The 288,358-nt window shown below is 44.4% G+C and overlaps 4 protein-coding genes, 1 long non-coding RNA gene and 1 pseudogene across 13 annotated transcripts; 3 read left to right on the forward strand and 3 right to left on the reverse strand.

The window, feature by feature from the left end:
- The first annotated feature begins 33,842 nt into the window (after positions 1–33,842).
- On the forward strand, positions 33,843–35,824 carry LOC123101208 (uncharacterized). Its single transcript, XM_044522765.1, has 4 exons — positions 33,843–33,855; positions 34,696–34,751; positions 34,811–35,080; positions 35,184–35,824. The coding sequence occupies exons 1-4, from the start codon at positions 33,843–33,845 to the stop codon at positions 35,541–35,543; spliced, it is 699 nt and encodes a 232-aa protein (XP_044378700.1). The 3' UTR covers positions 35,544–35,824.
- Positions 35,825–35,986: 162 nt separating this feature from the next.
- Positions 35,987–46,625, forward strand: LOC123102246 (uncharacterized). 8 transcript variants are annotated; one of them, XM_044523541.1, is made up of 14 exons: positions 35,987–36,235; positions 36,344–37,138; positions 37,228–37,380; positions 37,514–37,759; positions 37,851–38,065; positions 38,171–38,257; positions 38,371–38,716; positions 38,841–39,036; positions 39,155–39,253; positions 39,371–39,626; positions 39,737–39,812; positions 44,713–45,807; positions 45,882–46,126; positions 46,299–46,625. In XM_044523541.1, the coding sequence occupies exons 5-10, from the start codon at positions 37,975–37,977 to the stop codon at positions 39,542–39,544; spliced, it is 993 nt and encodes a 330-aa protein (XP_044379476.1). In that variant the 5' UTR covers positions 35,987–36,235; positions 36,344–37,138; positions 37,228–37,380; positions 37,514–37,759; positions 37,851–37,974; the 3' UTR covers positions 39,545–39,626; positions 39,737–39,812; positions 44,713–45,807; positions 45,882–46,126; positions 46,299–46,625. The 8 variants fall into 8 exon arrangements, with proteins under 8 accessions (XP_044379476.1, XP_044379478.1, XP_044379475.1 ...); XM_044523543.1 differs by having other exon boundaries at positions 45,892–46,126; XM_044523540.1 differs by having other exon boundaries at positions 44,713–46,126.
- On the reverse strand, positions 40,789–48,295 carry LOC123102248 (uncharacterized). Of its 2 annotated transcripts, none has more exons than XR_006448850.1 (17): positions 47,909–48,295; positions 47,575–47,761; positions 46,593–47,465; positions 46,324–46,408; positions 45,870–46,118; positions 45,717–45,791; positions 45,407–45,617; positions 45,118–45,288; positions 44,974–45,033; positions 44,697–44,876; positions 44,372–44,598; positions 44,047–44,268; positions 43,653–43,958; positions 43,367–43,559; positions 43,173–43,270; positions 41,312–41,383; positions 40,789–41,220 (listed from the first exon to the last, which is right to left on the reverse strand). It is a non-coding gene; the product is annotated as an uncharacterized lncRNA (long non-coding RNA). The 2 variants fall into 2 exon arrangements; XR_006448849.1 differs by having other exon boundaries at positions 40,789–41,234.
- Positions 48,296–54,715: 6,420 nt separating this feature from the next.
- On the reverse strand, positions 54,716–56,491 carry LOC123106541 (uncharacterized). The gene is made up of 3 exons (XM_044528675.1): positions 56,299–56,491; positions 55,952–56,206; positions 54,716–55,673 (listed from the first exon to the last, which is right to left on the reverse strand). Exons 1-3 carry the CDS (start codon positions 56,340–56,342, stop codon positions 55,406–55,408), a joined length of 567 nt encoding a protein of 188 aa, XP_044384610.1. The 5' UTR covers positions 56,343–56,491; the 3' UTR covers positions 54,716–55,405.
- A 28,660-nt stretch (positions 56,492–85,151) lies between these two features.
- LOC123101209 (uncharacterized) lies at positions 85,152–226,684 on the forward strand (annotated as a pseudogene).
- An 8,918-nt stretch (positions 226,685–235,602) lies between these two features.
- Positions 235,603–245,663, reverse strand: LOC123106542 (LEAF RUST 10 DISEASE-RESISTANCE LOCUS RECEPTOR-LIKE PROTEIN KINASE-like 2.1). The gene is made up of 3 exons (XM_044528676.1): positions 244,746–245,663; positions 237,200–237,226; positions 235,603–236,776 (listed from the first exon to the last, which is right to left on the reverse strand). The coding sequence occupies exons 1-3, from the start codon at positions 245,554–245,556 to the stop codon at positions 235,728–235,730; spliced, it is 1,887 nt and encodes a 628-aa protein (XP_044384611.1). The 5' UTR covers positions 245,557–245,663; the 3' UTR covers positions 235,603–235,727.
- Between the last annotated feature and the right edge of the window lie 42,695 nt (positions 245,664–288,358).

A 288,358-nucleotide genomic window follows, 5' to 3' on the forward strand; every position in this document is an offset into this window, starting at 1 on the left:
AGGCCCCACTGACAGTTAATTAGTACTAACTTAACTCTGTTAGTTAGCTGAGACACTGACAGACGGGGCCCACCAGTCAGGTTTGACTAGCCCTAGCGCCTTTGACTCGCTGATGTCACAGTGACGCAGTGCTGACGCAATTATTCATTTTCTGGATTTATTTTTATATAGGAAATTCCAGGAAATAGCCAAAACTTCTAAAAATCATAGAAAATCAACCATAGCTCCAAATCAAACAAATTATATATGAAAAATGATTAGAAAAATTCAATATATCCATATGTAATGGTTTCATGCATGACAAACCACTTTAACCTTGCTGTTTAGGTGAAACAAGCTAACACACTTATTATGCATAAGAACTTTAACTTCCATTTGAATCTTTGGTTCAAATGGACCCATTTCAACTTGTTTCACATTGCATTAGGCAGGACACATCATTTTTCCATGTCATAGCATGCATCATATTGTTGCATATTGTCATGTGTTGATTATGTTCTGTGTGTCCCTCGTGGTAGGTTCTGCCTCCGAGGATATCTCCGAGTATCCAACTGAAGGGCAGTACCCTACTACCACTCCATCAGGCAAGCAGCCCCATTGATCATATCGATACAATCCCATGTTCTTAACTCTGCTCTCATTTACTGCATTAAGACAACATCGTTTCAAACTGCTGTGTGCTACGGTAGTTGAACCCTTATCCTCTGCATGACCTGTCATTGCCACAGTAACTAGATGAAACCCACTAGCATGTGTAGGAGTTGATTGAGCCATGTTTGTGTTTCCTACCTTGCTATGCCTGCTATGCTTAGAGTTGTGTCAGGTCTGGTTCATCTGGGTGATGGGCTAGAGTGAAATGATTATGTCGGTAATGTGAGGGATGTGTTGAACATGTTTTGGTAAAGGTATCGATGACAGGCCATGTAGGAGTACATGGTGGGTTGTTTCATTGAGGCCGTCCCTAAGAATTGAGATCTGTATGTGTGATTTAAGATTCAGTTACTACCATACATTGGGCCCGAAACCAATGGACCCTCTCGGCTTCTTAATCACTCTAGTACTCTGTCCAGGAGTTGCAATTAGTTTCTGGTGTTTGTAGGTTATGTGTTGGTGGCCGTGCGTAGCGCTGACCCTAGGGGTGGGCTATGTTGCGGTAGATACACCATGGCACGGTGTACCGAGTCACCCGTTTTGGTGTCTCGGGAACCCTGTTCACATCGTTCGGGGCCGTATGTGGAAACCTCGGCCGGACTCCCTGCGGATAGAACCTGGATAGGCGATAAACCTGGACTAGAGACTTGAGTGTTTAGGTAGGCTGTGACCGACACCCTCGTTGGGCTTTCGCTTGAAGGTTGCCGGGTACATGTCGTGTAAACGGTGGTAAGTGGTTAGAGCATGTATGAAGAAGTACACCCCTGCAGGGTTAACATCTTCTATTCAAATAGCCACGTCCGCGGTAAAGGACTACTTGGTTGCCTATATAGTTCATAGACAAGTTAATGGATACTACTAAAAGACTCAAGATAAGTGTGAGTACCGAGGATGGCTCTCTCGTAGGATGACGAGGGAGGATCCCCGGTGGAGTATTGTGTTGGTGATTAGCGGACTCGTGTGCGAAAACTATTTTACTAGTGGAGTCTTGTAGGATAGCTTAGCCAAGAGTCAAAGCTGGCTTGCTGCAATAACTCCACCACCTTCTTGAGAATGAGCATGTATAGTAGGTTCTGATGTAAGACTTGTTGAGTACCTTTGTACTCATGTTTGTTTAATTACTGTTTTAAGACGACAACACCGCCCCCTCCGATGGGTTTTATGTAGATCTCGACGTCGATGAGTGACTTGCCACCCAGGTGGTGATCCTGGCCATGGAGGGCCCTATGTAGATAGACAGGCTTCGAGAAGCCTTCTTTCTTTCTAGTGTCTGTACCCAGACTATTTGCTTCCGCATGTGCTTGTATGCTTGTATGACTTGAGTGTCGGGTCATGTGACCCCTACCTGTATTAACATGTTATGTATGGCTCTCTGGAGCCTTTAAATAAAGTACTTGAGTTGTAGAGTTTTGTTGTGATGCCATGTTGTATTTACACATATCGAGCATATTGTGTGTATTATTGAAATGCTTGGTATGTGTGGGATCCGACAATCTAGTTGTTTATCCTTGGCAGCCTTTCTTATGGGGAAATGTAGTCTAGTGTTCCTCGAGCTATAGTAGTCTGCTACAGCCCGGTTCACCGGAGTCCTGCTAGCCCAGCACTACTGCTCAGGACACTTGACTGGCCGGCATGTGTTTCACTTCGTTCCTATGTCTGTCCCTTTGGGGAAATGTCACGCGGTGATATACGGAGTCCTGCCTAGCCTGCTACAGCCCGGGGTCCTCGAAGTCCTGTTAGCCCAGTGCTACAGCTCGGATTCACACACTGATGACCAACATGCTCGATGTGATTCACGTATGCCTGTCTCCATAGGTCTGTGCCGCTTTGGGTTCACGACTAGCTATGTCGGCCCGGGTTCTCTGTCATATGGATGCTAGCGACACTATCATATACGTGAGCCAAAAGGCGCAAACGGTCCCGGGCCATGGTAAGGCGACACCCGTGGGGATACCGTGCGTGAGGCCGCAATGTGATATGAAGTGTTACCGGCTAGATCGATGTGACTTGGAACCGGGGTCCTGACAGCGTTGGCATCAGAGATGGACTACCTGTAGGTTCGTTGAGCCAAACTGGTCGATGTCGAGTCTAGAAATGCTTTAGCTATATGTAGGGGAATTGATTGTGGGAGGGAACGTAAGGCTCTTTTACTCCTTTACCTTATGCCCTCTGATCTAAGTCATTCTCTTCTCATTCAACATGGGTTAAGGACTAGGCTCTCTTCTTCTATCAGGTTCACGTGTTACTAATCCGTAGTAGCTTATAGGATTGTTGTTACAAGCCTCAGTACAGTTTCTACTACTTTTAGTATGTTGCCAGTTGAATCAGAACCTTGATATGATGTTGTTGAGTGGTGTTGCAAACTGTTGTGGATGTCTCAAATCTTTTTCTGAGCATTTACAGTTGTTATGCTGTCCAATTTTCCCTAGAAATTCTAATGTCTTTGCATTGTGGTTGTGCTTTTATATGGCCACTCGTGCTCAAAACCAAGTGGTTCGCCTGACCCGGTGCCTCGATGTGCTAGATCATACTGCTATGTTAGTCCGGGTAATGATCGAGACGGGTTAGCGTTGGTATCTCGAATACACTGTCGAAGAGCAATTTCGAGACTTTAATCAAAGCCAATATTTCTGCACCATCAGGATATTTCCTTCTTATCCTGGATCTACCGAGCCCCTCCACTATTCCTATGGACTCGGGGTTACTGTTGAGATGGCTGTGCAGGATGCTGCCTATTCCATGATGACCATCATGCGAGTCCGGACTGACCTGCTTTGGAACACCGACTTCTGTTATATGCCAGCTTCACTCCCGGGAGCGCAAGGGTATCTCCAGGATATCTATGCTGACTCCACATGTGAGGACTCACTAACTCGCACCACTGCCGAGATGCTCGAGGATAAGGACTAAGAGAATCGGGCCTTGAGACTGGAGCTTTTCAACACCCGTGCTGATCATTGGGCCACTTTGACTCGGTTTGCACCTGCTGTGCAAGTTGGATGTATGGATACGAGGGATCTGTATCCTGTGAGATCTGCTCTGCCAGACATGGTGGATTGGCATGATGTGGGAGGCATCACCCCACCCCGTGGTCCCCGCAGGCCACCGTTTGTTCGTCCAAGACCTCATCCTAGCCCCTTTGGTCCACAAGCTCCTCAGGACCGTCTGTTCCCGGATGATCACGTTGAACTTCCAGGCTATGGAGGTGACTTCTATGAGGACTACTACGAAGCTGTTTGAGTTAGTAGTAGTATCACTAGTATTGTAATAGTTGTATCTTCACTGTCCTGCATGACTTGTGGAATATGACTTAGTGTGTAATCAATTCCGGAGGTGTAGAAAAATAATGTATAGGAGTTGGAATGCCTCCGATGAGATGTAACGTCTTTCATCATAGTTGTACTGTAGCCTGGGCTTGTACTAAACTATGTATGGTGTGTATGACCATTGGTATATATATGGAAGTTCTATATTACCATGACATACAGATGAACATCTCTGCATTCCGTGTTATCCATTACATTCTGCACTTCCTTGCTAAGTTGTGCCATCCTTATCTAAACCGTTGCCTTGTTTTCTCCTAGGATGGTTAACACCCGCAGTAACCCTGCTGCCCCAGAGCAGGGGGAAGCCAGTGCAGTTAGGGGTGAAAATCTGCCTCACCCGCCTTCTCTGGCCGAAGTGATGCTGGAGGCGGAAAGAAACAAGCGTGAGACTAACCGCTTGCTGGAGCGGATTGAGCAGAACACTGCACGCCATCAGCGAAATGACTTGGTGTCAATCAATGACTTCATCAAGTTGTACCCACCAAAGTTTAACCATTCCGTCGAGCCCCTCGACGCGGATGACTGGCTTCGCAGCATCACGCACAAGCTACGTTCTGCCAACGTAGCCGAAGTTGATAAGGTTACTTATGTTGCCTATCACCTCGAAGGCCCTGCTAGTCTTTGCTGGGAAAATTTTGAAGCTATGCGCCCGGTCGGCCAAATCACTACTTGGGCTGAATTCAGTGAGGCTTTCCGTGAGCATCACATCCCGGAAGGTCTCATAGATCGCAAGAGGGAAGAGTTCTGCAATTTCACCCAAGGAAGACTGACTGTGGATGCATATAGCCGTGAATTTGGGAATCTGGCACGATATGCTCCTGAAGAAGTATCTACCGAAACTAAGAAGTAGGCAAGGTTTCGCAAGGGACTTAGCCCAGAGCTTCGCCGCGATCTTCGTCTCCCTGAGCTTCGCCGCGATCTTCGTCTGCACGAGTGCACCTCCTTTTAGAAGTTGGTCAATAAAGCCATCAGTGCTGAGACAGGCCAGTCTGATTATGACGCTTCATGCAAGCACTCCCGTGATTTTGGATCTTCATCCGGCTCTGGATCTCAGAAGCGTCGGGTGTCGGTGTACAAAAAGAGGGGTACACTTTTTGTACCCCTATAAATGTGCACGGGCAGTCTGAGCCACGGGCACCACCACACCAAGCAAGGCAAGGGAGGTGAGCCAGAGTATGACCGAAGCTCAAGAGAACTAGAACAACGCCAAGGCCAAGACCACGAAGAGCAAAGGGGACAAAGCGGACTCCCCCGGCAAGATCCTTGCCGGGAGACAGTTCTAGCAGCCCCGGCAAGACCCTTGCCGCGACGACTCGTCCCGCGCCTATGGAGCAAACCACCCTTGAGTCCACTGCCCCCAAAGGGCAAGGATTCGGGAGACATCCCCGTGGCGGCATGCAGATCTTTGTGAAGACATTCAAGATCAGATACGCACTAAGGAGACGACAACCCTTGGAGGGATCCTAGCCGAGGAAGACTACAAGTCCCCCGGCAAGCGCCTTGCCGGGGATGACAGCAGGCGCCCCAGCAAGACCCTTGCTGGGGCCCCAGCAAGGCCCTTACCGAGGACACCCGCAGGGCCACCATCAGGCCCACGCCGACTAAACCTCCACCGCCAATCGCATGCAGCTGCCGACCCAACCAGCTGGGCAGGCACCTGCGTGGCGGCATGCAGATCTTCGTGAAGACCCACCACTGCGCCACCTCAGCTGCCTGCCTGCCTACCTACGTGGCATCGCAGGCGTCGCTGGCCAGGGCGCGTGTCGACACAAGAAGGAGCGGCGACTGACGAGACATGTTTCTCCCCCGTCCCCGATAAAGCAAGGACACCTAAGCAAGACGCATTAAATGCGCCTTGTCATGTAATGCGAGGGATAACCTCGCATCATTGTACCCTTTCCACCTCCTGTGTGCCACTGTGGCAACCCCTTTTTCTATAAAAGGAGGCCCGAGGCGACCAGAGGAAGGATTCGGCTTTTTGGAGATCCTCACGCCCCATAGCTAGCTCAAGAACACAGATATACAATCCACCAAAGCAGGAGTAGGGTTTTACACATCCTCGCGGCCCGAACCTGGATAAACGAACCGTGTGCTATATGTTTGATCTGCTCTTCTCACGACCCCGCGCCCCGCCAACCACAGTAGGGATTCTTGTGATCCCATAGGTGTCATTCCCACTGACATCTCTGGCACGCCAGGTAGGGGGCGCAGTTGTGAGAATCGGCTTTAGCAGTTAGTTCGGCGCTTCTTCATCATCATGGCGCCCAAGAAGAAGACGACGGTGGTGGTTGGCCAGTCGGAAGCCGGACAGCCCATCCCAACGCGGGCGAGCAGCGGACCGGTCGTAGAAAGGACCCGGGGCGCTGCTCGCGAACACCAACACCATCCCAACAGCCGGAGTTTGGGAGGCGGCGATGTTTGTGCGCCTGGTAACGGGCCACACGTCGCCAAATTCAAAGGCAGAGCCAAGCCCTTCGCGGGTGGAGCGGAGCCTTCCAGGGTCATCGCCGCCCCGCCCGAAGGCGACACAAGGGCCTCCAAGACTCCCACGCCGGCGCCAACAGCGCGCTCCTCCCAGGCAGCGCGCGATGAACGGCGTAATCACGCCGAAGATCCCGGGCGTCGCCGCGGGAAGAGCCCCGAGCGCCACTCCCGGGACGTAGAAGACCTGCCCACTCACCGAGGCGCTGGTGAAAACAGCATGCGACCGCGGGGTCGTGATAGAGCTCCTTCTGACATGGTCAGAAGTCGAAGCGCGTCGCGATCTATGCAGGTTTCGCTGCCACCGACGCCAGCAGAGGCCCTAGCGCGCGTAGTTGCTCCTCGATTTTCCTCCCACTACGGGGAAACTCGACGAATGGAGAGCCACTATCGGAAGCCTTGTTGCGGTGGCCAACAAAGACGAACCAAGTCCGGTGAGGCCCCCGGGTCGACGCTCCGATGGAGTCCTGCGGACCAGTGGCGGAAAAGCCGGCGACGCCACGACCACGGTGCATTCACCTCGTCCCCATCCGGTACCGCGGACGCCGGCTCGTCGTGACGTCGCGGGCGACGACATCTCCACAGCATCGTCTGACCCGCGGACCCACTGTGACCAGCTCCAAGTTCTTCGGGAACGAGCCCATGAAGACGCTCAAACCACTATCGAGCGCCGGCGCGGAGCGCGCCACCAGTCAGACAGGCGAGCAGGGCCTGCTGTGAACCACCCGGCCCCGGAGAGCCCTGGAGGCCTACCTTACGAGGTAGGCTGTCCGGCTTTTACCCGTGAGTTGCGGCAGTTCCAGCGGCCCACTCACCGCACCTTCAAACCTGACGTTGGCGAAAAGTACAATGGCAAGACTCACCCGTCTGAGTTCCTCAGCATCTACACCATCGCGATGCAAGCCGCCGGAGCCCGCAAAGATAAGGTGCTTGCGAATTACTTTCCATTGGCTCTTAAACCCAACGCCATGTCGTGGTTGATGCACTTGCCGGTAGACTCTATTTCCTCCTGGTCGGATTTGTGCCATGAGTTTGTGGGCGCCTTTACTGGAGGTCACCAAGCCCATGGCCAAGCAAGCTACCTGCATGTCATTCCCCAGAAGGGAGGCGAGAGTCTGCGCAAGTATATACAGAGGTTCAGCTGGGTACAGTACAATATCCCTGATGTTCACCCTGCCGCCATCATCAGCGCGTTCCATCAGAACGTGTGTAACCGCAAGATGCACGAAGAACTAGCAATGAACAAGGTGAAAGATGTGGCAGAACTCTATGTTCTTACTGACAATGTGCCCAAGCTGAAGAGGGAAGGAAGTACCCTGGCGAAGATGCCGGCATGGAAACCGACTCCTCAGATGAGGATACTGCCGCCCCGGCGAAGAAAGGTCGGCGCCGCAACAGGAAGCGCAAAGGTAAGGTTGTGCTTGCCGTTGAGGGATCTGACGACGCTGGCTCCGCCAAGAAAACCAAGGCAGATGACCCCGGCAAGGAAATTCCCGGATGTGTCACCTGCCGGGCCTTGGCGGCTGTCGAGAAGCCAGGAAACTCCGACAAGCAATACTGCAAGATCCATCGCACCAAAGGCCATGATCTCCAGAACTGCTGACAGGTTGAGCTCCTTGCTAAGAAGCAGAGGGCTGAATATGAGAGGCGGGACAAGGAGAAAGGCCAGGACGGTGCTGAGGGGTCCGGAAAGAAGCATAACGGCCAGGCGGGCCATCGCGGCAAAGATAAACAGCAGGAGAGGCCCGCCCGGGGCTGTGACAAAAAGCCAGAAGACGATGATCACGAAGAGGACGATGAGTCTGGTGACCAAGAATTTCAGAAAGCTACAGAGGCCATGTGCGTCGATGGTGGCGCCTCACTACATACCTCTCACCGCCAGCTTAAATAGTGGGCGCGTGAGATTACAGCGGCGGAACCGTCGTTTGATGCCCGAAGGCCATTGAAGTGGTCTAGCACACCTATCATTTTTGACACTGAGGATCACCCTGATCGCACTACTGCAGTCGGGTGCTTGCCATTGTTGGTTTCACCAACAATACGCAACCTCAAGGTGACAAAGATGCTAGTCGATGGCGGGGCCAGTCTGAACTTAATCTCGCCTGCCGTGATCGAGAAATTGCAGATTCCTGATGAAGACCTCGAAGAGACGGGCACGTTTCAGGGGGTCAACCTGGGAAGAAGTCAACCAAAGGGAAAGGTCACGTTGCCCGTGACTTTTGGGAGTGATCTGAACTACAGGATAGAAAGGATTGTGTTCAACGTTGCCAAGATCCCCTTGCCTTACAACGAGATCCTTGGCCGCCCAGTGCTGGCCAAGTTCATGGCGGCGTCGCATTACGCCTAAAACACCCTGAAGATGCCGGGGCCTGTGACGATCATCACTGTCCCATCAGACAAGAAGGATGCGCTAATTTGCGCTGACCAACTCTACCAACAAGCAGTTGCAGCAGCCGCCACTGCTAAGGCGCTTGCTCCTGCCGCTGGAGCCCTGGGAAGGTGAAAGAAGAAGACCGGTGAGACCTCAGGCACCCACTACGGCAAGCGCACCTCTTTGGAGTGTAGCGCTCCCGTCGAGGACGTGCCAGAGAGCTCCGCCGACAGAAACAAGAAGTCCAGGGCCACACCACCAGGAACCCAGAAGGTTTCTGTCAAGGAGGACGGCACGGGAGGAGCTTTTACCATAAGCTCCACCCTTGACGACAAATAGGAAGACACGCTCGTCACCTTCCTGCGGGCGAATGTCGATGTGTTTGCATGGCAAGCATCCGACATCCCCGGCGTTCCTAGGGAGGTGATTGAGCACCACCTTGTTGTCTGTCCTCATGCGCGGCCCGTCAAGCAGAAGGTCAGAAAGCAAGCTTTGGAACGACAAGAGTTCATCACAGAGGAGATCCAGAAACTGGAAGCAGCGGGTTTGGTAAGAGGAGTGCTCCATCCAATGTGGTTGGCCAATCCGGTGGTAGTGCACAAGGCAAATGGGAAGTGGAGGCTGTGTATTGATTACACAGATATTAATAAGGCTTGTCCCAAAGTCCCCTTCCCGTTGCCGCGCATCGACTAGATTGTTGACTCCACAGCTGGGTGTGATCTGTTGTCATTCCTCGATGCCTACTCCGGCTACCACCAGATCTTCATGACAAGGGAAGATGAAGAGAAAATGGCATTCATCACCCCATGTGGTACGTATTGCTTTATACGGATGCCTTTCGGGTTGAAGAGTGCTGGTTCAACGTTTGCAAGGGCGGTCCAGATTGGTTTGAACCCCAGCTCCATAGAAATATGGAAGCTTATATGGATGATATAGTGGTCAAAACCAAGAACAAGGCAACCCTCATATCAGATTCACAAGAAACATTTGCAAACCTATGCAATATCAATCTCAAGTTGAACCCTGAGAAGTGCGTCTTCGGCGTCCCGTCTGGCAAGCTTCTCGGGTTCTTTGTGTCACAGTGTGGGATAGAGGACAATCCGGACAAGATCAAAGCTATAGAGCAGATTGAAGTGCCCAAGCGAGTCAAGGATGTGCGTCGGCTTGCTGGTTGCGTTGCCACCATGAGCAGGTTCATTTCCAAGTCCGCCGAGCGCGCCCTTCCCTTTTTCAAGATTTTGAAAAAGGCGGGCCCGATGGAGTGGACACCAGAAGCCGAAGCAGCATTGCAAGATTTGAAGAGGTACCTCTCCTCCGCGCCGATACTAGTTGCACCTAGGCCACAGGAACTGTTGCTGTTGTACATGGCGGCAACGAACCAGGTGGTCAGCGCCGCACTAGTGGCACAGAGAGAAACTGATGATGAGGTAATAGCAGCGACGGAGCTCGATGCCACCGATGCCTAGATGACGCAACCAATTGAAGTGTCGCTGAAGAAGAAAATGATGCAGCACCCGGTCTACTTTGTTAGTTCCCTCCTATAGGGGGCTAGATCGAGGTACTCCGGTGTGCAGAAACTGCTCTTCGACCTTCTTATGGCCTCGAGGAAGCTGCGTCACTACTTCCAGGCGCACGAAATCACTGTCGTCACTCGCCTCCCTCTGCAACGGATATTGCACAATCCAGACGCAATAGGAAGGATCATGGAGTGGGCACTGGAACTGTCCAGCTTTGGCCTCAAGTTTGAGAGTACCTCGACGATTCAAAGCCGAGTCCTGGCGGAGTTCGTTGCAGAATGGACCGCGATGCCTGACGAAGAAACCCAAGAGACTGCTCTCCCCGGCAAGGAGGCAAGTTGCGACTGGATCATGTACTTTGATGGAGCTTTCTCCTTACAGGGCGCCGGGGCTGGCGTACTGCTTGTCGCGCCCACCGGAGAGCACCTCAAGTACGTGATCCAGATGCACTTCCCCAGGGAGGTGTCAACAAACAATACGGCTGAGTACGAAGGGCTGCTTGCCGGTCTTAGGATCGCTGCGGACCTCGGAATCAAGAATGTCGTCGTCAGAGGCGACTCGCAACTTGTCGTCAAGCAAGTCAACAAGGATTACCAGAGCCCGTTGATGAAGGCCTACGTCGATGAAGTCAGAAAGCTGGAAGAGCGTTTTGACGGTATACAGGCAGAATACGTTCCCCGAGCGGAGAATGATATCGCCGATTACCTGTCAAAACGTGCTTCCCTCAAGCTACCTGTGGAACCAGGTACCTTTGTGCTTCGGCTAACTCAGCCATCCGTTGATCCATCAACAGAGCAGAACAAGAGGAGAAAATCAGGGCCCGTCAAGTACTTTCCCGCCGAGCTCCCCGGAGCTGCCGACAAGGATGTTGCCGGAGACATTGAGCCCGCCACGGGATGGATAGCTCCAACAGAGCATCAAGCTCTTGTCATGGAGACAACCACTCCGATAGCTGAGGAAATGCCTTTAGTCCTCGCCGTCGAGCCCCAGGCTCCAGCGTGGGCACAACATACCATCCAATTCCTCCAAACAGGGGAACTTTCTGAGGAGCAGGAAGAAGCGGAAAAAGTAGCCCGTCGCTCTACTATGTACCAGTTCGTCGATGACGTCCTGTACAGAAAGAGGCCGAACGGCGTAAAATTGAAGTGTATCCCTCGAGAGGAAGGACTGGGTCTATTGGCGGAGATACATGGAGGCATATGTGGATCCCACATCGGGTCAAGGGCCCTTGCCGGCAAAGCGTTTCGGCAAGGCTTCTTCTGGCCCACCGCCCTCCAGGATGCGACGACACTAGTCACCAGGTGTGAAGCGTGTCAGTTCCATTCAAAGAAGCTTCATCAACCAGCTCAAGCCCTTCAAACCATTCCTCTCTCCTGGCCTTTCTCGGTCTGGGGGCTCGACATACTGGGCCCTTTCCCCCGCACTGTCGGGTGCTTTGAGTACTTGTACGTTGCAATCGACAAGTTCACAAAGTGGCCAGAAGTGGAAGTAGTGAGGAAGGTCACACCACAGTCAGCCGTCAAGTTCTTCAAAGGACTGGTGTTCCGTTTTGGTGTACCCAATAGGGTTATCACCGACAACGGCACGCAGTTCACAAGCCACACCTTCATGCAATATATTGAAGACCTCGGCAGCAAGGTCTGTTTCGCTTTTGTTGCTCACCCACGAAGCAATGGTCAAGCTGAGAGGGCAAATGCTGAAGTACTGCGAGGCCTGAGGACAAAGACCTTTGACAGACTGCACAAGAGTGGAAGGCGCTGGATTGATGAATTGCCGGTGGTTCTTTGGTCAATCAGAACGACACCAAATCTAGCCATCGGCCAGACACCCTTTGCCCTGGTATACGGGGCAGAAGCAGTTCTCCCCACGGAACTCATATACGGGTCACCTCGAGTACTCGCTTATGACGAGCTTGAGCAAGAGCAATTACGGCAAGATGATGCAACGCTCCTTGAGGAAGATCGTCTTCGGGCGGCTGTGAGAGCAGCGCGCTACCAGCAAGCCTTGCGCCGCTACCATAGCCGCAAGGTTCATGCCCGAAGCTTTGAGGAAGGCGACCTTGTTCTTCGGCGCGTTCAATCGGCCAAGAATTCCAACAAGTTGACGCCAAAGTGGGAAGGCCCTTATCGGGTAATACGACTCACCAGGCCCGGCGTAGTCCGCCTGGAGACCGAAGATGCCGTTCCGGTGAGTAACTCCTGGAACATTGAGCATCTTCGCAAGTTTTACCCATGAGGCGCGGCTTGTCGGGCCCCCCAGCAATCCACCTTTTGTACGAGCCTTGCCGATGACGCATGTAACCCTCTGTACAAAGCCAGGCGCAGACCCTGACCATAAATAAATGAAGCGCTGGTGCCCTAAGTTATAGCATGCATGCTAGGTCGAGTCTCGTCCTTGGTTAGGGTTGATAGTGCTTAGCGGCGACTAACCCCTAGCTTAGAGGTCGAGTGTGCATCTCTTTGTCTTTCTTTTGTCTTCTTTGGTTCACAGGACACACAGATATCCGTGTCGAACCACTTGGGGAAAAAAAAACAGGAACAGACCAGCATCTAGCCCCCGGCAAGCCAGTATTGCCGGGGGCTGCAAGAGCAAAGATTCACCCACGGCGAACCAGGGTTGCCGGGGACTGCAGCTTCAGATAAGTTCTTCATCCCTTATCATGCATTCCATTATGGACTGAGGTATGTGAAACCTCGTTTTCCCCTAAGCTATCGTGCTCCCATAACTCTAGGCCCTAGGGCTCATTCCTAGGGCCAAGTTTGGTCGTAGTCGCGGCAGCGAAAGGATGAAACAAGGAGCCTGAACCCGCCTCATCCCTGCCTCCGCCATAGGCGTGAGGAAGGTCGAGCGAAGTGGGGAGACGGCAAGGCCTGTTGCCGGGTAAGGAAATGTTTATCTTGAAGATATCAAGGATTTACTCCTTGTTGTGGGTTCCACCCGCAAACAAATGACCCGGCAAGCATCCCTTTTTCATTAAAAAACATTCCACTCAGGTACAGTCCATAGGGAATGAAAAACATGAATGATGGGATTACAAGTTTTAAATTCAACAAAGGCCTGAAGGCTTACAAACTAAAAAGAGATAAGGTGCCCGTAATCCCTTTCTTGTCCCTCTCCTTAGGAGGCGGGTCAAGGAGGCGAAAGGGACAAAAGGAGCGCCTAGGCGAGCTACGGGTGGCAGAAGACACCAAGAGAACATCTTGGTGGTCGTCCAAAGGCTGGGTGGTGATGGCGGCGCCGGAAGCAGAGCTCAAAGACGAGGCGGCAGGACGTCAGCACGCGTCGAAGGCGTCAGTGCCCGCGTACTCCGATTTGAGGCCTTGCCGCCCGCCCTCTTCCTCTTCCGCAGCCTCCCAACGCCAGTCGCCCAAGGAGACGACCCCGAGAAGTTCAAGGAGCCAGCGACACAGATGATGGGGTCACCGGTGCCGCACGGAGCGGCACCCAACACCTAGTCGGACCCGTCATCCTGCCGCCTACTACCCTCGTCGTTGCTGCCGCTGTCCTCCTCGTCACTCCCGCCCAAGGAGGAGTCTTCACTATCAGAAGAGCTCTCCACGCAGCACCTTGCACGGGTCCCAAAGCACCCGAAGACCTTGACAGAGAGAAGGCCACCCTCCATCAGCTTAAAATGGAGAGTGAGCCCCTCCGTCAAGCGGTGGATATGAGCAAACGTCTTCCATCCCCGACAAAGATACATCACGTGAGGGGCGGGGAAGTCGACGCGGACCCGCGTGCCACTGATCCCGCAGCCCCTCATGTGCAGCCGCAACGATTCCGGCGGATCCAGCTCCATCTCCCGCGCAAATGGAGTCGGGAGACGAAGGCGACGGCGCCGCGGCCGGCGCAGCCTGACGAAGAACTCACAAGGTTCATCCCCAACATGGCCCTCCATTGGAGGAGAAGCTGCTGGCGGAGGCGAGGCCGGCGCGCCGCCCCGTCCTCCTCTTCCCCGAGCGCCCCGGCCTCGCCACGGCCTCGCCCCCTCCCCCTTCCCCTCGCAGCTGGCTCTGCCACCGCAGGCGCAGGAGAAGTAGGGACGCGTTGTCGAGCGGCGACCCTCACCGCCACTGTTGAAGGACCGGGATTCCCTCTCTCCATGACAGATGGAAGGGAGGAGCAGAAGATGAAGGAAGAAGAAGATGAAAGAATGTGGGACGCCATCCCCCCCTCCCGCTCTTTATAAAGGATCGGGGTTGGGGCTCGGCCGCCCCACTCGGACAATCAAGATACGGAAGGCGCAGGGAGTCAGGACTGACCCGCCGCCCCAACCAGCGACGACCCAGTTTCCCGCCTCCACCGTTTGCCACCCCAGGCACATGGGGACACGTGGCAGACGTGCAGAACCGAGGGGACGGGTGAGACGACCACTCCCCACCCTGTGATCGTGGGGAGCGGACGCCTTGAAGACCGCGCCTCAGCCCCATTCAGTAAATGGGCCGCACCTTCATGCCTCCCTCCGTTTATGGGGAAGGCGCGAACCGCCCCTTTACTATGATGTGACGCATGCCTGCGGGAACCAACCCCACGCATGCCGCCCACGTCACACGCGCCTCCCCACGCCGCGCCACGCGCGGGAGTCGTGGGAAGCGCGGCGCGTGTAGAACCTTACCGCGGTAAAAACCGCCCCGCCTGCCCGCGCACCGTATTTGGGCCTAGCCCAACAACGCATTGCACTTATGTGTGGTCCAGGCCCGGGGGCTCCTATCGGTGTACAAAAAGAGGGGTACACTTTTTGTACCCCTATAACTGTGCACGGGCAGTCTGAGCCACGGGCACCACCACACCAAGCAAGGCAAGGGAGGTGAGCCAGAGTAAGACCAAAGCTCAAGAGAACTAGAACAACACCAAGGCCAAGACCACGAAGAGCAAAGGGGATGAAGCGGACTCCCCCGGCAAGATCCTTGCCGGGAGACAGTTCTAGCAGCCCCGGCAAGACCCTTGCCGCGGCGACTCGTCCCGCGCCTACGGAGCAAACCACCCTTGAGTCCACTGTCCCCAAAGGGCAAGGATTCGGGAGACATCCCCGTGGCGGCATGCAGATCTTTGTGAAGACATTCAAGATCAGATACGCACTAAGGAGACAACAACCCTTGGTGGGATCCCAGCCGAGGAAGACCACAAGGCCCCCGGCAAGCGCCTTGTCGGGGATGACAGCAGGTGCCCCGACAAGGCCCTTACCGAGGACACCCGCAGGGCCACCATCAGGCCCACGCCAACTAAACCTCCATCGTCGTTCGCATGTAGCTGCCGACCCAACCAGCTGGGCAGGCACCTGCGTGGCGGCATGCAGATCTTCGTGAAGACCCACCACTGCGCCACCTCAGCTGCCTGCCTACCTACGTGGCATCGCAGGCGTCGCTGGCCAGGGTGCGTGTCGACACAAGAAGGAGCGGCGACGGATGAGACATGTTTCTCCCCCGTCCCCGATAAAGCAAGGACACCTAAACAAGACGCATTAAATGCGCCTTGTCATGTAATGCGAGGGATAACCTCGCATCACTGTACCCTTTCCACCTCCTGTGTGCCACTGTGGCAACCCCTTTTTCTATAAAAGGAGGCCCGAGGCGACCATAGGAAGGATTCGGCTTTTTGGAGCTCCTCACGCCCCATAGCTAGCTCAAGAACATAGATATACAATCCACCAAAGCAGGAGTAGGGTTCTACGCATCCTCGTGGCCCAAACCTGGATAAACGAACCGTGTGCTATCTGTTTGATCCGCTCTTCTCACGACCCCGCGCCTCGCCAACCACAGTAGGGATTCTTGTGATCCCATAGGTGTCATTCCCACCGACAGCAGGTGTGGATTCCAAGCACGGCACTGCCACCCGGGTTCATTCCAAGGCCATCCTTTGAGGCGCCTCGTCCCAACCAGCAGTTTGCACCATCCAAGCCCTATGGTGGCCCCGCTGCTAATGCTGCTCCACGCCCCAATGTTGTGACATGTTTCAAGTGTGGATAGCCGGGTCACTATAGTCGAGAGTGTCCCCAGAACAACAACCCCAATCAGTCTGGAAAGTCTGTTGGTCGTGGTAAGCCTGCAGGAAAGGCATTCTACGCCAAGCCGGTCACCACTGCACGTGGCCATGTCAACTATGTCTTAGCCGAGGAGGCTCATGAGGATCCTAACGTCGTCCTTGGTACGCTCCTTGTTAATTGCCATCCGGCATCTGTTCTTTTCGATACTGGAGCATCTCATTCATTCATATCCGAGAACTATGCTCGATTGCATAACACGACATTCTGTGACATGCCCACTTCCATGGTAATTCAAACTCCGGGTTCCAAATGGCAAACTTCTAGAGTAAGCCATGGGAACGAAATTCTTGTTGATAGACTTGTCTTCCTTGCATCCTTAATAGCTCTCAAGTCCTCGGACATTAACATCATCTTGGGTATGGACTGGATGTCAGCTCATTACGCTAAGATTGATTGTGCCACTAGAACCGTTCAACTTACTCACCCATCGGGCAAGACAGTCAATGTCTTAACTCGAGTGGCCAAGCGCCAGCTTTACTCCCTAAATGCCAACCCCCTTCCAGACCTTGAAGATATTCCGGTAGTCTGGGACTTTCCGGATGTCTTTCCAGAAGAACTGCCAGGTGTTCCACCTGACAGGGATGTCGAGTTTGTGATAGACCTTGTTCCAGGAGCCGTTCCAATTTCTAGAAGACCCTATAAGATGGCACCCTTAGAACTAGCCGAGCTTAAGAACCAACTCGATGAGTCCTTGAAAAAGGGTTTCATCTGTCCTAGTTCCTCTCCTTGGGCTTGCCCCGTCCTCTTCGTCAAGAAGAAGGATGGAACGGATCGGATGGTTGTAGATTATCGACCTGTCAACTTGGTCACTATCAAGAATAAGTATCCGCTTCCCAGGATCAACGATCTGTATGATCAGCTCGATGGATCCTCAGTCTTTTCCAAGATGGATTTGAGGTTGGGCTACCATCAAATAAAAATCAGAAACGGGGACATTCCCAAAATGGCCTTCGTTACTCGTTATGGCCAATACGAGTACACCATTATGTCCTTCGGTTTAACCAATGCCCCAGCCACCTTCTCTCGGTTAATGAACTCGGTCTTCATGGAGTATTTGGATAAATTTGTCATCGTTTACCTCGATGACATACTCATCTACTCCAAGAATGAAGAGGAACATGCCAAACATCTAAGGCTGGTGTTGACGAAACTTCGAGAGCATCGCCTTTATGCCAAATTCTCCAAGTGTGAATTTCGGTTGCCAGAAGTGACCTATTTAGGCCATGTAATCTCTGGTAAGGGTATTGTTGTCAATCCCGAGCGAGTTCAAGCCGTCCTTGATTGGACTCCACCTGAGACGGTCAAGCAAGTTCGGAGCTTCCTTGGCTTAGCGAGCTATTGCCGCCGCTTCATCGAGAATTTCTCCAAGGTTGCTAAACCTCGAACTGAACTCCTCAAGAAAGATAAAAAGTTCGAGTGGACCCCACAGTGCGAGTTCAGCTTTCAGGAACTGAAAAGACGCCTCGCATCTGCTCCCGTACTGGTACCACCAGATTTCTCCAAGGACTTTATTATCTATTGCAACGCCTCGCGACAAGGACTAGGTTGCATACTCATGCAAGATCGTCAGGTAATTGCCGATGCTTCACGGCAATTACACCCACATGAGGAAAATTATCCCACACATGATCTAGAGCTTGCAGCTGTAGTCCATGCACTCAAAACTTGGCGACATTACCTTCTCGGTAATCGTTGCGAGATCTTCACCGATCACCAAAGTTTGAAATATATCTTCACCCAACCGGATTTGAATCTCAGACAACGACGTTGGGTCGAGTTGATCTCGGATTACGACTTAGGAATAACTTACTGTTGGGGAACGTTGCAGAAAACAAAAATTTTCCTACTCGTTTCACCAAGATCATCTAGGAGTTCATCTAGCAACGAGTGATTAGATGCATCTACATACCTTTGTAGATCGCGAGCGGAAGCGTTCAAAAGAACGGTGATGATGTAGTCGTACTCGACGTGATCCAAATCACCGATGACCAGCGCCGAACAGACGGCACCTCCGCGTTCAACACACGTACGGGACGGGAGACGTCTCCTCCTTCTTGATCCAGCAAGGGGGGAGGAGAGGTTGATGAAGATCCAGCAGCACGACGGCGTGGTGGTGGATGCAGGGCGTCACAGCAGCAGGGCTTCGCCGAGACTACAAGGGAGAGACGTAACGGGGGGAGGTGGAGGTGCCAGGGGCTGGTGTATGAAGTCCCTCCTCTCCCCCACTATATATAGGGGTGCCAAGGGGGGGTGGCCGGCCCTAGTAGATGAGATCTACTAGGGGGGCGGCGGCCTAGGGGAGGTTTCCCTCCCCCCAAGGCACCTCGGGGTGCCTTCCACCACTAGGACTCCTCCTAGGGGGAAACCCTAGGCGCATGGGCCTATAGGGGCTGGTGCCCTTGGCCCATCTAGGCCAAGGCGCACCCCCTACAGCCCATGTGGCCCCCCGGGACAGGTGGCCCCACCCGGTGGACCCCCGGGACCCTTCCGGTGGTCCCGGTACAATACCGATAACCCCGAAACTTGTCCCGATGCCCGAAATAGCACTTCCTATATAATTTTCTTTACCTCCGGACCATTCCGGAACTCCTCGTGACGTCCGGGATCTCATCCGGGACTCCGAACAACATTCGGGTTTCTGCATATACATATCTTCATAACCCTAGCGTCACCGAACCTTAAGTGTGTAGACCCTACGGGTTCGGGAGACAAGCAGACATGACCGAGACGACTCTCCGGTCAATAACCAACAGCGGGATCTGGATACCCATGTTGGCTCCCACATGCTCCACGATGATCTCATCGGATGAACCACGATGTCGAGGATTTAATCAATCCCGTACGCTATTCCCTTTGTCTATCGATATGTTACTTGCCCGAGATTCGATCGTCGGTATCCCAATACCTCATTCAATCTTGTTACCGGCAAGTCACTTTACTCGTACCGTAATGCATGATCCCGTGACCAGACACTTGGTCACTCTGAGCTCATTATGATGATGCATTACCGAGTGGGCCCAGTGATACCTCTCCGTCATACGGAGTGACAAATCCCAGTCTTGATCCATGTCACCCAACAGACACTTTCGGAGATACCCGTAGTCTACCTTTATAGTCACCCAGTTACGTTGTGACGTTTGGCATACCCAAAGCACTCCTACGGTATCCGGGAGTTACACGATCTCATGGTCTAAGGAAAAGATACTTGACATTGGAAAACTCTAGCAAACGAACTATACGATCTTGTGCTATGTTTAGGATTGGGTCTTGTCCATCACATCATTCTCCTAATGATGTGATCTCGTTATCAATGACATCCAGTGTCCATAGTCAGGAAACCATGACTATCTGTTGATCAACGAGCTAGTCAACTAGAGGCTCACTAGGGACATGTTGGTGTCTGTTATTCACACATGTATTACGATTTCCGGATAACACAATTATAGCATGAATAAAGACAATTATCATGAACAAGGAAATATAATAATAATGCTTTTATTATTGCCTCTAGGGCATATTTCCAACAGTCTCCCACTTGCACTAGAGTCAATAATCTAGTTACATTGTGATGAATCGAACACCCATGGAATTCTGGTGTTGATCATGTTTTGCTCTAGGGAGAGGTTTAGTCAACGGATCTGCTACATTCAGGTCCGTATGTACTTTACAAATCTCTATGTCTCCATCTTGAACATTTTCACGAATGGAGTTGAAGCGACGCTTGATGTGCCTTGTCTTCTTGTGAAACCTGGGCTCCTTGGCAAGTGCAATAGCTCCAGTGTTGTCACAGAAGAGCTTGATCGGCCCCGACGCATTGGGTATGACTCCTAGGTCGGTGATGAACTCCTTCACCCATATTGCTTCATGTGCTGCCTCCGAGGCTGCCATGTACTCCGCTTCACATGTAGATCCCGCCACGACGCTTTGCTTGCAACTGCACCAGCTTACTGCCCCACCATTCAAAATATACACGTATCCGGTTTGTGACTTAGAGTCATCCAGATCTGTGTCGAAGCTAGCGTCGACGTAACCCTTTACGACGAGCTCTTCGTCACCTCCATAAACGAGAAACATTTCCTTAGTCCTTTTCAGGTACTTCAGGATATTCTTGACCGCTGTCCAGTGTTCCTTGCCGGGATTACTTTGGTACCTTCCTACCAAACTTACGGCAAGGTTTACATCAGGTCTGGTACACAGCATGGCATACATAATAGAACCTATGGCTGAGGCATAGGGGATGACGCTCATCTCTTCTATATCTTCTGCCGTGGTCGGACATTGAGCTGAGCTCAATTTCATACCTTGCAACACAGGCAAGAACCCCTTCTTGGATTGATCCATATTGAACTTCTTCAATATCTTATCAAGGTATGTGCTTTGTGAAAGACCTATGAGGCGTCTCGATCTATCTCTATAGATTTTGATGCCTAATATATAAGCAGCTTCTCCAAGGTCCTTCATTGAAAAACTTTTATTCAAGTAGGCCTTGATGCTGTCCAAGAGTTCTATATCATTTCCCATCAAAAGTATGTCATCTACATATAATATGAGAAATGCTACAGAGCTCCCACTCACTTTCTTGTAAACGCAGGCTTCTCCATAAGTCTGTGTAAACCCAAACGCTTTGATCATCTCATCAAAGCGAATGTTCCAACTCCGAGATGCTTGCACCAGCCCATAAATCGAGCGTTGGAGCTTGCACACTTTGTCAGCATTCTTAGGATCGACAAAACCTTCCGGCTGCATCATATACAATTCTTCCTTAAGGAAACCATTAAGGAATGCCGTTTTGACGTCCATTTGCCATATTTCGTAATCATAGAATGCGGCAATTGCTAACATGATTCGGACGGACTTCAGCTTCGCTACCGGTGAGAAAGTCTCATCGTAGTCAACCCCTTGAACTTGTCGATAACCCTTAGCGACAAGCCGAGCTTTATAGATGGTCACATTACCATCCGCGTCTGTCTTCCTCTTAAAGATCCATTTATTTTCTATGGCTCGCCGCTCAACGGGCAAGTCAGTCAAAGTCCATACTTTGTTTTCATACATGGATCCTATCTCGGATTTCATGGCTTCTAGCCATTTGTCGGAATCCGGGCCCGCCATCGCTTCTTCATAGTTCGAAGGTTCACCGTTGTCTAACAACATGATTTCCAAGACAGGGTTGCCGTACCACTCTGGTGCGGAACGTGTCCTTGTGGACCTTCGAATTTCAGTAGGGGCTTGATCAGAAGTATCTTGATCATTATCATTAACTTCCTCTCTAGTCGGTGCTGGCACCTCAGGAACATTTTCTTGAGTTGCGCCATTTTCCGGTTCAAGAGGTAATACTTCATCAAGCTCTACTTTCCTCCCACTTACTTCTTTCGAGAGAAACTCTTTCTCCAGAAAGGACCCATTCTTGGCAACAAAGATCTTGCCTTCGGATCTGAGGTAGAAGGTGTACCCAATAGTTTCTTTTGGGTATCCTATGAAGACGCATTTTTCCGACTTGGGTTCGAGCTTTTCAGGTTGAAGTTTCTTGACATAAGCATCGCATCCCCAAACTTTTAGAAACGACAGCTTAGGTTTCTTTCCAAACCATAATTCATACGGTGTCGTCTCAACGGATTTCGACGGAGCCCTATTTAAAGTGAATGCGGCAGTCTCTAAAGCATAGCCCCAAAAAGAAAGCGGTAAATCGGTAAGAGACATCATAGATCGCACCATATCTAACAGAGTGCGATTACGACGTTCGGACACACCATTACGCTGAGGTGTTCCAGGCGGCGTGAGTTGTGAAACTATTCCACATTTTCTTAAGTGTGCCCCAAACTCGTGACTCAAGTATTCTCCTCCACGATCTGATCGCAGAAACTTGATTTTCCTGTCACGTTGATTTTCAACCTCACTCTGAAATTCCTTGAACTTTTCAAAGGTTTCAGACTTGTGTTTCATTAAGTAGATATACCCATACCTACTTAAATCATCAGTGAGAGTGAGAACATAACGATAGCCACCGCGAGCCTCAACACTCATCGGACCGCACACATCAGTATGTATGATTTCCAATAAGTCGGTTGCTCGCTCCATTGTTCCTGAGAACGGAGTCTTGGTCATTTTACCCATAAGGCATGGTTCGCACGTGTCAAATGATTCATAATCAAGAGACTCTAAAAGTCCATCAGCATGGAGCTTCTTCATGCGTTTGACACCTATGTGACCAAGGCGGCAGTGCCACAAGTATGTGGGACTATCATTATCAACCTTACTTCTTTTGGTACTCACATTATGAACATGTGTAGCATCACGTTCGAGATTCATAAAGAATAAACCATTCACCATAGGAGCATGACCATAAAACATATCTCTCATAAAAATGGAACAACCATTATTCTCAGATTTAAAAGAGTAGCCATCTCGAATTAAACGAGATCCCGATACAATGTTCATGCTCAAAGCTGGCACTAAATAACAATTATTAAGGTTTAAAACTAATCCCGAAGGGAGATGCAGAGGCAGCGTGCCGACGGCGATCACATTGACCTTGGAACCATTCCCGACGCGCATCGTCACCTCGTCCTTTGCCAGTTTCCGCTTATTCCGCAGCCCCTGCTTTGAGTTACAAATGTGAGCAACTGCACCGGTATCAAATACCCAGGAGCCACTACGGGCACTAGTAAGGTACACATCAATTACATGTATATCACATATACCTTTTGTTTTGCCGGCCTTCTTATCCGCTAAGTACTTAGGGCAGTTCCGCTTCCAGTGACCGCTTCCCTTGCAATAAAAGCACTCAGTCTCGGGCTTGGGTCCATTCTTTGGCTTCTTCCCGGCAGCTTGCTTGCCGGGCGCGGCAACCTCCTTGCCGTCCTTCTTGAAGTTCTTTTTACCCTTGCCTTTCTTGAACTTAGTGGTTTTATTGACCATCAACACTTGATGTTCCTTCCTGACTTCTACCTCTGCTGATTTCAGCATAGCAAATACTTCAGGAATGGTCTTTTCCATCCCCTGCATATTGAAGTTCATCACAAAGCTCTTGTAGCTTGGTGGAAGCGACTGGAGGATTCTGTCAATGACCGCATCATCCGGGAGATTAACTCCCAGCTGAGTCAAGCGGTTATGCAACCCAGACATAGTGAGTATGTGCTCACTGACAGAACTGTTTTCCTCCATCTTACAGCTGAAGAATTTGTCGGAGACTTCATATCTCTCGACCCGGGCATGAGCTTGGAAAACCATTTTCAGCTCTTCGAACATCTCATATGCTCCATGTCTCTCAAAACGCTTTTGGAGCCCCGGCTCTAGGCTGTAAAGCATGCCGCACTGAACGAGGGAGTAGTCATCGAAACGTGCCTGCCAAGCGTTCATAACATCTTGTTCTGCAGGGAGAACGGGTGCGTCACCAAGCGGTGCTTGTAGGACATAATCTTTCTTGGCAGCTATGAGGATGATCCTCAGGTTCCGGACCCAGTCCGTATAGTTGCTGCCATCGTCTTTCAGCTTAGTTTTCTCTAGGAACGCGTTGAAGTTGAGGACTACGTTGGCCATTTGATCTACAAGACATATTGCAAAGATTTTAGACTAAGTTCATGATAATTAAGTTCAACTAATCAAATTATTAGTGAACTCCCACTTAGATTAGACATCCCTCTAGTCATCTAAGTATTACATGATCCGAGTTAAACTAGACCGTGTCCGATCATCACGTGAGACGGACTAGTCAACATCGGTGAACATCTTCATGTTGATCGTATCTTCTATACGACTCATGCTCGACCTTTCGGTCTTCTGTGTTCCGAGGCCATGTCTGTACATGCTAGGCTCGTCAAGTCAACCTAAGTGTTTGCATGTGTAAATCTGTCTTACACCCGTTGTATGTGAACGTCTGAATAAAACACCCGATCATCACGTGGTGTTTTGAAACAGCGAACTGTCGCAACGGTGCACAGTTAGGGGGAACACTTCTTGAATTTATTGTGAGGGATCATCTTATTTACTACCGTCGTTCTAAGTAAACAAGATGCAAAACATGATAAACATCACATGCAATCAAATAATAAACGTGACATGATATGGCCAATATCACATAGCTCCTTTGATCTCCATCTTGGGGCTCCATGATCATCTTGTCACCGGCTTGACACCATGATCTCCATCATCATGATCTCCATCATCGTGTCTCCATGAAGTTGCTCGCCAACTATTACTTCTACTACTATGGCTAACGCGTTTAGCAATAAAGTAAAGTAATTTACATGGCGTTTCTCGATGACACGCAGGTCATTAAAAGAATAAAGACAACTCCTATGGCTCCTGCCGGTTGTCATACTCATCGACATGCAAGTCGTGAATCCTATTACAATAGCATGAACATCTCATACATCACATATAGATCATTCATCATTCATCACAACTTTGGCCATATCATATCACAAACCACTTGCTGCAAAAACAAGTTAGACGTCCTCTAATTGTTGTTGCAAGTTTTACGTGGCTGAATTAGGGTTCTAGCAAGAACGTTTTCTTACCTACGTTAAAGCCACAACGTGATTTGTCAACTTCTATTTACCCTTCATAAGGACCCTGTTCATCGATTCCGCTCCAACTAAAGTAGGAGAGACAGACACCCGCCAGCCACCTTATGCATCTAGTGCATGTTAGTCGGTGGAACCGGTCTCACGTAAGCGTACGTGTAAGGTTGGTCCGGGCCGCTTCATCCCACAATACCGCTGAAGCAAGAAAGGACTAGTAACGGCAAGAAAGTTGACAAATCTACGCCCACAACAAATTGTGTTCTACTCGCGCAAGAAGAACTACGCATAGACCTAGCTCATGATGCCACTGTTGGGGAACGTTGCAGAAAACAAAAAATTTCCTACTCGTTTCACCAAGATCATCTAGGAGTTCATCTAGCAACGAGTGATTAGATGCATCTACATACCTTTGTAGATCGCGAGCGGAAGCGTTCAAAAGAACGGTGATGATGTAGTCGTACTCGACGTGATCCAAATCACCGATGACCAGCGCCGAACGGACGGCACCTCCGCGTTCAACACACGTACGGGACGGGAGACGTCTCCTCCTTCTTGATCCAGCAAGGGGGAAGGAGAGGTTGATGAAGATCCAGCAGCACGACGGCGTGGTGGTGGATGCAGGGCGTCACAGCAGCAGGGCTTCGCCGAGACTACAAGGGAGAGACGTAACGGGGGGAGGTGGAGGCGCCAGGGGCTGGTGTATGAAGTCCCTCCTCTCCCCCACTATATATAGGGGTGCCAAGGGGGGGTGGCCGGCCCTAGTAGATGAGATCTACTAGGGGGGCGGCGGCCTAGGGGAGGTTTCCCTCCCCCCCAAGGCACCTCGGGGTGCCTTCCACCACTAGGACTCCTCCTAGGGGGAAACCCTAGGCGCATGGGCCTATAGGGGCTGGTGCCCTTGGCCCATCTAGGCCAAGGCGCACCCCCTACAGCCCATGTGGCCCCCCGGGACAGGTGGCCCCACCCGGTGGACCCCCGGGACCCTTCCGGTGGTCCCGGTACAATACCGATAACCCCGAAACTTGTCCCGATGCCCGAAATAGCACTTCCTATATATAATTCTTTACCTCCGGACCATTCCGGAACTCCTCGTGACGTCCGGGATCTCATCCGGGACTCCGAACAACATTCGGGTTTCTGCATATACATATCTTCATAACCCTAGCGTCACCGAACCTTAAGTGTGTAGACCCTACGGGTTCGGGAGACAAGCAGACATGACCGAGACGACTCTCCGGTCAATAACCAACAGCGGGATCTGGATACCCATGTTGGCTCCCACATGCTCCACGATGATCTCATCGGATGAACCACGATGTCGAGGATTTAATCAATCCCGTACGCTATTCCCTTTGTCTATCGATATGTTACTTGCCCGAGATTCGATCGTCGGTATCCCAATACCTCGTTCAATCTCGTTACCGGCAAGTCACTTTACTCGTACCGTAATGCATGATCCCGTGACCAGACACTTGGTCACTCTGAGCTCATTATGATGATGCATTACCGAGTGGGCCCAGTGATACCTCTCCGTCATACGGAGTGACAAATCCCAGTCTTGATCCATGTCACCCAACAGACACTTTCGGAGATACCCGTAGTCTACCTTTATAGTCACCCAGTTACGTTGTGACGTTTGGCATACCCAAAGCACTCCTACGATATCCGGGAGTTACACGATCTCATGGTCTAAGGAAAAGATACTTGACATTGGAAAACTCTAGCAAACGAACTATACGATCTTGTGCTATGTTTAGGATTGGGTCTTGTCCATCACATCATTCTCCTAATGATGTGATCTCGTTATCAATGACATCCAGTGTCCATAGTCAGGAAACCATGACTATCTGTTGATCAACGAGCTAGTCAACTAGAGGCTCACTAGGGACATGTTGGTGTCTGTTATTCACACATGTATTACGATTTCCGGATAACACAATTATAGCATGAATAAAGACAATTATCATGAACAAGGAAATATAATAATAATGCTTTTATTATTGCCTCTAGGGCATATTTCCAACACTTACACCCCAGGCAAAGCCAATGTCATGGCTGATGCACTAAGTCGTAAATCCTATTGTAACAACCTGATGTTACAACAAAGTCAACCACTTCTCCATGAGGAATTTCGTAAGCTTAATCTTCACATTGTTCCTCGAGGATTCCTATCCACCCTGGTGGCGAAACCTACCCTTACGGATCAGATCATCAAGGCACAGAAGGTAGATCCGGGAATCTCCCGTATTAAGAGAAACATTAAGAAAGGAGTCGTGAATTGTTTCTCCATTGATGATTAGGGTGTCGTATACTTTGGAAACCGCTTAGTGGTTCCCAAGGCACGAAACCTGGGGCGGCTGATCCTTACATGAATCCCCTCTCACCATTCATCCTGGTAGTACTAAGATGTATCAAGACCTACACCAGAGGTTTTGGTGGACTAGGATGAAGAGAGAAATTGCTCAATACATTGCTAGCTACGACGTCTATCGTCGTGTTAAAGCAGAGCATCAACGGCCTGCTGGCACCCTTCAACCTTTGGCTATTCCTGAGTGGAAATGGGATAAAATCAGTATGGATTTCATTACTGGGTTTCCCAGGACCAACAGAGGGAATAATGCCATCTTCGTCGTGATTGACCGTCTTTCCAAAGTAGCCCACTTTCTACCTGTTCGTGAGAGTATCACCGCTTGCCAGCTAGCTGATTTATACATCTCCCGAATAGTATCTCTTCATGGTGTCCCATTGGAAATTAACTCAGACCGTGGGAGTCTCTTCACCTCTTGATTTTGGGAAAGTTTCCAAAATGCTATGGGAACTCGTCTCTCTTTTAGCACCGCCTTCCATCCTCAATCAAGTGGTCAAGTAGAGCGAGTCAATCAAATTTTGGAAGATATGCTCCGAGCTTCTATCATCTCATTCGGAATGGGTTGGGAGGAATGCCTTCCATTCGCGGAGTTTGCTTATAACAATAGTTATCAAGCTAGCTTGGGCAAAGCTCCTTTCGAGGTTCTCTATGGACGAAAATGTCGAACGCCTCTTAACTGGTCAGAAACCGGGGAAAGACAACTCTTTGGCCCGGATATGATTCAGGAAGCAGAAGAGCAGGTTCGCGTTATTCGTGAGAAATTGAAAACAGCCCAATCTCGTCAAAAGAGCCAATATGATCGTAAACATAAGCTCATGACTTATGAAGTCGGCGAGAAGGCTTACCTTCGGGTTACTCCGTTAAAGAGAACCCATCGTTTCGGTATCAAAGGCAAATTGGCTCCTCGTTACATTGGACCCTTTCGCATTCTTGCCAAACGAGGAGAAGTTGCCTACTAATTGGAACTACCTTCGCATCTTTCCAGAGTTCACGATGTCTTCCACGTTTCTCAACTCAGGCGTTGCTTTGCGGATCCTATCCGTGGAGTGGACCACGAAACGCTTGATCTACAAGATAACCTCTCATATCGGGAATATCCTGTTTGTATCCTTGATCAAGCCGAGCGTACCACTCGACGCCATAATATCAAGTTTCTCAAGGTTCAATGGTCACACCATTCCGAGAAATAAGCCACTTGGGAAAGGGAGGATCGTCTTCGACTCGAGTACCCCACCTTCTTCCCGGAGGATCCTAAATCTCGGGACGAGATTCTTTTGAGTGGGGGTGAGTTGTCACATCCCTGCTTTTAGTCATGCATTAGGATTGGATGAACATGTCCATCATGTTTAAATTTCTTTTAAACTTGAAATGGGGCCTAATCAACCCCAACACCCTCCTGAAAATGCTAATTTCCAACAATTGGAATTTCAATGAACCCAAAATGCCCTTCATAAAAGCCCACCATTTTTGGTCTTGTCTAAAACCTCTGCCAAAAATGGTCTTGCAATTTATGGAGACATTCTGGATTTTTGAACAAGCCATAAGTATTTGAATTTGGGCATTTTAAATGCTATAAATATTTTAAAGTGCTCAAATAATCTTGGAAGCATTTTTAGGCAGTTGAGAATATTCCCAAATGTGCCTCTGAATATTTCCAGAGTTTTTGGAAATGAAATAGTATTTATTCTATTTCAATACACATAGCAGGAAATAAATAAAAGCAAAACGAAATGCGGTAAATGGCCCGAATATGCGAGGGGGGCGAGAAAGGAGACACAATTACCTACCCCCATTATTGAAGTTTGTTTTTTCTGGAAAGAAACAATTTTTTATAAATAAGGAATTTTCAGCACTTATTAATAACGATTTTATAATTTCACATTGTAAGGTGCATTTTTTTTCTCTAAAACAAAGGTGTTGTAAACGCACAAAACTCCTCCTTGAGCCTCTCACCATCACCTTCACGTTGAACTCACCCAAAATGGATTTCCCTCTTTTTTACGATTTTCCTTTTTTTTGTTTTTTAGACAAAAGGATTTTGCTTTATGTTTTTTGTATTAGTAACATAGGGTTTTACTTTGTGACTGGTAAGCGGCCTGTGGGCCTGTTTGGTTGTTTCTTTACGAACTAGACCCACGGGCCATTATTTTCTGTGCTTGACATGGATAGGGTCCGTGTCATCACCCCCATCATCCACACACCCCGCCCTCCTCACCCCCACCCTCCCCACAAACCACCCCACCGCGACCCCGCCGCCTACTCGCCTGGCTGCTCTCGACGGTTGGAGCAGAAGAGCGCGGAGTGAGATTGGAGGCCGTCAGCAAGCACCTAGCAACTACCGGCGACTAGTTGAAGTGAGAAACCCTAACTTGTAATCTTCGACTTCTTTGTTCCTTGTTGTGTTGCCGTTTTGGGAGTTGGATATGGTTTTCAAAGTCAGAGATTAGATAGTTAGGATTTTTAAATCAGAGGTTAGGTGGAAGGCGATGCAGAGATTGAAGGAAGTTTTCTACATCGGTGGCTAGCTGGGTATTTTTTTAGGGTTTCGGTATTCTAGGGTTTTCATAACAATGAACAAGTGCAGATGCGTAACACAATAGCAGCAAATTTCAGCAAACAGTCATTTAAAAACTTTAAAAAATATTGGCCTTGTGCAGTGGCGAATCCAGGAAGAAACCAGAGGGTGGGCTCAAAACTTATAAGCTGGGCTAGTGGATTAAATTCCTTTTTAGGCCGAAATTAGGTTGGGTTTAGTAAGGCAGCCATTAACCTGTAGTCCTAGATTGCAAGTCAACTAAACATTTCTCAGAATAATATTTACTGCAGTGTTTTTTTGTAGAATATGAAATTTTGATCCAAATATTTGTATCTTTGTAGGGAAATAACAATAAGCTCTTAATTATGTTGCCCAAATTAGTTGATATTTTAAAGATTATAAATGTGAGGGCGTACAATATATCAGAGTTTTTAGGAATTATTTTAGTCTTTATTTTGTGTGGTTATGTAGTACCAGGAAAAAGTGAAGTAAGTTCATTTCTCCAACATGACAGACAAGTGGCTAATTGAGTTGGTTACCCTGACGATCCTTCGTCCGTCCAGAACAGATTTTCTTTTCTTTTTCAAGGACCATATTGTTGGATGCGGATGTATGTAGATGGGTTGTATGTTCAAGGTGTGCGTGTGTACATTCGGGTGGGCCGAGTAACAGTAGTAGTAGGATTTATGTTTTCATAGGACTTTTCTCAGAGATTACTGCTCAGTCTCAGACACTACCTCAGTTGTGCTGCAGAGGAGGAGGGTCCAGTGCCGCGCGTTGACGCTCGGGGTGAGCCCATGCTGTCAGTCGAGGATGGAGAGAAGGACATGTCTGAACAAGTTGTGGTGCGGCGGGCACGCACTGCGTTGCGGGGTTATGAGGAGTGGAGGGCGAGCCACCCGCTCAGTTTAAGTGTATGATTGTTGATTACTGATGCAGTACCTTCGTTGATTATACTATATGATTATTGCCTAGTGTGTTTGCATGCATAAGCCCTTTTCTTAAATTCTCATCCTTTGCTTTTCTTCATTTTATTTTGTTTACACAGGTGGTGTGCATAACCTGTCGACAGGACTGCAACAGGCCCAATGAAGATGGGTTGACATTTACCATCAGGTTAGATGGGGACACTTCAGCTCTGGTATAAATAATCATGTCAGTTTTACTTGTACTGTGTTTGTTCCCCTCTACTTTGAAGATTAACAATATGTAGGAAATAAATAGCAATTAAATTCTACATCTACAGATCGTGCCATGCTACGCAAGGTACCAGTTCAGCGCCATCCCAGACAGTTCATTGCTTTTTCAAGCGAGAGGGGGCCGCATGTATGATTTTGGCGTGTACAAAGGGAATTCAAGGGCGATCATCTGTGGTGAAAACTGGTGCAGGTTTGTTGAAGACTTCGACCTGCGAGAAGGCGACCTTGTCTCCTTTGATTTGACTGAAGACATTCCTATGGTGTACTGCTGCAACCTGCCAAGGACATGCGATCAAAACGAAGAGCGTAAAGATCCTCTAGAATTAGCTATCATAACGAAGGGAATTAATCTTACGAAGCAAGAGGAGCGTAACCTACATGACCTTTTGGCGATGAAGAAAGGTTATATAGGTGCATTTTTTGTCCACCGCTTCACCAAGTCGAACATAGGAGGAAAGACGATGGTATGTTTTTGGTTTACTAGTATTTTCTATTTTGTATGCAATTTTCTTTGTTTTTTCATGGAGAGAAAGTTTAATGATATGCTATTGTAGCTGAAACCAGTGAATACACTGATGTGTGTTTTTGCATATCCTTTTGTTTCCCATAACTGAAGATCCTTATGTAATATATGTAGATGTAGCTGAAGATCCTTTTGTTTACTGCTCCTTCACATATTTGATAATTTTTCTTCCTATGACGGTGCATACAGAGATTACCGGTGAAAGTTGTCGACGCCCTGAAGATCCCAGGATATGGGGAGATACTGGGAGATGGGCTTGCTGGCATTCGGCTATGCAAGGACAGTTTGATGCCGGTCAAGTACCACAAGTGTGATGATGGCCGCATCATCTTCGGCAAGGGATGGAGTGATTTTGTTGACAGTGAAGAGCTTAAGGTTCATAAAGCCGTTCTTTTCGGTTTCAAGACCACCACCCGTGAAGATCTTCAGATCGAGGTGGTTATGAACATGCTGACCGAGGAGCCACAAATGTAGCACGACAACACAAGAGTGTCCTTTACACTAGGTATAGAACGAAAACTATTTTGATAGCAGTTATGCATCTATGGGGTTACGTCTTCATTATGTCTTGGGTGATGATGACTATGAGAGGAGGACATGTTGCAGTTAGAGTAAATGCTAGGATTCGGCCCTATTCAGGACTCAAAATAGGTGTTTCACAGGTGGTTGCTTTATTGGCTGTTGTTTCCCTGACTATAATCATGAACGATGGTAATGCAAATGGAATCATTAAGGGAGTTTTATTAATATTTTAAATCATGGAGTTAAGATGGTAGAACTACCTATGAGTGTTTGCGTAGGACATGCGGGAAGGGCATCAGTTGTGTTCTTGACTGTTTGGCAATGCAGGAATAATGTGAGATTACAAAATAAATGGTATAGTGATCTTATGATTCTTGTTTAGCTAATTTGTTTGTGGATCATGGGATGGTCTATATTGCAGATGAAGGTGGTAAACAAAGAGGTGTTGATGTTGGGAGCAAAGAGGTGATGATGGTCTATATGCGCACGCTAGAGCATGTAGCAGGTGAATTGTACAGTTCATCACAAGTGTGGAGTCACAGGGTACTGCGGTGTCGCCTGCGCATCTCTGCCGTAGTTTTATTTTTTGGACCTTCATGTTAAGTCTGGCTGGGCTTGCTACCATGTATGATTTGTGCTGCTAGTTGATTACTTGAGTTTCTAGTTGTAGTTTGTATCAGGGGCTTGAAAGACCATGTGTTTTCTGTTAATGGAAAATCAGAGGGGGCGACCCTTCTTTGATTAAAAAATGAAGTTTCTCTATGCAATTAAAAAATAAAATTTCTCTATTCAAACCCAGTTGAGAATAGTATTCATTATAAATCTGAAATAATCTTTTGGAAAAAATGGCTATCGCATTCTGTGTATTCATTATAAATCTGAAATAATCTTTTGGTAAAAATGGCTATCGCATTCTGTATCATAGCTAGCGAAACCGAAACAAAATAAACGTCTTAAGTATAATATCTCGTGAACGTGGATCAAATTAGGCAGGACAGCTAGAATAAAGGATGATTCAACTTGCAGGAAATTTGAACTTATGACTTACTAGCAGTATAATAAAGTTTACAGACTATCAGCTAGATAAATAGAAGAAACATTTTATGTTGATTCATTCTTCCTTCCGGACTTCTTTGACCGCCTGGATGGTTTGGCGAGATGCTGGCGCTGACTCTCGAACCCCTTCTGGAAGTTCACCAACTGCATGTATACGTCGTAGGTGGCATACGCGTCCATGGAAGCATAATAGATGTTCTTCAAGGGCAAGGGCGCTTCTGCCCATATATGGTGGTCATCTTCTGTGAGAGCGTCCTTCATCTTGTTGTAGCTGTGGTGGATGATGGAACCAGTGTAGTCAGCCAAGCCATACTTTGGCTTAATCGTCACTGGATCAGGCACTCTCCACATATTCTGGATATCCATAAAGGTTTGTACCACCAGACCAACATGCTTGAGTTTTTTCTTGTCATTCTCGATGTCCACCCCAACAAAGGTGTACTCCTCGTTGAGCAGGAAGGTGGCAAGCAGGCCGCAGTGCTCATCAGCAACACTTATGTGGTACACGAGGACGTAGATGCCAACGCATAACTGGACCACGGCCGCCATCTGTGTTGGACCACGAGGCCAGGTGTACTCCACATCCAGTGCAACTATCTTCTGGTCGTCGTTCCGCAGCCAGTATCTGAATCTGCCAATACAGTACTCAACACAGCTAGCCTTGTTCGTGTACTTCACACAAATTTCGGTATTTCCATCTGCCCTAGCATCATAATCATTCTCGAACGCCATGCCGAAGGACTGTAATTGATGAAACCAGTATAAGACATGAAGCATGACAATAACATGATAACAATAAGCCGAGATGAATATGACGGCAGATAGTATAGGAATTCTGGCGCTATTGAAAGTTTATGTAAACAAATGCATGAACAATTTAAACTAAACAAGTACACCCTCTGTAAAGAAATCACTAAAGCAATGAACGAAAAGTTGTTATATTTCCTTGCAGAGGGAGTATATGCGAATTAACAATATAAATTTACGCTGTTGAAATATTTATCTAAACAACTGCATCAACAATCAAGAATAAACATGTATCTATGAATTGTTCATCACCCATGCAGATGAAATTGTGTGTACAAACTAAAGAAGCAGGAGAAAAACAAGAAATTGACAAGACAACGGACTAGATGTTGCATGCAGATGAATCTCTGTGCAAAATTCTCATAAGGCAACGGACTACATGTTGCAGGCAGATGAATCTATGCGCACAAAATAAGGAAGCGGGAGAACAAGAAATTGACAAGAAGAAGGCCATCGTATGTGGGAGCCCAGATGATCCCGATATCTCAACCACTAGTTCGCATGCGGATATGTGCCTGCTATTGTATTTCAGAACCGTATTTCCATTTTGCTGGTAACGCCACCTGCTCGCATTCATTGCGACCATTGTTGAGGAAATCGTTAACTGGTAACTGCTCGGTTGGCTAATGAGTAGGGGATTAATAGGCTAATCGGCAAGTTAATCGGCCATTTAATCAATTAATCAGATGATTTCTCAGTTTATTGGCTACTCGGTGACCCTATGAGTAGGGATTAATCGGCAAGTTAACTGGTTAATCGGATGAATTCTTGAACAGGGATTGCGACGGAGCTTCACCTACTGCCCGCGGAACAGATACGTGGTGGACGGCTCGTGACCGATGCTGAGCCCTTCTGGTCCGTGTGTGATGCAGTACTCACCAACGCCGTCAGGTCTATGGACGCCATAAATGCCGGCAGCTGTTTCCCACAAGCTGCAGCAGTCGACACTCTGTAAAATTCCCCATCCCGCTCCGATCTTTACTGCAAACCCTACCCTTCCTGAGCCACCATGTCCGCCTCATCGTCCTCCTCTCTCCCAGTTCCGCCGATTTCCCTCTTGATCTCATTCGGTGTCCCTTCTGTGGCGTGGATCTGGAAACCAATGTGGCAAGGACCGGGAGCAGGGCGGGCCAGAGGTTCTACAAGTGTGTCCGCTATGATGTAAGTTCCTCTGTTTTCTACCAAATCTCGATTAGTTCCTTTCCCGTTCTTGGTTCAGTTCTCACACCTGCATCTCGCATGTTTCTTGCTAATTTTCTCGCAGGCTCGCGAGTGTAGGTTCTTCGAGTTCCAGAAGGCATACGTCAGGAGGATGACCACCTACCAGATCGCCCGTGCTCAACAGCAGGCGGGGGTGCTCCACCTCCAGATGCACGCACACCCTGCAGGCAACATGGCTCATCCTGCAAACCAGGCTCCGCTCCAGGCGAATCAGGGTCAGAATCAGCAACCTGCGGCGCCGGAGGCAGTTCTGCTGAACCAGATCTTCAGACCTGTCGCTGCTTCTGCTTCCGGTTCTCACGCGCTGGGGGCAGAAGCTTTCATCCTTGCCGCTAGCAACATCATGCTCACGCTGCTTGTTCTGCTGTTCGTTGTGGCCATCTATTTTGGCGGCGGCAACTAGTTCGTTATTAGTATGACCTACTTAGACAATTCAGGAAGGGTGGCTCCCTCGGCATGTAAGCCTGTTTCCATGATGTTGTAGTGTGCGTGTGATGCTTGGGCCGCCGAGTTCGTTGTTGCTAAGTGTCAGTCAGTCCTCTTCTAGTCATTATTAGGCATAGTATGGTTTGTGTTCAAGGGTGGCTCCCTTTACCTCTAAGCCTATTTACCACAGTATGTAATTCGTACTGTAATGTAATGCACTCTTTGGAACTAATGAAACTTGGTTGTGTTAGTTAATCAGTTATCCGTTTGATTTAGTATCTACTGGAATTTTTATTCTGATTGTTTTTTTACGGTACGCATGGCCTGGGGAACGGGCAAGCACCATGATCCACCCCAACAGCTGTACCTCACTCCTCATATCCACCATTTCCTACATCCACTGGGAAAGGAACACGCGTCTCCAACAGTCTGAAGTCACGGAGGTAGGCAACACAGGGCGGAGGTTGCGCATGCTGTATTGATTGCAGACCGGCATCCATCTACCCACCTCACCTTTCATTACACACCACTCGTCTCATCCCCTCCGCCCATCCAAGTCTGGCCGCCCTCACTTGCCTCTGGAGGTCCGTGTTCGTCGACCCAACTTGGCGGAAAGGATCTCGCGCTACACTTGTTTTATGCATCCACATCTTCAGCTCATAGCGAATGGTATGTTTTCCTATTGACTCTACAACCTACATTCCTTTAGCTAACATTTGAGTCATCGGAAGATGTTAATCTGAAACTAATACATCTTCGGGAACTAAATTTGGATAGGATGAACAATATTCAAATTCTGGTAGCTGCGGGGCGGATGCAGAGGGATCTCATAGTGCTAACGCACCAGCCGGTCAGCAAGGTCTGCATGCTGCTTTGGATGAGTCATCTTCTAGTGCTAGAAGTGGAGATCCACCCGCCCCAACATCACGAATATCTCTCAAGCATGTTGTCAGTGTCATTCAGACTTTCAGCGACTACAAGAAATGGCTTGTGGAAGAGATTGGTTTTGGAGGTGTGCTCAAGCTCCCTGATATTCAGAAGTTAAATCTGAGATGCAGTGCCTGGATTATGAGTAGGGTCAGTGTTAGCCGTAGAGAGATAAGGCTGTCTGAGAGTAAGGTGCTCAAGTTCTATGTTGAGGATGTCTACAAGGTGTTTGGGATCCCTTGTGGTAACCGTAGCGTCAAAGGGAGGGATGCAAATATCAATCCATAAGCAATCCACTTCATCAAGTCAACCCTTGAAATGAATAAGACTGGAGTTCATAGCTTGCGCGCGGCAGAAAATTTCCTCATGCGTGATATCAATGAGAATTCTAGCAAGCTCGAGAAAGATTGTTTTCAAATTGCATTTGTCATATTTGTCATGGGCCATGTACTCGCTCCCACCACGAAGCACAACTACTCGACCATTGATTTCTGGGGTGCAATAGCCAACACTGAAATGATACAGCAGTTCAACTGGTGTGAGTATGTCCTCCAGTTTTTGCTCGACCCCGTTCGCAAACTTAAGAGAGATATGGTCATGAACAATCATTCAACCAACCTCACTGGATGTCATTTCTTCTTTCAGGTACATGTAATGTCATAATTTCAGTTATCTCTTTCGTACATTTCTTTTCGCCTATGTAGGCAAATTAATAAGTTTCCTTTTCTCCGTAGGTATTTCTGCTCGACAATCTTGATCTTGGTATATTGAATAAGCCACACAATGTTCTACCAAGGATCATTGCCTTCGACCCAGATACACTCAACAAAATGCTCATCATGGCTCACGACCCAGTTAAAGGGGCTATGTCATACTCGCATGCAAACGTAAGATGTTTCAGGGGAACCTGCCCACCATGTCATAGCTGTCCCTTCCTATTCTTTTTCGTGCTGGTCATATGCATGCCTGATTTTTATTTTTATTATGATTTTTATAATGCTGTTTTCAAACAATGACTAGCTACGAGACCCGGCGAATGTATGTTACGTGCGACACAAGGTTCATTACACCTGTCCGTCGTCTTCCAACACCAACCAATTGCGAAGGCCAGGAACCACTCCATGGTTTGCGAAAACCCACACGACAGAATCCCCTCGTACTGGACTAGGTGGCCAGCAGGAGAACCTTGCGACTCCAAACACAACGCCACGTGTAGTAGGGCCTCTTGATCTTGCCAACTTCTTGCGTCAGCAGTACCCGCACCTTGTATGTGTTTTCATAATACTACTTTGCAGTCAGAGTACTCTGTTTTTCTTTATGCTCGGATGGATAGGAAGTAATCATCTATCTGTTGCAGGTGACTGATGAGATAACAATGATCATGAAGCAGCATAATGCTAGCTCAATTAGGCATTTGACGGAAGCAGCCAACGCCATCCAAGGGGTTCTATCGCAGGCAAAAAAATGCATTGCAGTCCGATATGCTCAATTATTCAGAGAAAATTCTGAAATCAATTTCTAGCCGGTGCCTTTGTTGTCGTACGAGAGGCATTGCCGATTGTCATGCATCAGGTTCTCACGCTAAATTCATGCATGCCCCATGCAAGTACATTGGTTTGTTTTTTCTAATCTATGAAGAATACTAAATGGTTTTTCTATTTTACTGCATTTTTCTAGGTGTTGCAACTGGCAAGAATGTTCGTTTTAGCACTCCTGTCGCACACAGAATCCAGGGTCACAGGCTTGATATGTCTAATGGTGAAGGTTTGGTCCTACACCTGCATACTGTTTATCTTGCCCTATCCATATGTGTTCTTTTTGAAGTTGGGTTCACGAGAAGCGACTCATTGTTGACATTCTATTAATGTTGTGTGCAGCGATTTCACCGCTTAACCAGGTTGGGTCATCAAGGAAACGTAACGCAAGCAACGAAGACTCCGCATCTGCAAGCAAAAAATCATTTTCAGAATCATCCATTGTGATTAACTTCTTCAAAGACACCGTCCGCAAAGTTGCACAAATGTATGCTGATCTCCTAGCGAACACAACCGTTACTGTCTTTGGCCAAACTCAGGGTAAACTACCAAAGAGGAAGTACATTTTTCAGCATGGTTTTGCAACCAATCCATGGGAGCGCGGAGTTTTACCACTGCCACCACACGCTGGAACCACAGATATGATAGTTGAATACTTCTCCAACTTACCTGAGAGTGATCTCCAAAGGTCCGCGACAGATCTCACCCCTCCAAATATCATGATACTTTATTATTCTGAATGTTCCCTTCTACAGCTAGTATTGTTTTTCTGTTGTTATTTTTAATCATTCTACATTTCATTATGTTTGCAGGCATTATGTTATCCACCACTCCCCCAGGCTTGTCCGCATTACAGGGCTCTCTTTGTGTCATCGGCTCATTGGCAGTCGGAGTCTCGATCATGAACTTGTTTCCATCATGTGTAGAAGGTACACTCAGTCCGATATGGAAGCCAATAGGGAATGTCCATACCTCAACTGGAGGCACAACATGGAACCAGAGTTTGCGGTAAGTTCATTCGTCCGCAGTCGCTTCCAAAGCAGTGAAGTTGTACTCTTTTTCTATCTGCTAATGATGTCAGAACCTCATGTCAGATTTCCAATGCTATTGTCATATGTTTTTGCAGACAATTGTGTTGTCCGACCATGACTATGTAAACAACATTTCGATTCAGAAGCAACTAGTCGGCAAGGACATTCCTTATGATATAACTTCATCTCAGATGGTACTGACAATTTATTTTAATTTCTGATCTTTAAACAAATGATTCATATAATTTTCCCCATGTTCTTGCTGTCTGTTCCTAACTGAAAAATACTTTCCTTTCTGCATTTTTGCGCAGTTCTTCCTGCCAGTACCCCTCGAAGCTGGTTGGGTTATTTTGATGTGGGACATGATGTCGAGGAAGACCCATTTTTGGACCCGAATATCAAAGGGAATGGCCCTGATGAATTCACGAAGGATAAGCATGAACTTATTGCATGGAAGCTTCACCATGCGCTATTCCATTGCCTGAATGAGTATTATGCAGGATGGCCATCCCAGGATGGTCAGTGGCAAACGGTCTACCCTGTAGTAGCTGAAGAAACATTCCGCAGGTATGTATGGACAACATCAGCGACGATGCAAAAGGTTCAATTGTTCATTTGTTTTCAGACACAAATCCAGAGTTGCTGAAATATATGTGTTGTCGAATTTATCTTTCCAGCGAAGAATCAGGGGCTTGTGTCCTGCATATAGCCCGACAGTATGATGGCACCAAACTCAAGATCCCGCTCACGAAGGTACTTTATTGGTCTCTGTTTGTTTCATTTGTTTCTCATTATCATTATCCATTTCGTTTGTGAGAATTTATTTTTATTATTGTCTGGCCACATCCAACACAAATATATTCCCTTACACAGCACAATGTTGGCAAAACCAAAAGACAGGACTACATGAGTGTCTTAAACTTCAGGAAATTCTGCTAGTGTGGCGCATGATGCGATGTGGGCGGTTCTAACACCCTCAGACAGTCTCTTCAGCTCGAATCAGTCCGCATAGTCACTTTTATACCTCCCAGGGGCCATATGAGTCATCGTTAATTTGCTGCCATCGTGTATTTTCGTTTCGTCTGTCATGTAGCTTAAGAACATATACCTCCCAGGGGCCATGCCCACTAGTAATTTTCTATGGATTATGCTAGAATGTGTACTGTACCCTTCCCATCACTTATGCGCCTATTTGCATGGTCACTTTTATGGATGGCCCTTATATGAGAATTGCAAAATTCGTCTCCATCTCAAAGAATAATTTCATCAACCTTTCAATGCATGCCAATGTGTTCCTGTCTGATGCCTCAAATCCTAAATGGTACTATCATTTTAGGCTGGCCGTGTTATAATAACTTTTTGTTCTCTAATCATGAATTATTTTGCTATCACATCTACTAAACCGCTAAAGTATTTACTTGTTCATATAAGCATATCTTCTCAGTTGGCTACAATGTTTATGCTAACAAAACATTTAAATATACCCAAAGTTTCCTTACACACTTGTACTATACGCCCAAAGCTTGAGGTACAAGCTTCTTCGTTCTGATTCGCCATAACTATATATACCACGGCGGAATAATCATGAAGTTGCACTTACAAGCCAATTATTTCATTACACATAGACTCACATGTTCTTCACGTACTTAGCGACCCACTTTTTTGCCACACATGTTCCATACGGCACGGCAAGACACCCGTCGCGATGCAACCTCTGTGTATTGCTTTTTCAACATTTTTGAGATGCTTTTTTCGACACAGACTTCAGCATGTCTCAACACATCATCTAACATGCAAAGTACTGCATTGTCTGCTTGTACGGTCCATAAACCAGTACTTTACAATACCATAGCTCACAAGTTCATCTAGTTCTAAATTAGGGTTTCACATTACAGTTCCATAGTGCATACAAATTATAATCTAGGGGGTTTGTCCATCTGGTACCAAATTTCAAACATTTTCAATCCTGGCAGTTAGTCAAATGCAAACTAATCGTGCCGCCAAAAGATTTTGGTAGGCTCCACTACTAACTGCAATTAACATGTTTCCTTCCAAGTTCATTCAACGATCGCTCCATACAAGAACTCAGGGATGTCCCCTTTGTTCCCCTTCATCACCACTATCTCGTAAGCTAGCTTCTTTCGCATACCATTTAGCTGATCTTGTGCAATAGAACTGACCAATTGGATCAATGTTTGCATTAATGAACTTTTTGGACTATGCCTACAAGACCTAGAAGAAAGGCTCCGTACCTGGTTTACGACCGAATGTAAATCCCGGTGAACTCCATGAAGTAGTGCACCATGTATAATCCACTGTCCTCACTGAAAGCAGGACACAAATGTTTCAGGTCATGCAGTTTTTTAGTTCCGCGGACTTTCCGATTGCATGTAAACCAAAGAGCCTACCTGCTGCACGGGTAATGTTGTGCGATCAGAGGGTAACGAAAAGACCAGCCACCCGTCTCAACAACGCCACCACCGCACACGTCATTCTTTTTTTTTTAGAAAAGGAGGATGACCCCCGGCCTCTGCATCTGGGCGATGCATACGGCCACTTTATTAATTATTCTCACAAGACCTTACAAAGTAATACAACAGTAAGACTAAAGCCGCTGTCTAAGCACCTCTATCCAGCTGATGAAGGGGCGCAGATAGCCTGGGCCTAATACCAAACAGACATCGCAGCCAAACCTAACATCTAAGACCTGAGAACCCATCCAGGACGCCTGCCGGGCATGGGTCTCACCGGTCCGGCGTGCACTCAGATGCCGCCGCCGCCAACTGCCACCGCTCCATCTTCAGAACTGTACTGATGCATCAACCTTGCTCGGTCTAGCTATCGTCGACGCCACCACGGCGCCAAACGACACCTCCTCCCTGCGCGCAAACAGCTGATCACGTCGCGGTCGCCACTGACACACCTCAGCGCCATGCTGCCAGGTATCACCAGCCGACACAACTTGAAGTCCTTGGAAGATCTGTCGTGCGTAGCACCTGCCGACCAGGCATGACAAAGCATAGCACCTGTCGGTCAGGCATGACTTGACATCATCCCCGAAGCTCTGTGCAAGACGAAGCCGCTCCACCTCCTGCCTCTGACATCCAGCGCTGCTCCGCAAACGATGCTCCCAAGAGAGAAACGACACCGCACTGCCGCCATCGTCCGATCTGGAACACCAGATCCAAGGGTTTCCCCCGGAGCAGCACGAGTGGGTCGACAATAGTTACACGAAGATGCCATCGCCTGCCGTCGGCTCGGTTTTCACCGGCAATCATGTCTCCCCTACTCGCAGCCGGGACAAGATGATGGATCTCGAGATCCGATCACCAAGCCTCTGGTCGGCCATCTCGGGAAGAAGATGACCACCACGTCCAGCAGTCTCACCACGCCGGGCACGCGTCGCCGCCGGCACCCCCATGGTGCCTAGAGGCCGACAAGCCCCGACGAATCCCATGCCTCGCCAGCCGCCATGGCCCAGACCCCGGCACCACCAGATCCAGATCGGATCGAGGTCCAGGGCCCCAAGCCGCAACCGCTGCGGAGGCAGCACCACTGGACGGTGCCTAGCCCTCCAGCCCGCCGCCGAATCCTCGCCGGAGCTCCGCCGCGCCACGCCGCCAAGCCGCCGCCGGGAACTCGCGCCGCCGCCAGAGAAGCCACAGCCGCCGCGCGTTGGAGAGGCCTCAAGCCGCAGCTGCACCGCCGCCACCCAGCACGCCCTCTGCCGCGCCGCTAGGCCCCGCCCAGCCCAGCGTCGTCCCGCGCCGCGCCGTCCCGCGTCGGACGCCAACCGCGAGAAGAGGGGCAAGATCCCCGCCGCCACCAACGCCGTCATTCATAAGACAGCAAAATCTTTGCTGGAACTTCCTAGCGAGCGAATCATGCTTTATCTTCATCTCATCTGATGGATAGGTTTCTGTTGGGTCGAGTACCATCATCTCTTTCTGGGTTGTGTCCAGGATGTACATAGACCAGCAGTCCATCAGGTGCACCGGGAACATGAACTGATTATTACATTCACAAGCATGCAATAGGCAACTGTCAGTACTCTTATCACAGTATTTTAATTACCATGGTCATTGGCATTAATACAGTCAGTTGGATCTTTACCTTGGTCAGCCATTCAATTTTGTAACCCACAACTTAGAGTCCATCATGATGTAAATGTAATCCCAGTCCTTTTCAGCATCTTCCTTACAGACCTCATCCTGCAAATAATTTACCATATATAAAGGTTAGAATCTTCTTTTTTCTGCATTCAATCTTAACTGCATCAATTTTCTTTTCTTAAGTATAGTTAGTACCACAAATCTAGGATCAAAGAGCCCTCTCCAGCGGTCCAGCCAGCCTTTGTACATTTTGTTATCTTTCACCACTAGTGCGCGCACTATGCATCGCATGAGGTTAAACGACACACCACCACCTGGAGTGAGTTCATCCTTAATTTCCTGTCCAGATGCCACTGCCAGGATTGGATGGAAGTGCTCCACCCATTTCCTGTAACATGCCATGAGTTTTCAAATGTAAGTCATGCTCGCCATGTAATAAAATGCAATCGAATTTCAATTCACGATGATGATGACTTTTTACCTTTTGAGCACTGTATCGGGGCACTGCATCATGTTAGTATAGAACATCTCAATACTCTCCTTAGACGGTTCATCATGAGATAGGCCAACGAATGGTGGGTACTTGTCCCCCCATTCGCTTCTACCCTTTGAAATATCTTCACAAGTCGGTGCCTTCATCTCAGTCCCATGATCCTTACTCTGTTTGTTACTATTGCACTTGATCCCACATTTTTCAGGTAGCTCATAATAGCCTGCTGGAATCTGCCTGCAGAGGCACCTCCTTCACCAGATAGTCTCTCGGTTGAAGTAGGGCCGTCACCCCCGTCTGGAAGCAAATAGAGGGTAACATTCCTCATGGTTTGGTTACAAATCCGAATCACATCTTATTCCATGCCTCAAAAATTGAAAATTACCTTCGTCTTCCCTACGCTATCTTGGTCCTGGACGACAATTCGTTGTAACATCCACAAATCGTCTTCGTGATTTCTTCTTCTGGCTATTGCGGACCCCTTCCCTGCTCGCTTTAGCTTGTGCCTCGTATCCTTCATCATGCCAACCGAGTAGTATCATTCCATTGCATGGAGGATCAACATCTGTATCGTCGCCGGGCCACCCACTCCCAACTACCATTGTTGCTGAGTCACATAAAAAGTTAACATGAGGTCATGTATGAGGACATGTTACGAATCAAAAAGGTTTGCACCACATTGCTTTTGCATCGACCGAACAACAACATACCTCCAATCCAGGCAATCCATCGGATGCAAGTGTTCATACATGATAGCAGGTAATTTATGTGGTCTTCACAAATCACGTCTTCTAATAGAGTCAAGGCAATCTGCTGCTCCATGTTCTCATCATCTGCTGCCGCATTTGGCGTGCCAATCACTGCCAATTCACCCCCCCCCCCCCCACGATATCTTCCTGAATCTTTGATGCAACGTTTACTGGCGCATCATGCATATCTGCCAGTTTTGCCAATTGATTTTTTTAGTTACAGCACTTTTTCAACTATTTACATTTCTCACAATTAAATTGTACTTCATCAGAATGAGATATGTACCTGATTCATTGTACAGGACTTCCAGGTTCCTCGCTAACAGATTGTCACCATCAATCTGTTCCTGCATTGCAAGTGGTGGGCTTTTGTTCTCAAGATCATCCCAATCAATGTCGTCTTTCTCATCATTTCTTTCGACCGCTGGGTTGCCATTGCCATGTGCATGAACTAGAGTTGAGGGCTCTGTTTTTCAAGTCAGAGCAGTTTGTCAATACAGTGATTTCAATCCGAATACGAATCACTTACATTAATCTTCATGAGTTTGCTGGTAACTACTCACCTCTACTGTTACCACCTAAGCCCAATCCTGATAGCAAATTTGTAGCTTCCTCGAAGATTCCTGTCGATAGCAATATTAATTACAGCCTTTGTACTTCACGCGACAGAGGAAACACACAGCTTATGTGCTCTTATAATTACTTACCATCAAACAATTCTAGATTGTCAACAGCTCGTTCGACCAAGTTCAGAGCTGCTATGGCCAGGCTCCTCAGCCGTTCGGCTCTCCCATTGTTAGCTGGCTCATCAATATCGTCCGAGACAACTAGGTTCGATTCATGTATCCTGAGCGACAAACCCTTCTGACTTCTTGTGTCTACAAGACCAAACAAACAGGCTTATAATTGTTGCAAAGTTAGGCTTCACTTGATTTTCATTTCCACATATTAACAGATAAGAATTACTATAACTAAACAAAGCATATGGACGCTCACATTCGATGAGTTTTTAGCCTGTTGCTTATTGCCGTTAGTTCATCTGACGGATTATTTCCATCCACAGCTCGACGGACCAAACCCCCTTCCGTTGAGATCCCTTCACTGTTCAGAGCCCTCGAAAGCACACTGCTGCTGCTTCCTCCTTGCCACCCAGTGCCTCTATACTGAAGTTTGGCCCTCACCCGGCTCAAACTACGTGGTGCTCGCACTGTCACCAACAAAATTCGAATGCACTTACATATTAGGAAAATTTATAATGGATTTGCTTATTCGGACATTTTATTGATTTACTTATGCCTGTACGAACCTGCGATCGGCACATTCTCTAAACCACCTGAGATATGGATGCTCCCTGGTCGGCGGTTCGTTTGTATTGGTTCACCTGCAATTGGAGCAAGGTAGACATCAGTCGACACATTTTTTCTTTATGTTTACTTCATTCTTGTACACAAATTCCAACCTCTGTTCTCAGCCCTTTGCAGTCTTCTAGCAGCTCATTCGTGTGGGTGTACATAGTGGTCATCACTGTCGCTACTCGATGATTCAATTTGTTCATCCATTTTCTCTTTTCCCTTGCCTGGAGCATGCTCACCAGAGGTTCCACTGTCTGTATGCTCTGCTCTCCCCGGCCTAGATTCCCTGTCTGACATACGCCTGACTTGAGCAGTCACAATCTCTGGTTGAACTTGCTGCAAAGCCTCCATCTGCGCTGCAATGGTGAACAAACATTTTGCTTTCAGAAGCTTCATTGTTGTCCTCTAATAACAATATTTATATTCTATGCACATACACTATAATATCTGTCATAGAGTATTTTATATTCTTATTCCACTTTTTTTAATTCTGCTATATGCTTGACTCATGTATTTCTGTGGTTTGTTTTCTACAGACATATGACGCTCATAGATGCTTACATGGATTAACCTATAAGCCACCAGGCTGTCCAACAATTGGATTCCACACCTCATCTATGCCATCAAGGTAGCCCACTGGTTTTGTCTGCCCAACACGAAATCATCGTGTCAGCAAAACATTTTATGTATAATACACATGCGAAGGAAGAAGTGTCACGTCATATAAGAACACCCAAGGCTGTGTGATGTCAAAGTAATCGTTGCCAAGTTAGTGTCAACAGTTGTACAAACCAAAGTGTTATGAAAGATGATGTATTATTTTAACTTACAATGATAGCCAAGTGGCAACCTGGTAATCTTAATGTTCGTATCCCAGCTGCCAGATCTTCACACAGCTTCTTCATGCTTCCCTAATTACTTCAAATGCCCATTCTGCCAGGTCATAATCTGATGTCCCGCCTTCGCATAGCACACATGCAAGTATTTCCCAAGCTATGTTCTGGTACAATTGCTTTGGGGCAACATATGTACCAGCAGCTAGAAGTGAAAACCCCATCTCTGCAGCCCTCTCCTGAGCTCGAGATAGTTTCAGTGGATTCATGTGTCGGAACATCTCTAAGATTGCTTCTATGCTCAATCCACCATCTCGCATGCCCGGATGATTGTGTCTGCCCAGTGCACTCCTGATCTCTTCTGCTATGTTTTGCCTCTGCTTTCGAGGTATCTTTAGCAAGCTCACATGTCGCCCACTATTCTTTAGACCCAAGGTTCTAACTATGGATGCTGGGCTGAAGATCCTAAACTGGCCGTCAGGGAATGTGAATCTCATATCTTGCCAACGGAACCTGCTAAGCAGCCAGGCGTAAAATCTCCTATCTGCCTCTCCAGACCAAGCAGTGGTCAACAAACGGGATAGTACCTTAGGCCGAGACGGACGATGTACTTGCTAGTACAGGTGCATCTAACTATCCTACCACGGAGTAACTGACTCTCTCTTTCCATCTCAGGTGCTGCAATGGCCACTAGATGCCTACCAACTGCCGGAGTTCTTGTTCGTGCAGATCCAGATGCGGTGGCCGGAACTAGTACTAGTGTTCTGCGAGATCTTTTGCCCGTCGTCCCGCCCGTAGATCCTCCACCACAGGGCTGCTTCCACTTTCTACCCCTCCTCGCTGCCTTCCTTCTGTTCTCAATCTCAAAATCTTGCGGGGCCATGCACATGCGTAAGCTTTTGGGGGAAAACAGTGAGAGTAGGAGAATAGTACTATAGTAGCACTGGATGAACACGGAAAGGGAAGTGGATGCCCTCACCGAGCTTTCTGATGCTAGTATGTCACCGCCGCCGCTGGAAACTACAATCGGATCCGCGGCATCCCCATCGCTGTCCCGATCTTCGCTTTCACCATGCTCGGATCTTGACTTCTTCTTTCTAAAGCTCGTAACTACATCACCATTGGGTGGGTAGACCCCTCTTTCCTGGACGATCCGGAGGCTCCATCTACTTTCCCAGCCATCATGCATACATGGAAAAGACAAGTGGTCGAAAAAGGCAAGAATCAGACACCGGGAAAAGCAAAAGAAAGGGAAACCTAATGGAGTCACATCCTGCGGCAATCCACCGCGGTATTCGTGATAGACAACTCACCTAGCTGCCGGAACCGACGCCGGATGGTCGATCTTTGCTCCACCGGTGGCCACCAGATTTGTTCTACAGTGTCAGTGGGGGAAGGAGGTAGATTGCTCTGCTCGGGGACAAGTGATGAATTACCATGACGAAGGAGAGAGCGGAGTAGCTTCGTGTAAATGCAACTTGCAGCTGTCCCACGCCACGTGAGCAGTGTGTTGTCTTGTCACATTACTGAGCACTCCCTCTGGCCGCCCAAATTTTCCCTCTCCCCCGACCTACTCTTTCGATGCCTTTTTGGAGATGGAGGGCGCGCGGGACGCCTCGATGCACTAAACTTTTGTTACGCGTACACGTCGCCTTGAGCACGACTAGTACGCGCTACACGCCTGCATGCATGGCAAAATCATCCCACATCCTGATCCGGCTTTATTTTATTGAAAATAAGTAATGTCACTCGGACTAGTTGCGCACTTTCTATTGTCGTTTTTCAACACTTTTTCGGGCTGGTCCAGGTGAGACTGCGACTCAGCCACTCAGGGGAAGAAAAGAACAAATGAATGCGCGCCCACACGACGAAGGTCTGGTCTTTCTGGGCACGTACCTTTTTTGTTCTCGGGACAGCAACCAGGCAACCAGATCTTCTCGCGGTCGGAACAGTACAAACAGGACTACTCTGGTTGAAGACAAATTAAAGGAATATGCACAGCAACGCCACTGCATGCACACCCATGCCCAACCACCAGCCATAGTTTTCTTCAATGCTTCCATAGTTAATTATTGTACTACAACCGGGGGCAGGTCTTCTTCTAATCGCTCTATGACCAGCATATTTTAATTAATCCACGACCGTGCATCTGTCTGTTCTCCGCTTTTAGGTCTCACCTCTACATGAAGGCATCATTAGGCACTGCAGATATGAATTTCATCAAACTGCTTGTTTGATTCCAGACGTTTGACCCATTTCATATGATTGGCACAGTAACCATGGAAAAGCAATTATCAAATGAAATGAGTGATCATCAATAGTAAGTCTTCTCCCTTTTTATTCATATCCTAGCATGTTCCCCGCAGAATATATTTATTTCATGGAAATTGAAGAAACATGTCAAATATGCCAACCGCGGTTACGACCCCATGTACAACCAACGGCAACACCGTCTACGTTGATTTTCGTCATGCAGAGCATGGGCGTCACTGATATTCATTCAACACATTTTTGTACCTTCAACGGAATTAGCCGAGAACGTTTTATATACATTTTCCCAAACAGGCAAAACCTCTATTTCTTTATTGGGGTCTGTTTTTTCCTATCTCGTAATGCTCAATTTGTCGTCATCAAATTCATTAATTGTCTTCATGGCATTTCATACAGTTCCACATTGATATCACATCTCTCAGTGGTACTATGGCCTTCTCGATTCCACAATCCCAACACCCCCCCCCCCCCCCCATTATGAATGTCAACTATAGTTTACAAATATCACATATTTGACTCTTCTGTCTGCAGATCCATCGAATGATCAATTATTCATTCCAAACTATCTTATACTTTCCCGCTTCTGGTTAGTCTACAAGGGTTGCCGGGATGCGCCGAATCGTTGCACACGTGTGGTAACCTAGATTCACTTCAGTTCAACTGGTCAACACCCCCACCCCCCATTCTGAATTTCATCTATAGTTTACACATAGCACATATCTCACTCTTCTTTATGCGGATCCATCGACTGATCAATTATCCGTTCCAAACTTTCTTTTACTTTCCCGATCGTACTTACTCCATAAGGGTTTCATGGATGTGCCCGATCGTTGCACACGGTTGGTAACGAAGCTTCCCTTCAGTTTAACGGTTCAACACCCCCAAATCTATACACACAAATCCCTTTATGTTTGGATTTCTTCACATCTACCTTTTTGTATCCCCCCCCCCCCCGCCCATGTTACTGCACATGTGGTGTCGCAACTCGCTGTTCTTGCTTGCCTTATGTTCGGTGCAATGGGAGGTGGTTTTGTTGATGGTCAGTGCTGGTGGCTACGTATCTAGGGGGTAAAAGATCATCCTTGGGTTATTTTCCACTTTGGTTTTACTAGGTTTTTTTTGTCACCCATTATCTCATTGCTCACCGACGTTTTTTTTCCGAAAACTTCGCAACCGCCCCATCAGTATTATTAAGGTTGTCTAAGGTAAGGGAAGATATCAGGTGATACCATGTGTTAGGTGATAACATGTTACGGGCTTCTGGGAGCCGTTGGATCTCAGATCCTATGGCTCCCGGAAGTTCTTGAGCATCTTCCAAAGAAGTCATCCAGGAGTCTTAAAATTTCACATAGGTACAATAGACTTCCAGGAGCCGTCGGATTTGAAAACCAACGGCCCAGGAGCCCGTATCACGGTATCACCTAAGTGTTCGTAGCAACTGTTATTTTCCCTGTAAGGTAATACTCCGCTACTTCGCCAGCTAGTGGACATGGCGGATCGTCCATTATGCATCTCCGATCCACAGCATAATCCGTCCCTAACCTACTTCATGGTCGAAAAATCCGGAAAAAATGTACAACACAACGTTCGCACAACGGTGATTTATCACTTGTATTTCTTTATTTTTTCACTTACTGAAAATGTGTGAGAAGCATATTACACTGAAGTTGCCGCGGAAAAACGCTGACACATGAACGTCAATGAAAAAAATGCACTTAGCAAGTTCAGTGCTTGCTTGTTTTCGTAATTAATCAAGTCCAGACTTATGACTCTGCTCGATAAGTACTTCCCCCGACCCCCTAGTCGATTGTTTTTTTCTTGTCTCCGCCATGTTTGCCCCAAACACCATGGTGTCGGTGCGCAGCACATACTACAGGCTTGGCTATCGAATTAATCCCCCCTCAACCACCCACTGCACCACCCATTCTTCCCGTACTACCCCGCACCCAGTTCTTCAACTACATTTTTCTATGGACGCCAATGAGATACAGATACTTCTTGATGCCCAAAAGATATATCATTAGAAACTACAAACGGAGATCACAAACTAAGACTCCAGACGGGGTCGTTTCGCCACCCTGCTGCTCACTTCTTCTTCCTCGTAGGTTCCCTTCCTCACTGAGTCCATCACAGCAGAAACGTCCTCTAAAACAAGGTCGCCCCTACTGTCATCGCTCGTTGTCTGCACCGCTGGATCGTGCTCGCCGAACCCTTCCTGAATCTCTCCTTCATCCCCATTCATGTCCACTCCCTGAGCTTGCACACATTGTTCCGAACGATCTGCTTGAACCACTTCCCCATGAAAGTCGTTTCATATGTTCAGAAATTTGTGAACTTATTTTACTAATACTCAGGGAAAAATTCCATTTCAGCACTCACCTCACGCAGAACATCGCCATCATGCGGATTCAAATCAGTCGTACTCCAGCAACTCGCCGCTGACGACACAAATGAAGAGGACTTTGCCTGCAAAATCAATATCATAAGAAACAAGGACACCTCCCCATGATTCAGAAATTCAATCTACAAGGAGGATAGATGAACCTGATCCTGAACACCAAAGGCTGAACCACTCAATTCAGATCTCCCCATCGAGCCACTTCCTGCAGGCTCAACAGCGTTTGGTGCCATCTCTTCAATCCTTCCAGGCACCAGATCTATGAGTTCAACTATTTGAGACAGTGGGTACAGGCCAGGTAGCTGCCCCGGCATCTCCTTTTATACTGTTGTACTGCTTGGTAAGCTATTCAGGGCTATCAAGTTCTGCATTAACTAGCTTCATTCAAATTTTGAACTCCACGACACGCGCGCTCCAGATGCTCGGACCAAAAGTGTGCCAACACTTGCATGATCGCCACATGTCGCCGGATATGAGTTCAGATAGCATTGGCTCACTGAAACAATTATTTGAGTTTCATCACGCTCGGCCCAACCTGAACTCTGAAATCTTAAATCTCCAAGTTTTCTAAATTTACTCGGATGCACTCCTACTAAAAACCAAGAGACAATTTTGTTTTTATGCTGATAGTTGACTAAACAGTTCAGTTTTACACCTCACGAACAATGAAAATCCTCACACACATCCAGCACATTATATCTTATTACATTGGGGAAGAGCTTGGATGCTCAGCTGAGACTACATTATCTTTTTCTGCATGCAACTACGAAAACCATGCAAGTGCTGACCATGGCTGTCGCAAAGCCTAGTAAATCGAAATGGGAAACCATAAAGTATGAATGTCGAAAACTAGTTTGCACCAAAGCCCAATGGCCTAGTCCACGTGTTGCGGCGGTGACCTTCGATTCCGTAGTTCTTGCATTGACCAGGTTTCCTCGGCTTTTTCGGTGCATCCCCTCTATCAAGACATGTAGTTCTCTTGTGTCCTTCCCTCCTGCAAATGCTGCAGAAGCGTGTACGTCTACTCAGTCCTTTGTACGGTGCCTTCTCCCTGCTATTTGTTGGCCTTCCGACCCCCCTTTGCTTACCGGGTGGAGCTAGCCCTTGCAAGTCATTCACGCTCACCGAATGTGCCATGCTATTCTCTTTATCGGCAACTGTCCCGACCACGAAAGCAACCTCTCCATTTCTAGTGTGTCTCAGAGGGTCCAATGTCGTGATGCGATCCTCAAAACCCATTCCATCCCTCTTTTCTGCAATAGGTGCTCCACGCACCAGCAGATCATCCAGCCCACCTAGCATGAAGTCAAATGATTCTGCATTAGCATCCCCCATGCGAACGACTTCCATAGCTTTCAAGTACAGTGTTGAATGCCTCCATGTGAATGATGTGTTGCTCCATTTGTCCTTTTGGTACTGCTGCAGATGGCTAGGAAGAATGTCCCTTGCGTCCTTCGTCCACCGTTTCACAATATCTTTTTCTGGGATCTCCTCAAGGTGAAGTATTTCCATAACCTGCAATTTAGAACCCATGTTACCAAACTTTTAAGTCACAGAACAACATTTAACATTTTTACTTACCCTTAGAATGTGGCTGCACAGCAAACCTGTGTGTTCAAACTGACCACACTCACAGCAAAACACCTTCTGATCATCACTGATGGTAACCTCATAAACAACTCTGCTCCATCTCTCTCTTTTCGCCGCATTATTGTGGGTTGCTACATATTTCTTCATCTTATCTATCTCCGTTACGTTATAGGCTATGGCTTCCATCAGCAACCTTCCAAACTCCTCAAACATGGATCTGGTATATATTTTACTGGTGTGCCTCTCCATAGCCAAATTTGTTCTTCTTACTGCACCTCCCTGCAAAAAGTGCCACAAAGTTGTACACAAAAGAATATCATTCTCAAATGTTAGTTTTGACGTACGGTCGGGTCAGCAATGAAAAAGGTAAACTGATGTCTTGCAATCATAGTTCTTTTCTCCTCGTAGCCCTCTTCACGCTCCCGGTCGAATTGAAGTCTCATGTACTGCCGCACAAACACATGCATGGGGCTCGCTGGGGGCATGTACATCTTGAACATGTGATTAGCACTCTCGCTCCGTTGCGTGCTTGTCATCTTGGCACAGAAAACACCTCTGAAATATGATTTTGCCCACTTTTTACGAATCTCATAAATCTGTGTCATGTATGCATGATTCCGCAAATTGTATTTATCCAGTAACATGCCCCACGCCGTCTCGAACTCATCTTCGGTTAACATGTGGTTCACTACTTTGTGGAAATCAGCCTGGAAGTCATTTTTTTGGTGTATAAAGGACCCAGGCTCTCTTTTGCCTTCTTTAGTACGTGCCACTTGCACCACCTATGAACTGTATCTGGATACACCTTGTTGATTGCTAGTTTCATAGCTCTGCACTGATTTGGAAATAATTTGTTCATAACATATTAGGATTAGGTCATGGCTGACAATATGCATTTTCATATTGCGAGGGTTAAGGAAAATTCAACCTCTGCAAGCAGCACTAACCTGTCAAGATAGTTTTTGGGGCCGATCCTCCCATCATACGAAGAAACTCGGCAAAAACCCATTCGAAGCTCTCTTGCTGCTCATCGCGCATCAGCACCCCAGCCAGGATGATGCTCTGAAAATGATTGTTTACCCCAACAAATAATCCAAAAGGCATGTCGTACAAGTTTGTCCTATATGTGGTGTCGAAGGTGACAACATCTCCAAAAAGACGGTACTGCATACGGCTGCTCCCGTTTGCCCACATCAGGTTCTTCACTTTGCTTGTATCATCAGCTAGCACTCTGTAAGTGAAACTAGGGTCTCCAGCCTGTATGTCAGTGAAAACTTAAAGTGTCTTCCTAACATCATCATCAGCCTGCTCCCGACTGATCTTCCCACAAATGTTCCTGAGGGTCCTCTTTGTGAATGGAACCTTATCAACCGACCCGAAGAAACTTCCAATTATGTTGTACACCTTGCCAAGGTTAACATTGTTCTCCCGCAGTTGCTTTATGAGATCCTTGGTGTACACATCAATGTGCTTGTGCGACGGCCAGTGAACTTTCTCACCCATTGTCAACGACATCGAATGATTATGGCTCTCTCTGTGTTCTGTAATGTACCAGCTGTTGTCCGCAGCTCTCAACAATCTGATCAAAGCAGGACACTCACACCTACAGGACCTACTATTTTCTGCTTCTGGCTTCCCCTATTTTACAATGGAACATATTCATCACCAACATATATTGAATTCAATAAACATTTGTATTCTATGTACCCGAGTTAAAAGATTAGCAGAAGTAACCGAAAGCTAAGAAGCACGGATACGGGGACGGAAGCACGGGGATACGGGATACGGCATTTTCCAAAAACAGTCATTCGGGGATACGGCGGGGTATATAAGTATTTAGAAAAATAAATATGAAAGTATATAGAAAAATAAATTTGAATTAAGATCTAATGAGAATTTTTTAGTACTGGATATATATTGTCTCCTTTCTATTCATGAAAGACTGAGAGCAGTCCACTCACAGCCCATGTAGCTGTCCGTCCACTTAGAGCCCATGTAGCTGTCCATCCACTTAGAGCCCATGTAAGGCCCAATTCCAGAAAACCCTAGACTAGTAGCACTCCAGCTGCTCCAGCCGACCCCAACCTCCCATTCTCGTACTCCCTTTCTCCAGCCGCCAGTGAAGAAAGGAAACGACAGCGCCGCCAAATCGGCAGCTTCCATCACCCATCTTCTTCCTCGCTGGCCACCACACTCCCCATCTTTCTTCCTGCCGGAGCTTCTTCCTTGTTGGCGGCCGCCTTGCCATCTTTCTCTATCAAGATCTCCTTCCTTGCTAGCAGCCATTGAGGTTACCTGCTTGACCATGGTTGCTATCGGGAGGATAACTGGGCAGCAGCATGGTCACTGGAGTCTGGCTGCCGAGTCCCCACCGTGTCCACGCCGTATCTAGGCCATATCCCGATTTTATTTCTTTTTTTTAATTCCAAAAAGATGGGATACTGCGGGATACGCGTATCCAGCCGTATCTGGGCGTATCCCCGTGTCCCCCCGTATCAGGACGGCAAATCGGCAGTTCTGGCCGTATCGGTGCTTTTTAGACCGAAAGCACTTACCGAGCAACCGCACACAATTTCTTGCATACACTTTGTCCTCTCAACGTTAAGCCGGCTCTTTTCATATCTAATGCCGAAACCGTTTCCCAGGAATACAAATTGTAAAAGTCGTATGCTTCACCGACTGAATCAAAGGTCAGACCCAACGACGGCTGCACCACATTTTTCCTGGGTTCTTCAGCATACTTGCGCATCGACTCCTCAAGCGCGCTCATACGGCTGGGACATGGTGTCCTGTCCGGTGGCGCACTCCCCAGCCTTAACCTGAAACGATTAGTCACACTTCAGAAGTTAAGGGTTATTTAACACATCCTTAATCATGAATGTATTTTTATAATACCACTCTAATGGTATTGTATTCCTTTCTCCAGTCCTAACGCACTAATTCTTTGTCCCGAAGCCTTTTCCTTAATTACATGTGTCTAGCTTTATGTTGTAGCCCTCAAGTTAGAAATCACAGGTTGTTTCTGGCCATCCATTCCCCTGAACTAAGCAAAGGAATGCATTCTTCCTAAAACAGAGGAGCGAATCTGCGAACGTACCTCTTTGTCCACCCGGGGGCTTCGGGGTTCACCCTGCCAGTGGACTGCGCTGACCGAGTTGGAGATGTGGCCGCACGCCCGCGAGCAGCAGGTGCATTCCTGTCCACCTCAACTTCACCAATCTGTTGGGCACAACCAGAATCATCTTTTGAGACAGCGCTACCAGCGTAACTTGGCTCGTTTGCTTCCATCCGCGCCAGGGGAACTGGATCCGGCTGCTCAACACTGTCGGCGAATTCCTCCAGCAAGGGGAACCTGAAAAACGGCGGACATGGGCGCCGCCCATGGCCGTAGATTAGGTACCATTTTGCGAGCACCGATTTGAAAGTAGATCTGGGATTACTGACCTGTCGACGGTGTCCAGAAGGAACTCCATGCCTGCTACCTCCATGCCTGATCCGGCGCCGATGGAAGAAATCTCCTCACTACCTCCACACAGAAAATGGCGTCGCTGTTAATCAACCTGGGAGAAGAAGGGGGGTCGACCGATGCTAGGCCCTTCCAGAGTGCTTTTGACATTGGGTTGGTTGGGGGTTTGGCAGATGCATTTAGGGCCAGTTCTTTTGGGCAATTCTCCCAGAATTAACCCCCTCCCCAGCTTTCCCCAGAATTGTCACTTCATCTTTTTTTACAATTCCTAGCTAGTTAAGGTCTAATTAGCTAGGAATTATAAAAAAATATCAAGTGGCAATTCTGGGAGAAGCTGGGGAGGGGGTCAATTCTGGGAGAATTACCCAAAAGAACTGGCCCTTACTCCGGTGTCTGCATGTGGTGGTGAGCAGGACGTCCGTGCAGCGACGGATTAGGATTTCCTCTGACGACCTGAGCTCCTTATCTAATCCAAGGCCCACCCATTGGGTCAACGTTCTGGTCCATGGACCAACTCCGCCCCGCCCTCCTTCCGTCCGCTACCATACGACCGGGACCACCAACTACGTACTGTTTCGTACCATATTCCGCCGAGTAATCCTTTTTTATCGATACCTGTCAGACACGTCAGAGGCAATATTCCCGATCCCAAGTCACGAACGGGACATCGTGATAACGAGCGCATCTGGGCTCGGGCGCCGAATCGCCGCTTCCATCGTATGTGCTGCTACCGGAGAACTACTAACAAAATTGACAGGAAAGAGAACTCACCGTTCCAGAAGGCAGATTGTTGGGAGAGTGGGCGACGCAGAGGCAGAGGAACCATTTTTGGAGAATCGTGGCAGTGAGAACGAAGCGCCCTCGTGCATACCCGTCCTAAATAATTGGGACGGGGCTCGTCCCGCCTGTTGGAGTCCTCGCTTCCTTTGTCATGTTCACATTTAAAATGGGCTCACCCATAGGCCCGTATAAAAAAGCACAAGAAGCCCAAACGCTTCACGGTTGAGATTACTGATCTAAACTTGCTAAAAAATTCTCAAAATAAAAATATAGCTAAAAAACTTTACGTGATCTAAAACTACCTCTTCGTGAGATCCCAAATTCCCAATATTTCCTTGTGGTGGGTTGTTAGAGAATCCCCTATACATAAACATTACGTGATCTAAAACTACCTCTTTGTGAGATCCCAAATTCTCAATATTTCCTTGTGATCGGTTGTTAGAGAATCCCCTATAAATACGAAGCTTTTCACGGCATAGATCGTATACTTCCACCCCACGCCTCCCACCTCACGCCGCCCATACCTAGCCTTCCATGACTACACCGAATTACCACCCCATGCCGCCCAAAGTAGCTCCCAGGTCGGTGAAGCCGACGGAGCCGTCATCTTCAAAGCCTGCATCGGCGAATTCTGAGATGAAAGAGAAGGGCACGTCAGAGAAGCCGACGAAAGAGAAGGGCACGTTGGAGAAGCCGGTGAATCAAAAGATGAAAGCGAACGGCAATGGAGTTGGTCGCCATCGAGAGAATCCTCCGGTAACGAACGAGATCCTTGTATTGTGTATACACCCTCCTTCCCAAGTCTGCATGCAATCCCATTATTTACGGCACACTTCTTTTTGATCTCGTTTAGTTACAGCCATAACGAACTATCCCTATTTTACCGAAGGGAGATTGGTGTGTCTAGAAAGGCTTGCACGAATCTTAGCATAAAATCAATGACATAGGACTTAGATAAGCAATACTTAGAGCACATCTACATGTGCTTTAGCAAAACTTAAGGGAGATCGCGGATACCTTCCTCTCTTAGTTTTTAGTCGTGAATGCCTCTCTCTGTAATTAAACTTGCGCTAATTTTCATGCTGGAAAGTTCTACGTGCAACGATATGGAAAGGAAGGACTAGTAATTCAACTTTGTTTAAAACCAGCAATCGAATCAACAAAATAATCGTAGTACTCCTAAATTCTTGATCAAATACGTAGTAGACAGAATACAAAGTAGTTTTGTACGTAAGTTGCACGCCTCACTTATTTGGCATTGAGAACATCAAATGTATGTACTATATTAAATTTTAGGTTGATGAGAAATAAAGGAGAAAACTAAAGAGAAAGATGGACAGTAGGATCACATGTTACATTCCTAGTATGGTGATTATCTATAAACTATTGATCTTGTGATCATGTATGCAATTATTTTCGTAAGCGTGACGCCTGAAACTTTAGTAGTGTACATAGAACAAAGTCTGCTCTTTGTACTAAAAATCTATACTAGTATCAATTAATTTGCGGACAAAGATAGCTTGTTTTTCTATGTCTGGTGTTCATTATATGGCCTAGAAGCTCTATAATTTCATGCAGTAATGTAGAGCACAATTTTGATATTGGCATAGATTACATCTAGTCGGTTCTATGCGTGTTTAAATGAATACCATACAGAATCTAATCACACTATTTGTACATTCAGGGAACTCAGGTTGCTTCATTGCTGCAATACGAGAAGTTCATAAAAGATTTAAACGCACAGCAACTGATGTACATCAAGTTGATTGGACTGGGTGAACTTCTCAAGACTCCTGGCATGAGAATGAGACGTCTACTGTGCCAGGCCATCGCTTATTCATATGATGCAGAGCAGGATGCCTTTATAATTAATGGGAGACCATGTAGGATCACACTAAAAGATGTGGAGCATATAATAGGCCTACCCTGCATGGGGAAGAATCACGTCTCTTCAAATCACAATGATACTTTGGAGTTGTGGAAGGAACTGAAAGACCCCGATGACACAAAAGTAACTTTGAAAGGATTGCTAGCCAAGATGAAAGGCAACAGCACACCTAATTTTGTCAGGCCATTTGTCATGTACACCATAGGCAAATATGTATGCCCGACAACACAGCAGTATGTGGACAACAGATACCTTGGGATTGTTAGAAACGTTGAGAAAATAAAGAGCACCAATTTTGGACAGCTTACACTTGACCATCTTATGACTAGTGTCAGGAAATTTGTAAATGGTGGAGCAAATCTGGAGGGCGACCTACCATTGCTACAAGTAATACAATCATTATTAACATACAATACATTTAATTTTATGGAAAAATTAAGTTGTTTTTGTTGTAATGCAGACGTGGTACTACGAGAAGTGGAGGGTGCACCAATTGGACTCTACCATCTCGTATGCATCAAGGTTAAGGCCGCTGATCCAAAACTGGAGTGACGAGAAGGCACAGAAGGTTGACAACATAATCAACAAAAATTATATAGGGGTTGGAGAGGTAAAGTGTTAGTACTGTGTGCCTGGATTATCTACCATATGTTTTGAATGATACTAACGACACTAACATACAGTATGTCGATGACCTGCTGCGGCCTTTCAATCCGTCACCAGTTGGGACGCCGGTCAAACCAAAGACTGACGGTCAGGTAAATGATGAACATCAGACACAAATATATATTGTAACTTTGCAAGTACAATCGAAGTCATATGCTTCTAACTGCTTGTAATTTGCAGGATAAGGCACTCATGGGCCGTGTATTGGCTAATTTGAAAGAAGTTGCCTCCATTGTGCGGGAAGCCAGTGCACAACAATTTGATAGGATGATCACCCTTGAAAAAAAATGGGCGAGTGTCTTATGCGTACACTTGCGAATGGCAGACGCATGGACGACCTCATCACAGAATTCAATGTAAGTATACCATTATGAGTTTCTATAAATATTTTTACTATCAATACTCTCCACACTAACACATTTGTTTTAAAGAACCACTGCTATGGAATATTTAATGTTGATCGCCCAGGAGTAGAGGACATACAGCTATCTGACCTGGGAGTACCTACAGACCCAATGGAGGTCCCACGAGAGAATACTACTCACAAGCAAAAACAAAAAAAAGACAGCGAGGTCATTGCCAAAGGCATTTCTGCTAAGGGAATACAAAAAGATAACATGGATGCCCCTATGAAGAATGTAGCTGAAGATTTGTAGCCTACTCCTAGTTTGCAATCACAAAAGCATTCAAAAACCACCACAAGCCTTGAAGCTTTCATGGTGATACACATTTCACATCTAACTGATTTTTTTTAAGTTAATGAAGATTCGTAGCTAACATATGATCTTCCACGTTCAGGATGAAGAAGACAGAGCTGCTGCTGCAGCTTGCAAGGAGTGTCTCAAGAATGTTTCACAACTTTATAAAGAGTTGGATGCTTCGCATGGTGCTCCGAGTTTGGATTCGTGAAAGCATTCCAAAGCCACCACAAGCCTTGAAGCTTTCCTGGTGATGCACATTTTACAGTTAACTGGTTTTGTTTTTTTATTTCGTGCAGATTGCAAGCTAACAAGTGCTTTATTTCGAATCACAGGATCCTCTGAATTTGAGGCACAATGAGAATGTGCGAAAGGCTGAAGAAAGAAGAGATCAAGATGATGAAGATGTCAGTATTGAGGTGGGGGGAGAGGCAGGTACCAAAAGAAAACACCGGTCTGCCAAGGCTAAGGCAATAAGGGAGCCGGAAGAGACACATGTCTTCCCAATTGATGAGGACAACTATGATGATTCTTTAGCAAAGCAGCGACAAGATAGCGCGGTTGATTCCATGCTACCAACTCGTACGAGCATCCGGAAAAGAGTGGAATTTCATTATTGTGCAATGAAGATTATGTTCTGTACGATAGTGATAAGAAGAGAAAGAGAAACAGGACTCCATCGGAGTCTACCAACGATTCCAAGGACACAAAGAATACAAAGAGGAAAAACCGTGCAAGCATTTTTAAAGATACAGACACAAGTGCTTCGAGGCTGGAGACCGACCTTGACAAGTTTCGACAGAATCACGTGGCCGAAATTGTCAACACCTCAGATCTTGATAAACAATTGGTGGTAATTGATGACATTGTTCTGCTACATAAGCATTTGCAATGCCTCACCATGACAGATGGAGTTTTAGATGACAAATGGTTGGGTGACGAAGTAAGATATTTGCCAAATTATTTTATCAATTTTCTTTTGCACAGTACAATTAACTTGAATTTTGTTTTAGTTGGTTGATGCTGTGATTTAGATCATGCGTCGTGATCATCCTGAGGACATAAGGGACGGGCAACTGGTTTACATTGAGAGGGTGGCCGGCGTCGCTATGCTCGAAAGAGATGGTAAGGTAGAGAACTGCCACGAGGCCGCTTTGGCGGGAAGACATGGAACAACAAAAGGAGACAACTACCTCGAACATGATCTGGTACCATCTAACCATGACATAAACACATTTATTTTTGTAATCATTATGCATGTTGATGTAATCATCTTTGCTGTCCAGGTTTTTCTACCTACGAACATGGCGAACACCCACTGGTTCCTTGTGGTCGTAAACCCCAGAAGGAGGGAGATTCAGATTCTTGATTCACTTTTCAGCTACGTAGTAACACAAGTGGTTCACGTGGTGAGATTTTAAACGTCTTTCAATATAACACATCATTTAGCATCATACCTAACCTTGAACCGTGAGCAAATTCTCATACCATGGACTTTGGTAGATACGTGGGGTGGAAGCACATCTGAGAGCATCGCTGTGAATCAATGGACCACAAAGCCATGCATGGCAAGACATTAACGTGACCCAATGGACAGTAAAGCATGTTCCTGTGCCAAGACAAGATGACAAGTCAGTCAACAATATTAGCTTCTCAATATGTTTTGAATTTTTAATACGTGAAATGGTGCTAACAGAATTAATTGTTGTAGTTCTTCTTGTGCACTCTACATGCTGAAGAACATCGAATTCTTTACGGGAGAAGATATTACGCTGCGTTATGACCAAGTACGTAGAGTAACACCTAAAATTCTGTCAATTTTGTAAACATATGGAACGATACTAACATATCCTCCCATGCAGGCATACATTGACAATTATAGAAGAGAGCTGCCTGTTGCCCTTCTTACTTCGCCCTACAACAAATTGAAGTCCATGAAAAGGCTGAAGACGTACATTGCTAGCCTATCGGATGCAGCTGCAATTGAAGATCATGAAGATGCAAGCAGTTAGTCCAGCAGTGGTTGATTCTTAGATCTGGAGTGTACACTTGGTTATGAAGCGGTAGAGTAGGGTGTGGTTTGGTTTTAGTCCCGAAGGTTTTCTAGCCATGTTCATAGTCCAGTGCGGATTAATCAAGTTGTAATATTTCACAGTACTGGTTTCAAATACTATTCTTGAAATAAATTTGATCTGCATGGGAGACGTTGAAACATATATTTGCTTTTTACAACCAGAACTTTTGAAGCTTTTTTTAACATTGCTAGTTAGAAGTTTCAGAAAAAATTCAGTTAGTGCTGAAATATTTTGGCTGAAAGGCAAATATTGCAGTGAGTGCTTAAATGAATGAAGTTCAGTTATTTCATCGAAATCTCACTGAAGTGAAAACTATGGTGTCGTGCCATCTTGAGCAGCAACAGAAATGATTCAGCGTTATTAACAAAATTTGGTATCACAGATACGAGGAAAAAAGGTATGATTTTGAGCATGCAAGATCAGATGGGCAATAAAATAACTTCACAAGAGAGTAAAATACTTCACAAATAATTAGGAGGGGGCTCGTCGCAGCCGTTGGAGTCCTCGCTTCCTTTCTCATGTTCACATTTCCAATGGGCTCATCCCATTATAATAGGCCCGTATAAGAAAGCACAAGAAGCCCAAACGCTTCACGGTTGAGATTACTGATCTAAACTTGCTAAAAAATTCGCAAAATAAAAAAACTAGCTAAAAACATTACGTGATCTAAAACTACCTCTTCGTGAGATCCCAAATTCCCAATATTTTCTTGTGATCGGTTGTTAGAGAATGCCCTATAAATACGAAGCTTTTCACGGCATGGATCGTATACTTCCACCCCACGCCTCCCATGCCTACACCGAATTACCACCCCACGCTGCCCAAAGTAGCTCCCAGGTCGGTGAAGCCGACGGAGCCGTCATCTTCAAAGCCTACGTCAGCGAATCCTGAGATGAAAGAGAAGGGCACGTCAGAGAAGCTGACGAAAGAGAAGGGCACATCGGATAAGCTAGCGAATCAAAAGATGAAAGCAAACGGCAATGGAGCCGGTCGCCATCGAGAGAATCCTCCGGTAACGATCGGGATCCTTGTATTCTGTATACACCCTCCTTCCCAAGTTTGCATGCAATCCCATTATTTACGGCGCACTTCTTTTTGATGTCGTTTTGTTACAGCCATAACGAACTATCCCTATTTTACCGAAGGGAGATGGGTGTGTCTAGAAAGGCTTGCGCGAATCTTAGCATAAAATCAATGACATAGGACTTAGATCAGCAATACTTAGAGCACATCTAGATGTTCTTTAGCAAAACTTAAGGGAGATCGTGCATGCCTTCAGTTTTTAGTCGTGAATGCCTCTCTTTGTAATGAAACTTGTGCTAATTTTCGTGCTGAAAAGATCTACGTGCAACGATATGGGAAGGAAGGACTAGTAAATGGTGGAGCAAATCTAGAGGGCAACCTAGCACGGCTGCAAGTAATACAATCATTATTAACATACCATACATTTAATTTTATTGAAAATTTTCTAAGCTGTTTTTGTTGTAATGCAGACGTGGTACTACGAGAAGTGGAGGGTGCACCAATTGGACTATACCATCTCGTATGCATCAAGGTTAAGGACGCTGATCCAAAACTGCCACGAGGCCGCTTTGGCGGGTAGTCATGTAACAACAAAAGGAGACAGCTACCTCAGACATGATCTGGTACCATCTAACCATGACATAAACACATTTATTTTGTAATCATTATGAATGTTGATGTAATCATATTTGCTGTCCAAGTTTTTCTACCTATGAACATGGCGAACACCCACTGGTTCCTTGTGGTTGTAAACCCCAGAAGGAGGGAGATTCAGATTCTTGATTCACTTTTCAGCTACGTAGAAGAGAGCTGCCTGTTGTCCTTCTTAATTCTCCCTACAACAAATTTAAGTCCATGAAAAGGCCGAAGAAGTACAATGCTAGCCTATCGGATGCATCTGCGATTGAAGATCATGAAGATGCAAGCAGTTAGTCCAGCAGTGGTTGATTCTTAGATCTGGAGTGTACACTTGGTTATGAAGCGGTAGAGTAGGGTGTGGTTTGGTTTTAGTCCTGAAGAAGGTTTCCTAGCCATGTTCATAGTCTAGTGCGGATTAATCAAGTTGTAATATTTCACAGTACTGGTTCCAAATACTATTCTTGAAATAAATTTGGTCTGCATGTGAGACACTGAAACATATATTTGCTTTTTTCAACCAGAACTTTTGAAGCTTAGGAAGGTTAACTGAATTCTTAAATTTATATTTAAGTGTCGTCGGAGTCTGGACAAGATTCAGAACAATTACATCGCTAGTTAGAAGTTTCAGAATTTTTTTAACATCGCTAGGTAGAAGTTTCAGAATTCTTTTAACATCGCTAGTTAGAAGTTTCAGAAAAATTTCAGCGAGTGCTGAAACATTTTGGCATCGCTAGTTAGAAGGTTCAGATTTTTTAACATCGCTAGTTAGAAGTTTCAGAAAAAATTTGAGCGAGTGTTGAAATATTTTGGCCGAAATTCAGTGAGGCTGAAATATTTTGGCTAAAAGGCAAATATTGCAGTGAGTGCTGAAATGAATGAAGTTCAGTTATTTTATCAAAATCTCACCAAAGTGAAAACCATGGCGTCGTGCCATCTTGAGCAGCACCAGACATGATTCAGTATTATTAACAAAATTTGGTCTCACATATACGAGGAAAAAAGGTATGAGCATGGGCATGCAAGATCGGATAGGCAATAAAATAGCTTCACAAGAGAGTAAAATACTTCACATGTGAAGACTCAATCTTAGTTGACTTTAGAACCAGTTTTCATCCTAAAAGAGGTCCAGTGAACTACTTATAAGCAATAATAAAAGCGGTCCAGTTCTTTTGGCTGATTTTAAAAGAAACGGGAATGATATCTTTTTGATGATCGTGATTCTTAGGAGACCTACGTGTTGTTACACAACTTGCCTTGGTTTTTTTAAACCATAACTTACCTTTGCTAAACTCTCCATGCCCCCCCTAATATTCAACCAGGTGGGTCCCCTTCCTTGATTTCCTCCAACCAAAGAAATCTATACGTAGATATATGCCCGGGTTGTTACGATCCCTAAAAATAGGAATCCTTTGAAACCTCGTAGATCATAGTTCGTCCTTCTACGCCACCCAAACCAGCAAGACAGAAGGACGGAGCAACCCAGGAATCCAGCAAGACCGAACGACGGAGCCAAACATGAATCCTCTGGTAACTCCCCACGATCTCAGCCGCTGTTATTTTTTGTGCCACGATCTTCCTCGCATGATCTCTTGCTGCGACCCCACTCGTTGTTTGCATATTCATGTAACTCAGCACGTTTTTAAACAAATTAAGTTGGGGGCGTTAGGGGAGGGTGTTAGGGGAGGGCACTAGGATTTGTTTCCTACCAGATTGGCAGTTCATATTCCAGGCTAAATCTTAGCGTCTGATCTTGTCGATGCCAATTAGTGCAGCGGGCGCTTGCCTTCTTTTTTTCCCTTCCGCACGAGTCATGGAAGGCATCGATGGCCCATGTTTTAATTCCATACTACTGACCATGATTAGCGCCTAGAGTTGAGGAGACCACGGTTGGGTAGTTTTTTATTTTCCAATCTTTATTTTATTTCAGATAAGTGCCTTGCAATGGAGATTACCTTAGATGACCGTTCAAACGTAACCAAGCTGAATCACATGATAGTATTTGCACATACATGGAACTCAGCATGCTTGTACCTCATGCAGTAGCGTAGAGCACAAATTTTATGTTGGTATATATAAGTTGTATTCGTCTGTATGAGTGTTTAAATTGTATACCATGCTGAATCTAATCACACTTGCACATCCATTGAACCCAGGATGCTTCTTTGCCGCCATATGAGGAGTTCATAAACGGATTAAACACGCAGCAAAGGATGTACATCCAGTTGATAGGACTGGGTGGACTTCTCAAGACACCTAGCATCAAAATTAGACATGTACTCTGCCTGGCCATCGCTAATTCATATGATGCAGAGTAGGATGCCTTTATCATCAAGGGGAGACCATGTAGGATCACACTAGAAGATGTAGCGCATATAACAGGCATGCCCTGCCATGGGAAGAAGCACGTCCCTTCAAATCTTGATGATAATATGGAGTTGTGGAAGAAACTGAAAGACCGTAATGACACCAAAATAACTTTCAAAGGATTGCTAGCCAAGATGAAAGTCGACAGCACACCAAATTTTTTTCAGGCCATTTGTGTTGTACACCATAGGCAAATATGTATGCCGAACAAAAAAGGAGTATGTGGATAACAAATATATTGGGATTGTTAGAAACGTTGAGACGATAAAGGGCACAAATCTTGGACAGCTAACGCTTGACTATCTTATGGATAGCGTGAAGAATTTTGTAAATGGTGAGGCAATTTTGGAGGGGAATCTACCACTGCTGCAGGTAATTCGTAATAGTACAATTATCAGTTACCTAACATACATTACATAATGTACGGGAATGTTTGTAAACTGCTTTTATTGTCATGCAGATATGGTACTACGAGAAGTTCAGAGTGCACCAATTGGACTCTAGCATCTCGTATGAATCAAGGTTAAGGCCACTGATCCAGAACTGGAGCGAGGAGAAGGCAAAAAAGGTTGACAATATAATCCAGAATAATTATCTGGGAGTTGGAGAGGTAAAATGTCAGCACATTGCCTGGATTATGTAACATATATATTTTCTAAATCATACTAACGACACTAAACTGCAATATGTTAAGGACCTAATGAGGCCTTTCATTCCAGCACGAGATGGTACGCTGGCCAAACCGAAGACTGGCGCTCCGGTAAATGAGTTACATAAGGCACAAATATATATTGTAACATTCCGACTAGTATGAAGTTATATGATTCTAACTATTTCAAAGTCTCGGATTAAGGTACTCGTCGGACGTGTATTGACTGATTTGCAAGAAGTTGCCTCTCTCGTGCGGGAGTCCGGTACAGAACAAAACCATAGGATGTGCATCCTTGAAAAGAAAATGGATGAGTGCCTTAGGTGTACCCGTACAAATGGCAAGCTCACGGATGACCTCATCAAAGAATTGAAGGTAAGCCTAGAATTATGAGATTAGTATATATAATTGGAAATTTACGTGTACAAGTTTTTTTCTAATTTAGTTTACTATGAAAACATCCCAGACTAATATGTATTTTTTAAAGAAAAAACACGATGGAATATTTCCAGGAGTGGACGACATAAATCTATCTGACCTCGGGGCACCTTCACACCCGATGGAGGCCTCTATTGAGAATGCTGAGCAGGCTTCTGACCAGGGGAAACAAAAGGATGTCACGGAGATCGCTGCTAAGCACGATTGTAAGCAGGGAATAAAAAATGATGACATAGAGCCCCCATGAAGAACCTTGATGAAGATTTTGACGTACGCATGTTAACTTAATTATGAAATAATCATTGTCGTTTCAGAAATAACATTTGATCTTCCACGTACAAGATGAAGCATTCGAAAGAGCTGCTACAAATATCAAACAGGATCTCAGTGGTATTCATAAGCTTTTGAAAGAGGTGGATGATATCCAGGGAGCTCCTAGTTTTGATAAGCAAATGCATTTCAAAGCCACCACAAGCCTTGAAGATTTCCAGGTGATGCACATTTTACCTATAGTTGAGCAAGAATATGCTAAAGGCTAACACGCGGTTTATTTCGTCTGACAGAATTCGTTCAAGGCTCTGTGAAGGCTACAGGATCGCGAGATCCTGAATATCCCCGTGCCTTCACAGATGATGACAGCCATGATGAATCCTTTGAAAAGCAGCAACAAGTAAGTGTGGTTGGATCGACGCCACCAAATCATGGGGGCGAAAAGAAAAGGATGGTATTGCAATTATTTAAGAATGACGAGTATGCTTCGTACGACACTGAGAAGAAAAAAAGGAAAAAAAGACTCCATCAGAGTGTACAAATGATTCCGAGGACACGAACAGTAAAAAGAGGAAAATCGGCTCTAGCAACTTAAAAAATAGGTCAGAAGTTCCTGAAACCCAGAGGGACCAGCTAGACGTGGTTCGACAGGATTCCGTAGCGTCACTGATCAACACTACAAATCGTGAAAAACAAATGGTGTTAGTTGATGACATTGTCGTGCTATCAAAGCATTTGCAATGCCTCGCCCATAAAGATGAATCTGAAGATGGCGTATGGTTGGGTGACAAAGTAAGATAGTATTTCACAAATTTGTTTATGAAGTTTCATTTTTGTACAATACAATTAACTTGATTATTGTTGTAGGTGGTTGATGCTGCGATCCAGCTCATGCGTAATGATCAACCAATTGACACAAGGGACGACCAACTGGTTTACATTGAGAGGGTGGCCGGCGTCGCTAAGCTCGAAAGATATGGTAGGATAGAGGAGTGCTACGAGGACGCTTTGGCAGGCATTCCTGGAACAACACAAGGAACCACCTACCTGAAACATGATATGGTATATTAAGCTGACGTAGAACAGATTTTTTTATTACTATGCACATTGATCTAATTATCTGTGCACTTCAGGTTTTCCTACCTATGAAAAGTTTATACACCCACTGGTTCCTTATGGTCGTAAACCCCATAAGGAAGGAGATTCAGGTTCTTGATTCACTTTTCCACTGTATGATACCCAAAGAAGTAAATAACGTGGTGAGAATTTCAACATATTTAATTATAAGAAAGGATTTAACATCGTATGTAAGTATTAGTCGTAGGCAACTTCTCATTCTATTGGGCTTGCAAGTACGTGGGATGGAAGCACATCTGAGAGCAGCGATGCGAGTCAATGGGATTGAAAGCAATGCATGCGAAGACATTAACGTGACGCAATGGCCAGTACGGAATATTAATATGCCAAAATCCGATGAGACGTCGGTCAACAATATTAGCTTTTGTTTTTGTTTTAGATTGTTAATATATGAAATGCTGATCTAACAACATAAAATGTTGCAGTTCTTGTAGTGCATTGTACATGCTGAAGAACATCGAATTATTTATGGGAGTAAAACTAAGGTTGCAATATGACGAAGTACGTAAAGTAACACCTAAAATTTTGTCATTTTCTAAAACATATGGAATGATACTAACATATCCTCGCATGCAGACCTACATCGACAAATTCAGAAGAGAGCTACATATTGTGCTTGTCGATTCACCCTACAACAAAATGAAAAATGGGACTAGGTTCAGGTAGTACCATGCTAGGCAATCGGATGCAGCTGCGGTTGAAGACGACGAGGATGCAAGCAGTTAGTCCAGCATTGTGGTTCATTCTTACATGTGGAGTGTACACTTGGCCATAAAGTGATAGAGTAAGGTGTGGTTGGGTTTTAGTCCCGAAGAAGGTTTCCTAGCCGTGTTATTAGTCCATTGCACATGAGTCAAGTTGTAAAACTTCAATAATATTGGTCACTATATTTTGCTTGAAATAAATTTGGTCTCTACGGGATCTCGTAGAAATCTATATTTGCTTTTTACTACCATGTGACAATAATGGTGCCTGGGGCAACCATAGAAGAATAATGGATTATGATATGTCTATTTTCATACGAGAGAAAAATTTATTAAAGCATGAGCATAGCCTCATAACAGAAGTCAAAAATACTGCCTGATTCAACACGCAATCCCAGCTATGTCTCGTAGGCAGGCCGCAAAGCCAAAAAAATAGAGCATAGAAATAACAAGAGTAAAAGCACGTACCATAGGGGGCCTCTGCAGGTGCTGCAACGCTGAATTAAAGCAATCACCTTTAGGAGCACAGTGGTGCGGCCATGGTACATCCATCCTGCCTCAGGGAATCACATAGCATGTTCTGTCATAGCCCTACAAAACAGAGGAAAAATTACTAGATATGAAGATCCCAGTCCAGCAATTGCACAAGAAGAAGCGAGCATCATAAATATTGAGCAACATAAGTTATGAATTGTTTATAGTACATTCCAAAATTAATAGCTTATCATCTCCATTGATCTCCAAATCTCACCTATCAGCCAAATTGAAAGAATACATGTTGAATGCAACGATTAAACGTTCGTAGATCAAGCAGTCGGGGTGGACAAATGGGGCTGGCCGTCGAGGCCGGCGGCCGGCTTCATCTAGTCCCGCAGAACATGATCCATACCCAACCACCTTGCCATTGGACGAGATGCATGGCCAGATCAAAGTTGCAGCCATGGCTGAGAAATGATATGTAGAGGACGCAAACAACCAATTGGGGTGTGGGAAAGAGGTTGCCTATAACCTTGTGGCTATAGGCACCCGCATGGAGAACTGGGAGGTGGGATGGTGCCGACTCTTCGTCGGCGGCCGCCGCGGGGAGGGCAGTGGGCCTCCTCTCGTGTTTGATGAAAATGCGGTGCGAGATCACGAGGGAATTGGGGTGGAGGAAGGGGAGGGCCGCGACGCGCGGCTAGATCCTGCCGGCGACGAGGGAGGGAGGGGCCGCGATGAGCGGCTAGATCCTGCCGGCGATGAGGGAGGGAGGGGCCGCGACGAGCGGCCAGATCCTGCCGGCGAGGATCAAAACCGTAGCGGCAGCGAGGCATAAACCCTAGCGAACGGGATAAATATCGAACCAAAAATAGCCCTCAAATTCATACCAAAAATACCCTCGAAATATTTGGAAGGGAAAATCAGATCAGTTCGAAATATTTTTTCTCCCGAAAATGCCCCTCGGGGTCTGATATAATACACGTGACATCAGTGTATTGCATGGGATCTGGACCGTCGATTTCGCTCCGACGGACGGTCTATATCGTCCGGATGCACTGTAAAATGACTCTAAATTAATTATGGAAGTGGTGAATGAACAAGAAACTTCTGCAACTGAACGTCATAAACCCTTGTATCTCGTTTTAAAAAAAACCTTGTACCTAAGTATGCTGGTAGATATCTCGAGTTTGTGTCATCGCAGGACGGTCTTTCGGATTTGTTGAGTTTTTATCGATGTGCCTTGGTGCTTTTGTTGGTTTGGAATTTTGTGAAGTTGGAATATTTCCTCGCCAATATGGCAAAGATGTGATGGCTCACAATTTACACTTCAAGAGAATCATCCCCGAACCAAGTTCATTCATCGCTCATGATTTCCATCTTTTTAGATGGGCAACTCGAGGGGCACTATGAAAACTCTATTGATAATCATGTTCATGCATAGGTACGAGTGGTGGCGTAACCGATCGGGTCTAATTGCAATGTCTTTGTTGAAGTCATGGTAGAATTTCTTCTTCGACAAATTATTACCTCGGAGCCGGTGTATTTTTTGTAATTTTTTGTTTTATAGGAGTTACGTTGTAGTTTCTTGAATCCTTGATCAAAAACTTTGTGCCTTTAATAGTTACTAACTGAATGCTCGTCCGTGTGCATGATTTTTTAGTCGAGTTACGGTTGGGACGTAGGGCAGGCGTGCTATTGTTTTCGTTTTTTTCTTGTCAGGGGCAAAAAAAGACGCAAGTGGAAGCAAGGTTTTTTTAATACGGAGAGGTGATGGAATCATCACGATGGTCGGCTCTCCTTTAATATGGTACAAGTGAACTAATCAAAGAATGTTATATTTTCAAAGCTACTCCCTCCATTTCAAATTACTTGTCGCAGGTATGGATGTATCTAGATGTATTTTACTTCTAGATACATCCATTTCTACGACGAGTAATTTGGAACGGAGGGGATACATACCAACACCTTATCTCCTACTTTCCATATGCAGATGCATGTATGCATTACATAACAAAAATTGATGTATACTAGATTCTTCCACATTTTAAAATTTTAAAATATTTTGTAGCTCAAACCATCGGAGTCAAATCAAAATTCATTTTCACTATTAAATTCATGACGAGATCTTTCAAAAGCTAGATCGCATGTCATTATGCTCTGCCGACTTTCTTTGAGTTAAAAGTTACCACGTGTGAGCTACATAAGTTATCACACTTGTGGTACATAAATTACCATGATGTTTATACTGAAATTGCATGGCATAAAAAAACTGTCCCTGATACGTCTCCAGCGTATTTATAATTTTTTATTATTATCAATCTTGAATGTTTTATATGCATTATTATATTATTTTATATCATTTTTTGGACTAACTTATTAATCTAGTGCCCAATGCCAGTTACTATTTTTCCTTGTTTTTGTCATTACAAAAAATCAATACCAAACGGAGTCCAAATGGAACGAAACTTTTTGACGATTTTTATTGAACCACAAGACACCCTGGTAGCTTTAGGAGGAGGCCAGAAGAGCCACAAGATGGCCACAAGCTCAGGAGGCGTGCCCCGGGGGGCGGGGGGGGGGGGGGGGGGGCTGGGGGGGGCAAGCTTGTGCGCCCCCCGTGGCACTTCCAACCCTAATATTTCTTCTATAAATAACCAATTATTCCCTAAATACCAAAGGGCACATCAAAATTCTTTTCCGCCGTTGCAAGTTTATGTTTTCGTGAGATCCCATCTAGGGACCTTTCTGGTACTCTGTCGGATGGGGATTCGATCACAAAGGGCTTCTACATCAACCTTGCTGCCCTATCGATGATGTGTGAATAGTTTGCCACAGACCTACGGGTCCATAGCTAGTAGCTAGATGGCTTCTTCTCTCTCTTCGATCTTCAATACAATCTTCTATTTGAAGTTCTTGGAGATTTATTTGATGCAACCTTCTTTTGCGGTGCGTTTGTTGAGATCCGGTGAATTGTGGGTTTATTATCACATTATCTATTAATATTATTTGAGTTTCCTCTAAACTCTTTTATGCATGATTTATATAGCTTAGTATTTCTCTCCGATCTAGTGATTTGGCTTGGCCAACTAGATTGATTTTTCTTGCAATGAGAGAGGTGCTTTGCAATGGGTTCAATCTTGTGGTGCTCAATCCCAGTGACAAATGGACATGCCACATATTTGTATTGTTGCCATTAAGATAAAAAGATGGGGTTTGATCATATTGATTGGATCTATTCCTCTACATCATGTCATCTTGTTTAAGGCGTTACTCCGTTCTTGTTAACTTAATACACTAGATCCATGCTGGATAGCGTTCGATGTGTGGAGTAATAGTAGTAGATGGAGGCATGAGTCGGTCTACTTGTCTCGAACATGATGCATATATACATGACTATTGCCTTAGATATCGTCATAACTATGTGCTTTTCTATCAATTGCTCAACAATAATTTATTTACCCACCGTATGCTTTATCATATTATTTTCAGTTCTACAAAACCAAAAACACAAAAATGCATTGCTGCAATCTATTTACTTTTATTTTATTTAGCACTTTTACTTATCTTTTATATCTATCACTATCATATCTCATTCTTACAAGTAACCGTGAAGGGATTGACAACCCCTTTATCGTGTTAGGGTGCAAGTATTTGTTTGTTTGTGCAGGTACAATTATTAGAGACTTGTGTGTTTCTTCTACTGGATTGATACCTTGGTTCTTAGCTGGGAAAAATACTTATCTTTACTTTGCTGCATCACCCTTTTTCTCTTCAACGGAAAAACCAACAAAAACTCAATAGGTATCAGCCCCCAACCTTGTCCTCACATACACACACATGCATGCACTAGAGGACAAAAAATGGATGCCATCCTACATTCTCCTCATTTCAAAAATTCAAAATGTTTTCTAGCTCAAACTATAAGTCCCATTCAAAATGTGTTTTCACCATTAAATTTATCACGATGAGACTTTTGAAATTAGACACTATGTTTGCATATTGCGATGACTTTTTTCATGTTCAAAGTTACCATCCTAGGGTATGTATGTTACCGTCCCTGTGGTACATAGGTTGCTATGTTTTTTGACATAAAAATTATTTAGGTATGTTTCAACAACTTTTTTTGGGTCCAATTAACCAAGCCCAGCGTATGGAAGTTATCATGTATGCGGTGCGTAAATACCATGCTATCACACAAAAGTCATCGGGCATGTTTCAACAAAAAAATCGGGTCAAAATTACCACAATGTTTGTACATAAGTCATCATATGTGCGGTACGTAAAATAACATGCTATTTACACATAATTATCAGTGGTATGTTATCAACAACTTTTTCCCTCGGGTCAAAGTTACCATGGTGTTCATCCGTAAGTTATTAGGTCTGCGGCGTGTAAATTACCACAGAGACGTTACCGGACTGAGTCAAAGTTACCGCGTTGTTCGTACATAAGTTATCAGGTTTGCGGTGCGCAAATTATCATGCTATTCACACAGAAGTTATCGGGTATTTTTTTAACAATTTTTCCTCCCGGGTCAAAGTTATCATGGTATTGTTTACACAGTAGACGCTAAATGAGAGGTTTGCTAGATTAAACTATGGCACCCCCTAAGATTCCATAACATTGCGTGGGAAAACCACTTCGAACATGGGGAAAACAGAAAAAGAAAAAACTAGTGAAAAAAATGGAAAATAGAAAAAGTTAGTGAGATGCTTAAATATAGGAAGATTCAAATATATTATTTTCCATTTATTTAACAACAACAACGTTAGGTGTGTTGGTTGGTGCGCTACTGTTCGACTGGAAGGCGGCTGGATCGGGGCACGTGATAAGCGGGCTGGCAGTTCAATCGGAACATGGTATGTGCGTTGGCTTTTGGGAATTGGCATCTTTCTTCATAGGGGATCACTCAATAATGTGGCACGTGAGCTGTGTTCAGAAGGTCATGAGATAGTTCGGTCCAATTCATGGTTGGTGGTCGTCCTCGTTCAGCTCTAAGCAAAAAAAATGTTTACCATTTAAGATTACGGTTAATAGGAGTATAGTATTAAGGAAGATAAATATACCATTTTGACTAAAGTGTCATGTATCTCATGCCCAAAAAGGGAAGGGAGATGAGATGGTCATGGATGAAGATGTGGACCGGTGCTAGGGGTGAAGTGGCAAGAGCAGAGGAGGCAGGGGCCTTAGCTCGGGTGAGGCTTCGGGATAGAGAAGAGATGACTGCACATGAATTGGACAAAAATGTTTTGGGTGAGGGTAGGATGTCATTTGCATGTGATTTTTCAGCTTATCAAAGAAGAGAAAAGGAGCGGGGGAGGCTGACCAAACGAATATAGTAAGATACTAAGCTCTCCGGATTTGGAGCCTCCTGGTGTGTCGAAGACTATGGGGGCGTTATGGGCCCCGACTATAAAGGTGTGTGTCGCTGGGTTGGTCGGTTTTGAGAAGGTATTGTATGGTTTTTCTTTTTCTTTTCTTCAATGGTTTTAATAGTTTTTATTTTTGCTTCTTTGTACTTTTTTCTTCTCTTTTTCACATCTTAATTCACGTATATTAAGATACTAAGCTCTCCGGATTTGGAGCCTCCTAGTGTGTCGAAGATTATGGGGGCGTTATGGGCCCCGACTATAAAGGTGTGTGTCGCTGGGTTGGTCGGTTTTGAGAAGGTATTGTATGGTTTTTCTTTTTCTTTTCTTCAATGGTTTTAATAGTTTTTATTTTTGCTTCTTTGTACTTTTTTCTTCTCTTTTTCACATCTTAATTCACGTATATTAAGATACTAAGCTCTCCGGATTTGGAGCCTCCTAGTGTGTCGAAGACTATGGGGGCGTTATGGGCCCCGACTATAAAGGTGTGTGTCGCTGGGTTGGTCGGTTTTGAGAAGGTATTGTATGGTTTTTCTTTTTCTTTTCTTCAATGGTTTTAATAGTTTTTATTTTTGCTTCTTTGTACCTTTTTCTTCTCTTTTTCACATCTTAATTCACGAATATTTATTAAAAGTCATGAACATTTTGGAAAACTATGAATATTTTTGTAATTCTTGAATATTCTTAAAATTCATGAATATTTTTAAAGTTTACAGACATTTTCAAAGTTTGTGAACATTTTAAAATGTGCGAACATTTTCCAAATTTGTAAATATTTTCAGAAATGCATGAATATTTATTAGACATGTGAATATATTTTTTCAAAATTCATGTTTCATAATTCAGAATATTTAAAAATCCTAGTTTTTTTTAAATATGTGTACTCCTTGTGATTTAGTGACCTTTTTCAAATAAACAATATGGTAGCTGTTTTTTTCCTAAGCTAGTAGCGGAGCGACCTATAAAAAAGCTAAATGGGCAAGCAGAGCAAAGAGGTGAGCGGAGCGAGAGCTTCATGGGCTGGCTCATGTGAGTGTTATAGCAGCAATTTCAGGGCCTCAATGTGGAAAAGAGCTTGTAATGGGCTCCCACAACCATCACCGGCTGACACCGAGACCGAAATATGTATGTATTTGACAACTCCACTCCTCTTATAATAATTATCGTCTCCAATAGCAGCCCAACATGATATACAAATAAAAATAAACATTGTCATGACATAACTAAAGCCCAAGACAGCGTAGATAGAACCAAAACGAAACAACCGACTCCAATAACACGTTCAGATAAAAGGAATTCTTCCCACGAATGAAGGACGGCGTGGCGAAGCGTGCTTGAGCCTCTAATACTAAAAAAGGTGTAAAATCGCCAACTTTTTTTTACACCAATGCATGTGTATCAAATTTTTTTTGCAAGAACAATGGATGTATATAGCTCGAGTACTGTATTGGCCAAACACAAAAGAGTCCATGCATGCATGGGTCAAGAGTCAGTGTCGTTCTTCCCGTTACTCCACATCGTCTTCAGGAATAGGGTCATATGGTCACATGATCAAAAGAGCGCCACGGCATGTACATCCTCGTGATTATGTACCTTTATTTTTTTGCGAGAGAACTTCCTGATCTATTCATAATCAATCATTTTTTGCGGGTAATTCATAATCAATCATGACAGTACAAAAAAGACTAGAGGTAATAAAAATCACAACCAGATCCATGAACCACCTAGCGACGACTACAAACACTGAAGCAAATATATACAAAATGTTCCCGATGTATAAAAAAATACAATGTCGATGAAAAAAGTAGACATAAAAAATACATGTATTATAAAATGTTAATTGTGTATTTCTAAAATATTAAATGTGTACAAAATATTCATGATGTATAAAAATAATATAATGTGTATGGAAAACAATATACATAAAAAAATTCAAAAAAGGTAATCATGTATTTAAAAATGTTAAACGTGTGTATAAAAAATATTTTCCATGTATACGAAAAATGTACCAAAGAAACTAAGAAAAAGCGGGGGAAAAAGAAAGAAAGAAAAATGAAAAAATGAAGAGAGAAAGAAAATAAAAAAACAATGAAAACCGAGAACAAAACAAAGGAAAACGAAGAAAGAAAAAAGAACAAAAAATAGTAAAAACTATGAGAGAAACCAAAAAGGGTGAAAACAAAGTAAAATAGAAAAAATCAAGAAACCCGGGAAGAAACAAAGAAAAACAGAAAAAGAAAGACAACACAGAAAAATACCGCACTCAAAAACCAGCGATAGACAGTAAACTAGATATGGGACGGCCCGAACTGTACCTACATGAAAACCCTTCAGGCGAGGGGAGCTTTTATCTCGCTGTAAGCGAGATATAAATCTAACGGGAACTTTGATATAATTCCCCGTAAACTTGGAGGGTATATAATAGAATTTCATTTCGGCTCTTAGGAGCATATACTCCTGCCCATAAAAAATGCTCTTTTTTGCAAGTGTCAATTTCTTTTGAAAAGAATTGACGTGCTCATTGTCACACCCAAAATGCTACCTGCAATTTTTTTGCGTGGAAAAGCTTAAGCCATTTGACCCGTGCGGAAAAACAAACCGAACGCCAAATGTTACATTTAACTTTATCTTTTTCACTGACGAAACATTGTTATCCCGTTTCACAAAACAAATGTCAAAAAGGCTTGTTAGACTAACATGAACATTAAAAAAAAACTGTTTTTAGTAATACTATTACTTTTGAATTTATTGTATCTGGGAGGAGAGCTTCTATCATTCGTGTAATGTGTGGGCCGAACACGAAAGAGTCCTTCCCGTTACTCCTCATCGTGCCTCTGCCAGCCAGGCTTCCAAAAACACCCATCTTCTCGAGGAATCATGATCAAAAGAGCGCCATTGCATTGCATGTAGTACATGCTCGTGATACTGTACCGTTGTTTGTCTGGAACTTATGAATAGGTCCCTTTCATCTGAACGGCTGGGCAGGACCGTCGTCTCTTGTTGGCTAGCTTAGGTTCAATGGTGGATGGAGAATGGACGCACGTACATATGCACCTATGCGTGCATGCAACTAACGAGAACCGATGTGACCGGCAACCCGCGTACAACATTCAAGTGCACAGACTTACTTCTGTTTATTTATCTTCAATCATGACAGTACAACGAGCATTAAAAATAATAAAAATTATATCAACATCCATAAACCATCTAGCGACTACTACAAGTATTGAAGTACTGACAAGGCAGATTAAGTTGCATACGCGTGTCCCCATCGGTTTCTTTAGTCCACAATCAACTTCATTTGAAATGTTTTATCTTGTCTTATTTTGGATCGGAGGGAGTAGTATCTCGTTGTCTTCCCTAGAAACCGAATTTTGTGACCGAGTTATCAACAAATGGCAGCTTGCACTGCGTACGCACAGCATGTCGGATACCGTCTGCAGACCTGCGGCCGGCGATGCCCGGCCCTAGGGAAGATATTGCATGATTTTTGTTTTCTAAATAGACTTGTATAATTATGATTCTGCCCCACATCATTCGCGTCTGTTGAAGGGTCTTTGCTTTGGGCAACAAGCCATGTGGCAGTTCACTACAACGTGGCCCCTTGTGACATACACATTTTATCCACTTTGCAGCAATTGGACACACAAATTATTAATGCATCCGACATGCACTTAATTAGTTTAGCTTGGCGAAAATGAATTTCACGGAAAAATAGTCATGGGTCTGTACAAGGCAAAAAAAGAGTCTTCGGTCGCACTTTGCATTTTGAATTGTAGCCATTTACTGAACATATTGAAGGTTATAGTAGTTCACTAAAAAGTCATTGTGTGTAAAACAATTTTGGATTATCAAAATTATAGTTTGGCCGCCGCTTTTTAAAAACTTTTTTGCCGACTACCATCCCTTAGCTGGGAATGACAAGATTTTCAATCTCAATACAAACGTCGAACATTTTGATCATGTTTGTTACCAGTCTGGAATATTCAGCTCTCGGAGGAGCAATCTATCCCTGTGGAAACTGTTTGTGGTTGTGGGAAAAAATGAGCATATCCTTTAACTACATCGCTGTTTTATAATTTGATCGTACTACTCTTACTTACAATAAACTTAAGCGCAGTGATCTTCCTAGGTAAACTCAATGCAATAATTAATTAGTTGCACCTATGTTATGGATGAAATTAGGTCATGATGAAAGCAAAGGCATCTAGTATCATGCTAGCACAAAATTTGGTTGTCCTAATCAGCTGAGCCACATGGGTGGTCCTGGCCATGCATGTAACGTGCCAATCATGTGCCTCCCATAATTTGGTTTTTGTCAGCTATTGATAGTATGATCTTGTGCTGAATTCGCCAAGAATTTGTGAATGTGAATTCTGGGGCCGGCAGGTAGTCAACTGGTTAGTTTGCTGCTTCGATCTCCATGCTATGGTCAGTAGAAAATCTACGCCGACGCCAGCATATACTATGCTCTTACTGTCTCTACTCTGCCTGAACGGATTCTCTTTTTATATATTGAAAGAGATGAACACATGATTTAAAAATTTAAGAAGCCAAGCAAGAACAAGGAATATTATGAAAAAAAACGTGTTTGCTATTGAGTAGGAGCCTAATTTTTTTCGCCGCGTCAATCGAATTTGGAGAGAAGAGGATGCGCGACTCCGAGGTGGAGACGGGGGCGCCACCGCAAGGCTTCAAACAGAAACGGTGTGGATCAGGGGACGACGCGACAATGACATCCTAGTTGGAGGGGGGGCGAAGGTTTGACGAGTTCGGGTGTTCGGGGAGGTCGCCGGTGATTGGATCGTTTGGGGTTTAGAGGGAGTGTGGGCAATTCGCGGGGAAGAAAGACTCTCGGCCGTCAGATCTTGGGTCAAACGGTGTTGGTTGATTTTACTAGATTGAAAAAATCCAAGTGCATGTGCAATCGCCCCCTAAGAAAAAGAAACCAAATAAACAATGGAGGTAGAGAAAGATTAATGGAGTGACAAATGACGAGATACTACTCCCTCCGATCCAAAAAAAAAGTGTTGTGGCTTTAGCTCAAATTTGAACTAAGCCACGACACTTGTTTTTATCAGAGGGAGTAATTTCTCGAGGCGCTTAAGACTTTTTATATTTTTCTTAATCTAAACTACCAAAAATGAAAGACCTTCACAAAGAATCTCTAAGCTCCGCTAGTGCAAGCCAGAAAAGTAATATTGTGGTAAACAAGATACACCCGCGTACATGTAATCTCTTTGATTTGATTAATGTGATGTGCATGAACGTCATGACAAGTCTTAGCGGCGGCCCGTAGCAGGTAGCTGGATCCGTTGAATGAACAGTGGTTGCTCTGTGCCCCACCACGTTCATGCGCGCCGTTCAGCTCACTCTGTGGTTTCAAATCCTCCGGCCCGGCGGTAGCCTCCAAATGCGTTCGAAATAAAGCTCGCTCTGATATGATGCCATATGGCATTCTTGCAATATCGCCAGACCACAGGGGCAAGCAGCACCCACTGCCCTCTATAAATAACGCCGCACCATACGTCCATGTCTCCTCGCCCACTCGCCGTTTGAATACTCCGCTCTGCTCTCCTCCAGCAAAATCCACAGAGCAGAACATACAGGATGGTTCAACGGTCGGCCGGCCAGGGCGCGCGGCGGGGCCAGGGCCGGCAGCGGCACGACCACCCGACGGCGGCGAGGTCGGGCGGCGGGGGGAGGCGGCATTACCAGCAGGAGCTGCTGCTGGGGCTGCACAGCAGCAAGGGCAAGGGCGCGTGCCGGTTCAAGCGCAGCTGCTTCAGCGAGGAGGAGGACGCCGCGTCGTCCGCCATGCTGCTGCTCGCCTGCGTCGTCTGCGCCCCCTCACTTTGATTACCATCCATACCCCATGGTGATCTCGATCGTGGAAACGATCGCTAGCTTAAGTAATTGTTCTCTCAATTCTCTCTGTGCTGCTAGTAATTACTGTGTACTGTATCCAGATAACTGTGATGTGAATTATATGTACTCGTTTGATCACGGAGATATAATAGAGCCGTTGTTCTCGCCGTGTGCTTAACAGCCGGTAAATTTATATATGTGTTGAGTATGTTCAGTGATCACTGTGTTATGCTGGTAAGTAATGGAGAATTTGGGGATGATCAGCTTATTCGCTTTTTGCATAAAAGGCCCCGTGCACAAAAAAGAGATTAAAAAACTACCCTATGCGTATACAACTAGTACCAAATCTAACATGTGGCAGCAAGCCAACCAAGGGACATGCCACCACATCACATGGCGGTTGGCAATGATCCAACGGTTTTCACAAGGCGTAAGGCTGGTCATAGTGGGGAGTAACTTAGACTAGTGTCATATGCATAACACTAGTCTAAGTTACTATCTTCATAATGCAAAGTAACATAATAGTAGTGTCTTAGATGGCTTCATTTATTAGCTTGTAGACTTATTTTGTCTTGGGAAGCGCTATGTTACAGTAACATATTATGTTACTATCTCACATTAAATACTTGCCACATAAGCAAAAAAATTTTGGAATGCGCTATGTTACTAGTTAAGTTACTCCCACTATGACTAGCCTAACAGAACGGATGGTCAAGCATATTGCATGCGCCATCCCCTATCCTTGTGGGGAATGTATCGGGTGCTCTCACCTTTGGAGTGTTTTCGGTGCTCCACGCATTTTAAAATGTTCGTAAAATTTTGAAACAAATCTAGCACATTCATAAAACATCAATGTATGTTGTCACAAAATTTCAAATCAAAATTCAAAACATTGCTCGAGATACAAAAAAGACAAAACTGACGTTAATTTGATAATGAGCCAAATCTAAAGCCAACTTATGTTATGTACTCCCCTTATAAAGAAATATAAGAGTGTTTAGATCACTACTTAGTGATCTAAATGCTCTTATATTTCTTTACGGAGGGAGTACCATTTACTATTGAATTTATCATTTATGTTTCTTGAGCAATGTTTCGAATTTTGATTTCAAATTTTGTGACAACATAAATTGATGTTGTGTGAACATGCTATTTTTTCAGAATTTTTTGAACATTCACGACTGTGCTATCAAGTATGGAGCACCGGGAGCACCCTAGGGGTGGGAGCACCAGATATTCTTTCTGTCCCAGTGCTGCTGATGTCCATTGGTAAGGTGGCAAAGAGGCAAAAGAAAAAGAGCTACAAGGATGACAAATTTACGGCCGACGCATGCACAATCCTACTTTGGCAGCGTCAACAGCTAGCGTGCATGCAAAAAGCGCTGTTGGGGAGGACGCATCGTTCACGGATCGTGCATGCAATGTCGTCTGTAAAGCAATTTCAAAAGAAAAAAACAACAAAGAGGCAATGCAGTTCTAGGCTAGGGAATCCGCGAGGAAACTGAAGAGGAGGTTGTTGCTCTCGCAAATTTTCTCATCCATCATTCTTGCTTAAGTTTTCAGACATCGCACCACTGCCTTGATGCTATAAAACCCGGCTCAAACCTAAGAAAACCACATGCCAATCATTCTCTATGTAACGGAGATCGGCGAAGGCTTTCCCGATAGGAAAATACCACATCATATGTTGCTTGATGAATATATAGTCTGAGTGACGTTGAGGCGGAGCCTTGAGGCCCTAACGCACGTAGTGGCGCCCACAAGCCAGACATGCAGACCTGGCGTGTGGGGGCCATGGGCGCCCGCATTGCTCCCCTTTTTGCAACCTTGCTCCAGTTAACCCGCATATTCCTGTCATATTTTCTTTCTAAGGCCTTGTTCGTTTAAACCTCCTCTCAAGAGGATTGGAGTGGATTGGAGGGGATTTTGGCTTGCAGGGGATCTAATCCCCCTCAATCCCTGCCAATCCCCTTCCAAAACCGCCTCAACCGAACAAGGCCTAAAGCATGTGGGGGCCATGGGCGCTCCCTCAGCTAGCGTGCATGCGGAAAGCGCATGGGGCCACGGGCGTCGGCAGCGGTTCTAGGGTGAAAGGAATCGAGCATCAACAATGACAGGAGAAACAACACTAGAGTAGGAGTACCTGCAAGACTTGTTTGGCACGTGCGTGTGATAGCATCTTTGCAATTAACTAGAGGACGCCCAAGTAGGCCTTCAGATCAGCAGCCCAAGACGCGTTAGGCCGACCACAACGAACAACTGATGTGGTGAATGGTGGGAAGACCAAGCAATCCACAATGTTTAACCATTAGTGGGATCTTCCAGAGCTTCAAATTGTTGTGAGAAGTTGTGGTTGGCTTAATTTTACCTTTTTAATAGGAGGGTTGCCACATAGAAAGCGTTCTAGGTGGGCCGTCCCATCGCACATATTGTACCAATATTTTCTAAAAAATTGAGAACATTCAAAAAACATGAACGTTTTTAAGGAAAAAACTGAATGCATTTTATAAAGGGAAAACTTTGTTTTTGCCACTCTAGTTTTTGCCCACTTTTCTTATGCCACTCTAGAATTTGACATCTCACTTTTGCCACTCTTAGCTTTTGAAAATACATCACAAATGCCATTCAGTGGCAAAAACAATAAATTTTCATTTCACTTTTGCCACTCTTAGGTTTTGCAATGTATCAGAATTGCCACTTTGAAAATTTTGATTTTGCCACTGAATGGCAAAATTGATATATTGTCAAAAGCTAATAGTGGCAAAAGTGAAATGTTAAACTCTAGAGTGGCATAAGCAAAGTGGGCAAAAGCTAGAGTGGCAAAACTGAAAATAAAGCTCTCATGATCACTTAAAAACGAGCAGACATTTTCTAAAAAACTTTTGGAAAACATGACCATTTTTGAACTTGTGAACATTTTTATAAAATTGTAGATTATTTTAAAAACTTTTGAACAGTTTTTCAAATGTTCAACATTTTTAAAATGCGGATATTTTGTAAAAATTGTGGTTTTTCTTCAAAATTTTCAGACATGTTTGTAACGCAAAGCATATTTTAAAATTCTTTCATTTTTATTTTTTAATATGAACATTTTCTAATCTGTGAACACTTATTCAAAAATCCGAACAGTTTTTATTTATTTTAGTATTTTTATTTTTGGAGCAAAAGGAAAAAATGATGAAAGTGTGAAAGGCTAAAGAAAAAAGTGAAGAATATTGTATATCATGCCGTATGTGTGCGTGCGCATAGCTACATTGTGTGCCTTGTGCATTTGTACAACAATTTGACGCAGCGAGCATCAAATAAGACACGGTGTCCTCCTGCTCCTATTTGTTGCTTCTGGTGCGGTCCATTACCTCAAAATTATCTTGCCATACAAACCCATACAAGTATGTGATTTTTTAATCTCAGAAAATATTTAGAAATAAATAAATTTTGTAACGAAAAATATACAAGTTTTCCCTAATTTCTTTTTCGAACATATTTATCTATACTCCTATATAGTGTACGAGTAGCAAGTCATATGGACCGTTGGATCTTTCTAATCGGACGGCTCAAATTTAATGGCTTGTGTTACCGGTATACGTGGCTGCATATAAACCGTTGGATATGTTAATCTGATGGCCTACATTGCGAGGATTCGCTGCGCCACGTGAGCCCCGAGCGGCTCCCCAGGCGCGTGGGTGTACGCAGGTCCGCGGCCTGACGCCCACGCCGTCGCCGTCGCCATCTCCATCGCCACCCCCACCTCCTCGCATGACGGCGGAGGAGGAGGCCTGACTCATGGCGCGTGTGCTGAAGGACTCCATGCACACGCACGACGAGCGCCAATGGGCGGACCTCGAGGCGACGATGGCCCTCTCCGCGGCCGGCGACGTCGCCATCCCCGAGCTGGAGATGACGCCTCGGGAGGAGGTGGTGGAGGAGCCGCCGGTGGCCGCGTTCCACCCTGACCTGGTGGGCCAGGGGTGGAGCTGGTCGTGCTCCGCTGAGCAGATGGCGGCCGCCCTGGGGGCTGTGAACTGGTGCCCCACGCCGCCGCGATCGCCGGAGCGGGAGGCCTCGCCTCGGGAGGAGGTGGTGCAGGCACCACAGGCCACCTTGCAGCCCGCCGCCCCCGTGCACCACGGACCGTCGGCCCACCTGTGGACGTCGCCGGAATACGTCGGCCTCATCAGCGACGACGACGACACCGGCGGCCAGTGAAGGCGGCGACGGCCACGACATCGACAGGCACGATAGGAGCGAGCGGGAGGCCTTTTTTGGTTTTATGTTAATTATGAACTGGGCTGTTTAAGTGGACTGATAAACTGTGCCGTTTTATGGCCGTAACCCCTATATATATGTTTATGTTTTTTTAACTGCGTTTATTTAATTTTTTAGTCATTTCATTTATGTTTTTAAATTTTTTTATTCACGTCCACCCGGGACAGGTTTTGGGGAGCGGCCGCGCGTTGGACGCACCCACAACCCATCAGACAAATGCGGACATGGGCGAACCCATCGGCGCCTCAAAGAGACAAAATCCGGCCAAACCAGACGTCCGTTTGAGGTCGCGCGGTGAAGTTGGCCTTATAGCCAAGCCACTATCCAGAAATTTCCAGCAGACTCCGGTGATGCATGCAGGAGTAGAGTAAAGTGGCACCAGGAGTACTAGCAGTGGCAACTAGCAAGTACGTATCATAATGAGAGAGAGAGAGAGAGAAAGCATGTGATGGTGTAGCCTGGGTAAGAGCAACTTTAGCAGACCCCGCAAAATGTTCGGCTCGTAAAAATTCCGACGAGTATGCGGGCTCGGGCCAATTTTACAACCAGAAAAGAGCCCGCATACTCACCCGGCCCGCAAAAACTTTTGCCGCAGCTCGCAAACTGCACGCCCCGAGCACTATAAGTGCGGTTCCGCGACCCTTTTGCGGGTCTAAATCCTATCCCCCGCCGCCGCGAGCCACACGATCCCCTTTCTCCTCTCCCAATTTCTCGCCGCCGGCGACCCTCCGCCCTGTCTCCAGCTGTCATGTGGGGGCGAATGTGGAGCTCCGGACGCGGCTCCGGTAGCCGATCCGGCCGTGAGAGGGACCCGGAGCGCGAGCGGCGCGTCCGGCCCGACGGCGCGAGGAAGCGCAGCGCGTGGAAGTGGACCAACCGCGGGCTTTCGCCGCCGGCGAGCTTCGACTGCCGAAGACGGTGGAGTACGACCGCCGGCGCGCGTCGTTCTCCTCCGCGCGTTCTTCGTACGCCGGATCCTCCGCCGCCGCCGCCGCAGGCTTCCTCCCCGTGAAGAGGGAGTGGTCGGACGAGGAGGAGGAGCCAGAGTCGCCGGCGCCGTTCCCCTTCGTGCCGGTGAAGGAGGAGCCTGAGGAGCCCGCTCTGCTCGGCCACCGCGGGGTCATCGGGCCTGAGGACTACGTCGTGGAGTTCAACACCGTCGCCGCCGCCTTCGCCGAGCGGAGCGTGCGCGAGGAGGAGGAGCGTCGCCGCCATGCCGAGGAGCTCGAAGCCCTCGAGTGGCGGCAGGCGGTCGCCGCCAAGGAGAAGGCCGAGGAGTGGCGCCGCATCCGCGTGGAGCAGGCGGAGAAGTTCATCGATCTCTGCAGCTCCGGCGAGAAGGAGTGAGCGTCCGGCTCCTCCACGGCGTCGTCCAATTGCCGCGACCTAGCCGCCGTTTAGATCCGCCCCCCTAGTACTAGCTTAACGTAGTATGTATGCTTGTAGTGTGATGAACAATGTAGTATGTGATGAACAATGTAGTATGTGATGAACTCTGTCTATGCAATTTCTCCCGCGAAAAAAGTTTTTCAATTTATGCAGGTTTAGATATGGGTTCTGCTCGGACGCGTATGTTTTTGACCCGTAAAAGCGGTTTTCATGAACCCGCAAATTTTTGCAGGGTCTGCTAGAGTTGTTCTAAAGGCGCACAGGCTAAAATAAATTAAACAATGACAAACAAAATGAAAATGTATATATGTACAGCTAAATAGCTTTTACTTTCTCTTATAAATATATTTTATAAATATTTATTACCCTTGTTTTTCTTAGTTTTTATCAACAATTCTGTGAAAACTCTGATTTGTAAACAGATACAATTAATGTTTAAATTATTATTTTATTTTCTAGCGATAAATAACTTGCAAACAATTCTCTCTCAGTTGCTCAATCAAATATTTTTTCGATCCATAATAAGTATCGCAGGTTTGAACTGAAGTTAAATTTAAACTTTATTAAGACAAACATGTGAGGACGAACCTGGTATACTTTTTCTCATGGTATTCTATATTGCATAAATTCGGTATTTCATAGATATATTTATTAAATCGTGCAAATTTTTATAATTAATAATTAATTAGTTCAAATCATGATACTACCTCCGTTTCAGCGAATGAGTCATTCGCGTAATTCTAGGTCAACGATTTAACTATTTAAATATGTATTATATGTGACAAAAAATATATATTTAAAAACTACATCCGTGTAGAAATCTAGTGATATACTTTTCATGACATATAACACATATTTAATTCCTCAAATCGATGGCCTAGAACTACCTGAATGACTTATTCACCTAAATAGGGGTAGTACTACTTAACCTTTTTTGTGAAATATGATACTACTTAAAATTACCCACATGTATGTGTATTAATAACTATCTCTACACGTGCATGACACGTGCCATTTACTAGTATATACAAAAGGCAATATGTATCTATTTCCAAAACTTTCATGTATTTGAAAAAACTTGTTCATGCATGTCAAAATATACATTCATGTATTTTAAATATATATATATATATATATATATATATGTATAACTAAAAATAAATTAAAAGGAAAATATGAAAAGGAAATTTAAAATTGAAAATAGAATATAAGGGAGCTAATTGATAAACAATAAACTTACTAAGTAAGTAAACGCCTAAAAATAGAATTTCAAAAACATAAATTAGAAGAAGAAACCAAAAAAAGAAAAGAAATAATAAATAGACTGGTCCATTACACGTCTGTTATTTTCCACGACTGAGAAAACTTTAGAGAGTCCTCCTAAACCGCGCTTCAGGCGCCCCTTTGCAGAATTCGCGCTCACGCAGCCACGGACTTGGGCCTGCCCAACGTGCTCGCTCGCTCGGCTCGTTCATGGCTGAGCAGTCAACCATTGACTTTCGAAAAAAGGTACTAGATCTGAATAAAAATCACAAATTTGCAAACGGTTCATAAATTTTAAAAATAAGCATAAAATTAAAGAAAACTGTGCCTTTTAAAAATGGTTCAAAGATTTTAAAAAAGTTTACAAAAATTGAGAAAAGTTCATGAGTTCAAAAAACTAGACGAGTTTGAGAAAGTACACAAAAATGAAAAAAGTTCACGAATTTGGGAATAGTTCACTCCAAAAATTCCATATTTTCATAGGTTCATGAATTTAAAAATTAGCAAAACTAAAAAGTTCACATGTTTGAAATTATATTTCATGAAATTCGAATAGAGTGCACTAAAAATTTAGCAACAACTGAAAAAGTTCACGGATTTACAGAAATTTCATGAAATTTCAAAAAAAGTTTGCAAAGTTGGAAAAAGTTTACAAATTTGAGAATAGTTTATGGATTTGTAAAAAAAGTCAAATTTTGAAAAATTTCGTGCATTTGAAAAAAGGGAAAGGAAAGAGAAGAAAAAGGTTTGGAAAAATTAGAAACAAAAAGAAAAAAGGTCAAAATATTTCAGAAACTTCGCAAAACCAGGCTGGAAAAGCTTCGAGAAGCTTCCCAAAAACTAGGAAGAACTTCCCGCTACCTGCTTAGATCGAAGGATGTGAGCTCGGTATGGTTAATGTTATAACCGGCGCCTGAAGCGTTGAATAGGTATCGACAGATTTAGGACCATTCTTCCTGATTGGGTATTTCCTATTTGCTACTTGTCGCGGAAGATTGTTGACCGTGAAGGAGCGATGTGAGGACCAATTTTTTTAACACAGTGCAAACAACAAACGCGCATACCTACGCATATACATTCACCCATATGAACACATACACGAACACCCTACCCATGTGAGCATTTTCGAGAGACTAAGCCGGCACATCATCTTAAAATTGATGAAGTCACCATAGACGCCTTCGTAGTCGACGGAAACATCTCCTCCTACTGAACACACATCGCCGAAAAGGCTGAAATAAATGCAGAAAAATATGAGCACCAGCGTGACTTGAACTTTGGTGTGCTGGAAAAGCAATTGGGATGAATCATTTAGCTAGCGGTATACTTCAGTTTTTGGGAACGTCATACTTGTGGTTTTTCAAGTTTTAGGAACCTTCTATAAGGTTTGTGTCTAGTTTTAGTTTTTAGTTTTTTATGTTCTTTTCTCTATTGCTTTTTTCAATAGTTCTTTTTCTACTAGACACTCACTGCGGCAAATTGTTGCCCATGCGCACAATAGTAGTGTGATTTGGCCGACCCACTTTGCGCTCAACGTCGTGCAACTGTCGCAAGCATATGTCGCCGGGGTTAAGCAATCATCGGGTGAAGAGCTTCAAACATGGGCAACACTTTTATCTTCATATTTTTTGCATGCCTTTTCTGTTTTCCTTTTTTGGTTTCTTTATTGGTTTTTTTTGTATTCTTTCAGGTATCTCTTTCTTTTTTTTGAGCATCAGTACAGACACAAGCGCTCATATACACGCGTATACACTCACCTCTATGAACGCACACACGCACACCCTACCCTTATAAGTATTTCCGAAAGACTAAGCCGGCACATCATCTTGAGATTTACGAAGTCACCGTAGCTTTTGACTATTTTATTTTTCCACCTTTTTAGACAAAATATGTAAATATGTTAAATTATATGAAATATGTATTCTAACACACATGAACATATACTAAATCAACATGAATAACTGTCACATATGTGTGAAGTTTTTTATAAGGATATTTGTTTAGTACATAGTCAACAATTTTTAAATATGAAGTGGACATATTTTTTAGATATGAACGATAATTATTAGATTGTGTCCATTATTTTCATATATAATTTGTCCGTTATTTAAACATATAATTTTACAATATTTATATAATTATTGAAGAGAAAATGCTTTTCGGAATCCTTTTATATAAAAAACACGATATACTCTACTGGACACAAATTATCTTTTCCATATATAAAAATACAACTGCCCTGAAAAGAATACGGGAAAAGCTTACACTCAGCCGACTGATAACGAGATTTCATCCACCGCCTTGCGCAGTCGACGCCGTGAAGGCTATAGTTTTGATCGGCGAGGAAGAGGAAGCCGTTTCTAGCAGGAGATGTTTTTAGAGGAATAGCACATTATGAAGAAAAAACATGGAAAGCTCATTGTAAGTTTTAAGAAGTGCATTGAAATTCAATTTCATTTTTACTGAGATCGAATCGATTGTTCAATATAAATAGAATTTCAGTTTGATTATTTGCTTCATCGATCAAGATAAAAACAATGATTTATTGTTGTCCATATGAGATCGACGACTACACCGCACTTCTCCAGGTTATGCAAATTTTCATAGTGATAGATGGTTCAAAGAGCCATTTGAACATTGGAAGGCCATAAACTATTTTTGCAGCACGTCAATACATCTCCGTCATATCTACTTTCCCAAACACTTTTGCCCTTATTTTAGACTCTAACTTGCATGATTTGAATGGAACTAACCCGGACTAACGCTGTTTTCAGCAGAATTGATATGGTGTTATTTATGTGCAGAAACAAAAGTTTTCGGAATGACCTGAAACTTCACGGAACATCTATTCAGAAATAATAAAAAATCCTTGCAAAAGATGAAGACCAGGGGCCCACCACCTGTCCACGAGGGTGGGGGGGCGCCCCCTACCTCGTGGGCCCCCTGGAGCTCCTCCAACCTCGACTCCAACTCTATATATTCGCTTTCGGGGAGAAAAAATCAGAGAAAATAATTCATCGCATTTTACGATACGGAGCCGCCGCCAAGCCCTAAAACCTCTCGGGAGGGCTGATCTGGAGTTCGTTTGGGGCTCCGGAGAGGGGAATCCGTCGCCATTGTCATCATCAACGATCCTCCATCACCAATTTCATGATGCTCACCGCCGTGCGTGAGTAATTCCGTCATAGGCTTGCTGGACGGTGATGGGTTGGATGAGATCTATCATGTAATCGAGTTAGTTTTGTTAGGGTTCGATCCCTAGTATCCACTATGTTCTGAGATTGATGTTGCTATGACTTTGCTATACTTAATGCTTGTCACTAGGGCCCGAGTGCCATGATTTCAGATCTGAACCTATTATGTTTTCATCAATATATGAGAGTTCTTAATCCTATCTTGCAAGTCTATAGTCACCTATTATGTGTTATGATCCGTTAACCCCGAAGTGACAATAATCGGGATACTTACCGGTGATGACCATAGTTTGAGGAGTTCATGTATTCACTATGTGCTAATGCTTTGTTCCGGTACTCTATTAAAAGGAGGCCTTAATATCCCTTAGTTTCCATTAGGACCCCGCTGCCACGGGAGGATAGGACAAAATATGTCATGCAAGTTCTTTTTCATAAGCATGTATGACTATATTCGGAATACATGCCTACATTACATTGATGAATTGGAGCTAGTTCTATGTCACCCTATGTTATGATTGTTACATGATGAACCGCATCCGCCATAATTCTCCATCACCAATCCATTGCCTACGAGCTTTCCATATATTGTTCTCCGCTTATTTACTTTTCCGTTGCTATTGCTATTATCACTACAAAATACCAAAAACATTACTTTTGCTACCGTTACCACTACTATCATATTACTTTGCTACTAAATACTTTGCTGCAGATATTAAGTTTTCAGGTGTGGTTGAATTGACAACCCAGCTGGTAATACTTGAGAATATTCTTTGGCTCCCCTTGTGCCGAATCAATAAATTTGGGTTGAATACTCTACCCTCGAAAACTATTGCGACCCCCTATACTTGTGGGTTATCAAGACTATTTTCTGGCGCCGTTGCCGGGGAACATAGCTCTATTCTTCGAGTCACTTGGGATCTATATCTACTTATCATTATGAAGAACTTGAGAGATCCAAAAACCAAGATATATCCCTCAACTACAAGGGGAGGTAAGATACTGCTGCTAGCTCTTGAGCACTGCGTTGGATTTCCCCGAAGAGAAGAGGATGATGCAGCAAAGTAGCGTAAGTATTTCCCTCAGTTTTTGAGAACCAATGTATCAATCCATTAGGAGGCTACGCACGAGTCCCTTGTACCTACACAAAAACAATAGCTCAACGCAACCAACGCGCTTAGGGATTGTCAATCCCTTCACGGTCACTTACGAAAGTGAGATCTGATAGAGATGATAAATAATATTTTTGGTATTTTTGGTATAGAGATGCAAAGTAAAAAGTAAAAGGCAAAGTAAAAGCAAAGCAATAATAAAGTGATGGAGATTAATATGATGAGAAAGAGACCCGGGGGCCATAGGTTTCACTAGTGGCTTCTCTCAATAGCATAAGTATTCTGCGGTGGTGAACAAATTACTGTTGAGCAATTGATAGAATTGAGCATAGAGAATATCTAGGTATGATCATGTATATAGGCATCACGTCCGAGACAAGTAGACCGACTCCTGCCTGCATCTACTACTATTACTCCACTCATCGACCGCTATCCAGCATGCATCTAGAGTATTAAGTTAAAAACAGAGTAACGCCTTAAGCAAGATGACATGATGTAGAGGGATAGTTTCATGCAATATGATAAAAACCCCATCTTGTTATCCTCGATGGCAACGTTACAATACGTGCCTTGCTGCCCCTTCTGTCACTGGGAAAGGACACCGCAAGATCGAACCCAAAGCTAAGCACTTCTCCCATGCCAAGAACAACAAATCTAGTAGGCCAAACCAAACTGATAATTCGAAGAGATTTGCAAAGATAACCAATCATACATAAAAGAATTCAGAGAAGATTCAAATATTATTCAAAGATAGACTTGATCATAAACCCACAATTCATCGGTCTCAACAAACACACCACAAAAAGAAGATTACATCAAATAGATCTCCACGAGAGAGGGGGAGAACATTGTATTGAGATCCAAAAAGAGAGAAGAAGCCATCTAGCTACTAACTATGGACCTGTAGGTTTGAAGTAAACTACTCACACTTCATCGGAAGGGCTTGGATGATGATGTAGAAGCCCTCCATGATCGATGCCCCCTCCGGCGGAGCTCCGGAACAGGCCCCAAGATGGGATCTCGTGGATACAGAAAGTTGCGGCGGTGGAATTAGGTTTTTGGCTCCGTTTCTGATCATTTGGGGGTACGTGGATATATATAGGAGGAAGAAGTACGTCGGTGGAGCAACAGGGGGCCCACAAGGGTGGGGGCGTGCCTGGTAGGGTAGGGCGCGCCCCCTACCTCGTGGCCTCCTGTTATGTGCCTTGACTTAGGGTCCAAGTCTCCTGAGTTGTATTCGGCGAGAAAATCACGTTCCTGAAGGTTTCATTCCGTTTGGACTTCGTTTGATATTCCTTTTCTTCGAAACCCTAAAACAGGCAAAAACAACAATTCTGGGCTGGGCCTCCGGTTAATAGGTTAGTCCCAAAAATAATATAAAAGTGGATAATAAAGCCCAATAATGTCCAAAACAGTAGATAATATAGCATGGAGCAATCAAAAATTATAGATACTTTGGAGACGTATCAAGCATCCCCAAGCTTAATTCCTGCTCGTCCTCGAGTAGGTAAATGATAAAAACAGAATTTTTGATGTGGAGTGCTACTTGGCATAATTTCAATGTAAATCTTCTTAATTGTGGTATGAATATTCAGATTCAAAAGATTCAAGACAAAAGTTCATGTTGACATAAAAATAATAATACTTCAAGCATACTAACAAAGCAATTATGTCTTCTCAAAATAACATGGCCAAAGAAAGCTATCCCTACAAAATCATATAGTTTGTCTATGCTCTATCTTCACCACACTAAGTATTTAAATCATGCACAACCCCAATGACAAGCCAAGCAATTGTTTCACACTTTTGACATTTTCAAAACTTTTTCGATCTTCACGCGATACATGAGCGTGAGCCATGGATATAGCACTATATGTGGAATAGAATGGTGGTTGTGGAGAAGACAAAAAGAGGGGAAGATAGTCTCACATCAACTAGGCATATCAACGAGCTATGGAGATGCCCATCAATAGATATCAATGTGAGTGAGTAGGGATTGCCATGCAACGGATGCACTAGAGCTATAAGTATATGAAAGCTCAACAAAAGAAACTAAGTGGGTGTGCATCCAACTCGCTTGCTCACGAAGACCTAGGGCTTTTTGAGGAAGCCCATCATTGGAATATACAAGCCAAGTTCTATAATGAAAAATTCCCACTAGTATATGAAAGTGACAGAATGAGAGACTCTCTATCATGAAGATCATGGTGCTACTTTGAAGCACAAGTGTGGTAAAAGGATAGTAACATTGTCCCTTCTCTCTTTTTCTCTCATTTTTTGGGCCTTCTCTTTTTTTATGGCCTCTTTTTTTCGTCCGGAGTCTCATCCTGACTTGTGGGGGAATCATAGTCTCCATCATCCTTTCCTCACTTGGGACAATGCTCTAAAAATGATGATCATCACACTTCTTTTTTTCTTACAACTCAACAATTACAACTCAATACTTAGAACAAAATATGACTCTATATGAATGCCTCCGGCGGTGTACCGGGATATGCAATGAATCAAGAGTGACATGTATGAAAGAATTATGAATGGTGGCTTTGCCACAAATACGATGTCAGCTACATGATCATGCTAGCAATATGACAATGATGGAGTGTGTCTTAATGAACGGAACGGTGGAAAGTTGCATGGAAATATATCTCGGAATGGCTATGGAAATGCCATGATAGGTAGGTATGGCGGCTGTTTTGAGGAAGGTATTTGGTGGGTGTATGATACCGGCGAAAAGTGCGCGGTATTAGAGAGGCTAGCAATGGTGGAAGGAAGGAAAGTGCGTATAATCCATGGACTCAACATTAGTCATAAAGAACTCATATACTTATTGCAAAAATCTAGAAGTTATCAAAGTGTATTACGCGCATGCTCCTAGGGGGATAGATTGGTAGGAAAAACCATCGCTCATCCCCGACCGCCACTCATAAGGAAGACAATCAATAAATAAATCATGCTCTGACTTCATCACATAACGGTTCACCATACGTGCATGCTTCAGGAATCACAAACTTTAACACAAGCATTTCTCAAATTCACAACTACTCAACTAGCATGACTCTAATATCACCATCCTCATATCTCAAAACAATTATCAAGCATCAATTTTTTTCTTAGTATTCAATGCACTCAAAAGAAAGTTTTACAAATCTTGAATACCAAGCATATTTATTATTAAGCAAATTACCATGCTATTAGGACTCTCAAAATAATCTAAGTGAAGCATGAGAGATCAATAGTTTCTATAAAACAAATCCACCACCGTGCTCTAAAAGATATAAGTTAAGCACTAGAGCAAAAATATATAAGTCAAAAGATATAAGTGAAGCACATAGAGTAAAACTATAGAGCTCAAAAGATATAAGTGAAGCACATAGAGTATTCTATCAAATTCCAAATTATGTATGGCTCTCTCAAAAGGTGTGTACAGCAAGGATGAGTGTGGTAGACTAACAAGCAAAGACTCAAATTATAAAAGACGCTCCAAGCAAAACACATATCATGTGGTGAATAAAAATATAGCTCCAAGTAAAGTTACCGATAGAAGTAGACGAAAGAGGGGATGCCTTCCGGGGCATCCCCAAGCTTTGGCTTTTAGGTGTCCTTAGATTATCTTGGGGGTGCCATGGTCATCCCCAAGCTTAGGCTCTTGCCACTCCTTGTTCCATAATCCATCAAATCTTTACCCAAAACTTGAAAACTTCACAACACAAAACTCAAAGTAGAAAATCTCGTGAGCTCCGTTAGCGAAAGAAAACAAAAGACCACTTCAAGTTACTGTAATGAACTCATTCTTTATTTATATGGGTGTTATACCTACTTTATTCCAACTTCTCTATGGATTATAAACTATTTTACTAGCCATAGATTCATCAAAATAAGCAAACAACACACGAAAAACAGAATCTGTCAAAAACAGAACAGTCTGTAGTAATCTGTAGCTAGTGCAAGATCTGAAACCCCAAAAATTCAAAACTAAATTGCTGGAAGTGAGGAATTTATCTATTAATCATCTGCAAAAATAATTAACTAAATATCACTCTCCAAATAAAAATTACAGCAGTTCTCGTGAGCGCTAAAGTTTCTGTTTTTTTACAGAAAGTTCAACAAGACTTTCCCCAAGTCTTCCCAATGGTTCTACTTGGCACAAACACTAATTAAACACAAAAAACACAACCAAAACAGAGGCTAAATAATTTATTTATTACTAAACAGGAGAAAAAAGCAAGGAATAAAAATAAAATTGGGTTGCCTCCCAACAAGCGCTATCGTTTAACGCCCCTAGCTAGGCATAACAAGCAAGAATAGATCTAGGTATTGCCATAATAGTAAGATAGATTATTAAAACTCATTTCATATTCTCTACGTTCGGCAGCAAGTTTTCTTTGACGCAAGCAAAAGTAATCAAAAGGGCTAAATTTAATGGGACAAAAGTCCCCAAGATCAACCTTGTGTTGGAAATATGCCCTAGAGGCAATAATAAAATGGTTATTATTATATTTATTTGTTCATGATAATTGTCTATTGTTCATGCTATAATTGTGTTATCCGGAAATTGTAATACATGTGTGAATACATAGACCACAACACGTCCCTAGTGAGCCTCTAGTTGACTATCTCGTTGATCAAAAGATAGTCATGGTTTCCTGACTATGGACATTGGATGTCATTGATAACAGGATCACATCATTAGGAGAATGATGTGATGGACAAGACCCAATCCTAAGCATAGCTCAAAGATCGTGTAGTTCGTTTGCTGTAGCTTTTCTGAATGTCTCGTATCATTTCCTTAGATCATGAGATTGTGCAACTCCCGGACACCGTAGGAGTGCCTTGGGTGTGCCAAATGTCACAACGTAACTGGGTGACTATAAAGGTACATTACAGGTATCTCCAAAAGTGTCTGTTGGGTTGGCACGAATCGAGACTGGGATTTGTCACTCCGTATGACGGAGAGGTATCTCTGGGCCCACTTGGTAATGCATCATCATAATGAGCTCAGTGTGATCAAGTGGTTGATCACGGGATCATGCATTACGGTACGAGTAAAGTGACTTGCCGGTAACGAGACTGAACAAGGTATCGGGATACCGACGATCGAGTCTCGGGCAAGTAACGTACCGATTGACAAAGGGAATTGTATACGGATTGATTGAATCCTTGACATCATGGTTCATCCGATGAGATCATCGAGGAGCATGTGGGAGCCAACATGGGTATCCAGATCCCGCTGTTGGTTATTGACCGGAGATTCGTCTCGGTCATGTCTACATGTCTCCCGAACCCGTAGGGTCTACACACTTAAGGTTCGATGACGCTAGGGTTGTTAGGAAGACTTGTATGTGATTACCGAATGTTGTTCGGAGTACCGGGGCCACCTGAGGGGTTCCGGGGGTCCACCGGGAGGGGCCACCTCTCTCGGAGGGCCTAATGGGCTGTAGAGGAAAGGGAACCAGCCCTACATGGGCTGCATCCCCCTTGGGCCCATGCACCTAGGGTTGGGGGGGAAACCCTAAAGGGGGCGCCCCCTTGCTTGGGGGGCAAGCCCCCTCCCCTTGGCCGCCGCCCCCCCTCTAGATCTCATCTATAGGGGGCCGCCCCCCTTCCTCCTTCCCCTATAAATAGAGGGGCAAGGGGAGGGCTGCATACAACATCCAAGGCGCAGCCCCTCCCCTCCCCAACACCTCTCCTCCTCCGTAAGAGCTTGGCGAAGCCCTGCCGGAGTACTGTAGCTTCACCACCACCACACCGTCGTGCTGCTGTTGGAGCCCTCTTCCTCAACCTCTCCCTCCTCCTTGCTGGATCAAGGTGCGGGAGACGTCCTCGCTCCGTACATGTGTTGAACGCGGAGGTGCCGTCTGTTCGGCGCTAAGATCTTCGGTGATTTGGATCACGACGAGTACGACTCCATCAACCCCGTTCTCTTGAACGCTTCCGGTCGTGATCTACAAGGGTATGTATATGCACTCCTCTCTCCCTCGTTGCTAGATGACTTCATAGATAGATCTTGGTGATGCATAGAAAATTTTAAAATTCTGCTACGTTCCCCAACAGTGGCATCATGAGCTAGGTCTATGCGTAGTTTCTATGCACGAGTAGAACACAAAGTAGTTGTGGGCGTTGATATTGTCAATTTGCTTGCCGTTACTAGTCTTATCTTGATTCGGCGGCATCGTGGGATGAAGCGGCCCGGACCGACCTTACACGTACGCTTACATGAGACTGGTTCCACCGACTGACATGCACTAGTTGCATAAGGTGGCTGGCGGGTGTCTGTCTCTCCCACTTTAGTCGGATCGGATTCGATGAACAGGGTCCTTATGAAGGGTAAATAGAAATTGGCAATTCACGTTGTGGTTTTGGCGTAGGTAAGAAACGTTCTTGCTAGAATCCTATAGCAGCCACGTAAAAACTTGCAACAACAATTAGAGGACGTCTAACTTGTTTTTGCAGCAAGTGTTTTGTGATGTGATATGGCCAAAGGATGTGATGAATGATATATGTGATGTATGAGATGATCATGTTCTTGTAATAGGAATCACGACTTGCATGTCGATGAGTATGACAACCGGCAGGAGCCATAGGAGTTGTCTTTATTTATTTATGACCTGCGTGTCAACATAAACGTCATGTAATTACTTTACTTTATTGCTAAAGCGTTAGCCATAGTAGTAGAAGTAATAGATGATGAGACAACTTCAAGAAGACATGATGATGGAGATCATGGTGTCATGCCGGTGACAACGATGATCATGGAGCCCCGAAGATGGAGATCAAAGGAGCAAATGATATTGGCCATATCATGTCACTATTTGATTGCATGTGATGTTTATCATGTTTTACATCTTATTTGCTTAGAACGACGGTAGCTTAAATAAGATGATCCCTCGTAATAATTTCAAGAAAGTGTTCCCCCTAACTGTGCACCGTTGCGAAGGTTCGTTGTTTCGAAGCACCACGTGATGATCGGGTGTGATAGATTCTAACGTTCGAATACAATGGGTGTAAGCCAGATTTACACACGCAATACACTTAGGTTGACTTGACGAGCCTAGCATGTACAGACATGGCCTCGGAACACAGAAGACCGAAAGGTCGAGCATGAGTCGTATAGAAGATACGATCAACATGAAGATGTTCACCGATGTTGACTAGTCCGTCTCACGTGATGATCGGACACGGCCTAGTTAACTCGGATCATGTTATACTTAGATGACTGGAGGGATGTCTATCTGAGTGGGAGTTCATTGAATAATTTGATTAGATGAACTTAATTATCATGAACTTAGTCTAAAATCTTTACAATATGTCTTGTAGATCAAATGGCCCACGTTGTCCTCAACTTCAACGCGTTCCTAGAGAAAACCAAGCTGAAAGACGATGGCAGCAACTATACGGACTGGGTCCGGAACCTGAGGATCATCCTCATAGCTGCCAAGAAAGATTATGTCCTAGAAGCACCGCTAGGTGACGCACCCGTCCCACAGAACCAAGACGTTATGAACGCTTGGCAGTCACGTGCTGATGATTACTCCCTCGTTCAGTGCGGCATGCTTTACAGCTTAGAACCGGGGCTCCAAAAGCGTTTTGAGAGACACGGAGCATATGAGATGTTCGAAGAGCTGAAAATGGTTTTTCAAGCTCATGCCCGGGTCGAGAGATATGAAGTCTCCGACAAGTTCTTCAGCTGTAAGATGGAGGAAAATAGTTCTGTCAGTGAGCACATACTCAAAATGTCTGGGTTGCATAACCGCTTGACTCAGCTGGGAGTTAATCTCCCGGATGACGCGGTCATTGACAGAATCCTTCAGTCGCTTCCACCGAGCTACAAGAGCTTTGTGATGAACTTCAATATGCAGGGGATGGAAAAGACCATTCCTGAGGTATATTCAATGCTGAAATCAGCAGAGGTAGAAGTCAAAAAGGAACATCAAGTGTTGATGGTGAATAAAACCACTAAGTTCAAGAAAGGCAAGGGTAAGAAGAACTTCAAGAAGGACGGCAAGGGAGTTGCCGCGCCCGGTAAGCAAGCTGCCGGGAAGAAGCCAAAGAATGGACCCAAGCCCGAGACTGAGTGTTTTTATTGCAAGGGAAGTGGTCACTGGAAGCGGAACTGCCCCAAATACTTAGCGGACAAGAAGGCCGGCAACACGAAAGGTATATGTGATATACATGTAATTGATGTGTACCTTACCAGTACTCGTAGTAGCTCCTGGGTATTTGATACCGGTGCGGTTGCTCACATTTGTAACTCAAAGCAGGAGCTGCGGAATAAGCGGAGACTGGCGAAGGACGAGGTGACGATGCGCGTCGGGAATGGTTCCAAGGTCGATGTGATCGCCGTCGGCACGCTACCTCTACATTTACCTACGGGATTAGTTTTAAACCTCAATAATTGTTATTTAGTGCCAGCTTTGAGCATGAACATTGTATCAGGATCTCGTTTAATTCGAGATGGCTACTCATTTAAATCCGAGAATAATGGTTGTTCTATTTATATGAGAGATATGTTTTATGGTCATGCTCCGATGGTGAATGGTTTATTCTTAATGAATCTCGAGCGTAATGCTACACATATTCATAGTGTGAATACCAAAAGATGTAAGGTTGATAATGATAGTCCCACATACTTGTGGCACTGCCGCCTTGGTCACATAGGTGTCAAACGCATGAAGAAGCTCCATGCAGATGGACTTTTAGAGTCTCTTGATTACGAATCATTTGACACGTGTGAACCATGCCTCATGGGTAAAATGACCAAGACTCCGTTCTCAGGAACAATGGAGCGAGCAACCAACTTATTGGAAATCATACATACTGATGTGTGCGGTCCAATGAGTGTTGAGGCTCGCGGTGGCTATCGTTATGTTCTCACCCTCACTGATGACTTGAGTAGATATGGGTATGTCTACTTAATGAAACACAAGTCTGAGACCTTTGAAAAGTTCAAGGAATTTCAGAGTGAGGTTGAGAATCAACGTGACAGGAAAATCAAGTTCTTGCGATCAGATCGTGGGGGAGAATACTTGAGTCACGAATTTGGTACACACTTAAGAAAATGTGGAATAGTTTCACAACTCACGCCGCCTGGAACACCTCAGCGTAATGGTGTGTCCGAACGTCGTAATCGCACTCTATTAGATATGGTGCGATCTATGATGTCTCTTACCGATTTACCGCTGTCATTTTGGGGCTATGCTTTAGAGACTGCCGCATTCACTTTAAATAGGGCTCCGTCAAAATCCGTTGAGACGACACCGTATGAATTATGGTTTGGGAAGAAACCTAAGCTGTCGTTTCTAAAAGTTTGGGGATGCGATGCTTATGTCAAGAAACTTCAACCTGAAAAGCTCGAACCCAAGTCGGAAAAATGCGTCTTCATAGGATACCCTAAAGAAACTGTTGGGTATACCTTCTACCTCAGATCCGAAGGCAAGATCTTTGTTGCCAAGAATGGGTCCTTTCTAGAGAAAGAGTTTCTCTCGAAAGAAATAAGTGGGAGGAAGGTAGAACTTGATGAAGTATTACCTCTTGAACCGGTAAGTGGCGCAGCTCAAGAAAATGTTCCTGAGGTGCCTGCACTGACTAGAGAGGAAGTTGATGATGATGATCATGAAACTTCAGATCAAGTTGCTACTGAACTTCGTAGGTCCACAAGGACACGTTCCGCACCAGAGTGGTACGGCAACCCTGTCTTGGAAATCATGTTGTTAGACAACGGTGAACCTTCGAACTATGAAGAAGCGATGGCGGGCCCGGATTCCGACAAATGGCTGGAAGCCATGAAATCCGAGATAGGATCCATGTATGAAAACGAAGTATGGACTTTGACTGACTTGCCCGTTGATCGGCGAGCCATAGAAAATAAATGGATCTTTAAGAAGAAGACAGACGCGGATGGTAATGTGACCATCTATAAAGCTCGGCTTGTCGCTAAGGGTTATCGACAAGTTCAAGGGGTTGACTACGATGAGACTTTCTCACCCGTAGCGAAGCTGAAGTCCGTCCGAATCATGTTAGCAATTGCCGCATTCTATGATTATGAGATATGGCAAATGGACGTCAAAACGGCATTCCTTAATGGTTTCCTTAAGGAAGAATTGTATATGATGCAGCCGGAAGGTTTTGTCGATCCTAAGAATGCTGACAAGGTGTGCAAGCTCCAACGCTCGATTTATGGGCTGGTGCAAGCATCTCGGAGTTGGAACATTCATTTTGATGAGATGATCAAAGCGTTTGGGTTTATGCAGACTTATGGAGAAGCCTGCATTTACAAGAAAGTGAGTGGGAGCTCTGTAGCATTTCTCATATTGTATGTGGATGACATACTGTTGATGGGAAATGATATAGAATTCTTGGAAAGCATAAAGGCCTACTTGAACAAGTGTTTTTCAATGAAGGACCTTGGAGAAGCTGCTTATATATTAGGCATCAAGATCTATAGAGATAGATCGAGACGCCTCATTGGTCTTTCACAGAGTACGTACCTTGACAAGATATTGAAGAAGTTCAAAATGGATCAGTCAAAGAAGGGGTTCTTGCCTGTATTTCAAGGTACGAGATTGAGCACGGCTCAATGCCCGACCACGGCAGAAGATAGAGAAAAGATGAGTGTCGTCCCCTATGCATCGGCCATAGGGTCTATCATGTATGCTATGCTGTGTACCAGACCTGATGTAAACCTTGCCGTAAGTTTGGTAGGAAGGTACCAAAGTAATCCCGGCATGGAACACTGGACAGCGGTCAAGAATATCCTGAAGTACCTGAAAAGGACTAAGGAAATGTTTCTCGTTTATGGAGGTGACGAAGAGCTCGTCGTAAAGGGTTACATCGATGCTAGCTTCGACACAGATCTGGATGACTCTAAGTCACAAACCGGATACATGTATATTTTGAATGGTGGGGCAGTAAGCTGGTGCAGTTGCAAGCAAAGCGTTGTGGCGGGATCTACATGTGAAGCGGAGTACATGGCAGCCTCGGAGGCAGCACAAGAAGCAGTCTGGGTGAAGGAGTTCATTACCGACCTAGGAGTCATACCCAATGCGTCGGGCCCGATGACTCTCTTCTGTGACAACACTGGAGCTATTGCCCTTGCCAAGGAGCCCAGGTTTCACAGGAAGACCAGGCATATCAAGCGTCGCTTCAACTCCATTCGTGAAAGTGTTCAAAATGGAGACATAGAGATTTGTAAAGTACATATGGACCTAAATGTAGAAGATCAGTTGACTAAACCTCTCCCTAGAGCAAAACATGATCAACACCAGAACTGCATGGGTGTTCGATTCATCACAATGTAACTAGAATATTGACTCTAGTGCAAGTGGGAGACTGTTGGAAATATGCCCTAGAGGCAATAATAAAATGGTTATTATTATATTTCTTTGTTCATGATAATTGTCTATTGTTCATGCTATAATTGTGTTATTCGGAAATCGTAATACATGTGTGAATACATAGAACACAACACGTCCCTAGTGAGCCTCTAGTTGACTAGCTCATTAATCAAAAGATAGTCATGGTTTCCTGACTATGGACATTGGACGTCATTGATAACGGGATCACATCATTAGGAGAATGATGTGATGGACAAGACCCAATCCTAAGCATAGCTCAAAGATCGTGTAGTTCGTTTGCTGTAGCTTTTCTGAATGTCAAGTATCATTTCCTTAGACCATGAGATTGTGCAACTCCCGGATACCGTAGGAGTGCCTTGGGTGTGCCAAACGTCAGAACGTAACTGGGTGACTATAAAGGTACATTACAGGTATCTCCGAAAGTGTCTGTTGGGTTGGCACGAATCGAGACTGGGATTTGTCACTCCGCATGACGGAGAGGTATCTCTGGGCCCACTCGGTAATGCATCATCATAATGAGCTCAATGTGATCAAGTGGTTGATCACGGGATCATGCATTATGGTACGAGTAAAGTGACTTGCCGGTAATGAGACTGAACAAGGTATCAAGATACCGACGATCGAGTCTCGGGCAAGTAACGTACCGATTGACAAAGGGAATTGTATACAGATTGATTGAATCCTCGACATCGTGGTTCATCCGATGGGATCATCGAGGAGCATGTGGGAGCCAACATGGGTATCCAGATCCCACTGTTGGTTATTGACCGGAGAGTTGTCTCGGTCATGTCTGCATGTCTTCCGAACCCGTAGGGTCTACACACTTAAGGTTCGGTGAAGCTAGGGTTGTTAGGAAGACTTGTATGTGATTACCGAATGTTGTTCGGAGTCCCGGATGAGATCCCGGACGTCACGAGGAGTTCCGGAATGGTCCGGAGGTGAAGATTTATATATAGGAAGTTGTCATACGGTCACCGGAAAGGTTCGGGGGCATATCGGTATTGTACCGGGGCCACCGGAGGGGTTCCGGGGGTCCACCGGGAGGGGCCACCTCTCTCGGAGGGCCTAATGGGCTGTAGAGGAAAGGGAACCAGCCCTACATGGGCTGGCTGCATCCCCCCTTGGGCCCATGCACCTAGGGTTGGGGGGGGGGGGAACCCTAAAGGGGGCGCCCCCTTGCTTGGGGGGCAAGCCCCCTCCCCTTGGCCGCCGCCTCCCCTCTAGATCTCATCTAGAGGGGGCTGCCCCCCCTCTAGATCTCATCTAGAGGGGGCCGCCCCCCTTCCTCCTTCCCCTATAAATAGAGGGGCAAGGGGAGGGCTGCATATAACATCCAAGGCGCAGCCCCTCCCCTCCCCAACACCTCTCCTCCTCCGTAAGAGCTTGGCGAAGCCCTGCCGGAGTACTGCAGCTTCACCACCACCACGCCGTCGTGCTGCTGTTGGAGCCCTCTTCCTCAACCTCTCCCTCCTCCTTGCTGGATCAAGGCGCGGGAGACGTCCTCGCTCCGTACGTGTGTTGAACGCGGAGGTGCCGTCCGTTCGGCGCTAGGATCTTCGGTGATTTGGATCACGACGAGTGCGACTCCATCAACCCCGTTCTCTTGAACGCTTCCGCTCGTGATCTACAAGGGTATGTAGATGCACTCCTCTCTCCCTCGTTGCTAGATGACTCCATAGATAGATCTTGGTGATGCATAGAAAATTTTAAAATTCTGCTACGTTCCCCAACAGTGGCATCATGAGCTAGGTCTATGCGTAGTTTCTATGCACGAGTAGAACACAAAGTAGTTGTGGGCGTTGATATTGTCAATTTGCTTGCCGTTACTAGTCTTATCTTGATTCGGCGGCATCGTGGGATGAAGCGGCCCGGACCGACCTTACACGTACGCTTACATGAGACTGGTTCCACCGACTGACATGCACTAGTTGCATAAGGTGGCTGGCGGGTGTCTGTCTCTCCCACTTTAGTCGGATCGGATTCGATGAACAGGGTCCTTATGAAGGGTAAATATAAATTGGCAATTCACGTTGTGGTTTTGACGTAGGTAAGAAACGTTCTTGCTAGAATCCTATAGCAGCCACGTAAAAACTTGCAACAACAATTAGAGGACGTCTAACTTGTTTTTGCAGCAAGTGTTTTGTGATGTGATATGGCCAAAGGATGTGATGAATGATATATGTGATGTATGAGATGATCATGTTCTTGTAATAGGAATCACGACTTGCATGTCGATGAGTATGACAACCGGCAGGAGCCATAGGAGTTGTCTTTATTTATTTATGACCTGTGTGTCAACATAAACATCATGTAATTACTTTACTTTATTGCTAAAGCGTTAGCCATAGTAGTAGAAGTAATAGATGACGAGACAACTTCAAGAAGACACGATGATGGAGATCATGGTGTCATGCCGGTGACAACGATGATCATGGAGCCCCGAAGATGGAGATCAAAAGGAGCAAATGATATTGGCCATATCATGTCACTGTTTGATTGCATGTGATGTTTATCATGTTTTACATCTTATTTGCTTAGAACGACGGTAGCTTAAATAAGATGATCCCTCGTAATAATTTCAAGAAAGTGTTCCCCCTAACTGTGCACCGTTGCGAAGGTTCGTTGTTTCGAAGCACCACGTGATGATCGGGTGTGATAGATTCTAACGTTCGAATACAACGGGTGTAAGCCAGATTTACACACGCAATACACTTAGGTTGACTTGACGAGCCTAGCATGTACAGACATGGCCTCGGAACACAGAAGACCGAAAGGTCGAGCATGAGTCGTATAGAAGATACGATCAACATGAAGATGTTCACCGATGTTGACTAGTCCGTCTCACGTGATGATCGGACACGGCCTAGTTAACTCGGATCATGTTATACTTAGATGACTGGAGGGATGTCTATCTGAGTGGGAGTTCATTGAATAATTTGATTAGATGAACTTAATTATCATGAACTTAGTCTAAAATCTTTACAATATGTCTTGTAGATCAAATGGCCCACGTTGTCCTCAACTTCAACGCGTTCCTAGAGAAAACCAAGCTGAAAGACGATGGCAGCAACTATACGGACTGGGTCCGGAACCTGAGGATCATCCTCATAGCTGCCAAGAAAGATTATGTCCTAGAAGCACCGCTAGGTGACGCACCCGTCCCACAGAACCAAGACGTTATGAACGCTTGGCAGTCACGTGCTGATGATTACTCCCTCGTTCAGTGCGGCATGCTTTACAGCTTAGAACCGGGGCTCCAAAAGCGTTTTGAGAGACACGGAGCATATGAGATGTTCGAAGAGCTGAAAATGGTTTTTCAAGCTCATGCCCGGGTCGAGAGATATGAAGTCTCCGACAAGTTCTTCAGCTGTAAGATGGAGGAAAATAGTTCTGTCAGTGAGCACATACTCAAAATGTCTGGGTTGCATAACCGCTTGACTCAGCTGGGAGTTAATCTCCCGGATGACGCGGTCATTGACAGAATCCTTCAGTCGCTTCCACCGAGCTACAAGAGCTTTGTGATGAACTTCAATATGCAGGGGATGGAAAAGACCATTCCTGAGGTATATTCAATGCTGAAATCAGCAGAGGTAGAAGTCAAAAAGGAACATCAAGTGTTGATGGTGAATAAAACCACTAAGTTCAAGAAAGGCAAGGGTAAGAAGAACTTCAAGAAGGACGGCAAGGGAGTTGCCGCGCCCGGTAAGCAAGCTGCCGGGAAGAAGCCAAAGAATGGACCCAAGCCCGAGACTGAGTGTTTTTATTGCAAGGGAAGTGGTCACTGGAAGCGGAACTGCCCCAAATACTTAGCGGACAAGAAGGCCGGCAACACGAAAGGTATATGTGATATACATGTAATTGATGTGTACCTTACCAGTACTCGTAGTAGCTCCTGGGTATTTGATACCGGTGCGGTTGCTCACATTTGTAACTCAAAGCAGGAGCTGCGGAATAAGCGGAGACTGGCGAAGGACGAGGTGACGATGCGCGTCGGGAATGGTTCCAAGGTCGATGTGATCGCCGTCGGCACGCTACCTCTACATTTACCTACGGGATTAGTTTTAAACCTCAATAATTGTTATTTAGTGCCAGCTTTGAGCATGAACATTGTATCAGGATCTCGTTTAATTCGAGATGGCTACTCATTTAAATCCGAGAATAATGGTTGTTCTATTTATATGAGAGATATGTTTTATGGTCATGCTCCGATGGTGAATGGTTTATTCTTAATGAATCTCGAGCGTAATGCTACACATATTCATAGTGTGAATACCAAAAGATGTAAGGTTGATAATGATAGTCCCACATACTTGTGGCACTGCCGCCTTGGTCACATAGGTGTCAAACGCATGAAGAAGCTCCATGCAGATGGACTTTTAGAGTCTCTTGATTACGAATCATTTGACACGTGCGAACCATGCCTCATGGGTAAAATGACCAAGACTCCGTTCTCAGGAACAATGGAGCGAGCAACCAACTTATTGGAAATCATACATACTGATGTGTGCGGTCCAATGAGTGTTGAGGCTCGCGGTGGCTATCGTTATGTTCTCACCCTCACTGATGACTTGAGTAGATATGGGTATGTCTACTTAATGAAACACAAGTCTGAGACCTTTGAAAAGTTCAAGGAATTTCAGAGTGAGGTTGAGAATCAACGTGACAGGAAAATCAAGTTCTTGCGATCAGATCGTGGGGGAGAATACTTGAGTCACGAATTTGGCACACACTTAAGAAAATGTGGAATAGTTTCACAACTCACGCCGCCTGGAACACCTCAGCGTAATGGTGTGTCCGAACGTCGTAATCGCACTCTATTAGATATGGTGCGATCTATGATGTCTCTTACCGATTTACCGCTGTCATTTTGGGGCTATGCTTTAGAGACTGCCGCATTCACTTTAAATAGGGCTCCGTCAAAATCCGTTGAGACGACACCGTATGAATTATGGTTTGGGAAGAAACCTAAGCTGTCATTTCTAAAAGTTTGGGGATGCGATGCTTATGTCAAGAAACTTCAACCTGAAAAGCTCGAACCCAAGTCGGAAAAATGCGTCTTCATAGGATACCCTAAAGAAACTGTTGGGTATACCTTCTACCTCAGATCCGAAGGCAAGATCTTTGTTGCCAAGAATGGGTCCTTTCTAGAGAAAGAGTTTCTCTCGAAAGAAATAAGTGGGAGGAAGGTAGAACTTGATGAAGTATTACCTCTTGAACCGGTAAGTGGCGCAGCTCAAGAAAATGTTCCTGAGGTGCCTGCACCGACTAGAGAGGAAGTTGATGATGATGATCATGAAACTTCAGATCAAGTTGCTACTGAACTTCGTAGGTCCACAAGGACACGTTCCGCACCAGAGTGGTACGGCAACCCTGTCTTGGAAATCATGTTGTTAGACAACGGTGAACCTTCGAACTATGAAGAAGCGATGGCGGGCCCGGATTCCGACAAATGGCTGGAAGCCATGAAATCCGAGATAGGATCCATGTATGAAAACGAAGTATGGACTTTGACTGACTTGCCCGTTGATCGGCGAGCCATAGAAAATAAATGGATCTTTAAGAAGAAGACAGACGCGGATGGTAATGTGACCATCTATAAAGCTCGGCTTGTCGCTAAGGGTTATCGACAAGTTCAAGGGGTTGACTACGATGAGACTTTCTCACCCGTAGCGAAGCTGAAGTCCGTCCGAATCATGTTAGCAATTGCCGCATTCTATGATTATGAGATATGGCAAATGGACGTCAAAACGGCATTCCTTAATGGTTTCCTTAAGGAAGAATTGTATATGATGCAGCCGGAAGGTTTTGTCGATCCTAAGAATGCTGACAAGGTGTGCAAGCTCCAACGCTCGATTTATGGGCTGGTGCAAGCATCTCGGAGTTGGAACATTCGTTTTGATGAGATGATCAAAGCGTTTGGGTTTATGCAGACTTATGGAGAAGCCTGCATTTACAAGAAAGTGAGTGGGAGCTCTGTAGCATTTCTCATATTGTATGTGGATGACATACTGTTGATGGGAAATGATATAGAATTCTTGGAAAGCATAAAGGCCTACTTGAACAAGTGTTTTTCAATGAAGGACCTTGGAGAAGCTGCTTATATATTAGGCATCAAGATCTATAGAGATAGATCGAGACGCCTCATTGGTCTTTCACAGAGTACGTACCTTGACAAGATATTGAAGAAGTTCAAAATGGATCAGTCAAAGAAGGGGTTCTTGCCTGTATTGCAAGGTACGAGATTGAGCACGGCTCAATGCCCGACCACGGCAGAAGATAGAGAAAAGATGAGTGTCGTCCCCTATGCCTCGGCCATAGGGTCTATCATGTATGCTATGCTGTGTACCAGACCTGATGTAAACCTTGCCGTAAGTTTGGTAGGAAGGTACCAAAGTAATCCCGGCATGGAACACTGGACAGCGGTCAAGAATATCCTGAAGTACCTGAAAAGGACTAAGGAAATGTTTCTCGTTTATGGAGGTGACGAAGAGCTCGTCGTAAAGGGTTACGTCGATGCTAGCTTCGACACAGATCTGGATGACTCTAAGTCACAAACCGGATACGTGTATATTTTGAATGGTGGGGCAGTAAGCTGGTGCAGTTGCAAGCAAAGCGTTGTGGCGGGATCTACATGTGAAGCGGAGTACATGGCAGCCTCGGAGGCAGCACAAGAAGCAGTCTGGGTGAAGGAGTTCATTACCGACCTAGGAGTCATACCCAATGCGTCGGGCCCGATGACTCTCTTCTGTGACAACACTGGAGCTATTGCCCTTGCCAAGGAGCCCAGGTTTCACAGGAAGACCAGGCATATCAAGCGTCGCTTCAACTCCATTCGTGAAAGTGTTCAAAATGGAGACATAGAGATTTGTAAAGTACATACGGACCTGAATGTAGCAGATCCGTTGACTAAACCTCTCCCTAGAGCAAAACATGATCAACACCAGAACTGCATGGGTGTTCGATTCATCACAATGTAACTAGAATATTGACTCTAGTGCAAGTGGGAGACTGTTGGAAATATGCCCTAGAGGCAATAATAAAATGGTTATTATTATATTTCTTTGTTCATGATAATTGTCTATTGTTCATGCTATAATTGTGTTATCCGGAAATCGTAATACATGTGTGAATACATAGACCACAACACATCCCTAGTGAGCCTCTAGTTGACTAGCTCGTTGATCAAAAGATAGTCATGGTTTCCTGACTATGGACATTGGATGTCATTGATAACGGGATCACATCATTAGGAGAATGATGTGATGGACAAGACCCAATCCTAAGCATAGCTCAAAGATCGTGTAGTTCGTTTGCTGTAGCTTTTCTGAATGTCAAGTATCATTTCCTTAGACCATGAGATTGTGCAACTCTCGGACACCGTAGGAGTGCCTTGGGTGTGCCAAACGTCAAAACATAACCGGGTGACTATAAAGGTACATTACAGGTATCTCCGAAAGTGTCTGTTGGGTTGGCACGAATCGAGACTGGGATTTGTCACTCCGTATGACGGAGAGGTATCTCTGGGCCCACTCGGTAATGCATCATCATAATGAGCTCAATGTGATCAAGTGGTTGATCACGGGATCATGCATTACGGTACGAGTAAAGTGACTTGCCGGTAACGAGACTGAACAAGGTATCGGGATACCGACGATCGAGTCTCGGGCAAGTAACGTACCGATTGACAAAGGGAATTGTATACATATTGATTGAATCCTCGACATCGTGGTTCATCCGATGAGATCATCAAGGAGCATGTGGGAGACAACATGGGTATCCAGATCTCGCTGTTGGTTATTGACCGGAGAGTTGTCTCTGTCATGTCTGCATGTCTCCCGAATCCGTAGGGTCTACACACTTAAGGTTCGGTGACGCTAGGGTTGTTAGGAAGACTTGTATGTGATTACCGAATGTTGTTCGGAGTCCCGGATGAGATCCCGGACCTCACGAGGAGTTCCGGAATGGTCCGGAGGTGAAGATATATATATAGGAAGTTGTCAAACGGTCACCAGAAAGGTTCGGGGGCATATCGATATTTTACCAGGGCCACCGGAGGGGTTCCGGGGGTCCACCGGGAGGGGCCACCTCTCTCGGAGGGCCTAATGGGCTGTAGAGGAAAGGGAACCAGCCCTACATGGGCTGGCCGCATCCCCCCTTGGTCCCATGCGCCTAGGGTTGGGGGGGGAAACCCTAAAGGGGGCGCCCCCCTTGCTTGGGGGGGCAAGGCCCCTTCCCTTGGCCGCCGCCCCCCCTCTAGATCTCATCTAGAGGGGGCCGACCCCCTTCCTCCTTCCCCTATAAATAGAGGGGCAAGGGGAGGGCTGCATATAACATCCAAGGCGCAGCCCCTCCCCTCCCCAACACCTCTCCTCCTCCGTAAGAGCTTGACGAAGCCCTGCCGGAGTACTGTAGCTTCACCACCACCACGCCGTCGTGCTGCTGTTGGAGCCCTCTTCCTCAACCTCTCCCTCCTCCTTGATGGATCAAGGCGGGGGAGACATCCTTGCTCCGTACGTGTGTTGAACGCGGAGGTGCCATCCGTTCGGCGCTAGGATCTTTGGTGATTTGGATCACGACGAGTACGACTCCATCAACCCCGTTCTCTTGAACGCTTCCGCTCGTGATCTACAAGGGTATGTAGATGCACTCCTCTCTCCCTCGTTGCTAGATGACTCCATAGATAGATCTTGGTGATGCGTAGAAAATTTTAAAATTCTGCTACGTTCCCCAACACCTTGGGAGGTATAGGTTCCTGCATTGGTCCTTCATAATGCACAACCAATTCATCATTATAAGCATTCTTTTGACAGAACTTTGTGAGCCTATATTCAAGAGAATATCCTAGTTCATTATTTCGAATAGCCAAATCATCATTAAGTTCAGAAATTCTATCAACTAAAACATTGGTAGGAACCCTTTTTCTAATATTTTCATTGAAAGCAACATAGTCTAAAGATTGAAAATGCATTATTTCTTCTTGATCAAAGAGGATAGCCTCTATGGGAGGACGGAAAGCGTCCACCCTATAATGCGCAAAGATTTCTTTGGCTTCTTTTATTATGAATCTAAACTCATGAGCCAAAAAGATAGTAGCGACACGCTTAACAGAAGAATGCTCAATATTAGGAAATTCCAGAAAAATCCTTTGTATGGAAGGATGCATGTGCATGAATTGTATTTCATGTTCAACTACAAGCATGGCAATAGCGTCCGCAAGACTAGTAGTTCTGTGAAGGATAGAACTACCCATAGAAGGTAAAGCACCGGCACAAGTAAAGAAATCTTGAATAATTCCTTTTCCAATAATATTACCACTACCAACACGGAATTTTTTTGTATGAAAGATGGTAGGTTCTTTAGCAGGAGCATCAGAATTTTTCATGATATTATTATTGTCCATATCGACAATAATTTCCCCAATTTCAGACATAGAGGCAGAAGGTAAAGGACTTGACATAACGACAAGCAAACAAACTAACACACAAGCAAACAAAAAGCAAACGGGCAAAAAGAGGAAAATAGAGAGGGAGGATAGAGAGAGAGGGCGAATAAAACGGCAAGCGTGAATTGGGGGGGAGAGGAAAACGAGAGGCAAATTGCAAATAATGTAATGCGGGAGATAGGGATTGTGATGGGTACTTGGTATGTTGACTTTTGCGCAGACTCCCCGGCAACGGCGCCAGAAATTCTTCTTGCTACCTCTTGAGCACTGCGTTGGATTTCCCCGAAGAGGAGAGGATGATGCAGCAAAGTAGCGTAAGTATTTCCCTCAGTTTTTGAGAACCAAGGTATCAATCCAGTAGGAGGCTACGCACGAGTCCCTTGTTCCTACACAAAAACAATAGCTCAAGGCAACCAACGCGCTTAGGGGTTGTCAATCCCTTCACGGTCAGTTACGAAAGTGAGATCTGATAGAGATGATAAATAATATTTTTGGTATTTTTGGTATAGAGATGCAAAGTAAAAAGTAAAAGGCAAAGTAAAATCAAAGCAATAATAAAGTGATGGAGATTAATATGATGAGAAAGAGACCCGGGGGCCATAGGTTTCACTAGTGGCTTCTCTCAAGAGCATAAGTATTCTACGATGGGTGAACAAATTACTGTTGAGCAATTGACAGAATTGAGCATAGTTATGAGAATATCTAGGTATGATCATGTATATAGGCATCACGTCCGAGACAAGTAGACCGACTCCTGCCTGCATCTACTACTATTACTCCACTCATCGACCGCTATCCAGCATGCATCTAGAGTATTAAGTTAAAAACAGAGTAACGCCTTAAGCAAGATGACATGATGTAGAGGGATAGTTTCATGCAATATGATAAAAAACCCATCTTGTTATCCTTGATGGCAATGATACAATACGTGCCTTGCTGCCCCTTCTGTCACTGGGAAAGGACACCGCAAGATCGAACCCAAAGCTAAGCACTTCTCCCATGGCAAGAACAACCAATCTAGTAGGCCAAACCAAACTGATAATTCGAAGAGACTTGCAAAGATAACCAATCATACATAAAAAAATTCAGAGAAGATTCAAATATTATTCAAAGATAGACTTGATCATAAACCCACAATTCATCGGTCTCAACAAACACACTGCAAAAAGAAGATTACATCGAATAGATCTCCACGAGAGAGGGGGAGAACATTGTATTGAGATCCAAAAAGAGAGAAGAAGCCATCTAGCTACTAACTATGGACCCGTAGGTCTGAAGTAAACTACTCACACTTCATCGGAAGGGCTTGGATGATGATGTAGAAGCCCTCCGTGATCCATGCCCCCTCCGGCGGAGCTCCGGAACAGGCCCCTAGATGGGATCTCGTGGATACATAAAGTTGTGGCGGTGGAATTAGGTTTTTAGCTCCGTTTCCGATCGTTTGGGAGTACGTGGATATATATAGGAGGAAGAAGTACATCGGTGGAGCAACAGGGGGCCCACGAGGGTGGGGGCACGCCTGGTAGGGTAGGGCGCGCCCCTACCTCGTGGCCTCCTGTTACGTGCCTTGACGTAGGGTCCAAGTCTCCTGAGTTGTATTCGGTGAGAAAATCACGTTCCCAAAGGTTTCATTCCGTTTGGACTCCGTTTGATATTCCTTTTCTTAGAAACCCTAAAACAGGCAAAAAACAGCAATTCTGGGCTAGGCCTCCGGTTAATAGGTTAGTCCCAAAAATAATATAAAAGTGGATAATAAAGCCTAATAATGTCCAAAACAGTAGATAATATAGCATGGAGCAATCAAAAATTATAGATACGTTGGAGGCGTATCAACTGCCATCTAGCTCTGCACTTGATTCACCTTCTGTTTTGAGTAAGCTTGCGACACCTAAACCTGCTTCTGCTATTCGTTCTGATATGTCGCATGTTATTGATGATGCCACTTCTGCTATGCATGATACTTATGATGAAACTACTTCTATGCTTGATACTACTGTTCCACTTGGTGAATTTCTTGATGAACAACTTGCTAGGGTTAGAGAGAATGAAAATATTGAATCTAATAATATTGATGAAAGTGATGATGAAGACTTGCCCGTTATTCCTAAGGGTTATGTTTTTGATAAAGAAGCTTCTTTAGCTATTTTAGCTTGCAAAGATAGTTATGAACTTAAGAGGTTATTAGCTAAATGGAATAAGGAATCTCTAAATGCTAGGATGAAACCTGACCCTACTTTTGCTACTTCACCTATCTTTGTTACTGATAAGGATTATGAATTCTCTGTTGATCCTGATATAATTACTTTGGTTGAATCTGATCCTTTTCATGGCTATGAATCTGAAACTGTTGTGGCACATCTTACTAAATTAAATGATATAGCCACCATGTTCACTGATGATGAGAGAACTCGCTACTTTTATATCCTTAAAATATTTTTGTTCTCATTAAAGTGTGATGCTAAGATATGGTTTAATTCTCTTGATCCCGGTTGTGTGTGTAGTCCCCAGGATATGATTTATTACTTCTCTGCTAAATATTTCCCTCCTCATAAGAAACAAGCTGCTTTGAGGGATATATATAATTTTGTGCAAATTGAAGAAGAGAGTCCCCCACAAGCTTGGGGGAGGCTTCTCAAGTTACTTAATGCTTTGCCTGATCATCCTCTTAAGAAAAATGAAATACTTGATATCTTTTATAATGGACTAACCGATGCTTCCAGAGATTACCTGGATAGTTGTGTTGGTTCTGTTTCAGGGAAAGAACACCGGATGAAGCTGAAATTCTATTGAATAATATGTTGACAAATGAAAATAATTGGACACTTCCTGAGCCAGCTCCCGAACCTACTCCTAAACTAACTCCGAAGAAGAGGGGTGTTCTATTTCTCAGTCTGAAGATATGCAAGAGGCAAAGAAATCCATGAAAGATAAGGGTATTAAAGCTGAAGATGTTAAGAATTTACCTCCTATTGAAGAAATACATGGTCTTAATTTACCGCCTGTTGAAGAAACATATGATCTTGATCCATCACCTATTGAAGAAACTCATGGTCCTGATAATCCGACACATGTAGTAAAGGTAAATTCTCTTTATAGATATGATAAAGCTGAAATCCTGTTTACTAAATTTGCTAGCCCATGCTTAGATGAGTTTGATAAATTTATGGTTAAGCAAGAAGATTTTAATGCTTATTTTGGTAGACAGTTGAAATACAATTCAAATATGCTTGAACACTTGGGTGATTATATGGCTAATGTCAAAGGTGAACTTAAACTTATTAGTAAACATGCTTCTATGGTTACCACTCAAGTAGAACAAGTACTTAAAGCTCAAAATGATTTGCTCAATGAATTGAATAGTAAGAATAATGATAACGTTGTTAGAGTTATGCCTAGAGGTGGTAGAATGACTCAGGAACCTTTGTATCCTGAAGGCCACCCTAAGAGAATTGAGCAAGATTCTCAGAGAAATAATGTGGATGCACCTAGTCCTTCTAATAGGAAGAAAAAGAAAAATGATAGGACTTTGCATGCTTCTAGTGAACCTATTACTGAAACACTTGAGAATCTAAATGATATTTCTATCTCTGATGCTGAAACAATCTGGTAATGAACCTGAAACTAGTGATAATGTTAATGATAATGTTCATGATGATGCTCAACCTAGTAATGATAATGATATAGAAACTGAACTCGTTGTTGATCTTGATAACCCACAATCAAAAAGTCAACATTATGATAAGAAATACTTTGTTGCTAGGAAACACGGAAAGGAAAGAGAGCCTTGGGTTCAGAAACCCATGCCTTTTCCTCCCAAACCATCCAAGAAAAAGGATGATGAGGATTTTGAGCGCTTTGCTGAAATGATTAGACCTATCTTTTTGCGTATGCGATTAACTGATATGCTCAAAATGAATCCTTATGCTAAGTATATGAAAGATATTGTTACAAATAAAAGAAAGATACCGGAAGCTGAAATTTCCACCATGCTTGCTAATTATACTTTTGAGGGTGGAATACCAAAGAAACTTGGAGATCCCGGTGTACCAACTATACCATGCTCCATTAAAAGAAACTATTTTAAAACTGCTTTATGTGATCTTGGAGCCGGTGTTAGTATTATGCCTCTCTCTTTATATTGTTGACTTGATTTAAATAAGTTGACACATACTGAAATATCTTTGCAAATGGCTGATAAATCAACTGCTATACCTGTCGGTATTTGTGAGGATGTGCCTGTTGTAGTTGCAAACGTTACTACTTTAACGGACTTTGTTATTCTTGATATTCCCGAGGACGATAGTATGTCTATTATTCTTGGAAGACCCTTTTTAATACTGCAGGGGCTGTTATTGATTACACTAAAGGCAATGTCACTTTTCATGTTAATGGTAATGAGCATACGGTACACTTTCCGAGGAAACAACCTCAAGTTCATAGTATCAACTCTATTGGAAAAATTCCATCGATTATATTTGGAGGTTTTGAATTTCCTCTTCCTACTGTCAAGAAGAAATATGAAATTATTATTATTGGGGATGTGCATATCCCGTTGAGGTAACATAGTGTTATTCGAAATTTCTCCGGTTCCATGTTATTCGGAATGAGTTTGTTAACAAGACTTGATCAACCTTGTTAGTGGATTCCTTTTGATGAGCATGAGATGGATGAAACTAGAAGGCACAACCTTCTGTACCCTACTTTTACTTTATGTTATTTATATTAAACAAAATAAAAATAAGTATGTTTTTGTCTGTTATCTGATTATCTATGCAATATAAAAATACCCCGAAAATAAAAGTTCTCCAAATGCCCTGAAATTTAAATATGATTTTTTTCTAGAATATTTGAGAATATTTGGCACTAAGAACACAACAGGGGGGTCATCCACCTGGCCACGAGGGTGGCGGGTGCGCCCTACCCCCTAGGTGCGCCCCCTGTCTCGTGGGCCCACGGTGGACCTCCTCCACTTATTGCTGCACCCACACACTCCTTCTTCCTCCCACAAACACGAATATCCAACTCAAACCCGAGTCCAAGCTCATTTGCTGCCATTTTCGATCTCCTTGTTCAAAGCACCTCTCACAAAACTGCTTGGGGAGATTGTTCCTTGGTACGTGACTCCTCCATTGGTCCAATTAGTTTTTGTTCTAGTGCTTTATTCATTGCAAATTTGTGATGCCTAGGTGACCCTGTTCTTGAGCTTGCATGTCAAATTTATATGGTCAAAAGTAGTTTTGATGCATGATATAGGCTCTAGGCACTTGTAGGAGTAGTGGCTATCAATTTTATTGAGTTTGGTTCACTTTAATTTTGAAGTTACTAAAAATTTCAGAATGTTTCAGAAAATAATGAAGAGATTTTTGAGGGGCTCATCGAGCCGAAGCTCGAAGGAAAAGCAAAATGAAAAGGCAACGAAGCCCAAGTATAATCTGCCTCGCACCGTGGAGGTTCGGCCGTGTGAATGGCCTTCCGATGAATTCTTGAGAGCAGCCGGGATTTATGATGATTTTTATGAATTGGCTGAGAATGCAGGCCTCACCACCTTCCTCCACGACCAACACGACCAGTATCTCTTACTCACAAATATCTTTGTGCAAAACTTTCATTTCCATTCTAGGAGCTCACCACCTACGGTGGAGTTTTATTTATATGATGAGCATAAGGAGATGTCACTTTATGATTTTTGTCGGGTTTGTTTGGTCCCTTTCGAGGGCACGACAGAGGAACCACATTGCGGGGATGTGGATGGGTTTATTGATACCATCACTGTAGGGGAAACGAGGAAGGTTTCCGATGCATGAATCACTAGCATACATTTTCCTGTTTTACACTACTTTGCAATATTTGCTAGTCGTTGCTTATTCGGTCGCGGAAACTGTGGAAACCTTAGTGTTCCTGATATTATTATTTTGTTCCATGGTTTATTCAGTGATAACTCTGTTAGTATGGGCGGTATTATTGCTAAACGGTTAAGTCTGAACCGTACAAAGGGCCACATCTTTGGAGGCATCTATGCTTCAAGCCTAGCTGCACAGTTTAACATACCTATTAGGCATTATGAGAAGGAAGAAAAATTGCTGCCTCGTGTTTATTTAGATTATAAGAGTATGGTGGCACACGATTTTATTGTTAAGAATAGGGGAGGGGAGCTTAAATACAAATTGTTCTTTCATAAATATCATCCTGAGACTATTACCCTGCCTGCTCCTTCCTTGTTTGATTTATCTTCAGGCCAGTACCTTGTTCCGTTAGAGGCTATTCACGCCTACCGGAACCCTACATCAGCCACAGAGCCAGAGTTGGAACCACAAGTTGATCCTCCATGATAGTCTAATTACCATTGGGATCCGGAGATGATTGCGAACCAGTGGCAATCAGAGTCTTCTTCATCGCAGTACAACCGCAACTATTATTATGGATATCCGCCAGGCCAGCCGTGGCCATAGACCAACTTAGGCCAAAAGCCTAAGCTTGGGGGAGTACGTATTTCTCACCGACATTACATTTATGTTCACACACTCATTGCTAGATGTCGGTGCTCATACTTTTTCATTGTATCATCCATGCTAGTTTATTTTCCTTTTTATGCTCTCTTCTTGTGTGTTTGATAAACCTTAAGAAAAACAAAAAAAATTAATTGTAGCTTTTAATTAGTTTACTTTCCATGCTTGTAGTAGTAATTAAAAAGAAAACCCAAAAAGATTTCATGTTCTTCTTTTCCTTATTGGGAGCTTTCCCGTGTAAATAGTTTTATTTATTTTCTTTTCTTTGGGGGTCGATAGGAGAAGACCATAATTAAATTGTTGAAGTAGCTCTTATATGCATTATTGTTGATCTGACAAAAGAGCCCATATTGCCTTGTCTTCTCCTGTTTATTGAATGCTTGCAAAAATCCAGCTTAGTCCAATGCACGTGCACTATTATTATTATTCACACTATTCGGTCGTGCAAGTGAAAGGCAATAATGATGATTATATGATGGAATGGCTGAGATGAGAAAAGCTGGTATGAACTCGACCTCTCTTGTTTTTGTAAATATGATTAGTTCATCGTTCCTGATTCAGCCTATTATGAATAAACATGTTTGAAATGACAACTAGAGATCATAGTTTCTTGTGCCATGCTTGATTAGCTAGGAGCTTATAATGGTTTACCTTGCGTGCCAACATGCTATTAAAATGGTTGTGATGTGGTATGATATGGTGGTATCCTCCTCTGAATGATTTAAGTGACTTGACTTGCGCATGTTCACGCATGTAGTTGAAACAAAATCAACATAGCCTTCACGATATTTATGTTCATGGTGGATTATATCCTACTCATGCTTGCATTCAGTGTTGATTAATTATAATGCATGTTCATGACTATTGTCGCTCTCTATCTGGTCGCTTCCCAGTCTTTTGCTAGCCTTCACCTGTACTAAGCGGGAATACTGCTTGTGCATCCAACTCCATAAACCCCAAAGTTATTCCATATGAGTCCACCATACCTACCTATATACGGTATCTACCTGCCGTTCCAAGTAAATTTGTATGTGTCAAACTCTAAACCTTCAAATAAATATCTTGTTTTGTATGCTCGAATAGCTCATGTATCAACTAGGGCTGTCCATATCTTCCATGTTAGGCGGGTTATTCTCAAGAGGAGTGGACTCCGCTCCTCACTCACGAGAAAATGGTTGGTCACCGGGATGCCCAGTCCCATGCTTTATGCAAACTAAATCAAAATAATTGCAAACAAAACTCCCCCTGGGACTCTTGTTAGTTGGAGGCACTCGTTGTTTCGAGCAAGGCATGGATTGATTCTTGTTGGTGGAGGGGGAGTATAAACTTTACCATTCTGTTTGGGAACTGCCTATAATGTGTGTAGCATGGAAGATATTGCCATCTCTTGGTTGTTATGTTGACAATGAAAGTATACCGCTGATACGTCTCCGTCGTATCTACTTTTCCAAACACTTTTGCCCTTGTTTTGGACTCTAACTTGTATGATTTGAATGGAACTAACCCGGACTGACGCTGTTTTCAGCAGAATTGCCATGATGTTGTTTTCTATGCAGAAAACAAAAGTTCTCGGAATGACATGAAACTCCATGAAATATCTTACAATAAATAATAAAAAATCCTCGCCAAAGATGAAGACCAGGGGGCCCACACCCTTGCCACGAGGGTGGGGGCGTGCCCTGGGCGTGCCCCCCTAGGGCACGCCCCCTACCTCGTGGGCCCCCTGGAGACCTCCCGACTCCAACTCCAACTCTATATAACTGCTTTCGGGGAGAAAAAATAGGAGAGAAGATTTCATCCCGTTTTACGATACGGAGCCGCCGCCAAGCCCTAAAACCTCTCGGGAGGGCTGATCTGGAGTCCGTTCGGGGCTCCGGAGAGGGGGATTCATCACTGTCGTCATCACCAACCATCCTCCATCACCAATTTCATGATGCTCACCGCCGTGCGTGAGTAATTCCATTGTAGGCTTGCTGGACGGTGATGGATTGGATGAGATTTATCATGTAAGTGAGTTAGTTTTGTTAGGGTTTGATCCCTAGTATCCACTATGTTGTGAGATTGATGTTGCTATGACTTTGCTATGCTTAATGCTCGTCACTAGGGCCCGAGTGCCATGATTTCAGATCTGAACCTATTATGTTTTCATCAATATGTGAGAGTTCTTGATCCTATCTTGCAAGTCTATAGCCACCTATTATGTGTTATGATCCGTTAACCCCGAAGTGACAATAATCGGGATACTTACCGATGATGACCGTAGTTTGAGGAGTTCATGTATTCACTATGTGCTAATGCTTTGTTCTGGTTCTCTATTAAAAGGAGGCCTTAATATCCCTTAGTTTCCATTAGGACCCCGCTGCCACGGGAGGGTAGGACAAAAGATGCCATGCAAGTTCTTTTCCATAAGCACGTATGACTATATTCGGAATACATGCATACATTACATTGATGAATTGGAGCTAGTTCTGTGTCACCCTATGTTATGACTGTTACATAATGAACCGCATCCGGCATAATTATCCATCATTGATCCGATGCCTACGAGCTTTCCATATACTGGTTTACGCTTATTTTACTTTCCTGTTGCTATTGTTACAATCACTACAAAGTACCAAAAACATTACTTTGCTTTCGTTACTCTTTTGTTACCGTTACAATCACTATCATATTACTTTGCTACTAAACACTTTGCTGCAGATACTAAGTTTCCAGGTGTGGTTGAATTGACAACTCAGCTGCTAATACTTGAGAATATTCTTTGGCTCCCCTTGTGTCGAATCAATAAATTTGGGTTGAATACTCTACCCTCGAAAGCTGTTGTGATCCCCTATACTTGTGGGTTATCAAGACTAATTTCTTGCACCGTTACTGGGGAGCATAGCTCTATTCTTCGAGTCACTTGGGATTTATATCTGCTGGACACTATGAAGAATTTGAAAGACGCTAATACAACAATTTATCCCTCAACTACGAGGGGAGGTAAGGAACTGCCATCTAGCTCTGCACTTGATTCACCTTCTGTTATGAGTAAACTTGCGACACCTAAACCTGCTTCTACTATTTGTTCTGATATGTCGCATGTTATTGATGATGCTACTTCTGCTATACATGATACTTATGATGAAACTACTTCTATGCTTGATACTACTGTGGCACTTGGTGATTTTCTCGAGGAACAACTTGCTAGGGCTAGAGAGATTGAAAATATTGAATCTGGTTATGAGGATGAAAGTGATGATGAAGAATCACTTGTTATTCCCGAGGGTTATTTATTTGATCAAGAAGCTTCTTTAGTTATTTTAGCTTGCAAAGATAGATATGAACTCAAAAGGTTATTAGCTAAATGGAATAAGCAATCTCTAAATGCTAGGATGAGACCTGACCCTGATTTTGCTACTTCACCTATTTGTGTTACTGATAAGGATTATGAATTCTTTGTTGATCCTAATATAATTACTTTGGTTGAATCTAATCCTTTTCATGGCTATGAATCTGAAACTGTTGTGGCACATCTTACTAAATTAAATGATATAGCCACCCTGTTCACTAATGATGAGAGATCTCGCTACTTTTATATCCTTAAAATATTTCTGTTCTCATTAAAGGGTGATGCTAAGATATGGTTTAATTCTCTTGATCCTGGTTGTGTGCGTAGTCCCCAGGATATGATCTATTACTTCTCTGCTAAATATTTCCCCTGCTCATAAGAAACAAGCTGCTTTAAAGGAAATATACAACTTTGTGCAAATTAAAGAAGAGAGTCTCCCACAAGCTTGGGGGAGGCTTCTCAAGTTACTTAATGCTTTGCCTGATCATCCTCTTAAGAAAAATGAAATACTTGATATCTTTTACAATGGACTAACCGATGCTTCCAGAGATTACCTGGATAGTTGTGATGGTTCTCTTTTCAGGGAAAGAACACCGGATGAAGCTGAAATGTTATTGAATAATATGTTGACAAATGAAAATAATTGGGCACCTCCTGAGCCATCCTGCTCCAATTAATGATCCTATTCCTAAACCAACTCTGGAGAAAATAGGTGTTCTATTTCTCAGTCCCGAAGATATACAAGAGGCAAAGAAATCTATGAAAGAAAAAGGTATTAAAGCTGAAGATGTTAAGAATTTACCTCCTATTGAAGAAATACATGGTCTTAATTTACCACCTATTGAAGAAACATATGATCTTAATCCTCTATTTATTGAAGAACCTCCAGACCTCGATAACCCGACACAGGTAGTAAAGGTAAATTCTCTCTATAGATATGATAAAGCTGTAATCCCATTTACTAAAATTGCTAGCCCATGCTTAGATGAGTTTGATAAATTTATGGCTAAGTAAGAAGACTTTAATGCTTATTTTGGTAGACAATTAAAATACAATTCAAATATGCTTGGACACTTGGGTGATTATATGGCTAATGTCAGAGGTGAACTTAAACTTGTTAGCAAACATGCTTCTATGGTTACCACTCAAGTAGAACAAGTACTTAAAGCTCAAAAGGAATTGCTCAATGAGATGAATAGTAAGAAAAATAATTATGTTGTTAAAGTGGCTACTAGAACTGGTAGAATGACTCAGGAACCTTTGTATCCTGAAGGCCACCCTAAGAGAATTGAGCAAGATTCTCAGAGAAATAAAATTGATGCACCTAGTTCTTCTAAAAAGAAGAAAAAGAAAAATGATAGAGCTGTGCAAACTTCCAGTGAACCTATTGCTGAACCACCTGATAATCCAAATGATATCTCTATGTCTGATGCTGAAACACAATCTGGGAATGAACATGAACCTAATGAAAATGTTAATGATGATGTTCATAATGATGCTCAACCTAGTAATGATAATGATGTAGAAATTGAACCTGCTGTTGATCTTGATAACCCACAATCAAAGAATCAACGTTATGATAAGAAAGATTTTGTTGCTAGGAAACATGGTAAAGAAAGAGAATCTTGGGTCTAGAAACCCATGCCTTTGCCTCCCAAACCATCCAAGAAAAAGGATGATGAGGATTTTAAGCGCTTTGCTGAAATGATTAGACCTATCTTTTTTGCGTATGCGATTAACTGATATGCTCAAAACCAATCCTTATGCTACGTACATGAAAAATATTATTACAAATAAAAGAAAGATACCGGAAGCTGAAATTTCCACCATGCTTGCTAATTATACTTTTAAGGGTGGAATACCAAAGAAACTTGGAGATCCAGGAGTACCTACTATACCATGCTCCATTAAAAGAAACTATGTTAAAACTGCTTTATGTGATCTTGGAGCCATTGTTAGTGTTATGCCTCTCTCTTTATATCGTAGACTTGATTTAAATAAGTTGACACCTACTAAAATATCTTTGCAAATGGCTGATAAATCAACTGTTATACCCGTCGGTATTTGTGAGGATGTGCCTGTTGTAGTTGCAAACATTACTATTTTAACGGACTTTGTTATTCTTGATATTCCCGAGGACGATAGTATCTATTATTCTTGGAAGACCTTTTCTTAATACCGCAGGGGCTGTTATTGATTGCAACATAGGCAATGTCACTTTTCATGTTAATGGTAATGAGCATACGGTACACTTTCTGAGGAAACAACCTCAAGTTCATAGTATCAATTCTATCGGAAAAATTCCATCGATTATATTTGGAGGTTTTGAATTTCCTCTTCCTACTGTCAAGAAGAAATATGATATACTTATTATTGGGGATATGCATATCCCCATTGAGGCAACCTAGTGTTATTCGAAATTTCTCTGGTTTCATGTTAATCGGAATGAGTTTGTTAACAAGACTTGATCAACCTTGTTAGTAGATCCCTTTTGACGAGCATGAGATGGATGAAACTAGAAGCACAACCTTCTGCACCCTCTCTATACTTTCTGTTATTTAGTTGAAATAAAGTAAAAATAAATAATTTTCTGTCTGTTATCTGATTTTCCGTGCAATATAAAAATACCTCAAAAATAAAAGTTCTCCAAATGCCCTGAAAATTAAATATGATTTTTTCTAGAATATTTGAGGATTTATGGAACAAAGAACACACCAGGGGGGCTAACCACCTTGCCATGAGGGTGGAGGGCGCGCCCACCCCTAGGGCGCGCCCCCTGCCTCGTGGGCCCATGGTGGCCCTCCTCCACTTATTCCTGCACCCATCCTCTTCTTCTTCCTGCCACAAACACGAAAAACCAACTCAAGCATGAGTTCCAGCCCTCTTTGCTGCCATTCTTGATCTCCTTGCTAAAAGCACCTCTCACAAAACTGCTTGGGGAGATTGTTCCTTGGTATGTGACTCCTCCATTGATCCAATTAGTTTTTGTTCTAGTGCTTTATTCATTGCAATTTTTTGCTTCTTAGGTGACCTTGTTCTTGAGCTTGCATGTGAAATTTATATGGTCAAAAGTAGTTTTGATGCATTATATAGGCCCTAGGCACTTGTAGGAGTGGTTGCTATCAATATTATTGAGTTTCATTTAGTTTTATTTTGAAGTTACTAAAAATTTCAAAAAAATTCAGAAAATGATGAGGAGATTATTGAGGTGCTCATCAAGACAAAGCTCGAAGGAAAAGGCACCGAAGCCTAAGTATAATTTGCCGCGCAGCGCGGAGGTTCGGGCGTGTGAATGGCCTTTCGAGGATTTCTTGAGAGCAGCCGGGATTTATGAAGATTTTCATGAATTGGCTCATAATGCAGGCCTCACCGCTTTCCTCCACGACCAATGCGATCAGTATATCTTACTCACAAATACCTTTGTGCAAAACTTTCATTTTCATTCTAGGAACTCACCACCTACGGCGGAGTTTCATTTATATGATGAGCATAAGGAGATGTCACTTTATGATTTCTGTCGGATTTGTTTAGTCCCTTTTGGGAGCAAGACAGAAGAACCACATCATGATGATGTGGAGGGGTTTATTGATACTATCACTGTAGGAGAAACTAGGAAGGTTTCTGATGCACGAATCACTAGCATACATTTTCCTGTTTTACGTTAATTTGCATTATGTGCTAGTCATTGCTTAATTGGACGCGGGAACTGTGGAAACCTTAGTATCCCTGATATAATTATTCTGCTCCACGGTTTATACAGTGATAACACTTTTAGTATGGGCAGTATTATTGCTAAACGGTTAAGTCTGAACCGTACAAAGGGACCCATCTTTGGAGGCATCTATGCTACACACCTAGCTGCACATTTTAACATACCTATTAGGCATGCTGAGAAGGAAGAAAAAGTGCCGCCTCGTGTTTATCTAGATTATAAAAGTATGGTGGTACATGATTTTATTATTAAGAATAGGGCAGGAGAGCTTAAATATCAATTGTTCTTTAATAAACATCATCCTGAGACTATTACTTTGCCTGCTCCTTCTTCGTTTGATTTGACTATAAGCACATACCTTGTTCCGTCGACGGCTATCCACGCCTACCGGAACCCTGCACCAGCCGAGGAGCCAGAACCGGAACCACAATTTGATCCTTCACGACAGTCTAACTATCAATGGGATCCGTAGATGATTGCCAACCAGTGGCAATCGGAGCCTTCTTCTTCCTCATCGCAGTACGACCCCAACTATTATTATGGATATCAGCCAGGCCAGCCGTGGTCATAGACCAACTTAGGCCAAAAGCCTAAGCTTGGAGGAGTACGTATTTCTCACTGACATTACATTTATGTTCACACACACTCATTGCTATATGTCGGTGTTCATACTTTTTCATTGTATCATCCATGCTAGTTTATTTCCTTCTATGCCTTCTTCTTGTGTGTTTAATAAACCTTAAGAAAAAACCAAAAAAATATTACTTGTAACTTTTAACCAGTTTAATTCCATGCTTGTAGTAGTAATTAAAAAGAAAACCCAAAAAGATTTCCTGTTCTTCTTTTGCTTGTTGGGAGCTTTCCCGTGTAAATAGTTTTATTTCTTTTCTTTTCTTTGGGGGTCGATAGGAGAAGACCATGATTAAATTGTTGAAGTGGCTCCTATATGCTTTATTATTGATTTAACCAAGAGCCCATATTGCTTTGTCTTCTCCTGTTTATTGAATGCTCGAAGATTCCAGCTTAGTACAATGCATGTGCACTCTTATTATTATTCACATCGTTCGGTCATGCAAGTGAAAGGCAATTATGATGATATATGATGGACTGACTGAGATGAGAAAAGCTGGTATGAACTCGACCTCTTTTTTTGTAAATATGATGAGTTCATCGTTCTTGATTCAGCTTGTTATGAATAAACATGTTCGCCATAACAATTAGAGATCATAGTTGCTTGTGCCATGCTTGATTAGCTATGAGTTATAATGGTTTACCTTGCGTGCCAACATGCTATTAAAATGGTTATGATGTGGTATGATAGGGTGGTAGCCTCCTCTGAATGATTTAAGTGACCTGACTTGGCACATGTTCACGCATGTAGTTGAAACAAATCAACATAGCCTTCACGATATTTATTTTCATGGTGGATTATATCCTACTCATGCTTGCATCCAATGTTTATTAATTTTAATGCATGTACATGGCTGTTGTCGCTCTCTAGTTGGTCGCTTCCCAGTCTTTTGCTAGCCTTCACCTGTACTAAGCAGGAATACTGCTTGTGCATCCAATCCGTTAAACCCCAAAGTTATTCCAGATGAGTCCACTATACCTTCCTATATGCGGTATCTACCTGCCATTCCAAGTAAATTTGTATGTGCCAAATTCTAAACCTTCAAATAATCATCCTGTTTTGTATGCTCGAATAGCTCATGTATCAACTAGGGTTGTCTGTATCTTCCATGTTAGGCGGGTTACTCTCAAGAGGAGTGGACTCCGCTCCTCACTCACGAGAAAATGGCTCGTCGCTGGGATGCCCAGTCCCATGCTTTATGAAAACTAAATCAAAAATAATTACAAAACAAAACTCCCCCTGGGACCTGATGTATGTTGGAGGCACTCGTTGTTTCGAGCAAGCCATGGATTGATGTTTGTTGGTGGAGGGGGAGTATAAACATTACCATTCTGCTTGGGAACCGCCTATAATGTGTGTAGCATGGAAGATATCACCATCTGTTGGTTGTTATGTTGACAATGAAAGTATACTGCTCACAATATTATTCACCTCTATTTCAAAACCGAGCTCTGGCACCTCTACAAATCCCTGCTTCCCTCTGTGAAGGGCCTATCTATTTACTCTTATGTTCAGTCATCACCCTCTTGTTAAAAGCACTAGGTGGAGAGCGCAGCTGTCATTTGCATTCATCACTGTTAATTTATATTGGGTGTGACTATGATTGGATCTCTTTTACCATGAATTACAATGTCTAGTCAGTCCTTGATCTTTAAAGGTGCTCTGCATTTATGTTTTGTGGTCTCAGAAAGGGCTAGCGAGATACCATCTTGTTATATCATATTATGATTGTTTTAAGAAAGTGTTGTCATCCGAGATTTATTATTATTGCTCGCTAGTTGATTATGCCATTGATATGAGTAAACTTGATACCTAAGCGTTATTGTGAATGTGGTTGGTCAATCTTTGCTGAAAATTTGAATGCTAGCTTTACATATTTACAACAACAAGAGCAAACAGAGTTTGTAGAAGTTTTTCTTTATCACTTTCAGTTTATCAACTAAATTGCTTGAGGACAAGCAAATGTTTAAGCTTGGGGAGTTGATTGATACGTCCATTTTGCATCATGCTTTTATATCGATATTTATTGCATTATGGGCTGTTATTACACATTATGTCACAATACTTATGCCTATTCTCTCTTATTTTACAAGGTTTACATAAAGAAGGAGAATGCCGGCAGCTGGGAATCTGGGCTGGAAAAGGAGCAAATATTAGAGACCTATTCTGGACCGCTCCAAAAGTCCTGAAACTTCACGGAAGATGTTTTCAGAATATATAAAAAATACTCAGCGGAAGAAATTCACCAGGGGGGCCAGACCCTGCCCACGAGGTTGGGGCGCGCCCTACCCCCCTGGGCGCGCCCCCTACCTCATGGCCCCCCTGGTGGCCCTCCGGTGGCCATCTTATCCTATATGAAGTCTTTCGATGAAAAAAAATAGCAAGCCATCTTCCCGGACGAAACTCCGCCGCCACGAGGCAGAACCTTGGCGGAACCAATCTAGTGTTGGGGAACGTAGTAATTTCAAAAAATTTCCTACGCACACGCAAGATCATGGTGATGCATAGCAACGAGAGGGGAGAGTGTTGTCCACGTACCCTCATAGACCGAAAACGGAAGCGTTATAATGACGCGGTTGGTGTAGTCGTACGTCTTCACGGCCCGACCGATCAAGCACCGAAACTACGGCACCTCCGAGTTCTAGCACACGTTCAGCTCGATGACGATCCCCGGACTCCGATCCAGCAGAATGTCGGGGAAGAGTTCCGTCAGCACGACGACGTGGTGACCATCTTGATGTTCTACCGTCGCAGGGCTTCGCCTAAGCACCGCTACAATATTATTGAGGATTATGGTGGAGGGGGGCACCGCACACGGCTAAGAGATCAATGATCAATTGTTGTGTCTATGGGGTGCCCCCTGCCCCCGTATATAAAGGAGCAAGGGGGAGGAGGTGCAGCCAGGCAAGGGGCACGCCAGGAGGAGTCCTACTCCTACCGGGAGTAGGACTCCCCCTTTCCATGTTGGACTAGGACTTGGGGGGAAAGAGAGAGAGAGGGGAAAGGAAAGGGGGGCCGCCGCCCCCCCTCCTTATCCAATTCGGACTTGGGGGGAGGGGCGTGTGGCTGCCCCTTGGCCTCCTCTCCTCTTCCTCCACTAGGCCCATTAAGGCCCATTAGGTTACAGGGGGGGTTCCGGTAACCTCCCGGTACTCCGGTAAAATGCCGATTTCACCCGAAACACTTCCGATGTCCAAACATAGGCTTCCAATATATCAATCTTCATGTCTCGACCATTTCGAGACTCCTCGTCATGTCCATGATCACATCCGGGACTCCGAACAACCTTTGGTACATCAAAACATATAAACTCATAATGAAACTGTCATCGTAACGTTAAGCGTGCGGACCCTACAGGTTCGAGAACAATGTAGACATGACCAAGACACGTCTCCGGTCAATAACCAATAGCGGAACCTGGATGCTCATATTGGCTCCTACATATTCTATGAAGATCTTTATCGGCCAGACCGCATAACAACATACGTTGTTCCCTTTGTCATCGGTATGTTACTTGCCCGAGATTCGATCGTCGGTATCTTAATACCTAGTTCAATCTCGTTACCGGCAAGTCTCTTTACTCGTTATGTAATACATCATCCCGCAACTAACTCATTAGCTGCAATTCTTGCAAGGCTTAAGTGATGTGCATTACCGAGAGGGCCCAGAGATACCTCTCCGACAATCGGAGTGACAAATCCTAATCTCGAAATACGCCAACCCAACATGTACCTTTGGAGACACCTGTAGATCACCTTTATAATCACCCAGTTACATTGTGACATTTGGTAGCACACAAAGTGTTCCTCCGGTAAACGGGAGTTGCATAATCTCATAGTCATAGGAACATGTATAAGTCATGAAGAAAGCAATAGCAACAAACTAAATGATCAAGTGCTATGCTAACGGAATGGGTCAAGGCAATCACATCATTCTCCTAATGATGTGATCCCGTTAATCAAATGACAACTCTTGTCTATGGCTAGGAAACATAACCATCTTTGATCAACGAGCTAGTCAAGTAGAGGCATACTAGTGACACTCTGTTTGTCTATGTATTCACACATGTATTATGTTTCCGGTTAATACAATTCTAGCATGAATAATAAACATTTATCATGATATAAGGAAATGAATAATAACTTTATTATTTCCTCTAGGTCATATTTCCTTCAGTCTCCCACTTGCACTAGAGTCAATAATCTAGATTACACAGTAATGATTCTAACACCCCATGGAGCCTTGGTGCTGATCATGTTTTGCTCGTGGAAGAGGCTTAGTCAGCGGGTCTGCAACATTCAGGTCCGTATGTATCTTGCTAATTTCTATGTCTCCCACTTGGACTAAATCCCGAATGGAATTGAAGCGTCTCTTGATGTGCTTGGTTCTTTTGTGAAATCTGGATTCCTTCGCCAAGGCAATTGCACCAGTATTGTCACAGAAGATTTTCATTGGTCCCGATGCACTAGGTATGACACCTAGATCGGATATGAACTCCTTCATCCAGACTCCTTCATTTGCTGCTTCCGAAGTAGCTGTGTACTCCGCTTCACATGTAGATCCCGCCACGACGCTTTGTTTAGAACTGCACCAACTGACAACTCCACTGTTCAATGTAAACACGTATCCGGTTTGCGATTTAGAATCGTCCAGATCAGTGTCAAAGCTTGCATCAACGTAACCATTTACGATGAGATCTTTGTCACCTCCATAAACGAGAAACATATCCTTAGTCCTTTTCAGGTACTTCAGGATGTTCTTGACCGCTGTCCAGTGATCCACTCCTGGATTACTTTGGTACCTCCCTGCTAGACTTATAGCAAGGCACACATCAGGTCTGGTACACAGCATTGCATACATGATAGAGCCTATGGTTGAAGCATAGGGAACATCTTTAATTTTCTCTCTATCTTCTGCGGTGGACGGACATTGAGTCTTACTCAACTTCACACCTTGTAACACAGGCAAGAACCCTTTCTTTGCTTGATCCATTTTGAACTTCTTCAAAACTTTGTCAAGGTATGTGCTTTGTGAAAGTCCAATTAAGCGTCTTGATCTATCTCTATAGATCTTAATGCCTAATATGTAAGCAGCTTCACCGAGGTCTTTCATTGAAAAACTCTTATTCAAGTATCCCTTTATGCTATCCAGAAATTCTATATCATTTCCAATCAGTAATATGTCATCCACATATAATATCAGAAATGCTACAGAGCTCCCACTCACTTTCTTGTAAATACAGGCTTCTCCAAAAGTCTATACAAAACCAAATGCTTTGATCACAATATCAAAGCGTTTATTCCAACTCCGAGAGGCTTGCACCAGTCCATAAATGGATCGCTGGAGCTTGCACACTTTGTTAGATCCCTTTGGATCGACAAAACCTTCCGGTTGCATCATATACAACTCTTCTTCCAGAAATCCATTCAGGAATGCAGTTTTGACATCCATCTGCCAAATTTCATAATCATAAAATGCGGCAATCGCTAACATGATTCGGACAGACTTAAGCATCGCTACGGTTGAGAAGGTCTCTGAAAGTGCAACTATCCCTAGGTGGTTTTGGTAATTCATAACAACATATAGCTCATTGAGCTAATGCTATTCCAAGATGATTATTTCAGGAAATCTCAATGATTGGCATGGCATGGATGGTGAAAGTGGAACCCTCAAAATGCTAAGGACAAAGGATTGGCTCAAGCTCAAAAGCTCAAGACTCTTCATTTTATATTTTAGTGATCCAAGATCACATTGAGTCCATAGGAAAAGCCAATACTATCAAGGAGGGATGAGGTGTTGCTTAATGAGCCTCTTGCTTCATGTGCTTAGTGATATGCTCCAAAAACCCTCAACTACTTTCCCATATCCACTTATGACCTAAACCCTAAGCCAAACTTGGTCCTACCGATTCTTTCAATCCGGCGCCACCGAGTTTCACTTGTCATAAGCCACTGCCAAACCCTAGCAATTCGGTTCTACCGATAGGGATCTCGGTCTCACCGAGATGGGATTGCAAACTCTCTGTTTCCCTTTCGTAACTTTTCGGTCTCACCGAAAGAGCGGATCGGTCCCACCGAGATTGTAATGTAAACTCTCTGTTTCCTTTTTATAACTTTTCAGTCTCACCGAAAGAGCAAATCGGTCCCACCGAGTTTGCCTGACCAACTCTCTGGTTAGCTTATTACCAAAATCGGTCTCACCGAGTTTGTGTAATCGGTCTCACCGAGATTATGTTATGCCCTAACCCTAACCATATCGGTCCTACCGAGTTGCATGTCGGTCCCACCAAAAATCACTAACGGTCACTAGGTTTACCTTTTCGGTCCGACCGAGTTGTTTGATTCGGTCCCACCGAGATTGGTAAATTGTGTGTAACGATTGGATTTCGTGTGGAGGCTATAAATACCCCTCCACCTCCTCTTCATTTGTGGAGAGAGCCATCAGAACACATCTACACTTCCAACTCATATGTTCTGAGAGAGAACCACCTACCCTTGTGTTGAGACCAAGATATTCCATTCCTACCATATGAATCTTGATCTCTAGCCTTCCCCAAGTTGCTTTCCACTCAAACCTTCTTTCCACCAGATCCAAATCCTATGAGAGAGAGTTGAGTGTTGGGGAGACTATCATTTGAAGCACAAGAGCAAGGAGTTCATCATCAACACACCATTTGTTACTTCTTGGAGAGTGGTGTCTCCTAGATTGGCTAGGTGTCACTTGGGAGCCTCCGACAAGATTGTGGAGTTGAACCAAGGAGTTTGTAAGGGCAAGGAGATCGCCTACTTCGTGAAGATCTACCGCTAGTGAGGCAAGTCCTTCGTGGGCGATGGCCATGGTGGGATAGACAAGGTTGCTTCTTCGTGGACCCTTCATGGGTGGAGCCCTCCGTGGACTCGCGCAACCGTTACCCTTCGTGGGTTGAAGTCTCCATCAACGTGGATGTAGGATAGCACCACCTATCCGAACCACGGGAAAAACATCCGTGTCTCCAATTGCGTTTGAATTCTCCAAACCCTTCCCTTTACATTCTTGCAAGTTGCATGCTTTACTTTCCGCTGCCAATATACTCTTTGCATGCTTGCTTGAATTGTGTGATGATTGCTTGACTTGTCCTAAAATAGCTAAAATCTGCCAAGAACTAAAATTGGGAAAAGGTTAAGTTTTTATTTGGTCAAGTAGTCTAATCACCCCCCTCTAGACATACTTCCGATCCTACAAGTGGTATCAGAGCTTTGGTCTCCATTTGCTTTGATTTCCATAGCTTTTGGTGGTCATAGCCTTGGTTTCACAACCTAGGAGAGTATGGCGTCTAGCGAGGGAAATTATCACCGTAGAGGTCCTTACTTTGATGTTACTAATTTTGCTAGTTGGAAGCATAAAATGAAAATGCATATTCTTGGACATAACCCCGCCGTTTGGGCTATTGTGTGTGTTGGTTTGCAAGGTGACTTCTTTGATGGGAGAGAACCAAACCGTGAAGCTACCGCGGATGAGTTGAAGATGTTGCAATACAATGCTCAAGCTTGTGATATTCTCTTCAACGGATTGTGCCCCGAAGAATTCAACAAAATCAGCCGTCTTGAGAATGCAAAGGAAATTTGGGACACTTTGATTGATATGCACGAAGGTACCGACTCCGTCAAGGAATCCAAGTTGGATGTGCTTCAAAGTCAACTTGACAAGTTCAAAATGAAGGATGGTGAAGGTGTCGCTGAAATGTACTCTAGGCTTGCTCTCATCACAAATGAGATTGCCGGCTTAGGAAGTGAAGAGATGACCGATAGATTCATCATCAAGAAGATTCTAAGAGCCTTGGATGGAAAATATGATACCGTGTGCACATTGATCCAAATGATGCCCAATTACAAAGATCTCAAGCCAACGGAGGTAATTGGAAGAATTGTTGCTCATGAGATGTCACTTCAGGATAAAGAGGAACTTCACAACAAATAAAGTGGTGCCTACAAAGCCTCATGTGAAGCCCCTACATCATCAAGTGAGAAACAAAACTTCAATGAAGAATTGAGCTTAATGGTGAAGAACTTCAACAAGTTCTACAAGAGTAGAAGCAAACATAGAAGCTCCAAGTCAAGGTCCTACAATGACAAAAGATCTTCTAGTCGAGAGTGAAACTGCTACAATTGTGGAAGACCCGGACACTATTCCAATGAGTGTACGGCTCCCTACAAGAGAAGAGAAGACTCTCCAAAAAGAAGAAGCAAAGAATCACCACCAAGAGAGGAGAAGGAGTAGAGATGATCGTTATGAACGAAGATACTCATGGAGAAGCAAGGATTCAGAAAGGAAGGAAAAATCATCAAGGAGCTACACAAAATGAAGACATCAAGCTCATGTTGGTGAATGGGTATCCGGCTCCGACTCCGACAGCCACTCCGAGAGAAGTTATCACTCCGATTCCGAATATACTCAAGATGAAGGTGTTGCCGGTCTAGAACTTGTGTCAACCAACTCCTACGACATATTTGACTCACCAAATGAATGAATTGGAAGATGCTTCATGGCCAAAGGTCCTAAGGTAACACACCCCGAGTATGTTAATTTTAATAGTGATGAAGATGACTTGTTAGGTGATGACTTACTTGTTGACAACTCTAGTGATGAATACTATGATGAAACATCAACTAATCATGCTAATCAAGATAAAGCGAATGACAATGATAAGGAGAAGATTGAGGCTCTAACTAAAGAACTAAACACTCTTAAGTTAGCTCATGAAACCATCTTTGAAGATCATCGAGAACTTTTAAAAGCTCATGAGAAGTTACGCTTTGAAAATCTCAATCTTGAGCAAGAACATGAGTTTTTAAAGGTAATCAATGATGATCTCCGCAAGAAAAGTTCTTCTTACATTGCCAAGCGTTTACTCTTATCCACTTACATGCCTCAAGTCAAGTCTAGTAATAAGAACGAGAAAGATTCTTCCTCTAGTAGTAACAATGATCATGCTAAATCCAATATTGTTGCTTCTAGTAGTTCTCTTGATTCCACTAATGATTCTCTTAGCCAAGTTACACTTGAGCAAGAAAATAGCTTATTGAAGGGAATTATAGAGAAAGGAGTGTACAAAAGCCTTGCCGGGAGTAAGCAATTCGAGGAAATTGTGCGCAAGCAAGGAATGCACCGGAAGAATCAAGGTGTTGGTTTTGAACGAAAGTTCAATGCCAATGGAGTTGAGTGGGAAGAAGATCAATACCCCAAGACAAAGTTTGTTCCTCAACAAGAGAAGTATGATACTTCCTTCAAGGGGACACAAGCTCAAGATGATCTTCCACCACAAGACTACAAGCAAAAAGGCAAGGACAAGCTTCAAGAGGAAACTGATGCATTTGAAGAAGCTCCTAAGACCTTAGTCAAGTGGATTCCCAAGACCACTTCAAGTTCCACTTCATCAAGTACGACTACACCTCCAAGGATTCCCATCAAGATGGTGTGGATCCAAAAGAAGAAGAACTAGAGAGTTCTTGAGGGTGACTCTGCCAACATACTTCACTCTTATCATTTTGGCAAGAACAAGTGCAATCAACTTCCACATCTTGCACTAGTTTAAGGAGTCACAAACCCTCTTGTTGGTAAGACAAGGGACAAGGTAACCTAAAAGTTTTCATGGACATCATCTTGTGTGTGCATCACTCTATGTCTATGGATATCCTTGTTTGTTCCTTGTGGGACTAACCCATGTAGGTATTGAAAGTGCAATTCACTCAAATGGATAGCTCCAAGTGATCTACATCAACATTGAGCATCCACATCTTCAACATCTACATGAAGTCATCATCGACAAAACCCAAGGTTAGTTCATCCCTCTTAGGGGGGGATATCACATCTAGGGGGAGCTTTACTCTAAGACTTGAGCTAAAGCAACTCTAAAGATGTGAACACAACAATGCTTTATGTAAAAGTGGTAACCCCACTTGAGCTTAAACGATGAGTATGACCTATGATCAAGTGTTCTCACTTGACTCCTAAGTCAATATACTCATATATAGATGACCTAGTCATCGCAAATTGCTTGATAGATGCTAGAATTGGTTGTGCATGCTTTGTCACATATTTCAATTGCCATCTTATTGTGTGAGCATGTTGGTTGCATATTTTACTCATTCGAGGACATCCACTTGTTGTTTTGATTGTTTGGTTTTATTTCCTTTTGCCAAGTGGATGGACAAGAATGCCTAAGAACCTCCTCTAGCTATCTATGCTTTTCTCGTCTCAAACTCTATTCATGCTACATCACAAAATTTGATCAAGTCAGATTCGAACCACTCTGTGTGAGGAGCACTCGGAGTCCCCGATTCGTCATAGACTTAAACTTCCAAAACCTCTTTGTGATTCTCGGTCTGACCGATACCCCACTTTCGGTCTTACCGAGATCATTAAGTTGATCTATGTTTTCGATCTCGGTGCAACCGATTTGAACCTTTCGGTCACACCGAGTTGCAACAACTGTATACATTTTTGCATCTCGGTGCCACCGAGTTGTTCCACTCAGTCACACCGACAGGGTCGGGCTATATATAGTCACGGGCAAAAATTTGGAAATTTCTCCAAACCCCTTCGCCCGCGCGATAGCCTGCTCTGCCAACGTGGTCTCCGGACCGTCTTCTCGCCGCCAGCCGCCTCCAGTCGCTGGTCTCCGTCGCCGTCAACGGGAATCAACCCCGCCGTTGCCGCCGTAGCGAGTCTCCGCCGAACTAGGGTATGGACTCGATCTTTGTGCTATTCCTCAATCCGATTCTTAGCACATTGTGATCATATTGATTCTAGCCACGTTTGATAAACTTCTATCCAGTCAATGAACTCATAGATTAGGTTTGATTCGGAAATTTTAGGTTTAGGTTTCCGCCGAAACTATCTCGGACCCACCGAGTTGAAAAACTCGGTCCCACCGATTTGGCTTATGCCATTGCACAAGTGAAACTCGGTCTGACCGAGAATTACTAATCGGTGTGACCGATTTTGGAACTCTGTGAAACCCTAGCAGTCTCGGTGCCACCGAACTGTGACTCGGTCTGACCGAGTTCACTAGTTTAGGTTCCAAAAACTGCTTCGGTATCACCGAGTTTAAAAATCGGTAGACCCGAGATGATTTCAGTGGGAAACTAAAACTAAGTTTTTGAGTCATTCTTTTGCAAAAATCTCTGCATTTTGTGATGCTCATCTATTCTACCTCATCTATAAACTATTCACAGGGTCAGCAGTCAGCTTGTTCATCATGTCAGACCAAAGTGATAGCCAGAACATGTCAGAAGAGCAAGTGCAGATGAGTGAGGGCACTAGTCCCTCAAGTTCTTCAGATGATGGCAACAGAAGTACTCCTAACAATCTGCCTAAAGCTGCCACAAGACAAAGGAAGAAGAGAACCTCAGAATCAGAGGATGAGGATTATGTGGCAGAAGAGGAAGCAACTTCAAAGAGAGTAGTGCTTGAGAAGGAACATGGCTCAGCTCAAGGCACAAAGCCAGGGATGAAAATCAAAAGGCCAGCAGGTAGGCAGCCTATGTCAAAGGCCAGAGCTTCAACTAAGAAGCCCACTCCCATAGAGCCAGTTGCTGCTGAAGGGAAGAAGAGGAAGGAAAGGGTCAAGAAGACTGTATCCAGAGTGCTTGGCAAGGCTTCCATCATGGAAGAAGAAGAAGAAGAGGTTGCTGCACCAGCACCTAAGGCACCCAAGCTGATGGGTGATGCCATAAGAGCAGGAGCAACTGCTTCCAAGGCCAAGCCAGCTCCAAAGCCAAAACCCAAGAGGAATACAAGGAGCATACCTGCAGCTGAAAAGAACAAGGCCCCAGTGCCTGACATTGCTGAAGAAGAAGAAGAGCAAGTTCTCAGAAAGCTCAAGCCCAAGATCCCAGACCACAATGATGCTCATCCTGTGGCTGAGGACATGAAGCTCAGGAGAGATTCAGGGCTCGGGAAGTGGAGAGAAGCAGATCCGTATGCTTCAAGGAGAAGGACTGCTGTTGATTACATGTTTTACACCAAGGAACAGCAAGATTTTTATGAGACAGTGCTGCTTGACAAGAAGCCAATTGTATGTGATATGAGATGGGTTGATTGGCAATACATCAAGGAAAACGAAGAGTACTACCCTGGAGTGCAGGACAACTTCAAGGCATGTGGAGTAGAGGACTTTGTTGGGAAGAAGCTCACAAAGTGGAATGAGGAGCTTATCATGCAGTTCTACTCCACAGCACATTTTTATTCAGATGGGAGAATTGTATGGATGTCTGAAGGTACGAGGTACCAATCTACAGTTGCTGAATGGGCTCAGCTGATCAATGCCCCACAAGAGCAGGATGATGACTTGGATATCTATGCCAAGAAGAAGATGGACCACAACTCAATGTCAAATATGTACAAGGAGATCCCAAATGAAGCACTTGATATGTTCAAGTTTGGCTCAGTGCATTATCTTCTGTCAAGGCTGCCAACTATCAATTGGATCTTGAGGCACACTCTGTTGCCCAAGTCAGGTGATCACAAGATGATCAGAGGTCATGCCATCAATTTGCTTCATATATTTGATGTGCCTCAGAAGTTCAAGGTGATGAGCCTCATGGTAGAAACCATTAAGAGGACAGCAACTGATCAGGAGAGGAGTTGCGGATATGCCCCACAAATTCAGGAGCTCATTAACTCCAAGATGGGCACGGGCATATACTTATTGGACAAGGAACACCTGCCCATCCGTCCAGATTTTAAGGATAATCAGGTTGTCATGCATGAGAATGAACCATCGTCTGTTCAAGCACAAGCAAAGAAGGAGAAGGCAAGGAAGGAGAAAGCTGCCAAGATGCCAACTCAAGAGGAGGCATCTGAGTACTTCTTGAAAACCAAACAAGAGCAGCTTGGTTACTTGATTGCATCCATCCTGCGGATTGAGAAAGGACTAGCCACCCTAACTCAGAACCAGGCAAGCCTAGAGAGAATCGTAGAACAAAAGTTCTATGACTTGGATATCAAGGTGACAGAGATTCAGACTGCAGTGGAGCAGCTCCAAGATGACATGCAGGAGAGGAAAGGGAAGACTACAACTGATGCCTTTGCCAGAGTGCCACGAGGTCCGAGGTCGTCTGCAGTGCCAGTTCCTAACACAAGAGCAACCGCCTCAGCTCCAGCCGCAGCACCAGCCCAACCTGCTCCAGCGTCTACTTCAGCTCCAACTCCAGCGTCTACTTCAGCGTCTACGGAAGCCTTCGTCCTTGGAGTGATCCGAACTCCACCACCACCTGAAGATCAAGCCTGAGTGTCGATTTAGCACTATGCATTTTCTAGGAACTTTTTGGTAACTTGTTGCCAAAGGGGGAGAAAATGTATAGATCATAGGCTTCGAGAGAGAGTGTTGCTTTTCTCTCTTGCTTTATTTGGTGGTTTTTCGAACTTTGTTTGCTTTTGAGTGCTTGAGATACTATGTCATTATCTGTGAGACATTGATGATCATGTGTTTGATCATAAGCTACACTTAATGCTTGCTTAATGCTATTATCTTATCTATCTTATGTGATCATTCACTTTTCTTGGTGATGAGTGCATGTATTTCATTCTTATCATTTTAAGCGCTCCACCAAGATGTATGTGACATGGAAGAGTAACCCATGACTCTAACTCCTTGTGCATTTGCAGTCCAAAGCAAATCTTAAATATGCACAAATTTAGGGGGAGCTCTTACTTATCACATACTTCTCAAAGCAACGATATATTTCATGCTTATTATCATTTGTCGAAGCTTTGATCTATATGTTGTCATCAATTACCAAAAAGGGGGAGATTGAAAGTGCAACTATCCCTAGGTGGTTTTGGTAATTCATAACAACATATAGCTCATTGAGCTAATGCTATTCCAAGATGATTATTTCAGGAAAGCTCAATGATTGGCATGGCATGGATGGTGAAAGTGGAACCCTCCAAATGCTAAGGACAAAGGATTGGCTCAAGCTCAAAAGCTCAAGACTCTTCATTTTATATTTTAGTGATCCAAGATCACATTGAGTCCATAGGAAAAGCCAATACTATCAAGGAGGGATGAGGTGTTTCTTAATGAGCCTCTTGCTTCATGTGCTTAGTGATATGCTCCAAAACCCTCAACTACTTTCCCATATCCACTTATGACCTAAACCCTAATCCAAACTCGGTCCTACCGATTCTTTCAATCCGGCGCCACCGAGTTTCACTTGTCATAAGCCACTGCCAAACCCTAGCAATTCGGTTCTACCGATAGGGATCTCGGTCTCATCGAGATGGGATTGCAAACTCTCTGTTTCCCTTTCGTAACTTTTCGGTCTCACCGAAAGAGCGGATCGGTCCCACCGAGATTGTAATGTAAACTCTCTGTTTCCTTTTTGTAACTTTTCGGTCTCACCGAAAGAGCAAATCGGTCCCACCGAGTTTGCCTGACCAACTCTCTGGTTAGCTTATTACCAAAATCGGTCTCACCGAGTTTGTGTAATCGGTCTCACCGAGATTATGTTATGCCCTAACCCTAACCATATCGGTCCTACCGAGTTGCATGTCGGTCCCACCGAAAATCACTAACGGTCACTAGGTTTACCTTTTCGGTCCGACCGAGGTGTTTGATTCGGTCCCACCGAGATTGGTAAATTGTGTGTAACGATTGGATTTCGTGTGGAGGCTATAAATACCCCTCCACCTCCTCTTCATTTGTGGAGAGAGCCATCAAAACACATCTACACTTCCAACTCATATGTTCTGAGAGAGAACCACCTACCCTTGTGTTGAGACCAAGATATTCCATTCCTACCATATGAATCTTGATCTCTAGCCTTCCCCAAGTTGCTTTCCACTCAAACCTTCTTTCCACCAAATCCAAATCCTATGAGAGAGAGTTGAGTGTTGGGGAGACTATCATTTGAAGCACAAGAGCAAGGAGTTCATCATCAACACACCATTTGTTACTTCTTGGAGAGTGGTGTCTCCTAGATTGGCTAGGTGTCACTTGGGAGCCTCCGACAAGATTGTGGAGTTGAACCAAGGAGTTTGTAAGGGCAAGGAGATCGCCTACTTCGTGAAGATCTACCGCTAGTGAGGCAAGTCCTTCATGGGCGATGGCCATGGTGGGATAGACAAGGTTGCTTCTTCGTGGACCCTTCGTGGGTGGAGCCCTCCGTGGACTCGCGCAACCGTTACCCTTCGTGGGTTGAAGTCTCCATCAACGTGGATGTAAGATAGCGCCACCTATCCAAACCACGGGAAAAACATCCGTGTCTCCAATTGCGTTTGAATTCTCCAAACCCTTCCCTTTACATTCTTGCAAGTTGCATGCTTTACTTTCCGCTGCCAATATACTCTTTGCATGCTTGCTTGAATTGTGTGATGATTGCTTGACTTGTCCTAAAGTAGCTAAAATCTGCCAAGAACTAAAATTGGGAAAAGGTTAAGTTTTTATTTGGTCAAGTAGTCTAATCACCCCCCCCTCTAGACATACTTCCGATCCTACAGTTTCATCGTAGTCAATCTCTTCAACTTGTCGAAAACCTTTCGCAACAAGTCAAGCTTTGTAGACAGTAACATTACCGTCAGCGTCAGTCTTCTTCTTGAAGATCAATTTATTCTCAATTGCTTGCCGATCAACGGGCAAGTCAACCAAAGTCCACACTTTGTTCTCATACATGGATCCCATCTCAGATTTCGTGGCTTCTAGCCATTTTGTGGAATTTGTGCTCACCATCGCTTCTTCATAGTTCGTAGGTTCATCATGATCTAGTAGCATGACTTCCAGAATAGGATTACCATACCACTCTAGTGCGGATCTTACTCTAGTTGATCTACGAGGTTCGGTAGTAACTTGATCTGAAGTTTCATGATCATTATCATTAGCTTCCTCACTAATTGGTGTAGGTGTCACAGAAACCGATTTCTGTGATGTACTACTTTCCAATAAGGGAGCAGGTACAGTTACCTCATCAAGTACTACTTTCCTCCCACTCACTTCTTTTGAGAGAAACTCCTTCTCTAGAAAGGATCCATTCTTAGCAACGAAAGTCTTGCCTTCGGATCTGTGATAGAAGGTGTACCCAACAGTCTCCTTTGGGTATCCTATGAAGACACATTTCTTTGATTTGGGTTCGAGCTTATCAGGTTGAAGCTTTTTCACATAAGCATCGCAGCCCCAAACTTTCAAAACGACAACTTTGGTTTCTTGCCAAACCACAGTACATAAGGCATCGTCTCAACGGATTTCGATGGTGCCCTATTTAACGTGAATGCAGCCGTCTCTAAAGCATAACCCCAAAACGATAGTGGTAAATCAGTAAGAGACATCATAGATCGCACCATATCTAGTAAAGTACGATTACGACGTTCGGACACACCATTACGCTGTGGTGTTCCGGGTGGCGTGAGTTGCAAAACTATTCCGCATTGTTTCAAATGTAGACCAAACTCGTAACTCAAATATTCTCCTCCATGATCAGATCGTAGAAACTTTATTTTCTTGTTACGATGATTTTCAACTTCACTCTGAAATTCTTTGAACTTTTCAAATGTTTCAGACTTATGCTTCATTAAGTAGATATACCCATATCTACTTAAATCATCTGTGAAGGTGAGAAAATAACGATATCCGCCACGAGCCTCAACATTCATCGGACCACATACATCTGTATGTATGATTTCCAACAAATCTGTTGCTCTCTCCATAGTACCGGAGAACGGCGTTTTAGTCATCTTGCCCATGAGGCACGGTTCGCAAGTACCAAGTGATTCATAATCAAGTGGTTCCAAAAGTCCATCATTATGGAGTTTCTTCATGCGCTTTATACCGATATGACCTAAACGGCAGTGCCACAAATAAGTTGCACTATCATTATCAACTCTGCATCTTTTGGCTTCAACATTATGAATATGTGTATCACTACTATCGAGATTCATCAAAAATAGACCACTCTTCAAGGGTGCATGACCATAAAAGATATTACTCATATAAATAGAACAACCATTATTCTTTGATTTAAATGAATAACCGTCTCGCATCAAACAAGATCCAGATATAATGTTCATGCTCAACGCTGGCACCAAATAACAATTATTTAGGTCTAAAACTAATCCGAAGGTAGATGTAGAGGTAGCGTGCCGACTGCGATCACATCGACTTTGGAACCATTTCTCACGCGCATCGTCACCTCGTCCTTGGCCAGTGTTCGCTTAATCCATAGTCCCTGTTTCAAGTTGCAAATGTTAGCAACAAAACCAGTATCAAATACCCAGGTGCTACTGCGAGCTCTAGTAAGGTACACATTAATAACATGTATATCACATATACCTTTGTTCACCTTGTCGTCCTTCTTATCCGCCAAATACTTGGGGCAGTTCCGCTTCCAGTGACCAGTCTGCTTGCAGTAGAAGCACTCAGTTTCAGGCTTAGGTCCAGATTTGGGTTTCTTCTCATGAGCAGCAACTTGCTTGTTGTTCTTCTTGAAGTTCCCCTTCTTCTTCCTTTTGCCCTTTTTCTTGAAACTGGCGGTCTTGTTGACCATCAACACTTGATGCTCCTTCTTGATTCCTACCTCTGCAGCCTTTAGCATTGCGAAGAGGTCGGGAATCGTCTTATCCATCCCTTGCATGTTATAGTTCATCATGAAGCTCTTGTAGCTTGGTGGCAGTGATTGAAGAACTCTGTCAATGACACTATCAACAGGAAGATTAACTCCCAGTTGAGTCAAGTGATTATGATACCCAGACATTTTGAGTATATGTTCACTGACAGAACTATTCTCCTCCATCTTGCAGCTATAAAACTTATTGGAGACTTCATATCTCTCAATCCGGGAATTTGCTTGAAATATTAACTTCAACTCCTGGAACATCTCATATGCTCCATGACGTTTAAAACATCGTTGAAGTCCTGATTCTAAGCCGTAAAGCATGGCACACTGAACTATCGAGTAGTCATCAGCTTTGCTCTGCCAGACGTTCATAACATCAGGTGTTGCTCCAGCAGCAGGCCTGGCACCCAGCGGTGCTTTCAGGACGTAATTCTTCTGTGCAGCAATGAGGATAATCCTCAAGTTACGCACCCAGTCCGTGTAATTGCTACCATCATCTTTCAACTTTGCTTTCTCAAGGAACGCATTAAAAGTCAATGGAAAAACATCATGGGCCATCTATCTACAATCAAACATAGACAAGCAAGATACTATCAGGTACTAAGTTCATGATAAATTTAAGTTCAATTGATCATATTACTTAAGAACTCCCACTTAGAAAGACATCCCTCTAATCTTCTAAGTGATCACGTGATCCAAATCAACTAAACCATAACCGATCATCACGTGAAATAGAGTAGCTTTCAATGGTGAACATCAATATGTTGATCATATCTACTATATGATTCACGCTCGACCTTTCGGTCTCAGTGTTCCGAGGCCATATCTGCATATGCCAGGCTCGTCAAGTTTAACCTGAGTATTCTGCGTGTGCAAAACTGGTTTGCACCCGTTGTAGATGGACGTAGAGCTTATCAAACCCGATCATCACGTGGTGTCTGGGCACGACGAACTTTGGCAACGGTGCATACTTAGGGAGAACACTTTTATCTTGAAATTTAGTGAGAGATCATCTTATAATGCTACCGTCAATCAAAGCAAGATAAGATGCATAAAAGATAAACATCACATGCAATCAATATAAGTGATATGATATGGCCATCATCATCTTGTGCTTGTGATCTCCATCTCCGAAGCACCATCATGATCACCATCGTCACCGGCGCGACACCTTGATCTCCATCGTAGCATCGTTGTCGTCTCGCCAATCTTATGCTTCCACGACTATCGCTACCGCTTAGTGATAAAGTAAAGCATTACAGCACGATTGCATTGCATACAATAAAGAGACAACCATATGGCTCCTGCCAGTTGTCGATAACTCGGTTACAAAACATGATCATCTCATACAATAAAATTTAGCATCATGTCTTTACCATATCACATCACAACATGCCCTGCAAAAACAAGTTAGACGTCCTCTACTTTGTTGTTGCAAGTTTTACGTGGCTGCTACGGGCTTAGCAAGAACCGTTCTTACATACGCATCAAAACCACAATGATAGTTTGTCAAGTTGGTGTTGTTTTAACCTTCGCAAGGACCGGGCATAGCCACACTCGGTTCAACTAAAGTTGGAGAAAGTGACACCCGCCAGCCACCTGTGTGCAAAGCACGTCGGTAGAACCAGTCTCGCGTAAGCATACGCGTAATGTCGGTTCGGGCCGCTTCATCTAACAATACCGCCGAACCAAAGTATGACATGCTGGTAAGCAGTATGACTTATATCGCCCACAACTCACTTGTGTTCAACTCGTGCATATAACATCTACGCATAAAACCTGGCTCTGATGCCACTGTTGGGGAACGTAGTAATTTCAAAAAAATTCCTACGCACACGCAAGATCATGGTGATGCATAGCAACGAGAGGGGAGAGTGTTGTCCATGTACCCTCGTAGACCGAAAACGGAAGCGTTATAACGATGCGGTTGGTGTAGTCGTACGTCTTCACGGCCCGACCGATCAAGCACCGAAACTACGGCACCTCCGAGTTCTAGCACACGTTCAGCTCGATGACGATCCCCGGACTCTGATCCAGCAGAATGTCGGGGAAGAGTTCCGTCAGCACGACGACGTGGTGACCATCTTGATGTTCTACCGTCGCAGGGCTTCGCCTAAGCACCGCTACAATATTATTGAGGATTATGGTGGAGGGGGGCACCGCACACGGCTAAGAGATCAATGATCAATTGTTGTGTCTATGGGGTGCCCCTGCCCCCGTATATAAAGGAGCAAGGGGGAGGAGGTGCAGCCAGGCAAGGGGCACGCCAGGAGGAGTCCTACTCCTACCGGGAGTAGGACTCCCCCTTTCCATGTTGGACTAGGACTTGGGGGGAAAGAGAGAGAGGGGAAAGGAAAGGGGGGCCGCCGGCCCCCCTCCTTATCCAATTCGGACTTGGGGGGAGGGGCGTGCGGCTGCCCCTTGGCCTCCTCTCCTCTTCCTCCACTAGGCCCATTAAGGCCCATTAGGTTACAGGGGGGGTTCCGGTAACCTCCCGGTACTCTGGTAAAATGCCGATTCCACCCGGAACACTTCCATGTCCAAACATAGGCTTCCAATATATCAATCTTCATGTCTTGACCATTTCGAGACTCCTCGTCATGTCCGTGGTCACATCCGGGACTCCGAACAACCTTCAGTACATCAAAACATATAAACTCATAATGAAATTGTCATCGTACGTTAAGCGTGCGGACCCTACGGGTTCGAGAACAATGTAGACATGACCGAGACACGTCTTCGGTCAATAACTAATAGCGGAACCTGGATGCTCGTATTGGCTCCTACATATTCTACGAAGATCTTTATCGGTCAGACCGCATAACAACATACGTTGTTCCCTTTGTCATCGGTATGTTACTTGCCCGAGATTCGATCGTCGGTATCTTAATACCTAGTTCAATCTCATTACCGGCAAGTCTCTTTACTCGTTCTATAATACATAATCCCGCAACTAACTCATTAGCTGCAATGCTTGCAAGGCTTAAGTGATGTGCATTACCGAGAGGGCCCAAAGATACCTCTCCGACAATCGGAGTGACAAATCCTAATCTCGAAATACGCCAACCCAACATGTACCTTTGGAGACACCTGTAGAGCACCTTTATAATCACCCAGTTACGTTGTGACGTTTGGTAGCACACAAAGTGTTCCTCCGGTAAACGGGAGTTGCATAATCTCATAGTCATAGGAACATGTATAAGTCATGAAGAAAGCAATAGCAACAAACTAAACGATCAAGTGCTATGCTAACGGAATGGGTCAAGTCAATCACATCATTCTCCTAATGATGTGATCCTATTAATCAAATGACAACTCTTGTCTGTGGCTAGGAAACATAACCATCTTTGATCAACGAGCTAGTCAAGTAGAGGCATAATAGTGACACTCTGTTTGTCTATGTTTTCACACATGTATTATGTTTCCGTTTAATACAATTCTAGCATGAATAATAAACATTTATCATGATATAAGGAAACAAATAATAACTTTATTATTGCCTCTAGGGCATATTTCCTTCATCTAGGGCTCTGGCAGAGCTGTTCTGCCAGGGAAACTTCCCTCCCGGAGGGGGAAATCATCGCCATCATCATCACCGACACTCCTCTCATTGGGATAGGGCAATCTCCATCAACATCTTCATCAGCACCATCTCCTCTGAAAACCGTAGTTCATCTCTTGTATCCAATTCAGTAGTGTTAATTACTCCTTGTAGTTGATGCTAGTTGGTTTAATTGGTGGAAGATCATATGTTCAGATCCTATATGCATATTAATACCCCTCTGATTATGAACATGTTTATGCTTTGTTAGTAGTTACTTTTGTTCCTGAGGACATGGGAGAAGTCTTGCTATTAGTAGTCATGTGAATTTGGTATTCGTTCGATATTTTGATGAGATGTATGTTGTCTCTCCTCTAGTGGTGTTATGTGAACGTCGACTACTTGACACTTCACCATTGTTTGGGCCTAGAGGAAGGCATTGGGGAGTAATAAGTAGATGATGGGTTGCTAGAGTGACAGAAGCTTAAACCCTAGTTTATACGTTGCTTCAAAAGGGGCTGATTTGGATCCATATGTTTCATGCTATGGTTAGGTTTACCTTAATACTTTTGTTGTAGTTGCGGATGCTTGCAATAGAGGTTAATCATAAGTGGGATGCTTGTCCAAGTAAGGGAAGTACCCAAGCACCGGTCCACCCACATACCAAACAATCAAAGTACCGAACGTGAATCATATGAGCATGATGAAAACTAGCTTGACGATATTTCCATGTGTCCTCGGGAGCGCTTTTCTCTATATAAGAGTTTGTCCAGGCTTGTCCTTTGCTACAAAAAGGATTGGGCCACCTTGCTGCACTTTATTTACTTTTGTTACTTGTTGCTCGTTACAAATTATCCTATCACAAAACTATCTGTTACCACTTATTTCAGTACTTGCAGAGAATACCTTGCTGGAAACCGCTTATCATTTCCTTCTGCTCCTCGTTGGGTTCGACACTCTTACTTATCGAAAGGACTAGATAGATCCCCTATACTTGTGGGTCATCAAGAGTCTTTTCTGGCGCTGTTGCCAGGGAGTGAAGCGCCTTTGGCAGGTGGAATTTGGTAAGGAAAATTTTATATAGTGTGCTGAAATTTACTGTCACTTGTTAATATGGAAAGTAATCCTCTGAGGGGCATGTTCGGGGTATCTTCACCCCGATCAGTAGAGCAAAGAGTTGCTCCTCAACGTACTGAACCTACTGAAAATGAAAATGAAAATGAAAATGTCTGCTTTGAAATTCCTTCGGGTATGATAGAAAAACTGCTAGCTAATCCCTTTTTAGGAGATGGAACAAAACATCTTGATGAGCATCTAATATATGGGGATGAAGTTTGTGGATTATTTAAGCTTGCAGGTGTACACAGAGATGTTGTTAAGAAGAAGGTCTTCCCTTTATCTTTGAAGGGAGATGCATCGACATGGTATAGGCTATGTGATGATATGGGGTCTTGGAATTACAAACGATTGAAATTGAAATTTCATCAGAAGTTTTATCCTATGCATCTTGTTCATCGTGATCGCAATTAGATATATAATTTTTGGCCTCGCGAAGCAGAAAGCATCGCTCAAGCTTGGGGGAGGCTTAAATCAATGTTATATTCATGTCCCAATCATGAGCTCTCAAGAGAAATGATTATTTAAAACTTTTATGCTCGGCTTTCTGATAACAATCGCACCATGCTTGATACTTCTTGTGCTGGCTCTTTTATGATGAAGACTATTGAATTCAAATGGGATTTATTGGAAAGAATCAAACGCAACTCTGAAGATTGGGACCTCGACAAAGGTAAGGAGTCAGGTATGACACTTAGTTTTGATTGTGTTAAATCTTTTATGGATACCGATATTTTTCGTAAATTTGGCACTAAATATGGACTTGACTCTGAGATAGTAGCTTCTTTCTGTGAATCTTTTGCTACTTATGTTGATCTCCCCAAGGAGAAGTGGTTTAAATATCATCCTCCCATAGAAGTAAAAGTAGTTGCACCTATTAAAGTTGAAGAAAAGATTGTCACTTATAATGATCCTATTGTTCCTACTGCATATGTTGAGAAACCACCTTTCCCTGTTAGGATAAAGGATCATGCTAAAGCTTCAATTGTGGTTTGTAAAAGCAATATTAAAACTTATACACCTCATGAGCAAATTAAAGTTGAACCTGATATTGCTATTGTTAAAGATCTCTTGTCTGATAATATTGATGGGCATGTTATTTATTTCTGTGATGAAACTGCTAGAATTGCTAAACCCTGTGCTAAAGATAAACCTAGACATGTGGTAGGCATGCCTGTTATTTCTGTTAAAATGGGAGATCATTGTTGTCATGGTTTATGTGATATGGGTGCTAGTGCTAGCGCAATACCTCATTCCTTATACAAAGAAATTATGCATGATATTGTTGGGGAACGTTGCAGAAAATTAAAATTTTTCCTACGGTTTCACCAAGATCCATCTATGAGTTCATCTAAGCAATGAGTCAAGGGAGAGAGTTTTCATCTACATACCACTTGTAGATCGCGTGCGGAAGCTTGCAAGGTGATGATGTAGTCGTACTCGACGTGATTCAAATCACCGATGACCAGCGCCGAACGGACGGCACCTCCGCGTTCAACACACGTACGGGACGGGAGACGTCTCCTCCTTCTTGATCCAGCAAGGGGGAAGGAGAGGTTGATGAAGATCCAGCAGCACGATGGCGTGGTGGTGGATGCAGGGCGTCACAGCAGCAGGGCTTCGCCGAGACTACGAGGGAGAGACGTAACGGGGGGAGATGGAGGCGCCAGGGGCTGGTGTATGAAGTCCCTCCTATCCCCCACTATATATAGGGGTGCCAAGGGGGGGCGCCGGCCCTAGTAGATGAGATCTACTAGGGGGGCGGCGGCCTAGGGGAGGTTTCCCTCCCCCCAAGGCACCTAGGGGTGCCTTCCACCACTAGGACTCCTCCTAGGGGGAAACCCTAGGCGCATGGGCCTATAGGGGCTGGTGCCCTTGGCCCATGAAGGCCAAGGCGCACCCCCTACAGCCCATGTGGCCCCCCGGGACAGGTGGCCCCACCCGGTGGACCCCCGGGACCCTTCCGGTGGTCCCGGTACAATACCGATAACCCCGAAACTTGTCCCGATGCCCGAAATAGCACTTCCTATATATAATTCTTTACCTCCGGACCATTCCGGAACTCCTTGTGACGTCCGGGATCTCATCCGGGACTCCGAACAACATTCGGGTTTCTGCATATACATATCTTCATAACCCTAGCGTCACCGAACCTTAAGTGTGTAGACCCTACGGGTTCGGGAGACATGCAGACATGACCGAGACGCTCTCAGTCAATAACCATCAGCGGGATCTGGATACCCATGATGGCTCCCACATGCTCCTCGATGTTGTCATCGGATGAACCACGATGTCGAGGATTCGATCAAACCCTGTATGCAATTCCCTTTGTCAATCGGTACGTTACTTGCCCGAGACTCGATCGTCGGTATCCCAATACCTTGTTCAGTCTCGTTACCGGCAAGTCACTTTACTCGTACCGTAATGCATGATCCCGTGTCCAACACCTTGGTCACATTGAGCTCATTATGATGATGCATTACCGAGTGGGCCCAGAGATACCTCTCCGTCATACGGAGTGACAAATCCCAGTCTCGATCCGTGTCAACCCAACAGCTACTTTCGGAGATACCTGTAATGCACCTTTATAGTCACCCAGTTACGTTGTGACGTTTGATACACCCAAGGCACTCTTACGGTATCCGGGAGTTACACGATCTCATGGTCGAAGGAAGAGATACTTGACACTTGGCAAAGCTCTAGCAAAACGAACTACACGATCTTTTATGCTATGCTTAGGATTGGGTCTTGTCCATCACATCATTCTCCTAATGATGTGATCCCGTTATCAACGACATCCAATGTCCATAGTCAGGAAACCATGACTATCTGTTGATCACAACGAGCTGGTCAACTAGAGGCTTACCAGGGACATATTGTGGTCTAAGTATTCACACGTGTATTACGATTTCCGGATAATACAGTTATAGCATGAATAAAAGACAATTATCATGAACAATGAAATATAATAATACTTTTATTATTGCCTCTAGGGCATATTTCCAACAGTCTCCCACTTGCACTAGAGTCACCAATCTAGTTACATTGTGATGAATCGAACACCCATAGAGTTCTGGTGTTGATCATGTTTTGCACGCGAGAGAGGTTTAGTCAGCGGATCTGCGACATTCAGATCCGTGTGCACTTTGCAAATCTCTATGTCTCCATCTTGAACATTTTCACGGATGGAGTTGAAACGACGCTTGATGTGCCTGGTCTTCTTGTGAAACCTGGGCTCCTTGGCGAGGGCAATAGCTCCAGTGTTGTCACAGAAGAGTTTGATCGGCCCCGACGCATTGGGTATGACTCCTAGGTCGGTGATGAACTCCTTCACCCAAATCGCTTCATGTGCTGCCTCCGAGGCTGCCATGTACTCCGCTTCACACGTAGATCCCGCCACGACGCTCTGCTTGCAGCTGCACCAGCTTACTGCTCCACCATTCAACATATACACGTATCCGGTTTGTGACTTAGAGTCATCCAGATCTGAGTCGAAGCTAGCGTCGACGTAACCCTTTACGACGAGCTCTTCGTCTCCTCCATAAACGAGAAACATGTCCTTCGTCCTTTTCAGGTACTTCAGGATATTCTTGACCGCTGTCCAGTGTTCCTTGCCGGGATTACTTTGGTATCTTGCTACCAAACTTACGGCAAGGTTTACATCGGGTCTGGTACACAGCATGGCATACATAATAGATCCTATGGCTGAAGCATAGGGGATGACACTCATCTCTTCTTTATCTTTTGCCGTGGTCGGTGACTGAGCTGAGCTCAGTCTCATACCTTGTAACATAGGCAAGAACCCCTTCTTGGACTGATCCATTCTGAATCTCTTCAAAATCTTATCAAGGTATGTGCTTTGTGAAAGACCTATGAGGCGTCTCGATCTATCTCTATAGATCTTGATGCCTAATATATAAGCAGCTTCTCCAAGGTCCTTCATTGAAAAACACTTATTCAAGTAGGCCTTAATGCTGTCCAGAAATTCTATATTATTTCCCATCAGGAGTATGTCATCTACATATAATATGAGAAATGCTACAGAGCTCCCACTCACTTTCTTGTAAACGCAGGCTTCTCCATAAGTCTGCATAAACCCAAACGCTTTGATCATCTCATCAAAGCGAATGTTCCAACTCCGAGATGCTTGCACCAGTCCATAAATGGATCGCTGGAGCTTGCATACTTTGTTAGCGTTCCGAGGATCGACAAAACCTTCCGGCTGCATCATATACAGTTCTTCCTTAAGATGCCCGTTAAGGAATGCTGTTTTGACGTCCATCTGCCATATCTCATAATCATAGTATGCGGCAATTGCTAACATGATTCGGACGGACTTTAGCTTCGCTACGGGAGAGAATGTCTCGTCGTAGTCAATCCCTTGAACCTGTCGATAACCCTTAGCGACAAGTCGAGCTTTATAGATGGTAATATTACCATCCGCGTCCGTCTTCTTCTTAAAGATCCATTTGTTTTCTATCGCTCGCCGATCATCGGGCAAGTCTGTCAAAGTCCATACTTTGTTTTCATACATGGATTCTATCTCGGATTTCATGGCTTCAAGCCATTTGTTGGAATCCGGGCCCGCCATTGCTTCTTCATAGTTCGAAGGTTCATTGTTGTCTAACAACATGATTTCCAGGACAGGGTTGCCGTACCACTCTGGTGCGGAACGTGTCCTTGTGGACCTACGAAGTTCAGCAGTAACTTGATCCGAAGTACCTTGATCATTATCATTGTTTTCCTCCTCAGTTGGTGTGGGCATCACAGGAACGGTTTCCTGCGCTGCGCCACTTTCCCGCTCAAGAGGTAGTACTTCATCGAGTTCTACTTTCCTCCCACTTACTTCTTTCGAGAGAAACTCTTTTTCCAGAAAGCATCCGTTCTTGGCAACAAAGATCTTGCCTTCGGATCTTAAGTAGAAGGTATACCCTACAGTTTCCTTAGGGTATTCCTATGAATACGCATTTTTCCGACTTGGGTTCGAGCTTTTCAGGTTGAAGTTTCTTGACATAAGCATCGCATCCCCAAACTTTCAGAAACGACAGCTTAGGTTTCTTTCCAAACCATAATTCATACGGTGTCGTCTCAACGGATTTAGACGGTGCCCTATTTAAAGTGAATGTAGCTGTCTCTAGAGCGTATCCCCAAAATGATAGCGGTAAATCGGTAAGGGACATCATAGACCGCACCATATCCAATAGGGTGCGATTACGACGTTCGGACACACCGTTTCGCTGAGGTGTTCCAGGCGGCGTGAGCTGTGAAACGATTCCACATTTCCTTAAGTGTGTACCAAATTCGTGACTTAAGTATTCTCCTCCACGATCTGATCGTAAGAATTTTATCTTTCGGTCACGTTGATTCTCTACCTCATTCTGAAATTCCTTGAACTTTTCAAAGGTCTCAGACTTGTGTTTCATTAAGTAGACATACCCATATCTACTCAAGTCATCTGTGAGAGTGAGAACATAACGATATCCTCCGCGAGCCTCAACGCTCATTGGACCGCACACATCGGTATGTATGATTTCCAACAAGTTGGTTGCTCGCTCCATTGTTCCGGAGAACGGAGTCTTGGTCATTTTGCCCAAAAGGCATGGTTCGCACGTGTCAAACGATTCATAATCAAGAGACTCTAAAAGTCCATCGGCATGGAGCTTCTTCATGCGCTTGACACCAATGTGACCAAGGCGGCAGTGCCACAAGTATGTGGGACTATCGTTATCAACTTTAAATCTTTTGGCATCTACACTATGAACATGTGTAATATTACGTTCGAGATTCATTAAGAATAAACCATTGACCATCGGAGCATGACCATAAAACATATCTCTCATATAAATCGAACAACCATTATTCTCAGACTTAAATGAGTAGCCATCTCGTATTAAACGAGATCCTGATACAATGTTCATGCTCAAACTTGGCACTAAATAACAATTATTAAGGTTCAAAACTAATCCCGTAGGTAAATGTAGAGGCAGCGTGCCGACGGCGATCACATCGACTCTGGAACCATTCCCGACGCGCATCGTCACCTCGTCCTTCGCCAGTCTCTGTTTATTCCGCAGCTCCTGCTGTGAGTTACAAATATGAGCAACGGCACCGGTATCAAATACCCAGGAGTTACTACGAGTACTGGTAAGGTACACATCAATCACATGTATATCAAATATACCTTTGGTGTTGCCGGCCTTCTTATCCGCTAAGTATTTGGGGCAGTTCCGCTTCCAGTGACCCTTCCCCTTGCAATAAAAGCACTCAGTCTCAGGCTTAGGTCCATTCTTTGACTTCTTCCCGGTAACTGGCTTACCAGGCGCGGCAACATCTTTGCCGTCCTTCTTGAAGTTCTTCTTACCCTTGCCCTTCTTGAACTTAGTGGTCTTATTGATCATCAACACTTGATGTTCTTTCTTGATTTCAGCCTCTGCTGACTTCAGCATCGAGAACACTTCAGGAATGGTCTTTTCCATCCCCTGCATGTTGTAGTTCATCACAAAGCTCTTGTAGCTTGGTGGGAGCGACTGGAGGATTCTGTCAATGACCGCCTCATCTGGGAGGTTAATGTTCAGCTGGGTCATACGGTTGTGCAACCCAGACATCTTCAGGATGTGCTCACTGACAGAACTGTTTTCCTCCATCTTACAACTGTAGAACTTGTCGGAGACATCATATCTCTCGACCCGGGAATGAGCTTGGAAAACTAGTTTCAGCTCTTCGAACATCTCATATGCTCCGTGATGCTCAAAACACTTTTGGAGCCCCGGTTCTAAGCTGTAAAGCATGCCGCACTGAACGAGGGAGTAATCATCAGCGCGAGACTGCCAAGCATTCATAATGTCTTGGTTCTCTGGGACGGGAGCGTCACCTAGCGGTCCTTCTAGGACATATTGTTTCCTGGCAGCTATGAGGATGATCCTCAGGTTCCGGACCCAGTCCGTATAGTTGCTGCCATCATCTTTCAGCTTGGTTTTCTCTAGGAACGCGTTGAAGTTCATGTTGACATTAGCGTTGGCCATTGATCTACAAGACATATTTGCAAAGGTTTTAGACTAAGTTCATGATAATAAAGTTCCAATCAAATTATGAACTCCCACTTAGATTAGACATCCCTCTAGTCATCTAAGTGTTTACACGATCCGAGTTGACTAGCCCGTGTCCGATCATCACGTGAGACGGACTAGTCATCGTCGGCGAACATTCTCATGTTGATCGTATCTTCCATACGACTCGTGTTCGACCTTTCGGTCTCGTGTTCCGAGGCCATGTCTGCACATGCTAGGCTCGTCAAGTTAACCCTAAGTGTTTTCGCTGTGTAAAACTGTCTTACACCCGTTGTATGTGAACGTAAGAATCCATCAGACCCGATCATCACGTGGTGCTTAGAAGCGACGAACTGTAGCAACGGTGCACAGTTAGGGGAGAACACTTCTTGAAATTTTATAAGGGATCATCTTATTTACTACCGTCGTCCTAAGTAAACAAGATGCATAATACATAATAAACATCACATGCAATTATATAGTTGTGACATGATATGGCCAATATCATATAGCTCCATTGATCTTCACCTTCGGGGCTCCATGATCATCTTGTCACCGGCTTGACACCATGATCTCCATCATCATGATCTCCATCATCATGTCTTCATGAAGTTGTCACGCCAACGACTACTTCTACTTCTATGACTAACGTTTAGCAATAAAGTAAAGTAGTTTACATGACGTTATTCAATGACACGCAGGTCATACAAAAAATAAAGACAACTCCTATGGCTCCTGCCGGTTGTCATACTCATCGACATGCAAGTCGTGAATCCTATTACAAAGAACATGATCTCATACATCACAATTCATCATTCATCACAACTTCTGGCCATATCACATCACATGATCAATCGCTGCAAAAACAAGTTAGACGTCCTCTAATTGTTGTTGCATCTTTTACGTGGCTGCAAATGGGTTCTAGCAAGAACGTTTTCTTACCTACGAATCACCACAACGTGATTTTGTCAACTTCTATTTACCCTTCATAAGGGCCCTGTTCATCGATTCCGCTCCAACTAAGGTGGGAGAGACAGACACCCGCCAGCCACCTTATGCAACTAGTGCATGTCAGTCGGTGGAACCGGTCTCACGTAAGCGTACGTGTAAGGTTGGTCCGGGCCGCTTCATCCCACAATACCGTTGAGCAAGAAAAGACTAGTAGAGGCAAGTAAGATGACAAAATCCACGCCCACAACAAAATTGTGTTCTACTCGTGCAAAGAGAACTACGCATAGACCTAGCTCATGATGCCACTGTTGGGGAACGTTGTAGAAAATTAAAATTTTTCCTACGATTTCACCAAGATCCATCTATGAGTTCATCTAAGCAACGAGTCAAGGGAGAGAGTTTGCATCTACATACCACTTGTAGATCGCGTGCGGAAGCTTGCAAGGTGATGATGTAGTCGTACTCGACGTGATTCAAATCACCGATGACCAGCGCCGAACGGACGGCACCTCCGCGTTCAACACACGTACGGGACGGGAGACGTCTCCTCCTTCTTGATCCAGCAAGGGGGAAGGAGAGGTTGATGAAGATCCAGCAGCACGACGGCGTGGTGGTGGATGCAGGGCGTCACAGCAGCAGGGCTTCGCCGAGACTACGAGGGAGAGACGTAACGGGGGGAGATGGAGGCGCCAGGGGCTGGTGTATGAAGTCCCTCCTCTCCCCCACTATATATAGGGGTGCCAAGGGGGGGCGCCGGCCCTAGTAGATGAGATCTACTAGGGGGGGCGGCGGCCTAGGGGAGGTTTCCCTCCCCCCCAAGGCACCTAGGGGTGCCTTCCACCACTAGGACTCCTCCTAGGGGGAAACCCTAGGCGCATGGGCCTATAGGGGCTGGTGCCCTTGGCCCATGAAGGCCAAGGCGCACCCCCTACAGCCCATGTGGCCCCCCGGGACAGGTGGCCCCACCCGGTGGACCCCCGGGACCCTTCCGGTGGTCCCGGTACAATACCGTAACCCCGAAACTTGTCCCGATGCCCGAAATAGCACTTCCTATATATAATTCTTTACCTCCGGACCATTCCGGAACTCCTTGTGACGTCCAGGATCTCATCCGGGACTCCGAACAACATTCGGGTTTCTGCATATACATATCTTCATAACCCTAGCGTCACCGAACCTTAAGTGTGTAGACCCTACGGGTTCGGGAGACATGCAGACATGACCGAGACGCTCTCAGTCAATAACCATCAGCGGGATCTGGATACCCATGATGGCTCCCACATGCTCCTCGATGTTGTCATCGGATGAACCACGATGTCGAGGATTCGATCAAACCCTGTATGCAATTCCCTTTGTCAATCGGTACGTTACTTGCCCGAGACTCGATCGTCGGTATCCCAATACCTTGTTCAGTCTCGTTACCGGCAAGTCACTTTACTCGCACCGTAATGCATGATCCCGTGTCCAACACCTTGGTCACATTGAGCTCATTATGATGATGCATTACCGAGTGGGCCCATAGATACCTCTCCGTCATACGGAGTGACAAATCCCAGTCTTGATCCGTGTCAACCCAACAGCTACTTTCGGAGATACCTGTAATGCACCTTTATAGTCACCCAGTTACGTTGTGACGTTTGATACACCCAAGGCACTCCTACGGTATCCGGGAGTTACACGATCTCATGGTCTAAGGAAGAGATATTCGACATTGGCAAAGCTCTAGCAAAACGAACTACACGATCTTTTATGCTATGCTTAGGATTGGGTCTTGTCCATCACATCATTCTCCTAATGATGTGATCCCGTTATCAATGACATCCAATGTCCATAGTCAGGAAACCATGACTATCTGTTGATCACAACGAGCTGGTCAACTAGAGGCTTACCAGGGACATATTGTGGTCTAAGTATTCACACGTGTATTACGATTTCCGGATAATACAGTTATAGCATGAATAAAAGACAATTATCATGAACAATGAAATATAATAATACTTTTATTATTGCCTCTAGGGCATATTTCCAACAGATATTGCACCTGTTGAGATAGAAGATATTGATGTCACAATTAAACTTGCCAATAGAGATACTATTTCACCAATGGGAATTGTTAGAGATGTTGAAGTCTTGTGTGGGAAAACTAAATATCCTGCTGATTTTCTTGTTCTTGGTTCCCCATAAGATAGCTTTTGTCCCATTATATTTGGTAGACCTTTCCGGAACACTGTTAATGCTAGCATAGATTGCAAAAGGGATGTTGTTACTATCGGTTTAGATGATATGACTCATGAATTTAATTTCTCTAAATTTAGTAGACAACACCGTGAAGAAGAATTACCTAGTAAGGATGAAATTATTGGTCTTGCTTCTATTGCCGTACCTCCTAGTGATCCTTTAGAACAATATTTGCTAGACCATGAAAATGACATGTTTATGAATGAAAGAATGGAAATAGATGAAGTATTCTTTAAACAGGAACCTATTCTGAAAAACAATTTGCCTGTTGAAATCCTAGGGGATCCTCCTTCACCCAAGGGTGATCCCGTGTCTGAGCTTAAAACGTTACCTGATACTCTTAAATATGCTTATCTTGATGAGAAAAAGATACATCTTGTTATTATTAATGCTAACCTTTCAGAGCATGAGGAAGAGAGATTATTGAAAACTCTGAAGAAGCACCGTGCTGCTATTGGGTATACTCTTGATGATCTTAAGGGCATTAGTCCCACTCTATGTCAACATAAAATTAATTTGGAAGAAGATGCTAAACCAGTTCGTGATCATCAACGCCGACTGAATCCTAAAATGAAAGAAGTGGTAAGAAAGGAAATATAAAGCTCCTTGAGGTAGGTATAATTTATCCCGTTGCCGATAGTCAGTGGGTAAGTCCTATCCATTGTGTCCCTAAGAAGGGAGGTATTACTGTTGTTCCTAATGATAAAGATGAATTGATTCCTCAAAGAATTATTACATGTTATAGGATGGTAATTGATTTCAGCAAATTAAATAAGGCTACTAAAAGGATCATTACCCCTTACCTTTTATCGATCAAATGCTAGAAAGATTATCCAAACATACACATTTTTTCTTTCTAGATGGTTATTATGGTTTCTCTCAAATACCTGTGTCAGCCAAAGATCAATCAAAGACTACTTTTACATGCCCTTTTGGTACTTTTGCTTATAGACGTATGCCTTTTGGTATATGTAATGCACCTGCTACCTTTCAAAGATGCATGATGGCTATATTCTCTGACTTTTGTGAGAAGATTTGTGAGGTTTTCATGGACGATTTCTCCGTCTATGGATCTTCTTTTGATGATTGCTTGAGCAACCTTGATCAAGTTTTGCAGAGATGTGAAGAAACTAATCTTGTCTTGAATTGGGAAAAGTGCCACTTTATGGTTAATGAAGGTATTGTCTTGGGGCACAAAGTTTCTGAAAGAGGTTTTGAGGTCGATAAAGCCAAGGTTGATGCTATTGAGAAGATGCCGTGTCCCAAGGACATCAATGGTATAAGAAGTTTCCTTGGTCATGCCGGATTTTATAGGAGGTTCATTAAGGACTTCTCAAAAAATTCTCGGCCTTTGACTAATTTATTACAAAAATATATACCATTTGTCTTTGATGATGATTGTGTAGAAGCATTTGAAATACTTAAGAGAGCATTAATCTCTGCACCTATTGTTCAGCCACCTGATCGGAATTTACCCTTTGAAATTATGTGTGATGCTAGTGATTATGATGTAGGTGTTGTTCTAGGGCAAAGAGTTGATAAGAAATTAAATGTTATTCAATATGCTAGTAAAACCCTAGACAATTCTCAAAGAAATTATGCTACCACTGAAAAAGAATGCTTAGCAGTTGTATTTGCTTGTGATAAGTTCAGACCTTATATTGTTGATTCTAAAGTAACTATTCACACTGATCATGCTGCTATTAAATATCTCATGGAAAAGAAAGATGCTAAACCTAGACTTATTAGATGGGTTCTCTTGCTACAAGAATTTGACTTACATATTGTTGATAGGAAGGGAGCTGAGAACCCAGTTGCAAACAACTTGTCTAGGTTAGAAAATGTGCTTGATGACCCACTACCTATTGATGATAGCTTTCCCGATGAGCAAATAAATGTCATAAATACTTCTCATACTGCTCCATGGTATGCTGATTATGCTAATTATATTGTTGCTAAGTTTATACCACCTAGTTTCACATACCAGCAAAAGAAAAAGTTCTTCTATGATTTGAGGCATTAATTTTGGGATGACCCACACCTTTATAAAGAAGGAGTAGATGATGTTATTAGACGTTGTGTACCTGAGCATGAACAGGAACATATCCTACGCAAGTGTCACTCCGAAGCTTATGGAGGACACCATGCTGGAGATAGAACTGCACATAAGGTATTGCAATCTGGTTTTTATTGGCCTACACTCTTCAAGGGTGCCCGCAAGTTTGTCTTATGTTGTGATGAATGTCAAAGAATTGGTAATATTAGTAGACGTCAAGAAATGCCTATGAACTATTCACTCGTTATTGAACCATTTGTTGTTTGGGGCTTTGATTATATGGGACCTTTCCCTTCCTCTAATGATTATACACATATTTTAGTTGTTGTTGATTACGTTACTAAGTGGGTAGAAACTATTCCAACTAGTAGTGCTGATCATAAAACTTCTATTAAAATGCTTAAAGAAGTTATTTTTCCAAGATTTGGAGTCCCTAGATATTTAATGACTGATGGTGGTTCACATTTTATTCATGGTGCTTTCCGTAAAATGCTTGCTAAATATGATGTTAACCATAGAATTGCATCTCCTTATCGCCCTCAGTCTAGTGGTCAAGTAGAATTGAGTAATAGAGAGCTCAAATTAATTTTGCAAAAGACTGTTAATAGATCTAGAAGAAATTGGTCCAAGAAACTTGATGATGCATTATGGGCCTATAGAACTGCATATAAAAATCCTATGGGTATGTCTCCGTATAAAATGGTTTATGGAAAAGCATGTCACTTACCTCTCAAACTAGAACACAAGGCATATTGGGCCATTAAAGAACTCAATTATGATTTTAAATTTTCCATTTAGAAGAGGCTATTTGATATTAGCTCACTTGATGAATGGAGAACCCAAGCCTATGAAAATGCCAAGTTGTTTAAAGAAAAAGCTAAAATATGGCATGACAAAAGAATACAAAAGCTTGAGTTTAATCTAGGTGATTATGTATTGCTATACAACTCACGTTTAAGATTTTTGTAGGAAAACTTCTCTCTAAATGGAAAGGTCCTTACATTATCGAGGAGGTCTATCGTTCCGGTGCCATAAAAATCAACCACTTCGAAGGCACAAATCCGAAGGTAGTGAACGGTCAAAGAATCAAACATTATATCTCAGGTAATCCCATAAATGTTGAAACCAATGTTATTGAAACCGTGACCCCGGAGGAATACATAAGGGACACTTTCCGGAATGTTTCAGACTCCGAAAAGGAATATGTATGTGGTACAGTAAGTAAACCGACTCCAAAATAGTTTTTAAGGCAATATTTCTCTGTTTTGGAATATTTAGACAAATAGAAAAATAAGTAGCAGTCCGGGAAGGACACGAGGGTGGAGGGCGCGCCCTACCCTACTGGGCGCGCCCCCTACCTCGTGGGCACCTTGTGTGCTCTCTGGACTCCGTTTTTGTACACGACACTTATTTTGGTCGGTAAAAATTCATTATATAATCTCCCGGGGGTTTTGACTCCAGTATCACACAAAAATCTCTTGTTCCTGTTTCGAGCTATTTTCTGCCAGGGTTGTCGAAGCTAAGCATCATGTCGTCTCCCTCCTCCTCCAACAATGAGGGCAACGATGCTTGGCTAATGAAGATAGAGCTGAAGAGAGAAGAACCCATGGAGATCAACAAGGACGAAGGGATCAAGAAGGCCACAGAGGACCAAGCTTCGGCAATAGAAGACATCCTTCAACTTGATCACAATATTCTTACCCCAACTGAGATCGAAGCTTTCAAGATGATTGAGTTAGCTCGTATACAAAATAAGTATCTCACACGTGAAAATAATTTGTTGAAGGAGCATATCATCGCACTCAAAGGCATTATCCGCAAGTTAGAAGATCTCCTACGCTCGATGTGCGACTATCCATCATCAACAACTCCACCTTCTTCACCAACAAAGAAGACATAATCACATGGGTATGGGCACTCCCCTTGGCAACTGCCAAGCTTGGGGGAGTGCCCCGGTATCGTATCACCATCACTTTTACCTTTACCATTTTTATTCGTTTGATCCTTTTGGTAATATCTTGATCTAGTAGAATAAAATTCTTAGTATGATCTACTCGTGAGTTTTGCTTTATAATTCCTCTATGTAATCGAGTCCGTGAGCTATATAATAAAGATTAGTGTTGAGTCAAGGGCTTGATTATTTTGCCATGATCTTAAGTGAATAAAAGAAAAGAGAAAGAAATAAAAAAGAAACAAAGAGATCATGTGAGTCTTATGGAGAGTAATGAGCTCACATAGAAAAAGTATGATGAATAAAAGTTGTTGAGGGTTGACAAACATAGTTTTGGTCATCGTTGCAATTAATAGGAAGTAATAAAGAAAGAGAGGTCTTCACATATAGATATACTATCTTGGACATCTTTTATGATTGTGAGCACTCATTAAAATATGACACGCTAAAAGAGTTGACGTTGGACAAGGAAGACAACGTAATGGGTTATGTTTTCTTACATCTGAAATAAATAATATTGTCATGGATCATCCAACATGGTTGAGCTTGCATTTCCCCCTCGTGCTAGCCAAATTCATCGCACCAAGTAGAGATACTACTTGTGCTTCCAAATACCCTTAAACCAGTTTTGCCATCGGAGTCCACCATACCTACCTATGGATTGAATAAGATCCCCCAAGTAAGTTGTCATCGGTGCAAAGCAATAAGAATTGCTCTCTAAATATGTGTGACTTATTAGTGTGGGAGAAAATAAACTTTATACGATCGTGTGATATGGAAGAAATAAAAGCGACAGATTGCATAATAAAGGTTCATATCACAAGTGGCAATATAAAGTGGCGTTCTTTCGCATTAAGATTTTCTGCATCCAACCATAAAAGCGCATGACAACCTCTGTTTCCCTCTGCGAAGGGCTTATCTTTTACGTTTATCTCCTACATTGCATAAGAGTCATGGTGATCTTCACCCTTCCTTTTACATTTTATCCTTTGGCAAGCACTGTATGTTGGAAAGATCCTGGTATATATGGCTAATTGGATGTGAGTTTTCATGAACTATTACCGTTGACATTACCCTTGAGGTATTACGTTGGGAGGCAAAACTATAAGCCCTATCTTTCTCTGTGTTCGATTAAAACTCCATACCCATAAGTATCGCGTGAGTGTCAGCAATTGTGAAAGACTATATGATAGTTGAGTATGTGGACTTGCTGAAAAGCTCTTATACATTGACTCTTTCCTATGTTATGATAAATTGCAATTGCTCCAATGACTGAGATTATAGTTTGTTAGTTTTCAATGAAGTTTACGATTCATACTTGAAATTGTGATTGAATTATTACTCTAGCATAAGAAATCATATGGCAAGAATTATATAAGTTGCTATTCTAAGAATGATCATGATGCCCTCATGTCCGTATTTTATTTTTATCGACACCTCTATCTCTAAACATGTGGACATATTTTTCGATTTCAGCTTTTCGCTTGAGGACAAGCGAGGTCTAAGCTTGGGGGAGTTGATACGTCCATTTTGCATCATGCTTTTATATCGATATTTATTGCATTATGGGCTGTTATTACACATTATGTCACAGTACTTATGCCTATTCTCTCTTATTTTACAAGGTTTACATAAAGAGGGAGAATGCCGGCAGCTGGGATTCTGGGCTGGAAAAGGAGCAAATATTAGAGACCTATTCTGCCCAGCTCCAAAAGTCCTGAAACTTCACGGAAGATGTTTTTAGAATATATAAAAAATACCCAGCGGAAGAAATTCACCAGGGGGCCACACCCTGCCCACGAGGGTGGGGGGCGCGCCCTACCCCCCTGGGCGCGCCCCCTACCGAAGTCTTTCGATGGAAAAAAAATAGCAAGCCATCTTCTCGGACGAAACTCCGCCGCCACGAGGCGGAACCTTGGCGGAACCAATCTAGGGCTCTGGCGGAGCTATTCTGTCGGGGAAACTTCCCTCCCGGAGGGGGAAATCATTGCCATCGTCATCACCAATGCTCCCCTCATCAGGAGAGGGCAATCTCCATCAACATCTTCATCAGCACCATCTGCTCTCAAAACCCTAGTTCATCTCTTGTATCCAATTCTTGTCTCCTAGTCCGGGATTGGTGCTAGTAGGTTGCTAGTAGTGTTAATTACTCCTTGTAGTTGATGCTAGTTGGTTTAATTGGTGGAAGATCATATGTTCAGATCCTATATGCATATTAATACCCCTCTGATTATGAACATGTCTATGCTTTGTGAGTAGTTACTTTTGTTCCTGAGGACATGGGAGAAGTCTTGCTATTAGTAGTCATATGAATTTGGTAGTCGTTCGATATTGAGGAGATGTATGTTGTCTCTCCTCTAGTGGTGTTATGTGAACGTCGACTACATGACACTTCACCATTGTTTGGGCCTAGAGGAAGGCATTGGGGAGTAATAAGTAGATGATGGGTTGCTAGAGTGACAGAAGTTTAAACCCTAGTTTATGTGTTGCTTCGTAAGGGGCTGATTTGGATCCATATGTTTCATCCTATGGTTAGGTTTACCTTAATTCTTTTGTTGTAGTTGCGGATGCTTGCAATAGTGGTTAATCATAAGTGGGATGCTTGTCTAAGTAAGGGCAGTACCCAAGCACTGGTCCACCCACATACCAAACTATCAAAGTACCGAACGCGAATCATATGAGCGTGATGAAAACTAGCTTGACGATATTCCCATGTGTCCTCGGGAGCGCTTTTCTCTATATAAGAGTTTGTCCAAGCTTGTACTTTGCTACAAAAAGGATTGGGCCACCTTGCTGCACTTTATTTACTTTTGTTACTTGTTGCTCGTTACAAATTACCCTATCACAAAACTATCTGTTACCACTTATTTCAGTACTTGCAGAGAATACCTTGCTGGAAACCGCTTATCATTTCCTTCTGCTCCTCGTTGGGTTCGACACTCTTACTTATCGAAAGGACTACGATAGATCCCCTATACTTGTGGGTCATCATTGATACGTCTTCATCGTATCTACTTTTCCAAACACTTTTGCCCTTGTTTTCGACTCTAACTTGCATGATTTGAATGGAACTAACCCGGACTAACGCTGTTTTCAGCAGAATTGCTATGGTGTTATTTATGTGCAGAAACAAAAGTTCTCGGAATGACCTGAAACTTCACGGAACATCTATTCGGAAATAATAAAAAATCCTTGCAAAAGATGAAGACCAGGGGGCCCACCACCTGTCCACGAGGGTGGGGGGTGCGCCTGCCCCCCTAGGGCGCCCCCCTACCTTGTGGGCCCCCTGGAGCTCCTCCGACCTCGACTCCAACTCTATATATTCGCTTTCGGGGAGAAAAAAATCAGAGAGAAGAATTCATCGTGTTTTACGATACGGAGCCACCGCCAAGCCCTAAAACTCTCGGGAGGCTGATCTGGAGTCCGTTCGGGGCTCCGGAGAGGGGAATCCGTCGCCATCGTCATCATCAACCATCCTCCATCACCAATTTCATGATGCTCACCGCCGTGCGTGAGTAATTCCATCGTAGGCTTGCTGGACGGTGATGGGTTGGATGAGATCTATCATGTAATCGAGTTAGTTTTGTTAGGGTTTGATCCCTAGTATCCACCATGTTCTGAGATTGATGTTGCTATGACTTTGCTATGCTTAATGCTTGTCACTAGGGCCCAAGTGCCATGATTTCAGATCTGAACCTATTATGTTTTCATCAATATATGAGAGTTCTTGATCCTATCTTGCAAGTCTATAGTCACCTATTATGTGTTATGATCCGTTAACCCTGAAGTGACAATAATCGGGATACATACCGGTGATGACCATAGTTTGAGGAGTTCATGTATTCACTATGTGCTAATGCTTTGTTCCGGTACTCTATTAAAAGGAGGCCTTAATATCCCTTAGTTTCCATTAGGACCCCGCTGCCACGGGAGGGTAGGACAAAAGATGTCATGCAAGTTCTTTTCCATAAGCACGTATGACTATATTCGGAATACATGCCTACATTACATTGATGAATTGTAGCTAGTTCTATGTCACCCTATGTTATGATTATTACATGATGAATCGCATCCGGCATAATTCTCCATCACCGATCCATTGCCTACGAGCTTTCCATATATTGTTCTTCGCTTATTTACTTTTCCGTTGCTATTGCTATTATCACTACAAAATACCAAAAACATTACTTTTGCTACCATTACCACTACTATCATATTACTTTGCTACTAAATACTTTGCTGCAGATATTAAGTTTCTAAGTGTGGTTGAATTGACAACTCAGCTGCTAATACTTGAGAATATTCTTTGGCTCCGCTTGTGTCGAATCAATAAATTTGGGTTGAATACTCTACCCTCGAAAACTGTTGCGATCCCCTATACTTGTGGGTTATCACACGTGGCCATAAACTATTTTAACACATGTTTTTTGTAGGAAACTACTCTAACATATGTTGTTTATATTAGGTCATTGATATCATTTTATAAGATAGAGATAGATAATTCAAAGATTTTTTTAAAACCTTGGGAGTGTTCTGTTCTTATAATTGTTGACACATATTTTTCTCTAGTGTTTCAAAATTTCCTGTTCATATCACATATGTTAATGTTCCGCTCATATTCTCATTAAGGTAGTCGAATTTGATCTGTTCGGTGTGTAACCTGATCAACACTAAATTATTATACAATATTTCGTCCCTCTCCAACCCCCGAAGCAACGCCAGCGTCGCATCCTCCCTTCGCCTACCACTGCACAATGCTCGGGCACGGGTGGATGGGCTCTGCCGCGACTATCGTGTTACCCATCTCCACGCCTTGGGTTTGACAACAACGGCGACGACAATGAGTATGACCTGTGCGTGATCAATCAAGATGAGAGAGCAAAAGAGAGATGTGAAGAATGTTCGAAGGGAAGCACGTGCGATTCCCACAAATAAGATCCACTTCATTCTTTTGTTGTTAAGGTGTAGTGTGTGAGTGCACTCCAAACACTAATGCTAATTAAAAGGTTGTATCTAGATATTTAACTTGACCATCCACATCATGTCCTCTTGATTAACTTGCTTGACCATTGGAAATACTCCCTCCGTAAAATTTTATAGGACCTTTTGGGTCACTATAAAAGGCCCTATAAAAGTTTACAGAGGGAGTATTAAACAAACCTCAAGCCATAGTTCCTATCACTTTACGGCTCACTCGGTTTACCAAACTTCCAAATCAAAGGAAAAAGAAACATGAAGGATTTATAAGTCCTATCTATTTCAATCCTTAGGATTTTTTCAAAGAGGTATCACCCAATGCTAAGAATTCTTAGGAATTTTTCATGAAGAAGGATGCATCCGGGATATTTTTTTTCTCCCCGTTGCGAAGCATGGACATATTCGCTACTGCGTATAAACAACGGGAAAGAAAAAGGAAAAAAAGGATGACAATTTGAAGGAAAGTGAGGCATACACAAACGCGTGGGCCGGTCGTGTCGTGCCGGTCCAAAGGCCTGGACATGGGGATGGGCCTAGCACAACAAGACCCACTTTGGCTTTGTGGCCGTTTCAGTCTAAAAAATTAAGAAAAAAATACAAAAAGACAAAACATTAAGAAAACATACATGGAAATCTAAAAATTAAGAAAATCTAAGAAGGATAGAAAAACGTTTAGTTACAAGCTGGGCTGTGCTAGACCGCAATTAAAAGGGCCGTGCCGTGCCTGGCGTTAAGGCCTGACGAGGAGCTCCTATATGCCGCCCGTGTGGGCATTTCCTATTTGGCGCCACAGGCGCTAGTTAACGTGCATTCTGTTAACTGGCGCCTATGGCGTCCATAAATGGGCCGGCCCATCTAGGCGCCGGATGACGATTTTTTTGAAAATTCTGTGAACTTTTTTGAATATTGATGAACTTTCTAAAAATTTCAAAAGATTTTTTTCAGATTGACGAACTTTTTTGAATATTGATGATTTTTTTCGAAATTTAATGAACATTTGTCTTGAAAATGGATGAACTTTTTTTTATTTATGAACTTTTTTCAGTTCCATGAACTTTTTCTAAAAATACATGAACTTCTTTTCAATTTCAATGAACTTTTTTCAAATTTAATGAACTTTTGCTAAATTGGATGAACTTTTTGTCAATCTGAATGAACTTTTTTCGAATTGATAAACTTTTTTCAAAATTGATGAACCTTTTTAAAAGATATGAGCGTATTTTTTCAAATGAATGAACCTTTTTTCTTTAAATCTGTAAACCTTTGTTGATTTCATATTTTTATTTTCGTCACATTTTTTTTGAAAAACTGGGGGCAGCACCCTAGTGGGCCAGCCCATGCTAGCAGCGCTGCAGCACTGCAGGCGCCGGATCGTTAACGGGCGCCTGCAGCGCTGTATAGGAGCTCCCCGTGTGCGTCCAATCATCTCGCTCTAAGCGAAAAAACGAAAAAAAGAAAAAGTGAGGCTAACCAGCCGAGCTAGCTACCTCGAACATTTTGCATGTTGCGCCAATCTTAAAGTAGAACATACAGGGGAAAATCCTTAAAGAAAAACTTTCAACATTTTAATAATATATGTTGAAGAAATTTTAAAATATAGTTAACGTTTTTGTAAAAAAATACTGAGCAAATTTAAAATACTAAAATGGACATTTTATGGGTATATGTTAAACAATTTTTTAATATATGATGAACAAAATTTAAATGCACAATGAAAAATTTCATAATATACAATGAACATTTTTGTAATACACAATGAACATTTTCTAATATACATTGAACAAATTAATAATATACAATGAACATTTTTGTAATACATAATGAACATTTTCTAATATACGTTGAACAATTTAATAACATACAATGAATATTTTTGTAATACACACCGAACAATTTTACAGTGCAAGGTGAACTATGTCATAATATATGATTAGCATTTTCTTAATACATTGAAGATTTTTGTAACACACGGTGAACTTTTTATACAAATACTACACAATAATGAGAAGAAAGAACAGAAACAGAAAATAAAAAAGGAAAGTTAAAAGAAAGAAAATGAAAGGACAAAAAGGAATCAAAACAGAAAAATAAAAAACCGGAACAAAACAACTGAAAACGGGCCAAAACAGTGAAAAAACTGGAAGCAAAAAACTATAGAAGAAAAACGAAAAAAAAACCCGCAAGAAAGAAGGAAAACAGCGAACCAAAATTAGTACGTGGGCCGGCCCAAGTGGTGACTTGCTTCAGCGAAGGCTCCTCCTTTTGACGCCTGCGGGCATCAAATAGGATTTGCCGGCCTGACGTTCAGGATCGGCCTTGTTCTTGTACGGTGAACCTTCCTCCAGCCGCGCCCCGTCCCGTTCGCCGCCCCGCCATGACTGCAAGCCTGCAACCATGTGACGGGAGGTGGGAAGACGACGACGCCATTACGCGCCGCCCTCGACCGGAAAGAGGGCCGGGGACGGCAACCCCCGTGGGCCCTGCCGGCCGCGGCGTCGCCATTGCGCGCGCAGGGCGCTTCGCGGGGCATCGGGCTCGAGTTCGTGAGTGCCACAACCCTAACCCAACCCCAGCTCGTCTCCTACTTCTTCTTCCTCCTCCTACCCCCCTTCCCTCCACTCCGAATTTCCGATTCGCTGGTCTCATCCCCCGCCTCTTGATTTCTACCTGCAGATGAGGCAGCTGCTGCGGAGGAGCGACCCCGACTCCACCGTGGAGCTAAGGATGACGATCTCTCCCGCCCCTTTCCCAGAAATTTGGCAATGTGATGCAGTGAAACCGGTGGTGGAGCCTTCTGTTGTTTCATGGCAGGCTGATGCGGCCGCAATTGGCAAGACCCACGGATCTCTCGACCTATCGATCAATGCCACCGTCATACTTTCGGTACACAACCAGGTTTTCTTCACATAGGACCACTGCGAGTCTGCATTCAGTTGATCTGAGGGCTAATTATGGCTTATCTGAGACAGGTTGTTCCTATCTCATGTTGCAGAGACCTCATTGAGCAAAGTTCAGAAGCTCTCCCTGCTACTGGCATATGAAGCGAATGCTGTCGGTCCTATTCTAGAATCAAGGTAGCAATTACACATCGGAAAGGTGTGACAACACCCGGGTGTCCCGGCATCCGGTTATCCGGCTCGTCCGCCGAATTCAAGATTCGTGCTACCTACTTTACAGGTGCAGATGCTTTGGTAATTAGGCAGGCTTTATTTAGGGAGACAAACTGTGATGGGAGGAGAGATAGGTCTGGAAGGAATAGGCCTGGCACACAAACGGGAGAAGAGATAGGTGTGACAGGACTATGCATGGCAGGAGTCTTGCGGTCTACGGGCTGCATGCGCCCAGCGGCATGACATGAGATTCCCTTGCGCCCACCCGCATCACTCTCTTAGCTGCCGGCGCGGCAGAGCTGTGAGTTCACCGGTGCATGTAGCGGAGTAGTTATTTTCTAGCGGACACGCCGCCGGCGAGGGAGTTGTCTAGTGTGAGAATGGGCAACGTGCAACCTGGCATAGCTCCTCCCAAAAGAAACCTGCTAGGAGGCCAGGCGGGCCATCGTTGAAAGGATAGGACAAGGGCGGTGCAGCTATGGAGCTGGCAGGGGGCAAGATGGGCCATGGCTCCCCTATGCTCAGAACTTTTCTCACACTACTCGTGTGAGAAAAATAACTACTCCGCAAAATCCATCTCAATCTCCGATGATCCCTAACAGGCCAACACAGCGACGCTCAGAATATTGCATGATTTAGACGATGATTCCTGTAGTAGTTATACAGAATTGTCAATGAAAAAAATAGCGCGCTACAGAAAATAGCGTGGCCCCTGAAAATATGCTATTAGCGTGCTATAGCGCACTATAGCGTGCTATTAGCGAGGCATTGTACATTGATTTATTTAGCGAGCCAAATCTCTGTATGCTATAGCATGCTATTAGCGGCGCTATAGCGCGCTATTTTTTTCAATGGAATTGACACATTAAGGAATTAACAGATCCCCCCGCAAAAAAGGAAAAGGAATTGACAGATCATTTGCCGGATCCCCATCTTGACTTTTTGCTCCAAAAATGTTAGAACTGAATTAGATAGATTATGTATAGTACGCACAGCATCATTTGTGTACAAGTTAGAGCTGTACTACTCAATTTTTTACTGCTAAATATATTTTGTTGGCTGCTAAGTTTTTAGAACTGAGTTAGATAGATCCTATACAAGTTAAAGTTTTCTTAAACTTTTGGTCACTTGTTTCATTTGCATATGATTTCTATAGTCATGGTTAAGAGAAAGACAATGGTTTCTTTTTCAAGAAAAGAGAACAAGTTGTTGATGTGATTCCAGTGACCAAGGAAAATATCAGGTGATACCCGTCTTTACATGCTACCATGATACCAACTTACAATATTCAAATTTAAACATGTTCAAAATTTCTGAAAAAATCATGGATGTTCAAAGTACATATGTTCACAATCGCTAAAAATTGAGATAAAAAAAATCTGAGATTCTTGATGAAATTCATAAGAACCGGGTTGATTTCAGTATGTGAATGACACTCACTCGTCTCCTGACGACTAGCTGAGAGATGTTGATTATGCTCGTTACTGAATATGCTAACATACCACCCCATGATCCTCAGTACGAAGCAGTCGCATCATGGCCTTGCATTCAGGGGCGGAGCCAAGTAGGGGGGGGGGGGGGGGGGGGGGCGAGTTCAACGACGGAACTACGGTTCCAACATAAGGGCCTAGCTAAGTTCGTAATTTTTTTGGAAATAAAAATAATTTTGCTTTTATATAATAATTTGCCACTTCGACGCTATATAAAATGCTAAAAATAACTATCATAATACTATAAAAAGTTATCACCTAGGCGTAGTAGAACGTGGTTTATTTGTATTAGTTTAAATATAACTCTACGATGTCAATCAATAAAATGAAAAAGAAAAGTAGTTTCATCGGAAGAGAACTTAGCTGCTAAACCTTATTTTCATGTGGATTAGGATTATCATGCAATGCCAAAGCAAAGTCGTCTTCCATCGGCCGGGGCGCAGGAAGAAGCGGTGCAGCGCTAAAAGAATTTGTTTTGAGCAAAGGTGCAGCGCTAACTGCTTGAGTTAATCACAAGGCAGAGTCTAACTACGCTAGGGCCTACGAGACTTAGTAGAGGCCGGTAGGCATCTCATGGGCCTATTCTTTTTTCTGCTTTTATACTTGAGACAAGGAGGGCCCAGTACGTTGCTTCTCATGGATCTTTCCTTCTCTCCTGATTGCTTGAGATTAGGGGGGGCCTAGTACGTGCAAGTAGATACGATTGATACGTTTACCGCTAACTAATAGGTAGTTTCCTCGATCGTTAGGGGGGGCCAGGCCCCTGCTCGCCCCCCCCTTGGCTCCGCCACTGCTTGCATTCTGTTTTGCATTCAGTATGTGAATTTTTCTTGTCCGGCTTACCCTGCAATCAGATTTCTTTTTAGATGTTGACAGACCAAATGTCATCACTCATAAGCATTTCGTGCATCAGCTAAACGGACATAAATTTGCAATTGACATGACAATGCAAATGGGCTGGCACAAGTAGTAAATGACACAACAATAAACACACATATACGGTAACTTAATTCAGTGGGCTCTAGAACTAACCTGACACTGACATACGATTTCGTGCATTAGCTGGTACCGTCCTTCCCCCATCTCGATTTTCCATGTCGAATACCAAACAATTTTCCCAAGCAAACAAATTATATTGCTCGTACGCTTCTTGGCAATAGTCAAACGACATGCCTACCACAACAGCGAAAGTGTCTGGTGCGTGCTTGTCTTCAGAGAACTAGCTCGAGCCATCCTACACGACATATACGATTGGCATAGTGCAGGTGTGGGTGTTGGTGGTTTAGACCGTTTTGTGAGAGGTCACGTTTGATTGTTCTTGTAGGTGTGTGTTGGTGCTCCGGCGATTGATGTTCGCATCGATCGTACGAATTTTGTAAATTGTTTTCTTCTTTCTATAAAGTTATGATACGCTATTGGCGTACTCTCGAAAAAAAAAGTATATACTAGCTGGCGCTCAAAGTGAAGAATCTGGGAAGAAGAATAGGAATTAAATTTTTTCTTCAGTGACATCCTAGTAACAGAGTCTAAATTGATTTAATTAAGGAAAAGTAAAGTCCTAGTATGAAAGATGTCACATTTCGCCACCTGTGAGGAGCTAGATTCTTTACACAGTGGTACTCCGGAAGCTACTTCATGTCTTTGAAAGATTTGATAACTTTTGCTTGGGTGAGGTCCGAGATGAATAATTTTAGCATATACTGCAATTATTGTCTGGAAAATAAAATCACTACTGTAATTTGACATACTATGAAGCAATGGAAGAAGACGTATGTTCACGTCAATGTAGTGTGAAGGCTGAAGCTTTGGTGAGATGTCAAAACCTGAAAGATGTCGACAGAACTGCTACCACATGGAAAACCTCAAAGGATCAATCTACCATATCCCTGTGCGTGTACGGTGTGTCGTCATCTTGGTCGGCTTGCTCCAATGGGCTAGAACCCGCACATGAAAAACCACAAAGAATCAATCTACTGTCGTTGAACCAGCACGGTGCCGAAATCGAGTATCCAACACCATCTTGAACGCCAAATACATGGATCCATCTGATCATCACCATGGCCATTATAAGATACTCCCTCTGTTCATTTTTATAAGACCTTGAAGACATTTCAGACAATGTACAAAACAGTTCATTTTAAGTTGTCTGAAATGACTTACAAAAGTGAATGGAGGGAGTAGTATATGTTGAACTCCACGGACCTGAGCACTTGACCACCGTTTAGATCAGCGTACTGGATAGATGAGCTTGGCTTAGGAATTGGTGTGATATCGGTTCACTGCAAGATTTAGAGAAAAGAAGAATAATAGAAACGGAACGACCAAAGGAGCTGAAGTTGTTATAGGAGAAAGAGGGACGGAAGAAGAGGGAGCGCCGAAGTAGCATGTGAAGAAAATATGCCCTAGAGGCAATAATAAAGTTATTATTTATTTCCTTATATCATGATAAATATTTATTATTCATGCTAGAATTGTATTAACCGGAAACATAATACATGTGTGAATACATAGACAAACTTAGTGTCACTAGTATGCCTCTACTTGACTAGCTCGTTAATCAAAGATGGTTATGTTTCCTAACCATGAACAAGGTGTTGTTATTTGATTAACGAGGTCACATCATTAGTTGAATGATCTGATTGACATGACCCATTTCATTAACTTAGCACCCGATCGTTTAGTATGTTGCTATTGCTTTCTTCATGACTTATACATGTTCCTATGACTATGAGATTATGCAACTCCCGTTTACCGGAGGAACACTTTGTGTGCTACCAAACGTCACAACGTAACTGGGTGATTATAAAGGAGCTCTACAGGTGTCTCCAAAGGTAGATGTTGGGTTGGCGTATTTCGAGATTAGGATTTGTCACTCTGATTGTCGGAGAGGTATCTCTGGGCCCTCTCGGTAATGCACATCACATAAGCCTTGCAAGCATTGCAGCCAATGAGTTAGTTGCGAGATGATGTATTACGGAACGAGTAAAGAGACTTGCCGTTAACGAGATTGAACTAGGTATTGGATACCGATGATCGAATCTCGGGCAAGTAACATACCGATGACAAAGGGAACAACGTATGTTGTTATGCGGTCTGACCGATAAAGATCTTCGTAGAATATGTAGGAGCCAATATGGGCATCCAGGTCCCGCTATTGGTTATTGACCGGAGATGTGTCTCAGTCATGTCTGCATTATTGTCGAACCGTAGGGTCCGCACGCTTAACGTTACGATGACAGTTATTATGAGTTTATGTATTTTGATGTACCGAAGTTAGTTCGGAGTCCCGGATGTGATCACGGACATGACGAGGAGTCTCTAAATGGTCGAGACATAAAGATTGATATATTGGAAGCCTATGTTTGGATATCGGAAGTGTTCCGGGTGAAATCGGTATTTTACAGGAGTACCGGGAGGTTACCGGAACCCCCCGGGAGCTGTATGGGCCTTAATGGGCTTTAGTGGAAAGGAGAAGGGGTAGCCCAAGACGGGCCGCGCGCCTCCCCCCTCCCCTAGTCCTATTAGGACAAGGAGAGGTGGCCGGCCCCCCTCTCTCTCTTTCCCCCTCAGCAAATCCTACTCCAACTAGGATTGGGGGAAGGAATCCTACTCCCAGAGGGAGTAGGACTCCCTTGGCGCGCCCTCCTTGGCCGGCCGGCCCCCTCCCCTTGGCTCCTTTATATACGGAGGCAGGGGACACCCCTAGACACACAAGTTGATCATTGAGATCGTTCCTTAGCCATGTGCGGTGCCCCCTGCCACCATATTCCACCTCAATTATATTGTAGCAGTGCTTAGGCGAAGCCCTGCGACAGTAGAACATCAAGATCGTCACCACGCCGTCGTGCTGACGGAACTCCTCCCCGACGCTTTGCTGGATCGAAGCCCGGGGATCGTCATCGAGCTGTACGTGTGCTAAGAACTCGGAGGTGCCGGAGTAACGGTGCTTGGATCGGTCGGATCGGGAAGACGTACGACTACTTCCTCTACGTTGCGTCAACGCTTCCGCAGTCGGTCTGCGTAGGTACGTAGACAACACTCTCCCCTCTCGTTGCTATGCATCACCATGATCTTGCGTGTGCGTAGGGAAATTTTTGAAATTACTGCGTTCCCCAACAGTGGCATCCGAGCCTAGGTTTTATGGTTTGCTGTTATATGCACGAGTAGAACACAAGTGAGTTGTGGGCGATATAAGTCATACTGCCTACCAGCATGTCATACTTTGGTTCGGCGGTATTGTTGGACGAGACGACCCGGACCGACATTACGCGTACGCTTACGCGAGACCGGTTCTCCTGACGTGCTTTGCACATAGGTGGCTTGCGGGCGACTGTCTCTCCAACTTTAGTTGAACCGAGTATGGCTACGACCGGTCCTTGCGAAGGTTAAAACGGAGTCTATTTGACAAATTATCATTGTGGTTTTGATGCGTAGGTGAGATTGGTTCTTGCTTAAGCCCGTAGCAGCCACGTAAAACTTGCAACAACAAAGTAGATGACGTCTAACTTGTTTTTGCATGGCATGTTGTGATGTGATATGGTCAAGGCATGATGATGAATTTTATTGTATGAGATGATCATGTTTTGTAACCGAGTTATTGGCAACTGGCAGGAGCCATATGGTTGTCGCTTTATTGTATGCAATGCAATCGCGATGTAATGCTTTACTTTATCACTAAGCGGTAGCGATAGTCGTGAAAGCATAAGATTGGCGAGACGACAACGATGCTACGATGGAGATCAAGGTGTCGCGCCGGTGACGATGGTGATCATGACGGTGCTCAGGAGATGGAGATCACAAGCACAAGATGATGATGGCCATATCATATCACTTATATTGATTGCATGTGATGTTTATCTTTTTATGCATCTTATCAAGATCATCTCTCACTAAATTATCAAGTGTTCTCCCTGAGTATGCACCGTTGCCAAAGTTCGTCGTGCCCAGACACCACGTGATGATCGGGTGTGATAAGATCTACGTCCATCTACAACGGGTGCAAGCCAGTTTTGCACACGCAGAATACTCAGGTTAAACTTGACGAGCCTAGCATATGCAGATATGGCCTCGGAACACAGAGACCGAAAGGTCGAGCGTGAATCATATAGTAGATATGATCAACATAACGATGTTCACCATTGAAAACTACTCCATCTCACGTGATGATCGGTTATGGTTTAGTAGATTTGGATCACGCGATCACTTAGAGGATTAGAGGGATGTCTATCTAAGTGGGAGTTCTTAAGTAATTTGATTAATTGAACTTAAACTTATCATGAACTTAGTACCTGATAGTATCTTGCTTGTTTATGTTGATCATAGATAGATGGCTCGTGTTGTTGTTCCGTTGAATTTAATTGCGTTCCTTGAGAAAGCAAAGTTGAAAGACGATGGTAGCAATTACACGGACTGGGTCCGTAACTTGAGGATTATCCTCATTGCTGCTCAGAAGAATTACGTCCTGGAAGCACCGCTGGGTGCCAGGCCTGCTGCTGGAGCAACACCAGATGTTATGAACGTCTGGCAAGCAAAGCTGATGACTACTCGATAGTTCAGTGTGCCATGCTTTACGGCTTAGAATCGGGACTTCAACGACGTTTTGAACGTCATGAAGCATATGAGATGTTTCAGGAGTTAAAGTTAATATTTCAAGCAAATGCTCGGATTGAGAGATATGAAGTCTCCAATAAGTTCTATAGCTGCAAGATGGAGGAGAACAGTTCTGTCAGTGAGCATATACTCAAAATGTCTGGGTATAATAATTACTTGATTCAGATGGGAGTTAATCTTCCAGATGATTGCGTCATTGACAGAATTCTCCAATCACAGCCACCAAGCTACAAGAGCTTCGTGATGAACTATAATATGCAAGGGATGAACAAGACTATTCCCGAGCTCTTCGCAATGCTGAAAACTGCGGAGGTAGAAATCAAGAAGGAGTATCAAGTGTTGATGGTTAACAAGACCACTAGTTTCAAGAAAAAGGGCAAAGGGAAGAAGAAGGGGAACGTAAAGAAGAACGGCAAGCTAGTTGCTGCTCAGGAGAAGAAACCCAAGTCTGGACCTAAGCCTGAAACTGAGTGCTTCTACTGCAAGCAGACTGGTCACTGGAAGCGGAACTACCCTAAGTATTTGGCGGATAAGAAGGATGGCAAGGTGAACAAAGGTATATGTGATATACATGTTATTGATGTGTACCTTACTAGAGCTCGCAGTAGCACCTGGGTATTTGATACTGGTTCTGTTGCTAATATTTGCAACTCGAAACAGGGACTACGGATTAAGCGAACACTAGCGAAGGACGAGGTGACGATGCGCGTGGGAAACGGTTCCAAAGTCGATGTGATCGCGGTCGGCACGCTACCTCTACATCTACCTACGGGATTAATATTATACCTAAATAATTCTTATTTGGTGCCAGCGTTGAGCATGAACATTATATCTGGATCTTGTTTGATGCAAGACGGTTATTCATTTAAATCAGAGAATAATGGTTGTTCTATTTATATGAGTAATATCTTTTATGGTCATGCACCTTTGAGGAGTGGTCTATTTTTGATGAATCTCGATAGTAGTAACACACATATTCATAATGTTGAAGCCAAAAGATGCAGAGTTGATAATGACAGTGCAACTTATTTGTGGCACTGCCGTTTAGGTCATATCGGTATAAAGCGCATGAAGAAACTCCATACTGATGGACTTTTGGAACCAATTGATTATGAATCACTTGGTACTTGCGAACCGTGCCTCTTGGGCAAGATGACTAAAACACCGTTCTCTGGTACTATGGAGAGAGCAACAGATTTGTTGGAAATCATACATACAGATGTATGTGGTCCAATGATATTGAGGCTCGTGGCGGATATCGTTATTTTCTCACCTTCACAGATGACTTAAGCAGATATGGGTATATCTACTTAATGAAACATAAGTCTGAAACATTTGAAAAGTTCAAAGAATTTCAGAGTGAAGTTGAAAATCATCGTAACAAGAAAATAAAGTTTCTACGATCTGATCGTGGAGGAGAATATTTGAGTTACGAGTTTGGTGTACATTTGAAAAATTGTGGAATAGTTTCGCAACTCACGCCACCCGGAACACCACAGCGCAATGGTGTTTCCGAACGTCGTAATCGTACTTTACTAGATATGGTGCGATCTATGATGTCTCTTACTGATTTACCGCTATCGTTTTGGGGTTATACTTTAGAGACGGCCGCATTCACGTTAAATAGGGCACCATCAAAATCCGTTGAGACAACGCCTTATGAACTATGGTTTGGCAAGAAACCAAAGTTGTCGTTTCTTAAAGTTTGGGGCTGCGATGCTTATGTGAAAAAGCTTCAACCTGATAAGCTCGAACCCAAATTGGAGAAATGTGTCTTCATAGGATACCCAAAGGAGACTGTTGGGTACACCTTCTATCACAGAACCGAAGGCAAGACATTCGTTGCTAAGAATGGATCCTTTCTAGAGAAGGAGTTTCTCTCAAAAGAAGTGAGTGGGAGGAAAGTAGAACTTGACAAGGTAATTGTACCTGCTCCCTTATTGGAAAGTAGTACATCACAGAAAACTGTTTCTGCGACACCTATACCAATTAGTGAGGAAGCTAATGATGATGATCATGAAACTTCAGGACAAGATACTACTGAACCTTGTAGATCAACCAGAGCGAGATCCGCACCAGAGTGGTACGGTAATCCTGTTCTGGAAATCATGCTACTAGATCATGATGAACCTACGAACTATGAAGAAGTGATGGTGAGCCCAGATTCCGCAAAGTGGCTTGAAGCCATGAAATCTGAGATGGGATCCATGTATGAGAACAAAGTATGGACTTTGGTTGACTTGCCCGCTGATCGGCAAGCAATTGAGAATAAATGGATCTTCAAGAAGAAGATTGACACTGACGGTAATATTACTGTCTACAAAGCTCGACTTGTCGCAAAAGGTTTTCGGCAAGTTCAAGGGATTGACTACGATGAGACTTTCTCACCCGTAGCGATGCTTAAGTCTGTCCGAATCATGTTAGCAATTACCGCATTTTATGATTATGAAATTTGGCAGATGGATGTCAAAACTGCATTCCTGAATGGATTTCTGGAAGAAGAGTTGTATATGATGCAACCAGAAGGTTTTGTCGATCCAAAGGGAGCTAACAAAGTGTGCAAGCTCCAGCGATCCATTTATGGACTGGTGCAAGCCTCTCGGAGTTGGAATAAACGCTTTGATAGTGTGATCAAAGCATTTGGTTTTATACAGACTTTTGGAGAAGCCTGTATTTACAAGAAAGTGAGTGGGAGCTCTGTAGCATTTCTGATATTATATGTGGATGACATATTACTAATTGGAAATGATATAGAATTTCTGGATAGCATAAAGGGATACTTGAATAAAAGTTTTTCAATGAAAGACCTCGGTGAAGCTGCTTACATATTAGGCATTAAGATCTATAGAGATAGATCAAGACGCTTAATTGGACTTTCACAAAGCACATACCTTGACAAAGTTTTGAAGAAGTTCAAAATGGATCAAGCAAAGAAAGGGTTCTTGCCTGTGTTACAAGGTGTGAAGTTGAGTAAGACTCAATGCCCGACCACTGCAGAAGATAGAGAGAAAATGAAAGATGTTCCCTATGCTTCAGCCATAGGCTCTATCATGTATGCAATGCTGTGTACCAGACCTGATGTGTGCCTTGCTATAAGTTTAGCAGGGAGGTACCAAAGTAATCCAGGAGTGGATCACTGGACAGCGGTCAAGAACATCCTGAAATACCTGAAAAGGACTAAGGATATGTTTCTCGTATATGGAGGTGACAAAGAGCTCATCGTAAAAGGTTACGTTGATGCGAGCTTTGACACTGATCCAGACGATTCTAAATCGCAAACCGGATACGTGTTTACATTAAACGGTGGAGCTGTCAGTTGGTGCAGTTCTAAACAAAGCGTCGTAGCGGGATCTACATGTGAAGCGGAGTACATAGCTGCTTCGGAAGCAGCGAACGAAGGAGTCTGGATGAAGGAGTTCATATCCGATCTAGGTGTCATACCTAGTGCATCGGGTCCAATGAAAATCTTTTGTGACAATACTGGTGCAATTGCTTTGGCAAAGGAATCCAGATTTCACAAGAGGACCAAGCGCATCAAGAGACGCTTCAATTCCATCCGGGTCTAGTCCAGGTGGGAGACATAGAGATTTGCAAGATACATACGGATCTGAATGTTGCAGACCCGTTGACTAAGCCTCTTCCACGAGCAAAACATGATCAGCACCAAGGCTCCATGGGTGTTAGAATCATTACTGTGTAATCTAGATTATTGACTCTAGTGCAAGTGGGAGACTGAAGGAAATATGCCCTAGAGGCAATAATAAAGTTATTATTTATTTCCTTATATCATGATAAATGTTTATTATTCATGCTAGAATTGTATTAACCGGAAACATAATACATGTGTGAATACATAGACAAACTTAGTGTCACTAGTATGCCTCTACTTGACTAGCTCATTAATCAAAGATGGTTATGTTTCCTAACCATGAACAAGGTGTTGTTATTTGATTAACGAGGTCACATCATTAGTTGAATGATCTGATTGACATGACCCATTTCATTAGCTTAGCACCCGATCGTTTAGTATGTTGCTATTGCTTTCTTCATGACTTATACATGTTCCTATGACTATGAGATTATGCAACTTCCGTTTACCGGAGGAACACTTTGTGTGCTACCAAACGTCACAACTTAACTGGGTGATTATAAAGGAGCTCTACAGGTGTCTCCAAAGGTAGATGTTGGGTTGGCGTATTTCAAGATTAGGATTTGTCACTCCGATTGTCGGAGAGGTATCTCTGGGCCCTCTCGGTAATGCACATCACATAAGCCTTGCAAGCATTGCAGCCAATGATTTAGTTGCGAGATGTTGTATTACGGAACGAGTAAAGAGACTTGCCGGTAACGAGATTGAACTAGGTATTGGATACCGACGATCGAATCTCAGGCAAGTAACATACCGATGACAAAGGGAACAACGTATGTTGTTATGCGGTCTGACCGATAAAGATCTTCGTAGAATATGTAGGAGCCAATATGGGCATCCAGTTCCCGCTATTGGTTATTGACCGGAGATGTGTCTCAGTCATGTCTGCATTATTCTCGAACCGTAGGGTCCGTACGCTTAACGTTACGATGACAGTTATTATGAGTTTATGCATTTTGATGTACCGAAGTTAGTTCGGAGTCCCGGATGTGATCACGGACATGACGAGGAGTCTCGAAATGGTCAAGACATAAAGATTGATATATTGGAAGCCTATGTTTGGATATCAGAAGTGTTCCGGGTGAAATCGGTATTTTACCGGAGTACCGGGAGGTTACCGGAACCCCCCGGGAGCTGTATGGGCCTTAATGGGCTTTAGTGGAAAGGAGAAGGGGTAGCCCAAGACGGGCCGCGCGCCTCCCCCCTCCCCTAGTCCTATTAGGACAAGGAGAGGTGGCCGGCCCCCCTCTCTCTCTTTCCCCCTCAGCAAATCCTACTCCAACTAGGATTGGGGGAAGGAATCCTACTCCCAGAGGGAGTAGGACTCCCTTGGCGCGCCCTCCTTGGCCGGCCGGCCCCCTCCCCTTGGCTCCTTTATAAACGGAGGCAGAGGACACTCCTAGACACACAAGTTGATCATTGAGATCGTTCCTTAGCCGTGTGCAGTGCCCCCTGCCACCATATTCCACCTCGATTATATTGTAGCAGTGCTTAGGCGAAGCCCTGCGACAGTAGAACATCAAGATCGTCACCACGCCGTCGTGCTGACGGAACTCCTCCCCGACGCTTTGCTGGATCGGAGCCCGGGGATCGTCATCGAGCTGTACGTGTGCTAAGAACTCGGAGGTGCCGGAGTAACGGTGCTTGGATCGGTTGGATCGGGAAGACGTACGACTACTTCCTCTATGTTGCGTCAACGCTTCCGCAGTCGGTCTGCGTAGGTACGTAGACAACACTCTCCCCTCTCGTTGCTATGCATCACCATGATCTTGCGTGTGCGTAGGGAAATTTTTGAAATTACTGCGTTCCCCAACAGCATGGTCCATGCGTGCACGGGGTGTACTTAGTTTAACTAGACCAACGCTGAAGTAGCATGGTCCATGCGTGCATGTAGTAATACTAGGTGTTCCTAGGGGACAGGTAGGGCACAGGGTAGGCAGGCGCCTCCGTCAGGACGTAGTCGCTTCAAAAGACTAGCAGAGGCACACAGCTCATAGCATGCGTGCGATGTATCGTACCACTCCTTCACCTTGCGTAAAGCAACTCCAACCCGCTACCCATTTTGGACAAAAAATGATCGTTGTCTAACGCATAGACGCATTTTCATTTTTGTGTCCGCTCAAACCCAATTTCTTCTTAAATTTAGGACACATTTGAATCCGAGGTGGATATAAAGTGAACGCTTTTTGTGTCCCCTCGTCCGTGTATGTCCGAGCATGGCCCGCCTGTCACCCGCCCATCTCTCTATATTCTGTATTTTATTCGCTGGTCGCTGCCGCTGCACTGCCGAACCTCGCCGCTACCGCAGGTCACTATCGCCGCACCGCCGTAGCTCTCCGGTGCCTGGCCGCCTCGCCGCTCGCGGCGCTCGCATGCCCGGTCGTGCCCGTCCTCTACCGGCGCGAGCGGGCTTCCCATGCTCTTGCGCGCACCGTCGTAGCTCTCACGCGCTCCTGGCCCAGCCCTCGCTTCGCAGCGCTCAACATGGTCTCGCATCGTCCCGCTCTGCGCCATGCCGCGTCCCGCCCCTGCCAAACTACGCTCTGCTGCACCACTGCGCCCACGCCGCCCAGCTCTCCCTGTCGTCTGCCGAGCATGGGACAATTTATGGAAGGACTCTCACCAGTTGTTTGATGGAACGCTGGGGTGGATATGTCAAAAAATGTGTGTGGTCCCCGTTGGGCGCACTGGTCGCCCAATTAAAAAAGTGAACGCAGACGGGCGATCCAAACTAACAAAAAGCAAATAAAATTCACGTCTGTTTGGATCGGCCGGTTGGAGTTGCTCTAAGGGTAGACAAGTCATGGTTTCCTGACCCTCATTCCGATTCAGCAGTACTATTACTACTGCCCAATCACCCAAGGAGAGTTGAAAATTCCAATGTCCATGATAATTTTATCACAGATACATTTTCAGATTTTTTTTGTAATCTTACAAATAGCATCGAAAATCACCAAGAACATCCTTTTCAATACTGTACCGATAACAGCATCACCATCATTACGACCCAATATGATCTTGTACCAAGAACAACTTTCTTTTTAGTACAATATCAAGGACAACTTCTTTTTTTATATTGTACCAAGAACAACTCCTTTCTTAAATTTCTAGTATTGTACAAAGAACAGTTTTGGGCGTGGAATTGGTTGCAGGATCACTGCAAGATTTAAAAAAAAGAAGCACAATAAAAACGAACGATGAAGGGCAACAATGTCTGATTGCGGCTGGGGCGATTTTGCATCTTGTCATGGTCTCAAGGAAGAAAACAAGCTTTTGTTATTCATCTATGTGACAATACAATGAGAGTTGTCTGTGTTCAACGCCGACACATACAAGAAACTCCTGCATTAAGTCGTGCAATGCCCACATGAAGAAACCATTTTCATTTTGCTTAATTTTGTTAGGTGCGGGAAATTATCTATTTTGCTTTGTAGGAATCATATTTTTGGTGTTGTACGATTATGTCGGCTGAATGTATCAGGCCCAAGTATGTTGTGTCCGCGTAATGTATCAGATATAAGTATGATTGTGTCCGCTTAATGTACTAGGTCCAAGTTTGTTGTGTCCGCTTAATGTACCAGATACAAGTATAGTTGTGTCCATTAAATGTACCAGGTCTAAGTATGGTTGTGTTGGGTGACTGTATCAGGTCTAAATATCTTTGTGTTGGATGAATGGACTAGGTCCAAGTAAGATAGCGTCAGTTGAATGTATCAGGTCGAAGTATTGTTACGTTAGTTGAATGTAGCAGGTCCATTTATGTTTGTGTCTAGTGAATGTACCAACTTCAAGTATGATTGTGACGGTTAAATGTATCAAGTCCAAATATGATTGCACGCTCTAATTATGTCATATCAGGAAAACCAGATCAGACATTTGTATCTGGTCCAAGTGCTAATAGCATTTACAACCACAAACAGCAAATTCAGATCCTCAAACTACTGCGGGCGCGCCTGGGCACAACACGGCCTCAACTCCTACATAGAACACCTACTGGCGCATTGTAATCATGTTGTATCAGGGACACCTACCTCGGGCATATGTACCTGGTACAAATGCTGAGAGCATCTACAACCACAGACACCAAATTCGGGCCCTCAAATGCCCATGGACATGCGAGCACAACACGGGCCGTAACTTGTACCCGGAACACCTACTGACGCGCTATTAGCACTTGTACTAAGAACACAGGACCGGACATATGTGCCTGGTACAAATATACAAGTGCTCATAGCATCTACACCATAGATAGGAAATTATGGGGTATCAAACACCCGCAGACGCACCCGGGCATAGCACGGCCGCAATTCGTACCAGTAAGACCTACTGGAACGTTCTAATCATTATTTACCAGAAACACCTGACCAAGCATATGTATCTGGTACAAGTGCACATAGCATTTAAGCCACGGACAACAAATTTGTGCACTCAAACGCCCGTGGACGCGCCCAGACACACCACGACCGCTGCTTGTACCCGAAACACCTACTGGCGTGCTCTAATCATGTTGTATCAGGAACACATGACTAGACATATATATGTACCTGGTACAAGTGTTAATAGGATCTATTGCCACACACATCAAATTTGGGCCCTCTAACGCCCGCGGACGTCCCCGAGCACAACACGGCCGCAACTTGGTCCCAGAACACCTACTTTGTGCGTTCTAATCATGTTGTATCAGGAACGCCAGACCGGGCATATGTACCTGGTACAAGTACTAATAGCATCAACAACCACACACATTAATTTCGGGCCCTCTAACGCCCGCGAACGCGTCTGAGCACATCACGGCCATAACTTGGTACCGGAACACATACTTCGCGTGCTCTAATCATGTTGTACAAGGACACCTGACCGGGCATATGTGCCAGGTACAAGTGCTAATAGCATCAACAGCCATAGACAGCAAATTCAGGCCCTCAAATGCCCACACACGCGCACATGCACTGCACGGCCGTAACTTGTACCCGGAACACCTGCTAGCGCATTCTAATCACGTTGTATCAGGAACACCTGACCGCACATATGTACTTGGTACAACTGCCAATAACATCAACATCCACATACAACAAATTTCGGCCCTCAAACGCCCGATGGACGCTCCCGGGCACATCATAGCCGCAACTCGTACCCGGAACGACTACTAACGTATTCTAATCGTGTTATACCAGGAAACACCCCACAAGGTATATGTACCTAATACAAGTGCTAATGGCATCTACAGCCACAGACAAGAAATTAGGACCCTCAAATGCCAGCGGACGCGTCCAGGCACACCGCATCCGCAACTGTACCTAGAACACCTACTGCGCGTGTTCTAATCATCTTGTGCAAAGAACACCTGACCGAGCATATGTACCTGATACAAGTGCTAATAGCATCAACAACCACACACAGCAAATTCAGGCCCTCAAACGCCTGTGGACGAGCCCGAGCACAGCACGATCGCAACTCGTTCCCGGAACACCTACTAGCACGTTGTAATCATGTTGTACTAGGAACATCTGACTGTGCATATGTACCTGATACAAGTGCTAATAGCATCTACAGCCATATAAAGCAAATTTGGGGCCCAAAATGCTCGCTGACGCACTAGGACACATCACGGCCGCAACTGGTGCCCGGGACACCTACTGTCGTGTTCTAATCATGTTGTACCAGAAACACATGACCGGGCATATGTAACCTGGTACAAGTGAAAATAGCATCTACAACCACAAACAGAAAATTTGGGGTCTCAAACTCCCGGAAACACGCTCAAGCATAACATGGCCGCAACTCGTACCCGGAACGCCTATCGCATGTTCTAATCATGTTGTAGTAGGAACACCTGACCAGACATATGTACATGTTACAAGTGTTAATGGCATCTACAACCATAGATAGAAAATTCAGGCCCTCAAATGTCCGCGGAAGCGCCGTGGCACATTGCGGCCTAATTCATAACCGGAAAACGTACCGGTACGCTCTAGTTATCTTGTACAAGGAACACTTGAACATGCATATGTACCTGATACAAGTGCTCATAGCATCTATAGCCATAGAAAGCAAATTCGGGCCCTCAAACGCTCATGGACGTGTCTGGCACATCAAGGCCGCTACTTGTATCTGTAACACCTACTAGCGACTTCTAATTATGTCATACGAAGAAACCTTGACCAACATTTGTATCTGGTACAAGTGCTAATAGTATCTATAGCCATAAATAACAAATTCGGGCACTCGAACGCGTCGGGGCACATCACGGCCGCAACTCGTACATGGAAGACCTATTGTCCCATTCTAATCATGTTGTATTAGGACACCTGCCTCAGGCATATGTACCTGGTACAAGTGCTGGAGCATCTATAGCCATGGACACCAAATTTGGGCCCTAAAACGCCCGCGGACGTGACCGAGCACAACACGGCCGCAACTTGTACCTGAAACACCTATTAACACTTTCCATTAGCACTTGTACTAGGAACACCTGCCCGGACATACGTAAACCTAGAACAAATGTACAAGTGCTCATAACAACTACACCATAGATAGCAAATTCAGGGCCTCCCACGGATGCGCATGGGCACAACACGGCCGCAACTCGTACCACTAACACATACTGACGCGTTCTAATCATTATGTACCAGAAACACCTGACCACGCATATATACCTGGTACAAATGCAAATAACATCTAACCCACAGACAACAAATTTGAGCACTCAAACGCCCGTGGATGTGCCCGGACACACCACGGCCGCTACTTGCACACGGAACACCTACTAGCGTGTTTTAATCATGTTGTACTAGGAACACATGACTCGACATATATATGGACCTGGAAAAGTGCTAATAGCATCAACAGCCACAGACAACAAATTTGGGCCCTCAAACGCACGTGGACACGCCCGAGCACAGCGCGTCTGCAACGCGTACCTAGAACACCTACTCTCCGCGTTCTAATCATCTTGTGCTACGAACACCTGACCAGGCATATGTACCTGGTAAGAGTGTTAATAGCATCTATTGCCACACACATCAAATTTGAGCCCTCAAACGCCCGCAGACGAGCCCAGGCACAGCACGACTGCAACTCATACCCGGAAGACCTACTGTCACGTTGTAATCATGTTGTACTAGGAACATCTGACCGTGCATATCTACCTGATACAAGTGCTAATAGCATCTACAGCAATAGAAAGCAAATTTGGTGCCCTCAAACGCCCGCTGACACGCCAGGACACAATATGGCCACAACTCGTACCCAGGACACCTACTGTCGTGTTCTAATCGTGTTGTACCAGTAACACCTGACCGCACATATGTATCTAGTACAAGTGCCAATAGCATCTGCAGCCCAGAGAGCAAATTCGGGCCCTCAAACGCCCGTGGACGCTCCCATGCACACCGTGACCACAACTCGTACCTGGTACACCTACTAGTGTGTTCTAATCGTGTTGTACCAGGAACACCTCACCGGGCATATGTCCCTGTACAAGTGCTAATAGAATCTACAGTCACGAACAACAATTCAGACCCTCAAACGCACGCAGACACGTCTGAGCACAACATGGCCGCAACACGTACCCAAAACACGTATTGCCCATGTTCTAGTCATGTTATGCCACGAACACCTGACCGGGCATATGTACTCGGTACAAGTGCAAATAGCATAAACAGCCACAGACAAAGTTGGGACCTCAAACACCCGCAGACGAGCCCGGGCATAGCAGGACCGCAACTCGTTCCCGAAACATCTACAGGCGCGTTGTAATCATGTTGTACCAGGAACACCTAACCGGCCATATATATGTACCGGATACAAGTGCTAATAGCATCTACAACCATAGAAAGCAAAATCAGGCCCTCAAACGCTAGCCGACGCGCCCGGGCACAGCACGACCGCAACTAGTACCCGGGACATCTACTGGCGCTTTCTAATCTTGTTGTACCAAGAACACATGACCGGGCATATGTACCTAGTACAAGTGATAATAGCATCTACAACCACAAACAGAAAATTTGGGGCATGAAACGCCCAGGGACATGCTCAGGTACAACTTGGCCGCAATTTGTACCCGGGACAACGACTGCACATTCTAATCATGTTGTACTACCAACACCTGACCGGACATATGTACCTGGTACAAGTGTTAATGGCATCTACAACCACACACAGCAAATTCGAGCCTTAAACGCCTGTGGACGCACCCGGGCACAACACGGCCCCAATTCGTATTCGGAAAACATACTGGTACGTTCTAATCATCTTGTACCAGGAACACTTGAACGGGCATATGTACCTGATACAAGTGCCCATAGCATCTATAGCCATAGAAAGCAAATTTGGTCCCTCAAATGCTCATGGACGCGCCCGGGCACATCAAGGCCGCTACTTGTACCCGAAACACCTACTAGCATGTTCTAATTATGTCATAGAAGGAAATGCTGACCAGACATTTGTATATGGTACAAGTGCTAATAGCATCTACATCATCAAACAGCAAATTCGGGCCCTCAAATGCCTGTGGACGCGCCCGGGCACAGCACGGCCGCAACTCGTACACGGAAGACCTACTGGCACATTCTAATCATATTGTACTAGGGACACCTGCCTCGGCATATTTACCGGGTACAAGTGGTGAGAGCACCTACATCCATGGACATCAAATTTGGGCCCTCAAACGCCGGTGGACGTGCCTTAGCACAACACAGCCGCAACTTGTACCTGGAACACCTACTAACACGTTCTATAAGCACTTGTAGTAGGAACACCTGCCCGAGCATATGTACCCGACACAATTGTACAAGTGCTCATAGCATCTACAACAACATAGATCAAATTCGGGCCCTCAAACGCCCACGGATGCGTCCGTGCAAGGCACAGCCGCAAATTGTACCAGTAACACCTACTGGCGTGTTCTAATCATTATGTAACACAAATACCTGACCACACATATGTATCTGGTACATGTGAAAATAGCATCTAAAACATAGACAATAAATTTGGTCACTCAAACGCCCGCGAACACGTCCGGACACAACACGACCGCTATATGTACCCAGAACACCTACTGGCGCGTTTTAATCATGTTGTACCAGGAACAGATGACCGAGCATATATATGTACCTCGTACAAGTGCTAATAGCATCAACAGCCACAGACAGCAAATTCGGGACCTCGGATCCACGTGGACACGCTAGGGCACGGCACATCCGCAAATCATACCCGGAACACCTAATGGGCGTTCTAATCATTTTGTACCAGGAACACCCGACGAGCCATATATACCTGGTACAAGTGCTAATAGCATCAACAGGCACATACAACAAATTCAGGCCATCAAACGCTCACGCTCGCGCACAGGCACAACATGGCCGCAACTCGTACCCGGTGTTGGATATATACCCTAGAGGCAATAATAAATTGGTTATTATTATATTTCCTTGTTCATGATAATCGTTTATTATCCATGCTAGAATTGTATTGATAGGAAACTCAGATACATGTGTGGATACATAGACAACACCATGTCCCTAGTAAGCCTCTAGTTGACTAGCCCATTGATCAATAGATGGTTACGGTTTCCTGACCATGCACATTGGATGTCATTGATAACAGGATCACATCATTAGGAGAATGATGCGATGGACAAGACCCAATCCTAAGCCTAGCACAAAGATCATGTAGTTCGTATGCTAAAGCTTTTCTAATGTCAAGTATCATTTCCTTAGACCATGAGATTGTGCAACTCCCGGATACCGTAGGAGTGCTTTGGGTGTGCCAAACGTCACAACGTAACTGGGTGGCTATAAAGGTACACTACAGGTATCTCCGAAAGTGTCTGTTGGGTTGGCACGAATCGAGACTGGGATTTGTCACTCCGTGTAACGGAGAGGTATCTCTGGGCCCACTCGGTAGGACATCATCATAATGTGCACAATGTGATCAAGGAGTTGATCACGGGATGATGTGTTACGGAACGAGTAAAGAGACTTGCCGGTAACGAGATTGAACAAGGTATCGGTATACCGACGATCGAATCTCGGGCAAGTATCGTACTGCTAGACAAAGGGAATTGTATACGGGATTGATTAAGTCCTTGACATCGTGGTTCATCCGATGAGATCATCGTGGAGCATGTGGGAGCCAACATGGGTATCCAGATCCCGCTGTTGGTTATTGACCGGAGAACGTCTCGGTCATGTCTGCATGGTTCCCGAACCCGTAGGGTCTACACACTTAAGGTTCGATGACGCTAGGGTTATAAAGGAAGTTTGTATGTGGTTACCAAATGTTGTTCGGAGTCCCGGATGAGATCCCGGACATCACGAGGAGTTCCGAAATGGTCCGAAGGTAAAGATTTATATATAGGAAGTCCTGTTTTGGTCACCGGAAAAGTTTCAGGTTTTATCGGTAACGTACCGGGACCACCGGGAGGGTCCCGGGGGTCCACCAAGTGGGGCCACAAGCCCCGAAGGGCTGCATGGGCCAAGTGTGGGAGGGGACCAGCCCCAGGTGGGCTGGTGCGCCCCCCCCCCCCACCAAGGCCCAAGGCGCAAGGGAGTGGGAAGGGGGGGGCAAACCCTAGGGCAGATGGGCCCTAAGGCCCACCCTGGTGCGCCTCCCCCTCTCCCCTCCCCTTGGCCGCCCCTAGATGGGATCTAGGGGGCTGCCGCCACCCCTAGGGAGGGAACCCTAGGTGGGGGCGCAGCCCCTCCCCTTCCCCTATATATAGTTGAGGTTTGGGCTGCCCAATACACATGAGTTGCTCTCCTTCTTGGCGCAGTCTTACCCCTCTCCTTCCTCATATCTCGCGGTGCTTGGCGAAGCTCTGCTGGATCACCATGCTCCTCCACCACCACCACGCCGTTGTGTTGCTGCTGGATGGAGTCTTACTCAACCTCTCCCTCTCTCCTTGCTGGATCAAGGCATGGGAGACGTCACCGGGCTGTACGTGTGTTGAACACGGAGGTGCCGTCCGTTCGGCACTAGGATCATCGGTGATTTGGATCACGACGAGTACGACTCCTTCAACCCCGTTCACTTGAACGCTTCCGCTTAGTGATCTACAAGGGTATGTAGATGCACTCTCCTTTCCCTCGTTGCTGGTTTCTCCATAGACAGATCTTGGTGACACGTAGGAAAATTTTGAATTTCTGCTACGTTCTCCAACAGTGGCATCATGAGCTAGGTCTATGCGTAGTTACTATGCACGAGTAGAACACAAAGTAGTTGTGGGCGTTGATTTTGTTCAATATGCTTACCGTTACTAGTCCAATCTTGATTCGGCGGCATTGTGGGATGAAGCGGCCCGGACCAACCTTACACGTACGCTTACGTGAGACTGGTTCCACCGACTGACATGCACTAGTTGCATAAGGTGGCTGGCGGGTGTCTGTCTCTCCCACTTTAGTCGGATCGGATTCGATGAAAAGGGTCCTTATGAAGGGTAAATAGCAATTGGCATATCACGTTGTGGTTTTTGCGTAGGTAAGAAACGTTCTTGCTAGAAACCCATAGCAGCCACGTAAAACATGCAAACAACAATTAGAGGACGTCTAACTTGTTTTTGCAGGGTATGCTATGTGATGTGATATGGCCAAAGGATGTGATGAATGATATATGTGATGTATGAGATTGATCATGTTCTTGTAATAGGAATCACGACTTGCATGTCGATGAGTATGACAACCGGCAGGAGCCATAGGAGTTGTCTTAATTTATTTATGACCTGCGTGTCAACATAAACGTCATGTAATTACTTTACTTTATTGCTAACCGTTAGCTGTAGTAGTAGAAGTAATAGTTGGCGAGACAACTTCATGAAGACACGATGATGGAGATCATGATGATGGAGATCATGGTGTCATGCCGGTGACGATGATGATCATGGAGCCCCGAAGATGGAGATCAAAAGGAGCAATATGATATTGGCCATATCATGTCACTATTTGATTGCATGTGATGTTTATCATGTTTATACATCTTATTTGCTTAGAACGACGGTAGTAAATAAGATGATCCCTCATTAAAATTTCAAGAAAGTGTTCCCCCTAACTGTGCACCGTTGCGAAAGTTCGTCGTTTCGAAGCACCACGTGATGATCGGGTGTGATAGATTCTTACGTTCGAATACAACGGGTGTTGACGAGCCTAGCATGTACAGACATGGCCTCGGAACACATGCAAACACTTAGGTTGACTTGACGAGCCTAGCATGTACAGACATGGCCTCGGAACACAAGAGACCGAAAGGTCGAGCATGAGTCGTATGGTAGATACGATCAACATGAAGATGTTCACCGATGTTGACTAGTCCGTCTCACGTGATGATCGGACACGGCCTAGTTGACTCGGATCATGTAATCACTTAGATGACTAGAGGGATGTCTATCTGAGTGGGAGTTCATAAGATGAACTTAATTATCCTGAACATAGTCAAAAGGTCTTCGCAAATTATGTCGTAGCTCGCGCTTCAGTTCTACTGTTTAGATATGTTCCTAGAGAAAATTTAGTTGAAAGTTGATAGTAGCAATTATGCGGACTAGGTCCGTAAACTGAGGATTGTCCTCATTGCTTCATAGAAGGCTTATGTCCTTAATGCACCGCTCAGTGTGCTGAACCTCGAACGTCGTCTGTGGATGTTGCGAACATCTGACATACACATTTTGATAACTACGTGATAGTTCAGTTAAACGGTTTAGAGTTGAGGCACCGAAGACGTTTTGAAACGTCGCGAAACATATGAGATGTTTCGAGGGCTGAAATTGGGATTTCAGGCTCGTGCCCACGTCAAGAGGTATAAGACCTCCGACGATTTTCTTAGCCTGCAAACTAAGGGAGAAAAGCTCAATTGTTGAGCTTGTGCTCAGATTGTCTGAGTACAACAATCATTTGAATCGAGTGGGAGTTGATCTTCCAGATGAGATAGTGATGTTTCTCCGAAGTCATTACCACCAAGCTGCTAGAGCTTTGTGATGAACTATAACATATCGAGGACATATATGATGATCTTTGAGATATTCGCGATGTTTGACACCACAAAAGTAGAAATCAAGAAGGAGCATCAATTGTTGATGGTTGGTGAAACCACTAGTTTCAAGAAGGGCAAGGGCAAGAAGGGATACTTCATGAAACGGCAATTCAGCTGCTGCTCTAGTGAAGAAACCCAAGGTTGAACCCAAACCTGAGACTAAGTGCTTCTGTAATAAGGGGAACAGCCACTGGAGCAGAATTACCCTAGATACTTGGTAGATTAGAAGGCTGGCAAGGTCGATAGAAGTATATTGGATATACATTGTGTTGATGTGTACTTTACTAGTACTCCTAGTAGCACCAGGGTATTAGATACCGGTTCGGTTGCTAAGTGTTAGTAACTCGAAATAAAAGCTACGGAATAAACGGAGACTAGCTAAAGGTGAGCTGACGATATGTGTTGGAAGTGTTTCCAATGTTGATATGATCAAGCATCGCACGCTCCCTCTACCATCGAGATTGGTGTTAAACCTAAATAATTGTTATTTGGTGTTTGCGTTGAGCATAGACATGATTGGATTATGACTATCGCAATACGGTTATTCATTTAAAGAGAATAATAGTTACTCTGTTTATTTGAATAATACCTTCAATGGTCTTGCACCTAAAATGAATGGTTTATTGAATCTCGATCGTAGTGATACACATGTTCATGCCAAAAGATATAAGATAGTAATGATAGTACCACCTACTTGTGGCACTGCCACGTAAGTCATATCGGTATAAAACGCATGAAGAAGCTCCATGTTGATGGATCTTTGGGCTCACTCGTTTTTGAAAAGTTTGAGACATGCGAACCATGTCTATTGGTGTATATGCATGAAGAAACTCCATGCAAATGGACCGTTTGGACTCACTTGATTTTGAATCACTTGAGACATGCAAATCATACCACATGGGCAAGATGACTGAAAGCCTCGTTTCAGTAAAATGGAACTAGAAAGCAACTTGTTGGAAGTAATACATTTTGATGTGTGCAGTCCAATGAGTGCTGAGGCGTGTAGTGGATATCGTTATGTTCTTACTTCACAGATGATTTGAGTAGATGTTGAGTATATTTACTTGATGAATCACGAGTCTGAATTATTGAAAGGTTCAAGTAATTTCAGGGTGAAGTTGAAAGATCGTCGTGACAAGAGGATAAAATATCTATGATATGATCATAGAGATGAATATCTGAATTACGAGTTTGGCACAGAATTAAGACATTGTGGAAATTGTTTCACAACTGATACAGCCTGGAACACCATAGTGTGATGGTGTGTCCGAACATCATAACTGCACCCTATTGGATATGATGCATACCATGATGTCTCTTATCGAATTACCACAATAGTTTATGGGTTAGGCATTAGAGACAACCACATTCACTTTAAATAGGGCACCACGTAATTCCGATGAGATGACACCGTATGAACTATGGTTTAGAGAAACCTAAGCTGTCATTTCTTAAAAGTTTGGGGCTGCGACGCTTATGTGAAAAAGTTTCAGGCTGATAAGCTCGAACCCAAAGCGGATAAATGCATCTTCATAGGACACCCAAAACAGTTGGGTATACCTCCTGTCTCAGATCCGAGCAATAAGGGATTGTTTCTAGAATCGGGTCCTTTCTCGAGGAAAAGTTTCTCTCGAAAGAATTGAGTGGGAGGATGGTGGAGACTTGATGAGGTTATTAAACCGTCTCTTCAACTAGTGTGTGGCAGGGCACAGGAAGTTGTTCCTGTGGCACCTACACCAATTGAAGTGGAAGCTTATGATAGTGATCATGAAACTTCAGATCAAGTCACTCCCAAACCTTGTAGGACGACAAGGATGCGTACTACTTCAGAGTGGTACGTAATCCTGTCTTGGAAGTCATGTTGCTAGACAACAATGAACCTACGAGCTGTGGAGAAGCGATGGTGGGCCTGGATTCCAAAATGGCTCGAGGCCATATAATTCGAGAGAGGATCCATATATAAAAACAAAGTGTAGACTTTGGAAGAACTACTTGATGGTCGTAAGGCTGTTAGGTACATATGGATTTTAAAAGGAAGACGTCAATGATGGTAAATGTCACCATTAAGAAAGCTCGACTTGTCATTAAGAAGTTTCCCGACAAGTTCAAGGAGTTGACTACGGTGAGACTTTCTCACTCGTAGCGATGCTAAGAGTCTGTTGGAATTATATTAGCGATTACTGCATTATTTATGAAATCTTGCAGATAGGATGTCAAAAACCATTGTTTCCTCGACGATTTTCTTGAGGAAAGGTTGTATGTGATACAACCGGAAGGTTTTGTCAATCCTGAAGGATGCTAACAAGTATGCAAAGCTCCAGCAATCCTTCTAAGAACTGGAGTAAGCATCTCGGAGTTGGAATGTATGCTTTGATGAGATGATCAAAGATTTTGGGTGTATACAAAGTTTATGAGAAACTTGTATTTCCAAAGAAGTGAGTGGGAGCACTATAGAATTTCTGATGAGTATATGTTGTTGACATATTGTTGATCAGAAATGACGTAGAATTTCTGGAAAGCATATAGGATTATTTGGAAAGTGTTTTTCAATGGAAAGCCTGGATTAAGCTACTTGAACAATGAGCATCAAGATCTATAAGGATAGATCAAAATGCTTAATGGTACTTTCAAATGAGCACATACCTTGACATGATCTTGAAAGTGTTCAAGATGGATTAGTCAAAGAAGGAGTTCTTGCCTGAGTTGTAAGGTATGAAGTTAAGACTTAAAGCTCGACCACGGCAGAATAGAGAGAAAGGACGAAGGTCGTCCCCTATGCTTAAGACATAGGCTCTACAGTATGCTATGCTGTGTACCGCACCTGAAGTGTGCCTTGCCATGAGTCAGTCAAGGGGTACAAGAGTGATCCAAGAATGGATCACAGGACAGCGGTCAAAGTTATCCTTAGTAACTAGTGGACTAAGGAATTTTCTCGATTATGGATGTGGTAAAAGAGTTCGTCATAAAGGGTTACACCGATGCAAACTTTGACACTAATCCAGATTATTCTGAGTAGTAAACTGGATTCGTATAGTAGAACAGTTATTTGGAATAGCTCCAAATAGAACGTGGTAGCTGCATCTAGGAGATGACATAGAGATTTGTAAAGCACACACGGATCTGAAAGGTTCAGACCTGTTGACTATAACCTCTCTCACAAGCATAACATGATCAAACCCAGAACTCTTTGGGTGTTAGTCACATGGGGATGTGACCTTGAGTGTTAATCACATATCAATGTGAACTGGATTATTGACTCTAGTGCAAGTGGGAGACTATTGGAAATATGCCCTAGAGGCAATAATAAATTGGTTATTATTATATTTCCTTGTTCATGATAATCGTTTATTATCCATGCTAGAATTTTATTGATAGGAAACTCAGATACATGTGTGGATACATAGACAACACCATGTCCCTAGTAAGCCTCTAGTTGACTAGCCCATTGATCAATAGATGGTTACGGTTTCCTGACCATGGACATTGGATGTCATTGATAACAGGATCACATCATTAGGAGAATGATGTGATGGACAAGACCCAATCCTAAGCCTAGCACAAAGATCATGTAGTTCGTATGCTAAAGCTTTTCTAATGTCAAGTATCATTTCCTTAGACCATGAGATTGTGCAACTCCCGGATACCGTAGGAGTGCTTTGGGTGTGCCAAACGTCACAACGTAACTGGGTGGCTATAAAGGTACACTATAGGTATCTCCGAAAGTGTCTATTGGGTTGGCACGAATCGACACTGGGATTTGTCACTCCGTGTAAACGGAGAGGTATCTCTGGGCCCACTCGGTAGGACATCATCATAATGTGCACAATGTGATCAAGGAGTTGATCACGGGATGATGTGTTACGAAACGAGTAAAGAGACTTGCCGGTAACGAGATTGAACAAGGTATCGGTATACCGACGATCGAATCTCGGGCAAGTATCGTACTGCTAGACAAAGGGAATTGTATACGGGATTGATTAAGTCCTTGACATCGTGGTTCATCCGATGAGATCATCGTGGAGCATGTGGGAGCCAACATGGGTATCCAGATCCCGCTGTTGGTTATTGACCGGAGAACGTCTCGGTCATGTCTGCATGGTTCCCGAACCTGTAGGGTCTACACACTTAAGGTTCGATGATGCTAGGGTTATAAAGGAATTTTGTATGTGGTTACCGAATGTTATTCGGAGTCCTGGATGAGATCCCGGACGTCACGAGGAGTTCCGGAATGTCCGGAGGTAAAGATTTATATATAGGAAGTCCTGTTTTGGTCACCGGAAAAGTTTCGGGTTTTATCGGTAACGTACCGGGACCACCGGGAGGGTCCGGGGGGGTCCACCAAGTGGGGCCACAAGCCCCGGAGGGCTGCATGGGCCAAGTGTGGGAGGTGACCAGCCCCAGGTGGGCTGGTGCGCCCCCCCACCAAGTCCCAAGGCGCAAGGGAGTGGGAAGGGGGGCAAACCCTAGGGCAGATGGGCCCTAAGGCCCACCCTGGTGCGCCTCCCCCTCTCCCCTCCCCTTGCCCGCCCCTAGATGGGATCTAGGTGGCTGCCGCCACCCCTAGGGAGGGAACCCTAGGCGGGGGCATAGCCCCTCCCCTTCCCCTATATATAGTTGAGGTTTGGGCTGCCCAATACACATGAGTTGCTCTCCTTCTTAGCGTAGTCTTACCCCTCTCCTTCCTCATATCTCGCGGTGCTTGGCGAAGCTCTTCTGGATCACCACGCTCCTCCACCACCACCACGCCGTTGTGCTGCTACTGGATGGAGTCTTCCTCAACCTCTCCCTCTCTCCTTGCTGGATCAAGGCATGAGAGACGTCACCGGGCTGTACGTGTGTTGAACACGGAGGTGCCGTCCGTTCGGCACTAGGATCATCGGTGATTTGGATCACGACGAGTACGACTCCTTCAACCCCGTTCACTTGAATGCTTCCGCTTAGAGATCTACAAGGGTATGTAGATGCACTCTCCTTCCCCTCGTTGCTGGTTTCTCCATAGATAGATCTTGGTGACACGTAGGAAAATTTTGAATTTTTGCTACGTTCTCCAACACCCGGAACACCTACTAGAGCGTTCTAATCATGTTGTACCAGAAACACCTGACCACAGATATGTGTTGGGGAACGTAGTAATTTCAAAAAAATTCCTACGCACACGCAAGATCATGGTGATGCATAGCAACGAGAGGGGAGAGTGTTATCTACGTACCCTCATAGACCGAAGCGGAAGCGTTGACGCAACGCAGAGGAAGTAGTCGTACGTCTTCCCGGTCCAACCGATCCAAGCACCGTTACTCCGGCACCTCCGAGTTCTGGGCACACGTTCAGCTCGATGACGCTCCCCGGGCTCCGATCCAGCAAAGCTTCGAGGAGGAGTTCCATCAGCACGACGGCGTGGTGACGATCTTGATGTTCAACTGTCGCAGGGCTTCGCCTAAGCACCGCTACAATATGACCGAGGTGTAATATCGTGGAGGGGGGCACCGCACATGGCTAAGGAACGATCACGAAGATCAACTTGTGTGTCTATGGGGTGCCCCCTGCCCCCGTATATAAAGGAGTGGAGGAGGGGAGGGCCGGCCCTCTCTATGGCGCGCCCTAGGGGAGTCCTACTCCCACCGGGAGTAGGATTCCCCCTTTCCTAGTCCAACTAGGAGTCCTTCCAAGTATTAGGAGTAGGAGACAAGGAAGGGGAAGAGGGAAGAGAAGGAAGGAGGGGGCGCAGCCCCTCCCCCTAGTCCAATTCGGACTAGGCCTTGAGGGGTGTGCGGCCTGCCTCTCCCTCTCCCCTAAAGCCCAATAAGGCCCATATACTTCTTCTCCCGTATTCCCGTAACTCCCCGGTACTCCGAAAAATACCCGAACCACTTGGAACCTTTCCGATGTCTGAATATAGTCGTCCAATATATCGATCTTTACGTCTCGACCATTTCGAGACTCCTCGTCATGTCCCCGATCTCATCCGGGACTCCGAACTCCTTCAGTACATCAAAACTCATAAACTCATAATATACCTGTCATCGAAACCTTAAGCGTGCGGACCCTACGGTTCGAGAACAATGTAGACATGACCGAGACATGTCTCCGGTCAATAACCAATAGCGGGACCTGGATGCCCATATTGGCTCCTACATATTCTACGAAGATCTTTATCGGTCAGAACGCATAACAACATACGTTGTTCCCTTTGTCATCGGTATGTTACTTTCCTGAGATTCGATCGTCGGTATCCAATACCTAGTTCAATCTCGTTACCGGCAAGTCTCTTTACTCGTTCCGTAATACATCATCCCGCAACTAACTCATTAGTTTCAATGCTTGCAAGGCTTAAGTGATGTGCATTACCGAGAGGGCCCAGAGATACCTCTCCGACATTCGGAGTGACAAATCCTAATCTCAAAATACGCCAACCCAACATGTACCTTTGGAGACACCTGTAGATCTCCTTTATAATCACCCAATTACGTTGTGACGTTTGATAGCACACAAAGTGTTCCTCCGGCAAACGGGAGTTGCATAATCTCATAGTCATAGGAACATGTATAAGTCATGAAGAAAGCAATAGCAACATACTAAACGATCGGGTGCTAAGCTAATGGAATGGGTCATGTCAATCAGATCATTCAACTAATGATGTGATCCCGTTAATCAAATAACAACTCTTTGTTCATGGTTAGGAAACATAACCATCTTTCATTAACGAGCTAGTCAAGTAGAGGCATACTAGTGACACTCTGTTTGTCTATGTATTCACACATGTATTATGTTTCTGGTTAATACAATTATAGCATGAATAATAAACATTTATCATGATATAAGGAAATAAATAATAAATTTATTATTGCCTCTAGGGCATATTTCCTTCAGTCTCCCACTTGCACTAGAGTCAATAATCTAGATCACATCGCCATGTGATTTAACATCAATAGTTCACATCTTTATGTGATTGGTTCTCATCTCCATGTGACTAACACCCAAAGGGTTTACTAGATTCAATAATCTAGTTCACATCGCTATGTGATTAAGACCCAAAAAGTGATCATGTTTTGCTTGTGAGAGAAGTTTAGTCAACGGGTCTGCCACATTCAGATCCGTATGTATTTTGCAAATTTCTATGTCAACAATGCTCTGCATGGAGATACTCTTAGCTAATTGCTCCCACTTTCAATATGTATCCAGATTGAGACTTAGAGTCATCTAGATTAGTGTCAAAATTTGCATCGACGTAACCCTTTACGACGAACCCTTTTTGTCACGTCCATAATTGAGAAACATATCCTTATTCCACTAAGGATAATTTTGACCGCTGTCTAGTGATCTACTCCTAGATCACTATTGTACTCCCTTGCCAAAATCAGTGTAGGGTATACAATAGATCTGGTACACAGCATGGCATACTTTATAGAACCTATGGCCAAGGCATAGGGAATGACTTTCATTCTCTTTCTATCTTCTGTCGTGGTCGTGTTTTGAGTCTTACTCAATTTCACACCTTGTAACACAAACAAGAACTCTTTCTTTGACTGTTCCATTTTGAACTACTTCAAAATCTTGTCAAGGTATGTACTCATTGAAAAAACTTATCAAGTGTTTTGATCTATCTCTATAGATCTTGATGCTCAATATGTAAGTAGCTTCACCAAGGTCTTTCTTTGAAAAACTCCTTTCAAATACTCCTTTATGCTTTGCAGAATAATTCTACATTATTTCCGATCAACAATATGTCATTCACATATACTTATCAGAAATGTTGTAGTGCTCCCACTCACTTTCTTGTAAATACAGGCTTCACCGCAAGTCTGTATAAAACTATATGCTTTGATCAACTTATCAAAGCATGTATTCCAACTCCGAGATGCTTGCACCAGTCCATAGATGAATCGCTGGAGCTTGCATATTTTGTTAGCACCTTTAGGATTGACAAAACCTTCTGGTTGCATCATATACAACTCTTCTTTAATAAATCCATTAAGGAATGCAGTTTTGTTTATCCATTTGCCAGATTTCATAAAATGCGGCAATTGCTAACATGATTCGGACAGACTTAAGCATAGATACGAGTGAGAAACTCTCATCGTAGTCAACACCTTTGAACTTGTCGAAAAACCTTTTTGCGACAATTCTAGCTTTGTAGATAGTAACACTACTATCAGCGTCCGTCTTCCTCTTGAAGATCCATTTATTTTCTATGGCTTGCTGATCATCGGGCAAGTCAACCAAAGTCTACACTTTGTTCTCATACATGGATCCCATCTCAGATTTCATGGCCTCAAGCCATTTTGCGGAATCTGGGCTCATCATCGCTTCCTCATAGTTCGCAAGTTCGTCATGGTCTAGTAACATGACTTCCAGAACAGGATTACCGTACCACTCTGGTGCGGATCTCACTCTGGTTTACCTACGAGATTCGGTAGTAACTTGATCTGAAGTTACATGATCATCATCATTAGCTTCCTCACTAATTGGTGTAGTAGTCACAAGAACAGATTTCTATGATGAACTACTTTCCAATAAGGGAGATGGTACAATTACCTTATCAAGTTTCTACTTTCCTCCCACTCACTTCTTTCGAGAGAAACTCCTTCTCTAGAAAGGATCCATTCTTAGCAACGAATGTCTTGCCTTCGGATTTGTGATAGAAGGTGTACCCAACTGTCTCCTTTGGGTATCCTATGAAGACATATTTCTTCGATTTGAGTTTGAGCTTATCGAGATGAAACTTTTTCACATAAGCATCGCAACTCCAAACTTTAAGAAACGACAGCTTAGGTTTCTTGCCAAACCATAGTTCACACGGTGTCGTCTCAACGAATTTAGATGGTGCCCTATTTAACGTGAATGCAGCTGTCTCTAATGCATAACCCCAAAACGATAGTGGTAGATCGGTAAGAGATATCATAGATCGCACTATATCTAATAAAGTACGGTTATGACGTTCGGACACACCATTACACTATGGTGTTCCAGGTGGCGTGAGTAGTGAAACTATTTCACATTGTTTTAATTGAAGGCCAAACTCGTAACTCAAATATTTTACCTCTGCGATCATATTGTAGAAACTTTTATTTTCTTGTCACGATGATTTTCCACTTCACTCTGAAATTCTTTGAACTGTTCAAATGTTTCAGACTTATGTTTCATCAAGTAGATATCCCCATATCTGCTCAAATCATCTGTGAAGGTCAGAAAATAATGATACCTGATGCAAGCCTTAATATTCATCGGACCACATACATCAGTATGTATAATTTCCAACAAATCTGTTGCTTGCTTCATTGTTCCGGAGAACGGCGTTTTAGTCATCTTGCCCATAAGGCATGGTTCGCAAGCATCAAGTGATTCATAATCAAGTGATTCCAAAAGCCCATCAGCATGGAGTTTCTTCATGCGCTTTACACCAATATGACTTAAACGGAAGTGCCACAAATAAGTTGCACTATCATTATTAACTTTGCATCTTTTGGTTTCAATATTATGAATATGTGTATCACTACGATCGAGATCCAACGAACTTGTTTCATTGGGTGTATGACCATCGAAGGTTTTATTCATGTAAACAGAACAACAATTATTCTCTGACTTTAATGAATAATCGTATTGCAAAAAACATGATCAAATCATATTCATGCTCAACGCAAAAACCAAATAACACTTATTTAGTTTCAACACTAATCCCGAAAGTATAGGGGAGTGTACGATGATGATCATATCAATCTTGGAACTACTTCCAACACACATCGTCACTTCACTCTTAACTAGTCTCTGTTTATTCTGCAACTCCTGTTTCGAGTTACTACTCTTAGCAACTGATCCAGTATCAAATACTGAGGGGTTGCTATAAACACTAGTAAAGTACACATCAATAATATGTATATCAAATATACTTTTGTTCACTTTGCCATCCTTCTTATCCGCCAAATACTCGGGGCAGTTCTGCTTCCAGTGACCAGTCCCTTTGCAGTAGAAGTACTTAGTCTCAGGCTTAGGACCAGACTTGGGCTTCTTCACTTGAGCAGCAACTTGATTGCTGTTCTTCTTGAAGTTCCCCTTCTTCCCTTTGCCCTTTTCTTGAAACTAGTGGTCTTGTTAACCATCAACACATGATGTTTTTCTTGATTTCTACCTTCATCGATTTCAGCATCACGAAGAGCTTGGGAATTGTTTTCGTTATCCCTTTGCATATTATAGTTCATCACAAAGTTCTACTAACTTGGTGATGGTGACTAGAGAATTCTATCAATCACTATTTTATCTGGAAGATTAACTCCCACTTGATTCAAGTGATTGTAGTACCCAGACAATCTGAGCACATGCTCACTGCTTGAGCTATTCTCCTCCATCTTTTAGCTATAGAACTTGTTGGAGACTTCATATTTCTCAACTCGGGTATTTGCTTGAAATATTAACTTCAACTCCTGGAACATCTCATATGGTCCATGACGTTCAAAACGTCTTTGAAGTCCCGATTCTAAGCCGTTAAGCACGGTGCACTAAACTATCAAGTAGTCATCATATTGAGCTAGCCAAACGTTCATAACGTCTGCATCTGCTCCTGCAATAGGTCTGTCACCTAGCGGTGCATCAAGGACATAATTCTTCTGTGCAACAATGAGGATAAACCTCAGATCACGGATCCAATCCGCATCATTGCTACTAACATCTTTCAACACAATTTTCTCTAGGAACATATCAAAATAAACACAGGGAAGCAACAACGTGATCTATTGATCTACAACATAATTTGCAAATACTACCAGGACTAAGTTCATGATAAATTTAAGTTCAATTAATCATATTACTTAAGAACTCCCACTTAGATAGACATCCCTCTAATCCTCTAAGTGATCACGTGATCCAAATCAACTAAACCATGTTCGATCATCACGTGAGATGGAGCAGTTTCATTGGTGAACATCACTATGTTGATCATATCTAATATATGATTCAAGCTCGACCTTTCGGTCTCCGTGTTCCGAGGCCATATCAGTATATGCTTGGCTCGTCAAGTATAACCTGAGTATTCCGCGTGTGCAACTGTTTTGCACCCGTTATATTTGAACGTAGAGCCTATCACACCCGATCATCACGTGGTGTCTCAGCACGAAGAACTTTCGCAATGGTGCATACTCAGGGAGAACACTTCTTGATAATTAGTGAGAGATCATCTTAAAATGCTACCGTCAAACTAAGAAAAAATAAGATGTATAAAAGATAAACATCATATGCAATCAAAATATGTGACATGATATGGCCATCATCATCTTGCTTCTTTGATCTCCATCTCCAAAGTACTGTCATGATCTATATCGTCACCGGCATGACACCATGATCTCCATCATCTTGATCTATATCAATGTGTCGCCACGTGGTCGTCTCGCCAACAATTGCTCTTGCAACTATTGCTATCGCATAGCGATAAAGTAAAGCAATTATTGGGCGCTTGTATCTTATGCAATAGAGAGACAACCATAAGGATTTTGCCAGTTGCTGATAACTTCAACAGAACATGATCATCTCATACAAAAACTTATATCTCATCACGTCTTGACCATATCACATCACAACATGCCCTGCAAAAACAAGTTAGACGTCCTCTACTTTGTTGTTGCAAGTTTTACGTGGCTGCTACGGGCTTAGCAAGAACCGTTCTTACCTACGCATCAAAAACCACAACGATAGTTTGTCAAGTTGGTGCCGTTTTAAACTTCGCAAGGACCGGGCGTAGCCACACTTGGTTCAACTAAAGTTGGAGAAACTGACACCCGCTAGTCACCTGTGTGCATAGCACGACGGTAAAACCAGTCTCGCGTAAGCGTACGCGTAATGTCGGTCCGGGCCGCTTCATCCAACAATACCGCCGAACCAAAGTATGACATGCTGGTAAGCAGTATGACTTATATCACCCACAACTCACTTGTGTTCTACTCGTGCATATAACATCAACACATAAAACCTAGGCTCGGATGCCACTGTTGGGGAACGTAGTAATTTCAAAAAAATTCCTACGCACACGCAAGATCATGGTGATGCATAGCAACCAGAGGGGAGAGTGTTATCTACGTACCCTCATAGACCGAAGCGGAAGCGTTGTCGCAACGCAGAGAAAGTAGTCGTATGTCTTCCCGGTCCAACCGATCCAAGCACCGTTACTCCGGCACCTCCGAGTTCTTGGCACACGTTCAGCTCGATGACGCTCCCCGGGCTCCGATCCAGCAAAGCTTCGGGGAGGAGTTCCATCAGCACGACGGCGTGGTGACAATCTTGATGTTCAACTGTCGCAGGGCTTCGCCTAAGCACCGCTACAATATGACCGAGGTGTAATATCGTGGAGGGGGGCACCGCACACGGCTAAGGAACGATCACGAAGATCAACTTGTGTGTCTATGGGGTGCCCCCTGCCCCCGTATATAAAGGAGTGGAGGAGGGGAGGGCCAGCCCTCTCTATGGCGCGCCCTAGGGGAGTCCTACTCCCACCGGGAGTAGGATTCCCCCTTTCCTAGTCCAACTAGGAGTCCTTCCAAGTATTAGGAGTAGGAGACAAGGAAGGGGAAGAGGGAAGAGAAGGAAGGAGGGGGCGCAGCCCCTCCACCTAGTCCAATTCGGACTAGGCCTTGAGGGGCGCGCAGCCTGCCTCTCCCTCTCCCCTAAAGCCCAATAAGGCCCATATACTTCTTCTCCCGTATTCCCGTAACTCCCCGGTACTCCGAAAAATACCCGAACCACTTGGAACCTTTCCGATGTACGAATATAGTCGTCCAATATATCGATCTTTACGTCTCGACCATTTCGAGACTCCTCGTCATGTCCCCGATCTCATCCGGGACTCCGAACTCCTTCGGTACATCAAAACTCATAAACTCATAATATACCTGTCATCGAAACCTTAAGCGTGCGGACCCTACGGTTCGAGAACAATGTAGACATGACCGAGACATGTCTCCGGTCAATAACCAATAGAGGGACCTGGATGCCCATATTGGCTCCTACATATTCTACGAAGATCTTTATCGGTCAGACCGCATAGCAACATACGTTGTTCCCTTTGTCATCGGTATGTTACTTTCCTAAGATTCGATCGTCGGTATCCAATACCTAGTTCAATCTCATTACCGGCAAGTCTCTTTACTCGTTCCGTAATACATCATCCCGCAACTAACTCATTAGTTTCAATGCTTGCAAGGCTTAAGTGATGTGCATTACTGAGAGGGCCCAGAGATACCTCTCCGACATTCGGAGTGACAAATCCTAATCTCAAAATACGCCAACCCAACATGTACCTTTGGAGACACCTGTAGAGCTCCTTTATAATCACCCAATTACGTTGTGACGTTTGATAGCACACAAAGTGTTCCTCCGGCAAACGGGAGTTGCATAATCTCATAGTCATAGGAACATGTATAAGTCATGAAGAAAGCAATAGCAACATACTAAACGATCGGGTGCTAAGCTAATGGAATGGGTCATGTCAATTAGATCATTCAACTAATGATGTGATCCCGTTAATCAAATAACAACTCTTTGTTCATGGTTAGGAAACATAACCATCTTTGATTAACGAGCTAGTCAAGTAGAGGCATACTAGTGACACTCTGTTTGTCTATGTATTCACACGTGTACTATGTTTCTGGTTAATACAATTCTAGCATGAATAATAAACATTTATCATGATATAAGGAAATAAATAATAAATTTATTATTGCCTCTAGGGCATATTTCCTTCAGTCTCCCACTTGCACTAGAGTCAATAATCTAGATCACATCGCCATGTGATTTAACATCAATAGTTCACATCTTTATGTGATTGGTTCACATCTCCATGTGACTAACACCCAAAGGGTTTACTAGATTCAATAATCTAGTTCACATCGCTATGTGATTAAGACCCAAAAAGTGATCATGTTTTGCTTGTGAGAGAAGTTTATTCAACGGGCCTGCCACATTCAGATCCGTATGTATTTTGCAAATTTCTATGTCAACAATGCTCTGCATGGAGATACTCTTAGCTAATTGCTCCCACTTTCAATATGTATCCAGATTGAGACTTAGAGTCATCTAGATTAGTGTCAAAATTTGCATCGACGTAACCCTTTACGACGAACCCTTTTTGTCACGTCCATAATTGAGAAACATATCCTTATTCCACTAAGGATAATTTTGACCGCTGTCTAGTGATCTACTCCTAGATCACTATTGTACTCCCTTGCCAAAATCAGTGTAGGGTATACAATAGATCTGGTACACAGCATGGCATACTTTATAGAACCTATGGCCAAGGCATAGGGAATGACTTTCATTCTCTTTCTATCTTCTGTCGTGGTCGTGTTTTGAGTCTTACTCAATTTCACACCTTGTAACACAACAAGAACTCTTTCTTTGACTGTTCCATTTTGAACTACTTCAAAATCTTGTCAAGGTATGTACTCATTGAAAAAACTTATCAAGTGTTTTGATCTATCTCTATAGATCTTGATGCTCAATATGTAAGTAGCTTCACCGAGGTCTTTCTTTGAAAAACTCCTTTCAAATACTCCTTTATGCTTTGCAGAATAATTCTACATTATTTCCGATCAACAATATGTCATTCACATATACTTATCAGAAATGTTGTAGTGCTCCCACTCACTTTCTTGTAAATACAGGCTTCACCGCAAGTCTGTATAAAACTATATGCTTTGATCAACTTATCAAAGCGTGTATTCCAACTCCGAGATGCTTGCACCAGTCCATAGATGAATCGCTGGAGCTTGCATATTTTGTTAGCACCTTTAGGATTGACAAAACCTTCTGGTTGTATCATATACAACTATTCTTTAATAAATCCATTAAGGAATGCAGTTTTGTTTATCCATTTGCCAGATTTCATAAAATGTGGCTATTGCTAACATGATTCGGACAGACTTAAGCATAGATACGAGTGAGAAACTCTCATCGTAGTCAACACCTTTGAACTCGTCGAAAAACTTTTTGCGACAATTCTAGCTTTGTAGATAGTAACACTACTATCAGCATCCATCTTCCTCTTGAAGATCCATTTATTTTCTATGGCTTGCTGATCATCGGGCAAGTCAACCAAAGTCTACACTTTGTTCTCATACATGGATCCCATCTCAGATTTCATGGCCTCAAGCCATTTTGCGGAATCTGGGCTCATCATCGCTTCCTCATAGTTCGCAAGTTTTTCATGGTCTAGTAACATGACTTCCAGAACAGGATTACCGTACTACTCTGGTGCGGATCTCACTCTGGTTTACCTACGAGATTAGGTAGTAACTTGATCTGAAGTTACATGATCATCATCATTAGCTTCCTCACTAATTGGTGTAGTAGTCACAAGAATAGATTTCTATGATGAACTACTTTCCAATAAGGGAGATGGTACAATTACCTTATCAAGTTTTCTACTTTCCTCCCACTCACTTCTTTCGAGAGAAACTCCTTCTCTAGAAAGGATCCATTCTTAGCAACGAATGTCTTGCCTTCGGATTTGTGATAGAAGGTGTACCCAACTGTCTCCTTTGGGTATCCTATGAAGACATATTTCTTCGATTTGAGTTTGAGCTTATCGAGATGAAACTTTTTCACATAAGCATCGCAACTCCAAACTTTAAGAAACGACAGCTTAGGTTTCTTGCCAAACCATAGTTCACACGGTGTCGTCTCAACGAATTTAGATGGTGCCCTATTTAACGTGAATGCAGCTGTCTCTAATGCATAACCCCAAAACGATAGTGGTAGATCGGTAAGAGATATCATAGATCGCACTATATCTAATAAAGTACGGTTATGACGTTCGGACACACCATTACACTATGGTGTTCCAGGTGGCGTGAGTAGTGAAACTATTTCACATTGTTTTAATTGAAGGCCAAACTCGTAACTCAAATATTTTACCTCTGCGATCATATTGTAGAAACTTTTATTTTCTTGTCACGATGATTTTCCACTTCACTCTGAAATTCTTTGAACTGTTCAAATGTTTCAGACTTATGTTTCATCAAGTAGATATCCCCATATCTGCTCAAATCATCTGTGAAGGTCAGAAAATAATGATACCTGATGCAAGCCTTAATATTGATCGGACCACATACATCAGTATGTATAATTTCCAACAAATCTGTAGCTTGCTTCATTGTTCCGGAGAACGGCGTTTTAGTCATCTTGCCCATAAGGCATGGTTCGCAAGCATCAAGTGATTCATAATCAAGTGATTCCAAAAGCCCATCAGCATGGAGTTTCTTCATGCGCTTTACACCAATATGACTTAAACGGAAGTGCCATAAATAAGTTGCACTATCATTATTAACTTTGCATCTTTTGGTTTCAATATTATGAATATGTGTATCACTACGATCGAGATCCAACGAACTTGTTTCATTGGGTGTATGACCATCGAAGGTTTTATTCATGTAAACAGAACAACAATTATTCTCTGACTTTAATGAATAACCGTATTGCAAAAAACATGATCAAATCATATTCATGCTCAACGCAAAAACCAAATAACACTTATTTAGTTTCAACACTAATCCCGAAAGTATAGGGGAGTGTGCGATGATGATCATATCAATCTTGGAACTACTTCCAACACACATCGTCACTTCACTCTTAACTAGTCTCTGTTTATTCTGCAACTCCTGTTTCGAGTTACTACTCTTAGCAACTGATCCAGTATCAAATACTGAGGGGTTGCTATAAACACTAGTAAAGTACACATCAATAATATGTATATCAAATATACTTTTGTTCACTTTGCCATCCTTCTTATCCGCCAAATACTTGGGGCAGTTCTGCTTCCAGTGACCAGTCCCTTTGCAGTAGAAGTACTTAGTCTCAGGCTTAGGACCAGACTTGGGCTTCTTCACTTGAGCAGCAACTTGATTGCCGTTCTTCTTGAAGTTCCCCTTCTTCCCTTTGCCCTTTTCTTGAAACTAGTGGTCTTGTTAACCATCAACACTTGATGTTTTTCTTGATTTCTACCTTCATCGATTTCAGCATCACGAAGAGCTTGGGAATTGTTTTCGTTATCCCTTGCATATTATAGTTCATCACAAAGTTCTACTAACTTGGTGATGGTGACTAGAGAATTCTGTCAATCACTATTTTATCTGGAAGATTAACTCCCACTTGATTCAAGTGATTGTAGTACCCAGACAATCTGAGCACATGCTCACTGCTTGAGCTATTCTCCTCCATCTTTTAGCTATAGAACTTGTTGGAGACTTCATATTTCTCAACTCGGGTATTTGCTTGAAATATTAACTTCAACTCCTGGAACATCTCATATGGTCCATGACATTCAAAACGTCTTTGAAGTCCCGATTCTAAGCCGTTAAGCACGGTGCACTAAACTATCAAGTAGTCATCATATTGAGCTAGCCAAACGTTCATAACGTCTGCATCTGCTCCTGCAATAGGTCTGTCACCTAGCGGTGCATTAAGGACATAATTCTTCTGTGCAACAATGAGGATAAACCTTAGATCACGGATCCAATCCGCATCATTGCTACTAACATCTTTCAACACAATTTTCTCTAGGAACATATCAAAATAAACACAGGGAAGCAACAACGTGATCTATTGATCTACAACATAATTTGCAAATACTACCAGGACTAAGTTCATGATAAATTTAAGTTCAATTAATCATATTACTTAAGAACTCCCACTTAGATAGACATCCCTCTAATCCTCTAAGTGATCACGTGATCCAAATCAACTAAACCATGTTCGATCATCACGTGAGATGGAGCAGTTTCATTGGTGAACATCACTATGTTGATCATATCTAATATATGATTCAAGCTCGACCTTTCGGTCTCCGTGTTCCGAGGCCATATCAGTATATGCTTGGCTCGTCAAGTATAACCTGAGTATTCCGCGTGTGCAACTGTTTTGCACCCGTTATATTTGAATGTAGAGCCTATCACACCCGATCATCACGTGGTGTCTCAGCACGAAGAACTTTCGCAATGGTGCATACTCAGGGAGAACACTTCTTGATAATTAGTGAGAGATCATCTTAAAATGCTACCGTCAAACTAAGAAAAAATAAGATGTATAAAAGATAAACATCATATGCAATCAAAATATGTGACATGATATGGCCATCATCATCTTGCTTCTTTGATCTCCATCTCCAAAGTACTGTCATGATCTATATCGTCACCGGCATGACACCATGATCTCCATCATCTTGATCTATATCAATGTGTCGTCACGTGGTCGTCTCGCCAACAATTGCTCTTGCAACTATTGCTATCGCATAGCGATAAAGTAAAGCAATTATTGGGCGCTTGTATCTTATGCAATAGAGAGACAACCATAAGGATTTTGCCAGTTGCTGATAACTTCAACAGAACATGATCATCTCATACAAAAACTTATATCTCATCACGTCTTGACCATATCACATCACAACATGCCCTGCAAAAACAAGTTAGACGTCCTCTACTTTGTTGTTGCAAGTTTTACGTGGCTGCTACGGGCTTAGCAAGAACCGTTCTTACCTACGCATCAAAAACCACAACGATAGTTTGTCAAGTTGGTGCCGTTTTAAACTTCGCAAGGACCGGGCGTAGCCACACTTGGTTCAACTAAAGTTGGAGAAACTGACACCCGCTAGTCACCTGTGTGCATAGCACGACGGTAAAACCAGTCTCGCGTAAGCGTACGCGTAATGTCGGTCCGGGCCGCTTCATCCAACAATACCGCCGAACCAAAGTATGACATGCTGGTAAGCAGTATGACTTATATCACCCACAACTCACTTGTGTTCTACTCGTGCATATAACATCAACACATAAAACCTAGGCTCGGATGCCACTGTTGGGGAACGTAGTAATTTCAAAAAAATTCCTACGCACACGCAAGATCGTGGTGATGCATAGCAACCAGAGGGGAGAGTGTTATCTACGTACCCTCATAGACCGAAGCGGAAGCGTTGTCGCAACGCAGAGGAAGTAGTCGTACGTCTTCCCGGTCCAACCGATCCAAGCACCGTTACTCCGGCACCTCCGAGTTCTTGGCACACGTTCAGCTCGATGACGCTCCCCGGGCTCCGATCCAGCAAAGCTTCGGGGAGGAGTTCCATCAGCACGACGGCGTGGTGACGATCTTGATGTTCAACTGTCGCAGGGCTTCGCCTAAGCACCGCTACAATATGACCGAGGTGTAATATCGTGGAGGGGGGCACCGCACACGGCTAAGGAACGATCACGAAGATCAACTTGTGTGTCTATGGGGTGCCCCCTGCCCCCGTATATAAAGGAGTGGAGGAGGGGAGGGCCGGCCCTCTCTATGGCGCGCCCTAGGGGAGTCCTACTCCCACCGGGAGTAGGATTCCCCCTTTCCTAGTCCAACTAGGAGTCCTTCCAAGTATTAGGAGTAGGAGACAAGGAAGGGGAAGAGGGAAGAGAAGGAAGGAGGGGGCGCAGCCCCTCCCCCAGTCCAATTTGGACTAGGCCTTGGGGGGCGCGCGGCCTGCCTCTCCCTCTCCCCTAAAGCCCAATAAGGCCCATATACTTCTTCTCCCGTATTCCCGTAACTCCCCGGTACTCCGAAAAATACCCGAACCACTCGGAACCTTTCCGATGTCCGAATATAGTCGTCCAATATATCGATCTTTACGTCTCGACCATTTCGAGACTCCTCGTCATGTCCCCGATCTCATCCGGGACTCCGAACTCCTTCGGTACATCAAAACTCATAAACTCATAATATAACTGTCATCGAAACCTTAAGCGTGCGGACCCTACGGTTCGAGAACAATGTAGACATGACCGAGACACGTCTCCGGTCAATAACCAATAGCGGGACCTGGATGCCCATATTGGCTCCTACATATTCTACGAAGATCTTTATTGGTCAGACCGGATAACAACATATGTTGTTCCCTTTGTCATCGGTATGTTACTTTCCTGAGATTCGATCGTTGGTATCCAATACCTAGTTCAATCTCATTACCGGCAAGTCTCTTTACTCGTTCCGTAATACATCATCCCGCAACTAACTCATTAGTTGCAATGCTTGCAAGGCTTAAGTGATGTGCATTACCGAGAGGGCCCAGAGATACCTCTCCAACATTCGGAGTGACAAATCCTAATCTCGAAATACGCCAACCCAACATGTACCTTTGGAGACACCTATAGAGCTCCTTTATAATCACCCAGTTACGTTGTGACGTTTGGTAGCACACAAAGTGTTCCACCGGCAAACGGGAGTTGCATAATCTCATAGTCATAGGAACATGTATAAGTCATGAAGAAAGCAATAGCAACATACTAAATGATCGGGTGCTAAGCTAATGGAATGGGTCATGTCAATCAGATCATTCAACTAATGATGTGATCCCGTTAATCAAATAACAACTCTTTGTCCATGGTTAGGAAACATAACCATCTTTGATTAACGAGCTAGTCAAGTAGAGGCATACTAGTGACACTCTGTTTGTCTATGTATTCACACATGTATTATGTTTCCGGTTAATACAATTCTAGCATGAATAATAAACATTTATCATGATATAAGGAAATAAATAATAACTTTATTATTGCCTCTAGGGCATATTTCCTTCAATATGTACATGGTACAATTGCCAATAGCATCTACAGCAACAAACATCAAATTCGGGCCCTCAAATGCCCACAGACGCTCGCGGGAAAATCACGACCGCAACTCATACTCGGAACACCTACTAGCTCGTTCTAATCGTGTTGTACCAGGAACACCTCACCGGGCATATGTACCTGATACAAGTGCTAATAGCATCTATATTGACAGAGAGCAAATTTGGACCCTCAAACACCCGCGGACGCGTCCAGCCACATCATGGACGCAACTCGCACCCAGAACACCTACTGCACGCGTTCTAATCATGTTGTGCCAGGAACACATGACCAGGCATATGTACCTGGTACAATGCCAATATCATCCAGATCCATAGACAGCAATTTCAGGCCCTCAAACGCTCGCGGACGAGTCCGGGCACAACACGACCACAACTCGTACCAGGAACACTTACTGGCGCGTTGTAATGATGTTGTACCAAGAACACCTGACCGGGCATATGTACCTGATACAAGTACTAATAGCATCTACAACCATAGAAAGCAAATTCGGGCCCTCAGACGCTTGTAAACGCGCCCGGGCACAAATACGACCGCAACCCGTACCCGGGACATCTACTGCCGCATTCTAATCATGTTGTACCAGGAGCACATGAACGGTCATATGTACGTGATACAAGTGATAATAGCATCTACAACCACAAACAGAAAAATTGGGGCCTCAAACGCCCGGGGACACGCTCAGGCATAACATGGCCGCAACTCGTACCCGGAACACCTAGGGCGTGTTTGGTTCCTTGTGTTGCATCTGGCCCGCATCCACCGTGCAAAATCTGGGTCGTTTGGTAAGTTGTATGGGCCCTTCAGCCTGGCCCGGCGGATGCAAAGGAGGCCTCTCAGCCAGGCTGAGGGGAACACAGGATTCCTGTGTATCTCTCGTGCAGGCTTGTTCCTCCGTCTCCTTCCTCTCCCTTCTGCCTCTTAGTCACGCGCCGCCGCCAAGATCCAATCGACCAAGCGCCGCCGCCAAGATCCAATCGACCAAGCGTCGCCGAATCCTTCTTCGGCAAGCACCACCACCTCCGTTCTCCTCTCCCAAGCGCCGCCGCTGTCCTCTACATAGCGTCGCCGCCGTCCTCTACAAAGCGTCGTCGCCGCCGCCCTTGTCAAGTGCCGTCAGCTTCGTTCGCCTCCACCAAGCCTTGCTGCTGCCGCCGGATCCTGCCTCCTCGTGCCGCCATAGGGAGGAATACCTCGTTCACTTGTGAGTTTCCTCGACAAGCATGGCGGCCGCCGCTGCCCATGTCAAGTGCGAGCATCTTTGTCCACCTCCACCAAGCCCCGTTGCTGCTCGCCGGATCCAACCGTCTGGAACCACCGAGCCCCGGATCCCGTCACCCCACGCCGCTGCATATGCTATGCCTTCCGCATCAATTTCAGCAATATTCAGAAGAACTGCACCTTGTACAGCCATGACGTACAAGTTCACCAAACACCAATCTTGGCTCAACTTTGCATCGGCTCAACCAGGCCGTGGTCACCCAGGTTCCCTCATGCAATGCATCCTAAAGCCACCCGGGCAACCAAACACGCCCCTACTGCGTGTTCTAATCATGTTGTACTAGGAACACCTAACTGGACGTATGTACCTCGTACAAGTGTTAATGGTTGTACCGGGTCCATGTATGGTTGTGTCCGCTGGATGTACTTGGCCCACGTATAGTTGTGTCAGGTGAATGTACCATGTGCAAGTATGGTTGTATCGGGTGAATTACCACATCCAAATATGGTTGTGTTGGCTGAATGTAGCAGGTTCAAGTATGATTTTGTCCGCTGAATGTAACATGTCCAAGTATGGTTGTGTCCGCTGAATGTACCTGGTCCAAGTATGGATGTGTCGGTTGAATGTATCAGGTCCAAGTATGATTCTGTCGGGTAATGTTACAGGTCCAAGTATGGTTGCACCGGCAAAATGTACTAGGTCCAAGTATAGTTGCACCGGCTGAATGTAACAGGTTCAAGTATGGTTGTATCTGGGTCAAAGTATGATTGTACCCACTAAATGTACCAGGTCCATATATAGTTGCGTCCAGCTAAATGTACAAGTCCAAGTATTGTACTAGGTTCATGTATGGTTGCGTCCGACTAAATATACCAAATACAAGTATGATTGCGTCGATTAAATGTATCAGGTCCAAGTATGGTTGTGTCCTTTGAATGTATCAGATCGAAATATGGTCGAGTCCAGTGAATATACCGGGTTAAAGTATGAATGTGTCCATTAAATATACCGGGTCCAGTATAGTTGGGACGGGTGAATGTATCAGGTCCATGTATGGTTGTGTTGGCTGAATATATCAGATCCATGTATGGTTGCGTTGGCTAAATGTACCATGTCCAAGTATGACGGTGTCAAATTAATTACCATATCCGAATATGGTTGCATCCGCTAAACACAACCGGATAAATTGCAAAACATTAGTTCAAACTCGACGGCCAACTACCCCTTTTGTTTATCTATTTCGCTTCATCTCCATATCCCCTCTTTATGTGTCTCTATACCCCGCTCCATTCATATATGAATTTCACATCGTTTCTACATTTCTCCCACAAGGACCCAAAACACAAAATAGGTTGGCGCCGGCCAATGATGTTACAAATGGTGCGTCAGTCATAACCATGAATCTATCATCGCCGGTGAAGGCACCAATCTAGCTTTCCGATCCTTCTGGCCGGCAGACAACATGATGAGTACCCCTAGTCGTTGTTCTATACCATCGCCGGTGGAGGCACCGATGTAGTTGAGGAAGAACATTGTTGATCTTCATGAGTGCTCTGTTGAGACGGCAGAGCCACAATGCGGACCTATGGGCCTTGGTCGGTGACAGATTGCGTGGACATGCGGCGCCTTGTCGAACTTTGTGAGCATCAAATTACGCGATTGTGTTGCATCGCTCCTACAGCGTCGCCTCGTTGGACGCCTGACAATCTGCCATGTCTTAATTGGATAAGCTAAGAAGTCCATGTTTTGTCCGGTCCGGGAAACTAAATATAGCTTCTTTGCATACCAAATTAAGTAATATGCTTCTTGCAAATGCCCTTACCAAGTTAAAGTGTTGTCCTCGAAAAACAAGATTTTAGTGTAGCCTATGCCTTACCAGGTTCAAGTTCTGCCCACGAAAAACAAGATTTTAGTGCTTCAAGAATATCTGCAACAAGTACTATTAATTTTCAACATTAACACTTTGAAACAATTATGAAATCAATAATTAGTTTGACATCCTGTTTTGTTTCTGCAGAGCACTTCGGCGAACTAAAAGATTGTGACGCACTGAAATGTAGTAGTACATTACATGATAAGCTGACGATCCCAGGTTTTACGTGCACTTTCACAGACCAAAGTAAGACACCAGTAATTCCCCTTGAGCTGCTCCACAAACTTGTCCAAGTGAGGACCCGCCCCTTCCTTATACTGGTCAAGGCAGGAGCTTCTGTTTCCTGTGCAAATTGCCGAGCCGGCACAAGAACCTGCTATTCCCCTGGTTCTGTAGACTTCTGAATCCTAGTATACCAATTACCAAGATAGAGATGACAAAAAAAAGTTAGAGATAACAAAAGCATTTCTTTTTCAGTGTGAAAACTAATGGCAAGATCTCATGTAGTGTATAAAGAATTAAAGATGTTTCTCCAGTGAGGCCTTCTACAATGTAGATAACAAGTAGTCGTATTAAGCAGCATATAAAGATGTTTTGTTTCTGTATACTAGTCCATTTTTTTCAGGCTCTCATTTTATTAAGCAGCGTAAGGCACTGTCACTTGTCTAAAGGTCAATTACTCAAGACTTGGCCCAACACTTTAGCCAACAGTAATTGAAAGAGAGACCTTAATACTGTAGAAAGATACTATTAAGCTGGTGAGCATGTCCATATATGACACAAACCATTCTTTTTGCTAGGAGTTCAGAAGGCATCTTTCAATGGAGCTCAGTTTGCTCGGCGTTGCCCTCGCCGTAAGTCCAGAACTAGCTCAGTTCCTATTTGAACGAACAATTAGAACAACAAGATTCACTAGAGCAGTGTGACGGATTGACTCAGAAAGAAAAGAAATCTTGCAAACACGCAGACGCCAGTTAGAACATCAGTGATAGTACTGCGCCATACATATGCCTTGACAGCTTGAATTTCAATCCTAACTAATATCATCAGCTAATTTTCGGAATCTCCAACACAGATTTGAATGGAGGATAGTCCTCAGCTACAAACCTGCGTTTCCAAACTAGTCTTTGAGTCGTCCTAGCCGAAGTCGCGTGCATCGCCGACTCGGACGCCACGCGAAAATGGATTGGAGGAGCTACCATCTACCACTTCAGATCTGGAAAAGGGGGGATCAGGTCAGTAGCAGAACTTAAGTGAGAATCGAGATATATTCCCACCGGATCCGATGAACTATGTGGACACTAACCTGGAGCTTCCCTCAAAATCCAGACCGATGACGATTGACGCCAGGATGATGATACCATGAGCGGCGACAGTCTCCTCTATTCCTTCCAGCGGTGATGCATGGCGATGGTGGAGTTCGACGCGTCCTGTTATCATCTCCGCCGATCTCAATGGACTCCATTGGCAGCTATGTGACGGGTGTTTGGGCAGAGTCTATTCTGTGCGGGTAGGTGGGTGGGGTTGAGGACGCCGCCAGGCAGCAAGGTCTTTTCGTTGGTTTGAAACACGGCCCCGACAGGTCTATTCCTTTTCTTGAAAGCATGACAGCAGGCCGACATGTCAATCCTGATGTAGGCTGGCCAGTAACAGGAATAGTAGGAGTCTAGGCCCAGATTCCATTCAAATATTTTTAGGCACCGCGCTCAGCGAACTCCAGGCCTGCTAATCAAACTGGCGGTACAGAACGTTGCGCAGATCTCCACATGCTAGATTCTGCATGGACGGTAGTGATAGCCGGGTGCCTAGGCACCTGGGTGCTAAAAATCCTTTCTCATTACACATTTATTTCTGCTCTGAATTGTGCAAACATTCCACTAATCCCTGTGGTGTGGGTACTCCATTTGTCTGAATTTATCTTTGTTCTTGTCAGCACATGTGTTTGTTATTGAAGATTGATGCAAGTTTGGAAACAGGGAAAGGTTTCTCGTTGGTTGAAAATATGAGCGCCAGAGTTGGCTCAATAAGAGATAGTGGTCTGGAGACTGGGAGGCTGGAATTCGTAAAGAGCTTCTAAAGCAAACTAGTTATCATAATTTACTAGTCTGCTGTCCACTGGCATTCAGATTACTAGTCCGCTGTCTATACTAAACTTGTTATCATGAAAATTTCCCCTCATCCGATGTTTTGTCTATTCTATTCAAAACAAACTATTTATCACATAATTATCTACCTTTATTTTTCTTAGGTTTCTAAAATGCATGCATTGCCATGTGTTGCAGTGACAAAGACTGCATCACTTGAGCTGGGTAAGAAGGACAGCATCGCCTGCATTTTGCTACATCCGGGAACAGTCGACACCGGTCACTCATGCCTATTCCAAAGAAATGTGGCCAGGAGTAAAAGCTCTTCATGAGGGTGTTCTCTGTACATAAGCTCCTGTCCATCATCGACAATGCCAAGACCACCATCGACAATGCCAAGGAGACCGACAACGGGAAATTCATCGCTTGGGATGGTCAAGAAATCCCATGGTGACCATTGATTTCAGTCAGTGACGGTTCCCCCCCCCCACCCTCCCATTCCTGCAATTTTTCCCATGTCTTGTTTTTACAGTTCTTCTTATTCGGAACAGTTTTGTTCTTTTTAGCCTTAAATTCAAAAGCCTTGAATGAAATTCCAGTAAGATCTCTGATATGAAAGGCATTGGAAGTAATTCCCCTCTCTATAGAATATTATACATTTATGATATTGGCCAGTGAGTACAAGTCTCAAGCTTGTTTCCTAGGACGTGCATATATATGATGTTTGCCACTGAGTAACGCAAGCTTGTTTCCTACAATATGTGTAAGCACCTGCTAAGCACTGGTGCCTACTAAATTATTGTGCTACTTGTACCTCAATGATCCTACACTGCAAGTTAAAACAGTTTTGTTGTGCTCCGCACCTTTCCATGCACCTGCATTTTACATTCCCCACATATACTGTAAATGGTTAGCTGATAATTTTTATCTTGGTCACTACATATCAGTGCCTCCCACACCTCGCCGGGCTCGCAGGGCCACCTCCCTAGTCAGCTGGTCCTATGCCTACCATGGTCATTGCAATCGTTGCTGTTGAGTTCCCGTGTGTCTGTGGTCTACGGCAACACGGTCATGGATATGTCCTAGTGGTCTACGATAGGCTGCTCACATCTGAAATCTGAACTACTCCGGTTTGTCCACTCTGAAATAGGTAAGCTCTGACCCCACATATCCATAGTCTATTTTACAGTCAAAGTATTAACAGATGGGCAATGTATTTGTGGTTTGCCTGACCTTGTGATATGGATTTTTGTGCTAGCAGATGAAAAATTCAGTTGCCATTTCTAATTTGCATGGTATCTTGTAGGAACTGAGAATTATTTATAAGCTGAGCCAACTACTGAATATGTAATGCACTTATCAAATTCCAAATACAACTGCACAAAAGAGTGTCCGTACTCAGCATTACAGTCATACAGTGGTATACGGCCAATAATTTCATAGATCTGCCACTACTTACAGACAAACAATGACATGTAATGTAAGTCATGAACTTTGCATCCTGCTTGCAGTAGTGCAATACTGGAAAGTGAAAAGCATAGAAACATACCGATGACTGTCAACTTAAGAGCACTTGTGGTGGTAATTCCAGGCGAGGAGCTACCATCTACCACTTCAGATCTGGAAAAGGGGGGATCAGATCGGTAGCAGAACTTAAGTGAGAATCGAGGTATATTTCCACCGGATCCGATGAACTATGTGGACACTAACCTGGAGCTTCCCTCAAAATCCAGACCGATGACGATTGACGCCAGGATGATGATACCATGAGCGGCGACAGTCTCCTCTATTCCTTCCAGCGGTGATGCATGGCTATGGTGGAGTTCGACGCGTCCTGTTATCATCTCCGCCGATCTCAATGGACTCCATTGGCAGCTATGTGACGGGTGTTTGGGCAGAGTCTATTCTGTGCGGGTAGGTGGGTGGGGTTGAGGACGCCGCCAGGCAGCAAGGTCTTTTCGTTGGTTTGAAACACAGCCCCGACAGGTCTATTCCTTTTCTTGAAAGCATGACAGCAGGCCGACATGTCAATCCTGATGTAGGCTGGCCGGTAACAGGAAGAGTAGGAGTCTAGGCCCAGATTCCATTCAAATATTTTCAGGCACCGCGCTCAGCGAACTCCGGGCCTGCTAATCAAACTGGTGGTACAGAACGTTGAGCAGATCTCCACATGCTAGATTCTGCATGGACGGTAGTGATAGCCGGGTGCCTAGGCACCCGGGTGCTAAAAATCCTTTCTCATTACACATTTATTTCTGCTCTGAATTGTGCAAACATTCCACTAATCCCTGTGGTGTGGGTACTCCATTTGTCTGAATTTATCTTTGTTCTTGTCAGCACATGTGTTTGTTATTGAAGATTGATGCAAGTTTGGAAACAGGGAAAGGTTTCTCGTTGGTTGAAAATATGAGCGCCAGAGTTGGCTCAATAAGAGATAGTGGTCTGGAGACTGGGAGGCTGGAATTCGTAAAGAGCTTCTAAAGCAAACTAGTTATCATAATTTACTAGTCTGCTGTCCACTGGCATTCAGATTACTAGTCCGTTGTCTATACTAAACTTGTTATCATGAAAATTTCCCCTCATCCGATGTTTTGTCTATTCTATTCAAAACAAACTAGTTATCACATAATTATCTACCTTTATTTTTCTTAGGTTTCTAAAATGCATGCATTGCCATGTGTTGCAGTGACAAAGACTGCATCACTTGAGCTGGGTAAGAAGGACAGCATCGCCTGCATTTTGCTACATCCGGGAACAGTCGACACCGGTCACTCATGCCTATTCCAAAGAAACGTGGCCAGGAGTAAAAGCTCTTCATGAGGGTGTTCTCTGTACATAAGCTCCTGTCTATCATCGACAATGCCAAGACCACCATCGACAATGCCAAGGAGACCGACAACGGGAAATTCATCGCTTGGGATGGTCAAGAAATCCCATGGTGACCATTGATTTCAGTCAGTGACGGTTCCCCCCCCCCCACCCTCCCATTCCTGCAATTTTTCCCATGTCTTGTTTTCACAGTTCTTCTTATTCGGAACAGTTTTGTTCTTTTTAGCCTTAAATTCAAAAGCCTTGAATGAAATTCCAGTAAGATCTCTGATATGAGAGGCATTGGAAGTAATTCCCCTCTCTATAGAATATTATACATTTATGATATTGGCCAGTGAGTACAAGTCTCAAGCTTGTTTCCTAGGACGTGCATATATATGATGTTTGCCACTGAGTAACGCAAGCTTGTTTCCTACAATATGTGTAAGCACCTGCTAAGCACTGGTGCCTACTAAAGTATTGTGCTACTTGTACCTCAATGATCCTACACTGCAAGTTAAAACAGTTTTGTTGTGCTCCGCACCTTTCCATGCACCTGCATTTTACATTCCCCACATATACTGTAAATGGTTAGCTGATAATTTTTATCTTGGTCACCACATATCAGTGCCTCCCACACCTCGCCGGGCTCGCAGGGCCACCTCCCTAGTCAGCTGGTCCTATGCCTACCATGGTCATTGCAATCGTTGCTGCTGAGTTCCCGTGTGTCTGTGGTCTACGGCAACACGGTCATGGATATGTCCTAGTGGTCTACGATAGGCTGCTCACATCTGAAATCTGAACTACTCCGGTTTGTCCACTCTGAAATAGGTAAGCTCTGACCCCACATATCCATAGTCTATTTTATAGTCAAAGTATTAACAGATGGGCAATGTATTTGTGGTTTGCCTGACCTTGTGATATGGATTTTTGTGCTAGCAGATGAACAATTCAGTTGCCATTTCTAATTTGCATGGTATCTTGTAGGAACTGAGAATTATTTATAAGCTGAGCCAACTACTGAATATGTAATGCACTTATCAAATTCCAAATACAACTGCACAAAAGAGTGTCCGTACTCAGCATTACAGTCATACAGTGGTATACGGCCAATAATTTCATAGATCTGCCACTACTTACAGACAAACAATGACATGTAATGTAAGTCATGAAATTTGCATCCTGCTTGCAGTAGTGCAATACTGGAAAGTGAAAAGCATAGAAACATACCGATGACTGTCAACTTAAGAGCACTTGTGGTGGTAATTCCAGGCGAGGAGCTACCATCTACCACTTCAGATCTGGAAAAGGGGGGATCAGATCGGTAGCAGAACTTAAGTGAGAATCGAGGTATATTTCCACCGGATCCGATGAACTATGTGGACACTAACCTGGAGCTTCCCTCAAAATCCAGACCGATGACGATTGACGCCAGGATGATGATACCATGAGCGGCGACAGTCTCCTCTATTCCTTCCAGCGGTGATGCATGGCGATGGTGGAGTTCGACGCGTCCTGTTATCATCTCCGCCGATCTCAATGGACTCCATTGGCAGCTATGTGACGGGTGTTTGGGCAGAGTCTATTCTGTGCGGGTAGGTGGGTGGGGTTGAGGACGCCGCCAGGCAGCAAGGTCTTTTCATTGGTTTGAAACACGGCCCCGACAGGTCTATTCCTTTTCTTGAAAGCATGACAGCAGGCCGACATGTCAATCCTGATGTAGGCTGGCCAGTAACAGGAATAGTAGGAGTCTAGGCCCAGATTCCATTCAAATATTTTCAGGCACCGCGCTCAGCGAACTCCAGGCCTGCTAATCAAACTGGTGGTACAGAACGTTGAGCAGATCTCCACATGCTAGATTCTGCATGGACGGTAGTGATAGCCGGGTGCCTAGGCACCCGGGTGCTAAAAATCCTTTCTCATTACACATTTATTTCTGCTCTGAATTGTGCAAACATTCCACTAATCCCTGTGGTGTGGGTACTCCATTTGTCTGAATTTATCTTTGTTCTTGTCAGCACATGTGTTTGTTATTGAAGATTGATGCAAGTTTGGAAACAGGGAAAGGTTTCTCGTTGGTTGAAAATATGAGCGCCAGAGTTGGCTCAATAGGAGATAGTGGTCTGGAACTGGGAGGCTGGAATTCGTAAAGAGCTTCTAAAGCAAACTAGTTATCATAATTTACTAGTCTGCTGTCCACTGGCATTCAGATTACTAGTCCGCTGTCTATACTAAACTTGTTATCATGAAAATTTCCCCTCATCCGATGTTTTGTCTATTCTATTCAAAACAAACTAGTTATCACATAATTATCTACCTTTATTTTTCTTAGGTTTCTAAAATGCATGCATTGCCATGTGTTGCAGTGACAAAGACTGCATCACTTGAGCTGGGTAAGAAGGACAGCATCGCCTGCATTTTGCTACATCCGGGAACAGTCGACACCGGTCACTCATGCCTATTCCAAAGAAACGTGGCCAGGAGTAAAAGCTCTTCATGAGGGTGTTCTCTGTACATAAGCTCCTGTCCATCATCGACAATGCCAAGACCACCATCGACAATGCCAAGGAGACCGACAACGGGAAATTCATCGCTTGGGATGGTCAAGAAATCCCATGGTGACCATTGATTTCAGTCAGTGACGGTTCCCCCCCCCACCCTCCCATTCCTGCAATTTTTCCCATGTCTTGTTTTTATAGTTCTTCTTATTCGGAACAGTTTTGTTCTTTTTAGCCTTAAATTCAAAAGCCTTGAATGAAATTCCAGTAAGATCTCTGATATGAAAGGCATTGGAAGTAATTCCCATCTCTATAGAATATTATACATTTATGATATTGGCCAGTGAGTACAAGTCTCAAGCTTGTTTCCTAGGACGTGCATATATATGATGTTTGCCACTGAGTAACGCAAGCTTGTTTCCTACAATATGTGTAAGCACCTGCTAAGCACTGGTACCTACTAAAGTATTGTGCTACTTGTACCTCAATGATCCTACACTGCAAGTTAAAACAGTTTTGTTGTGCTCCGCACCTTTCCATGCACCTGCATTTTACATTCCCCACATATACTGTAAATGGTTAGCTGATAATTTTTATCTTGGTCACCACATATCAGTGCCTCCCACACCTCGCCGGGCTCGCAGGGCCACCTCCCTAGTCAGTTGGTCCTATGCCTACCATGGTCATTGCAATCGTTGCTGCTGAGTTCCCGTGTGTCTGTGGTCTATGGCAACACGGTCATGGATATGTCCTAGTGGTCTACGATAGGCTGCTCACATCTGAAATCTGAACTACTCCGGTTTGTCCACTCTGAAATAGGTAAGCTCTGACCCCACATATCCATAGTCTATTTTATAGTCAAAGTATTAACAGATGGGCAATGTATTTGTGGTTTGCCTGACCTTGTGATATGGATTTTTGTGCTAGCAGATGAAAAATTCAGTTGCCATTTCTAATTTGCATGGTATCTTGTAGGAACTGAGAATTATTTATAAGCTGAGCCAACTACTGAATATGTAATGCACTTATCAAATTCCAAATACAACTGCACAAAAGAGTGTCCGTACTCAGCATTACAGTCATACAGTGGTATACGGCCAATAATTTCATAGATCTGCCACTACTTACAGACAAACAATGACATGTAATGTAAGTCATGAAATTTGCATCCTGCTTGCAGTAGTGCAATACTGGAAAGTGAAAAGCATAGAAACATACCGATGACTGTCAACTTAAGAGCACTTGTGGTGGTAATTCCAGGCGAGGAGCTACCATCTACCACTTCATATCTGGAAAAGGGGGGATCAGATCGGTAGTAGAACTTAAGTGAGAATCGAGGTATATTTCCACCGGATCCGATGAACTATGTGGACACTAACCTGGAGCTTCCCTCAAAATCCAGACCGATGACGATTGACGCCAGGATGATGATACCATGAGCGGCGACAGTCTCCTCTATTCCTTCCAGCGGTGATGCATGGCGATGGTGGAGTTCGACGCGTCCTGTTATCATCTCCGCCGATCTCAATGGACTCCATTGGCAGCTATGTGACGGGTGTTTGGGCAGAGTCTATTCTGTGCGGGTAGGTGGGTGGGGTTGAGGACGCCGCCAGGCAGCAAGGTCTTTTCGTTGGTTTGAAACACGGCCCCGACAGGTCTATTCCTTTTCTTGAAAGCATGACAGCAGGCCGACATGTCAATCCTGATGTAGGCTGGCCAGTAACAGGAATAGTAGGAGTCTAGGCCCAGATTCCATTCAAATATTTTCAGGCACCGCGCTCAGCGAACTCCAGGCCTGCTAATCAAACTGGTGGTACAGAACGTTGAGCAGATCTCCACATGCTAGATTCTGCATGGACGGTAGTGATAGCCGGGTGCCTAGGCACCCGGGTGCTAAAAATCCTTTCTCATTACACATTTATTTCTGCTCTGAATTGTGCAAACATTCCACTAATCCCTGTGGTGTGGGTACTCCATTTGTCTGAATTTATCTTTGTTCTTGTCAGCACATGTGTTTGTTATTGAAGATTGATGCAAGTTTGGAAACAGGGAAAGGTTTCTCGTTGGTTGAAAATATGAGCGCCAGAGTTGGCTCAATAAGAGACAGTGGTCTGGAGACTGGGAGGCTGGAATTCATAAAGAGCTTCTAAAGCAAACTAGTTATCATAATTTACTAGTCTGTTGTCCACTGGCATTCAGATTACTAGTCCGCTGTCTATACTAAACTTGTTATCATGAAAATTTCCCCTCATCCAATGTTTTGTCTATTCTATTCAAAACAAACTAGTTATCACATAATTATCTACCTTTATTTTTCTTAGGTTTCTAAAATGCATGCATTGCCATGTGTTGCAGTGACAAAGACTGCATCACTTGAGCTGGGTAAGAAGGACAGCATCGCCTGCATTTTGCTACATCCGGGAACAGTCGACACCGGTCACTCATGCCTATTCCAAAGAAACGTGGCCAGGAGTAAAAGCTATTCATGAGGGTGTTCTCTGTACATAAGCTCCTGTCCATCATCGACAATGCCAAGACCACCATCGACAATGCCAAGGAGACCGACAACGGGAAATTCATCGCTTGGGATGGTCAAGAAATCCCATGGTGACCATTGATTTCAGTCAGTGACGGTTCCCCCCCCCCCCCACCCTCCCATTCCTGCAATTTTTCCCATGTCTTGTTTATACAGTTCTTCTTATTCGGAACAGTTTTGTTCTTTTTAGCCTTAAATTCAAAAGCCTTGAATGAAATTCCAGTAAGATCTCTGATATGAAAGGCATTGGAAGTAATTCCCCTCTCTATAGAATATTATACATTTATGATATTGGCCAGTGAGTACAAGTCTCAAGCTTGTTTCCTAGGACGTGCATATATATGATGTTTGGCACTAAGTAACGCAAGCTTGTTTCCTACAATATGTGTAAGCACCTGCTAAGCACTGGTGCCTACTAAAGTATTGTGCTACTTGTACCTCAATGATCCTACACTGCAAGTTAAAACAGTTTTGTTGTGCTCCGCACCTTTCCATGCACCTGCATTTTACATTCCCCACATATACTGTAAATGGTTAGCTGATAATTTTTATCTTGGTCACCACATATCAGTGCCTCCCACACCTCGCCGGGCTCGCAGGGCCACCTCCCTAGTCAGTTGGTCCTATGCCTACCATGGTCATTGCAATCGTTGCTGCTGAGTTCCCGTGTGTCTGTGGTCTACGGCAACACGGTCATGGATATGTCCTAGTGGTCTACGATAGGCTGCTCACATCTGAAATCTGAACTACTCCGGTTTGTCCACTCTGAAATAGGTAAGCTCTGACCCCACATATCCATAGTCTATTTTATAGTCAAAGTATTAACAGATGGGCAATGTATTTGTGGTTTGCCTGACCTTGTGATATGGATTTTTGTGCTAGCAGATGAAAAATTCAGTTGCCATTTCTAATTTGCATGGTATCTTGTAGGAACTGAGAATTATTTATAAGCTGAGCCAACTACTGAATATGTAATGCACTTATCAAATTCCAAATACAACTGCACAAAAGAGTGTCCGTACTCAGCATTACAGTCATACAGTGGTATACGGCCAATAATTTCATAGATCTGCCACTACTTACAGACAAACAATGACATGTAATGTAAGTCATGAAATTTGCATCCTGCTTGCAGTAGTGCAATACTGGAAAGTGAAAAGCATAGAAACATACCGATGACTGTCAACTTAAGAGCACTTGTGGTGGTAATTCCAGGCGAGGAGCTACCATCTACCACTTCAGATCTGGAAAAGGGGGGATCAGATCGGTAGCAGAACTTAAGTGAGAATCGAGGTATATTTCCACCGGATCCGATGAACTATGTGGACACTAACCTGGAGCTTCCCTCAAAATCCAGACCGATGACGATTGACGCCAGGATGATGATACCATGAGCGGCGACAGTCTCCTCTATTCCTTCCAGCGGTGATGCATGGCGATGGTGGAGTTCGACGCGTCCTGTTATCATCTCCGCCGATCTCAATGGACTCCATTGGCAGCTATGTGACGGGTGTTTGGGCAGAGTCTATTCTGTGCGGGTAGGTGGGTGGGGTTGAGGACGCCGCCAGGCAGCAAGGTCTTTTCGTTGGTTTGAAACACGGCCCCGACAGGTCTATTCCTTTTCTTGAAAGCATGACAGCAGGCCGACATGTCAATCCTGATGTAGGCTGGCCAGTAACAGGAATAGTAGGAGTCTAGGCCCAGATTCCATTCAAATATTTTCAGGCACCGCGCTCAGCGAACTCCAGGCCTGCTAATCAAACTGGTGGTACAGAACGTTGAGCAGATCTCCACATGCTAGATTCTGCATGGACGGTAGTGATAGCCGGGTGCCTAGGCACCCGGGTGCTAAAAATCCTTTCTCATTACACATTTATTTCTGCTCTGAATTGTGCAAACATTCCACTAATCCCTGTGGTGTGGGTACTCCATTTGTCTGAATTTATCTTTGTTCTTGTCAGCACATGTGTTTGTTATTGAAGATTGATGCAACTTTGGAAACAGGGAAAGGTTTCTCGTTGGTTGAAAATATGAGCGCCAGAGTTGGCTCAATAAGAGACAGTGGTCTGGAGACTGGGAGGCTGGAATTCGTAAAGAGCTTCTAAAGCAAACTAGTTATCATAATTTACTAGTCTGCTGTCCACTTGCATTCAAATTACTAGTCCGCTGTCTATACTAAACTTGTTATCATGAAAATTTCCCCTCATCCGATGTTTTGTCTATTCTATTCAAAACAAACTAGTTATCACATAATTATCTACCTTTATTTTTCTTAGGTTTCTAAAATGCATGCATTGCCATGTGTTGCAGTGACAAAGACTGCATCACTTGAGCTGGGTAAGAAGGACAACATCGCCTGCATTTTGCTACATCCGGGAACAGTCGACACCGGTCACTCATGCCTATTCCAAAGAAACGTGGCCAGGAGTAAAAGCTCTTCATGAGGGTGTTCTCTGTACATAAGCTCCTGTCCATCATCGACAATGCCAAGACCACCATCGACAATGCCAAGGAGACTGACAACGGGAAATTCATCGCTTGGGATGGTCAAGAAATCCCATGGTGACCATTGATTTCAGTCAGTGACAGTTTCCCCCCCCCCCCCACACCCTCCCATTCCTGCAATTTTTCCCATGTCTTGTTTTTACAGTTCTTCTTATTCGGAACAGTTTTGTTCTTTTTAGCCTTAAATTCAAAAGCCTTGAATGAAATTCCAGTAAGATCTCTGATATGAAAGGCATTGGAAGTAATTCCCCTCTCTATAGAATATTATACATTTATGATATTGGCCAGTGAGTACAAGTCTCAAGCTTGTTTCCTAGGACGTGCATATATATGATGTTTGCCACTGAGTAACGCAAGCTTGTTTCCCATAATATGTGTAAGCACCTGCTAAGCACTGGTGCCTACTAAAGTATTGTGCTACTTGTACCTCAATGATCCTACACTGCAAGTTAAAACAGTTTTGTTGTGCTCCGCACCTTTCCATGCACCTGCATTTTACATTCCCCACATATACTGTAAATGGTTAGCTGATAATTTTTATCTTGGTCACCACATATCAGTGCCTCCCACACCTCGCCGGGCTCGCAGGGCCACCTCCCTAGTCAGCTGGTCCTATGCCTACCATGGTCATTGCAATCGTTGCTGCTGAGTTCCCGTGTGTCTGTGGTCTACGGCAACACGGTCATGGATATGTCCTAGTGGTCTACGATAGGCTGCTCACATCTGAAATCTGAACTACTCCGGTTTGTCCACTCTGAAATAGGTAAGCTCTGACCCCACATATCCATAGTCTATTTTATAGTCAAAGTATTAACAGATGGGCAATGTATTTGTGGTTTGCCTGACCTTGTGATATGGATTTTTGTGCTAGCAGATGAAAAATTCAGTTGCCATTTCTAATTTGCATGGTATCTTGTAGGAACTGAGAATTATTTATAAGCTGAGCCAACTACTGAATATGTAATGCACTTATCAAATTCCAAATACAACTGCACAAAAGAGTGTCCGTACTCAGCATTACAGTCATACAGTGGTATACGGCCAATAATTTCATAGATCTGCCACTACTTACAGACAAACAATGACATGTAATGTAAGTCATGAAATTTGCATCCTGCTTGCAGTAGTGCAATACTGGAAAGTGAAAAGCATAGAAACATACCGATGACTGTCAACTTAAGAGCACTTGTGGTGGTAATTCCAGGCGAGGAGCTACCATCTACCACTTCAGATCTGGAAAAGGGGGGATCAGATCGGTAGCAGAACTTAAGTGAGAATCGAGGTATATTTCCACCGGATCCGATGAACTATGTGGACACTAACCTGGAGCTTCCCTCAAAATCCAGACCGATGACGATTGACGCCAGGATGATGATACCATGAGCGGCGACAGTCTCCTCTATTCCTTCCAGCGGTGATGCATGGCGATGGTGGAGTTCGACGCGTCCTGTTATCATCTCCGCCGATCTCAATGGACTCCATTGGCAGCTATGTGACGGGTGTTTGGGCAGAGTCTATTCTGTGCGGGTAGGTGGGTGGGGTTGAGGACGCCGCCAGGCAGCAAGGTCTTTTCGTTGGTTTGAAACACGGCCCCGACAGGTCTATTCCTTTTCTTGAAAGCATGACAGCAGGCCGACATGTCAATCCTGATGTAGGCTGGCCAGTAACAGGAATAGTAGGAGTCTAGGCCCAGATTCCATTCAAATATTTTCAGGCACCGCGCTCAGCGAACTCCAGGCCTGCTAATCAAACTGGTGGTACAGAACGTTGAGCAGATCTCCACATGCTAGATTCTGCATGGACGGTAGTGATAGCCGGGTGCCTAGGCACCCGGGTGCTAAAAATCCTTTCTCATTACACATTTATTTCTGCTCTGAATTGTGCAAACATTCCACTAATCCCTGTGGTGTGGGTACTCCATTTGTCTGAATTTATCTTTGTTCTTGTCAGCACATGTGTTTGTTATTGAAGATTGATGCAACTTTGGAAACAGGGAAAGGTTTCTCGTTGGTTGAAAATATGAGCGCCAGAGTTGGCTCAATAAGAGACAGTGGTCTGGAGACTGGGAGGCTGGAATTCGTAAAGAGCTTCTAAAGCAAACTAGTTATCATAATTTACTAGTCTGCTGTCCACTTGCATTCAAATTACTAGTCCGCTGTCTATACTAAACTTGTTATCATGAAAATTTCCCCTCATCCGATGTTTTGTCTATTCTATTCAAAACAAACTAGTTATCACATAATTATCTACCTTTATTTTTCTTAGGTTTCTAAAATGCATGCATTGCCATGTGTTGCAGTGACAAAGACTGCATCACTTGAGCTGGGTAAGAAGGACAACATCGCCTGCATTTTGCTACATCCGGGAACAGTCGACACCGGTCACTCATGCCTATTCCAAAGAAACGTGGCCAGGAGTAAAAGCTCTTCATGAGGGTGTTCTCTGTACATAAGCTCCTGTCCATCATCGACAATGCCAAGACCACCATCGACAATGCCAAGGAGACTGACAACGGGAAATTCATCGCTTGGGATGGTCAAGAAATCCCATGGTGACCATTGATTTCAGTCAGTGACTGTTTCCCCCCCCCCCCCCCCCCCCCCCCACACCCTCCCATTCCTGCAATTTTTCCCATGTCTTGTTTTTACAGTTCTTCTTATTCGGAACAGTTTTGTTCTTTTTAGCCTTAAATTCAAAAGCCTTGAATGAAATTCCAGTAAGATCTCTGATATGAAAGGCATTGGAAGTAATTCCCCTCTCTATAGAATATTATACATTTATGATATTGGCCAGTGAGTACAAGTCTCAAGCTTGTTTCCTAGGACGTGCATATATATGATGTTTGCCACTGAGTAACGCAAGCTTGTTTCCTATAATATGTGTAAGCACCTGCTAAGCACTGGTGCCTACTAAAGTATTGTGCTACTTGTACCTCAATGATCCTACACTGCAAGTTAAAACAGTTTTGTTGTGCTCCGCACCTTTCCATGCACCTGCATTTTACATTCCCCACATATACTGTAAATGGTTAGCTGATAATTTTTATCTTGGTCACCACATATCAGTGCCTCCCACACCTCGCCGGGCTCGCAGGGCCACCTCCCTAGTCAGCTGGTCCTATGCCTACCATGGTCATTGCAATCGTTGTTCTGAGTTCCCGTGTGTCTGTGGTCTACGGCAACACGGTCATGGATATGCCCTAGTGGTCTACGATAGGCTGCTCACATCTGAAATCTGAACTACTCCGGTTTGTCCACTCTGAAATAGGTAAGCTCTGACCCCACATATCCATAGTCTATTTTGCAGTCAAAGTATTAACAGATGGGCAATGTATTTGTGGTTTGCGTGACCTTGTGATATGGATTTTTGTGCTAGCAGATGAAAAATTTAGTTGCCATTTCTAATTTGCATGGTATCTTGTAGGAACTGAGAATTATTTATAAGCTGAGCCAACTACTGAATATGTAATGCACTTATCAAATTCCAAATACAACTGCACAAAAGAGTGTCCGTACTCAGCATTACAGTCATACAGTGGTATACGGCCAATAATTTCATAGATCTGCCACTACTTACAGACAAACAATGACATGTAATGTAAGTCATGAAATTTGCATCCTGCTTGCAATAGTGCAATACTGGAAAGTGAAAAGCATAGAAACATACCGATGACTGTCAACTTAAGAGCACTTGTGGTGGTAATTCCAGGCTACCTGTGCTTCCTTCTAGCATCTCGACGACTCTAGTCATAGTTGGTCGATTACTAGCACTTAGCTGTATACACCACAACCCAACAACTATCATCTTCCTTGCAATCTCTTTGATCTCGCCATTAATCTCAGAAGCACCAAGACAGTATTCATCTAAATTTTCATAAATCCACTGCGGGAAATATTGGCTGCTACATTCACTATTTGCATTGATTCTCTTATCCCTTGCCCCAACCATCTCAAGGACCATCATTCCATAACTGTAGACATCAGACTTGCTACTTACTGCTCCAAATTGCTTTGAGTAGACCTCGGGGGCAATATAGCCAATTGTTCCTCTTGCACCACCAATGGAGACAACACTTTCTTTATTCTGGCACAATTTGGCCATCCCAAAATCAGAGATCTTAGGACAAAAATCTTGATCCAATAGAATGTTGTGGGGTTTGATATCAAAATGCACTATGCGAGTATTGCATCCTCGGTGGAGATATTCAAGTCCACGAGCAATACCAACTGCTATATCAAATAATTTCTCCCAACTTAGAATATGTTCACCCTTAGAACTGTGTTTGAAAGCATATCTTTCAAGCGAACCATTAGGCATATAGTCATAGATTAGTGCCCTCTTGGATCCTTCAAAGCAAAATCCTAAGAGGGTAACAACGTTGACATGAGAAGTTGTGCTGATGCTGGCTACCTCATTGATGAATTCCTCAACATCAGACTTGGAGTTCTTAAGCATCTTGACTGCTATCTGACGGCCACTGGAGAGGCCACCTCTGTAAACAACACCAAATCCACCTTGACCTAGCTTTTCAGCAAAGGTCCCTGTCATCTTCTTCACTTGTGCGTAAGTGTATCTTTTTGGATATACTCCTGCATTCTTTTGTAGGAACGACTCAATCCTTGGTGTTTCCTTCGATCTCTTTCTTGACCTGTATACCTTGTAGCCCAGCAAACATGCGGAAGGTAGACATATCGCAAGTATGCTCAAAGTACTTGCTATTATATCTGCACACACAATTTGGAGGGGGGAAGGCATTAAAAGGGGTTTTTTATAAATAATCTTTTTTTTGAACTTTTATTATAAATAATCTAGTATAGCAAATAGGTCTATTTGGACTTCGCGTACTACCATCTAACTAAAAAAAGTGAGGCATGAATGAGTAGAAATATGCAAGCACGTAATTTCCAGTGTCAGACAATAGAAAAAAATGCCTTTCAAGTTGCTGAAGATGGACTTATTGTCGTTTCCATCATGAATCCCAAATTTAATTTAAGAACTTATATGGTTGTGCCATCTTTAGGATAAACTGAACATGGTTACTACTTACTAGGATAGTAAATCCACATGACTAAAGCCGATCTTGTAAAAGATGAACACAAATACGGGGATGTGAAACATTTATCATAGGGCTGAGAGATATTTCTTACATATTTTTTTTCTTGCTTTCTTTGAGCCTGCAAAAAATTTAACAACGTTTATGAGTATTGCGATATGCATTGTTGAAAAAGAAATATAAACTCTCAAAACATTTACAATCTTTCTCAGCATTTATTAATTGTACTTGCCCTTATTTTAGGACTTTAGGAGAGATCCCTAGATACTTCTGCAATCTTTGATAGTTTTTCCTGATTTTGTGAAATTTATATCCTTTTCTGGAATTTCTATTTTAAATTTTTAATATTTGTGAGTTACCTCTTCTATATTATCCTTACCCCCTACTCAAAGTGGCATGCTTATCTTTTGGTGTTTGCATGAAGTGTGACGCTCCAGACAAAGTCTCCACACCAAATCTCTTGCTAGAGGTATCTGAATTTTGCGTAACTACCTCAAGTAACACAAGAAAATATTGACGTCATCTGAGTCATTTTAAATGAGCCCGAAATGAAGGTTGGCAATAATTTCCGTACAGGAGAGGGTCCCTGAATGTTTCTGTACTTTTCTGGATTTATGAAATCGTACCATGTTTCTGGCGACCTTAGCTTTACGGTATGAGTTGATCGCGTCCGGTGTCGAGAAATATGATGGTACCTCCAAGCGGGTACCTGGCCGGCAGATTATCTGGTCGCTATCATCGTTGGCGGCTGCAACGAGCAAGTGGCGTTGCGTAACCTCCTGTTGATGCTTGAAAGGTTCCACTCGGTCTTGGCTCAATAACTTGCCTGAGAAGCATCCACGACTGGAAAGACCTCGAGGATGTTTTCATCAAGAACTTTGAGGGAACATATAAACGGCCTAGCAGTGTGCAAAATTTATGGCAGTGCATGCAACAGCCGAGCGAATCGACCCAGGACTACATATAGAGATGAGTTTCGTATAGAGATGGACTCACCTCCATAATTCCATTGAAAATGTTTCTGAAGTCGAGGCGATTCAGGCTTCCTCGTATTGATGGTCTTCACCGGCCGGAGGAGTGTGAATGGGGGGACTGGTTGCTTGTTAACTGTGATGCGGGTGTCCAAGCAGGCAGAGGCTGTGGTGCCAGATTTGGTAGAGGGCGTGATCAGAATCCTGGTGAACCGAATGAAGAAGAAAATAAAGATGTGATCATGGGTGGCGATACCAGCCTTGGGTCTCAACAAATTATACCTACAGCCAGGAAAATGCTGGTGAGTGCAGATGGCACTTTTGTAAAGGATGCTCCACCCCAGTCTTCCTCGATGGGCATTGTAGCTGATCAAGTGCTTCAGTTGGAAGGGCAACCACCAGCTGCTATTGACAAAAGCTATTACTGAGCACACCCCAAAAAGTTCAGAACCAGAAAAGGGCAGAGGACAGCAACTGAGGAAATTGTGGGTGATGGTGATTGTAGCATGGACGTTAACATGACATCAGCGACCCCTTTGGAAGGGGTTCGCCGAACATAATGAAAATTATTAGTTGGAATTGTCGAGGCCTTATTGATGCCTTGACAGTTCGCTCGCTTCTGGACATCCAGAGGCGACATGAAGCAGATGCGTTTTTCCTGTCTGAGACGCATTTAGGAGAGATATAGGCCGAAACCTTGATGAAAAACTAATGTTCTGGAAGGAGTTGAGGATCTACTGGTACCCTTGACTTCATCGATGTTTTGGTTGAAGAAGATGATGGAGCTCTTTGTTGGAGGCTCACTGGTATTTATGGTGAAATGATCGATATGGTTGACTGGGGGGGGGGGGGTTGAATAGGTTGTCTAGATATGCAACTAGGTGGACAACCTACCATACGACAAGCACAACAACAAGCTCACAAGCAATCAGAAGATATAAACACAATATAGCTTGCACAAAGTAAAGGATAGAAATAACCACAAGTGGAGTCGGTGAAGACGAGGATGTGTTACCGAAGTCCCTCCTTTTAGGGGGAGGCACATCTCCGTTGAAGCGGTATGGAGGCACAATGCTCCCCAAGAAGCCACTAGGGCCACCGTATTCTCCTCACACCTTCACACAATGCAAGATGTCGTGATTCCACTAGTGATGCCCTTAAAGGCGGCGACAGGACCTTTACAAACAAGGTTGGAGCTCTCTCCACAACTTATTTGGAGGCTCCCAACACCACCACAAAGCTTCACCACAATGGAATGCGGCTTCGAGGTGACCACTTTTGTCTAGGGTGCCCAAACACCCAAGAGTAACAAGATCTGCAAGGGATTAGTTGGGGGGAATCAAATATCTCTTGGTGGAAGTGTAGATCGAGGCCTTCTCCTCCAAACCCTAGAGCAACAAGTTTTGTTGACTAAGGAGAGAGATCGGGCGAAAATGGAGCTTAGGGCAACAATGGAGCTTGGGGGGGATAAGAGGTGAGTCTTCTTGGGGAAGAAGACCTCCTTTATATAGAGGGCACTAAGCGGTAGTTTCAGCTACAAGCCTGCGAGTACTACTGCATAGGCGTGGTAGTGTCGTCGGGGGAGTGGTACTACTGTCCTCACTAGCGGTACAACCGCTGAGTGTCTCGGGACGAAGTGGAACTGCGGCAGTAGAGAGTGGGTAGAGCGGAGTACTGCAACAAGCGATACTACAACCCTACTACCGCGTTACTACCACAAAAGTGGACAAGGGGGACAGAAGCACTCAAATAAGTGGAAGTGAGTGCGGTAGTAGAAAACGGAAGTACCGCCCAAGCGGTACTACTGCCCTACTACTGGCCTACTGCCGCTAATTCCTCTGGGCTATAGAGAATCTGCGGTAGTGGGGTAGTACTAGCGCTGTAGTACCGCTAGAGCAGTACTACCCCCTACTACCATGAACACAATTAAGACCACATTAGCCCTAAGACAAGCGGTAGTGCCCGCAACATTGGAATGCGGACGCTATCCAAGGCGGTACTACCGCTTGGGTGCTTCAAGATAGACTAAGACAGAAAATAGTAGGACCTCCAATGTCACGGGAAGGGTATGTGGGTGCATATGGGTATTTGTACATATTGATTCCACCCTACCCTTTTCGAAGTAGACCCCGTCTTAACAATACGGTTTTCCTACGACTCAAATCCATAAAAAAAGAAACATGGGAAACAACCGTCTTCACTCTTTATCACCGAGGGGAGCAAATCGTCATGTGCCATATATAAGAATATCGGAAATGCTCAATCCACACGGTTAGTCCGCAAATTGCATTGTCATCAATCACCAAAACTAATAGAGAGAAATATGCCTTAATATATGGTGAACCGAGTTGGGATAATAAAGACCGAGCATATCGTATGATTCGTGATTTACATGCCCAGTCGAGTCTTGTGTGGTTGTCATTGCTGACTTTAACGAAATCTTATCCTCCTTGGAAAAGGAGGGTGTGTCGCCACTCGAAAAAAGCAAGCATCTTAAGACACACTCTCAGATGGTCTGTTGGAAGATATGGCATTGTCAAGTGATAAATTTACCTTGTTTAGAGGTGGGCCGCAGGAGTGGCTGGATAAGGGTGTTTTCAACGCTGACTGGATGACGTTGCAGCCCTTCGTGGGCCTGTGTAACCTTGAGATGGGGAGGTATGATCATAGACCAATATGCCTCGACATAGACTACCTGGCTGGAGCCCTCGGCCTGGAGAAAGTTTGAGGCCAGGTGGCAATCGGAAGAAACGGTAGAGGAGGTGGTGAAAACGACATGCAAGAAAGCCATTTAGCATGGTCTTTACCATATGATCAAAGATAAACTTGCTTCAGTCCATAAGAACCTTTGGGAGTGAGATGGTTGCGGCCCGACGATCGCAACACTCAATATTTTCACCAATTTGCTTCAGCTAGAAGGGGGAATTTGATTAAAAAAACTGAAGAATTACAACAATGGCTGGGTCGAGGGGAATGAGAATCTCAAACCCTTAATAAGGGATTACTTTAGTAACTTATTCACATCTAGCTCGTGCAAGATTTATCTAGGGATTATGGATTCCATTAAGCCTTCTACCATTAGCTGCCATGAATGATCTACTGGCGGTTGATTATACAAGAGAAGAAGTGTGAAAGGCACTCTTCAAAACTGGGGACATGGGCCCCTGGCCCTGATGGGCTGCGCGCTATCCTTTTTAAGAGATTCTGGCATATTGTTGGTGACGAGCTAACTGATGTAGTTTTGGATGCTATAAACAAAAAGAAGATTCCTATGGGCTGGAATTGTACTAATGTTGTTCTCATCTCCAAAGTGGAGAGCCCAGAGGTAATCACACAGTTTAGGTCTATTAGTCTTTGCAATGTAGTCTATAAGGTCATCTCTAAAATACTTGCAAATAGACTTAAGAAAATTCTAACAGAAGTGATATCCTCAACACAAAATGCTTTTGTACCAAGCAGGCTTATTAAAAATAACTAGAACATGAGGGCGCGTGTTGCCGCACCCAACCATTTTGAGATAACTATATTTACATGGAGTGTAATGCAGAAAATTTAAAACCCTTGATGTTTATGTATCAGCATATTTACACGAAAGGAAAATAATATCAAAAGTTGGATTCAGCATGTAAAATTACAGATTTATTGCCAACAATCAGTTTGAATGGTGACTATATTCCTGTTTAAAAAAACGAGTCAACTTCATGGCTGCAACATCTGTGCATTTGCAAATGTCCACCTATACAAACACAAGAAAAGAAGGATCTATCTTCATGCCTAAACAAAAACTAAACGGCACATAGCACTTTGTTGCAATTATGAATTTTATCCTATCATTTTTTAGGTGTAGACTTGTAGGCACAATGGAATTTGAAAACATCATACCATGAACAATCTAGATAAAAATGTTTATTAATTCAGCTAGCAAAACTAATTAAATGTATCTCACATGTACATCACCAAACTAAATATTGAAGGATTCTAGACCAAGGTTTTGGATCCCAAATAGGAAAAAAAATCTTGGGTGGGCGATATTCCCGGTAACCACGGTTACCGAGAAATACCAAACAAATTTCAGACGAAATTTACAATTGAATCTTCAATTCAAACAATTTTAATTAGATACAATAATACCTTGAACTGATGATATTCATAAAAGAGGTAGTAGCTCAGTGGTACCTCAACTACGTGCTTTGGCTGTGTTGAGGTTGCGAGTTCGATTCTTTGGTAACTGTCATTTTTTTCTCGCGGTTACCGCCCGCTATCCGTTTTTATTGGGCGGTACCCAAAACCATGTTCTAGACTGACATGGAAGCCAAATTCCTGATAAAATTATTTCAACAGATGAAACAAGAACTGCTTCTCTACAATAACTGACTAAGTTTAAAGATCATCTCCATGACCGCGCACGAGGAGATGCAGCCAACGGAAGGGGCAGTCCTGCTGCCACTAATTGTCGTCTATGCCTCATCCATCGCGACGACAAGGGGATTAGGGTGATGGGCTAGGGCAGCCTTAGGTTGGCCGGTGCTGTCTCGTCGCGGCGGAATCCCATCTTGTTGTCGTCCATCTAGTACGCTGTGGACGTCGCCGTTGCCGCTGCCGCCACTGCCCGATCACGCATGGAATTTTTCTATACACTTCTGCTTTTTTTAGGCGACGATACACTACTGCTGCGAGAGAGAGGCGGAAGCGGAACAGGAGAGGCCGAGGATGTGTTTTTTTTGGTGTCCCGAGAAGAGAGAGAGGAGAGCTAAAGATTGTCTAACGGGCCCGACGAAAGCCCGGATCAACCACAACGCACGCAGTTCAATCCGCGGAGCAGGTGCCCAATTATGTTCCGCGGGTCGCTAATTATATCTGGACTGTTAGCAGCAGAATCGGACTGCTAAAGACGCGAAATCGCTGTAAGAAGTCATAGCTAGCTGCGTTATACTGTTCAGTAATGCGTTGGTGGCTTATGAGGGCATGCCGCGCAAGTGATGGACGTTAGGAATTAATTCCCGATCAATCGGCGGTTACATCAGCCGTTCCCAGCTCCCGGTGCCAGATGCATCGAGTGCTTACTCCTTTCCTGGCCACACGACTAAAGAAACAGGCGCCAGGCCTATGTAATTAGAGGCTCTAATATTAGCGCCTAGCATTTGAGGAGAAAGCGCCTATTTATTTTTGGATTTTCTGATGTTTATTCTTTTTACTGTAAGCATTTGCATAAGAGTCTTTCATTGCAGATGCCTTGAGTGTTTTCATGCAATCAAGAAAAGGACCCACGGGTCTAATTGTTACTGTCCTGTTAGGCTGGATATGAATAAAGCTTGTGATGAAGTTGAATGAAGTTTTGTTGGAGCAGTGATGATCAAGATGTGTTTTCATGAGCATTTGGTGAGTATTATTATGGAATGTGTCTCCTCAGTCACGTACAGGGTGCGCTTCAATAATATTGAAATTAAGGAGAGCCTACAAGAGGCCTGAGACAGGGGTTGTCCTCTGTCCCTGTCCCTGTACCTATTTCTATTATGCTCTCAAGCTCTGTCTCCTTGCAATACAAGATCGTTTTGTAGCCACGCATAAAGAAAGACTCCAACAAAGGAAGAGGCACTGTTGTACAAGGGCAGTAGTTGATGGATACGCGGGCTGCAGGTGTTTGTTTCGTTTTGCTGCTTCTGTTGGCAGGGAATGGAGTTTCAGTAAATAAACCACTTCCTTAGCTACGCAAGAACTCTTTCCAGCCGCTGCATCCTCCTTCAAGAAAAGCTAGGGTTCGTGCCTTTCGCGGGCTCTGCTACAGGTCAGTCTCGTCTCCGATGGCCCTAGGGCCATGAGGGCGCAGTGGATCTTGGTAAGGGCCGGCGGAAGGACTCCGTTGTTAGTCGTTCCTTCAAAATTTGTTAAGGTTTGTGTCCTACTCAGGAAGATGAGACGTCGGCGGCTCTCTGAAGATGGATAAAGGTCTCCCCGTCTAGTCCCCGTTTTGGTGGTGCGTCTAGCATCGTTAGGGTTTGTGTCCTACTCAGGAAGATGAGACGTCGGCGGCTCTCTGAAGATGGATAAAGGTCTCCCCGTCTAGTCCCCATTTCGGTGGTGCGTCTAGTATCGTTGGTGGGCGTGTGGAGATGTGACTCTCCGGCCGATCTATCCTTGATGGATTTGCTCGGATCTGGTTGTGGTTCGTCTATGTTCGTGTGTCTTCAGGTTGGATCCTTTCGATCTACGTTATGCTTCATCAGTGACGGTTGCTGTTCTGGTGCGCTTGTCCTACGGGGCCTTAACACGACGACTTTCCGACTGTCTACTACAACAAGTTGTGCCCGACTCTGGCGAGGGAGGGATGATGACGGCGGCGCGCCTTCGGCTCGCTTCAATGATTGTAGTCGTCGCTAGGTGGTCTATGAATCTGGATGTAATTTTTATTATTTTTAGTGTTCGTTGTACTGTCATGATAGAAGATGAATAAATTGAAAGTTTTCTCGCAAAAAAAAAGTCTGTCTCCTTTTGATGCTACATGTAAGTTATTATTGAAAAACATAATTTATTAAACAATCAAAAAAGAAAGAAATTGAAAAGTGGATCGTTCGCACAATCGACGGACAAATCAAATGAAGGAGCAGAAAATATAAAAGAAAAGAAAAAAGGATCCAGCAGCTATTGTAGTGGTGATTGATGAGTACTGACCTCCCGGTCCCAGGCAACCGATACCGTCGATGAAGCCGTCGCCTTCGAACCCCTCCCGGCATTCACACCGGAACGCCTGTTGCCCCGTGGTCGGTGCGGTAAACGCGGTGCAGTTGGCGTGGCTTGAGCAGCGGCACTGCCCCTGCACCCACCAGTCCAGCTCCAGCTCGTCCAGCAGAACCGCCAGCTGCGGCTCCGATGCATCCACGTATCTGATGATCGACGAGACCAGCTCAGTGCACTCGAAGCGGAGCAACTCGTTTCTATTTAGAAAATGGCGGCCGCTTGTGTTGGAAGGCCGTTGGACGATGCAGCTGAAGGACTCGTCGGCGCTGCAGTGGGAGTGGGACCAGCGCCCGTAGTATTCAGGCGGGACCTTGCAGCTCTTGATGTTGGCATCCTGATCCTGAGCGGCTGGGCTGCATGACCTAACGAGGAGGGTGTTCCAGGCGCAGGGCGCGTGATTGCCAGAGAAGAGCGCCGCGACGGAACTATTGAACTGGCGGGAGCAGTCGGGGCTTAGGCCGACGGTGATCGCGCGCGCCGTGACGTTGCGCACGAACAGTCCCAGCTCGCGCGCGTGCCCGAGCCACGCGACGTCGTCGGTGTCGTCGTCGTCGCAGCCGAGCTGTATGGTGCAGCCGCTGGAGAAGCCGAACGGGTAGGGGAGTTTCATGCGCCCGCAGCGCCGCTCGCAGCCCCCCTCGCCGCCTCCACCACCAACGGCTCCGGCTCCGAGCGCCACATGCGGCAGCAGCAGCAGCGCCACCACCATCACCGGCGGTAGCGCTAGCACAGCAGTGCCCCGCATGTCTGCCGCACGGAGACTATAGCTAGCTAGCTTTCTTCGGAGCAATGTGTCTCATCTTTGGTCAACCGAGCAGCCTGGAGATGCCATGGAAAGGCAATTGCAGTTGGAATTGGACGAGTGGTGGTGTGCGCTTGGCGACGTGGCTGCTGCCATTTCCATTGTGAACGCGGAGCCATCGTCGTCAGCCGGCTCATGCTCATCGACATCGACACTCGTTCCAAGTTCCAACTCGGTCGGTCGCGCCCCATCTCGATCAGGTAACGCCCCCACGGCCCGTCCGAAGCACGCTCAATTGACTAACGACTCAGTCTACAGTCTACACTCCCCGCCGGCTACTAGAGTTGCCGGCGGCCGCCGCTCCGCGTATCGCATCCACCACTCGCCGCCGCCGCCGCCGCCGCCAGCAGCAGCAGTACCGTAATAGGATATCTCGCGAGAGCGAACTTACTTCTGACTTCCGAGTGAGCTATTCCTCTCATCAGACTCTTGCTGATGCCACCTTGCGCGGTAGCTGTTCTCCTTGTTTTTTTTTGTTTTTTCCCCAAAATTCCACACTAACAAAAGGACAACTCACACCAACGACCCCTTCTTATGTGTGGCTCGTCATAGTGGAAGGTAATTTAAACTAGTAACATGTCAAGGCTATCTCTCCATTACTTCATGATTTACATGTTCAAGCTACAAACCCATGGGGAAAGGGGATCGAGAGGGAGGAGAGAAACACACGCACACGCTATCCTTGCCAGCTACCAGTCGTTCTGCCGTCGCCTGCTCCAGAAGGGGAACACTCTGTTTATAGCGTTACAAGGCCAAGGGCCCATTCTGGGCCTGCAAGCCGAGACGGAAGTTGAGGCTTGCGCTTGGGTCTTGGGCTGGGCCTTTGGTGGTCTTCCCGTGCTCTGTCGCTGACATAACATGGTAACACACATATGTTACTATCTTCATAATGAGTATTATCATATATGTGGTGTCATGCAAGTCTTTATTTATTTAAGTGTAGACTTTTTTGCCTTCGGTGTGCTATGTTACATTAACATACTTCCCTACCTGTTAATGATGAACTATGAACAACTTACTTAGGAACCCTTCATTTTGCCTTGCGGTCAACTTTGAACGACTTATTCAGGAACCTTTCATTTTGCTTATGCGGCGAATCATGAACGACTTATTCAAGAACCCTTCACCAACCACCAGTACCGGGGTACTGCGGGAGCTGTCCTTATAGATGATAAAAGAAATTTCATAGTCAGTGGAAACTGGAAGATTGATTGATGTGTGGATGTTCTGACAGCAGAAACTATGGCTCTAAGATTTGGTTTATATCTGGCACAAAATGCAGGATGCAACCGCCTGGTAATTAACTCTGATAATTTGGAAGTCATCGACACGATGAAGAATGGGGGACAATTTGCGAAAACAGCGGCGGCAATTTTCGATGACTACTATTTTTTGGTTTGTGACTTTCCCCTTAGTAGTTTTAAACACTGTAATAGAGAAAGCGAATAGGGTTGCTCACGAATTAGCTAGATTAGCTAGAGTTTCCGCAATGAATGAGTAGTTTAAGGAGCCTATGAACGATATTGTATCTTTTCTTATAGACGATATGACCGTTATTTTCAATTAATAAAGTTGTGTTAGCTTTAAAAAAATTCAATAACCCTTCATTTTTCTTTATGGTCAATCGTTTGTGTATGTGACATATAATTAATGAGAAGAGAGATGTTGTTATGGCATATCTCTCTCAAGGTAGTTTTGGTGATTGATGACAACATGTTTGCGGACTAATCTTGTGCTTTGTTTAATTCACAGATTCTCCCCTGGCACGAGACGCGTTCTTGCCCTCGGAGTGTATTTCAAGACGGTGTAGCTCTTTCGTTTCTTTCTCGGTGGACTAGTTGCGTAGAGGGCACCGTACTATCAAGAGGGGGTCCGCTAGGGTTTTGCTTGGGTGGAATCATCACGTACACATCAGCTTCTCACCCTCCGAGCTTTTCCTGTCCATTGAAGAGATCTCTCCTCTCTTCCTTGTTCTGTCTAGGTCTAAGCGGCAGTACCGCGCACCCAGCGGTAGTACCGCTGAGAAGCCACAAGCGGCAGTACCGCTTTGCAGCGGTAGTACCGCCGTGGCTCCACAGCAGTAGTACCGATGGGGGCCTGGCACCTCCGCCTGGTCCTCAGCTTCCTTGAGAGATCCCTTTTCCCTCTCTCTCGCGCCCCAGCGGTAGTACCGCACTGCCTGCGATACTACGGCCAAAGGGTCACAAGCGGCAGTACCGCTCCACAGCGGTACTACCGCCCTTGACCCCTCTGCCGTAGTACGTGTTGGGGAACGTAGTAATTTCAAAAAAATTCCTACGCACACGCAAGATCATGGTGATGCATAGCAACGAGAGGGGAGAGTGTGATCTACGTACCCTTGTAGACCGACAGCGGAAGCGTTAGCATAACGCGGTTGATGTAGTCGTACGTCTTCACGGCCCGACCGATCAAGCACCGAAACTACGGCACCTCCGAGTTCTAGCACACGTTCAGCTCGATGACGATCCCCGGACTCCGATCCAGCAAAATGTCGGGGAAGAGTTCCGTCAGCACGACGGCGTGGTGACGATCTTGATGTACTACCGTCGTAGGGCTTCGCCTAAGCACCGCTACAATATTATCGAGGATTATGGTGGAAGGGGGCACCGCACACGGCTAAGAATATGATCACGTGGATCAACTTGTGTGTCTAGGGGTGCCCCCTGCCCCCGTATATAAAGGAGCAAGGGGAGGTGCGGCCGGCCAAGAGGAGGGCGCGCCAGGAGGAGTCCTACTCCCACCGGGAGTAGGATTCCCCCCCTTTCCTAGTTGGAATAGGATTCGGGAGGGGGAAAGAGGAGAGAGAGAAGGAAGGGGGCGCCGCCCCCTTCTCCTTGTCCTATTCGGACTAGGGGGGAGGAGCGCGCGACCCAGCCCTGGCCACCTCTCCTTTCTTCCACTAAAGCCCACTAAGGCCCATATACCTCCCGGGGGGTTCCGGTAACCTCCCGGTACTCCGGTAAAATCTCGATTTCACTCGGAACACTTCCGATATCCAAATATAGGCTTCCAATATATCAATATTTATGTCTCAACCATTTCGAGACTCCTCGTCATGTCCGTGATCACATCCGGGACTCCGAACAAACTTCGGTACATCAAAATGCATAAACTCATAATATAACTGTCATCAAAACCTTAAGCGTGCGGACCCTACGGGTTCGAGAACAATGTAGACATGACCGAGACACGTCTCCGATCAATAACCAATAGCGGAACCTGGATGTTCATATTGGCTCCCACATATTCTACGAAGATCTTTATCGGTCAGACCGCATAACAACATACGTTGTTCCCTTTCTCATCGGTATGTTACTTGCCCGAGATTCGATCGTCGGTATCTCAATACCTAGTTCAATCTTGTTACCGGCAAGTCTCTTTACTCGTTTCGTAATACATCATCTTGCAACTAACTCATTAGTTGTAATGCTTGCAAGGCTTATGTGATGTGCATTACCGAGAGGGCCCAGAGATACCTCTCCGACAATCGGAGTGACAAATCCTAATCTTGAAATACTCCAACCCAACATGTACCTTTGGAGACACCTGTGGAGCTCCTTTATAATCACCCAGTTACATTGTGACGTTTGGTAGCACACAAAGTGTTCCTCCGGCAAACGGGAGTTGCATAATCTCATAGTCATAGGAACATGTATAAGTCATGAAGAAAGCAATAGCAACATACTAAACGATCGGGTGCTAAGCTAATGGAATGGGTCATGTCAATCACATCATTCTCCTAATGACGTGATCCCATTAATCAAATGACAACACATGTCTATGGTTAGGAAACATAACCATCTTGGATTAACGAGCTATTCAAGTAGAGGCATACTAGTGACGTTTGGTTTGTCTATGTATTCACACAAGTATTATGTTTTCGGATAATACAATTCTAGCATGAATAATAAACATTTATCATGATATAAGGAAATAAAATAATAACATTATTATTGCCTCTAGGGCATATTTCCTCAGTCTCCCACTTGCACTAGAGTCAATAATCTAGATTACACAGTAATGATTCTAACACCCATGGAGCCTTGGTGCTGATCATGTTTTGCTCGTGGAAGAGGCTTAGTCAACGGGTCTGCTATATTCAGATCCGTATGTATCTTGCAAATCTCTATGTCTCCCATCTGGACTAGATCTCGAATGGAATTGAAGTGTCTCTTGATGTGCTTAGTTCTCTTGTGAAATCTGGATTCCTTTGCCAAGACAATTGCACCAGTATTGTCACAAAAGATTTTCATTGGACCCGATGCACTAGGTATGACACCTAGATCGGATATGAACTCCTTCATCCAGACTCCTTCGTTTGCTGCTTCCGAAGCAGCTATGTACTCCGCTTCACATGTAGATCCCGCCACAACGCTTTGTTTAGAACTGCACCAACTGATAGCTCCACCGTTTAATGTAAACACGTATCCGGTTTGCGATTTAGAATCGTCCGGATCAGTGTCAAAGCTTGCATCAACGTAACCATTTACGATGAGCTCTTTGTCACCTCCATATATGAGAAACATATCCTTAGTCCTTTTCAGGTATTTCAGGATGTTCTTGACCGCTGTCCAGTGATCCACTCCTGGATTACTTTGGTACCTCCCTGCTAGACTTATAGCAAGACACACATCAGGTTTGGTACACAGCATTGCATACATGATAGAGCCTATGGCTGAAGCATAGGGAACATCTTTCATTTTCTCTCTATCTTCTGCATTGGTTGGGGATTGAGTCTTACTCAATTTCACACCTTGTAACACAGGCAAGAATCCTTTCTTTGCTTGATCCATTTTGAACTTCTTCAAAACTTTGTCAAGGTATGTGTTTTGTGAAAGTCCAATTAAGCGTCTTATCTATCTCTATAGATCTTAATGCCCAATATGTAAGCAGCCTCACCGAGGTCTTTCATTGAAAAACTCTTATTCAAGTATCCTTTTATGCTATCCAGAAATTTTATATCATTTCCGATTAGTAATATGTCATCTACATATAATATCAGAAATGCTACAGAGCTCCCACTCACTTTCTTGTAAATACAGGCTTCTCCAAAAGTCTGTACAAAACCAAATGCTTTGATCACACTATCAAAGCGTTTATTCCAACTCCGAGAGGCTTGCACCAGTTCATAAATGGATCGCTGAAGCTTGCACACTTTGTTAGATCCCTTTGGATCGACAAAACCTTCCGGCTGCATCATATACAACTCTTCTTGTAGAAATCCATTCAGGAATGCAGTTTTGATATCCATTTGCCAAATTTCATAATCATAAAATGCGGCAATTGCTAACATGATTCGGACAGACTTAAGCATCGCTACAGGTGAGAAGGTCTCATCGTAGTCAATCCCTTGAACTTGCCGAAAACCTTTTGCGACAAGTCGAGCTTTGTAGACAGTAATATTACTGTCAGCGTCAGTCTTCTTCTTGAAGATCCATTTATTCTCAATTGCTTGCCGATCATTGGGCAAGTCAACCAAAGTCCATACTTTGTTCTCATACATGGATCCCATCTCAGATTTCATGGCTTCAAGCCATTTTGCGGAATCTGGGCTCACCATTGCTTCTTCATAGTTCGTAGGTTCATCATGATCTAGTAGCATGACTTCTAGAACAGGATTACCGTACCACTCTGGCGCGGATCTTACTCTGGTTGATCTACAAGGTTCAGTAGTATCTTGTTCTGAAGTTTCATGATCATTATCATTAGCTTCCTCACTAATTGGTGTAGGTGTCACAGAAACTGGTTTCTGTGATGTACTACTTTCCAATAAGGGAACAGGTACAGTTACCTCGTCAAGTTCTACTTTCCTCCCACTCACTTCTTTCGAGAGAAACTCCTTCTCTAGAAAGTTTCCGAATTTAGCAACAAAAGTCTTGCCTTCGGATCTGTGATAGAAGGTGTATCCAATAGTTTCCTTTGGATATCCTATGAAGACACATTTCTCAGATTTGGGTTCGAGCTTATCAGGTTGAAGTTTTTTCACATAAGCATCGCAGCCCCAAACTTTCAGAAACGACAACTTTGGTTTCTTGCCAAACCACAGTTCATATGGCGTCGTCTCAAAGGATTTTGATGGTGCCCTATTTAACGTGAATGCGGCCGTCTCTAGAGCATATCCCCAAAACGATAGTGGTAAATCAGTAAGAGACATCATAGATCGCACCATATCTAGTAAAGTACGATTACGACGTTCGAACACACCATTACGCTGTGGTGTTCCGGGTGGCGTGAGTTGCGAAACTATTCCACATTGTTTTAAATGTACACCAAACTCGTAACTCAAATATTCTCCTCCACGATCAGATCGTAGGAATTTTATTTTCTTGTTACGATGATTTCAACTTCACTCTGAAATTATTTGAATTTTTCAAATGTTTCAGACTTATGTTTCATTAAGTAGATATACCCATATCTGCTTAAGTCATCTGTGAAGGTGAGAAAATAACGATATCCGCCACGAGCCTCAACATTCATCGGACCACATACATCTGTATGTATGATTTCCAATAAATCTGTTGCACCATGCTTGATAGTTTAACTGCACCATGCTTAACGGCTTAGAATCGGGACTTCAAAGGCGTTTTGAACGTCATGGACCATATGAGATGTTCCAGGAGTTGAAGTTAATATTTCAAGCAAATACCCGAGTTGAGAGATATGAAGTCTCCAACAAGTTCTATAGCTAAAAGATGGAGGAGAATCGCTCAACTAGTGAGCATGTGCTCAGATTGTCTGGGTACTACAATCGCTTGAATCAAGTGGGAGTTAATCTTCCAGATAAGATAGTGATTGACAGAATTCTCTAGTCACCATCACCAAGTTAGTAGAACTTCATGATGAACTATAATATGCAAGGGATAACGGAAACAACTCCCAAGCTCTTCGTGATGCTGAAATCATCGAAGGTAGAAATCAAGAAAAACATCAAGTGTTGATGGTTGACAAGATCACTAGTTTCAAGAAAAGGGCAGAGGGAAGAAGGGGAACTTCAAGAAGAACAACAAGCAAGTTGCTGCTCAAGTGAAGAAGCCCAAGTCTGGTCCTAAGCCTGAGACTAAGTGCTTCTACTGCAAAGGGACTGGTCACTGGAAGCGGAACTACCCCAAGTGATTGGCGGATAAGGAGGATGGCAAAGTGAACATAAGTATATTTGATATACATGTTATTAATGTGTACTTTACTAGTGTTTATAGCAAACCCTCAGTATTTGATACTAGTTCAGTTGCTAAGATTAGTAACTCGAAATGGGAGTTGCAGAATAAACAGAGACTAGTTAAGGGTGAAGTGACGATGAGTGTTGGAAATGGTTCCAAGATTGATATGATCATCATCGCACACTCCCTATAATTTCGGGATTAGTGTTGAACCTAAATAAGTGTTATTTGGTGTTTGCGTTGAGCATGAATATGATTCGATCATGTTTTTGTAATACGGTTATTCATTTAAGTAAGAGAATAAATTGTTGTTCTGTTTACATGAATAAAACCTTATATGGTTACACACCCAATGAAAATAGTTCGTTGGATCTCGATCGTAGTGGTACACATAATCATAATATTGAAACCAAAAGATGCAAAGTTAATAATGATAGTGCAATTTATTTGTAGCACTGCTGTTTAGGTCATATTGGTGTAAAGCGCATGAAGAAACTCCATGCTGATGGGCTTTTGGAATCACTTGATTATGAATCAGTTGATGCTTGCGAACCATGCCTCATGGGCAAGATGACTAAAACTCTGTTCTTCGGAACAATGGAGCGAGCAACAGATTTGTTGGAAATCATACATACTGATGTATGTGGTCCGATGAATATTGAGGCTCACGACAGGTATCATTATTTTCTGATCTTCACAGATGTTTTGAGCAGATATGAGTATATCTACTTGATGAAACATAAGTCTGAAACATTTGAAAAGTTCAAAGAATTTCAGAGTGAAGTGAAAAATCATCGTAACAAGAAAATAAAGTTTCTACGATCTGATCGTAGAGAAGAGTATTTGAGTTACGAGTTTGGCCTTCAGTTAAAAACAATGTGAAATAGTTTCACTACTCATGCCACCTGGAACACCACAATGTAATGGTGTGTCCGAACGTCATAACCGTACTTTATTAGATATGGTGCAATCTATGATGTCTCTTACCGATCTACCACTATCGTTTTGGTGTTATGCATTCACGTTAAATAGGGCACCATCTAAATCCGTTGAGACGACACCGTATGAACTATGGTTTGGCAAGAAACCTAAGCTGTCATTTCTTAAAGTTTGAGGTTGCAATGCTTATGTGAAAAAGTTTCAACCTGATAAGCTCAAACCCAAATCGGAGAAGTGCGTCTTCATAGGATACCCAAAAGAAACTGTTGGGTACACCTTCTATCACAGATCCGAAGGTAAGACTTTTGTTGCTAAATTCGGAAACTTTCTGGAGAAGGAGTTTCTCTCGAAAGAAGTGAGTGGGAGGAAAGTAGAAAACTTGATAAGGTAATTGTACCTTCTCCCTTATTGGAAAGTAGTTCATCACAGAAATCTGTTCTTGTGACTACTACACCAATTAGTGAGGAAGCTAATGATGATGATCATGTAACTTCAGATCAAGTTACTACTGAATCTCGTAGGTAAACCAGAGTGAGATCCGCACCAGAGTGGTACGGTAATCCTGTTCTGGAAGTCATGTTACTAGACCATGACGAACTTGCGAACTATTAGGAAGCGATGATGAGCCCAGATTCCGCGAAATGGTTTGAGGCCATGAAATCTGAGATATGATCCATGTATGAGAACAAAGTATGGACTTTGATGGATTTGCCCGATGATCGGCAAGCCATAGAAAATAAATGGATCTTCAAGAGGAAGACAGACGCTGATAGTAGTGTTACTATCTACAAAGCTAGAATTGTCGCAAAAGGTTTTCAACAAGTTCAAGGTGTTGACTACGATGAGAGTTTCTCACTCGTATCTATGCTTGAGTTTGTCCGAATCATGTTAGTGTTGGGGAACGTAGCAGAAATTCAAAATTTTCCTACGTGTCACCAAGATCGATCTATGGAGAAACTAGCAACGAGGGGAAGGAGAGTGGATCTACATACCCTTGTAGATTGCTATGCGGAAGCGTTCAAGAGAACGGGGTTGAAGGAGTCGTACTCGTCGTGATCCAAATCACCGGAGATCCTAGTGCCGAACGGACGGCACCTCCGCGTTCAACACACGTACAGCCCGGTGACGTCTCCCATGCCTTGATCCAGCAAGGAGAGAGGGAGAGGTTGAGGAAGACTCCATCCAGCAGCAGCACAATGGCATGGTGGTTGTGGAGGAGCGTAGTACTCCAGCAGGGCTTTGCCAAGCACCGCAAGAGACGAGGAGGAGGAAGAGAGGTAGGGCTGCGCCAAGAGAGAGATCGAGTCGTATGTTGGGCAGCCCCTAGGCCTCAAGTATATATAGGGAAGGGGAGGGGGATGCGCCCCCTTTAGGGTTCCCACCCCAAGGGGTGCGGCAGCCCCAGATCCCATCTGAGGGAGGCGGCCAAGGGGGGAGGAGAGGGAGGCGCAGGGAGCATGGGCCTTAGGGCCCATCTGCCCTTAGGGTTTGCCCCCCCCTCTTCTTCCCTTAGTTGCCTTGGGCCCTTGTGGGGGGGCGCACCAGCCCACCTGGGGCTGGTCCCCTCCCACACTTGGCCCATGCAGCCCTCCGGGGATGGTGGCCCCACTTGGTGGACCCCGGGACCCTCCCGGTGGTCCCGGTACGTTACGATAAAACCCGAAACTTTTTCGGTGACCAAAACAGGACTTCCCATATATAAATATTTACCTCCGGACCATTCCGGAACTCCTCTTGACGTCCGGGATCTCATCCGGGACTCCGAATAACATTCGGTAACCACATACAAACTTCCTTTATAACCCTTGCGTCATCGAACCTTAAGTGTGTAGACCCTACGGGTTCGGGAACCATGCAGACATGACCGAGACGTTCTCCGGTCAATAACCAACAGCTGCATCTGGATACCCATGTTGGTTCCCACATGTTCCACGATGATCTCATCGGATGAACCACGATGTCAAGGACTTAATCAATCCCGTATACAATTCCCTTTGTCTAGCGGTATTGTACTTGCCCGAGATTCGATCGTCGGTATCCCGATACCTTGTTCAATCTCGTTACCGGCAAGTCTCTTTACTCGTTCCGTAACACATCATCCCGTGATCAACTCCTTGATCACATTGTGCACATTATGATGATGTCCTACCGAGTGGGCCCAGAGATACCTCTCCGTCACACGGAGTGACAAATCCCAGTCTTGATTCGTGCCAACCCAACAGACACTTTCGGAGATACCCATAGTGTACCTTTATAGCCACCCAATTACGTTGTGACGTTAGGTACACCCAAAGCATTCCTACGGTATCCGGGAGTTGCACAATCTCATGGTCTAAGGAAATGATACTTGACATTAGAAAAGCTTTAGCATACGAACTACATGATCTTTGTGCTAGGCTTAGGATTGGGTCTTGTCCATCACATCATTCTCCTAATGATGTGATCCCGTTATCAACGACATCCAATGTCCATGGTCAGGAAACCGTAACCATCTATTGATCAACGAGCTAGTCAACTAGAGGCTTACTAGGGACGTGGTGTTGTCTATGTATCCACACATTATCTGAGTTTCCTATCAATACAATTCTAGCATGGATAATAAACGATTATCATGACCAAGGAAATATAATAATAACCAATTTATTATTGCCTCTAGGGCATATTTCCAACAGTCTCCCACTTGCACTAGAGTCAATAATCTAGTTCACATCGCCATGTGATTAACACTCATAGGTCACATCGCCATGTGCCCAACATCCAAAGAGTTTACTAGTGTCACTAAACTAGTTCACATCATCATGTGATTAAGACTCAATGAGTTCTGGGGTTTGATCATGTTTTGCTTGTGAGAGAGGTTTTAGTCAACGGGTCTGCAACAATCAGATCCGTATGGACTTTGCAAATCTCTAGGTCATATTATAAATGTTGCTTCCACGCTCCACTTGGAGCTATTCCAAATGGTTGCTCCACTATACGTATTCGGTATCTCTACTCAGAGCTATCCAGATAGGTGTAAAGCTTGCATCGACGTAACTCTTTACGTCGAACTCTTTATCACCTCCATAACCGAGAAACATATCCTTATTCTTCTAAGGATAATTTAGACCGCTATCTGGTGATCTACTCCTAGATTACCTTTGTACCCTCTTGCCAGATATGTGGCAAGGCACACATCAGGTGCGGTACTCAGCATGGCATACCGTATAGAGCCTATGACAAAAGCATAGGGGACGACCTTCGTCCTTCCTCTTTCTTCTGTCGTGATCAAGCTTTAAGTCTTAACTTCATACCTTACAACTCAGGCAAGAACTCCTTCTTTGACTGATCCATCTTGAACACCTTCAAGATCATGTCAAGGTATGTGCTCATTTGAAAGTACCATTAAGTGTTTTGATCTATCCTTATAGATCTTGATGCTTAATGTTCAAGTAGCTTAATCCAGGCTTTCCATTGAAAAACACTTTCCAAATAACCCTATATGCTTTCCAGAAATTCTACGTCATTTCTGATCCATAATATGTCAACAACATATACTCATCAGAAATTCTATAGTGCTCCCACTCACTTCTTTGGAAATACAAGTTTCTCATAAAATTTGTATTCACCCAAAATCTTTGATCATCTCATCAAAGCATACATTCCAACTCCGATATGCTTACTCCAGTCCTTAGAAGGATTGCTGGAGCTTTGCATACTTATTAGCATCTTTCAGGATTGACAAAACCTTCCGGTTGTATCACATACAACCTTTCCTCAAAAATCGTCGAGGAAACAATGTTTTGACATCCTATCTGCAAGATTTCATAAATAATGCAGTAATCGCTAATATAATTCCAACAGACTCTTAGCATCGCTACGAGTGAGAAAGTCTCATCGTAGTCAACTCCTTGAACTTGTCGGAAAACATCTTAACGACAAGTCGAGCTTTCTTAATGGTGATACTTACCATCATTGTCCGTCTTCCTTTTAAAATGCATCTTTATAGGACACCCAAAGCGGATAAATGCATCTTTATAGGACATCATGGTACGCACCATATCCAAAAGGGTGCAACCATGATGTTCGGACACACCATCACACTATGGTGTTCCAGGCGGTATTAATTGCGAAACAATTTCCACAATGTCTTAATTGTGTGCCAAAACTCGTAACTCAGATATTCATCTCTATGATCATATCATAGACATTTTATCCTCTTGTCACAATGATCTTCTACTTCACTCTGAAATTACTTGAACCATTCAATAATTCAGACTTGTGTTTCATCAAGTAAATATTCTCAACATCTACTCGAATCATCTGTGAAGTAAGAACATAACGATATTCACTGCATGCCTCAGCACTCATTGGACTGCACACATCAAAATGTGTTACTTCCAATAAGTTGCTATCTTGTTCCATCTTACTGAAAACGAGGCTTTTCAGTCATCTTGCCCATGTGGTATGATTTGCATATCTCAAGTGATTCAAAATCAAGTGAGTCCAAACGATCCATTTGCATGGAGTTTCTTCATGCATATATACCAATAGACATGGTTCGCATGTCTCAAACTTTTCAAAAATGAGTGAGTCCAAAGATCCATCAACATGGAGCTTCTTCATGCGTTTTATACCATTATGACTTACATGGCAGTGCCACAAGTAAGTGGTACTATCATTACTATCTTTTGGCATGAACATGTGTATCACTACGATCGAGATTTAATAAACCATTCATTTTAGGTGTAAGACCATTGAAGGTATTATTCAAATAAACAGAGTAACCATTATTCTCCTTAAATGAATAACCGTATTGCGATAGACGTAATCCAATCATGTCTATGCTCAACGCAAACACCAAATAACAATTATTTAGGTTTAACACCAATCTCTTTGGTAGAGGGAGCGTGCGATGCTTGATCATATCAAGCTTGGAAAAACTTCCAACACATATCGTCAGCTCACCTTTAGCTAGTCTCCGTTTTATTCCGTAGCTTTTATTTCGAGTTACTAACACTTAGCAACCGAACCGGTATCTAATACCCTGGTGCTACTAGGAGCACTAGTAAAGTACACATTAACATAATGTATATCCAATATACTTCTATCGACCTTGCCAGCCTTCTTATCTACCAAGTATCTAGGGTAATTCTGCTCTAGTGGTTGTTCCCCTTATTACAGAAGCACTTAGTCTCGGGTTTGGGTTTTACCTTGGGTTTCTTCACTAGAGCAGCAGCTGATTTGCCGTTTCATGAAGTATCCCTTCTTGCCCTTGCCCTTCTTGAAACTAGTGGTTTCACCAACCATCAACAATTGATGCTCCTTTTTGATTTCTACTTTCGCGGTGTCAAACATTGTGAATACCTCAAGGATCATCATATCTATCCCTGATATGTTATAGTTCATCACGAAGCTCTAGCAGCTTGGTGGCAATGACTTTGGAGAAACATCACTATCAAGTGATTGTTGCACTCAGACAATCTGAGCACAAGCTCAACGATTGAGCTTTTCTCCCTTAGTTTGCAGGTTAAGAAAGTCATCGGAGGTCTTATACCTCTTGACATGGGCACGAGCCTGAAATCCCAATTTCAGCCCTCAAAACATCTCATATGTTTCGCGATGTTTCAAAAATGTCTTTGGTGCCTCAACTCTAAACCGTTTAACTGAACTATCACGTAGTTATCAAGACGTGTATGTCAGATGTTCGCAACAACCACAGACAACGTTCGAGGTTCAGCACACTGAGCGGTGCATTAAGGACATAAGCCTTCTATGAAGCAATGAGGACAATCCTCAGTTTACGGACCTAGTCCGCATAATTGCTACTATCAACTTTCAACTAATTTTTCTCTAGGAACATATCTAAACAGTAGAACTATAGCGTGAGCTACGACATAATTTGCAAAAACCTTTTGACTATGTTCAGGATAATTAAGTTCATCTTATGAACTCCCACTCAGATAGACATCCCTCTAGTCATCTAAGTGATTACATGATCCGAGTCAAACTAGGCCGTGTCCGATCATCACGTGAGACGGACTAGTCATCATCGGTGAACATCTTCATGTTGATCGTATCTTCTATACGACTCATGTTCGACCTTTCGGTCTCCGTGTTCCGAGGCCATGTCTGTACATGCTAGGCTCGTCAAGTTAACCCTAAGTGTTTCGCGTGTGTAAATCTGTCTTACACCCGTTGTATGTGAACGTTAGAATCTAACACCCGATCATCACGTGGTGCTTCGAAACACGAACTGTCGCAACGGTGCACAGTTAGGGGAGAACACTTCTTGAAATTGTTGTAAGGGATCATCTTATTTACTACCGTCGTTCTAAGCAAATAAGATGTATAAACATGATAAACATCACATGCAATCAAATAGTGACATGATATGGCCATCATCACTTTGCTCCTTTTGATCTCCATCTTCGGGGCTCCATGATCATCATCGTCACCGGCATGACACCATGATCTCCATCATCATGATCTCCATCATCGTGTCTTCATGAAGTTGCCTCGCCAACTATTACTTCTACTACTATGGCTAACGGTTAGCAATAAAGTAAAGTAATTACATGACGTTTTAAGTTGACACGCAGGTCACAAATAAATAAAGACAACTCCTATGGCTCCTGCCGGTTGTCATACTCATCGACATGCAAGTCGTGATTCCTATTACAAGAACATGATCAATCTCATACATCACATATATCATTCATCACATCCCTTTTTGGCCATATCACATCACATAGCATACCCTGCAAAAACAAGTTAGACGTCCTCTAATTGTTGTTTGCATGTTTTACGTGGCTGCTATGGGTTTCTAGCAAGAACGTTTCTTACCTACGCATGAACCACAATGTGATATGCCAATTGCTATTTACCCTTCATAAGGACCCTTTTCATCGAATCCGATCCGACTAAAGTGGGAGAGACAGACACCCGCCAGCCACCTTATGCAACTAGTGCATGTTTGTCGGTGGAACCGGTCTCACGTAAGCGTACGTGTAAGGTTGGTCCGGGCCGCTTCATCCCATGATGCCGCCGAATCAAGATAAGACTAGTAATGGCAAGCATATTGAACAATATCGACGCCCACAACTACTTTGTGTTCTACTCGTGCAAAGAATCTACGCAATAGACCTAGCTCATGATGCCACTGTTGGGGAACGTAGCAGAAATTCAAAATTTTCCTACGTAACACCAAGATCTATCTATGGAGAGACCAGCAACGAGTAGAAAGGAGAGTGCATCTACATACCCTTGTAGATCGCTAAGCGGAAGCGTTCAAGTGAACGGGGTTGATGGAGTCGTACTCGTCGTGATTCAGATCACCGATGATCCTAGTGCCGAACGGACGGCACCTCCGCGTTCAACACACGTACAGCTCGACGATGTCTCCCACGCCTTGATCCAGCAAGGAGAGAGGGAGAGGTTGAGGAAGACTCCATCCAGCAGCAGCACAACGGCGTGGTGGTGATGGAGGAGCGTGGCAATCCTGCAGGGCTTCGCCAAGCACCTACGGGAGAGGAGGAGGTGTCACGGGAGGGAGGGAGGCGCCAAGGGCTCAGGTCTGGATGCCCTCCCTCCCCTCCACTATATATAGGGGCAGGGGAGAGGGGGGAGGCGCAGCCTTGCCCCTTCCTCCAAGGAAGGGGTGCGGCTAAGAGGGGGGGAGGAGTCCATCCTCCCCAAGGCACCTCGGAGGTGCCTTCCCCCTTTAGGACTCTCCCCTTTTTCCTATATCTTGGCGCATGGGCCTCTAGGGGCTGGTGCCCTTGGCCCATGTAGGCCAAGGCGCACCCCCTACAGCCCATGTGGCCCCCCGGGGCAGGTGGCCCCACCCGGTGGGCCCCCGGGACCCTTCCGGTGGTCCCGGTACAATACCGATGACCCCGAAACTTGTCCCGATGGCCGAAACAGGACTTCCTATATATAAATCTTTACCTCCGGACCATTCCGGAACTCCTCATGACGTCCGGGATCTCATCCGGGACTCCGAACAACACTCGGTAACCACATACAAACTTCCTTTATAACCCTAGCGTCATCGAACCTTAAGTGTGTAGACCCTACGGGTTCGGGAGACATGTAGTCATGACCGAGATATTCTCCGGTCAATAACCAACAGCGGGATCTGGATACCCATGTTGGCTCCCACATGTTCCACGATGATCTCATCGGATGAACCACGATGTCAAGGACTCAATCAATCCCGTATACAATTCCCTTTGTCTAGCGGTATGGTACTTGCCCGAGATTCGATCGTCGGTATACCGATACCTTGTTCAATCTCGTTACCGGCAAGTCTCTTTACTCGTTCCGTAACACATCATCCCGTGATCAACCCCTTGGTCACATTGTGCACGTTATGATGATGTCCTACCGAGTGGGCCCAGAGATACCTCTCCGTTTACACGGAGTGACAAAATCCCAATCTCGATTCGTGCCAACCCAACAGACACTTTCAGAGATACCCGTAGTGTACCTTTATAGCCACCCAGTTACGTTGTGACGTTTGGCACACCCAAAGCACTCCTACGGCATCCGGGAGTTGCACAATCTCATGGTCTAAGGAAATGATACTTGACATTAGAAAAGCTTTAGCATACGAACTACATGATCTTGTGCTAGGCTTAGGATTGGGTCTTGTCCATCACATCATTCTCCTAATGATGTGATCCCGTTATCAACGACATCCAATGTCCATGGTCAGGAAACCGTAACCATCTATTGATTAACGAGCTAGTCAACTAGAGGCTTACTAGGGACATGGTGTTGTCTATGTATCCACACATGTATCTGAGTTTCCTATCAATACAATTCTAGCATGGATAATAAACGATTATCATGAACAAGGAAATATAATAATAATCAATTTATTATTGCCTCTAGGGCATATTTCCAACAGCTTTCTAGTTCCATTTTACTGAAAAACGAGGCTTTCAGTCATCTTGCCCATGTGGTATGATTTGTATGTCTCAAGTGATTCAAAATCAAGTGAGTCCAAACGGTCCATTTGCATGGAGTTCCTTCATGCATATACACCAATAGACATGGTTCGCATGCCTCAAACTTTTCAAAAATGAGTGAGCCCAAAGATCCATCAACATGGAGCTTCTTCATGCATTTTATACCGATATGACTTACGTGGCAGTGCCATAAGTAGGTGGTACTATCATTACTATCTTTTGGCATGAACATGTGTATCACTACGATCGAGATTCAATAAACCATTCATTTTAGGTGTAAGACCATTGAAGGTATTATTCAAATAAACAGAGTAACCATTATTCTCCTTAAATGAATAACCGTATTGCGATAGACATAATCCAATCATGTCTATGCTCAACGCAAACACCAATCTCGATGGTAGAGGGAGCGTACGATATTTGATCAACCTTGGAAATACTTCCAACACATATCGTCATCTCACCTTTAGCTAGTCTCCGTTTATTCCGTAGCTTTTATTTCGAGTTACTGACACTTAGCAACTGAACCGGTATCTAATACCCTGGTGCTACTAGGAGTACTAGTAAAGTACACATTAACACAATGTATATCCAATATACTTCTATCGACTTTGCCAGCCTTCTCATCTACCAAGTATCTAGGGTAATTCTGCTCCAGTGGCTGTTCCCTTTATTACAGAAGCACTTAGTCTCGGGCTTGGGTTCAACTTTGGGTTTCTTCACTAGAACAGCAACTGATTTGTTGTTCCATGAAGTATCCCTTTCTTGTCCTTGCCCTTCTTGAAACTAGTGGTTTCACCAACCATCAACAATTGATGCTCCTTCTTGATTTCTACAAACATCGTGAATATCTCAAGGATCATCATATATGTCCCTGATATATTATAGTTCATCACGAAGCTCTAGCAGCTTGGTGGTAATCACTTTGGAGAAACATCACTATCTCATCTGGAAAATCAACTCCCACTCGATTCAAATGATTGTTGTACTCAGACAATCTGAGCACAAGCTCAACAATTGAGCTTTTCTCCCTAGTTTGTAGGCTAAGAAAATCGTTGGAGGTCTTATACCTCTTGACGTGGGCACGAGCCTGAAATCCCAATTTCAGCCCTCGAAACATCTCATATGTTTCGCGACGTTTCAAGACGTCTTCGGTGCCTCAACTCTAAACCGTTTAACTGAACTATCATGTAGTTATCAAAATGTGTGTGTCAGATGTTCGCAACATCCATAGACGACGTTCGAGGTTCAGCACACTGAGTGGTGCATTAAGGACATAAGCCTTCTAAGAAGCAATGAGGACAATCCTCAGTTTACGGACCTAGTCCGCATAATTGCTACTATCAACTTTCAACTAAATTTTCTCTAGGAACATATCTAAACAGTAGAACTGAAGCGCGAGCTACGACATAATTTGCGAAGACCTTTTGACTATGTTCAGGATAATTAAGTTCATCTTATGAACTCCCACTCAAATAGACATCCCTCCAGTCATCTAAGTGATTACATGATCCGAGTCAACTAGGCCATGTCCGATCATCACGTGAGATGGACTAGTCAACAGCAGTGAACATCTTCATGTTGATCGTATCTACCATACGACTCATGCTCGACCTTTCGGTCTCTTGTGTTCTGAGGCCATGTCTGTACATGCTAGGCTCGTCAAGTTAACCTAAGTGTTTCGCATGTGTTCCGAGGCCATGTCTGCACATGCTAGGCTCGTCAACACCCGTTGTATTCGAACGTAAGAATCTATACACCCGATCATCATGTGGTGCTTCGAAACGACGAACTTTCACAATGGTGCACAGTTAGGGGGAACACTTTCTTGAAATTTTAATGAGGGATCATCTTATTTACTACCGTCGTTCTAAGCAAATAAGATGTATATACATGATAAACATCACATGCAATCAAATAGTGACATGATATGGCCAATATGATATTGCTCCTTTTGATCTCCATCTTCGGGGCTCCATGATCATCATCGTCACCGGCATGACACCATGATCTCCATCATCATGATCTCCATCATCGTGTCTTCATGAAGTTGTCTCGCCAACTATTACTTCTACTTCTATAGCTAACGATTAGCAATAAAGTAAAGTAATTACATGACGTTTATGTTGACATGCAGGTCATAAATAAATTAAGACAACTCCTATGGCTCCTGCCGGTTGTCATACTCATCGACATGCAAGTCGTGATTCCTATTACAAGAACATGATCAATCTCATACATCACATATCATTCATCACATTCTTCTTGGCCATATCACATCACATAGCATACCCTGCAAAAACAAGTTAGACGTCCTCTAATTGTTGTTTGCATGTTTTACGTGGCTCCTATAGGTTTCTAGCAAGAACGTTTCTTACCTACGCAAAAACCACAATGTGATATGCCAATTGCTATTTACCCTTCATAAGGACCCTTTTCATCGAATCCGATCCGACTAAAGTGGGAGAGACAGACACCCGCTAGCCACCTTATGCAACTAGTGCATGTCAGTCGGTGGAACCAGTCTCACGTAAGAGTACGTGTAAGGTCGGTCCGGGCCGCTTCATCCCACAATACCGTCGAAACAAGATTGGACTAGTAACGGTAAGCATATTGAAAAAAATCAACGCCCACAACTACTTTGTGTTCTACTCATGCATAGAATCTACGCAATAGACCTAGCTCATGATGCCACTATTGGGGAACGTAGCAGAAATTCAAAATTTTCCTACGTGTCACCAAGATCGATCTATGGAGAAACTCGCAACGAGGGGAAGGAGAGTGGATCTACATACCCTTGTAGATTGCTCTGCGGAAGCGTTCAAGAGAACGGGCTTGAAGGAGTCGTACTCGTCGTGATCCAAATCACCGGAGATCCTAGTGCCAAACGGACGGCACCTCCGCGTTCCACACACGTACAACCCAGTGACGTCTCCCATGCCTTGATCCAGCAAGGAGAGAGGGAGAGGTTGAGGAAGACTCCATCCAGCAGCAGCACAACGGCGTGGTGGTGGTGGAGGAGCGTAGTACTCCAGCAGGGCTTCGCCAAGCACCGCAAGAGACGAGGAGGAGGAAGAGAGGTAGGGCTGCGCCAAGAGAGAGATCGAATCGTATGTTCTGCAGCCCCTGGGCCTCAAGTATATATAGGAAAGGGGAGGGGCTCGCCCCCTTTAGGGTTCCCACCCCAAGGGGTGCGGCAGCCCCAGATCCCATCTGAGGGAGGCGGCCAAGGGGGGAGGAGAGGGAGGCGCAGGGAGCATGGGCCTTAGGGCCCATCTGCCCTTAGGGTTTGCCCCCCCTTCCTCACTTAGTTGCCTTGGGCCCTTGTGGGGGGCGCACCAGCCCACCTGGGGCTGGTACCCTCCCACACTTGGCCCATGCAGCCCTCCGGGGCTGGTGGCCCCACTTGGTGGACCCCGGGACCGTCCCGGTGGTCCCGGTACGTTACTGACAAAACCCGAAACTTTTCCGGTGACCAAAACAGGACTTCCCATATATAAATCTTTGCCTCCGGACCATTCCGGAACTCCTCGTGACGTCCGGGATCTCATCCGGGACTCCAAATAACATTCGGTAACCACATACAAACTTCCTTTATAACCCTTGCGTCATCGAACCTTAAGTGTGTAGACCCTACGGGTTCGGGAACCATGCAGACATGACCGAGACGTTCTCCGGTCAATAACCAACAGCGGGATCTGGATACCCATGTTGGTTTCCACATGTTCCACTATGATCTCATCAGATGAACCACGATGTCAAGGACTTAATCAATCCCGTATACAATTCCCTTTGTCTAGCGGTATTGTACTTGCCCGAGATTCGATCGTCGGTATCCCGATACCTTGTTCAATCTCGTTACCGACAAGTCTCTTTACTCGTTCCGTAACACATCATCCCGTGATCAACTCCTTGATCACATTGTGCACATTATAATGATGTCCTACCGAGTGGGCCCAGAGATACCTCTCCGTCACACGGAGTGACAAATCCCAGTCTCGATTCGTGCCAACCCAACAGACACTTTCGGAGATACCCGTAGTGTACCTTTATAGCCAACCAGTTACGTTGTGACGTTAGGTACACCCAAAGCATTCCTACGGTATCCGGGAGTTACACAATCTCATGGTCTAAGGAAATGATACTTGACATTAGAAAAGCTTTAGCATACGAACTACATGATCTTTGTGCTAGGCTTAGGATTGGGTCTTGTCCATCACATCATTCTCCTAATGATGTGATCCCGTTATCAACGACATCCAATGTCCATGGTCAGGAAACCGTAACCATCTATTGATCAACGAGCTAGTCAACTAGAGGCTTACTAGGGACATGGTGTTGTCTATGTATCCACACATGTATCTGAGTTTCCTATCAATACAATTCTAGCATGGATAATAAACGATTACCATGAACAAGGAAATATAATAATAACCAATTTATTATTGCCTCTAGGGCATATTTCCAACAGTTAGTAATTGCCGCATTTTATGAAATCTGGCAAATGGATAAACAAAACTGCATTCCTTAATGGATTTATTAAAGAAGAGTTGTATATGATGCAACCAGAAGGTTTTGTCAATCCAAAAAGGTGCTAACAAAATGTGCAAACTCCAGCGATCCATCTGTGGACTGGTGCAAGCATCTCGGAGTTGGAATATACGCTTTGATGAGTTGATCAAAGCATATAATTTTATACAGACTTGCGGTGAAACCTGTATTTACAAGAAAGTGAGTGGGAGCACTACAGCATTTCTGATAAGTATATGTGAATGACATATTGTTGATCGGAAATAATGTAGAATTATTCTGCAAAGCATAAAGGAGTGTTTGAAAGGAGTTTTTTCAAAGAAAGACCTCGAAGAAGCTGCTTACATATTGAGCATCAAGATCTATAGATATAGATCAAGACGCTTGATAAGTTTTTTCAATGAGTACATACCTTGACAAGATTTTGAAGTAGTTCAAAATGGAACAGTCAAAGAAAGAGTTCTTGTCTGTGTCATAAGGTGTGAAATTGAGTAAGACTCAAAGCCCGACCACGACAGAAGATAGAAAAAGAATGAAAGTCATTCCCTATGCCTCAGCCATAGGTTCTATAAAGGATGCCATGCTGTGTACCAGATCTATTGTATACCCTACACTGATTGGCATGGGAGTACAATAGTGATCTAGGAGTAGATCACTGGACAGCGGTCAAAATTATCCTTAGTGGAATAAGGATATGTTTCTCGATTATGGAGATGACAAAAAAAGGTTCACTGTAAAGGGTTACGTCGATGCAAGTTTTGACACTGATCTGGATGACTCTAAGTCTCGATCTAGATACATATTGAAAGTGGGAGCAATTAGCTAGAGTAGCTCCGTGCAGAGCATTGTAGACATAGAAAATTGCAAAATACATAACGGATCTGAATGTGAAAAGGCCGTTGACTAAGATTCTCTCACAAGCAAAACATGATCACACCTTAGTACTCTTTGGTGTTAATCGCATAGCGATGTGAACTAGATTACCGAATCTAGTAAACCCTTTGGGTGTTGGTCACATGGCGATGTGAACTATGGGTGTTAATCACATGATGATGTGAACTATCGATGTTAATCACATGGTGATGTGATCTAGATTATTGGCTCTAGTGCAAGTGGGAGACTGAAGGAAATATGCCCTAGAGGCAATAATAAAGTTATTATTTATTTCCTTATATCATGATAAATGTTTATTATTCATGCTAGAATTGTATTAACCGGAAACATAATACATGTGTGAATACATAGACAAACAGAGTGTCACTAGTATGCCTCTACTTGACTAGCTCGTTAATCAAAGATGGTTATGTTTCCTAACCATGGACAAAGAGTTGTTATTTGATTAACGAGATCACATCATTAGTTGAATGATCTGATTGACATGACCCATTCCATTAGATTAGCACCCGATCGTTTAGTATGTTGCTATTGCTTTCTTCATGACTTATACATGTTCCTATGACTATGAGATTATGCAACTCCTGTTTGTCGGAGGAACACTTTGGGTGCTACCAAACGTCACAACGTAACTGGGTGATTATAAAGGAGCATTACAGGTGTCTCCAAAGGTAGATGTTGGGTTGGCGTATTTCGAGATTAGGATTTGTCACTCTGATTGTCGGAGAGGTATCTCTGGACCCTCTCGGTAATGCACATCACATAAGCCTTGCAAGCATTACAACTAATATGTTAGTTGTGAGATGATGTATTACGGAACGAGTAAAGAGACTTGCCGGTAACGAGATTGAACTAGGTATTGGATACCGACGATCGAATCTCGGGCAAGTAACATACCGATGACAAAGGGAACAACGTATGTTGTTATGCGGTCTGACCGATAAAGATCTTCATAGAATATGTGGGAGCCAATATGGGCATTCAGGTCCCGCTATTGGTTATTGACCGGAGACGTGTCTCGGTCATGTCTACATTGTTCTCGAACCGTAGGGTCCGCACGCTTAACGTTACGATGACAGTTATTATGAGTTTATGCATTTTGATGTATCGAATGTTGCTCAGAGTCCCGGATGTGATCACGGACATGACGAGGAGTCTCGAAATGGTCGAGACATAAAGATCGATATATTGGAAGCCTATATTTGGACATCGGAATCGTTCCGGGTGAAATCGGCATTTTATCGGAGTACCGGGGGGTTACCGGAACCCCCCGGGGGGTTATTGGGCCTACATGGGCCTTGAGGGAGAAGAGAGAAGGAGGCGGGAGGTGGCCGCGCGCCCCTCCCCTTCCTAGGCCGAATAGGACAAGGGAAGGGGGGCGACGCCCCCCCTTTCCTTCCCCTCTTCCTCCTCTTTCCCCCCTTCTCCTTCTCCAACTAGGAAAGAAGGGAGTCCTACTCCCGGTGGGAGTAGGACTCCCCCCCGGCGCGCCCCTCCTTGGCCGGCCGCCCCCTCCCCTTGGCTCCTTTATATACGGGGGCAGGGGGCACCCTAGGACACACAAGTTGATCTTCATGATCGTTCCTTAGCCATGTGCGGTGCCCCCCTCCACCATATTCCACCTCGGTCATATTGTAGCGGTGCTTAGGCGAAGCCCTGCGACGGTAGAACATCAAGATCGTCACCACGCCGTCGTGCTGACGGAACTCCTCCCCGAAGCTTTGCTGGATCGGAGCCCGGGGATCGTCATCGAGCTATACGTGTGCTAAGAACTCGGAGGTGCCGGAGTAACGGTGCTTGGATCGGTCGGATTGGGAAGACGTACGACTACTTCCTCTACGTTGTGTCAACGCTTCCGCAATCGATCTACAAGGGTACGTAGATCACACTCTCCCCTCTCGTTGCTATGCATCACCATGATCTTGCGTGTGCGTAGGAAATTTTTTGAAATTACTATGTGTCCCAATAGGAGGGGCGCACGGCCCAGCCCTGGCCACCTCTCCTCTATTCCACTAAAGCCCACTAAGGCCCATATACCTCCCGGGGGGTTCCGGTAACCTCCCGGTACTCCGGTAAAATCCCGATTTCACTCGGAACACTTCCGATATCCAAATATAGGCTTCCAATATATAAATCTTTATGTCTCGACCATTTCGAGACTCCTCGTCATGTCCGTGATCACATCCAGGACTCCGAACAAACTTCGGTACATCAAAATGCATAAACTCATAATATAACTATCATCAAAACCTTAAGCGTGCGGACCCTACGGGTTCGAGAACAATGTAGACATGACCGAGACACGTCTCCGATCAATAACCAATAGCGGAACCTGGATGCTCATATTGGCTCCCACATATTCTACGAAGATCTTTATCGGTCAGACCGCATAACAACATACATTGTTCCCTTTGTCATCGATATGTTACTTGCCCGAGATTCGATCGTCGGTATCTCAATACCTAGTTCAATCTCGTTACCGGCAAGTCTCTTTACTCGTTTCATAATACATCATCTTGCAACTAACTCATTAGTTGTAATACTTGCAAGGCTTATGTGATGTGCATTACCGAGAGGGCCCAGAGATACCTCTCCGACAATCAGAGTGACAAATCCTAATCTCGAAATACTCCAACCCAACATGTACCTTTGGAGACACCTGTTGAGCTCCTTTATAATCACCCAGTTACGTTGTGACGTTTGGTAGCACACAAAGTGTTCCTCCGGCAAACGGGAGTTGCATAATCTCATAGTCATAGGAACATGTATAAGTCATGAAGAAAGCAATAGCAACATACTAAACGATCGGGTGCTAAGCTAATGGAATGGGTCATGTCAATCACATCATTCTCCTAATGATGTGATCCCATTAATCAAATGACAACACATGTCTATGGTTAGGAAACATAACCATCTTCGATTAACGAGCTATTCAAGTAGAGGCATACTAGTGACGTTTGGTTTGTCTATGTATTCACACAAGTACTATGTTTCCGGATAATACAATTCTAGCATGAATAATAAACATTTATCATGATATAAGGAAATAAAATAATAACATTATTATTGCCTCTAGGGCATATTTCCTTCAGTACCGCTGGGTAGTCTGGCTCCTACCGCCTCGATTCGAGAGGTCTTTTTCTCGTGTCGGGTTTTGCGGCACTAGTCACGGTTCTAGTGGCGGTAGTACCGTTCCAGGAGCGGTAGTACCACCCTACCACCGCGGTAGTACCGCATTTGGGTCCGTTCCCTACTAAGTCTCCTCAGCGTGGCAGTACCGCTGGTTGGCGCGGCAGTACCGTCGCCTGGCGATAGTACCGCCCCCTCTCAGCGGTAGTACCGCCCTGTGCGGGGCTGGTTGGTGGGGGGCAACGGGATTGTTGCCCCCACTATAAAAGGGTGTCCCCTTCCTCCTTCTCACCTACCTCTTCCTCCCCCAAGCTCCATTTATTGCTCAAGCTCCATTAAATACTCCAAGCTTCATTTCCGCCCGATCTATCTCTCTAGCTAATCAAATTTGTTGGTTTGCTCAGGAGTGGTTGAGAAGGCTCCGATCTACACTTCCACCAAGGGATTTTCGATTCCCCCACTCATCCCTAGCGGATCTTGTTACTCTTGGGTGTTTGAGCACCCTAGACGGTTGAGGTCACCTCGGAGCCATATTCCATTGTGGTGAAGCTTCGTGGTCTTGTTGGGAGCCTCCGATTAAGTTGTGGAGATTGCCCCAACCTTGTTTGTAAAGGTTCGGTCGCCGCCTTCAAGGGCACCAATAGTGGAATCACGGCATATCGCATTGTGTGAGGGCGTGAGCAGAATACGGTGGCCCTAGTGGCTTCTTGGGGAGCATTGTGCCTCCACACCGCTCCAACGGAGACATACTTCCCCTCAAAAGGAAGGAACTTCGGTAACACATCCTCGTCTTCACCGGATCCACTCTTGGTTATCTCTTACCTTTACTTGTGCAAGCTATTTAGTGATTCTACCCTTGCTTGCTTGTATTCTTGTTGTTATTGCATCATATAGGTTGCTCACCTAGTTGCACATCTAGACAACCTACTTTGATGCAAAATTTAATTTGGTAAAGAAAAGCTAAAAATTAGTAGTTGCCTATTCACCCCCCTCTACTCAACCATATCGATCCTTTCAATTGGTATCAAAGCCTCGTCTCTTTATTAAGGACTTTACCGTCCAAAGAGTATGGTTGATACCATAGACGGTGTGGAGGAACACTCCGGTGTGAATCTGATCTCGTCTACGGGAGATGGGGGAACTTCGGTCTCTCGTGAGGAGTTCAATGTGGCCTTGGAGACATTGAAAACCTCCATGACGACCGAAGTTGAAAGCATGTTTACTAAATTTCTTGAGGGGCTTAAACTTTCCACCGCACCATTGAAAGTGGGTGATCTCGCCAACAAGGTGTCGGATGATATCCCCAACAAGGCGGAAGCTAGTAGTGAAAAGGCTCCTTCTTCTAGTGGCAAGAATGGCACCGGCATCTTTGCCTATGTGGAACCACCACTTGTTTATGGTGGACCAGTTCCTTCCACTCATTTGAATCATGCCGGTCCTCCCCCTAAGATTGTGAAAAATGAGGATTTTGATTCTTGGGTTTATCGCTTTAAACGTCATTTAAATCATGTGAACACTAACCTTTGGAGAATCATTGAAGAAGGTTTCTATCCACATGATCCAAGCAACTTTACTCCTCGAGAAGCCGCGGACAATCAATTCAATGAGAATGCTTTCTTCATCATTTAAGATGCAATTCCACCCGAAGACCTACCTCATCTTCGTCCCTTCGCCTTGGCCAAAGATGCATGGCATTGTGTCGTGTCTCTCTACCGGGGAAGCGCAAGCATTCAATGCTCCAACTATGAAGTGGTACAAGATGAGGCCGATGAGTTTGCAATGAAGGAAGATGAAGAACCTCATGAGCTTTATCGGAGAGTAACCAAACTCGCGGTCTCACTATGAGATCACGGGAGCAAGGACACATATGACAATTGGATCAAGCGCAAATTCCTCAAGGCAATGATGCCCTACCACAAGGCCATGTCCTCCGTCATTCGTCAAAGACCGGACTTCCACACTTTGACCTCAAGCGAAGTGTTGGATGAGTTTGTGGCCATGAACATTTTGGACAAGACCGCCGACAATGCGGTGCTCCGTTCTCAACGGGCAAAGAAGCCTAACCTTGCATTGAAGGCCAAGCTCACCGTGGAAGAAGAAGAAGAGGAAGAAGAGGAGAGCAACCCCGAAGATATGAAGTATGCATATCATGAACACATGGCACTTGCTTCAAGGCAATTTTGGAGCAAGAAAAACTCGAGGCCCAACTTTAGCAAAAACAACTCGAGTGGCACAAGGGGCAAGCAACGTGTAAGAACTTGCTACAATTGCGGCAACGTGAGTCATTTCGTTGCGGAATGCCCGTATGAGAAGAGGGAAGACAATGGTGGCAAACTCATCCGAAAGGACAAGGCCAAGTCGTTCCCCAACAAGAACAACTTCACCAAGAAGACTCATCCCAAGGCTTTGGTTGTGCAAGAAGAGTACAATGAGGATGATGACGATGATGAAGATGATGAGTCGGTTGCCATGGCCTCCTTTGCCATTGCAACAACGTCACGGGTGTCTCTCTTCGACTCACCCAATGAGAGCATCACCGCTAAGTGCCTCATGGCTAAAGCCACCAACAAGGTAACCTCCAACATCAAAACTACCATCATTAATCATCCTTCCCCAACGGATAACATTAATGAACTTGAGGGAGCTAATGTGGAGGCTAACGAGTTTGAGGCTTTTATGGGCAAACTCAAGGGAAAATCCAAGAAGCACTTTGTTGCTCTCTTGGAACAACTTGGTGAGGCCAATGACATGATCGAGGCTCACGAAGACACCATCTCTAAGATGTAAGGGCATAGTCATGACTATGCCGATGAGATTTCATATCTTTCCAATGCTCTTGAGGAAGAGCGTGGTCTTCTTTTGGCTCTTGAGGAGTCACACAACGTTGATCATGCTAAGTTAAAGAAAGATTATGATCATGTCCTCATTGTTTCTCGTGTGCTAAATTCCGAGAAGGCCAAACTCGGGGTTGATATTGCTAGACTCAAAGAGGAGTTTGATATACTTGACAAGGCCCACAAGGCCTTGAAGGGTATTCACGCTAATCTCAAGGAGTCTCATGATCAACTCCAAGTGAAGCTAACTAAGGAGAAAGCAACTTTTCCTCATATGGTTTTAATTGATAATGCAAATGCTACTAACCCGTGTTGTGAGCATATACAACTTGCTGAGGAAAATGCTAAGTTGAAGTAGCAACTTGAGAGAGGTATTACGACTTGCATACAAGGCAAGAAGAACCTCAACGATCTCTTGATCAACCAAAATGGAGGTGTGGCCAAGGAAGGGGTTGGGTACGTGCCCGACTCCAAGAACAAGAAGACGAATGACAAGACCAAACGACCTCCTCCCCTCATGCAAACCTTTGTGAGGGAGGGAGAGAGTGCCCCCGAGGAGAAGAAGAAGAACAATGTCAAGAAGGGCAATGTCATCCCTCCCAACAAAGCCGGCGATTTTAATCCTTCTTATGTGTTATGTCGTGCTAGTGATGGGCATGTTTATGCCAAATTTGTTGGTTCTCTTCATGAGTACATTGAATGGTCTATTTGGGTTCCTAAGACCCTTGTTACTAACATCAAAGGACCCATTACAAAATGGGTACCTAAAACCAAGCATTGATCTCTTGTAGGTGTTTGCTTCTGGAGATGGATCATGGTTGCTCGATAGAGGAGCTACAAATCATATGACCGGAAGCAAGGACTTGGTGGTGGACATGCACAAAGTTCCATCTATGCCCACCAATGTCGAGTGGGGTGACGCCTCATCCTCTAAGGTATTGGGACTTGGCAAGGTGGTCATCTCTCATGATCTCACGATCGAGAGGGTCATGCTTGTTGAGTCCCTTGCATACAATTTACTTTCCGTTCGTCAACTTGCAATCATGGGCTTTGCCACTTTCTTTGATATCGATACCGTGGCCCTCTTGTGGAGCAAGACTCTTAAAGTAGCTTTTGTTGGGCATGTCGAGAACAGTCTATATGTGATTAACTTTTTGGAGGGACCCACTAAGACCGCGACATGCCTAATGGCTAAAGTTGATGTGGGATGGCTTTGGCATCGCCGTTTAGCCCATGTTAATATGAGATCTTTGCAAAGTCTTCTCAAGGGGGACCATGTCCGTGGACTAACGAATGTTAGCTTTGTTAAAGATCGTGCTTGCAGTGCCTATATCGAAGGAAAGCTACATGAGAAGGCTCACCCTCCCACGACTATCATTTATTCAAAGAGGCCCTTGGAGCTCCTTCACATGGATCTTTTTGGGCCCCCATCCTTCGGTAGTCTTGGAGGTAGGAAGTATTGCTTGGTGATTGTGGATGACTACGAAAGGTACACATGGGTGTATTTCTTCAAGAGGAAGAGCGAGACCCAACAAACCGTCATTGACTTTGCAAATGAAGCACAACGTCAACACAATGCAAAGATCTTGACAATAAGAAGTGACAACGGCACCAAGTTCAAGAACTACACCTTGGATGAATTTATTAGTGATGAGGGAATCAAGCATCAATATTCTGCACCATACACCCCTCAACAAAACAGTGTTGCGGAGAGGAAGAACCGGACATTGATGGATGCGGCAAGGACCATGATGGCGGAGTTCAAGTCTCCATACAACTTTTGGGCCGAAGCCATCAACACCGTGTGTCATGCATCCAATCGGCTCTACCTCCGCAAGGGCTTGCACAAGACCCCATATGAGATACTCACCAGTAACAAGCCCAACCTCAAGTACTTCCGGGTATTCGGGTGTAAGTGTTTCATTCTCAAGAAAGGTGTTGGGTTGTCTAAATTTGAGGCTAGAGCTTATGAGGGCATATTCGTTGGTTATGCTACAAACTCTCATGCTTACCGTGTCCTCAATAAATCCACGGGACTTATTGAGGAGACGTGTAACGTGGAGTTTGATGAGAATAATGGCTCCCAAGTGGAGCAAAGTGGCACTTGTGATGTAGGTGATGAAATTCCTCCTCAAGCCATAAGAAGAATGGGTGTTGGTTTCATCCTACCCATTGAGAAACCCCTTATGGCCGAAGGAGAAGGACAATGCTCCACCCAAGTGGAGCCATCACCAACCCAAGGCCCACACGCTTCCGAAGAACAAAGTGAAGGCCCTCAACCTCATGAACAAGACCAAGGGCAAGATCATACTCAAGACGGTGTTGACACACCAAGTGATGCCCAAGGTGAAGTTCTCTCTCCCGAGCAAGTTCAAGATCAAGAACAAGTTCATGACGGCGCTCAAGATGATCAAGTAACCGCTCCTCAATTCACCACCGAGGAGGAATTAGAGCGTCGTGCCGCCAAGGTTGCTTCCAAGCTCTCCACCAAGGATCATCTCATGACGAATGTGCTTGGAAGCTTAAGAAAGGGGGTAAGCACTCATAGACAATTAGCAAATTATTGTGAGCATCACGCGTTTGTCTCTTGTGTGGAACCCCACAAGGTCTATGAGGCGCTAGAAGATCCGGATTGGCTCAATGCCATGCACGAAGAACTTAACAACTTTGAGCGCAACAAAGTGTGGAGATTGGTGCCAAGGCCAACGGGGAACCATAATGTCATTGGAACCAAGTGGATATTCAAGAACAAGCAAGATGCCCATGGGATTATCATTCGCAACAAGGCGCGTTTGGTAGCACAAGGCTACTCCCAAGTCGAGGGTATCGACTACGGTCAAACCTTTGCTCCCGTTGCTCGTCTTGAATCCATTCGCATGTTGATTGCATATGCTTCTCATCATAACATTAAGTTACAACAAATGGATGTGAAGAGTGCTTTTCTTAATGGTCCCATTAATGAATTGGTTTACGTCAAGCAACCCCCCGGGTTCGAGGATCCCTACTTTCCCGATCATGTGTATCAACTCGATAAGGCACTCTATGGCCTTAAACAAGCCCCACGTGCGTGGTATGACCACCTTACCGAGTTGTTACAAGACCGTGGTTTTGAAGTTGGGCTAATCGACCCCACTCTTTTTACTAAGAAGGTCAAAGGGGATTTGTTTGTGTGCCAATTATATGTTGATGGTATTATCTTTGGTTCTCTTAACAAAGCTTTCAATGAGGAATTTGCCGCTCTCATGACCTCAAAGTTCGAGATGTCTTCCATGGGAGAGTTGAAGTACTTTCTAGGGTTCGAAGTGAAGCAAAGAAGAGAAGGAACCTTCATCAATCAATCCAAATACACCCAAGACATGCTCAAGAGATTCAAGCTAAGTGACGTCAAGCCGGCCCACTCCAATGCCCACCAAGTGCCAACTTGACTTAGATCCCAATGGTAAAGTGGTGGATCAAAAGGTATATCGTTCCATGATTGGTTCCTTGCTTTACCTTTGTGCATCTAGACCGGACATCATGTTGAGTGTGGGAATTTGTGCACGGTTTCAAGCCGCACCTAAGGAAAGTCACTATGTGGCGGTCAAACGAATCTTTCGATATTTGGCTCATACCCCAAACTTTGGCTTATGGTACCCAAGAGGATCAAACTTCAAGCTTGTAGGGTACTCGGATTCCGATTGGGCGGGAGACAAAGTGGATAGGAAGTTCACTTCTGGAGGGTGCCAATTCCTTGGTTGCTCTTTGGTAAGTTGGTCTTCCAAAAAGCAAAGTTGTGTATCTCTCTCGTCCACTGAGGCGGAGTATGTTGCCGCCGGTAGTTGTTGTGCACAACTTCTATGGATGAGGCAAACTTTAAAGGATTACGGTGTCACTTGTGAAAAAGTGCCTCTTTGGTGTGACAATGAAAGTGCCATCAAGATTTCTCTCAACCCAGTGCAACACTTCAAGACAAAGCATATTGAGATTCGGTATCACTTCATCCGGGATCACATCAGGCAAGGAGAGATCAAGCTCAACTATGTCAACACTCATGACAACCTTGCAAATATCTTCACAAAGCCCTTGGATGAAGCAAGATTTCGCGAGTTAAGGCATGAGCTAAATATCATTGATTCGAGCAATGTGGCTTGAACCCGTGCACACCCTACCTCGCTCAATTTGTTGTCTAGTTTAGGTGTAGGCATGGACATAGGGGGAGTGTTGTTCTCTCAATGAACTCTCCCTCCCCCCATTATGCATAAATTGATCAAGTTTTTCACTTTAGCCATTGTTGATGGCACTTGTGCTTAAAAGGCGAGTTTTGGTCATGGGCCCAAGGTTAAAATCTTCGCGGTGCCATACCTTTTGACTCAAACATAGGTGGCCTCGGCCACCGCCCTCTTGTGAAGAGGTGTGTCTCGGTCGTTTGCTGGTGTGTTTGCTGTTTTTGTCGTTTCGTTGAGCTAAAGCCGTGTCTGTTTAGTTGCCGTGGCGTGCTGGGCGGTACTACCGCTAGTGGTGCACGGTACTACCGCTTATAAGTGGTACTACCGCCCCCCAGCGCGGTACTACCGCTGAGGGACGGGACCAGGGGTTAAGTCAGGGCAGGGGGAGGTTTCTTCTCCCCCATACCCATTCACTTCGCCCCTCTTGTCTCTTCCTCTCTCCAGCCTCCTCTCGCCGCGGGAGGGCTCCGGCAGATCTCCGTCTCCAGGGCGTCCCTCTCCATTTCCTTTGGTGGAGTCGATCCCCACCTCGTCCTCTTGCCATGGATGCCCGTATTGCCCCCGTTCTTTCTTTCATTTTGTCTCCTTTTAGTTCTTGTTTCTTAGGGGCAATGGTGGTTGCATCTCTAGATTTTTGGCGAAATCTAGGCTTGAGTTGGTTGGAGAAGGCAACTAGACTATCTAGATTAGAGTTTGGTAGGATTATTTTTGAATTTGGTAGGCCGGTAGTGCCGGATCTGACTGCGGTAGTAAGAATCCGCTGTTTCACCGCCTCGTGCTATATGAAACTGTTGTTTCTCCGCCTCAAGCAGTACTACCGCTCCTCTTGGAGCGGTACTACCGCTTGACCTAGAGCGGTACTACCGCTCCCTTCGGGGCGGTACTACCGCTCGAGCGGTACTACCGCGGACAGGTCACGGTACTACCACTGAATGCCAATTTCCATCATTTTCCTGCCTTACCTTGATCCTTTTGTTGAGTTTGTTGGCTTATGCTCGTTCTTTCTGGTTGGTTCGCGTTGTTCTTGTGTTTGGCTCCAGGTGATGACCGTTTTGAGCAGCAAGGTCGCCGTATCAACCCCGGGCGTGCCACATCAAAATGCTACCGCACCTCAGAGCCTGCCGGTGGTTCCTCGAGCACCCAACCGCCTCCAACAAGTGCATCTGCAAGTGTTCCTACACCTCCTCAGCAATCGAAGCGAGCCGCCAACATGCCAAAAGGGAAGAGTGTGACTGAGATGACCAACAAGGAGTTTTGGGAGAAGCGTCGCCGCAACCCCTATGCGGTGGACCAAGAACCCACTTTGGTCAACCGCCCGTTCTGGAACCGTTTTCAGTTTGCCATCTACTTTGATGTGATCAAGGCCAAGAAGAATCTTTTTGTTGATGTTCGCTCCATTGACACTGATGCTGTGGAGAAGGACCCGGAGTACTTTGGCGAAGCTCTTCAGATGTGCACTCAGCTGAACATTCTCAGGATCATGCAATTCAACAAGGATTTCGATGCGGATTTGGTGGCTCAATTCTATGCCACCGTCCATCTTGGGACGGATGTCGACAGGACTCTGACATGGATGACCAATGGCAAGCTGCTTTCTATCAAGTGGAAGGCTTTCATGGAGTTACTGTTGGGTTTCGTAGTAATTTCAAAAAAATTCCTACGCACATGCAAGATCATGTGATGCATAGCAACGAGGGGAGAGTATTGTCTACGTACCCAACGCAGACCGACTACGGAAGCGATGACACGACGTAGAGGAAGTAGTCGTACGTCTTCTCGATCCAACCGATCAAGCACCGAAACTACGGCACCTCCGAGTTCGAGCACACGTTCAGCTCGATGACGATCCCCGGACTCCGATCCAGCAAAGTGTCGGGGAAGAGTTTCGTCAGCACGACGGCGTGGTGACGATCTTGATGAACTACAGTAGCAGGGCTTCGCCTAAACTCCGCTACAGTATTATCGAGGAATATGGTGGCAGGGGGCACCGCACACGGCTAAGGAATCGATCACGTGGATCAACTTGTGTCAACTTGTGTGTTTAGAGGTGCCCCTACCTCCGTATATAAAGGAGGAGAGGAGGGGAGGCTGGCCGGCCAAGGGGGGGAGGCGCAGGAGAGTCCTACTCCCTCTGGGAGTAGGATTCCCCCTCCAATCCTAGTCCAACTAGGATTCCTCGGAGGGGAAAAGAGGAGGAGGGGGCCGGCCACCTCTCCTAGTCCTAATAGGACTAGGGGAAGGGGGGGCGCGCAGCCCAACTAGGGCAGCCCCTTCTCTTTTCCACTAAGGCCCACTATGGCCCAAATAGCTCCCGGGGGGTTCCGGTAACCCTCTCGGTATTCCGGTAAAATCCCGATTTCACCCGGAACACTTCCGATATCTAAATATAGGCTTCCAATATATCAATCTTTACGTCTCGACCATTTCGAGACTCCTCGTCATGCCCGTGATCACATCCGGGACTCCGAACAACCTTCGGTACATCAAAATGCATAAACTCATACTATAACTGTCATCGTAACCTTAAGCGTGCGGACCCTACGGGTTCGAGAACAATGTAGACATGACCGAGACACGTCTCCGGTCAATAACCAATAGCGGGACCTGGATGCCCATATTGGCTCCTACATATTCTACGAAGATCTTTATCGGTCAGACCGCATAACAACATACGTTGTTCCCTTTGTCATCGGTATGTTACTTGCCTGAGATTCGATCGTCGGTATCCAATACCTAGTTCAATCTCGTTACCGGCAAGTCTCTTTACTCGTTCCGTAATACATCATCTCACAACTAACATATTAGTTGTAATGCTTGCAAGGCTTATGTGATGTGTATTACCGAGAGGGCCCAGAGATACCTCTCCGACAATCGGAGTGACAAATCCTAATCTTGAAATACGCCAACCCAACATCGACCATTGGAGACACCTGTAGTACTACTTTATAATCACCCAGTTACGTTGTGACGTTTGGTAGTACCCAAAGTGTTCCTCTGGTAAACGGGAGTTGCATAATCTCATAGTCATAGGAACATGTATAAGTCATGAAGAAAGCAATAGCAACATACTAAACGATCGGGTGCTAAGCTAATGGAATGGGTCATGTCAATCAGATCATTCTACTAATGATGTGACCTCGTTAATCAAATAACAACTCATTGTTCATGGTTAGGAAACATAACCATCTTTGATTAACGAGCTAGTCAAGTAGAGGCATACTAGTGACACTTTGTTTGTCTATGTATTCACACATGTATTATGTTTCCGGTAAATACAATTCTAGCATGAATAATAAACATTTATCATGATTATAAGGAAATAAATAATAACTTTATTATTGCCTCTAGGGCATATTTCCTTCAGTCTCCCACTTGCACTAGAGTCAATAATCTAGATTACACTGTAATGATTCTAACACCCATGGAGCTTTGGTGCTGATCATGTTTTGCTCGTGGAAGAGGCTTAGTCAACGGGTCTGCAACATTCAGATCCATATGTATCTTGCAAATCTCTATGTCTCCCACCTGGACTAGATCCCGGATGGAGTTGAAGCGTCTCTTGATGTGTTTGGTCCTTTTGTGAAATCTGGATTCCTTTGCCAAGGCAATTGCACCAGTATTGTCACAAAAGATTTTCATTGGACCCGATGCACTAGGTATGACACCTAGATCGGATATGAACTCCTTCATCCAGACTCCTTCATTTGCTGCTTCCGAAGCAGCTATGTATTCCGCTTCACATGTAGATCCCGCTACGACGCTTTGTTTAGAACTGCACCAACTGACAGCTCCACCGTTTAATGTAAACACGTATCCGGTTTGCGATTTAGAATCGTCCGGATCAGTGTCAAAGCTTGCATCAACGTAACCTTTTACGATGAGTTCTTTGTCACCTCCATATACGAGAAACATATCCTTAGTCCTTTTCAGGTATTTCAGGATGTTCTTGACCGCTGTCCAGTGATCCACTCCTGGATTACTTTGGTACCTCCCTGCTAAACTTATAGCAAGGCACACATCAGGTCTGGTACACAGCATTGCATACATGATAGAGCCTATGGCTGATGCATAGGGAACATCTTTCATATTCTCTCTATCTTCTGCAGTGGTTGGGCATTGAGTCTTACTCAATTTCACACCTCGTAACACAGGCAAGAACCCTTTCTTTGCTTGATCCATTTTGAACTTCTTCAAAATTTTGTCAAGGTATGTGCTTTGTGAAAGTCCAATTAAGCGTTTTGATCTATCTCTATAGATCTTAATGCCTAATATGTAAGCAGCTTCACCCAGGTCTTTCATTGAAAAACTTTTATTCAAGTATCCCTTTATGCTATCCAGAAATTCTATATCATTTCCAATCAGTAATATGTCATCCACATATAATATCAGAAATGCTACAGAGCTCCCACTCACTTTCTTGTAAATACAGGCTTCTCCGAAAGTCTGTATAAAACCAAATGCTTTGATCACACTATCAAAACGTTTATTCCAACTCCGAGAGGCTTGCACCAGTCCATAAATGGATCGCTGGAGCTTGCACACTTTGTTAGCTCCCTTTGGATCGACAAAACCTTCTGGTTGCATCATATACAACTCTTCTTCCAGAAATCCATTCAGGAATGCAGTTTTGACATCCATTTGCCAAATTTCATAATCATAAAATGCGGCAATTGCTAACATGATTCGGACGGACTTAAGCATCGCTACGGGTGAGAAGGTCTCATCGTAGTCAATCCCTTGAACTTGCCGAAAACCTTTTGCGACAAGTCGAGCTTTGTAGACAGTAACATTACCATCAGCGTCAGTCTTCTTCTTAAAGATCCATTTATTCTCAATTGCTTGCCGATCATCGGGCAAGTCAACCAAAGTCCATACTTTGTTCTCATACATGGATCCCATCTCAGATTTCATGGCTTCAAGCCACTTTGCGGAATCTGGGCTCACCATCGCTTCTTCATAGTTCGTAGGTTCATCATGATCTAGTAGCATGACCTCCAGAACAGGATTACCGTACCACTCTGGTGCGGATCTTACTCTGGTTGATCTACGAGGTTCAGCAGTATCTTGATCTGAAGTTTCATGATCATTATCATTGGCTTCCTCACTAACTGGTGTAGGTGTCACTGAAACAGTTTTCTGTGATGAACTACTTTCCAGTAAGGGAGCGGGTACAGTTACCTCGTCAAGTTCTACTTTCCTCCCACTCACTTCTTTCGAGAGAAACTCCTTCTCTAGAAATGATCCATTCTTAGCAACGAATGTCTTGCCTTCGGATCTGTGATAGAAGGTGTACCCAACAGTTTCCTTTGGGTATCCTATGAAGACACATTTCTCCGATTTGGGTTCGAGCTTATCAGGTTGAAGCTTTTTCACATAAGCATCGCAGCCCCAAACTTTAAGAAACGACAACTTTGGTTTCTTGCCAAACCACAGTTCATAAGGCGTCGTCTCAACGGATTTTGATGGTGCCCTATTTAACGTGAATGCGGCCGTCTCTAAAGCATATCCCCAAAAAGATAGCGGTAAATCAGTAAGAGACATCATAGATCGCACCATATCTAGTAAAGTACGATTACGACGTTCGGACACACCATTACGCTGTGGTGTTCCGGGTGGCGTGAGTTGCGAAACTATTCCACAGTTTTTCAAATGTACACCAAACTCGTAACTCAAATATTCTCCTCCACGATCAGATCATAGAAACTTTATTTTCTTGTTACGATGATTTTCAACTTCACTCTGAAATTCTTTGAACTTTTCAAATGTTTCAGACTTATATTTCATTAAGTAGATATACCCATATCTGCTTAAATCATCTGTGAAGGTGAGAAAATAACGATATCCGCCACGAGCCTCAATATTCATCGGGCCACATACATCGGTATGTATGATTTCCAACAAATCTGTTGCTCTCTCCATAGAACCGGAGAACGGTGTTTTAGTCATCTTGCCCATGAGGCACGGTTCGCAAGTACCAAGTGATTCATAATCAAGTGGTTCCAAAAGTCCATCAGCATGGAGTTTCTTCATGCGCTTTATACCGATATGACCTAAACGACAGTGCCACAAATAAGTTGCACTTTCATTATCAACTCTGCATCTTTTGGCTTCAATATTATGAATATGTGTATTACTACTATCGAGATTCAATAAGAATAGACCACTCTTCAAGGGTGCATGACCATAAAATATATTACTCATATAAATAGAACAACCATTATTATCTGATTTAAATGAATAACCGTCTCGCATTAAACAAGATCCAGATATAATGTTCATGCTCAACGCTGGCACCAAATAACAATTATTTAGGTCTAATATTAATCCCGAAGGTAGATGTAGAGGTAGCGTGCCGACTGCGATCATATCGACTTTGGAACCGTTTCCCACGCGCATCGTCACCTCGTCCTTTGCCAGTGCCCGCTTATTCCGTTGTCCCTATTTCGAGTTGCAAATATTAGCAACAGTACCAGTATCAAATACCCAGGTGCTACTGCGAGCTCTAGTAAGGTACACATCAATAACATGTATATCACATATACCTTTGTTCACCTTGCCATCCTTCTTATCCGCCAAATACTTGGGGCAGTTCCGCTTCCAGTGACCAGTCTGCTTGCAGTAGAAGCACTTAGTTTCAGGCTTAGGTCTAGACTTGGGTTTCTTCTCTTGAGCAGCAACTTGCTTGCCGTTCTTCTTGAAGTTCCCCTTTTTATTCCCTTTGCCCTTTTTCTTGAAACTAGTGGTCTTGTTAACCATCAACACTTGATGCTCCTTCTTGATTTCTACCTCCGCAGCTTTCAGCATTGCGAAGAGCTCGGGAATAGTCTTGTTCATCCCTTGCATATTATAGTTCATCACGAAGCTCTTGTAGCTTGGTGGCAGTGATTGGAGAATTCTGTCAATGACGCAATCATCCGGAAGATTAACTCCCAATTGAATCAAGTGATTATTATACCCAGACATTTTGAGTATATGCTCACTGACAGAACTGTTCTCCTCCATCTTGCAGCTATAGAACTTATTTGGAGACTTCATATCTCTCAATTCGGGCATTTGCTTGAAATATTAACTTCAACTCCTGGAACATCTCATATGCTCCATGACGTTCAAAACGTTGTTGAAGTCCCGATTCTAAGCCGTAAAGCATGGCACACTGAACTATCGAGTAGTCATCAGCTTTGCTCTGCCAGACGTTCAAAACATCTGGTGTTGCTCCAGCAGCAGGCCTGGCACCCAGCGGTGCTTCCAGGACGTAATTTTTCTGTGCAGCAATGAGGATAATCCTCAAGTTACGGACCCAGTCCGTGTAATTGCTACCATCATCTTTCAACTTTGCTTTCTTAAGGAACGCATTAAAATTCAACGGAACAACAGCACGAGCCATCTATCTACAATCAACATAAACAAGCAAGATACTATCAGGTACTAAGTTCATGATAAATTTAAGTTCAATTAATCATATTATTTAAGAACTCCCACTTAGATAGACATCCCTCTAATCCTCTAAGTAATTACGTGATCCAAATCAACTAAACCATGACCGATCATCACGTGAGATGGAGTAGTTTTCAATGGTGAACATCGTTATGTTGATCATATCTACTATATGATTCACGCTCGACCTTTCGGTCTCCGTGTTCCGAGGCCATATCTGCATATGCTAGGCTCGTCAAGTTTAACCTGAGTATTCTGCGTGTGCAAAACTGGCTTGCACCCGTTGTAGATGGACGTAGAGCTTATCACACCCGATCATCACGTGGTGTCTGGGCACGACGAACTTTGGCAACAGTGCATACTCAGGGAGAACACTTCTTGATAATTTAGTGAGAGATCATCTTATAATGCTACCGTCAATCAAAGCAAGATAAGATGCATAAAAAGATAAACATCACATGCAATCAATATAAGTGATATGATATGGTCATCATCATCTTGTGCTTGTGATCTCCATCTCCGAAGCACCGTCATGATCACCATCGTCACCGGCGCGACACCTTGATCTCCATCGTAGCATCGTTGTCGTCTCGCCAATCTTATGCTTCCACGACTATCACTACCGTTTAGTAATAAAGTAAAGCATTACATCGCGATTGCATTGCATACAATAAAGCGACAACCATATGGCTCCTTCCAGTTGCCGATAACTCGGTTACAAAACATGATCATCTCATACAATAAAATTCAGCATCATGCTTTGACCATATCACATCACAACATGCCCTGCAAAAACAAGTTAGACGTCCTCTACTTTGTTGTTGCTTGTTTTACGTGGCTGCTACGGGCTTAAGTAAGAACCAATCTCACCTACGCATCAAAACCACAACGATAGTTTGTCAAATAGACTCCGTTTTAACCTTCGCAAGGACCGGGCATAGCCATACTTGGTTCAACTAAAGTTGGAGAGACAGTCGCCCGCAAGCCATCTCTGTGCAAAGCACGTCGAGGGAACCGGTCTCGCGTAAGCGTACGCGTAAGGTTGGTCTGGGTCGTCTCGTCCAACAATACCGCCGAACCAAAATATGACATGCTGGTAGGCAGTATGACTTGTATCGTCCACAACTCACTTGTGTTCTACTCATGCATATAACATCAACATCAATAACCTAGGCTCGGATGCCACTGTTGGGTTTCGTAGTAATTTCAAAAAATTTCCTACGCACACGCAAGATCATGTGATGCATAGCAACGAGGGGAGAGTATTGTCTACATACCCAACGCAGACCGACTGCGGAAGCGATGACATGACATAGAGGAAGTAGTCGTACGTCTTCTCGATCCAACCGACCAAGCACCGAAACTACGGCACCTCCGAGTTCGAGCACACGTTCAGCTCGATGACGATCCCCGGACTCCGATCCAGCAAAGTGTCGGGGAAGAGTTTCGTCAGCACGACGGCGTGGTGACGATCTTGATGAACTACAGTAGCAGGGCTTCGCCTAAACTTCGCTACAGTATTATCGAGGAATATGGTGGCAGGGGGCACCGCACACGGCTAAGGAATCGATCACGTGGATCAACTTGGGTCAACTTGTGTGTTTAGAGGTGCCCCTGCCTCCGTATATAAAGGAGGAGAGGAGGGGAGGCTGGCCGGCCAAGGGGGGGAGGCGCAGGAGAGTTCTACTCCCTCTGGGAGTAGGATTCCCCCTCCAATCCTAGTCCAACTAGGATTCCTCGGAGGGGAAAAGAGGAGGAGGGGGCCGGCCACCTCTCCTAGTCCTAATAGGACTAGGGGAAGGGGGGGGGCGTGCAGCCCAACTAGGGCAGCCCCTTCTCTTTTCCACTAAGGCCCACTATGGCCCAAATAGCTCCCGGGGGGTTCCGGTAACCCTCTCGGTATTCCGGTAAAATCCCGATTTCACCCGGAACACTTCCGATATCCAAATATAGGCTTCCAATATAGCAATCTTTACGTCTCGACCATTTCGAGACTGCTCGTCATGTCCGTGATCACATCCGGGACTCCGAACAACCTTCGGTACATCAAAATGCATAAACTCATAATATAACTGTCATCGTAACCTTAAGCGTGCGGACCCTACGGGTTCGAGAACAATGTAGACATGACCGAGACACGTCTCCGGTCAATAACCAATAGCGGGACCTGGATGCCCATATTGGCTCCTACATATTCTACGAAGATCTTTATCGGTCAGACCGCATAACAACATACGTTGTTCCCTTTGTCATCGGTATGTTACTTGCCCGAGATTCGATCGTCGGTATCCAATACCTAGTTCAATCTCGTTATCGGCAAGTCTCTTTACTCGTTCCATAATACATCATCTCACAACTAACATATTAGTTGTAATGCTTGCAAGGCTTATGTGATGTGTATTACCGAGAGGGCCCAGAGATACCTCTCCGACAATCGGAGTGACAAATCCTAATCTTGAAATACGCCAACCCAACATCGACCATTGGAGACACCTGTAGTACTCCTTTATAATCACCCAGTTACGTTGTGACGTTTGGTAGTACCCAAAGTGTTCCTCTGGTAAACGGGAGTTGCATAATCTCATAGTCATAGGAACATGTATAAGTCATGAAGAAAGCAATAGCAACATACTAAACGATCGGGTGCTAAG

Source organism: Triticum aestivum, chromosome 5A (genome assembly GCF_018294505.1).
Source record: "Triticum aestivum cultivar Chinese Spring chromosome 5A, IWGSC CS RefSeq v2.1, whole genome shotgun sequence".
NCBI lineage: Eukaryota > Viridiplantae > Streptophyta > Magnoliopsida > Poales > Poaceae > Triticum > Triticum aestivum.

Excerpts from the sequence above, each read along its gene's own strand:
- LOC123101208 (XM_044522765.1), top strand. Across the intron at positions 34,752-34,810 it reads AGATACGTGGTGGACGGCTC|GTCTATGGACGCCATAAATG; the intron begins GTGACCGATGCT and ends CAACGCCGTCAG. Across the intron at positions 35,081-35,183 it reads ACAAGTGTGTCCGCTATGAT|GCTCGCGAGTGTAGGTTCTT; the intron begins GTAAGTTCCTCT and ends ATTTTCTCGCAG.
- LOC123106542 (XM_044528676.1), bottom strand. The coding sequence starts at position 245,556 with ATGCGGGGCACTGCTGTGCTAGCGCTACCGCCGGTGATGGTGGTGGCG. Across the intron at positions 237,227-244,745 it reads CGGTTGCCTGGGACCGGGAG|GCTCAAAGAAAGCAAGAAAA; the intron begins GTCAGTACTCAT and ends AATTTTTTGCAG. Across the intron at positions 236,777-237,199 it reads GAAAGCAAGAAAAAAAATAT|ATATAATAGCAAGTACTTTG; the intron begins GTAAGAAATATC and ends TTGTGTGTGCAG.
- LOC123106541 (XM_044528675.1), bottom strand. The coding sequence starts at position 56,342 with ATGGAGGTAGCAGGCATGGAGTTCCTTCTGGACACCGTCGACAG. Across the intron at positions 56,207-56,298 it reads CTTCTGGACACCGTCGACAG|GTTCCCCTTGCTGGAGGAAT; the intron begins GTCAGTAATCCC and ends GCCGTTTTTCAG. Across the intron at positions 55,674-55,951 it reads GCCCCCGGGTGGACAAAGAG|GTTAAGGCTGGGGAGTGCGC; the intron begins GTACGTTCGCAG and ends TAATCGTTTCAG.
- LOC123102246 (XM_044523540.1), top strand. The coding sequence starts at position 37,975 with ATGCTCAATTATTCAGAGAAAATTCTGAAATCAATTTCTAGCCGGTGC. Across the intron at positions 38,258-38,370 it reads TGATATGTCTAATGGTGAAG|CGATTTCACCGCTTAACCAG; the intron begins GTTTGGTCCTAC and ends TGTTGTGTGCAG. Across the intron at positions 38,717-38,840 it reads CCTGAGAGTGATCTCCAAAG|GCATTATGTTATCCACCACT; the intron begins GTCCGCGACAGA and ends TTATGTTTGCAG.